General features: G+C 49.5%; 1 protein-coding gene across 17 annotated transcripts; it reads left to right on the forward strand.

Annotated features, from left to right (window-relative positions):
• Nucleotides 1-24,675: 24,675 nt before the first annotated feature.
• Nucleotides 24,676-236,850, forward strand: KIF1A (kinesin family member 1A). 17 transcript variants are annotated; one of them, XM_074964251.1, is made up of 49 exons: nt 24,676-24,798; nt 57,300-57,468; nt 92,453-92,529; nt 95,188-95,367; nt 97,421-97,486; nt 98,402-98,580; nt 99,678-99,789; nt 100,844-100,921; nt 101,336-101,401; nt 102,496-102,513; nt 103,801-103,876; nt 104,278-104,356; nt 104,969-105,111; nt 105,693-105,719; nt 113,968-114,179; nt 118,517-118,596; nt 122,310-122,409; nt 137,064-137,143; nt 137,877-137,983; nt 147,292-147,375; nt 147,699-147,879; nt 148,030-148,102; nt 148,458-148,551; nt 164,103-164,251; nt 168,473-168,651; nt 169,266-169,403; nt 170,404-170,661; nt 181,570-181,688; nt 183,071-183,156; nt 183,876-184,014; nt 184,252-184,420; nt 185,017-185,107; nt 187,129-187,247; nt 188,662-188,717; nt 191,155-191,263; nt 196,211-196,277; nt 196,407-196,491; nt 197,512-197,617; nt 218,454-218,568; nt 220,167-220,300; nt 222,641-222,702; nt 223,209-223,354; nt 225,252-225,464; nt 225,927-226,004; nt 227,198-227,322; nt 227,699-227,845; nt 228,232-228,424; nt 229,050-229,168; nt 230,699-236,850. In XM_074964251.1, exons 2-49 carry the CDS (start codon nt 57,363-57,365, stop codon nt 230,739-230,741), a joined length of 5,463 nt encoding a protein of 1,820 aa, XP_074820352.1. In that variant the 5' UTR covers nt 24,676-24,798; nt 57,300-57,362; the 3' UTR covers nt 230,742-236,850. The 17 variants fall into 17 exon arrangements, with proteins under 17 accessions (XP_074820352.1, XP_074820355.1, XP_074820353.1 ...); XM_074964254.1 differs by having other exon boundaries at nt 170,428-170,661; XM_074964252.1 differs by having other exon boundaries at nt 147,295-147,375.
• The last annotated feature ends 7,237 nt before the right edge of the window (nt 236,851-244,087 follow it).

Consider the following 244,087-nt stretch of genomic DNA (forward strand, 5'->3'; position numbering starts at 1 on the left):
CTTCAGTGGAATTCTGCCTCTTTCTAGAGAAGGGCAACAAAGGTTTGACAAGATTGACTATCAACAGATGGCTCAGGCAGTGGTGCTATAAGGAGGGCTTTGGGATGTATGGCCACTGGGAGGCATTAATGGACAGAGGACAGTTCTCTCGGGATGGACTTCATCTGAGTAGGGAAGGAAATAGACTTCTAGGATGGAGGCTGGCACAACTGATTAAGAGAGCTTTAAACTAGGAATCTTGGGGAGATGGTTGGGATGTCCAGGTAATCTCCATGCCGGATTTTAACATTGAGAGGGAAGAAAACAAAGTAAGAAAGGATACAGCCGTGGGTAGGACAATGGACATAAGGAGGAAGGACAGTGTGGATACCAGTCTAATAGGTCATACTGGCTGTAGAATGTCCATGCCTCATTGGGTAAAGAATGTGAGCGAGGCCAAACAGCAAAAATTAAGATGTTTGTACACCAGTGCAAGGAGCCTAGGTAACAAAATGGAGGAACTAGAGCTACTGGTGCAGAAAGTGAAACCAGATATTATAGGGATGACAGAAAATTGATGGAATAGTAGTTCTGCAGAAAAGGACCTAAGGGTTACAGTGGACGAGAAGCTGGATATGAGTCAATAGTGTGCCCTTATTGCCAAGAAGGCCAATGGCATTTTGGGATGTATACGTAGGGGCATTGCCAGCAGATCGAGGGACGTGATCGTTCCCCTCTATTCAACATTGGTGAGGCCTCATCTGGAGTACTGTGTCCAGTTTTGGGCCCCACACTACAAGAAGGATGTGGAAACATTGGAAAATGTCCAGCGGAGGGCAACAAAAATTATTAGGGGACTGGAACACATGACTTATGAGGAGAGGCTGAGGGAACTGGGATTGTTTAGTCTGCGGAAGAGAAGAATGAGGGGGGGATTTGATAGCTGTTTTCAACTACCTGAAAGGGGGTTCCAAAGAGGATGGATCTAGACTGCTCTCAGTGGTAGCTGATGACAGAACAAGGAGTAATGGTCTCAAGTTGCAGTGGGGAAGGTTTAGGTTGGATATTAGGAAAAACTTTTTCACTAGGAGGGTGGTGAAACACTGGAATGCATTACCTAGGGAGGTGGTGGAATCTCCTTCCTTAGATATTTTTAAGGTCAGGCTTGACAAAGCCCTGGCTGGGATGATTTAGTTGGGGATTGGTCCTGCTTTGAGCAGGGGGTTGGACTAGATGACCTCCTGAGGTGCCTTCCAACCCTGATATTCTATGATTCTATGACTGGACTACAGCTATTGAAGGGTATGTGCTGTTTAGGAAAGTCAGAAATAAAGGTAAAGGTGGTGGAGCAGCACTGTATATCAGTGATGAGGTTGGACCTTGCAAAGAGAATTAAAACCAATAGTAAAAGGTTCTATAGCCATATAAATAAGAAGAAACCAAAGAAAGAAGAAGTGGCACCGCTAAACACTGAGGATGGAGTGGAGGTTAAGGATAATCTAGGCATGGCCCAATATCTAAACAAATACTTTGCCTCAGTCTTTAATGAGGCTAATGAGGATTTTAGGGATAATGGTAGCATGACAAATGGGAATGAGGATATGGCGGTAGATATTACCGTATCTGAGGCAGAAACAAAACTCGAACAACTTAAGGGGACTAAATCGGGGGGGCCCAGATAATTTTCATCCAGGAATATTAAATGAATTGGCACATGAAATTGCAAGCCCATTAGCAAGAATTTTTAATGAATCTGTAAACTTAGGGGTTCTACCGTATGACTGGAGAATTGCTAACATAGTTCCTATTTTTAAGAAAGGGGAAAAAAGTGATCCAGGTAACTACAGGCCTGTTAGTTTGACATCTGTAGTATGCAAGGTCTTGGAAAAAATTTTGAAGGAGAAAGTAGTTAAGGACATTGAGGTCAACGGTATTTGGGACAAAATACAACATGGTTTTACAAAAGGTAGATCGTGCCAAACCAACCTGATCTCCTTCTTTGAGAAAGTAACAGATTTTTAGACAAAGGAAATGCAGTGGATCTAATTTACTTAGATTTCAGTAAGGTGTTTGATACGGTGCCACATGGGGAATTATTAGTTAAATTGGAAAAGATGGGGATCAATATGAAAATTGAAAGGTGGATAAGGAATTGGTTAAAGGGGAGACTACAGCTGGTCCTACTGAAAGGTGAACTGTCAGACTGGAGGGAGGTTACCAGTGGAGTTCCTCAGGGATCTGTTTTGGGACCAATCTTATTTAATCTTTTTATTACTGACCTCAGCACAAAAAGTGGGAGTGTGCTAATAAAGTTTGCAGATGACAGAAAGCTGGGAGGTATTGCCAATACAGAGAGGGACCAGGATATCATACAGGAAGATCTGGAAGAGGCCCTGGGGGGTTTTCGCCTTCCTCTGCAGCATGGGGCACAGGTCACTTGCTGGAGGATTCTCTGCACCTTGAAGTCTTTAAACCATGATCTGAGGACTTCAATAGCTCAGACATAGGTGAGAGGTTTATTGCAGGAGTGGGTGGGTGAGATTCGGTGGCCTGCATTGTGCAGGAAGTCAGACTAGATGATCATAATGGTCCCTTCTGACTTTAATATCTATGAATCTAAGATATCCCAATTGCCACATCCTGTGCTTTCAGGAACATCTGTGTCCATGTCCTCCTCACAATCTTCCTCCTGCTGGCGGCTCCTAGCTAGGCTCTGCACATACTCCGGGATAATGCGCAAGGTGTTTACAATGCTCACAAAAGCAATGCGCAGCTGAGCGGGCTCCATTCTTGCTGTGCTATGGTGTCTGCATGGATAACCCAGGAAAAAGGGAGCAAAATGATTGTTTGACATTGCTTTCAGGGAGGGAGGGAGGGACGGGAGACTGACGACATGTACCCAAAACCACCCGTGACAATGGTTTTGCCCCCATCAGGCATTGGGAGCTTAACCCAGAATTTCAATTGGCAGCGGGGACTGTGAGATAGCTACCCACAGTGCACCACTCCATGAGTCGATGCTAAACACAGTATTGAGGACCCACTCCACCGATCTAATGCGCTCTAGTGGGGACATGCATGATCAACTGTATAAAATCGCTTTCTGAAGATCGACTTCTATAAAATCGACCTAATTTCGTTTTATAGACATGCCCTTGGGGTAGTTAAGCTCTGGAACGAGCTTCCAAGGGAGCTTGTGGAATCCCCATCACTGGAGGTTTTTAAGAACAGGTTCAACAAACACCTGTCAGGGATGATCTACGTTTGCTTGGTCCTGCCTCAGCACAAGGGGCTGGACTTGATGACCTCTCAAAGTCCCTCCCAGCCCTACCTTTCTGTGATTCTATGAAGTGTGGAATTGGTACAGCAGAGAGAGACATGCGTGTCAAACATTCCATTTCATTAGATGTGTCCTGACTGGCATGTATGTGACACGGACATCCCTGCTATCAGATTCATGCCACAGGCATGTCAGCCAGTGGCTGTGAAAGTGGAGCATATAAAGAAAACCAGCCAGGCACTGTTTGGTGTCACTACAATAGCTATGGATCTGATTCTCTGTTGCCCGCCACATCATGTACTCATTTACCACAGTGTGTGGGGGAAGTGCTATGAAGTCAGAGTGGTGGTGTATTTTTACATATGTAAAGGTGCTGGGCAATAAGGAATCAAGCCCAAGTGGGTGTTGGGATCTTGGGTTTAACAAAAAAGTACTTGGCCTTTAGGAGCTGGACAGCATGGTTGTGCTGAGAACAGGCAAGTGATTTCTGTGCATGTGACACTGTACTGAGGCACCACCATTCACCCTGGTGGGACCCATCCATCCCACGCTGACCCCAACTGAGGGCTTCCAGATGTTTCCCCAGCCCAATCTGTCCCTTTAGCCCCTCTGCATAAAGGCAGGTAGCTGAGCTTTTCAGCAAGAAAGCCAGAAACTGCAGGCTTGCGTTGTTACCATGACAACTGGCCTTCTGACAAAATGCAGTCAAATTCCAAACCAAGAAGAGTGGAGATGCAGATCCTGTGGTTGTTATGGTAACAGAAGAAACAGGCTGGTTATTGAACTTGTAAGTGCTGCAATCCATAAATATATGGACATTGGCTTAAAGATTTATGGCTTCCCTTCCTCGGTGCCCTGGTTGTATTCTGATGAACAGTGCCAACTTTCCCCTGTCAAGATGCCTCAGACCCCTTCCCTCGGGAACTCCTCATTCCTTGGTGAGACCTTTCTTTGCAGACAGCACCCTCTGCCTGCTGCTCCACTGGAGCGAGCAGGAAACACTTTGCAGTGATCTCCCCTGAATCCAACCATCTACTTTTACAGATACTAGGCAGGGAGATGAGGTGAGCCCCTGGTGAGCTGGTGACAAGAAACCCATCATCCCAGCTGGTATTGCTCAACCTCCAAGCACGCAGTAGAGAAGGATCTGGATGTGACGTTGAACTCCATATGCTTTATGAAAATATACTTATGAATGTGAATATGATGTAACTGGAATATGCTTTATGCAAAAGGCCTCTTGTAAGGAATCATTACAAAGCTTATAATCTATTGAGTGTGTTCATCCTATTTGTATGCATGTATCATTCTTGTATCTGAAGGTAGAAATATGAAGTATAACTCTGAGGTCCTATTGTAATTATGCAAAGTGTGGGCCATTAATTGTGGCTTAGAATCTTGATGGCTCCCATTGACTAGGACAATTGGTTGTGAATGGTTTATTTACCTGCAAGCCTTCCTGTGTACGTGTGGGCCAGCCCGTAGGTAATGAAGAATGAGGTCTCACAGGGACATGTGACCATGTCACCTGATGCTGAAATCCATCTTAAATTTTCCATTTAGAAGGAGGGGTGAGGACCCAGAGAGAAAAAAGATTCCTGCCTTGTGCCAAAGCTATAAAAGGGGGTGGAGCAGAACAAAGGGGACTAGTCATGAGAAAGCCCCTGTTTTCCACCTAAGATGTCTGCTGGAACTAACAAGGACTGTACCGGGGAAAGGATTGGGCCCAGACTAGGAAGGAGTCTAGTCTGTGAAAGAAGCTTATTGGAACATCTCTGGGGATGAGATATTATCTGTAATCAGTTTCTTAGTGTATTAGGCTTAGACTTGTGTGGTTTTGCTTCATTTTGCTTGGTGATTTACTTTGTTCCGTCTGTTATTACTTGAAACCACTTAAATCCTACTTTTTATACTTAATAAAATCACTTTTGTTTATTAATTAATCCAGAGTAAGTGATTAATACCTGGGGGAGCAAACAGCTGTGCATATCTCTCTATCAGTGTTATAGAAGGCGGACAATTTATGGGTTTACTCTGTATAAGCTTTATACAGAGTAAACCGGATTTATTTGGGGTTTGGATCCCAGTGGGATCTGGTTGTGAGGGTGCTGGAGTCAGGTAACTTGCAGAGCTGTTTTCACGTAAAGCCTGCAGCTTTGGGGGCATGGCCCAGACCCTGGGTCTGTGTTGCACCAGGCTAGTGTGTCTGGATCAACAAGGCAGAGTTCTGGAAGTCCCAAGCTGGCAGGGAAAATAGACTCAGAGGTAGAATCATAGAATAGAATCATAGAATATCAGCGTTGGAAGGCACCTCATGAGGTCATCTAGTCCAATCCCCTGCTCAGAGCAGGACCAATCCCCAACTAAATCATCCCAGCCAGGGCTTTGTCAAGCCTGACCTTAAAAATATCTAAGGAAGGAGATTTCACCACCTCCCTGGGTAACGCATTCCAGTGTTTCACCACCCTCCTAGTGAAAAAGTTTTTCCTAATATCCAACCTAATCCTCCCCCACTGCAACTTGAGACCATTACTCCTCGTTCTGTCATCTGCTACCACTGAGAACAGTGTAGATCCATCCTCTTTGGAACCCCCTTTCAGGTAGTTGAAAGCAGCTATCAAATCCCCCCCTCATTCTTCTCTTCTGCAGACTAAACAATCCCAGTTCCCTCAGCCTCTCCTCATAAGTCATGTGTTCCAGTCCCCTAATCATTTTTGTTGCCCTCCGCTGGACATTTTCCAATGTTTCCACATCCTTCTTGTAGTGTGGGGCCCAAAACTGGACACAGTACTCCAGATGAGGCCTCACCAATGTTGAATAGAGGGGAACGATCACGTCCCTCGATCTGCTGGCTATGCCCCTACTTATACATCCCAAAATGACATTGGCCTTCTTGGCAACAAGGGCACACTGTTGACTCATATCCAGCTTCTCGTCCACTGTAACCCCTAGGTCCTTTTCTGCAGAACTGCTGCCTAGCCATTCGGTCCCTAGTCTGTAGCGGTGCATAGGATTCTTCTGTCCTAAGTGCAGGACTCTGCACTTGTCCTTGTTGAACCTCATCAGATTTCTTTTGGCCCAATCCTCTAATTTGTCGAGGGCCCTCTGTATCCCATCCCTACCCTCCAGCGTATCTACCTCTCCTCCCAGTTTAGTGTCATCTGCAAACTTGCTGAGAGTGCAATCCACACCATCCTCCAGATCATTTATGTAGATATTGAACAAAACCAGCCCGAGGACCGACCCTTGGGGCACTCCACTGGATACCGGCTGCCAACTAGACATGGAGCCATTGATCACTACCCGTTGAGCCCGACAATCTAGCCAACTTTCTATCCACCTTAGAGTCCATTCATCCAGCCCATACTTCTTTAACTTGCTGGCAAGAATACTGTGGGAGACCGTGTCAAAAGCTTTGCTAAAGTCAAGGAACAACACGTCCACCATTTTCCCCTCATCCACAGAGCCAGTTATCTCGTCATAGAAGGCGATTAGATTAGTCAGGCATGACTTGCCCTTGGTGAATCCATGCTGACTGTTCCTGATCACTTTCCTCTCCTCTAAGTGCTTCAGAATTGATTCCTTGAGGAGCTGCTCCATGATTTTTCCAGGGACTGAGGTGATGCTGACTGGCCTGTAGTTCCCAGGATCCTCCTTCTTCCCTTTTTTAAAGATGGGCACTACATTAGCCTTTTTCCAGTCTTCCGGGACTTCCCCGGATAGCCATGAGTTTTCAAAGATAATGGCCAATGGCTCTGCAATCATATCCGACAACTCCTTTAGCACTCTCGTAATCTCAGCACGCCAGGTGACAGTCCCAAGGGGGTCTCTGTGACCGAACCCGTCACACTGGAGTTGGTTAATTTCTCATTGGAAGGGAAAGGAGGGGGCAGAGTCAGCCTATTCTCCTTAGACTGCTTTTTAAAGCTGGTCAAACAAAGGGAAAACTCTCAATATTTTTCAGACTAATTTTTGTTTTGTTCGTTTTCTGACCGGGATGAATTTTTTTCCCCAGGAAGGTTTTTTTATTGCTATTTTATAAAAAATGCTATTTTTTGTTGGTGGTGCTGGTTCAAAAATAGTTTTTTTTTTAAACAACAGGCATCAATCTGGACAGTGGGCAATTTTAAGAATTGAAAAATACTAAATGGAAAATGATGACAAAGCCTAGATGCCATTTTCATGAAATACGTCATCAAATGGCCCTTTGGGGCAAACCATTTCCAAGGCAGGGAAAAAGTGACTTTCAACTAAACACTTTTTATTCAAAAATGTCAGCCACCTCGACTGATTTAGTCATGACACACCTCAAACACCTGTTTGCCTTGAACTGCTGCGGCTGCAACAGTAGAAGCAGCGAGGTGGCTCACCCATGGAGCCATGTAGCAGGGTGACACAGGTGTGCTGGCCACAGATGGGGAAAATGAAGATGGTCTGGTGACCGGTGGCACATCTGACCTGACGCAATCAGGCCTCTCCCTTACCTGGCCTGGAGGCCTGGCCCTAGGAAGAAAGAGGAAGTGATGGAGGATGCCGCAGAAAGGCTGTGAGGAGCCAGTGGAGAGCACGAGGTTGCCAGAGACCTGTGGATGACTCCTGGGAGGGTCTGCTTGGGAAAGAGCAGGAAGCAATTCAAAGGCGTGGCTGAAAGGAGAAATGGAAAGGAGCCCAGGAAGAGCTGAAAGCTGAGCGCAGAGGGCGGGCAGAAGAATTAGAGGAGTGAAGACAAATCCTTGGGAAAGAGGGGCTGGGCCCAGTTTGAGACAGGACAAAGACTTTTTGTTTTGTTTGTTTTGAACTTGGACACAGAAACTCTGTTTCCCTAAAAGGGGTGAGGTAGATATGCTGGAGGGTAGGAATAGGGTCCAGAGTGACCCTGACAAATTGGAGGATTGGGCCAAAAGAAATCTGATGAGGTTCAACAAGGACAAGTACACTTAGGACGGAAGAATCCCAAGCACGGCTACAAGCTGAGGACAGACTGGTTAAGCAGCAGTTCTGCAGAAAAGGATCCCTAAGCTGGAGGGAGAGGTAGTTAAGGATTTAGCCATAGGGCTATTCACTCCATCAGGTTACAACAGCAAGCCATGTCAGCTGCTGCAGCAGGCTGAGCAGGGGCGTGCTGGAGGAGATGACTGGTCACACAGGGCACCAACTGAAATTCAGCTCTGTGTTCAAGTTCTGAAGCCAAAAAGATTGCACAAAACAACTGTCCAGACAAAGTTGTTCCCAGCCCTCAGTCCTTCACCAGAGGCGTCTTTTGTTCCAAATGTATGAAAGCTTATGCACTGACCAAAGGGCCGAGTTGTTGGGCAGGTATTCCCCCTTAGAAACACAAAAGGAAAGCCCCTCTGCTTTCATAATCCCCTGGTTAACACAACAACCCCAGGGTCTGTGGCTAACATTGTACCTTTAAGCTATGAGTTTGATGAAATCTCCAATATTTTATAGAATCATAAAAGATTAGGATTGGAAGAGACCTCAGGAAGTCATCTAGTCCAATCCCCTGCTCAAAGCAGGACCAACACCAACTAAATCATCCCAGCCAGGGCTTTGTCAAGCTGGCCTTAAAAACCTCTAAGGATGGAGATTCCACCACTTCCCTAGGTAACCCATTCCAGTGTTTCACCACCCTCCTAGTGAAATAGTGTTTCCTAATATCCAACCTAGACTTCCTGCACTGCAACTTGAGACCATTGCACCTTGTTCTGTCATCTGCCACCACTGAGAACAGCCAAGATCCATCCTCTTTGGAACCCCTCTTCAGGTAGTTGAAGGCTGCTATCAAATCCCCCCTCACTCTTCTCTTCTGCAGACTAAACAGGCCCAGTTCCCTCAGCCTCTCCTCTAAGTCATGTGCCCCAGACCCCTGATCATTTTCATTGCCCTCTGCTGGACTCTCTCCAATTTGTCCACATCCTTTCTGTAGTGGGGGGCCCAAAACTGGATGCAATACTCCAGATGTGGCCTCATCAGTGCTGAATAGAGGGGAATAATCACTTCCCTTGATCTGCTGGCAACGCTCTTACTGATGCAGCCCAATATGCCATGAGCCTTCTTGGCAACAAGGGCACACTGCTGACTCATATCCAGCTTCTCATCCACTGAAATCCCCAGGTCCTTTTCTGCAGAACTGCTGCTTAACCAGTCTGTCCCCAGCTTGTAGCAGTGCTTGGGATTCTTCCTTCCTAAGTGTACTTGTCCTTGTTGAACCTCATCAGATTTCTTTTGGCCCAATCCTCCAATTTGTCAGGGTCACTCTGGACCCTATTCCTACCCTCCAGCATATTTACCTCTCCCTCCAGCTTAGTGTCATCTGCGAACTTGCTGAGGGTGCAATCCATCCCACAAAACTGGCCCCAGTACCGACCCCTGGGGTACTCTGCTTGATACCGGCTGCCAACTAGACATCAAGCCATTGATCACTACCCATTAAGCCTGACAATCTGGCCAGCTTTCTATCCACCTTATAGTCCATTCATCCAATCCATACTTTTTTAACTTGTTAGCAAGGATACTGTGGGAGATCGTATCAAAAGCTTTGGTAAAGTTAAGCCATATCATGTCCACTGCTTTCCCCACATCCACAGAGCCAGTTGTCTCATCATAGAAGGCAATCAGGTTGGTCAGGCATGACTTTCCCTTAGTGAATCCATGCTGACTGTTCCTGATCACCTTGCTCTCCTCCAAGTACTCCAGAATAGTTTCCTTGAGGACCTGCTCCATGATTTTTCCAGGGACTGAGTTGAGTCTGTAGTTCCCTGGGTTCTCCTTCTTCTGTTTTCTAAAGATAGGCACTATATTGCCTTTTTCCAATTGCCCGGGACCTCCCCCAATCACCACAAGTTTTCAGAGATAATGGCCAATGGTTCTGCAATCACATCAGCCAATTCCCTCAGCATCCTCAGATGCATTAGATCTGGACCCATGGACTTGTGCATGTCCAGCTTTTCTAAATAGTCCTTAACATGTTCTTTCACCACTGAGGGCTGCTCACCTCCTCCCCATACTGTGTTGCCCAGTATGATATTTTATATCAATAACATTGTTAGTCTGCCATCTTTACCACTTTGATTACAATATTCCTATCCCTCTCTAACATGCTCGGGAAAAGTCCTTTCCCAGTCCAAACTCTGTCTGTGTCTTAGCCCAATCACGGATTCTGGAGAACCAGTAGGATTATGACATAGTAAGAGACTGAAACCTGAGCAGTGGCATAGGGCAACCAGTTTTATCCAGACTGCTAAAAACACGTTGGCTTCTATTATTGTTAATGACTCAAATGCCTAATAAATACACGGCGGAAATTTTCTTTACGAAAGATTAAACAACACCCATTCAGCTGAAGGCCAAGAAATCAGATGTCTAGGTCTCCAGTCCTCCAAGGAGATCTCCATTTAAAAAACAAGGGAGAAAAAACTAGATATTTCTAAGGTAAAAAGCAAAGAAACCTTTCTTTAAAAAAAAAACAAACCCTCTTTTGGGCCTCTGTCCATTGTACAGAGATAAAAAAGAGCACACAGTTTTATTTCCCCTTTGTAGCTCATCATTAAAAGTTTAAAAAAATGCAAATACACGTTAAAACTTTCAGATACTGTTCTAGCAAGCAGAAGATCTAAAATATGCTGCCAAAAACAGCTGTCAGCTACGATGTAATCTTCTTTGGTCTAAATACTGCTAGGTTTTTTATTTGAAAACAGATGCAAAAAAAAGGCAAGGAAATGTCCTTATGCTGGAGATAAGTCTCTAAAGATTCAAGCCCAATCCCGCTACCATCAGTGTGAGTCAGGAGTAACTCCACATGAGTCAATAGAATCATACCGGGTGTAAGGGAGATTTGAATCAGGCCCATAGCAATTACTGACGTGGGAAAATCTTTTCCAGATGTTAGTTTAAATAAGCAACCCCTGGGAAGCCTGCAAGAGTTAGGATAAAATTTAGCATAAGCTTGGAAATCGGGAATTCCTGAGCAGGTGCATTGGCGTGCAGGGGTCACCAGAAAGAGTGCAGGAGTAAGGGAGCTGTTTGGATGACTGGGTAGAGAGCATGGGGGGTGAGGAGGTTGCAAACTCAGGAAGGGGCATTGGAGAGGAGTGAAAATGTTGGTGGTGTGAGGGTCTGAGTTTCTTTAAGCCTGTAGCAGGAAGCCAGGTACCCGCTGGCTCTGGCTGGGGGTGTGGCTCTGGGGTGGAGTGGGAGATGAGAAGTTTGAGGTGCAGAAGTGTGCTCCGGGCTGGGATCAAGGGGTTCTGAGGATGGAAGGGGGATCAGAGCTGGGGTAGGAGGCTGGGGTGTGTGTTGGGGGTTAGGGCTCTGGCTGGCAGTGCAGGCTCTGTGGTTGGGCTGGGGTTGAGGAGTTTGGAGTACAGGAGGGTGCTCCGGGCTGGGATCGAGGGGTTCAGAGGGCAGGAAGGGGATCAGGGCTAGAGCAGGGAGTTGGGGCGCAGAAAGAGGTCAGGGTGCAGGTTCCTGGCAGCGCTTACCTCAGGCAGCTCCTGGAAGCAGCCGCACGTCCCCACCCTCCAGCTCCTACACGGAAGCTGTGGCCAGGTTGCTCTGCATGCTGCCCCATCCACAAGTGCTGCCCCACAGCTCCCATTGGCCACAGTTCCCAGCCAATAGGAGCTGCAGAGCTAGTGCTTGGGGAGGGCGTAGCGCATGGAGCCCCCTGGCTGTCCCTATGCATAGGAGCCGGAGTGGGGACACACCGCTGCTTCCGGGAGCCGCGCAGAGCCCAGGGAGCCTGCCTTAGCCCTGCTGTGCTGCTGACCGGACTTTTAACGGCCCTGTCAGCAGTGCAGACTGGAGATGCCAGGGTCCCTCTTCAACCTGGCATTCCGGTTGACAACCGGACACCTGGCAACCCAATGGGGTGCGTGGAGCGGTGGGGCACCAGACTGGGGCACACTGAGTGGTGTGGCATGTGGAGTGTTGGGGTGCCAGGCTGGTGCGCACAGACTGGTGGTGCATCAGGCTGGGGCACACAGAGCAGTAGGGTGCTGGGCTGGGAGGGGCTGAGCTGCAGGGGTCAGGCACTCATTAGGAACCAAGGCTTCAGCCATGACTCTGATTTATTATTTAGCCTTTTTTTGTTGCCAGTGCTGGGGGTTGCAGGTGGGCTGGGCTGTCCTGTACAATACATCTGTCTTAAATATAAAGAAAAGGGTAGCATAAAATCCCTCATTGGCAGCTCTACTGAATCGCTTTACCTGAAAGGGGTTAAGTAGCTCAAATCACCTAGTTGGCACCTGACCAGAAGGACCAATAAGGAAAGAAGATACTTTCAAATCTGGGGGGGGGGGAGGATTTGTTTGTGGCTCTCTTTGTTTGTTCCCTCTCCAGACGGAGGGAGGGACCAAGCAGGTACAACATCTCCTGAAAATATACCTGGAATGATCCATATAAAATTATAGAAATTGTAAGTAGGCAAGGAAATGCATTAGGTTATCTTTTGTTTTAGCTTGTGAATTTTCCTATGCTACAAAGGTAGTTTTATTCTTGTTTTTGTAACTGTGAAGCTGAGTCCAGAGGGGAGTCCTCTGTGTTTCAGATCTTTTTATTACCCTGTAAAGTTACCTTCCATCCTGATTTTGCAGGTGTGATTCTTTTCCTTTTTCTTTGTAATAAAATTCTTCTTTTAAGAACCTGATTGATTTTAGTGTCCGAAAGATAAAGGGTCTGGTCTGTGCTCACATTGCTAAGGCAATTGGTTGGTATATTATTCTCAAGCCTCCCCAGGAAAGGGGGTGAAGGGGTTTGGGGGGATATTTTGGAAGTATAGGGATTCCATGTGACCCTCCCCTGAATTTTTGTGTAAATCACTTGGTGGTGGCAGCAATACCATCCAAGGACAAGGAAAGGAATTTGTGCCTTGGGGAAGTTTTTAACCTAAGCTGGTAGAATATAAGCTTAGGGGGTCTTTCATGTGGGTCCCCACATCTGTACCCCAGAGTTCAGAGTGGGGGGAGGTACCCTGACAACATCCATGTGTGGCCACCTTGCCTGCATGGTGAATGTGCCCATCGCATGAGGCAGGGCTCATTCACGAGCAGCAGACCCACCTGATCCTTGATCTTTCTTTTTTGTCTGTGATATTTGAAGAACCCCTTCTTGTTGTCTCTAACATTCCTTGCCAGTATTTCAATCTGTGCCTTGGCTTTCCTGATTTTGTCCCTACATGCTAATAAATATTGATTTATTTATAAGTGGGTATACAAATGACACACATTGATTGCTCTGAAATAGAAGTCCACATACATCATCTCACCATAAACTTATGTTATATCCTTTTTAGTACCAAACTGTATATATGACATTACTCTCAAGAAGTATCAGTTCTGCTTCATGGGCAATGTGTGCTCTCAGTTAATAAATATTTGACTGCTGTTTCCCAGGATAAAAAATATCTTTATTTTGGTATCTAAATAATATTCTAATAAACCTACAATTATCCCTGGGTCACAAACTCATCTAATCAAGAGCTATAAAAGGGAAACTTATAGCTGGCTTAAAAGGGAGACTTTTTTTCATGAACATTTTCATGAAAAATTTATCCCTAGCTTTTTTATTTAAAAAATTCAAAAATTTTCAACCAGTTTTAAACTCCATCTAGTACCTGGCTGTGTCCAGTAAAGAAGTTCCTTTTGCAGGTAAGAAAAGGGATCTATCCTTTGTTTTCAGTGTAGCCACAGGAAGTTGTGGGTAAGGAGGGCTAGTGCATAGAGCATTGGACTGGGATTCAGGACACCTCGTTCTATTCTCAGCTCTGGCCTGCTGGGTGACCTCAGGCAATCCTCTGTGCTCAGTTTCTCCATCTGTAAAATGGGAATAATGACAGTGCCCTCCTTTCATCTACTGATGAAAAATGCTACATAAACAGGTAGGTATTATGTCATTATTATAAATTTGCTCCATTGCAACTGCAGCCCTGATTTGAGGGTCTTCTCTTCCATAGAATCATAGAATATCAGGGTTGGAAGGGACCTCAGGAGGTCATCTAGCCCAACCCCCTGCTCAAAGCAGGACCAATCCCCAACTAAATCATCCCAGCTAGGGCTTTGTCAAGCCTGACCTTACAAACTTCTAAGGAAGGAGATTCCACCACCTCCCTAGGTAACGCATTCCAGTGTTTCACCACCCTCCTAGTGAAAAAGTTTTTCCTAATATCCAACCTAAACCTCCCCCACTGCAACTTGAGACCATTACTCCTCGTTCTGTCATCTGCTACCACTGAGAACAGTCTAGATCCATCCTCTTTGGAACCCCCTTTCAGGTAGTTGAAAGCAGCTATCAAATCCCCCCTCCTTCTTCTCTTCCGCAGACTAAACTATCCCAGTTCCCTCAGCCTCTCCTCATAAGTCATGTGTTCCAGTCCCCTAATCATTTTTATTGCCCTCCACTGGACTCTTTCCAATGTTTCCACATCCTTCTTGCAGTGTGGGGCCCAAAACTGGACACAGTACTCCAGATGAGGCCTCACCAATGTCGAATAGAGGGGAACGATCACATCCCTCGATCTGCTCGCTATGCCCCTACTTATACATCCCAAAATGCCATTGGCCTTCTTGGCAACAAGGGTACACTATTGACTCATATCCAGCTTCTCGTCCACTGTAACCCCTAGGTCCTTTTCTGCAGAACTGCTGCCTAGCCATTCGGTCCCTAGTCTGTAGAGGTGCATGGGATTCTTCCGTCCTAAGTGCAGGACTCTGCACTTGTCCTTGCTGAACCTCATCAGATTTCTGTTAGCCCAATCTTCTAATTTGTCTAGGTCCCTCTGTATCTTATCCCTACCCTCCAGTGTATCTACCACTCCTCCCAGTTTAGTGTCACCTGCAAACTTGCTGAGGGTGCATTCCACACCATCCTCCAGATCATTTATGTAGATATTGAACAAAACCAGCCCGAGGACCGACCCTTGGGGCACTCCACTGGATACCGGCTGCCAACTAGACATGGAGCCATTGATCACTACCCGTTGAGCCCGACAATCTAGCCAACTTTCTATCCACCTTAGAGTCCATTCATCCAGCCCATACTTCTTTAACTTGCTGGCAAGAATACTGTGGGAGACCGTGTCAAAAGCTTTGCTAAAGTCAAGGAACAACACATCCACTGCTTTCCCCTCATCCACAGAGCCAGTTATCTCGTCATAGAAGGCGATTAGATTGGTCAGGCATGACTTGCCCTTGGTGAATCCATGCTGACTGTTCCTGATCACTTTCCTCTCCTCTAAGTGCTTCAGAATTGATTCCTTGAGGACCTGCTCCATGATTTTTCCGGGGACTGAGGTGAGGCTGACTGGCCTGTAGTACCCAGGATCCTCCTCCTTCCCTTTTTTAAAAGATGGGCACTACATTAGCCTTTTTCCAGTTGTCCGGGACCTCCCCCGATCGCCATGAGTTTTCAAAGATAATGGCCAATGGCTCTACAATCACATCCGTCAACTCCTTTAGCACCCTTGGATGCAGCGCATCCGGACCCATAGACTTGTGCTCGTCCAGCTTTTCTAAATAGTCCCGAACCACTTCTTTCTTCACAGAGTGCTGGTCACCTCCTCCCCATGCTGTGCTGCCCAGGGCAGTAGTCTGGGAGCTGACCTTGTTCGTGAAGACAGAGGCAAAAAAAGCATTGAGTACATTAGCTTTTTCCACATCCTCTGTCACAAAGTTGCCTCCCTCATTCTGTAAGGGGCCCACACTTTCCTTGACTTTCTTCTTGTTGCTAACATATCTGAAGAAACCCTTCTTGTTACTCTTAACATCTCTTGCTAGCTGCAACTCCAAGTGTGATTTAGCCTTCCTGATTTCACTCCTGCATGCCTGAGCAATATTTTTATACTCCTCCCTGGTCATTTGTCCAATCTTCCACTTCTTGTAAGCTTTTTTGTGTTTAAGATCAGCAAGGATTTCACTGTTAAGCCAAGCTGGTCACCTGCCATATTTACTATTCTTTCTACACATCGGGATGATTTGTTCCTGTAACCTCAATTAGGATTCTTGAAAATACAGCCAGCTCTCCTGGACTCCTTTCCCCCTCATGTTATTCTCCCAGGGGATCCTGCCCATCAGTTCCTTGAGGGAATCAAAGTCTGCTTTTCTGAAGTCCATGGTCCGTATTCTGCTGCTCTCCTTTCTTCCTTGTGTCAGGATCCTGAACTCGACCATCTCATGGTCACTGTCTCCCAGGTTCCCATCAACTTTTGCTTCCCCTACTAATTCTTCCCCGTTTGTGAGGATCAGATCAAGAAGAGCTCTGCCCCTAGTTGGTTCCTCCAACACTTGCACCAGGAAATTGTCCCCTACACTTTCCAAAAACTTCTTGGATTGTCTGTGCACTGCTGTATTGCTCTCCCAGCAGATATCGGGGTGATTGAAGTCCCCAGGAGAACTAGGGCTCATGATCTAGTAACTTCTGTTAGTTGCCTGAAGAAAGCCTTGTCCACCTCATCTCCCTGGTGTGGTGGTCTATAGCAGACTCCCACCACGATATCAGCCTTGTTGCTCACACTTCTAAACTTAATCCAGAGACTCTCAGGTTTTTCTGCAGTTTCATACCAGAGCTCTGAGCAGTCATACTGCTGTCTTACAATACAATGCTTTTCTGCTCTGCCTGTCCTTCCTGAGCAGTTTATATCCATCCATGACAGTACTCCAGTCATGTGAGTTATCCCACCAAGTCTCTGTTATTCCAATCACATCATAATTCCTTGACTGTGCCAGGACTTCAAGTTCCCCCTGCTTGTTTCCCAGGCTTCTTGCATTTGTGTGTAAGCACTTAAGATAACTTGCTGATCGTCCTGCTTTCTCAGTATGAGGCAGGAGCCCTCCTGTCTTGCGCTCTGTGGCTCATGCTTCCTCCCGGTATCCCACTTCCCCACTTACCTCAGGGCTTTGGTCTCTTTCCCCTGGTGAGCCTAGTTAAAAGCCCTCCTCACTAGGTTAGCCAGCCTGATTGCAAAGATGCTTTTTCCTCTCTTTGTCAGGTAGAGCCTGTCTCTGCCTAGCACTCCTTCTTGGAACACCATCCCCATGGTCAAAGAATCCAAAGCCTTCTCTCCGACACCACCTGTGTAGCCATTCGTTGACTTCCACGATTCGACAGTCTCTACCTGGGCCTTTTCCTTCCACAGGGAGGATGGATGAGAATACCACTTGCACCTGAAACGCCTTTATCCTTCTTCCCAGAGCCACATAGTTTGCAGTGATCTGCTCAAGGTCATTCTTGGCAGTATCAGTAGTGCCCACATAGAGAAGTAGGAAGGGGTGGCGATCCGAGGGCTTGAGGAGTCTCAGCAGAAATAGATGACTCAGTCCACCTGAGGAGGGAGTCCCCAACCACCACCACTCGCCTCCTTCTCTTGGGAGCGGTGATCATGGAACCCCCTTCCCTAAGACAGTGCATCTCATGCCTTCCAATCGGCGGAGTCTCTTTCTGCTCCCTTCACTTAGATGTATCATCTAGTCCACTCTCTGCATTAGTACCTGTGGAGAGAACATGAAAACGGTTGCTTACCTGTATCTGTATTGCTGGTACATGGACACATGTTTTGTTTGCATTTTTTTAACCCCTTCTCCAATATACAATGCACATTTCTTCCATAGTTTAACCTTCACAATATTAGCCATATTAATTTTACACAAGGTGTAACTGCCTTTAGAGTTTTTATGCACCCCCACCAAAGCAACAGTCCGAACCCCCAGAGCCACCCCAAGGCTCAGTGTTCCCATCATTGCTTCCCTTTTCCTTTTTTTTCTGTGGACACACACAAATTTTTTTTTTGGCTAACATTTTTTGCTGTGCATTTTTTTTTTTTTTAAACACAACTATACCCTGATTACACTTTCATCTTGTACAACCAGAGACAGCCGGGGCAGCCAAGTTAAGTTTCAATAGAAACCCCTTACATTCCTTTAGTGATTTTAATTACATTACTCAATAGTTAAATAATTTTGATTAGATTATTTTTTCACCTGCTGCTTGCAGCAGTCCCTTATAGACCATTTTTGTGGGAAGAGGGCCCTTTTTTTTTTTTTTTTTTTTTTTTTTTTAGAATTGCTGTAAAGGCTTCTGGGGACAGAAGCATATAGTGGTGGTAGTAGCCACTTTACCTGACCCCCTTGTATAATTTAATTACCAAGCTTTTATTCAATGTGACTGCACAGAGTTGCACATACAGTTACATTTATATAACTGGGTTTGATTATTAAACCAAAAACTTTCTTCTTGTAACACCACAACTTTTACCATTTTCACAACTTCCAAATGTTTACTTTTTTTCAAACCCTGTATTGTTAATTTTTGCAAAAGGTATTTGTAACTTTTTAAAATCACTTACTTTTACATTTAGTTCTTTAAGGTAGTGCAATTTGTTTGTAACAACTTAGTCACCAAGTACAATTATTGCCACATAGCTGCCTTACTTAATCTGTGCTGTTTTTACCTTGAGATGGTTTTAAACGGCAGTAAAACATTTGTTTTTATGGTTACACATGGATTTTTTTTACTTTAAAAAATTTTAGTGGAATACAGCAGAACTTCATTATACTTTGTTTAAAAATAACCATCACCATTTTACATAAGTATCCAAAGTACCCTTCATTAAAACTTTAGAAAAACAAAAGTGTGGAAAGGTGGGGGGAGAGATGGGGGAAGAGGTGGAAAGAAACCAATTAAGCTTGTTAGGTTACTTTAAAGTACAGGCTACCAGCAGCAAATTAAGTAAACTGAGAAAAAGAAGAAGGAAAAGAAGAAGAGGATATAGTTAGCTTTGAGCCAAGAGTAGGCTTTCTGGGTTGAAACAGTTGGGAACCCTTACCCCAGGTTTTTATTTTGGCTTTGGAAGAAGAGTGGAGGTTGTTACCTGCTCCTGCAAACCCTGCCATTTTTTACTTTGAAACCTTCCCCCCCACACACACCCCGACCAAATACCATCTCCTGTCTCTAAAGTGGTTTGTTAACTCTGCTTCTGACTCTAAACCCTGTTGTGCCAAATTATCTTTAACCACCCCTAACTAATTTACAACCCTTCAGCAGCCTTTGCTGAAGCAGCACCAAACTTGAAAGATTACTGGCAGCTTCCCATAATGCTGCCCTAACTTCAAACCTCTCACAAGTGGACGGAATTGCCTCCTTTCCTTGGAAGGCATCCAGTCCCCATAGGCAGGGACCTTCTTTCAGTACCCATATACCAGGGAGGGTGGGCTCCTCAGCCACCCCCCATCCCTCTGGGTCTCCTAACAATTCCTCCATTTCCTTTTTAATCTCATCCCAGGTTGACCCCTGTACCTGGTATGGGCCCTGGTTCTTCCTTATCCATTTATCCAAAAAATCCTTTACCCTGGCTTGACAGAACCCGCAACCACCATCACGAGAGTTCGCTATACCTCCTCCAAGCAGTTGCGCGGACTGTTGGGGAGGGGGACTTACAGGCTGCCACTCACCTATCCGATGTGATGCATCTGAGTCACGGCACCAAGAGGTTAGGGGGCTTGTTCCTTCATCCGCTTACTTCCCTGGCCCTTCTCACATGAACAGAAAACAACAATACCCAAAGTCCAAAAGTGCAAACAATTTAATGTTTATTGGGGTTTACCAGCAAGTAATGATTCCAATTTCCTTCCTTAGTGTTCTCCTTCCCAGCTCTAACACCACAGAGCCTTGCCTGTGTCCCTGTTCCCGTTCACTGTTCCCATCCCCACCCCCAGAAAAACATACTTCCAATTTCTTCACCCCCATTCCCTGTTCCCATTCCTCCCCTTACTTCCTGATTAACTGCAAAATATATAGTAAAACTTTAGTTTTGCTTAGCTATACCTTAACCAATTATTTTACTGAAATTTAACTAACCAATATTAACATATTGTAACATAATTATTTAACCAATTATATCCCACCACCTTAATTGGTTTACACCCAACAAAATTAATTAAACAGCAAACAAAAACAATTACAAAACCAGACCAAGATTATACAGACAAACAATAGGGAAATGGGGACTACAGTGATAAAACAACAAAAAAATAAAAATTTCACATCCCAGCTATTAATAAGTAAGTTCTTGCCAGAGAGAATGCTATCACACTAAATTTCCTTTAAATCTTCTAGGCTCTTCCCTTTCTCTGAAGGTAGGTAATAAATATTATTAGGACAAAATTGTATTCTTAACAGCCCAATAGCACCTTATTTCAATGTGACTGGTTTGGAATGTAAGGATGTAACCATACACTTCCCAGCTTATGGCTGCCTCTGCTGCTTAGCCAAAGGCCTTAGCCTAAAAACAGGGCCTCGGACTGTTACAGTAAAAAAAAAAAAGGCCCTTACACAGGCAAATAGTGATTTTAATTCTTTCTTTTATACCTCGATAACTAGCTAAGTGATAAGAATACACCTAAATTCTTAGAGTATAGGCCTTTGCAGACAGGCCTGAACATCTATATCCTAACAGGTTTCAGAGTAGCAGCTGTGTTAGTCTGTATCTGCAAAAAGAACAGGAGTACTTGTGGCACCTTAGAGACTAAAAAAATTATTTGAGCATAAGCTTTCATGGGCTACAGCCCACTTCATCAGATGCATAGAATGGAACATATAGTAAGAAGATATACTACAGGGCAGGCCCAACAAAGAAAATAACAAAATTCCACTAGCTGCCACCTTCAGCTCCCAGCTAAAACCTCTCCAGCGCATCATCAAAGATCTACAACCTATCCTGAAAAATGATCCCTCACTCTCACAGATCTTGGGAGACAGACCAGTCCTTGCTTACAGGCAGCCCCCCAACCTGAAGCAAATACTCTCCAGCAACCACACACCACACAACAAAAACACTAACCCAGGAACCTATCCTTGCAACAAAGCCCGATGCCAACTCTGTCCACATATTTATTCATGGGTTTCAGAGTAGCAGCCGTGTTAGTCCGTATTTGCAAAAAGAAAAGGAGTACTTGTGGCACCTTAGAGACTAACCAATTTATTTGAGCACAAGCTTTCGTGAGCTACAGCTCACTTCATGTGACACCATCATAGGACCTAATCACATTAGCCACGCCATCAGGGGCTCATTTACCTGTACATCTACCAAAGTGATATTTGCCAGCAATACCCCTCTGCCATGTACATTAGCCAAACTGGACAGTCTCTATGCAAAAGAATAAATGGACACAAATCAGACATCAGGAATCATAACATTCAAAAACCGGTAGGAGAACACTTCAACCTCTCTGGCCACTCAGTAACAGACTTAAAGGTGGCAATTTTGCAACAAAAAAGCTTCAAAAACAGACTCCAACGAGAAACTGCTGAGCTTGAATTAATATGCAAACTAGATACCATTAACGTGGGTTTGAATAGAGACTGGGAGTGGCTGGGTCATTACACATATTGAATCTATTTCCCCATGTTAAGTATCCTCACACCTTCTTGTCAATTGTCTAAATGGGCTATCTTGATTATCACTACAAAAGTTTTTTTCTCCTGCTGATAATAGCTCATCTTAATTAATTAGCCTCTTACAGGTGGTATGGCTACTTCCACCTTTTCATGTTCTCTGTATGTATGTATATATATATATATATATATCTTCTTTCTATATGTTCCATTCTATGCATCCGATGAAGTGGGCTGTAGCCCATGAAAGCTTATACTCAAATAAATGTGTTAGTCTCTAAAGTGCCACAAGTACTCCTGTTCTTTTTATATCCTAACAGTGTGCACTAGCAGGGAGGCTCCCCCACTAACAGCTGAAATTATTGAGAGCTGTATTAAGTGGTGGGACTTGAAGACATCCCAGTGATTGGCTGGTAGCATAGCCCGTGGAAACTGGCTATTGGCTGGCAAGGTGGGCAGTGCAGAGGACTGGAGTGGAGCCCTGCAGAGAGGCATGGCAATTGGCTAGCAGGGCATCTGATGTGGCAATTGGTTGGTAAGGCAGCTGGCGGAGGAGGCCAGAGCAGAGCCCTGCAGAGAGAGGCGCGGCAATTGGCCAGCAGGGCAGCTGGTGGAGAGGTGTGGCGATTGGCCAAAAGGGCAGCTGGTGGAGAGGTGTGGTGAGCAAGTAAGGTGCCTTCTTACACCCCCCCCCCCCACAGGGTGAAAGGTGAACGGTGAACTGTGCAGATGCATCTTGGAACTCTGGGTTTGCACTGACCAAGGACAGCAACTGTGAGTGGGGTGCAGAATGGGTATGTTAAAGAGACTTTTGGTTGCTGGACTTAAGAACCTGAGGGGACAAGGACACTGTCCAACTTACTTAGGGGTGGGTCTTTTGCTCATGGTTTATGTTTGTGAACCGTTTGTGGTGTTTTCCCACATTAACGCTGAGTTACTTACCTTCTTTTATTAAATTTTTTTAAATAAAAATCTGTGCTTGCAAGAGGGGAAGCATTGCCTCTCAGAGGCGCCCAGGGGGTGATGTGTAATTGTCTCAGGTCACTGGGTGGGGGCTCTAGCCGGTTTTGTGATGTATTGTTGAAAAGGAACCCCTAGACATTGAACCCAGCCCTTATTGTTGCCAACTCTGACTGAAGGGTAGAAGGGTTACACGTTTCAGTAACACATACACAGCCAAACTTCATATCTTCACATATGATAATAGCACATAAAATCCAATGAGATATTAATGTTTAGCAGATCAAGACTTTTAGAATGATACCTCACAATGCATACTTTGTACAAAACTTATCCTAATTATATGACAGTGGTGAATAAGGGGGTGCTAGGGTGTCACACACACCATTCCCTGTTCTGCAGGCTGGGCTGGTGGGACCCCATTATCTACCATGCTTCAGTGGCCTGGGTCCCACCCTGTTTGGGTGGAGTTTAGGATGTTCCTTACCATAGTGAGTAGTTACTCAAGCGAATATACATCCCACTGGGGCCAACAGTTCACAATCTGGCCCTTGGTTATTCACAAGAGAGGACAGAATCCAGCTGGCTCCCTCTTACATGGGTTAGCCTGTGCAGGGTGAAAAGCAGGAGAAAATGTATTTTAGTGGCTAAAGTCAGCAGATCTGCCTCTTAACCAGTCCCAGAGCAGATCTGGTGGCTAAAACTGCTATTCTACCTAATCACTGCTTAGAGTAGAACTTTAAAAGCATGAGCCTTATTTCCTATTAGTGGTTCCCTTTGACTCACTTTTCCCAGGCAACATGGATGAGGTGAATCATTAGAAAGGATGAGAATGAAGAGAGAGGAGCTATGGGGTGGATGGGAGTGGTATGGAAGAAGGCACTGAAACAGTGCACACAGAAGTAGGTGGGCATCAGAGATTGGGGGATGTGATGGAGATTAGGTCAGAGATTTTGGCAAGGTGGAGTTCAAGTAGAGTGTTCAGGGTGAGGTGATAAAACTTGAAGAGAGGAGGTAGAGAAGGGAGGGGATATGAGCAGACCAAAAAAAGTATTGTTTATATCACACCGGGGCCTAGATGCCCCATTGCGCTAGGTGCTGTACACATAGTGAGAGACAAGTTCTTCAGGGCAGGGCATACAGCCTAAATACACCAGGGAGACAGAGGGCCCAGAAAGGGGGAGTTGCTCAAGGTCACACAACAGATGGGTGGCAGTGCTGGGAACAGAATTCGGGTCTCCTGCGTCCTAACCCAGTGCTCCATCCACTGGACAATGCTGCTCCCTGCATACAGGCATCTTTTTAACAACACAGCTATGTGTCTTTGAGGTTATTTCTCCTTTAAGGACGGGGGGGGGGGGGGCGCAAGACCATCCCTGTCTCCCTGGATGGTTGGGACAGCAGGCGAGATCTGTTGGACTGAGGGTCTTGGGGAATTATGCTGGGGCTCCAGCAGGTGCAGCTGTTGCGGGGGATGTGACTGGCGGGGCGGGAGGATTTGGGGTGGGTCTGCTGCAGGGCTGAGGGGGGGGCAGGATTTGGGTGAGGGTTGCTGAGCTGTGAGTCTGTGGGGGCAAGATTTGGGGTGGGGGCTGCGAGCTGAGGGACCCTGAGGGGCGGCAGGTGTTGGGGTGGGCGCTGCTGCGTTCGGAATCCCTAGGAGGGGCAGGGCTTGGGGATGGGGCTGAGGGTCCTGTGGGGGGCTCCACACAGGGCTGTGGCTGTGCGCTGTGGGGGAGGGGCAGGAGTTGGAGTGGGGGCTGCGGACTGGGGATCGCAGAGGGGAAGGAGTTGGGGAGAGGGCTGTGAGCTGAGGGTCTCGGGGGCGGTGCAGGTCTGTGCCTGGGCGGTGCGGTGTGGCAGGATTTGGCGAGGGGGCGGCGGGTCTCGGGAGGTTATGGGTTGCTGTGCCTGGTCGGTGCACGGGCGCAGGGTTGGGTGTGGGAGCTGTGTGCCTCGCGATCGCTCCCCCCCGTTGCCGCAGTGACGGCCCGGCCCCAGCCGTGATGTCACCCAGCGGCCCCCCGCTCACGGGCCGGGCGCCCAGCGCAGCCAACCAGCTGCCGAGGGGCAGGGGCGGGCCGCGTACCCCTCAGCCAGGCGCGGCGGCGGCGGCGCAGAGCAGCTCTCGGAGCTCTGGCTGCAGCCTGCTGGTGTCTGCGCCGATCGCGGGGAGCCGCTGAGCCGCGGCCGAGGTAAGAGCATCCTCCCGTCCCAGGCCCGGCGGGTGCATTGGGCAGGGGCGGGAACCCCAGCAGCTGCCGCTGGGATTCGTCACCCCTGGGCAGCAGCCTGGGCGGACGCGTTTGGGTCAGACCCTGCTCCCTTGCGGGGAGAACAATGGAGCAGGTTCGCAGCGCCCTGCGACCACGGACCCTGCCCTGTCCCTGGGCTGGACCCCCTGCGGGGTTGGGGCAGTAGGGGGAGAGACAAGCCTCATGAGATCCTCCTGCCCCACCCAGGTGAAACAAACACGCAGCAAGCCCTCCCTAGGTGCGGGGAGCAGGGGTGGATCAGCTGATGTTAAGCCCGCTACGGCTGGTTCCTTGCCACCGTTGGTGAGAACAGGAGTAGCCAGGGAGATGGTGGTGGGGAGGTTATAATCCTAGGGGATTGGCGAGGCAGGAGTGGAAAACGGGCAAGGCTGGAGACGCAGAGTGTGGCGGGGGAGAACATTGCTTCTCCGGTAAAAAATAAATATTGCTGCTTGCTCATCAGGAATCCATGTAGCTTCCCAGCATTTCCCCTGCTCCCCGGATGCTTCCCTCGGGCCGTGTGTACCTGCCTGCCGTATCCAAAGTGCCTGTCCCTGAGGCAGGGGTTTGGGCTAGTGAATTCTGCTGGGATCTGCGTGTAAATAATAGGGATAGCAGTTTCCCCCTGGCTCTTCTCTGACAGCCCTTTCTCCTGATCCCCTTTCCCTCTCTCATCCTGGGCAGAGCCTCAGCCCTGTGTGCTCCCTGTTATTTACCACCATAGCTCTATTGCTGCATGTATCCCAGAAAGAAGTCCAGCGAGGAGGGTTAGGAGCCAACCATGCCTCAGTACTAGCCATCACCCCACCCTGTTTGTGGCAGAGAGATGGGGAGAATGCAGAGTCATGGGGCCTGGGTCTGGGGCTGCCATCCAGTGGGCAGAAGCTATGGGATCCAGGCTGCTGTGGGATCTAGCAACACCCTGTGCCTGGGTTCAACTGCAAACCAGGCTCCTTCGGAGAAATGGCATTTTCCAGAGAGGCAGAACGGGGCAGGGAGAGTGTAATCAAAATGTCCATCTCGCTGTCCAGGTCTGTCTCTGGGTTTGCTTGTTGACTTGTCTGTCTGCATTCCATGTTCAGTTTGCCGTGGCAACGTTGTAGGGGCACTGACCAAAAGGCTTTTTGACGAATAAGCATCTTCAAGGGAAGCTGCGGATGGATGTGCATGTTAGAGCCACCCTGTATGGTGGAATGCAGTGTCCCTAGCAGTGCAGCCGTGGTGGATGCTCTCATCTGATGCACGTGGGGGAAGATGTTACTCACCAGGGAGAGGTCTTCATTTCTCCTTTGGAAACAGCCTGTTTCCAAAATTTCAAGGGGCTGGGCAGAGAGTTTGGCTGGGAAGCCATGGCTGGGTGTCGGCCATTTTGCAGATTTTCGAGGCTGTGCTGCTGTCATGGTAGGGCTGGCAGCATGTGTGTATTTGTTGGGTGTTAGGAGAAAGAGGGAGGGTGTGTAGTGCTATTCTGTGGTTTGAGCCTGCCCTACCACCTGAGCTGAAAAGGTCAGATGGCTCACAGCACACGGTCTGTACGTCCTTATCCTCCTAGACAAAGGGAAGAGGGACATGCCCCAGATGGGGGTGTGCCCTGACCTGTCAGAGTCCAGCTTCGAGAATGATCTTGCGCCTCTGGCACTCTGGGTCAGTGGTGGCTGGGAGCGTATGGGAGGGAATGCTTCCGGACTTGGAGGGTCAGGGTTCAGAGCATGCTGTCTGCTTTGTCACTCAAGGCCATCTTGGGAACAACATGGCTGCCTGTGGACATAGCTGAGTGCACTGAGCACAGCTAGTGCCTGGGCACACACTGGGGAAGATCTGGTGGGCTGAATTCAGGCTCCTCTCTCTTCTGCTGAGGCCAGGCACAGCTCTGCAGTTGCTGTCTGTAGCTGGGGTGAAGGAGAGCACCAGCTCCTAACAAAGTAATGAGGGGCTGGGAGATGCTATTCTTGCCTGCCCCACTCTGTGAATTTGGGTGTGTCTGATCACTGGGAGCCTAACAACAACAACATAGTATCTGACATTCCTACAGCACTTTCACTCCAAAGCAACCCAAAGAATTCCATAGATTCTACTTTATCTACATATCAGAGGGGTAGCCATGTTAGTCGGTATCCACAAAAACAACGAGGAGTCCGGTAGTCTTTAAGGTGCCAACAGTCCACCGGACTCCTATTGTTTTTACTTTATCTACAGGTGCCATTTACTTTATCTACCTGTAGCTATCAGCTTCAGCCCTGCTGGGAAACAGCCCCTTGGAGAGCAAATACTCTCAGGGATCAGATTGCAGGGGGAAAGCAGTAGCAGCAGTCTTAGCAGGCTGCCCCTACAATCACAGAGCATCTGGGTGTTTCTGCTAAAATGCTCCAGACCTGAAGAAGAGCTCTGTGTAGCTCGAAAGCTTGTCCCTTCCACCAACAGAAGTTGGTTCTGTAAAAGATATCACCTACCTACCTTGTCTGTCTCATATCCTGGGACTGATACGGCTACAACAACACTGCTAATAGGATTTAACCTGTCATCATTAGATTTCATTATCAACCCCAACAGAGATGGATGGGCAAGATGATACACATTGGAGCTAGTGGGTCTGCTTTTCTGCAGACTTTGTAAGACAGCCCTTCAGCTCGGCCTTGTCTTCCCTCTCCCTCATATAGCAGTGCTCCCCGGCCTCACTTCTGCAGGGGGTGGGTGAGTAAATGGCTCCTGAAATGCCAGGAAAGGTCATGCTGACACTTTTATTCTTTTGAGGTTTGGCAGTGGCATCAGTGTAATACCATGTTAATTTGGAAAGGTTTATTTCCCAATCAGAAGGGCTGGGTACTGCTTTTCAAATGCTAATGACAGCAGCGTCAGCGCAACACACAAAGTGCTGGCTCAATTCAGTTCCCCTGGATTAGGACAGCAAATGTTTTTGGTTTTAGTGAAGAGGAGATTTAGGCAGTCAGAATGCAACCTCCGAAATGGGAAGTTTGGTTGAGATATCATGGCGCACATGCACACACACATTACACTAGCATCATTCTAACCCTTGTAATTAGTGTCAGAAGACTTCTAATTACCCCAGCAGGTCACGACCTCAGCCAGCTACTTGGTGCCCTCAGCTGCCACTGGCTCAGATGTAGGGGTGTGTGTGTGTGGGGGGGAATGTCTACTCTTAAATCACCAGTGCCACTTCAGGTAAGCCTTGAATTTTTGTTGGAATTGCCCATCTGCCAACTGACCATACATAGCTTGAGAAAGCTGACAAGAGCACAGCCCCAGGTCCTATGGCTTGGGGGACAAGTAGAAGGTAGAGAGCAGGAAACTTCAAGTACAGCTGGATATGAAGTTCTTGGTAGGCAGCTGATTGGCTGAATGTTAAGTATAAGAAGGGAGGGTGCCCAAAGATGCTCTCTTGACAGATTTCAGCCCTAATTATTTTCCTTTGTTTTTCTGGGAGTCCCTTCTCCTAGTTGCCGCTTTTGCTTCTTCCCCCCCACATTTCCTCAGATTGTCACTTCACCAGGACACACAGCACCTGAAGCTTTAGCAGGGCCAAGTAAAGGGCCAAACTTGCAGCCTTTGGCTCCACTGAGTATTGCATCCTCGCACAGCCATTGTGTCTCATGAGGTTCCTGGGTGAGTAAGTGCTAGCCACCATGAGGAAAGGTTGCAGTGATGGCCCCAAATACCCATTGGTCTATGGTGGCCCCAAATACCCATTTCAGAGCTGGGCCCACTGGATATTTAGCAAATCCCCAACGTGTCTAGTACCTGTGCCTAGAACTAGTGCTACTCTCTGTTGGCATCCACAGGGCTTGTTTTCCCCTGCCCGGTGAGCAGCCCTTCACATCCATGCAAAGGGAATAGAACATGTTACCATTCTGAGCTATGCGTGGGGGTCAGTGACTGCACACGGGCTGGGCAATGGGGACTCAGACCCACAGTGACTTCCTAAGCTATTGTAGATATGGTGAAGCGGGGAGCTGGTGATATCTCCCTCAAAGCCTGTCAGTCCTTCTCCATGCAACAGCTGGGGCAGTGACATCCAGTGACTAAATACTGGGGTCATCTTGAACCACCCACCATAGCTATAGGACTCCATTGGTACCAGTGGGGAATCAGATTCTTGAGGGACCTCATGTATCAGTCATAACTTCTCTTGTCCAACATACACAGGAGACCTCCTAGCAAGGCTATTTCTAAACAAGGGGCAAAATATCATCAGCAGAGTGATACCCACTTATACTGTCCATCTGTTGCCTCATGGACCTTGTGCGCTTGGTCTGCACTCTGGAGGAGCAGCTGTGTGTCAGGGCTGCCTCATCCTCCACTCCAGGAGAACAAAGCTTTGCTCCGGGGCAGGGGTCTAGTCTCTCTTCTGGTGTCTGCAGTTAGTGAGCCCAGCCCAGCCCTAGTGTAGGTGGGTGTGACTCCACAACTCAAGCATCCTCCATCTTAATTCACTGAGATGGAAGCTGTCCACACTGGGTGTGAACTGGGTGCTGGGTGTCAGGAATCCTGGCATGGCTTTCAGACATAACATTTCCACGGAGCCAGCAGAGGCTCCAAGGTGTTCTCTCAGCTGCACGGCCAGTTTGGACCTTTCGCTGCACCAAAGGACGTGGTGACTGTCTACCCCTTTCAGCAGGGCTGCTGCCAAGCTGAAGTAGTTCGCAGTGAGTGGTAGCCCTCCCCCCTCACCCCCGGCATGGGAGCCTGTGACCCCACCGCACCCAGCGTGCATTCCTTACGCTGTCTGCCTACACAGCGACAGACTTCCTGCTGGTGCGCTTGGTTTTAAAGCCCCGAATACATTTGAATTCTCCACAGTGCTGGGCTGGGCTAACTCCTCATTGAGCGGATCAGTGACTGCACTCACATACACATGCAGCCTTCGTTGAGGAAGCCCCTCTGGACCTGGCTTCCGCCCCATCGACACCCATCTCAGCTACCCTTTTGCTGCTTTAGAGGCATTGTTTTGTTTTTCTTTATGGTCACTGTTGCTGTTGTTCATTTTTCAGCAGCATCTGCCCCAAATGAAACTAGAACAATTGCTGCCCCAGAGAGCCGACAGTGTAACCAGACAAGGGGCAGGAAAGTCACACACCAGTGAGGTGACTTGCCCAATTCTCCCAGCGGGCCATTAACCAAGCCAGGATTGGCACTTGCGCCTCCTGTCTGCTGATCCAGTGCCCTGTCCACTAGACCATGCTGCTTCTTTAGTTGCTAGCTGTATTATGGCTGTTTCCAAAGGCTGTAGTCATGTTCAGGGCCAGACTGTGCTAAGAGTTGTAGCAACATGCAGTTCCTACCGTGCAGACTGGACAAGCGGGTGACCCCCTATTTATTACCAAAACCTCCGCAGTCCTTCAGTCTTCCCGTCAATTTGTTTAATTATTTTGAATGTTAAGATGGTGTTTTGAATTAACATCTATTCATTATATTTGCACATGTTCGTTTTAAAATTAAATATTTTTTGTTGTATGGAGTAAAACAAAAAGAATGAACACGACAGAGGAAATAATAGAGCCAAATTCACCGTCTCATGCAAGGCTGGCTGGTGTTTGCTCCGGGCTTTGTGTCGCAGAGAAAACCAAAGCAATGAGACGAAAGAGTGTAAGATCCAGGAAATGAAGGAGAGCTGATGCTCGTCACATAGCGGATCCCAGAGAATAGATGCCATCTAGAGCCAGGACATTGTCATCACAGGACAATGACATCAGCCCACAGTCATCTCTGATGCTGTTTAATTAGGCCCAACAATGGACTGCCCTGTACTCCTTATGCGGTCATCTGTCATGGGAACAAACCCAGAACTAAAGACATTGGGCCAAATGGCTGGCTGGTGTAAACTGGCATTGCTCCACTGGAGGTGATGGCCCTGATCCCCAGCTGGGATAAATGAGTGTCGCTCCTCTGACTTCAGCAGAGCAGAGCTGGTTTACACTAGCTGAGGAGCTGATCACAAATGCCATCCCAGCTGTCATGCTCTCCTTTTACACTGCTCTTTCAAGCAATGTCATGTCACGTGACCTCTGGACTAGTTTTCTGTGTCAGGATGTGGGCAGGGATTTCCGGTGCTTCTGCATCAGTCATTTGTCTCGTAGGAAGCAGGGCTCTTGTGAATCAGGGTGAAATTCACGCAGGGCTAGTGGGAGGCCTTGGCACCAGTTACAGAGCTCTCCGAATAGGGCTCAGCCCCAGAGGTGCATGTCCCCCTGTGTGAGAGCTTTGGATTGGGAAGCCCCAGTAGGAACAGTTCTGGCTGGAACACAAAAAGAGCGCCCCGGTAGTGAGCTCCAAAGCACACCTCTCTCAAAGCTGCTGATTTTTGGACAGCTCCAGAGCATATGCAGGAGGTAGACAAGGGCTGGATCCCCATCCTGCACTTCGCTGTCACTCTAGTGCCTCCCCTAGACATACCGGTTCAGCTGGGGGCCAATGTATGCAAAAACAAACTTCTGGGTTAAGCGATGTATTCAGAAATCTGAACATCTCATCGTGGTTTCAATGTTGCATGGAGCTGGGGTGGGTTGGGGTGGAGGCAGCTGTGGAAATAAAAGAGCAGGAGCTGTTGTGTTCTGCTATTGCTGGATTGCAGGGCTGATTCCAGCTCAGCCAACAGAACACAGACTGTACTCAGTTCCAGAAACACCATCCCTGGCATACTGGGGAAGGGGTCCCTGAATGGGGCAGCTGACATTCTGGGTGTAGGGCTTGATCCTGTATTGTTCTGGGTGCTCTAGCCCGATCCAGTGAAACACTGAATCACGTGCTTAAGTTTAAACACATGAATAGTGCCCTTGACTTCAGTGGGAGTGCTCAAGTGCTTATCTTTAACCATGTTTCCCTGGTTCAGGCAGGGCGTGCTGTATTGCAGTCTGGAGCCCCCAATGAGTGTCCGTTTAGAAAGGATTGGGTGCATCAGAGTTAAAGATGTTGGTTGCTTAAAGGCAGCGGCCATTGGTTTTGTGGGCTCCTGGTGGTGACAGCCAAGTGATTTCTGGTTCAAGGCTGCAGAAACTGGGCCCTGTGCCTTTTTTGGTCCAGCCTCTCCCCCTTACTCCTGATCTCTGTTCCCCTTGCATTGTCTGCCTCCCATCTGAAAGCGGAGAGCCCAGCATCTGTATGGTGATAAGAGCCACTACTGCCTTCAGTGCTGCACTCAGCTTACTGAATTATTGATTTGGAAAACAGCACTTATTATGGGCTCCTCCGCTTAGAGCAGAGGTGGGTAAACTACGGCCCGCGGGACCCTCCTGCCTGGCCCCTGAGCTCTTGGCCCGGGAGGCTCGCTCCTGGCCCCTCCCCCTCAGCCTCAGCTCGCTGTGCTGCCGGCACAACGCTCTTGGCGGCAGGGCGGCGAGGTCCTGCTGGGCAGTGCAGCTGCAGAGCCACAGCCTGACCTGGTGCTCTGTGCTGTGCAGTGGCGTAGCTGGCTCCAGCTGGGCGGCACGGCTGCCTGTTCTGGTGCTCTGGGCGGCGTGGCTGTAGCGCTGCCAGCCACCAGCACTCCAGGCAGCGTGGTAAGGGGGCAGGGAGCAGCTGGATAGAGGGCTGGGGAGTTCGGGGTGATGGTCAGGGGGCGGGGGTGTGGTAGGGGTTGGGGTTGGGGTGGTCAGAGGGCAGGGAACAGGGGATTTTAATGGGGGCAGGGGTCCCGGGAAGGCAGTCGGGAAGAGAGGGGGTGTTGGATGGGGCGGTGGGGGGCAGTCAGGGCAGGGGTTCTGGGGTGGTCAGGGAGAAGGGGTAGTTGGATGGGGCAGGGGTCCCGGGGGGCAGTCAGGAATGAGAGGAGAGGCTGGATGCGGCAGCGGGGGGATCCGGGGGTAGTCAGGGAGTGGTGGATGGGGCAGGGGTCCCGGGGGGAGGGGTCTGTCGGAACAGGGCGGGTTGGATGGGGCAGGAGTCCTGGGGGCGGTCAGGGGGTGAGAAGCAGGGAGGTTGGATAGGGGGTGGGGGGCCGGGCTACGCCTGGCTGTTTGAGGAGCCACAACCTCCCCAAACTGGCCCTCCATACAATTTCGGAAACCCGATGTGGCCCTCAGGCCAAAAAGTTTGCCCGCCCCTGGCTTAAGAGGTTGGACAGGAAAGACAGCTGGCTGGATTTTTCCAACTCTGCAAAGATGAGGCCCAGGCACAAAAGAGGGGAAATGAGAGAGAGATTTTCACCATTGCCTTTTGAACAGTGTTTGCTGTGAGCACTGTCGGGTGTAGGGCTGTTGAGTCATGCAGCGTTTAGGGGAATTCAGGACTCGGGAACCGAGCTGCATCAGTACCAGGGGAGGAGGAGAGGTGCCTGATGGAGTTAATGATGGTGTGATTTCTTGTGGAATGGCTGCCTTCCTCAGAGGATGCAATACAGTTGTAAGGAAAGATGCGAGCACTGGCAGGGGTCAGAACAGCTCATCTCTTTGGCATGTGAGAGTGAATTTTCCAGTTAAAGGGTAGTGGCTGCTGACTCAGCATCTCTCTGTTTCTCTCCCCCCCCACCCCATGTCTCTTAACTGTTGACACAGGACAGTTGTCAGGAAGCAACAGAGGCAGCAAAGACTCTTCTACATGGGAGCTGTTGTCACCCCATCCCAGGGGGGCAGGATGTGAGCTTGCTCCCTTGTTGTGTGCCCCAGCGGGCTGAGCCATGTGGGGTTTATGGGCAGGCAGTGCCATGGATTAAGGAAAAGCTTGTTTGTTAATCCCTCCTAAATTAACTAGATCAAGTAGGATTAATCAGCATGCTTTGATAGGCCAGTTGTTTATCTCCCAGCCATAAAATGTCCCTGTGTCACACAGACACGTCCCTGTCTCAGGCTGTGATTGTGTCAGATCTCATGAGCTAAGCAGGGTGGAGCCTTTTGTGGGTAACCCCTGAGGAAAGCTCATGTGCTTCAGGAAGTGGCCCCTGGGATTCAGGAGGTGGCACGCTGCCCTCCAAGCCGGCACTGAATCGTGCCACCAAAGGGTGCTGGGTCACTGTGCCACTGACAGTGGCACCTTTCAGATTCGACACAGGCCCTGTGCCTGCTTCATCAGTCTCTGTGTTGCCATTCTGCTATGGCCCTTCTTCGCCATGTGGCTGCATCATGGCAAGCAGATGAAAAGGGCTCTCCTCTGAACTGCAGTGTGTGTGTGTATGTGTGTCCCTGTCCTAAAACAGCTCCTAGTAGATGGGACGAGGGCTGTGAGTGACAACCTTTGTTTCCCTCCCTTCACTTCCAAAAGGCATGACCTACCAGTGCAAAAGACAAGGATAGCCTTGTCCAAATCCTATGTACCTGTGGTGGAAGTGGTACAGTACTTGGTTAAATGTACAGTACTGTACCCTCATTGTATTAACTAGAGCTGCTCAACACTTTTCTACAAAACAAAATAAAACAGAATTTTTGGCAAAAAATATCAATTTTAATTTAACTTTTGCAGCGTTTTGTTGAAAAAACAAACCTCCATTTTTTTAAAATACATTTTGCCCAAAATGTTTGTCTGGTTTCACCTAAATTTTCTGAGAGAAAATATGTACCAGAAGATTGCAATGAAAAATTTCTTCTTGAATGAATATTCACAAATTAATTTTTTTTCATTTCCAAATGTCTGCTCCACAGGAAAATTTTGCTTTTGTCATTTTAAGCCAAACTGTCAATTTTGAACAAAAGTTCAAAATCTACATTTTGAAACAAAACACTTGCTTTTCATTGAAAAAGTCTGTATTTGTCATTTCAGTAATTCTGAATCAACTTTTTTCCCAGCTTTTCATTATGTGAAAGTTTGCTAATGTATTTTGATGTTTCATGCTGATTCAGCACAAAAAAACTGCAAACTGTCGGCCACCTCACGGACAATTGCCCAATCTGTGCTCATTCTGGAGGTATGACAGCCATTCACATAGCTACCCCGTCAGCTCTGGACTGGTCAAGAGACCTTAAGATCCAAGTGTAGTCACAGCATTGCTTTCACTGTTCCACTATCACCGTGCAGAAGAAGAAGCAGCAGCACAAAAATTAATGTTGAAACACTGGAATTTCCTCTGAGAGGGGAATTCCATTTTCCAACCAGCTACAGTTTTGGTTTTTTGATGAAAAGTTAAGATTTCAGTGAAAACTTTTTTTAATAAAAAAATGTTTTCAGGGAAAATAAATAAATTTCCTGGCCAGCTCTCATATTAGCACAGGACCAAATCTTGATATCCTTCCTCTGTTCTTCTCCAGGCCTTACTCAGTCAAATTTTTGTTTGAAACAAATGGGAATTTTGACTAGTGTAAGGACTGGGTAAAAACCAAGTAAGGACTGCAGGACTTGATGCATCTATTTTAAATATAACTTTAACAGCATGTGAATTAAAATATGAATTTTAACATACTTAAACTGTAATTTTAATTCTTTCTTGCTCTATAAGATATGAGATCAACTGTTTTCTATATCACATGTAGGATATTCTACAGACCACATGCATGTTTTATATTATTTCAAATAAAGGGGTGATACACAGGAAATTTGTTTGTTCAAAGTCAGGAAACATAGTGGCAGTATCTGACTCACCCAGCCCTAAAGAAGCTTTTCACTCCGATTTCAATCAATCTTGTAGGGCCATCCACGATAGTTCATACAATTTTAATTCTGAGCTGTTTATCTTTTTATGGGTGTGGCCCTACCAAATGTTTGTCAGGTCCTCCTTTCTTATAGGCCTACTCATCAACTGTGCACTGTCCATGATCATCGCCTACAAACCAGTTTACTTCCAGTTAAAGAAGCTTGGCACAAAATTTTCCACATCCTCGTTGTAGTGTGGGGCCCAAAACCAGAAACAGTACTCCAGATAAGGCCTCACCGATGCTGAATAGAGGGGAATGATCACGTCCCTCGATCTGCTGGCAATGCCCCTACTTATACAGCCCAAAATGCCGTTAGCCTTCTTGGCAACAAGGGCACACTGCTGACTCATATCCAGCTTCTCGTCCACTGTAAGGCCTAGGTCCTTTTCTGCAGAACTGCTGCCTAGCCATTCGGTCCCTAGTCTGTAGTGGTGCATGGGATTCTTCCGTCCTAAGTGCAGGACTCTGCACTTGTCCTTGTTGAACCTCATCAGATTTCTTTTGGACCAATCCTCTAATTTGTCTAGGTCTCTCTGTATCCTATCCCTACCCTCCAGTGTATCTACCACTCCTCCCAGTTTAGTGTCACCTGCAAACTTGCTGAGGTTGCAATCCATGCCATCCTCCAGATCGCTAATGAAGATATTGAACAAAACCGGCCCCAGGACCGACCCTTGGGGCACTCCACTCGATACTGACTGCCAGCTAGACAGGGAGCCATTGATCACGACCCCTTGAGCCCGATGATCTAGCCAGCTTTCTATCCACCTTATAGTCTATTCATCCAGCCCATACTTCTTTAACTTGCTAGCAAGAATACTGTGGGAGACTGTCAAAAGCTTTGCTAAAGTCAAGGAACAACACAACCATTGTTTTCCCCTCATCCACAGAGCCTGGTCACTTTCCTCTAAGTGCTTCAGAATTGATTCCTTGAGGACCTGCTCCATGATTTTTCCAGGGACTGAGGTGAGGCTGACTGGCCTGTATTTCCCAGGATCCTCCTCCTTCCCTTTTTTAAAGATGGGCACTACATTAGCCTTTTTCAAATCATCCGGGACCTCCCCCAATCGCCATGAGCTTTCAAAGATAATGGCCAATGGCTCTGCAATCACATCCGCCAACTTCTTTAGCATCTTCGGATGCAGTGCATCTGACTCCATGGACTTGTACTCATCCAGCTTTTCTAAAGAATCCCAAACCACTTCTTTCTCCACAGAGGGCTGGTCACTTCCTCCCCATGCTGTGCTGCCCAGGGAAGTAGTCTGGGAGCTGACCTTGTTCGTGAAGACAGAGGCAAAATAAGCATTGAGTACGTTAGTTTTTTCCACATCCTCTGTCACTAGGTTGACTCCCTCATTCAGTAAGGGGCCCACACTTTCCTTGACTTTCTTCTTGTTGCTAACATACCTGAAGAAACCCTTCTTGTTACTCTTAACATCTCTTGCGAGTTGCAACTCCAATTGTGATTTGGCCTTCCTGATTGCACTCCTGCATGCCTGAGCAATATTTTTATACTCCTCCCTAATCATTTGTCCAATCTTCCACTTCTTGTAAGCTTCTTTTTTGTGCTTAAGATCAGCAAGGATTTCACTGTTAAGCCAAGCTGGTTGCCTGCCATATTTACTATTCTTTCTACACATTGGGATGGCTTGTTCCTATAACCTCATTAAGGATGCTTTAAAATACAGCCAGTTCTCCTGAACTCCTTTTCTCCTCATGTTATTCTCCCAGGGGATCCTGCCCATCAGTTCCCTGAGGGAATCAAAGTCTGCTTTTCTGAAGTCCAGGGTCCATATTCTGCTGCTCTCCTTTCTTCCTTATGTCAGGATCCTGAACTTGACCATTTCATGGTCACTGCCTCCCAGGTTCCCATCAACTTTTGCTTCCCCTACTAATTCTTCCCAGTTTGTGAGCAGCAGGTCAAGAAGAGCTCTGCCCCTAGTTGGTTCCTCCAACACTTGCACCAGGAAATTGTCCCCTACACTTTCCAAAAACTTCCTGGATTGTCTGTATTGCTCTCCCAGCAGATATCGGGGTGATTGAAGTCCCCCAGGAGAACCAGAGCTTGTGATCTAGTAACTTCCATTCGTTGCCTGAAGATAGCCTCGTCCACCTCATCCCTGATCCGGTGGTCTATAGCAGACTCCCACCACGACATCACCCTTTGTTGCTCACGCTTCTAAACTTAATCCAGAGACTCTCAGGTTTTTCTGGAGTTTCATACCGGAGCTCTAAGCAGTCATACTGCTCTCTTACATACAATGCATCTCCCCACCTTTGCTGCCCTGCCTGTCATTCCTGAGCAGTTTATATCCATCCATGACAGTACTCCAGTCATGTAAGGTTTTCCCACCAAGTCTCTGCGATTCCAATCACATCATAATTCTTTGTGCCAGAACTTACAGTTCTCCTTGCTTGTTTCCCAGGGTCCTTGCATTTGTGTACAGGCACTTGAGATAACTTGCTGTTTGTCCTGCTTTCTCAGTATGAGGCAGGAGTCCTCCCCTCTCACGCTCTCCTGCTCATGCTTCCTCCCGGTATCCCACTTCCCCACTTACCTCAGGGCTTTGGTCTCCTTCCTCCGGTGAACCTAGTTTAAAGCCCTCCTCACTAGGTTAGCCAGCCTGATTGTGAAGATGCTTTTTCCTCTCTTCGTTAGGTGGAGCCCGTCTCTGCCTAGCTCTCCTCCTTCTTGGAACACCATCCCATGGTCAAAGAATCCAAAGCCTTCTCTCCAACACCACCTGCATAGTCATTCGTTGACTTCCACGATTCGACTGTCTGTACCCGGGCTTTTTCCTTCCACAGGGAGGGTGGACGAGAACAGCACTTGTGCCTCAAACTCCTTTATCCTTCTTCCCAGAGCCACGTAGTTTGCAGTGATCCGCTCAAGGTCATTCTTGGCAGTATCATTGGTGCCCATGTGGATAAGCAGGAAGGGGTCGTGATCCGAGGGCTTGATGAGTTTCTGCAGTCTCTCCATCACATTGTGAATCCTAGCTCCTGGTAAGCAGCACACTTCTCGGTTTTCCCGGTCAGGGCGGCAGATAGATGACTCGGTCCCCCTGAGGAGGGAGTCCCTGACCACCACCACCAGCCTCCTTCTCTTGGGAGTGGTGGTCACGGAACCCCTAGGACAGGGCATCTCATGCCTTCGAATTGGAGTCTCCTTCTGCTTCCTTCCCTCAAATGTATCACCTAGTCCATGCTCTGCATTAGTACCTGTGTAGAGAACATGAAAATGGTTGCTCACCTGTATCTGCAGTGCTGGTACATGGATGCTACTCTTTCTTCTTCTGGAGGTCACATACTGCCAATTTTCTTCTCTGTCTTACTGTCCCTGCTGTGCAGCCTGCTCTGATTCTTCAGAATATTGTGCCCGCAGAAGCATATCCTGACATCTGTCCAGGAAATATTCATTTTCTTTTATGCAACACAGGGTTGATACTTGTTTCTCCAGTCCTTGAACCGTCTCTTCCAATATGGAGACCAGCTTGCACTTTGTACAGACAAAGTCGCTTCTGTCCTGTGGAAGAAAGATAAACATGGCACATCCTGTGCAGGTCACAACAGCTGATCACTCTGGCCATCCGTATTACACCTTCCTTCTAAGAGCTTCCTCAGCTGTTGCAGTTACTACTCAGAGAAGCGTGTAAGATGAAAGCCTCAGTGGGCTCTCTCAAGGTGAACTCCCAGGTAAACTCCCTCTGTTTGCCTCTCCGCTGTTTGCCCATCAATCAGTTACTCTCTGTGAACAGCCTTCATTTCCCCTCCATAAGTGTCTCAGAGGTGGTATTTTTTTAGGTCTAAGCACTACTAGTGTAGAAATGACTTGTACCTTGATTGAACAGTGCTATTGTGGCAGTAGCCTTTTTTCTTTCCTACAGTAAGAGCACTAATAGTCTCCCTAGTATCCTTTTAGTTCTTGCTTAGTGTAATACATCACTCAGTGGAAGAAAAGACCCAGCTTTTGGCAGATACGGCAAAACAAGTTGGTTTGTTTAGCAACAAGGGGAAGACAAAACATATGGCTATCAATGTCCCAAAAGCAACCATTAGAGTAAAAGGAGAAACCCTGGAAGAAGTAAGTCATTCCACCTGTCTGGACGGAGATGAGTAATTATGGTGAAATTGTGCTAGATGTTAAGCAACAAATATCAAAAGCAGCAAACAGCTTGCATGAGCTTGAAAAGATTTGGAATAGTAGCATGATTGGCACTGACTCACCAATACAATTTTTTAACATTGGCATCATGTCTGTCCTCCTTTATGGAGCAGAGTCATGAGATCAATTCATTCTAAAGTAAATGCTTGCAGAAGATCTTTCAGAGTCCATTGGAAAGAGTTTCTTGCAACATCAGACATTCTTGAGCAAACCAACCTAAAGCATCAAATATGATAAGGAGGCGACTATGGAAATGCTTTAAGGATGCCCCCAACACATTTTTCATGTCAAGTGACAATACGGACACCACGTGGGAAGAGAAAGAGGGTGACCTAGAGGAATATTATGCAGAACAGCAGAGACAGACTCCAAATCCATCAACATGACACCTAGAAGCCTGAATGGACTAGCTCAAGACTGAAATACGTGGCAGAAAATGAACACCGTCTGTGAGGCTATGGGAGGATGAAGAGGAAGTAAGAGGGAAAGGGCTATCCGTGGTGATGACTCAAGGAGCAGTGTGATAAGGAGTTACACAACAAGAGATACATGGTGTGCAGTAAGGGTAGCCAACTTCTGTGTGAATAGCACTCGATGGTGTCTGGAAATCTCCAGACACCTTCCAAAAAGAAATGCAATAAGGGCATGATGCAAAGCCCTCTGAAAGATTCCCACTGACTGATCATGCCTGAAGTGAGTGTGTGCTGCCAAGCAAATGAGTGAAAACAAAGGAAAAGGAAGTGAGTCTTCAGTGTTAAGCTAGAATGTGGTAGCAGTATTCAGACAGAATCCCTTTAAGCAGGTGCTAACTGGAGAGAGGGTAGTGGAAAACTACAACCATTCTATTCATGTACTGTCTCAGACAACCTGCAGTTCCCATTGAAACAGTGATTAGACATTGAGCACAAATTAATCAAGATCAATAAAACGAACTAACAGTGCAGGAGACCCTTTGGCTTTGGCTACCTCTAGTTTATCTTCTCCCTGTTTGGTCCCAGAGGCCTTCCCACTTTGGCTCATGTGTCTCTGGGCTGCTCATAAGAGGCTGATCAGACACTCACTCCACCCCAGTGTCTCCTCTCTAGGCTACTTTAGCTTTTTCTCTGTCTGAGCTAGGCTTCTCCATGCACTCAAGAACTGCATTTGCAAATATGATTCCGTGCTTCAGACTGGGGAAGTGAGTTCCGTCTGTACAAAATTCTAGCCAGCTCGAGGTTGGACAATGTTAACCTCCCAGGCAGGCCAGCTGCTGTGCAATATTCCCATTCAGTAACCCTGTTGCCTTAGCTGTTTTACAGCCTTGGTTTTACAATCTCCAGGACAAAGATGAAACCATTCAGCTGGAAAATAACTCACTATAGGATTATAAACCTCAAGATGGGAAATTAGGGGAGTTTTTGGATCCATGTTTGCCAGTTCAAGAAAATTCAGGAACTAGTCAAAACTAATCTAACTCAGATAGTGTATTGTGGTGGTGGTGTTTTTAGCACCCTACAACTCCAGTCAGGGATCAGGGCCCCACTGTTCTAGGCACTGTGCAACTGACCCACAGGCTGTCCCTGGCCAAGGAACTGCACACAATCTAGGATTCAGACCACATACAACAGGGAATAAACTAGCCAAACAGGAGAAAAGGGGAAGGTGGAATAAGGGAGCAGCAGAAATAGGTGCATTTGCATGAGCTGGCAGTCATGGTGTCTCTGGAGCCGTGGTGGTGGTCACCAACCTAGCCAGATCCTGATAAGCTCCTAGTGGAAATAATAAGGGAAATGAACTGTGGTGATAAGGGTACACTCAAACTTGCCTACAGGAGTAGATGGAACCATTGGGGAGGAGGGATAGCTCAATGGTTTGAGCATTGGCCTGCTAAACCCAGGGTTGTAAATTCAATCCTTGAGGGGGCCATTTAGGGATCTGGGGCAAAAATTGGGGATTGGTCCTGCTTTGAGCAGGGGGTTGGACTAGATGACCTCCTGAAGTCCCTTCCAACCCTAGTATTCTGTGATTCATTGCTGACAGTGACTTTGAACAATAGCCCTTGGTGGGAGCTGGTATTACTGAGCTAGTGAGGCTCACTCATGCATTCTCCCACTGAAAGCAGTTTTGTCCCATCAACCCTAGACTCAACCCACTTTCCAGAGTAGTTCAGGAGGAACCATTATTAGCAATGCAGACATTACTTAACACAGTGTCTGGGGCAGATCTGGCAAGGTTCTCCACAGTAGCCTGTGTCAGGCAAAGGGCACTGGCATGCTGTTTTCGCCAGTTGTCACTATCTAGTAGCACACACCAATTACAGCTAAACTGTTCCTTTCCCATGCTGTAGCAGTATGGCCCATAGGACAGGCAGTTCAGGAAACGGTTGCCCAGCACAGCGAGGAGGGCACCAGGCAGCAGGAGCGCTTGGCCAGAAGACAGGATGGGAGTAATGGGTTTGACAGCAGGGCTCTGTCTGGGCTGCGTCTGCATGCATTCTGCACCCAAGTTTGTTGTAAACTGACAATGGGGCAGGGCAGAGCTCGCTCAGAGTGATGGCAAAGGCGGTCACCAGCGGGTGCACAGAGCAGAGAGCTGGACTGGCCAGTGGGGTCAGGCTGGACTGATTGTTGGGCACAAAGTGCCACTCAAAGCAGCATGAAGTAGGCAGGTTTTAAACTGGACAGCCCTCTGTTTGGGTGGTTTCCCCCCCAAAACTGGATGTGATTTTTGTCTGCTGCCACTTTGAGGAGTGCACTGCCCTGCCTCTGCTGGCGTGACCGTGCATGCACCATGGGGAGGGGGAGAGTGGCACTCACTCTTCAAAATGGCATCCTCTGTGCACCATGCATTCGAGGTCACACCAGCGGGGTGGGGTCATGCGAGCAGGGTGGATCCACACCATTCCTGGAAGCATCAGTGTGTCCGGTATTCTGGGAATGCGTGAGCGTCCACCCCTGCTCAGCAAGTGTATAGCGACAGGGCCATCAGGACCAAGAACATTTTTTGTCCTGCCATGAACGACAACCGGCAGTAGCAGCAGCAAGCGCAGCAGCAGTAGTAAGCACACAGAACCCAGTCGCACTGGCGGCCTCCTGTTGCATGGCTGTGGGCTGGAATCAGCAGTGCAGCTTGGCAGCACCAGTATCATAGACTGGATGCTGTGTGGCAGCTGGGCATTAGGAAAAGAGGCACTGAGCTAGCATTAGAGGGAGAATTTCAAGCCTCAAGAGAGCACTAGGACGTGTGACCTCCAGGATCAGCCACAGCTATTGTGCAGGAGCCGAGGGTTCTGGCTGGAGGTTCCTAATCAGATGTGCACCAGAGTGTGGGAGCATTCAGAGGGGTGAGCTTGCTGGCTGGAGTGAAGAGCAAAAACAGCAGTGCCAGAGTTCTCCTTGCCATCATGAGACCAACAGCAGAGATCAGAGACACTTCTGCCCTTTGCAGCACTGGCAGCTATAGGAGTTCTCTGGAATCCAGAAGAGGTAATGGGAAGTGTAGGAGCAGACATAACAGTAACCACCAGTGGCTGGCCAGAGCTGGCAAAGAAGGGGAAAGAAGCGGAGAAAACTGAGTCGTAGCCACTTTCAGCTGAGGATCTGTTGCCCATGCATTTTGCTGAGCCCTTACCAGTCTTATTCTATATCTAGTTCCTTCTGGTCTCAAATCGTGCAACCCAGGCCTTCCATTAGCAATGCAATTTAATAATGCCTCTTTCCCCCTTCCATAGGTTTGAAAACCTGCTAGGCTTAGCAGCATTACAGGTTTCAGAGTAGCAGCCGTGTTAGTCTGTATCCGCAAAAAGAAAAGGAGTACTTGTGGCACCTTAGAGACTAACAAATTTATTTGAGCATAAGCTTTCGTGAGCTATAGCTCACTTCATCTGATGCACGTAGTGGAAAATACAGTGGGGAGATTTATATACACAGAGAACATGAAACAATGGGTGTTACCTGATCTCTCTTTACAGTGTGTATGGTAAGGTGAGCTATTACCAGCAGGAGAGGGGAAAAAAACCCAACCTTTTGTAGTGATAATCAAGGTGGGCCATTTCCAGCAGTTGACAAGAACATGTGAGGAACAGTAGGGGGAGGAAATAAACATGGGGAAATGGTTTTACTTTGTGTAATGACACATCCACTCCCCGTCTTTATTCAAGCCTAAGTTAATTTTGTCCAGTTTGCAAATTAATTCCAATTCAGCAGTCTCTTGTTGGAGTCTGTTTCTGAAGTGTTTTTGGCTGAAGAATTCCAACTTTTAGGTCTGTAATCGAGTGACCAGAGAGACTGAAGTGTTCTCCGTCTGGTTTTTGAGTGTTGTTATTCCTGATATCTGATTTGTGTCCATTTATTCTTTTATGTAGAGACTGTCCGGTTTGGCCAATGTACATGGCAGAGGGGCATTGCTGGCACATGATGGCATATATCACATTGGTAGATGTGCAGGTGAACGAGCCCCTGATGGCATGGCTGATGTGATTAGGCCCTATGATGGTGTCCCCTGAATAGATATGTGGACAGAGTTGGCAACGGGCTTTGTTGCAAGGATAGGTTCCTGGGTTAGTGGTTTTTTTGTGTGGTGTGTGGTTGCTGGTGAGTATTTGCTTCAGGTTTGGGGGCTGCCTGTAAGCAAGGACTGGCCTGTCTCCCAAGATCTGTGAGAGTGATAGGTTTTCCTTCAGGATAGGTTGTAGATCCTTGATGATACGCTGGAGAGGTTTTAGTTGGGGGCTGAAGGTGATGGCTGGTGGCGTTCTGTTATTTTCTTTGTTGGGCCTGTCCTGTAGTAGGTAACTTCTGGGTACTCTTCTGGCTCTGTCAATCTGTTTCTTCACTTCAGCAGGTGAGTATTGTAGTTGTAAGAATGCTTGATAGAGATCTTGTAGGTGTTTGTCTCAGTCTGAGGGGTTGGAGCAAATGCGGTTGTATCGTAGAGCTCGGCTGTAGACAATGGATCGTGTGGTGTGGTCTGAATGAAAGCTGGAGGCATGTAGGTAGGCATTAGTGGTCACTAGGTTTCCAGTATAGGGTGGTTATGTGACCATCGCTTATTAGCACTGTAGTGTCCAGGAAGTGGATCTCTTGTGTGGACTGGTCCAGGCTGAGGTTGATGGTGGGATGGAAATAGTTGAAATCATGGTGCAATTCCTCAAGGGCTTCTTTTCCATGGGTCCAGATGATGAAGATGTCATCAGTGTAGCGCAAGTAGGGTAGGGGCATTAGGGGACGAGAGCTGAGGAAGCGTTGTTGTAAGTCAGCCATAAAAATGTTGGCATACTGTGAGGCCATGTGGGTACCCATAGCAGTGCCGCTGATTTGAAGGTATACATTGTCACCAAATGTGAAATAGTTATGGGTGAGGACCAAGTCAAAGTTCAGCCACCAGGTTTGCCGTGTCATTATCGGGGATACTGTTCCTGACTGCTTGTAGTCCATCTTTGTGTGGAATGTTGGTGTAGAAGGCTTCTACATCCGTAGTGGCCAGGATGGTGTTTTCAGGAAGATCACCGATGGATTGTAGTTTCCTCAGGAAGTCAGTGGTGTCTCGAAGATAGCTGGGAGTGCTGGTAGCGTAGGGCCTGAGGAGGGAGTCTACATAGCCAGACAATCCTGCTGTCAGGGTGTCAATGCCTGAGATGATGGGGCTTCCAGGATTTCCAGGTTTATGGATCTTGGGTAGCAGACAGAATACCCCTGGTCGGGGTTCTAGGGGTGTGTCTGTGCGGATTTGTTCTTGTGCTTCTTCAGGGAGTTTTTTGAATAGATGGTGTAGTTTCTTTTGGTAACCCTCAGTGGGATCAGAGGGTAATGGCTTGTAGAATGTGGTTGTTAGAGAGCTTATTCCTTCACTCTCCCACTTCCCTGGTCCTTCTCGCATGAACAGAGAGCAACAATACCCGAAGTCCGAAGGTGCAAACAATTTGATGTTTATTGGGGTGAACTTCCAGCAAGCTTAAATACAAGTTCCTTTTTCCTTATTTTCGAATCCCAACTTACTTCCTGTTTGCCCCTAATTTATATAGTAATATTCTTAGCTATACCTTAACCAATCATTCTACTGAAATTTAACTAACCAATCCTAACATATTGTAACATGATTAGCTAACCAATTATATCCCACCACCTTAATTAGATTACACCCAGCAAAATTAATTATACAGCAGACAGAAACAATCACAGAACCAGACAGAGATTATACAGACAAACAATAGCAAAGTGGGAACTATAATGACAAACCAATACAGAAGTGAGGATTTCACATCCCAGCTATTGATAAGTGAGTTCTTGCCAGACAGGATGCTATCAAACTAAGTTTCCTTTTACATTTTCTAGGCACTTCCCTTTCTCTGGAGGTGATAGGAATACAATCCTGTCCTGATAGTGCCTGACAGCCCAATAGCACCTTATTTCAATGTGACTAGTTTGGAATGTGAGGATGTGACTGTTCGCTTCCTAGCTTATGGCTGCCTCTGCTGCTTAGCCAAAGGCCTTAGCCTAAGAACAGGGCCTCAAACTGTCACAGTAAGAGAAGGCCCTTACACCAGCAGACAGTGATTTTGATTTTCTTTTATACCTCTAGAGCTAGCCAAGTGATAAGAATACCCCTAAATTCTTAAAGTACAGGCCTTTGCAGACAGGCCTGAATATCTATATCCTAACAGTGGTATTGGAGAGCTGCCTAGCAGCCTCTTGTTCATATTCCGACCTATTTATGATGACGACAGCACCTCCTTTGTCAGCCTTTTTGATTATGGTGTCAGAGTTGTTTCTGAGGCTGTGGATGGCATTGTTTTCTGCACGGCTGGTAGCCCTACCACTTCTACTCAGGTTCCGGCACTTCTGCAAGGGCCCCCAAATTGGCTGGGGCCTCTTAATCTGCCACTGTACGCGAGAAGAACCGCTCTGGCGTGCACTGGCAGATCTGGGTGTGGGCCAGTACGAGGATAGCAGGAGTGACTTGGCAGAGCTGGATGGGGGGAAGCTTGCACAGCACTGCTCACAGCATCCCAGACTCTGTGGACAAAGCTCTCTGCTGCCATGTGCAGTCAGTTACACCACTACCAGATTGGAATACCTGGCAGTAAATGACTGCTCAGGGTAAGGGGCAGTGGGGACTCAGGCCATGTATCTCAGTATTTGATAGTCACCCGAATCCCCAGTACAAATATATCTTTCCTGCAGCACTGGTACATTTTCATAGAATATCAGGGTTGGAAGGGACCTCAGGAGGTCATCTAGTCCAACCCTCTGCTCAAAGCAGGACCGATCCCCAATTAAATCATCCCAGCCAGGGCTTTGTCAAGCCTGACCTTACAAACTTCTAAGGAAGGAGATTCCACCACCTCCCTAGGTAACGCATTCCAGTGTTTCATCACCCTCCTAGTGAAAAAGTTTTTCCTAATATCCAACCTAAATCTCCCCCACTGCAACTTGAGACCATTACTCCTCGTTCTGTCATCTGCTACCACTGAGAACAGTCTAGATCCATCCTCTTTGGAACCCCCTTTCAGGTAGTTGAAAACACCTATCAAATCCCCCCCTCATTCTTCTCTTCCGTAGACTAAATATAGTTCCCTCAGCTTCTCCTCATAACTCATGTGTTCCAGTCCCCTAATCATTTTTGTTGCCTTCCGCTGGACTCTTTCCAATTTTTCCACATCCTTCTTGTAGTGTGGGGCCCAAAACTGGACACACTACTCCAGATGAGGCCTCACCAATGTCAAATAGAGGGGGACGATCACATCCCTCGATCTGCTGGCATGCCCCTACGTGTACATCCCAAAATGCCATTGGCCTTCTTGGCAACAAAGGCACACTGCTGACTCATATCCAGCTTCTCATCCACTGTAACCCCTAGGTCCTTTTCTGCAGAACTGCTGCCGAGCCATTTGGTCCCTCGTCTGTAGCGGTGCATGGGATTCTTCCATCCTAAGTGCAGGACTCTGCACTTGTCCTTGTTGAACCTCATCGGATTTCTTTTGGCCCAATCCTCTAATTTGTCTAGGGCCCTCTGTATCCTATTCCTCTCCTCCCAGTTTAGTGTCATCTGCAAACTTGCTGAGGGTGCAATCCACACCATCCTCCAGATCATTTTTGAAGATATTGAACAAAACCGGCCCGAGGACCGACCCTTGGGGCACTCCACTTGATACCGGCTGCCAACTAGACATTGAGCCATTGATCACTACCCGTTGAGCCCGACAATCTAGCCAACTTTCTATCCACCTTTGTAGTCCATTCATCCAGCCCATACTTCTTTAACTTGCTGGCAAGAATACTGTGGGAGACCGTGTCAAAAGCTTTGCTAAAGTCAAGTAACAACACATCCACCGCTCTGCCCTTATCCACAGAGCCAGTTATCTCGTCATAGAAGGCAATTAGATTAGTCAGGCATGCCTTGCCCTTGGTGAATCCATGCTGACTGTTCCTGATCCCTTTCCTCTCCTCTAAATGCTTCAGAATTGATTCCTTGAGGACCTGCTCCATGATTTTTTCCAGGGACTGAGGTGAGGCTGACTGGCCTGTAGTTCCCAGGATCCTCCTCCTTCCCTTTTTTTAAAGATGGGCACTACATTAGCCTTTTTCCAGTCGTCCGGGACTTCCCCCGATCGCCATGAGTTTTCAAAGATAATGGCCAATGGCTCTGCAATCACATCCGCCAACTCCTTTAGCATTCTCGGATGCAAGGCATCCGACCCCATGGACTTGCGCACGTCCAGATTTTCTAAATAGTCCCGAACCACTTCTCTCTCCACAGAGGGCTGGTCACCTCCTCCCCATGCTGTGCTGCCCAGTGCAGTAGTCTGGGAGCTGACCTTGTTCGTGAAGACAGAGGCAAAGAAAGCATTGAGTACATTAGCTTTTTTGTTTCATGATAAAGGTGCCCTCTGATTGGGAGGGCCCTGGAGGGATGTCTACGGTGCTTGTAAACCAGGGTTTGTGGAACCCGCACTTGAGAACTCGGTATTTCCAAGCCTGCGCTTGAGTGTCCACACTGCATTGTAAGCATGGATTTCTGATTGCTGGACCTGGGTCTCATACTACACTACGCAGCCCTTCTGACTAGGGGCTGCGACTTGAGTTGCTCAATGAGAGGGCTTGGACCCGAGTCACAGTGGAACTCCAGCTCAGACCCACTCTAGATGGAGCCTAGGACTTGGGCCCTGAGTGCTTGCTGACCTGAGTCAGACAGATTCGTGTGTGGACGGTACTGGTCTCACACCTGATCTAAGCCTGGCTTTACAATGCAGTGTAGAGATACCTTAGGAGACTGCAACATAGTCTAGGAGATGGGTTGAGATTAACAGCTGCAGGATCAATCTGCAGTGTTCTTGATTGTTTCTGGAACTTGTTTTTCCTAAAATGACTGTCACTTGTACAAGAGTAGCATCAGGGGCCCCACTGTGCCAGGCACTGTATGTACATAAGAATGGCCATACTGGGTCAGACCAGTGGTCCATGTAGTCTTCTGACAGTGGCTGGTGCCAGGTGCTTCAGAGGGGATTAACAGAATAGGGCAATTTATTGAGTGATTCATGCCCTGTCATCCAGTCCCAGCTTCTGGCAGTGAGAGGCTAGGGACACCCAAAGAATGAGACTGTGTCCCTGACCATCTTGGCTAATAATCATTGATGGACATAAGTTCAAGGATAATATCTAATTCTTTTTTGAACCCAGTTCTAGTTTTGGCCTTCACAACATCCCCCTGGCAATGAGTTCCACAGGTTGACTGTGCGCTGTGTGAAGCATTACTTTCTTTTGTTTTAAACCTGATGCCTATTAATTTCATTCCGTGACGCCTGGTTCTTGTGTTATGTGAAGGAGTAAATAACACTTCCTTATTCACTTTCTCATTCCATTCATGATTTTATAGACCTTATCATATCCTCCCTTAGTGGTCTCTTTGAAAAGGCAGGACGGTTCATTTTAGTAATCTCCTCATATGGAAATTGTTCCATACCTCTAGTCATTTTTGTTGCCCTTCTCTGCACTTTTCCCAGTTCTAATATCTCTCTCTTGAAATGGGGCACCCAGAACTGCATGTGGTATTCAAGGTGCAGGCCTAGCATGGATTTATACAGTAGCATTATGGTATTTTCTGCCTTATTATCTATCCTTGCCTTAATGATTCCCAACATTTTGTTAACTTTTTTGACTGCTGCTACACATTGAGTGGATGTTTTCAGGAAACTATCCACAATGACTCCAAGGTCTCTTTCTTGAGTGGTAACAGCTAATTTGGACCTCATCATTTTATATGTATAGTTGGGATTATGTTTTCCAATGTGCATTACTTTGCATTTATCAACATTGAATTTCATCTGCCATTTTGTTGCCCAGTCACCAGGGTGGATAAATTTTTTTTTTTAATTTAAATAGCTTTTTGAGGAAAAAACCTTTATCAAAAATCCAAAGATCAAATCTTTGACCTATAATGTACTATGGGATAAGGATTATAAATTCTAATTCTATAGTATGAGACAATATATTCATGTAATGTTTAAGAAAAGTTTTGTAAATGAGTTCCAATAGTTCATGGATAGGGATCCAATCTTATGGGGTTCCAGGGGCTTCTGTATAGATTATTTAGGTTAATCTTTCTATCTACCCAATGGGTCTCAGTGCTCAGTTTAGAAGATACCATCAGAGATGCTTAGTTTTGCAGTTCACACACTGTAGATTTTTTACTCCAGAGATAACATGCTTATTAACAGCAAAAATGTTTTAAATAAATAAATAGATAGAGGTGAGAAATAACAGACCTCAATCCTATTGTCCCTCTGCAAATTTGTGTACACTGAGTCAATCCCTTACCTCCCTCTGAAAGTACAAAGTTTCAAAAAGTTCAATGAATAGAAGATTGTTGGGGGTGGAATAGGTCTGGACAAGGAGAAGAAGTCTGGAGATAAAAGTGAAAAGGGAGAGACAGGCAGTGAAACAAAAGTGAAACTGTTTGAGCAGCATATTCCAGAAGTCTTAAGGTCTTTCTGAGTGGCTGATTTGAGATCTACCAAACCATTCTCTCACTAGAAGGGAAAACCTATAGTGGCAGCAGGCCGTAAAAGAGACCCAGTTTGGGAGTAAAAACCATTCAAGAAATACACATTTGCTGATGATTTAAAAAAAGTCACACCAGTGAACTGGTGGAAGTTGCTTAAGCACTTGGATTCAGAGACTGTTGAAGTGATGATCTCACTTTTAACAGCAGTAGCTTCTCCTGTAGAAAGAAATCTTCTTCCTTTGGACTAATTCATTCCAAATTAAGAAATAGATTGGGACCTGAAAAAGCAGGAAAGCTTGTTTTTCTTTTCCAGATTATGAGCAAACAGGAAAACGAAGGTGAAGACTACTGAGTTAGCTGCAGAAGCCAATACTTTAAGTTTCTCATGTTGAGCTGGCTGACATGGTCTATTTAATTTTTTTAAATTAAAAACAAATTTTAACAAAAACCAACCTGATAAACTTGAATATTTAAATTCAAAAATTCATATGCTTGTTTTGTTAAATTATGTGTTTGCTGTTGAAGAAAAATCCAGAATACATAATGTTGTTTTAGTTAAATAAAACTATTTAAATGTGTCTGGTGGTGATCTCCTCCTTATACAGCATGGCAAGAAAATCCTCCAAATATTAATGATTAACCTGTTAAATTGGAGATTTCACCTCCCAATGACTTAATATCTGCTTCAATTACCTTTGGTAAATAAAATAACCAAACAATCATTCGTTTTCTGATATAGCTGTAAAACTGACCTGAAAAGCTTTCAAAATAAATCACTTAAATTTATAGCATGTACCTTCTAAAAATGAAACCTACATATGTATTAAGGTTATAACAACCAACAAAAATGCACTTTTATGTAGAAATCCATGATTAAATTGAGTCTTCCTGCCTAGTGATTTCAATCATGATTTAAATCAAATCCACCCTGCCAGTCACCCAGTTTTGCAAGATCCCTTTTTAACTCTTTGCAGTCAGCTTTGGACTTAAGTATCTTGTGTAATTTTGTATCATCTACAAACATTGCCTCCTCACTGTTTACCTCTTTTTCCAGATCATTTATGAATATGTTGAACAGCCCTGGTCCCAGCACAGATCCTTGGGGACTGTAACAGAGTGTAGCAGGGCCCCCCTTGGTCCTACCTCTGCTCCAAAAACTACACAGAGACCCTCAGGTTCAGCAATCACCAGTGCAGTATTTACAGGGTGCAATCCCATCACCCTATACAGCTTGGGGTTTTCAGCCTTGAGGACTTCTTGGCCTCTGCACCCAGAAGAGAAGAACTTCCCCTCTCTGATTTCCCACCTGTTGCCTTCCTCTGGGCCTGTATATAGCCCCAGGCTAACAGCTGTTTCCCCTTTGCCAATCAGGCACAGGTTTCTCTAGCCAGCTCCAATTTACCTCTTAATTGGACCTGCTGTGACAGAGGGCTGGCTCAGGTGTTGCTGCCCAGCACCCTGTCACAGGAAGGGGGGGGATCCTTTAGCAGTGGGCGAGCTTTGCCCGCCCACTTCCTGGATCCCAATAGGACCCTGTCACAGGAACCCTGCTGTTTGCCTCTCTGCACTGTTAACACTGACCACTTATTCCTACCCTTTGTTTCCTATCTTTTAACCAGTGACTGATCCATGAGAAGACCATCCCTCCTTTGGTGAGGGGCCTTGTCAAAGCATTTCTGAAAGTGCAGGTACACTATATCCACTAGATCCCCTGTGCCCACATATTAGCTGATCCCCTCAAAGAATTCTAATAGTGAGAGACAGTCCATGTCACAAAGAGCTTGGCGTCTAGATAGACAAAGGGTGGGAAAGAAAAGAGATGATCTCAGAGTAGGTCAGCAGCTAGGCTCTCAGGTCTGCCAGGCTAGGCCCTATCCATTAGGCCAAATGATCTGATTAGAATCAGGCAAATGATTGTAAAAAGGACATGTTTGTGTTCCATGTGTATTGCTAGTTTCTACAACTGAATGTGCTGAGTTTCAGCAAAGCAAGGTTTGTTTAGCTGAGAGCTGAAACTGGCCTCTGAAAATCAAACATACCTTTTCTGCTTCCAAAATCAGGGAGAGCAGAGATTCTGGAAGCAGAACTCAGCTGGTGACTTTGTTGATCATGCAGAAGGCAGAACAGACTACAGCTCAATTTTTCTTAGTTTTGGCTTTGCTGGACCCAGTCTGCTGACAACAGTTTTGATTAGTAAGGATCCAGTTGTGGGCCGAAATGGAAAAGGCGAAAAAATGTTGAATACCGAGATGTCATAGAATCATAGAATATCAGGGTTGGAAGGGACCTCAGAAGGTCATCTAGTCCAACCCCATGCTCAAAGCAGGACCAATCCCCAACTAAATCATCCCAGCCAGGGCTTTGTCAAGTCTGATATTAAAAACTTCTAGGGAAGGAGATTCCACCACCTCCCTAGGTAACACATTCCAGTGTTTCACCACCCTCCTAGTGAAAAAGTTTTTCCTAATAGCCAACCTAAACCTCCCCCATTGCAACTTGACACCATTACTCATTCTATCATCTACTACCACTGAGAACAGTCCAGATCCATCCTCTTTGGAACCCCGTTTCACATAGTTGAAAACAGCTATCAATTCCCCCCTCATTCTTCTGTGGACTAAACAATCCCATTTCCCTCAGCCTCTCCTCAAAAGTCATGTGTTCCAGTCCCCTAATAATTTTTGTGGACCCTCCGCTGGACGTTTTCCAATGTTTCCACATCCTTCTTGCAGTGTGGGGCCCAAAACTGGACACAGTACTCCAGATGAGGCCTCACCAATGTCAAATAGAGGGGGACGATCACGTCCCTCGATCTGCTGGCAATGCCCCTACTTATACAGCCCAAAATGCCATTGGCCTTCTTGGCAACAAAGGCACACTGTTGACTCATATCCAGCTTCTCATCCACTGTAACCCCTAGGTCCTTCTCTGCAGAACTGCTGCCTAGCCATTCGGTCCCTAGTCTGTAGCGGTGCGTGGCATTCTTCTGCCCTAAGTGCAGGACTCTGCACTTGTCCTTGTTGAACTTCATCAGATTTCTTTTGGCCCAGTCCTCTAATTTGTCGAGGGCCCTCTGTATCCCATCCCTACCCTCCAGCGTATCTACCTCTCCTCCCAGTTTAGTGTCATCTGCAAACTTGCTGAGGGTGCAATCCACACCATCCTCCAGATCATTAATGAAGATATTGAACAAAACCGTCCCAAGGACCAACCCTTGGGGCACTCCACTTGATACCGGCTGCCATCTAGACATGGAGCCATTGATCACTACCCGTTGAGCCCGACAATCTAGCCAGCTTTCTATCCACCTTATAGTCCATTCATCCAGCCCATGCTTCTTTAACTTGCTGGCAAGAATACTGTGGGAGACCGTATCAAAAGCTTTGCTGACGTCCAGGAATAACACATCAACTGCTTTCCCCTCATCCACAGAGCCAGTTATCTCATCACAGAAGGCAATTAGATTAGTCAGGCATGACTTGCCCTTGGTGAATCCATGCTGACTCTTCCTGATCACTTTCCTCTCCTCTAAATGCTTTAGAATTGATTCCTTGAGGACCTGCTCCATGATTTTTCCAGGGACTGAGGTGAGGCTGACTGGCCTGTATTTCCCAGGATCCTCCTCCTCCTTTTTTTTTAAAGATGGACGCTACATTATCCTTTTTCCAATCGTCCGGGACCTCCCCCGATCGCCATGAGTTTTCAAAGATAATGGCCAATGGCTCTGCAATCACAGCCGCCAACTCCTTTAGCACTCTCGGATGCAGCGCATCCGGCCCCATGGGCTTGTGCTCATCCAGCTTTTCTAAATAATCCCGAACCACTTCTTTCTTCACGGAGGGCTGGTCACCTCCTCCCCATGCTGTGCTGCCCAGGGCAGTAGTCTGGGAGCTGACCTTGTTCGTGAAGACAGGCAAAAAAGCATTGAGTACACTAGCTTTTTCCACATCCTCTGTCACAAGGTTGCCTCCCTCATTCAGTAAGGGGCCCACACTTTCCTTGACTTTCTTCTTGTTGCTAACATACCTGAAGAAACGCTTCTTGTTATTCTTAACATGTCTTGCTACTGCAACTCCAGGTGTGATTTCGCCTTCCTGATTTCACTCCTGCATGCCAGAGCAATATTTTTATACTCTTCCCTGGTCATTTGTCCAGTCTTCCACTTCTTCTAAGCTTCTTTTTTGTGTTTAAGATCAGTAAGGATTTCACTGTTAAGCCAAGCTGGTCGCCTGCCATATTTACTATTCTTTCTACACATCGGGATGGTTTGTTCCTGCAACCTCAATAAGGATTCTTTAAAATACAGTCTGCTCTCCTGGACTCCTTTCCCCCTCATGTTATTCTCCCAGGGGATCCTGCCCATCAGTTCTCTGAGGGAGTCAGTCTGCTTTTCTGAAGTCCATGGTCCGTATTCTGCTGCTCTCCTTTCTTCCTTGTGTTAGGATCCTGAAGTCGACCATCTCATGGTCACTGTCTCCCAGGTTCCCATCCACTTTTTCTTCCCTGTTTGTGAGGATCAGGTCAAGAAGAGCTCTGCCCCTAGTTGGTTCCTCCAGCACTTGCACCAGGAAATTGTCCCCTACACTTTCCAAAAATTTCCTGGATTGTCTGTGCACCGCTGTATTGCTCTGCCAGCAGATATCAGGGTGATTTGAAGTCTCCCATGAGAACCAGGGCCTGCGATCTAGTAACTTCCGTTAGTTGCCGGAAGAAAACCTCATCCACCTCATTCCCTTGATCCGGTGGTCTATAGCAGACTCCCACCACAACATCACCCTTTGTTGCTCACGCTTCTAAACTTAATCCAGAGACTCTCAGGTTTTTCTGGAGTTTCATACTGGAGCTCTGAGCAGTCATACTGCACTCTTACATACAATGCAACTCCCCCACCTTTTCTGCCCTGCCTGTCCTTCCTGAACAGTTTATATCCACCCATGACAGTACTCCAGTCATGTGAGTTATCCCACCAAGTCTCTGTGATTCCAATCACATCATAATTCCTTGACTGTGCCAGAACTTCCAGTTCTCCCTGCTTGTTTCCCAGTCTTCTTGCATTTGTGTATAGGCACTTGAGATCACTTGCTGTTTGTCCTGCTTTCTCAGTATGAGGCAGGAGTCCTCCCCCTCACGCTCTCCTGCTCATGCTTCCTCCCGGTATCCAACATCCCCACTTACCTCAGGGCTTTGGTCTCCTTCCCCCGGTGAACCTAGTTTAAAGCCCCCCACACTAGGTTAGCCAGCCTGATTGCGAAGATGCTCTTCCCTCTCTTCGTTCGGTGGAGACTGTCTCTGCCTAGCACTCCTCCTTCTTGGAACACTATCCCATGGTCAAAGAATCCAAAGCCTTCTCTCCAACACCACCTGCATAGCCATTTGTTGACTTCCACGATTCGACAGTCTCTACCCAGGCCTTTTCCTTCCACGGGGAGGATGGAAGGAAACTTACGCCTTAAACTCTTTTGTCCTTCTTCCCAGAGCCACGTAGTCTGCAGTCATCCACTCACTGTCATTCTTGACAGTATCATTGGTGCCCACGTGGAGAAGCAGGAAGGGCTAGCGATCTGAGCGCTTGATGAATCTCGGCATTCTCTCCATCACGTCGTGAATCCTAGCTACTGGCAAGCAGCAGACTTCTCGGTTTTCCCGGTCGGGGCGGCAGATAAATGACTCAGTCCCGCTGAGGAGAGAGTCTCCGACCACCACGACCCGCCTCCTCCTCTTGGGAGCAGTGGTCGTGGAACCCCCATCCCTAGGACATTGCATCTCATGCCTTCCAATTGGCAGAGTCTCCTTCTGCTCCCTTCCCTCAGATGTATCATCTGGTCTACTCTCCTCATTAGTACCTGTGGAGAGAACATGAAAACGTTTGGCATCTTTCTGGACTTGATTCTCCTCTTGCTTACCCCAGTGCAAGCCAGGAGTGGCTCCACTGAAATCAGTGGTGTTAACATAGGGTAAAACCAGTCTGCGGGGTGAGGGAGCGGGCCCTCTGTCCATGGAGCAGCATAGAAAGGGGTCCAGGAGGCTGGAAGTAAAGTATGTCTGCAGGAGACTGCTCGCCGTCCTTGCTTCGCTGTGTGCTCTCCAGAGCATAGCCCTCTGGGAGGTGAGAATGGGCAGTTATTGCTGAGGCTCTCAGTTATTGCTGGCTCATGGGAAAGCTGCAGATGGCCTCGTCTTCACTAATAGACAGTTAACTCAAGTTAAGAACACACCTTTCCTTCCTAGTGGAAACACGGTCTGGCTGTGCGCGCAGCCACATCCTGGGGGGGCTCTGATCTCAGCGGGGGCCTCTGGGTGCTCCTCTGATGACTAATAAATCCGACTAGGAGGGGGCATGCAGCAATGAGCTGCTGCCAGGAGGATGGGGTTGCAGGTCCCCGCCTGCCTGTTGCTTTCACTGCACCCCTTGCTCTGAGCTGGCAAGCCTGGTGCTACCGGGCTGTTCTGGTCATGGCCCAGGCAAGTCGAGGCTATGGTGCACTCTCTGGCTACTTGGAAAGCTTTAGCCTCGTGGTTGTCACTGGGTCTGAGCCCTGAGAGCATGGAAATGGTGAGCCTCCCATACCAGATGAGAGCTCACAGGGCTGGCGCTCCGGCTGGCAGCAATGGGTGGTGCTGCGAGGGAGCCCCCAGTCTCAGGGACACCTCAACAGCTGCCCTACAGCAACATCCTGCAGAGCTTAGACACTTTTTTCCTAACATGCCTTTCCGGGTCCTTCCAGGGCGTTCCTTGTGTTGCCAGGATTGCGATCCCTGCTGGAAAGGGTGACCTCAAGGCCAGCAAGATGGCGGGAGCATCCGTGAAGGTGGCGGTGCGAGTGCGTCCATTCAACTCCCGTGAGATGGGCCGGGATTCCAAATGCATCATCCAGATGACAGGAAACACCACCAGTGAGTAGCAGCCCTGGCCCTGCACACAGACACCACTGGGGGCTAGGAATGAGGCGGGCTATACCCAGATCTGCATTGATTTCCACTGGGCTGGCTGCTGCTAATGGCAAAACAGCCACTTGAGGTCCTACTGGTGCTTGGGAGAGGACCTCTTCCCACTGCTGCCACCAGTATTGCTAGCCCCAATGTCGTGAGTCAGTCCCCCAAGAATCATGAGTCTGGCTTGAAAATCATGGGAGTTTTTTTTTTTAAATCACACATTTTGGGTTCTTTTTCTTTGCCTTCTGGCTTTTGCATCTCTTAGATGCATATGGGTCATGTTTTCAGGGTTTTCTCAGCACCTGTGAGGGCCAGAAAGCTGCTATGTTTTTGTTTTTAATAAAAGCTGAGATTCTTGTGTGATCATAGGCATCCAGGAGCTGGGACTTTAAAAAAAGCCTCAAACATAATGAGCCTGGTGATAAAATCTGAACTTCACACTCCAGATATGGAGCCTGATTGTTTGCTGTGTTGTACGGTGTGGCATCAGTTATGGCTTGTGCAAAGTGGCTGTGAAATACAAGCACTGGGGTGAAGGAGCAGAGAATTGTAATCTGGTAGCAATTTATATCCTCTTTGCTCTTGTTGAGCGCAGATGTAATCTCACTTCTGCAGGCGTAAGGCGGTGGGCCCATGGTGTGGAGCTAATGGAGACTTGGGCCCATGGTGTGGAGCTAATGTTGGATAAACTCTCTTCTTGCTACCTTAGGGGTTTTATCCTGTCGCCCATCAGTGTGGAATCTCAGCATCTTCCATGTAAAGCAATACCAATCGTGAAATCCCCAGTGGACTCCATGGAGCCTGTGGCTCTCCACACTTTTTGGGGTATAAACTCTGCTTGGGGGGTGTTTTGGTTGGCTGGTTACTGCTGGTTTGTATTGTTGTTTGAGGTGTCTGGTTAGATGTTGGAGTCGAAGTTGTCATTCTTGTGACAGTGGAAGGGCTCTTTCCTCACAGCAGTCCACTCCATGGGGGGCAGCATGGCCTAGCATCTAGAGCACTAGACTGGGACTCCAGAGAGCTGGGCTCTGTTTCCATCTCTGCCACTGCCTTCCTGAGTAGCTATGGGCAGGTCATTTTATCTGCCTTTGCTTTTGTTTCTTCCTCTGTAAATGGGGATAATGGTACTGCCCTCCTTTGGAAAGCAGTTGGAGATCTACAGATGGGCGGTGCTAGATATTCGTCGTCTTCTAGTCAGAACATCTGTAAGGCGTTGTTGAACTATCACTTCAGCTCACCCTAGGGAGAGCCTTCGGATTTGCTGTCCCATTTGATTCATTTGCTTGTAGCACATTATGAAGAGGGCCATCATGGGTTGCTGTTGGCCATACGTAATTTCTCATTTCAGTCTCCCTCGTGTGGCTACCCCCCTTTGGTAACTAGACCATAGTGCAGAGTTACTATAAAATACCACAACTGTCTAGCACAGGACGCCACCCTGGCGTTTGATTCCTAATTGCAATATACCTTACCACCTTATACTCCAGCAGGTGGTTCTGACTCTGGTCCTTTGGCTGACGGCTTTTAGATCACCCCTCCTCTCCTTTGGGGGACTCAGAGTATTTTCCTGCACAGAAATCATCAAGCCCTTCCCACTCCCAGTTCACAGAGGTGTCCTGGACCAGCCAGAGCCTCACACCATCTCATATAAGCTGCAACATCACCATGCTCCCTCCACTGCAGAGCTGTATAATGCAGGTCATCCGGCTGTAACGTTGTCATGTATATATGGGCATCAACGTTACTGGGCTGTCTGGGACATGGTGTATATGCCACATTTTCCCATTCATGGAAGCACTCTGGTAGTGGCTGCTGCCTTATGGTCATTTGGCCATTGCCACCAGTGCCACCTGGAGTGGATGTTTGACAAATCGAAGGACTATTTCCTGATGATGCAGAGTCAAATCATCCCCCCCATCCCCGCATCTCTGTAGGGTGGTTATGGCTGTATTGCATAGCTGGATGCTCATAGTTAGTGTGGCAGTCACCTCTATGACAAGGCTGTGTGTTGTTCTGGATGGTCATCTAGTGCAGTGGTTTTCAAACTTTTTTCCTCGTGACCCAGCTGAAGAAAATTGTTGATGCCCATGACCCAACGTAATTATATCTTTTGACTAGAGTTTTCATAAAATTTTAATATTGCAATACATTCCAGCTTAACCCACTTTACATAACTAATACTAGACACTAGCCTTAGTAAGCCTATGGTAAGGAGAGTGGGAGGTGGCCCAGGGTAGGGCAGAAGGTGGGGTGGGGCCGGGGATGAGGGGTTCAGGATGCAGGAGGGGGCTCAGGGCTGGGGCAGAGGCTTGGGATGCGGGGGGTGAGGGCTTTGGCTGGAGGTGCGGGCTTTGGGGTGGGGCCAGGGAGGAGGAGTTTGGAATGCAGGCATACTGCCTCAGGGTTGGGGCCAGAGGACTCCCCCCAGCCCTCTCCCCACCGCTAGCTCTGGGGGAAGGGCCTCTCTCTCTCCCCCTGCCGGCAGGCAGTACGGAGCTCCGGGGGAAGAGGCCCCTCTCTCCCTCTGCACCAACCTCCGGGGGAAAGGGCCCTCTCTCCCCCTGCTGACAGGGAGCACGGAGCTCCGGGGGAAGGGTCCCTCTCTCCCACCAGCAGCAGCGAGCTCCAAAGCCGGGAGAGAGGCCCGCAGCAGCCCTGCAAGCCCCAACTTGCTCCCCTCCCCAGTTTCCACCCACCCCCTACCTCTCTCCTCTCCAGGTCCCTGCTGTGCAACAATGATCATTATAATTTGAATCAGCAAGGCAACCCAGTGCCTGACATTCCATGACCCAGTACTGGGTCGTGACCCATACTTTAAACAACACTGATCTAGTGCATCTAAAACACAGCTCAGAATGTGCGTACATTGCTGCAAGCTCAGCAATATGAACTAAACATGAGGATTCAGCCACTACCCCAGCTGGCCACAGTTCTCTTTAGGGCGGAGCTATACTATAAGAGAGTGGAATATTTCACCCACCAAGATCAAAATGGCTTGTAGGGCATTTCCCCTAGGTAATATTTTAGCAAGCAAGGAACTTCAGTGACTTCTGTGCCCATCTACCATATGCTCTCCAGCTGACATGGCTGGGAGTGTGCTGAGTTTGTTGGCTTACATTCAAACATATCATGGTTGTGGTAATAAAGCAGAGTTACTCCAGGTCCATTTGCTCACCCGTGGCTGGGACCTGAGAAGACTCTTAACAGCAAAGCCATTTGAAATGGGGTGGAAGCTTTCAGAAAGGCTCTAGAATTAGAGTACCACAATCTTTAGCTGACTTCCAAGTATGAGACTTACAAACAGGAATTGATTTCTAAACCCTGTATTCTTGGCAGAATTATGGGAGAGATCCTTGGCATAACTCCATTGGCTTCAGTGGAATGACATCCATGTACACCAGCGGAAGACCTGGCCCATCCGTGGTTCTCAGAGGTGGCCTATGGGCCACAGGGTTCTGCAGAGCTGCATCCATCTCGATAGTAAAGCATGCATGGACAAAACCAGTGTGGGTCCAACTAGCCAAAGAAGGTTAAGCTCTCTCATATTGCTAGCAAAGTTCCCCTGCATGCCTTTCCCTGATTAGGAACTGAGATCAGTTAACAAGTCTCTTTCTCTGCTGTGTATTTCTTTGATGTAAATTCTGTCATGATTAAATTTGCTGATGACACCAGAATTGGAGGAGTATCAATCATAGTGGAGGCTAGAAGCAAACTGCAAAATGACCTGCTGAGACTAGGTCAATGGAGGGCTGCAATAGATGAGAGAATACTCATTTCTAGTGCATGTAAATTCCTCTGCCATAGATGCCAACTCTGTGGGTGCTCTGGGGCTGGAGCACCCATGGAAAAAAATAGTGGGTGCTCAGACCTACCGGCAGGCCCTGCTGATCAGCTCCTCCCCCTCCCTCCAGTGCCTCCCCCCTGCCACTGATCAGCTGTTCAGCAGCGAGAGGGAGGCGCTGGGGGTGGGAGGGGCAGGGGCAGGAAGAGGTTGGGGCCTTGGGGAAAGTGTAGAGTGGGGGCAGGGCCTGCGGCGGAGCGGGAGGTCAAGCACCCCCCCCAGGGAAATCAGAAAGTGGGTGCCTTTGTCCTCTGCCGAGAAAAAGAGGGGAAATAGAATGCATGGTAGGTGGGGGGAAGTAATCAAAGAGCCAGCCTGACTGCAGTAAAGCCGTTTATTTCCATGTTATCTGCTCTGTGCTCTCCTAATATATTTTTGTGTTTGTAAGTAAGTGTAATGGCAACCCTTGCCAGGTCATCTGCAGGGACTGGTAGAGCTAAAGGAGCAGGTCAGGGAGCTCAAGGGCGGTAGCAGACTCCTAGACCTCTATACATGGTCCAGCCACCAGCAGGGGGACAAAGAGCCCTGCCGCGTTAGCATGAGAACACAATCACTACGGCTGCTGAAAGGAAGGGCAAGAGTGGGAGAAGTAGTCACTCCGAAGGAGTTGTCCTGTATGGACACAATTGAGAACTGTTGTGATTCCCCCATGTCACGAGAGTTCTTTGCTCTGGAAAACACCTTCCCTCCTTGGTCCACCCAATGCAGATCTGTTAACCTTCTGGTCATGCTGCAAGGCCCAGTTCTTCTCCTGAGCACTGGAGGAGTGATGTTTGTTGAGTCTCTGCATTTGATCTTGAGGAGGCTAGGTACTGAATACGGACAGTTTGTTATTTGTTGGAATAGATCAGGTGGGAGATTGTTAGCATGAATTATTGTTGTGGGGGTGGGGGCACAGCCCATGATGGGGGTTTGTGACTGTGATCTAGAATTAGGTGGAAAATGTTGACAAAAACTGAAAATGTGGAGGAAGCCATGCCCTATCCCCGACTGTGATTCTATCCCAGCTCTGCCCAATCAACCCACAATGACATAGCTGTAATGTTAAGTCCTGGCATCTTGAAGCCAGCTTGCACTGATGAACAGTACATTACCTAGCTGGACTGGAGATCCCCTCTGCTTGAGCCTGACATGCTTTGTCGATAGCAAAGGTAATAATGGTAACTTCGGCCCAAATCCTCAGAGGCACCTAAATACCTTTTGAGGACTTAGGCCTCCATCCTTGGGATTCTGGAGTGTTGCCCAAAGTGCTACAGAATTGAATGTGATGCAGCAGGCACATGAGAGAGCTTTTTAAACCGGGCATGAGACACCTACACTCTTATCTGCCAAAGGGAAGGGACGGAGTTCACATGACCCCCGAGAATGTGACTCAGGCTCTTCCAGCTTTGGAGAGCAGCGTCTCTGTGATGTTCCCCTGGTGTTATCTGGACCAGTGATCTGCTAGGTCACTCCAGTCCTCTACTCTGGGAGCCAGCCTTACCCTGCTCCGCTGTGAGAACCCCCACTCCTGGGCTGTTCACATACAGCCTCTGGGATATAAGCTGCTCCCAGCTACGTGAGTTAGCACTTTTGGCCAGCTGCTGCTTGGATTGTGCAACTGAATGACACTAACCAATATCTCCGGTCCCAGACACAACCCTAGGAACCTCCATCTTGCAGTTACGTCTGCTGGACGCTGCAAGCTTATATGAGTTCATCAATTTAACAAAGAAATTGATATGTACCAGGCTTGTTATCCCAAGGGGAGTCTCTGACAGGCTTCAAACCAAAGTCTTCTGGTAGAATAAACAAAAAAATTTATTAACTACAAAAGATAGACTTTAAGTGATTATAAGTCGAATCACAAGAAGTCAGATTTGGTCAAATGCAATAAAAGCAAAACACATTCTAAGCTGATCATAGAATCATAGAATATTAGGATTGGAAGAGACCTCAGGGTCATCTAGTCCAAATCCCCTGCTCAAAGCAGAACCAACACCAACTAAATCATCCCAGCCAGGGCTTTATCAAGCCGGGCCTTAAAAACCTCTGTGGATGGAGGTTCAATAAGGATAAGTGCAGGGTCCTGCACTTAGGACGGAAGAACCCAATGCACCGCTACAGACTAGGGACCGAATGGCTAGGCAGCAGTTCTGTGTAAAAGGACCTAGGGGTGACAGTGGACGAGAAGCTGGATGTGAGTCAGCAGTGTGTCCTTGTTGCCAAGAAGGCCAATGGCATTTTGGGATGTATAAGTAGGGGCATAGCGAGCAGATCGAGGGACGTGATCGTTCCCCTCTATTCGACATTGGTGAGGCCTCATCTGGAGTACTGTGTCCAGTTTTGGGCCCCACACTACAAGAAGGATGTGGATAAATTGGAGAGAGTCCAGCGAAGGGCAACAAAAATGATTAGGGGTCTGGAACACATGACTTATGAGGAGAGGCTGAGGGAACTGGGATTGTTTAGTCTGCAGAAGAGAAGAATGAGGGGGGATTTAATAGCTACTTTCAACTACCTGAGAGGTGGTTCCAGAGAGGATGGTTCTAGACTATTCTCAGTGGTAGTATTGGACAGGACAAGGAGTAATGGTCTCAAGTTGCAGTGGGGGAGGTTTAGGTTGGATATTAGGAAAAACTTTTTCACCAAGAGGGTGGTGAAACACTGGAATGTGTTACCTAGGGGGGTGGTAGATTCTCCTTCCTTAGAAGTTTTTAAGGTCAGGCTTGACAAAGCCCTGGCTGGGATGATTTAGTTGGGGATTGGTCCTGCTTTGAGCAGGGGGTTGGACTAGATGACCTCCTGAGGTCCCTTCCAACCCTGATATTCTATGATTCTATAGAGATTCCACCAACTCCCTAGGTAACCCATTCCAGGGCTTCACCACCCTCCCAGTGAAGTAGTGTTTCCTAATATCCAACCTAGACCTCCCCCACTGCAATTTGAGGCCATTGCTTCTTGTTCTGTCATCTGCCACCACTAAGAACAGCCAAGCTCCATCCTCTTTGGAACCCCCCTTCAGGTAATTGAAGGCTACTATCAAATCCCTGCTCAGTCTTCTCTTCTGCAGACTAAATAACCCCAGTTCCCTCAGCCTCTCCTCGTAAGTCATGTGCCCCAACCCCCTGATGATTTTCGTTGTTCTCCACTGGACTCTCCCCAATTTGTACACATCCCTTCTGTACTGGGCGGGGGGAGGGGGAAACAAAACTGGACACAGTACTCCAGGTGTGGCCTCACCAGTGCGAATAGAGGAGAATAATCACTTCCCTCGATCTGCTGGCAACGCTACTACTAATACAGCCCAATATGCCGTTGGCCTTCTTGGCAACAAGGGCACACTGCTGACTCATATCCAGCTTCTCGTCCACTGAAATCCCCAGGTCCTTTTCTGCAGAACTGCTGCTTAGCCAGTCGGTTCCCAGCCTGTAGCAGTGCATGGAATTCTTCCTTCTTAAGTCCAGGACTCTGCACTTGTCCTTGTTGAACCTCATCAGATTTCTTTTGGCCCCGTCCTCCAATTTGTCAGGGTCGCTCTGGACCCTATCCCTACCTTACAGTGTGTCTACCTCTCCCCCCATCTTAGTGTTATCCACAAGTGCTTCAAAATGGATTCCTTGAGGATCTGATCCATGATTTTTCCTGGGACTGACGTGAGGCTGACCAGCCTGTAGTTCCCTGGATTCTCTTTCTTCTCTTTTTTTAAAGATGGGCACTATATTTGCCTTTTTCCAATTGTCGGGGACCTCCCTCAATCGCCACAGATTTTCAGAGATAATGGCCAATGGCTCTGCAATCACATCAGCCAACTCCCTCAGCACCCTCGGTTGCATTAGATCTGTCCCCATGGACTTGTGCATGTCCAGCTTTTCTAAATAGCCCTTAACCTGTTCTTTCACCAGTGAGGGCTGCTCACCTCCTCTACATACTGTGTTGCCCAGCGCAGCAGTCTGGGAGCTGACCTTGTCTGTGAAGACTGAGGCAAAAAAAGCATTGAGTACTTCAGCTTTTTCCACATCACCTGTCACTATGTTGCCTCCCCCATTCAGTAAGGGTCCCACACTTTCCCTGACCACCTTCTTGTTGCTAACATACCTGTAGAAACCCTTCTTGTTACCCTTCACATCCCTTGCTAGATGCAACTCCAATTGTGCCTTGGCCTTCCTGATTACACCCCTCCATGCTCTAGCAATATCTTTATACTCCTCCCTAGTCATCTGTCCAAATTTCCACTTCTTGTAAGCTTCCTTTCTGAGTTTAAGCTCACCGAAGATTTCACTGTTAACCCAAGCTGGTCGCCTGCCATATTTGCTATTCTTTCTGCACATCAGGATGGTTTGTTCCTACGCCCTCAATAAGGCTTCTTTAAAATACAGCCAGATCTTAACACTTTCAGTGCCTTTACAAACTTAGATGCTTCTCACCACAGGCTCGCTGGTTGCCCTTCAGCCAGACTCTACATTTGATCAGTGCTTCAGTTGCTTGGTCGTAGTGTCTGTAGATGGAGGTGGAAGAGAGAGAGAGCATGGCAAACGTCTCTCCCTTTTATCATGTTCTTTCTTCCCTCTTGGCTTTGCGCCCCCTTCCCCCCTCCGAGTCAGGTGAGCATTACCTCATCGCAGTCCCAAACTGACCAAGGAAAGGGGGGGTGACTCACTTGAGAGTCCAACAGATCCTTTGTTGCAGCCTAGACCAGTGTCCTTTGTTCCTGTCAGGCTGGGCTGAGTTTGTCCCATACATGCCGTGATGAGGTGTGAACTGTCCCTCTGCTCCTGGAGAGTTTTGCCTGGGCTTGTTTTAAACCATGAGGACACATTTTCAGCCTCATAACTATATACTTGAAATTGCAACCTATAACATTACTATAACAACAATGCTCAGTGCATTATGAGCCTTCTGAAGATACCCGACATGACAAACTTTGCATTGGATACCACACAGTCATATTATAAGGATGAACATGGGGGTGCAGGGTGTTCCCCCAAGGTACAGAGCATCAGTCTCCCACAAGCAGGCTGTCTGCTGACACGGTCTCTTTAAAAAGTGCTGAAGAAAAACCCAGCCAAAAGGGAATGTCCATCCCAGCACTCTGTACAGCTCTCCATGTAACTTCTGTAGAATCGGATAGAAATGGCCATATGGGGGAAGTGATTAAAATAGACTCCTTCCTTCCTGGATGAAACATCCTACGTCACCAGCTTTGGGTCTGGGTGGATGCAGAAGCGACTAGCCCACACTGAGAGCACTAGTCTTGCTGCCGAGACAACGTAGGGCTTCTGTGGTGAGGCGAATGTCTCAGGAAGTCTTGTGGGCACATTGGTCCAGATGATGTTGACGAGGTTGCTCGCCTTCTGGAATGGGCCGCAGAGAGCTTCAGGAACTCCTCCCCCTTACACAAGGGGGGCCAAGGGTGCACCAGTTCCAACAGCACATCCTGAACCCACCTCCTGGTGGGTCAGGTGCCATGCCTGCCCTGCCAAGCCCAGCCTGAGTCATGGGGGTCAGGCAGAACTTCAGTTTTGCCTTGTTGGCTGGGAGACAGGGGTTTGCAGTCCATTAATGGGTTGTAGGCTCCCACAGCACTGTGGATCCAGCTCCTTGTGTCTTGAATCCTTTCACATGCCCACTCAGCCCTCCACTCTGCCAATGATGTGTGCCTGGAGGATCTCTTCTTTCCCTTCTCCCACGTCTGTGCCACCAGGCATGGAACCATCTTCCCAGAGCTGTTCTCAAGCAACCTCCTCCTCCCTGCAAACACCTCCCTCTTCCGTGTGGCTTGTAAGTGAGTTGATTACACAGACCCAACATGATGAGCACATGCCTTACTGAGTGTCTGTGTGGTCATATTATTGCAACCCCTTGCCCATCTCTACTCCTCCTGTTCTTCTTGTTTACCATCTTCACTTAGAAAACGTGTGTCATGTCTGGCTTTAGCTCAGAAGCTGCTTGGAGAAGGGCTTTATTTCCTTCTGTAAAGTGAATAGCACATTTTTGGGTGCTGCTTATTATTCTAATACAATGGTAGCACCTAGCAATCTCAATTGAGCCCCATTGCACTAGGCACAGTACAGAAAGGTAACAAAGAAGGTAGCCCCGTCCCAGAGAGCTCTCAGCCTATACATCCAACAGGTGGATGAAGACAGTCAGAAGTGGGAGGTAACAAGGAAACAGAGTGTGTGTAGCAGAAAAACAGAAATCCCAGCTGGCCCCTTGCTTAAACCCCATGCCAGATGAGGGTGACTCGTAGGCATCATGGCAGAGGCAGGTTTTGTAGTATGAATGATTTGGTACCAGCCCAGGTAGGACAGTTGAGTATTTTGTGATGGAAGGAGGTCAGAAAACCCCCTTAGATGTGAATCTTCTAGAGAGGGGATCAAACCCAATGGAGACAGGCCAGTAACAGGAAACCCCTATATTCCCTGCCTGTCCCAACATGCCATGGAAATTAATTCCAGCTGGTGTGTTATAGTCCAGGATTTGCCACACTGCTGCACCACTGTAGCCTCCTATCCTACCATTGTTGTCTTCTCCTGGAAGGAGAATGGAATGTGGGACTGTCATGAAGTAGTTGGCCCTTTTAAAGGGGTCAGGCTCAGCTCCACCTGTGACACAATTAGCTCCCCTCCCCAGTGGTGAGAAGCAGCAAGGTCATGTGACTTAAAGAAGGCTTTTAGGGGAAGAGCAGAGGAGCTCTCCCCAGAGGAATTTGTCCTCTCCAGGCTGGGGCGAAGGAGGAGGACTTCTGGAAGGATATGCTGAGAGCTGCTGCTCTGTAAAATAGCAGGAAGACAGACCAGACCCTCAGGGAGGGGTTTTTGTGGCTGTTTGGACCTGGACCGGGAAGGGTTTTTGTTAAACAACTCACCTGGAAGGCCAGGTCACTGGAGCAGCCAAACCAGACTGTGGGGTTTTTGAGAAGCCCTAAGACGGGGAAACAGAGGCAGAGCACCATAGAGCCATCTCAGACCACGAAGGGGCTATTGGGATGCAGATGTGACGGGTTAGATCACAGAAACCCCGTGGGGGCTGCCACCTGATGTGCCAAGACTACTTCTGCCCCTGCTTTCCTGCCCTGGCAGCTTGGGACTTCAGTGCGCTGCCCAGTTTGAGCCAGACCTGCTAGCCTGCTGCAAACCCAGACCCAGGCCTGAACCACGTCCCCTAACAGCTGTAGGCTTAAACTGAAATCATCTTAAGAAGTGTTCCTGTCTTTAACACTCAGATGCCCAACTCCCAATGGGGTCTAAACCCCAAATAAATCTGTTTTACCTTGTATAAAGCATATACAAAGTAAACTCATAAATTGTTCGCCATCTATAACACTGATAGAGAGTTATGCACAGCTGTTTGCCCCCCAGGTATTAATACATACTATGGGTTAATTAATAAGTAAAAAGTGATTTTATTAAATACAGAAAGTAGGATTTAAGTGGTTCCAAGTAATAGCAGACAGAACAAAGTGGATTACCAAGCAAAATAAAATAAAACACGAAAGTCTATGTCTAATACAGTAAGAAAACTGAATACAGATAAAAACCTCACCCTCAGAGGAATTCCAGTAAGCTTCCTTTTACAGACTAGCCTCCTTCTAGTCTAGGTCCAGCAAGCACTCACACCCCCTATAGTTACTGTCCTTTGTTCCAGTTTCTCTTAGGTATCCTTGGGGGTGGAGAAGCTATCTCTTGAACCAGCTGAAGACACAATGGAGGGGTCTCCCAGGGGTTTAAATAGACTTTCTCTTGTGGGTGGACACCCCTCCCTCCTCCTGTGTAGAATCCAGCTACAAAATGGAGTTTTGGAGTTACATGGGCAAGTCACATGTTCATGCATGACTCAGTTTTTACAGGCAGCAGCCATCGCCCACATGCCATCTTGAATGTCTCCAGGAAGACTTCTTATGTGAATTGGAGCCTTCCAAGATCCATTTTGTGTTAAGTGCTTCTTGACTGGGCAGTCAACTTGCAAATTCCTTTCTAAAGAAGCTGACCAAATGCCTTACTAAGGTTATTTAAAATCAAACAAGTATACAGCTAATATTCATAACTTCGAATACAACAATGACACATGCATACAAATAGGATGAATAGATTCAGTAGATCATAACCTTTACATAGATATGTTACATGGCGTATGTAGCATAAAACATATTCCAGTCGTGTCATATATATATATTCATAAGCATATTTCCATAAACCCTTATGGGGAGCACCATCACAGCAGACACATGGCTACCAGGCTCCCTCTCTTTCATCTTGTGCTTACACACACATCATGTGACACATGGGGTCCCATGCCTGTCCCTGAAAGTGCTGGTTGGATCCTTCAGCAGCGTGGCAGCTCTGCGGCAGTAGAGAGAGAGCTGGTTCTCCCCCAAGGATTCTAGCCTTCCTGGCCAGGCTGATGCTGATCTTGCAGGCAGCTGCAGGGGGAGAGCTCCGTGTCTCTGGCCAGTGGTGCTGGTGTGGGAGCTTTCATGACAAGGGAAGCAGTGAAGCCAGAGCCCTGCTGACAGGGAGGTTTTTATCAGTCACAAAACAAAGCAGCCATTGAAACCTGAATAGCAAATGAGTGACGAATCCCCTCAGCTGGGCATGAGAGCTGTTTATTTTCAGTCTCCCATCAGACTCATTGGGTAGGCCATCATGGCAGCTATAGTGTGCAGGGCAGTGAGGGCTTCTCTTCCATTTAAGCGGGGAGGGAGAGAGAGGAGGCCTAGTGTGGAAGGGAATGATGTACCTGCAGGGAGGTCTTGGGCCTGATTAGCCTCTTAGTCACACCAGTTCTGGCCTGGTGGGACTCCATTGAGGAGTGCTTGGAGGGTTGCTAGAGGGCTTGCCCATGGTTGCTCCCTGGCTGTGTATGGATGCACAGTCAGCTCTGTTGCTGCACTGGCTGCAGGACCGTCTGCTCTGTGGTGCACTTGTAAGTTTCACTGCATCTCTGTCAGGAGATGGTAATAGCAGAGGATTTCTAGAGCAGTGATTCCCAAACTTTAACAGCCCATGAACCCCTTTCACTAAATTGTGAAATCTCATGAACCCCCTCCTAAAAATGAATATTTCCAGGGATTTAAGTTTAAATTTCCTGAGCACTCTGTGGGGCTCCTGCTGCTGGACCCCGATGACCACCCCGGTCAGCTGAGCTCCACTGAGCTCAGACTGCAGGTTCCGCTGACCGCAGGGGCTCGGGCTGCCAGCCCCAACTGCCTGGTCCTACTCTCCCTGGGGCTTGGGCTGCCAGCCCTGTGTGGAGCGCTGGGATTTGGGCGGTCAGCTCCCACACTGACAGGGGCAGGGTTCAGGCTGCCAGCCCCAACATCCTAGCCTCGTTCTCCCTGGGGCTCGGGCTGTCTGCCCTGCAACAGGGTCCCACCTGCTGCCTCCAATGCCGGGGTCCTCTGGCCGCCATTAGTGAATTTTTTCTGGTGATCCCCCTGTAATGTTCTGCGAACCACCAGGGGTTCGTGAACCCCAGTTTGGGAACCACTGTTCTACAGGGATACTCCCCCAATGTCCTTGAAAGTTGAGCTAACTGCATTCACGTGCCTCTCTGCACTGGCCTCACACGCATGCTTGCTGCCTCTGTCAGCAGAGAGACAATTCAGTAGGCTTATTGCATTTCTCCATGAAAGCGGCTGTTTCATAGTGATTTTCAGTCTGTGTGCTTTTGCTGGTTTTGCCGGCATGTCAGCGGAATCAGTAGAACCACCATCGGCCAGCGAGATGCTCCGAAGCCTATCAGGTCCCATCTCTTTGAGTTTCTGCTTTAGATAATGAGGTAGTGGGCTTGCTGGCCAATGTCATGTTCCATCCCATCCCAGATATTTTCAGGAAGGGTATAGACTTGTTGGTTGGGCTTGCGTGTGAGATAAGAATTCCACTGGCAATGGAACGATACATTATCGTAGCTGAAGTCAATCCTGAAGGAGCCTGGATCAGGGCTGCCCTGACAGTTTGTACATGTAGGATTTCTGGGAGAGTATTGAAAAAGATGCAGGTGCTCTGACCTCTCCCCTGATTTAGTTGCCCAAGAGGCCTCAGTCTTTGCTTCATGGTCAGCTGGTGGAAGCAGAGCGAATGCCCTCTGTCCTAGCCTGAGGCACAGGTGCTGTTTTACCAATTTGCCATGCAAGAAGCTAGGTCAGTGGTCTGATGGTTTATATTGTTGTGTTGCAGTGGCCCTTCCTTGCTAAGTCAGCTCTGCATTTTGGTGCCCCTTGTTATTGCAGGGAAAAGGTGCCTTATCCCTCTCCATTGCCCATTCCCAACTTTTATGGGAACCAAATCCCCTTTGTCAAATGAGCATGTCCAAATCCCACAACAGAGTTTTCAGATCTTTTTCTTTTTCTCTCATGCACTTTCTCCATCCTCCTTCCAAGAATCTTTCCTATAAAGACAGTTTCCTCTTTCTCCAGTGGGGCAGGAGCCCAGGTGTGTGCAGTGCCATCCTTTCCCCAAATGTTGTCAAACTGAAGACTTCTTTGGGTGTGAATGGGTGGCTCTGCCTGGAGAATACTTGTTGCTGCAGTAATCAAATAAGATTTGCTGTAGGGCAAAACCCCAAGGGGACAGCTGCCTGCAGCCGGTATTAAAATTCCTGCCAATGAAAAGCAATAATTCTTTGGGGTGGGGAAGATTTCCATTTGGAGGACTGATCACAGCCTGGCTTCACAAATCACTAAGTGTCCTGGGAAATGTTTATCTTGTAATTGGTTAAGTACTACTGAGTTCAGCAAGAGGGAGAGAGGGGTGGGATGGGAGGAAAAGAGAGAGCCGTTCTCTGTAATCAGTCTTCACCAAATTTCCAGCTTGCAGCTCTGCCCACTTGGCTCGCACTTCAGAAGCTTGGCTGCCCAACATCATTTCTTTGTTTGTCTTGAATGTTCCTCCCTCTGCGCTTCAGCTGACTCTGTCCTTTCCATTGTTTCTGGGAGATGCTCTGTCCGTAGTGCTCAATGGCGCCCATCAACTTTCTGAGAGGCTCTGAATCGCACCTGTCAAGGTTCCTCCCCCACTCTGAACTCTAGGGTACAGATGTGGGGACCTGCATGAAAACCTCCTAAGCTTACTTTCACCAGCTTAGGTTAAAACTTCCCCAAGGTACAAATTAATTTTATCCTTTGTCCCTGGATCTCCACTGCCACCACCAAACTCTAACTGGGTTTACTGGGAAACGTAGTTTGGACACGTCTTTCCCCCCAAAATCCTCCCAACCCTTGCACCCCACTTCCTGGGAAAGGTTTGGTAAAAATCCTCACCAATTTGCATAGGTGACCACAGACCCAAACCCTTGGATCTGAGAACAATGAAAAAGCATTCAGTTTTCTTACAAGAAGACTTTTAATAGAAGTAAAGAAATCCCCTTTGTAAAATCAGGATGGTAGATACCTTACAGGGTAATTCAAAACAGAGGCAAAACCTTAAGTTACAAAAAAGACACACAGACAGGAATAGTCATTCTATTCAGCACAGTTCTTTTCTCAGCCATTTAAAGAAATCATAATCTAACACATACCTAGCTAGATTACTTACTAAAGTTCTAAGACTCCATTCCTGTTCTATCCCCGGCAAAAGCAGCATACAGACAGACATAGACCCTTTGTTTCTCTCCCTCCTCCCAGCTTTTGAAAGTATCTTGTCTCCTCATTGGTCATTTTGGTCAGGTGCCAGCGAGGTTACCTTTAGCTTCTTAACCCTTTATAGGTGAGAGAATTTTTCCTCTGGCCAGGAGGGATTTTAAAGGGGTTTACCCTTCCCTTTATATTTATGACACGTCCCCCAAATCTCAGCTAGGGTGAAACGCTGGCTGGGATTTCTTCCTGGAGCTCTAGGAAAAACAGAGTTAATAAGACACATGCACCTCTAAATATACTACCAAGTACATAAAGACTAACACTATTTTCCACGTCTCAAGGACGATTTTAACCAGTTGATTCTGGGAAACTTTCACGGGAGAGTGCATCAGCCACTTTGTAAGAAGCTCCTGAGATGTGTTGGATGTCGAAATCAAAATCTGGGAGAGCTAAACTCCACCGAATAAGTTTTTTGTTATTTCCCTGGTGGTATGAAGCCACTGTAGTGCAGCATGGTCGGTTTGCAGGTGGAAACGCCGTCCCCAAACATATGGGCGTAGCATTTCCAGGGCATAGACAATGGCGTAACATTCTTTTTCACTGACTGACCAGTTGCTTTCCCTCTCAGACAGTTTTTTGCTGAGAAACACTACAGGGTGGAATTCTTGATCAGGTCCTTTCTGCATTAAAACTGCTCCCACACCACGCTCGGACGCATCTGTGGTTACTAGGAACGGTTTGTCAAAGTCTGGGGCCCTTAGTACAGGGTCAGACATGAGTGTCGCTTTAAGTTTGTTAAAGGCCTTCTGACACTTTTCGGTCCACTGAACGGCATTTGGCTGTTTCTTTTTGGTTAGGTCTGTCAGTGGGGCGGCGATTTGGCTGTATTGCGGTACAAATCGTCTGTAATAACCGGCCAAGCCTAAGAAGGATTGAACCTGTTTCTTTGACTTTGGGACAGGACACTTTTGGATAGGCGGGGACTTCGTGCCAAACAGCTGATTGGCTGCAGCCAGCCAAACAGCTGATGAGGGCTGCTGCACATGCTAAGTAGTTGATTGGCAGTTGCCAAAAGCTGATCTCCCCAGTGGCGCCTTTGGGTCATGGGGTGGGAGGGAGCCAGCAGGCAGGCAGGTCCAGGGGGTTGAGAGAAGCCCTGGGCTGGTCAGCTGAGTGGAGCAAACAGTGGGGGGGAGGAGCCGGGGGGTGTAGAGGAGCCAGCTGCTCTGGGTGCAGCGCAAGTGAGCCGGCCGGGCTGGGGCCCCTTTTGAGTGTGGGCCCGGCACCACTGGCACCATTGTAAACCTGGTAAAGTCGAGAGTGAGTGCACTGCTGAATTGAAAGCCGGGGAATCCATCAGGTTGTTCCCTTCGCTTCCTCCTGTTCAGGATTATTTGCCCTATACGGGCAGAGAGTTCCCTCAAGCTGCCTGTCACCGTGTCTCAGTGGGTTACAGCTAAGGATGCCAAATTTAGCACAAATTGCTGAGAAATAGGGCAGACTCACCCCAAACTGGTGGTTAGTCTATCATTAGATTATACTGAGCTAGTAACAAAGTGAACTTCTGTCTCACTACATTGGTTAATAAGTAGTCAAAGATGCAGTCTACTTAGGCATCCCAGCCCTTGGCTCACCATTCAGACACTGGAATCTATGATGAGTGGTTACTGAAAACCAATTTAATCAAATATAGGGTCCTTCTAATCCCAAGGGATCAGCCACATAGCCAGGTCAATATATAACTCAGATCCTACCCAATAATCACACTGATGCCAATCCTTTAGGAACTAAAACTAAAGGTGTGAAGATAAAAGAAAAGAAGAGGAGAGTTAATAATGGTTAATAGATCATATACATACAAATAATTGCAAAGTCCTTAGATCAGGTTTGTAGCAGTGATGTGATAGACTGCTATCTTGTGAAGTCTCTGGTAACTTCCAAAAGATTTGAAGGTCTAGTTGATAATTCAAAATGCTCCTTTTAGTTGTAAATCCACACTCCAGAGAATCAGGGCAGGAAAGAGGCAAAATGGAGATCTCTCAGGGGTCTTTTATATACTCTGTCATGTGCCTGGAAATTTACTATCTCAAACAAAGCCCAAAGCCTAGGTACCTGGAAAATTACTGGCCCAAGATGGAGTTCAGGGTCACATGAGCACATCACATTTTCTTACATGCTTTGGTGTCTTGTAGAGGTAGCCATTGTCCATATTCTTTCTGAAGCGTCCACAGGAAAGGCTTACTGCAGTGAAGTGTCCTTAATGGTCCATCAGCACATAGCTGTCTGGCTGTAATGTAAATTCTGTTCCGTGGGTGTTACCCCGGAATACAATACATATATAAGGTACCAGTGCAGAGCCAATATTCATAACTTCAAATACAAAAATGATACATTCATATAAACAGGATACTCTTATTTGATAGTTGTAACTTTTCCACTGACACCTTACATGACGTACTTTGTACAAGATTTGTTGTAATATCAGTGATGTAAATGGTCATATTCAATCATACAGCATCACACTGCTGTTTCCACTAGTCTGCTTGAATCCAGTAAGAGTGAGGCCACCATGCCAGGCCACCAAAGAAGCCAGACTGAGCCATGGCTTTCCCTTTGCTAACATGCTTTCTCAGATTACTTCCAGCCATGAGTGGTGGGTATAATAGACCAGGGAAGGCTCTGTCTTCCCTAGCTGCAGCCACTGCTGTGGGACACTGGGCTGTGGCTGGCCCAGGGCTCCGCAGGTGGGGGGAGGTGGCTTGGGGTTCCAGCCACGGGGGGCGGGACCTCATGCAGAAGGGACGGGGCTGCGGGGCTAGCCTCCCAGAAGGCGGGTTCCCCCCACCGCCCATGGCACCCAGCTTGTATCTGTACTGCAGGTGGCCCCAGCACAACCCTTCCAAGGGGAAAACGTTTGTGACAAGCTTTAGTTTGGTTTTAATTGTTTTTTGTCAAAATGCAAAATTTTGAAATATCAGATTATTTTCTTTTCCTCCCTTTTTCTGTCCCTTGTAACTTTTTGCCACTGAACGCCTTGCCCATTTCACGTGTTCTCACAATGTCTTTGCTCCTGGAAATCAAGATGAATGGTATCTAGTGGAGGGGTAGGTTGTTTTTTTTTTTCTTCCTTTTCCTTTTTTCCCTTTCCACCATGGCGTAACTTTTCAGCACACCCTCTGCTTTGGAAAAGCTACTGAGCAGCAAAAGGAAAATGAACTTCCCCTCTTTCCCATGGGTGCTCGGTCCCCCCTCTGCCCCCGGCCCTGCCCCCACTCCACCCCTTCAATGAGGCCCCGCCCCTGCCCTGCCTCTTCCCACCCCTTCCCCGCCCCTATTCCAACTCCTTCCCCAAATCCCCCCCCGGCCCTGCCTCTTCCCTGCCTCCTCCCCTGAGCACGCCATGTTCCTGCTTCCCCGCCCCCGGCCCTGGAGCGTGCTAACACTGCCAAACAACTGTTTGGTGGCAGCCAGGCGGGAAACGCTGGGAGGTAGGTGGAGGAGCAGGGACACAGTGCGCTCAGGGGAGGAGGACGAGGTGGGGTGGGGGGTGAGGGGAGCTTGGCTGCCGGTGGGTACAGAGAACTCACTAATTTTTCCCCATGAATGCTCCAGCCCCGGAGCACCCACAGAGTCAGTGCCTATGGCTACACCATGGCAAAAAGGAAGAGAGAGAAATGAAAAAGTGGAAAAAGAAAAGGAGTTAAACCCCTTCCCTCCTAAGCCCTGGCCATAATTTGTTTTACTCTGCTCAGTGGCAAAGAGGAAAAAGGAGAGAGAGAGGGAGGAAAAAAAATGAAAAATTTAAAATTTTGAAATTAACAATATATTTTGTGAAAAGGGTCTGAAAAAATGAGAAGTTACTGCCTTTAGAACCCTGTGAAATGGAAACAAGTTCAGAATGTCACCATTTTTGTGTGACAAGGTGCATGAGGTACTCTCTCTTATTGGATAAAATAAAGAGAGTACCTCAACCACCTTCTCTCTAATATCCTTGGACCAACCTGGCTACAGCAACACTGCACACCCCATTTTTGTGTGACACTGTGTTTCCATTTTTTGACCAGCTCCAATATTGAGGCTGGAAGAACCCATCTGGAATGCAGAAGAGTTGCAATCACTTGGCTTCACTTAACCTGCCTTTGCCCATGCACTGTCCCAGGCTGCCTCCAGGCCCTGCAGCTTTCCTGAAGCCTGTTCCAACAGTTTTGGAGGGGACTATGCTGACTTGTGTACCTGATCCAATTGAAACTTCACTGGCTATGCATCTTCCCAGCAATAACATCTGTGAGCACTTAGGCCAGCTGGGCTGCGGTAGCTGACCGTAGTGACGTGAGGGGAGGGAAGGGACCTCATGGGTCATTGAGTCCAGGCCCCTGCTATCACAGGCAGCCCCCTCATGTAATCCCCTTCATGAATTTACAAAGCTCCATCTTTCAACTAATGAGTTTGTTTGCCCCCGTCCCCTCCCAGAAAGTGGTGCCAGAACATCACCACTCTGATGGTTAGGAGCCGCCTTCTGATTTTCAGCCTATGTTTATTCATGGCCCATTGTGCTCACTGGAACCATTGTTTGACTGCTGGCTTCCTCCGAGGCACATTCTGTGCTGGATTGTGGCTACTCATCCACCCCATGCTCTCCTTTGGGTTTGCTGAGTGCTACATCACGATCTATGGTTTTTACATGTGTGACATTTGTCCTGGCCACTCCCCAGGTCTGTGCATTCTCCCTCCCTTTGCCGCAGACCCTCTGTGTTCACTACATTTGTGCAAAACTCCTATTGACTTCAGTGGGGCCAGGATTTCACCCTAGATCTTTATTTTGTGGTTGCCTGGAAGCATGGTGAGGCTTTGCTACGCCATGCACTCCCTCCTTTTTGGTCACTGATGTTAGCTGGGCTTTAGCCATTTTACATGTTCTCATGCTGTCAATTGCTCATCAAAGTCAAGCCTAGCACTCTGATTTATCAGCTTTCTGCAGACTGTGGATGCATTAGTCCCAAATCATGGTGTCCTGAACCATTTCATCCCTGTTGATAAATGCATGGCAGTTGGCACTCTGTCACAAACTGCGCTGTTGGTTCATTTGTGATTATTCGAAGGCCAGAAAATGCAAAAGTGAAAGTTACCATGGCAACATGAACATATCCATTTCAGGAGGCACTCAGTTACTGTCATGCTGAAGGTATAGAAGTACTTGGATTGACTAAACAGGCTCGATTGGACATATGGGATGTTTTGCATTTCTAAGTACAGTGAGTTACATTGAACTTTAATGTACAGAAGGCCCAGTTCTGCCTTCAGATATGCCGTTCCTGTCACTCTGGTATCTGAGGGCAGAATCGGGCCCTACATTGAATGTGCAATGTGGGCAAGTTTCGATGATTACAAAGACCCAACAATTTGCATTTCCTGGCCAGAAATCAGTGGAGCTGTGCGGATTTACAGCAGCTGAAAATCAAGCCCCTTGACCTGGGAGAGCTTAAACCTGTAACCTTGACATTACATTGACTCCAGCTTTGATGTGTGAGGTATGTATCCCTTGAGAATGCCTGGTGAAGTCACTGGGACCAAAGCACATGCTTAAAGTTTGTACATAGTTAGAGATACAGAAATACCCGGGCTGAATGTTAAACCTCCCAAATGAACACACAGGCTTTGTGGGTTTATATCTTGGATTTCACCAAGGATACACATTTTAGCTGTTCATTAGACTAGCTCCACTTATTACTCCTGGGGGAATTCTGTGCCACTGTGTGCGTGCACAGAATTCATGTCCACTGCAGATTTATTTGCTTCCCTACAGAAAAATGATTTTTGAACAGGGAAGCAAAGAGAAGCTGCAAGAGTAGTCATACGCCCCTCCCCAGCAGCACAGGCATGTTGTTTTGGGTGCCAGAAGCAGCCGGCAGAGAAGTAAATCACTGTGGGGAGGGGCTGGGGATGCACAAGCTGGTGACTGCTACCCTGTGCTGGGTTCAGCTGCTAGTCCCAGCTGGGCTGGGGTTGGAGGAGGAGGATGGGACTTCCTCTTCCCCTGCAAAGGTGGCTGTGTTTGGGTCAGAGCCACCCTCAGAAACCTCCTCCAGTTGCAGGAAGCTCTGCACACACACACACACCCCTTCCTGCCCCCATTGAGCATCAGCTGCAGGGGGAGAGTTCACTGTGCAGGGAGCTGCTCCCCTGTCCACCCAACCCCTGTGCAGCTGGACCTCCCCCACACCCAGATCCCCCCCATCAAGCCTCATCCCCTGAATCTGGAGCCCCCCCGCACCTGGACTCCCCCTCAGTCAAGTCCCACCTCCCCTGCATTCAGACCCCCACTGAGCCCCTCCCCCCTGCATCTGGGTCCCCAGTCCTGCACCTAGACCACACGCTGATGAGTCCCCACACGCACCTGGATCACCCCAACAAGCCCCAACCAGCTCCACCTGGACCTCCACCCTGCCAAGCCCCAATCCTTCAGCACCCAGATCTCTCCCCACTGAGCCCCTTGCACCCGGCCCCCCTGCTGAGCCCCAACCACCTTCACCTGGACCCCCCTGCAGAGTCCCATTCCTTCTGCACCTGGAAACCCCCCTTCCCAACAAGCCCCTCTGCATCCAGATCCCCCACATACCTGGACCCTCCACCGAGCTGCCTGCATCCAGATTGCCTCAGAAAGAACCCTCTCACCCCCAACTTGGATCCCCCCACACTAACACCCCCACCCCACCACACACACACTTGGATCCTGCCAGGCTAGATTGGGGGCCAGGACTGGGCATTCGTTCGAGATTGTGTCCCTCCCATTTGCTATGTTGGTGCACCTGGTGGAGGGGCAGGGCCCTGGGGTGTTTCTGGGGCAGGCCTGGCCCTTGTGCTGTGTCAGAGTAAGGTGCAGCCTCACTGCTGAGTCCGTGTCCTGGGGTGGGGGAGGAGAGAGGGCTGCAGGGTGATCTCCCACCTCCATGCAGCCAGTGGCCTGTGCTCCCCATTGCCATGCTGTAGCCTCCACATTTATTGATTAAGAAAAAGAATATAGTAGAACCTCAGAGTTATGAACTGGCCAGTCAACCACATACCTCATTTGGAACCGGAATTACGCAATCAGGCAGCAGAAGAGACCCCAAAAAAGAAAAAAATGCAAATACAGTACTGTGTTAAATGTAAACTACTAAAAATAAAGGGAAAGCAGCATTTTTCTTTTGCATAGTAAAGTTTCAAAGCTGTATTAAGTCAATGTTCAGTTGTAAATTTTTGAAAGAACAACCGTAATGTTTTGTTCAGTTACGAACAACCTCTGTTCCTGAGGTATTTGTAATCTGAGGTTCTACTATATGCAGAATTTTAAAATATCATGCACAGAATTTTTAATTTTTTGGTACAGAATTTCCTCAGGAGTAAATTCGTGAGTGGCTTGTGGCCTGATTGGATGTATGATATGTAGTTGCTCTGGAGATATTAATTTTAACCCCTTTTTGCCATGAAAACAGCTTCTTGTTTATTAATTAACACCAAATCATTCTGCGATGTACGAGAGGCTGACTGAGTAATGCTGCCTATCAACACACCCTGACCTTCACACACTGGTATATGGAAAAACCTGCAACTTCCATGTCCTCGCCCCCAACCTCTTGTTCTCTTTGCCATTTTGGGGGGGAAATGGACAGTAAAGAAATTCAAGGCTTGTTTTTTAATTCTTCACTAATATATTCCTGCCAGCAAGTGAATTTCAACCCTTATTCAGCAGAGTCTTAAAGCGTGCGTGGAGCAAACTCCATCCGTTTCAGCAAAGCCCTTAAGTAGATATTTAATTTCAAGTCCCACTGGGGCTACCCAATTGCTTAACACTAAGCACATGCCTAGGTGCTGTTCTGAGCCAGGCTCCTAATGCAGACCAGTGGCAATGGGAAGGTAAGGAGAAGGGCAGACTCCAGTGCAGGCTTGGTCAGGTGCCATCTACATCTTGTGTATTGGGCTCCCAGTATCCTGTCCGTCTGCAGCACAGCTCAGGGTATGTCTACACTACGAAATTAGGTTGAATTTATAGAAGTCGGTTTTTTAGAAATCGTTTTTATATAGTCGATTGTGTGTGTCCCCACACAAAATGCTCTAAGTACATTAAGTGCATTAACTCGGCGGAGTGATTCTACAGTACCGAGGCTAGTGTCTACTTCCGGAGCGTTGCACTGTGGGTAGCTATCCCACAGTTCCTGCAGTCTCCGCCGCCCATTGGAATTCTGGGTTGAGATCCCAATGCCTAAAGGGGCAAAAACATTGTCGCAGGTGGTTCAGGGTACATGTTTTCAGGCCCTCCCTCCGTGAAAGCAACGGCAGACAATCATTTCGTGCCTTTTTTCCTGGGTTACCTGTGCAGACACCATACCACAGCAAGCATGGAGCCCGCTCAGCTCACTGTTACCGTTCGTCTCCTGCGTGCTGGCAGACGCAGTACTGCATTGCTACACAGTAGCAGCTCATTGCCTTGTGGCAGCAGACAGTGCAATAGGCCTGATAGCCATCGTCATCCTGTCCTAGGTGCTCTTGGCTGCATCGGTGAGGTCGGTCAGGAGTGCCTGGGCAGACATGGGTGCAGGGACATAAATAGGAGTGACTCGACCAAGTCGTTCTCTTTAGTCCTGCTGGCAGTCGTATTGCACCGTCTTTTTCCGAGCATCCAGGAGATGAGGATGGCTAGCAGTCCCACTGCACCATCTGCTGCCAGCCTAAGATGTAAAAGATAGATTGAGTGGATCAAAACAAGAAATAGACCAGATTTGTTTTGTATTAATTTGACCCCCCCCTCCCTCCATGAAAGCAACGGCCGGCAATCGTTTCGGTGAGGTCTGTCAGGGGCACCTTGAAAAGTTTAATGGAGATTCAGTCCTGCCTGGAATACCGGGGGGAGGGATAGCTTAGTGGGTTGGGCATTGGCCTGCTAAACCCAGGGTTTTGAGTTTAATCCTTGAGGGGGCCATTCTGTCTGACAGTTGTTTTTATTTCTCCTTGGTGTAAAGCCACCCCCTTTGTTGATTTTAATTCCCTGTAAGCCATGTCGTCAGTCGCCCCTCCCTCCATCAGAGCAATGGCAGACAATCATTCCATGCCTTTTTTCTGTGCAGACCCCATACCACGGCAAGGATGGAGCCCGCTCAGATCACTTTGGCAATTATGAGCACATTAAACACCATGCGCATTATCCAGCAGTATATGCAGCACCAGAACCTGCCAAAGTGAAACCGGGCGAGTAGGCAATGTCAGTGCGGTGACGAGAGTGATGAAGACATGGACACAGACTTCTCTCAAAGCACGGGCCCTGGCAATGTGGGCATCATGGTGCTAATGGGGCAGGTTCATGCTGTGGAACACCGATTCTGGGCCCGGGAAACAAGCACAGACTGGTGGGACCACATAGTGTTGCAGGTCTGGGACAATTCCCAGTGGCTGCGAAAATTTCGCATGCATAAGAGCACTTTCATGGAACTTTGTGACTTGCTTTCTCCTGCCCTGAAGCGCCAGAATACCAAGATGAGAGCAGCCCTCACAGTTGAGAAGCGAGTGGCAATAGCCCTGTGGAAGCTTGCAATGCCAGACAGCTACCGGTCAGTCATAGAATCATAGAATATCAGAGTTGGAAGGGACCTCAGGAGGTCATCTAGTCCAACCCCCTGCTCAAAGCAGGACCAATCCCCAACTAAATCATCCGGGAATCAGCCGGGAATCAATTTGGAGTGGGCAAATCTACTGTGGGGGCTGCTGTGATGCAAGTAGCCAACGCAATCAAAGATCTGCTAATATCAAGGGTAGTGACCCTGGGAAATATGCAGGTCATAGTGGATGGCTTTGCTGCAATGGGATTCCCTAACTGTGGTGGGGTCTTAGACGGAACCCATATCCCTATCTTGGCCTCGGAGCACCAAGCCGGCGAGTACATAAACCACAAGGGGTACTTTTCAATAGTGCTGCAAGCACTGGTGGATCACAAGGGACGTTTCACCAACATCAACATGGGATGGCCGGGAAAGGTACATGACGCTCGCATCTTCAGGAACTCTGGTCTGTTTCAAAAGCTGCAGGAAGGGACTTTCTTCCCAGGCCAGAAAATAACCGTTGGGGATGTTGAAATGCCTATAGTTATCCTTGGGGACCCAGCCTACCCCTTAATGCCTTGGCTCATGAAGCCATACACAGGCAGCCTGGACAGTAGTCAGGAGCTGTTCAACTACAGGCTGAGCAAGTGCAGAATGGTGGTAGAATGTGCATTTGGATGTTTAAAAACACGCTGGCGCAGTTTATTGACTTTCTTAGACTTCAGCGAAACCAATATTCCCATTGTTATTACTGCTTGCTGTGCACTCCACAATCTCTCTGAGAGTAAGGGGGAGACGTTTATGGTGGGGTGGGAGGTTGAGGCAAATCGTCTGGCCGCTGGTTACGCACAGCCAGACACCAGGGCGATTAGAAGAGCACAGGAGGGCACGGTGTACATCAGAGAAGCTTTGAAAACCAGTTTCATGACTGGCCAGGCTACAGTGTGAAAGTTCTGTTTGTTTCTCCTTGATGAAACACCGCCCCCCATTGGTTCACTCTACTTCCCTGTAAGCTGACCACCCTTCTCCTCCTCCCTTTGATCACCGCTTGCAGAGGCAATAAAGTCCTTGTTGCTTCACATTCATGCAGTCTTTATTAATTCATCACACAAATAGGGGAATAACTGCCAAGGTAGCCCAGGAGGGGTGGGGGAGGAGGGAAGGACAAGGCCACACTGCACTTTAAAACTTTTAAAACTTATTGAATGCCAGCCTTCTGTTGCTTGGGCAATCCTCTGGGGTGGAGTGGCTGGAGGGCCCCCCACCGCGTTCTTGGGCATCTGGGTGAGGAGGCTATGAAACGCTGTATGGGGAGGAGGGCGGTTGGTTACACAGGGGCTGTAGCGGTGGTCTGTGCTCCAGCTGCCTTTCCTGCCGCTCAACCATACGCTGGAGCATATTAGTTTGAAACTCCAGCAGCCTCAGCATTGAATCCTGCCTCCTGTCATCACTTTGCCGCCACCTATCGTCTTCAGCCCTCTCTTCAGCCCACCACTTACTCTCTTCAGTCCGCCACCTCTCCTCGCATTCATGTTGTGCTTTCCTGCACTCTGACATTGTCTGCCTCTCCGCATTCATCTGTGCTCTGTCAGTGTGGGAGGACAGCATGAGGTCAGAGAACATTTCATCGTGACTGTGGTTTTTTTGCCTTCTAATCTTCGCTAGCCTCTTGGAAGGAGAAGATCCTGTGATCCTTGAAACACATGCAGCTGTTGGAGAAAAAAGGGACAGTGGTATTTAAAAAGACACATTTTATAGAACAATGGGTACACTCTTTCACGGTAAACCTTGCTGTTAACATTACATACATAGCACATGTGCTTTTGTTACAAGGTCACATTTTGCCTCTTCCCACCACATGGCTAACCCCTCCCCGTGGCTAACAGCGGGGAACATTTCTGTTCAGCCACAGGCAAACAGCCCAGCAGGAACGGGCACCTCGGAATGTCCCCTTAAGAAAAGCATCCTATTTCAACCAGGTGACCATGAATGATATTACTCTCGTGAGGATAACACAGAGAGAAAAAGAACGGATGTTGTTTGAACACCAGCAAACGTACGCTGCAATGCTTTGTTCTGCAATGATTTCTGACTACGTGCCACTGGCCTGGCATGGTAAAATGTCCTACCATGGTGGACGGAATAAGGCTGCCCTCCCCAGAAACCTTTTGCAAAGGCTTTGGGAGTACCTCCAGGACAGCTTCATGGAGATGTCCCTTGAGGATTTCCGCTGCATCCCCAGACACATTAACAGACTTTTCCAGTAGCTGTACTGGCCACGAATGCCAGGGCAAATTAATAATTAAACACGTTTGCTTTTAAACCATGTATACTATTTAAAAAGGTACCTTCTCTGCCTGGCGGGTCCAGGAGGCAGCCTTGGGTGGGTTCGGGGGGTACTGGCTCCAGGTCCAGGGTGAGAAACAGTTCCTGGCTGTCGGGAAAACCGGTTTCTCCGCTTGCTTGCTGTGAGCTATCTTCCTTGTCCCCAGAACCTGCTTCCGTGTTGCCTCCCACTCCATTGACGGAGTCAAAGCACAGAGTTGGGGTAGTGGTGGCTGAACCCCCTAAAATGGCATGCAGCTCATCATAGAAGCGGCATGTTTGGGGCTCTGACCTGGAGCGGCCGTTTGCCTCTCTGGTTTTGTGGTAGGCTTGCCTCAGCTCCTTAAGTTTCACACTGCACTGCTTCGGGTCCCTGTTATGGGCTCTGTCCTTCATGCCCTGGGAGATTTTAACAAATGTTTTGGCATTTCAAAAACTGGAACGGAGTTCTGATAGCATGGATTCCTCTCCCCATACAGCGATCAGATCCCGTATCTCCTGTTGGGTCCATGCTGGGACTCTGCACGGTCACCTCTGCTGATGAGCTCTACACTCACCTGCAGCTTGCCACACTGGCCAAACAGGAAATGAGATTCAAAAGTTCGCGGGCCTTTTCCTGTCTACCTGGCCAGTGCATCTGAGTTGAGAGTGCTGTCCAGAGCGGTCACAATGGAGCACTCTGGGATAGCTCCCAGAGGCCAATACCGTTGAATTCCATCCACACTACTCCAAATTCGACCCGGCAAGGCCAATTTCAGCACTAATCCCCTTGTCAGGGGTGAAGTAAAGAAACTGATTTTAAGAGTCCTTTAAGTTGAAAAAAAGGACTTCGTTGTGTGGACGGGTGCAGGGTTAAATCAATTTAAGGCTGCAAAATTTGACCTCAACGCCTATTGTAGACCAGGCCTCAGAGTCACAGGGAGCCTCTGACCTCCATCTGGATTTAACTGGCCAGCTTGAGGACACACTTGGAGGCCTTGGGGAAGAAGGGCAGGGTGGCAGCATATTCCAGTCCAGTTGGGAGGCAGTCTTTGAGGTGAATGCCAGCCTGCTGTCAGTTTCACTGGCTGGTGGCCATTCTGCAGGGGGTTGCAGAAGCCAGGACAAACTACTAGTTTTTACAAAGCCACCAGAGATACACGGACATTTGCAGCTTTCAGGGACATACTGTCACCCTAAACCTGGGGGACCCTCAGCCCAAGACCACCCCAAAATAAGATTTAGAAGTGGTTTTGAGCACCTGAAAAATCCCCCTCCCCTAAAAGCCCAAGGAAGCAGATTTGACCAATTTTGTACTGCCTCTTTTCACAGCAGGGCAAGGAAGCAGAGGGGCCAGAAACACTGCATTCTGACTTCCTTTTTGCAGAGCCCCTGTGGGGACTGGTCTTTGAAGAAGGACTGGAAAGGGTGCCACCAAAGCGAAGGGGGTGCTCCTCCCCCTCTGGTCTCTATTGCTTGCTCACAGGTCTGGCTGGAAAGAGCCCTGCGGGAGTCTGTGCTGGGCATCATCTGCATGCAGCACCGAATTGTTGGTAATTAGTAGCTGCATGCATCAAATCTGCTATCTCTCTCTGCTTAAATCAGTGAAAGCTGGTAGCTCTTACAGCAGCACAGCTGAGACTCTTGGATGACATTTCTGGGGACATAATAAATTGGAGGGTTTTTTCTAACTCTGTGCTCCCCTCTTATGAATCCTACAGGCTCATCTGATTCCATAACTCTGTCTCCATGGATATCCTCTCTCTTTCTGCCCCTTTTAGACTGTGTATGCCACTGGTGCTAGTGGATCTGTGACTTCCACTGATAAAGCTGATGAAGTCGGTAAGCCCAAGGTGAATCCTGGCTCAGGCAGCAAGGAGGTTAAAGGAGTCACATGAAACTCTGTCCTGGGGATTCAGTCCGTTGCTGCTTTAGGGACAGAATGGCTGGAGAGATGGCAGCTTTCAGAGAACGGTCATTCATAGACATTGGATCAAGTCCCTATTGTCTAAGCCCATTGGAGCCTTTCCATTGAATTAACTGGACTTTTTCTCACCCCACTGGATATTGCAGTTCGTAGTACATAGGTTTCACCCTTGAAACCTGGGCCAGTATCCTCTGTTGGAGTCTTCAGAGTATACTTGTTGCCTGTAGCATAGGTGGGGGAAGGAGAAAAGGCCAAGCATGGGGCCACTGTGTTCTGTTTTATACCCTGTCATAAATATAAAGGGAAGGGTAACAACCTTCCTGTATTCAGCACTATAAAATCCCTCCTGGCCAGAGGCACAAAATTCTTTTACCTGTAAAGGGTTAAGAAGCTCAGGTAACCTGGCTGGCACCTGACCAAAAGGACCAATAAGGGGACAAGATACTTTCAAATCGTGGGAGGGGGGAGGTTTTGTCTGTCTGTTCTGTGTGCTTACGGAGAGAGATTAAGAAAGCAAGCAATCCAACTCCATTAGCATTAGTAACTACTAGCAAGGAAATGCATTAGTTTACTTTTGTTTTGGCTTGTGATTTTCTCTGTGCTGAGAGGAAGGTATATTCCTGGTTTTCTTTTTGTAACTTTAAAGTTTTTGCCCAGAGGGAAATTCTTTGTGTTTTAAATCTGATTGCCCTGTTAGATTAGCTTCCCTTCTAATTGTACAGAGGTGCTTCTTTTACCTTTTTTCTTTCTAATAAAGTTCTGTTTCTTTTAAGAGCCTGATTGATTTCTCTATTGTCCTAAGACCCAGGGGTTTGGGTCTGTGATCACTTTGTAACCAGTTGGTTAAGCTATTATTCTCAAGCCTCCCCAGGAAATGGGGTGTAAGGGCTTGGGGGGATATTTTGGGGGAATAGGAACTCCAAGCGGTCCTTTCCCTGATTCTTTGTTAAATCACTTGGTGGTAGCATACCCTCCAAGGGCAAAGAGTTTGTGCCTTGGGGAAGTTTTACCCTAAGCTGGTAGAAATAAGCTTAGCGGGTCTTTCATGCGGGTCCCCACATCTGTACCCTAGAGTTCAGAGTGGGGAGGGAACCCTGACATACCCTTCGTCCATGTGCTTGGAGAACACAAGTCCAGGCATGTCTGGTGGGCATTGCTGAGTCCCAAGGTGAAGCAATACCCAGGTGTGTCTCCTGTGAGTGAGTCATTGAATTGTAACACCTCTGCTGGACAATGGTTGGTGATGTCAGTGCAACACCCACCCGGGTGTTGGTTACCTCCAGGGTGGATAAAAATCAATATTTTTTTTTAAAAAATCAAAAAGATCAGATTTTTTTTAATTTAAATTTAATTTAAGTCAGTGGGAGTCCTGGGTATTGAGTGCTTCTCCAGATCAGACTAATAGTGTGCTGTGTGATTTCACTGCTAGAGACCAGGCAGGAGGTGAGGCACAAGGTCAAGAATATGGGCACCACAGGATGTGCTGCTAGCTGCCTATCTTCCGTGTGCAGGGGACATGGCCACCCAAACTGAATAGCTAGTGGTCTAAATACGGGGCACTTTGGAATGATCTCAGTGATTATTGGAGCCCAAGGGCAATGACGAGTGGGTGAAGGACAGATACACTGTTGACATTAGCCAGTGGGTTTTCAGTGTGGTGTCACCTTTGTGGTGGTTTGCCATGGGCCAGGCTGTTGCTGGAGCTCAAGAAGTGGGGAGCAGGGTGCAAGGAGGTGCCCTGATCAGGGAGTTAGCTGCAGTGTGTCTGGAACACAGGCCTGTTGCTTGTGGGGTGCTGGCTGGCTGAACTGGAGCAAGGTGACTGTGCAGAGGTGTCCCTCTTCCCGCCTCTGCAACAACCTGGGGCAGCTGCTAGGTCTGTGCTCTGGCTAGGAATGACTCCCTGCAATTCCCCTGGGACTCCGGCACGGCACCTGTGCTCCCCCTTCAATGCTCCTGGGGGTGCCATGGGCACAATCCAGCCTTCTCTGCATTGCCCATTCCCCCCGTCTTTATCAGGGCTGTTGTCACCGCTTTCCTTTGTGGCTCTTTGTGTAGCGTGCGTACCCTCCTTCTCCTCCCTATCCTTTTGCTCTGTGATCCGATGAGCCAACCCTCTCAAAAACAATGAAGCCAGCTGAACCCCTCTGATTCGCTTGGCACGCGAGCTGCCTGTATCTCCTACTCTGTGCTGGCGGCTTCTTCTGGGAGGTCATTTGAAAGTCGCCTAAACTTGCTGAGTAACTGATCTTGTGGTCGTTTCGCGCATGCTCGCTGCTGACGTGTCTCTCCGAGCTCATGTGATTCTTAATATCTAATAGATGTTGGGGGGAGGGGGGATGGAAAAAGAAATGATGCATTTTCTGATTTCCATGGAAAAGTCCTTTTCAGGTGGGGGGGGGAGGGGAAGGGGAAGGTGGATTCCTTTTTTTTCCTGCAGTTCAACACAACGTGTTAATCTCACGGGGCCCTGCTAGTGGCGGCAGTAGGAGAGCGCAGCTGTGGAGTCCCATGACGATCCATCCTCTCCCCTGCCCAGTTCAGCCTCTCTAGGTAGCCCCTAGGGGAGAGTGAGAGTCAGCGTGGACTAAACTGCCAGCAGGGCATCCCCTCTGCATCAGACACTGACAGCACCATTGCCCAGGGTCTGCCTGAGCTCAGCAGGTAGCTGAAGCCAAAGCGTGGGCTGACTGAGGGGGGGGAGCACTTTTAAACACCCCGCTCCCCCCATAACCACTAAGTCAGTCTGTGGCCTGGGCATCCACCTGGATTCATCTTTGCTTCTGGATGCCCCAGCAGCAAAATCCAGCCTACCCTAGCTGCAGCTGACAGGGAGACTTCTGCCTCCTCCTCCTGCCAGATGCAGAGCTGGCCTTGGTGATCCATGCAGTCACACCCTCTGAGCCTGGTGACTGGGGTCCTCCATGCCTAGGTATGCAACCGCTGACATCAGAATAACTGCAGCCAGTTGGGAACACAGCCAAGTGTGTACTCAGTGATGCAGGCTTTGCTCCAGGACTCCACCACACTCTCTGCAATGGTTTGCCACTAAATAGCAAGTCAAACTCCTCTTGAGAGCACTCCATGGCCCTGGACAAAGTGGCTTGGGGGACTGCCCACCCTGTGTAATGATGACCCTCCATGACAGCCTCCCTCTGTCCAGCCAATAGCCCTGCCAGTCTCCAGAGGGAAATCCCACGTGCACACACAGCAGGCCTTTCTCAGGGGCAGGCCAGGAATCTCCAAGTGGCTATGAAGCTCACTTCCCAGAGAGATCAGGATGGCCATGGATCATGCTGACTTTGGAGCTATCTGTAACACGTACTTCAACCAGCATTCCCACAGCATCATTAGATAAAGGCCAGCCCCTGCTGTTGGGGGCAGGGCGGTGGAGAGCGATTCCTTGATCTTTGTGCTGGCTCAGGAGGCACTTGGGTACCATGGTGATGCAAACCATGGAAATGTCTGGTAGCAGTCCTGGAGTAGTCCCCTGATGTTGGTGGGACAGCGTGTATGAGTAAAGCAGCAGGATCTGGCACAGACTGTGTTAGTGCCAGCTCAGTCGGTGTGCATGCAGGGTGAAGGTAGGAAGGTGAACAGCCTGACCTGGATTTCGGTGCCTTCCTGCAGTTCACGATGGGGACAGTCCCAGGGAGGAAAGTGTCAATAGCCCTTTGGTCCCCTCGCTGGTTGTTTGGAAGCTGGAAGGGGCCCCTACGGCTGCTGGGGCTGGGACGCCCTGCTAGCTGCATCGAAGTGATGTGCAGGAGTGATCATAGCACTGGTGACACACACAATGGGTAGGGCAGGTTACTGGGCTGTGGGAAGCCAGAACCGGGTAGGAAGGCTGAGAAGGTGATGAGTCGTGGCCACTGCATGGTGTGCAGGGAAGGGTGGCTGGTTTACATTGAGGATGGTATGTGATTTACTGTTCCTGGCAGACAGATGACTCAGCAGAGCTGGCTCCATGGCTGTCCCTGGTGATGGATGCATTCCCCCACTCTGCCTTTTCTATCGGTTAATGAAGTTTAACAGCTTGGGGGGTCACATCCAGGTCTGGGGTGAACAGCTCCTCCCCGGGCTGAGAGCAGGGAGCGGTATTCGTAGATACTAAGGTCAGAAGGGACCCTTATGATCATCTAGTCCGACCTCCTGCACAACGCAGGCCACAGAATCTCACCCACCCACTCCTGCAAAAAACCTCTCACCTATGTCTGAGCTATTGAAGTCCTCAAATCATGGTTTAAAGACTTCAAGGAGCAGAGAATCCTCCAGCAAGTGACCCGTGCCCCATGCTACAGAGGAAGGCGAAAAATCCCCAGGGCCTCTTCCAATCTGCCCTGGAGGAAAATTCTCATTGCTGCCTGGGAGGTTCCAGCAGGAAAGGGCAGGGTGGCCTCAAAGCTCAGTCTGTAGTGGCTGATGGCAAAGGGTTAAAGGTGGGCTCCTAGCCTGTCAGTGTAGGGTGACTCTGAGGAGCCCAGATCACACCAGTGTCCTTTAGACTTCTCCATGCTGCTGGGACCATAGTGCTCCACCCACCCACCCAGGAGCCACGGGCTTGTTTTCTTGCTCCATTGGCTGGCAGGGGCATGTGGGAGGGAATGCTCTACAGCAGCATGCCCAGCACCAGTGGCGCAGCTGGTGTTTGCATTGCTCTACAGCCACAGCTCCGGCCAGCTCATAAGCAGCTGTTATGGACTCTGGAGGCAGTTCTGGTCAGCCAGGTGGCTGCTGTGATCTGCAGGCCTTTGTGCAGTACAAGATGAATAAAGGGTTCTGGGCGTATTTGGAGGGACCAGGCTACATGGGCTCTTTGTGGCATTTCTGGGCTGCATGTTGGAAATTCACAGCAGGAGGCAGTATTTGTATTTCCATGCATCTGCAGCCCAGTATATGCCAGCACTTTCCCTGGTCCAACTGGCAGGGTGTGGACATTCTGCACAGGAGTTGCATCAGACTGCTTATGGAGGTCTGGCTCTAGCCAGTCCCCACCCCCTCTTCTCAGCCACAGCTTCAGGGAAAGATCCCATACCTGCTGGAGCTGCAAATACCACCATCTAAGCCTTTGCTAAGTGAAGCCATTACCTATTAATAAATCTTGTCCTGAGCAGGACTCCTGGTTGAAATGATGCCCCATTACTGGATTATATATGATTACCTCATTATTTCCCTACTATCAAAATAAATCCTAGCTCTTCCCACCCCCAGTCCTATTGCACTTGAAACAAACTAGACAGCCAAGAACACCCAGGCTTTTTCTCCTTGTGACTCAGCAGCCTATATTGCCTCCCTTCTGAGTGCCTACCTTGGAAAAAGAGGCAAGCGTGTAATGTAGTCTAGTCGGATGAAGACTGGGCTGTCTATTTGCCTGCCTTTCCCCTGCATCTCACTCCTTGCTAGTAGAGACCATCTGTAGGGGGAAAAGGTGGTCCAGTTTCCATGCCTGTTCAGTGCCTGCCCCCTCTGCGGAGAGTGCCAACAAGGGATTTGATGGCAGTTTTGTCATGTGGACACTGAGAACTGGACTGAGACCATCAACTCCTTTAACCACACCCAGCCATCAGATGGCAGCAGCAGCCTTCCAATGCTGGTGTAAGCCAGTGATCTAGAGGTGAGCAAGATCCATCTCTGTGACCTGCTGTGCTGTTCATTTCCAGTTCTTTATGGCAGGTGTCTTCAGGAAGGTTTGATTGCTAATGCTGATGGCTCGTTCTACAGCATGTTTGTATCCATCTGTTTCTTTCTAGCCATCGTTAACCCAAAGCAGCCCAAAGAGATGCCCAAAAGCTTCAGCTTTGACTATTCCTATTGGTCTCACACCACGGTAAGTGGAAACCTGCTGTTCCAGGTGGATTTCCCTGCCCTGAGGCCCTCTTGCAATGGGGAGTTTGTTAAAAAGCTGGGGTTAGATGGGATGGAGTGATCCAAAGGTTTTGATATAAGGACTAGACGAGCTACCAGTTGTGGAAGAGGGGGGCAGTCTGCTTGACCATTATGCTTTTGGGTTCACCTCCTTATGAGATGACTCAGCTGATCTGGTCCCAAATCAACCACTGGGTGGCACACCAGAGCTGATCGCCCTTTTCATGCATTCCCCCTTCCAGCCACTGTGAAAGAACCCAAGCCATGGGTTTGCAAACAGGTCCAAGGGCGGGGACATAAGCCCTTTCATTATGGCTAGATGGGAACAGGTTCCCAGAACTATGGGAAACAGCAACATCCTGATACTGTTTTCTGTTGTGACCCAGGTCACATGGTGGAGAAGGTCAAGAACTGCTGATCTAAGCAAAAAACAAAAACAAAAACCGATCTGTGGTAATCCCATGACAATGTAGCCCAGCCACACAGCTGGGGCCAAGGGAATGCAGTGAAAAGTCCTGTGCCATGAATACATTCACTAAATAATTGTTCTTCAGCTGTGTTTGTGCCCTTTGTGCACCTGCTTTCCACAATCATTTTAGCCAAGCAGTTCACTGGCAGGGGTATTCACTAGTGGCTGAAAGCTCATTTTTTATTGGCTGTCTAGGAGCATTGCTTCCAGGAAATTGGCATCTATCCATTCCATTCCTCCACTCAGAGAGCAGAAACATGGGGACCAATCACAGCATGAAGTAGGAATATAGGTGACCCATCCCAGCTTGAATTTTCATTACTTGCAACAAAAATGCTCCCAAACAATCTACAGGTTTAAAGTAATTCAAGTCAAGTGTTTCACTAATTCCACATAACAGACCAACCTGAGACATAGTAACAGTCTGCTTCCAGATGATTCACACACAACTAGCTGTGAAATCTGACTAGGTGTTGTCAATTATTTGCCCAGCTGTGTTCCTGGCTCCTTTGTGTCCCCTGTGCTCAGTGGGCACTAAAGAGCCTCAAATGTGTTCACTCCTTCCAGCCTTGTCGCTGTCATGGGTTGTACTGGAGGTAGAAACCAGATAGCATTTCTGAGAAAGCTTTTTACCAGGACACATCAGCTGGAGCCTTATTTAACAATCTATTTCAATTTCAATCATCTAACTCAGAAAAGGCTCAAGGCACCCAAGGCATAGGTACCAATGCAATCCAACCCAACACAGCTAGGCTGCAGCAAGCCAACAGCTTCCCTCAGCAGTGCAATTTCCATCTCCCCCACCCTAAACTCCCAAATACAAATCTTACCCCTTCCCAAATGCCTGCCTGTCACTCACTGCCAGACTGGCACCTCCCCCAGTCACTCTAGGGATGAGCTCAAGAGCAACACTCCTGTCTGCCTTCTGCACCCTGTCACTCCTTCTCCACAGTCCACCTGCAACTCCTCTGGAACCACAGCATCCACTTCATGGCTCAGCCCTCTTGCCATGTCACTATGTTCCCCCTTCCAGGGGAGGTTTAGCTCCTCAATTGTCCTGCCCCTTCCCCAGTGGTGAGTGGTAGGGGGGACCCAGGCCCACTGCTCCAGGTCCCAGCCTAGGGACCCTCTGAACTTCAGTCACTTACTGCATTCCTTTGCCTCTGCTATCGCTGCATTTCCTTGGGCCACTTCCCCATGGCCACAGACCTTTCTAGCCTCAGCAGCCTGCCAGAGCTCTTTCTCTTCTCCCTGGGTTCCTACCTGCACTGCTCTGTCCAGAATACTATTGGGTTATAGCCTATTCCAGACACACTCCTCCCTCCTCAAGCTTCAGGGAGCTACTAAGCCCTGCTCTGCCCTGAGGCTCTTTTTGTAGGGGCCTGCTGGGCCCTGATTGGCTGCTCCTCACAGCCCCTTTCCCATTGGCTGCTTTTCGCACAGGCTCCCTAGGGCTCTATTACTGGCCAGTGTGGGGTGGATGCCCCATAACACTGCCCAAAAAGATGGGGCTTTGCACTGTGCCCAGGCTCTTTGAGAGCCAGAGAGGTCTGAATGGGAAAGTCTAGGGGTTCTTGTGGAGAATGCCCTGCTGGCAGCCCCCTCTCTGAGGTAGCCCAGAGCTGGGCAGCTTTTCAGATCCTCAGACAGGTGTGTCACAATTTTAGGGAGGTGGAGTCTTGTCCAGCAATTCCCCAAGAGCATCAGAACATCCCCCTCGTCCCCATTCACATTATCTGTACCTTGATCAGGAAGCCAAGAGCTCTCAGTGTCAGCATTGGAGTGCCAGCAAGCGACTGGTGCTGAGAGGTTTTCCTTGGTGGCCCTACACCGTGGAAGTTAAAGGATCCCCTCCCCAGTTGGTGAAACATTGCCAGGGATGCCCCAGTGTGTGTCTGGTCTTGATACATGAGTGACTCAGCAACAAGTAGTATGAGAAAATAATGTACGCTCTGATTCTCCTCTGACTTGTACTAGGGTGGGACAGGAGTAACTTTGGGGTGAATGGAATTGCACCCAGGTAAAACCAGTGCAAATGAGAGAAGAATGAGGCCCAGATGTTTCCCATTTTTCTTGTTTTCTTTCCTTCCACTTTCTCTTTCACACCTTCCCTCTCTTCTGACCTCTGTCTCTGGTTTCTCCTCCCCGCAGCCCGAAGACATCAATTATGCATCTCAGAAGCAGGTGTACCAGGACATCGGGGAGGAAATGTTGCAGCATGCCTTCGAGGGCTATAACGTCTGTATCTTTGCCTATGGGCAGACAGGTGCTGGCAAATCCTACACCATGATGGGGAGGCAGGAGAAGGATCAGCAAGGCATCATCCCGCAGGTAACAGAGGCTGTCACCATGCCGGGGAGAGCACGCTGCTGGCTGTGAACAAAGAGTACCCATAGCTGGGGCGGGGCAGGGCGGGAAGAAGGAGGCTGCTGGGGAGTGGAGGGCAGGGTGGATGAATGGTTCTCATGGGGTGAAAGGCTGTTGCCCCCTGCATGTGGGGCACTGATAGCTGCTGAGTGCCAGTAAGGAGACAAGGAGCAGTTACTTGCCGGGAGAGGGCAGGATGATGGCAGCAAGGACTGAGGAGTGAACATGGCTGTGGCCCTGGCGAGCACAGGAGCTACCAACTAGATGGGAAAATGACACAGAACTGGCTGCCTGGAACTTGACAAAGGGCAGGGCTGGGAGGAAGAATGGCTCCTGTTCTCCTGGATTCTCTCCCGCTCAGGGCAGCTGGAAAGTTACAGATGGGAGGGGATGTGAAGCAAGGAGCCCGGGATGGGAATCAATGCAGAGGGCACGAGCTGCTTGGAGGCCACCAAGCATCTGGGGAGTCACCTTTAGGGCTCCTGGAAAGGGTCAGGGCAGAGCAAGGGAGATCCCAGACCTGCCATGAATGGGAAGGGGGCAGTAAAAGCATCAGTCCACAGAACCTAGAGGTGAGGCAGGTGGAGGCTCTAAGCGGAGATGCCTGAGTGGCTGGGAAACTTTTGGGCTGAATGACTGAGTCATACAGTAACTCCTCAGTTAAAGTCGTCCTGGTTAACATTGTTTCGTTGTTACGTTGCTGATCAATTAGAGAACATGCTTGTTTAAAGTTGTGCAATGCTCCCTTATAAAGTCGTTTGGCAGCCACCTGCTTTGTCCACTGCTTGCAGGAAGAGCAGCCCGTTGGAGCTAGCTGGTGGGAGCTTGGAACCAGGGTGTACCAGCAACCCCGCATTAGTTCCCCGTTCCCCTAAGTTCCCTGTGTGGTAGCTGCCCAGCAGGCTGTCAATTGCTGGGAGTTCAGCTGTCCTCCCTGCACTGCCATGTGCTGCTCCTGCCTGCCCTCTGCCTTGGAGCTGCTCCCCGGTGCCTCCTGCGTGCTGTGCAGGGTGGGAGTAGAGGGGGGGCTAATGTCAGGGTGTCCCTCTCCCCCTGCTCCTGCACCCTGCTTACTCCATTTCAATAGAGGGGCAGGGAACGATACGACCGGGCTCAGGATGGAGGGGAGCTTCCTGGCAGCAGCTTCTGTCTCAACTTGCTGATCTGCTTAAAAAGGCACTGTACTTAGAGTGGGGTCAGCATTCTTAAAGGGGCAATGCGCACCTCTGTCTCTCTCACACACGGTGTGTGTCTCTGTCTCTGTCTGCCATGCTGTCTCCCCTCCCTCCATTCATGCTGCCTTGTAGAGTATGAGGCTACATTAACAACAATGGGTTAACCCTTGAGTGCTCAGCTGATTGCTAGTTCATCATTTAGCAGTAAGGCATTCCCTGGGAAATATCCCACCCTCTGACTTCACCACCTCAACCAAGCTTCACAATCATCATCACTGTGTATCTGATGAAAAAAATTTCCCTGGAACCTAACCCCCCCTATTTACATTAATTCTTATGGGGAAATTGGATTCGCTTAACATCGTTTTGCTTAAAGTCACATTTTTCAGGAACATAACTACAATGTTAATCGAGGAGTTACTGTACTGTGTCCTTATATACATCTGTCCAGCCCTGCGAGAGCCAGTGGCTGTGAGCGAGTGCAGGCTTTGGCCGGACTGATCCCTGCTGTGACTCCACGCAAGGCAGGGGAGTTCTCCCACACATTAACCTGGCCACGAAGGTCTGATTCGTCCCTGAGCTGAAGCAGTTTAAATGCACAGTCCTGGTAGTGCCTTTGACTGTGCCACTTACTCTACATGTCGCTCAGAGTCACTCAGAATAGTTGTGAGTGAGCACAGAGAACAGGCTCCCCTCCTGCCTGCCTGCCTGCCTTTCTGCTGCTCCCATTTCTGGGGTACAAGGAAGAATCCTTGTTTCCCTGGTGCCCCCCGCCCCCATGGCTCTGGCTGCATTATGGGGATGTAAGCAGCCATGTCTCCTTCTCTCCTTGTCTGCTGCAGCTGTGCGAGGACCTCTTCTCCCGAATCAACGACACCACGAATGACAACATGTCCTATTCTGTGGAGGTACGGAGCCCTTCCCCCTGACAGCGGGGCATTCTGCCGGGGAGAGCGCCTATTGAGGAGACAGTGATGATAAGTTAAGGTGGGCCGTTGCCAGCACCGCTGCATGGGCCTGCCCTGCTCCTGCCCTGAGTCACTTGCCCTGCTTATTGACCAAAGAGGAGCTCCCATGTAATACTATCTGCAGCTCCGGGCTCCAGCCCTTGAGGAGGCCTGCCTTCCTTGCTCTGTCACTCACAGGCCCTAGTACCTTTGCACCTGCTCCCATCTGGGTCCAGGGAGGGGTCTAATGAACTACAGCTGTTCTCATGGGTCAGCAGTCATTGGGCTGCAGCCCTTGGGTTCCAGCACCTGCCATCAGGATGGGACAATGGGAGAGTCCTGCTGTCATCTGGTTCCAGGCCCACCCCCGGATCTGACATCAAGGTTGGGATACATACCCTCACCCAGGCCTGGCCTGCCTTCCCTGGCACTCCTTTAACCACATGGGGTCGAAGTTAACATCATTACGTTGGTGACAATCTAACTGATTTAAAAGTGCCTTATATCAGTTCAGCATAATTCAGTAACAAACCTATTTAGAATCCAGTTTAGCTAACTAAGCAACTCTGGTATGTAGACAAAGTAACTCGCTCTTCCATAGCCCCGTGTGCAGACTGGTGGGTGTGGCGTGCAGGGCCGGTGGAAAGCTAGCTGCATGCAGGGCAAGGTTTGCCCATGGCCCTTATGCCAGACTCTGCCCTCACTCACACTGACACAGCCATTGAAATCAATCGATCACTGCCTGGAATGGGGCAGCTCCTAGAGCAAGGCACTGGGTGTGTCAGGATGGGTGACAGAACTGGGTCTGTGTCCTGTGTGGTGTGGGAGCCCCTTCCCCCATTGTCAGACACGGACCTTGTGCACTTTGTCCCCTAGGTGAGCTACATGGAGATATATTGTGAGCGTGTGCGGGACCTGCTGAACCCCAAGAATAAGGGGAACCTGAGGGTAAGGGAGCACCCCCTCCTAGGTCCCTATGTTGAGGACCTCTCCAAGCTGGCCGTCACTTCCTACAATGACATCCAGGACCTGATGGACTCTGGGAATAAAGCCAGGTGAGAGGGGGGCACAGCCTTGGTTGCCTTTCCTTCCCTCCCCACCCCAGTGCTGTTCGGAGAATCCCCTGCTTTACGTCACCCAGCCCGTGCCCCTCATCCTAGGCCCCTGCCTTCTGGCTGGGAGGGCCTAGACGCAATTGCCTCAGAAATCTCTCGGCTTCTTTCCTGAGCTGGCTAGGTGGGCTGCTGGTGAGAGCCCCGTTGTGCTCTTGCCTCTGTATCTCCACGAGAACAAAGCAGACAGGGTCAGAGAGAGCAGCCACCAGGTGTGAAAGTAAGGCGGTACAGGCTGGTACGGCGTACCGGTAAAAAGTAGTCGCCTGTACCGGCCCGTACCACTGACTTGGAAGCGCGTGAAAGCCGCGGATGGGGGGGCGCAAAGGGGGCAGTGACATTAAAGCACTGCCACGGCAAAAGGACCCTGCTTAAAGCGCTGCCGCAGCAGTGCTGTAACGTCCCTGTCCCTTTTGCCACCCCCACCCCCGGCTGCCAATGTCGGGGGCAAAAGGAGCAGCTACCCCAGGGCCGGCGATTTAAAATCGCCGCTGGAGCCCCGGGCGGCGTGGGCGGGCTGTCTGGGGAATGCTGACAGCCCTCAGCCCCATCCCTTCCGCCCAAGGCGCCACTCCTTCGGGGGGGCAGGGGAGAACTGCCCCCCGTACCAGTAAGAGAGAAATTTTACTGTCACCCGTAGCAGCCATACTGCAGCACCCACTCACTGACTCAGGTTTTTTTTTTCTTGTCTCCTAACTGCTGTCCACTAGCCTCATGTTGCCCTGTGATGGAGCCAATCCTGAGTCTTGCCCCCAGGGAGCTGTGGAGGTGGGACTGGGCGTGTGGGACATGGCCCAGAGCCCACTGAATTCAATGGGGAGACCCTCATTGACTGCAGCAGGCTTTGCATGAGCTCCTTAGAGACGGAGGCGTCCAAACCAGAGCTGGGCATTAAGAGGTGGTCCAGCATGATCTCCACTTGCTCATGCTCTTCTCGGTCCTGCCTTGCGGAGTCACCAAGCTCTGCCTGATGTCACCAGCTCTGTACTCTGAGATAGTGCTGCAGGATTCCATGCCTCCCTGCCCTCTTCCCTCCACAGGACGGTCGCTGCCACAAACATGAACGAAACCAGCAGCCGATCACATGCTGTCTTCAACATCATCTTCACCCAGAAACGGCACGATGCAGAAACTGATGTCACCACCGAGAAGGTGAGCACAAAGGGGGGTGTTCCTTTAGTGGGGCAGGGCAGCACTTCCCCGGCTCCTGTGCTCTTGCTGATGGAGAGAAGGCGTGATGGTTGGGCTAAAAGGGCTGAGATAAGAGGTAGATAAATAATAAGCATCTTTGTTAGGAGCTGAGATGAAGAAGTTTAGTGGAGAGCTTTGCAAGCCTAGCCTTCCATACCCCAACTCTCAGTGTCCCCTTCCCATACTGCACCCCCAGGCACGCTCCCCACTCTCCTGTAGGGTCCTTTAGCTCGCTCTGGGTAGGGTTTTCAGCACAGTGGGGCACATCTGAGCCTTGCTATGCATTGTAGTGGCAATAACAGCGGGCAGTTTTCCCCCCAAAAGCCTTGTGTATGCCCCACCTTGCGTCAGCGCCAGGGGCTTGAGCCACTTATCTGACTTCTCCTCAAACAAATGAGGACTTGTGCCCAACCACCCTGCAGTTTGTTTGTTGACCAACTCCTGATTTTGCCAATCTCTGTTTGAATGGGCAGGGCTGGAAACCTGCTCTCCCTGACTGTGAAGAAAACAGGACTCAGACTCAAACTGCTGTTAATTTTTCAAAAATAAAGCTCTCCCTGGTGGAGACCATCAGGGCATATATTGAACCAATCCCTTGTTCTGGTGGCGGGGGTGCTGTGCTGCTGGCAGGATTGCCTTTTGGTGAGGTCCTGACTACTTATGGCCACTAAGCACTCCAAGTCACTCTTTGCAAGAGTAGGCGTGTTAGCTGTAGTGTCCAGGCCCTATTCCAATTTGGATAATCACATTCTGCCTCCCCCAAATCCACCTCCCCCACCCTAACGGTTTCATTTGAACCAAGTAGTTACTTCCTCCTCCAAACTGCTGTGCAGAATGACTGTGCACTGCTAAACAGCTGCTGCATTTCACTCCAGAGGTGGTTGCATTTCAGTGGTGGATTGTGATTCCTGTTTGCACCATTTGCATAGCAATGCATCAGGTGCTTGGGGACCCTTCTGGATGGGTGCAAGTCATTGTTGTGCCCTCAATGGCAAGCATCCCTCTCTGTTTATAGGTCAGCAAAATCAGCCTGGTCGACCTGGCTGGGAGTGAACGGGCCGACTCTACAGGGGCCAAGGGCACGAGACTAAAGGTAAGAGAAGAGCATGAATCAGGGGCTGTACTCGGTACTGGGTGCTGTTTGGGGTGCTGTTGGTGCACCCCAGCCACGGAGAGGTGTGCTCATTTCTTTGGTGGATTCTCAGACAGCTGGAGTGCCAGTAATGACATCCTGATTAGCCACTAAACCCAGCACAACCACTGCTCCCCACTGGTTCGCTCTTGAGAACCAGCCACATGCAGTGCCTTTCCTCTCCCCAGGGGGGCCCTGGCAGGGAGGGAGCTGGCTGCTAGCCATGTTTGCTGTGTGCATGGATCATCTGTGGATCTGAGCCTGGCTGTTGTGCTGAGCTGCAGACACCCACGCACCCTTAAGCTGATTCGTGTGTCAGGACCCTCTCTGTCAGTCAGCTTTTGGAGGCTAGGATTTTCTGTCTTCCTTCAACAGGAGGGAGCAAACATCAACAAGTCTCTGACCACGCTGGGGAAGGTCATCTCTGCGCTGGCTGAAATGGTAGGTTGGCCAAGGAGGTCTGTCCACAGGGTGGGCCTCATTACATAGGACCACACTGTGCAACCCTGAAGCACTGACTCCCATTGACACTTATGGACCCACTGACATGAATCAGTGCTCACCCCGCGAGTTAGGGCTGCTCATACTAGGCCCAGTGATGCCATTGGATGAGCAGCCCTTATAGTCCCTTGTGCCAGTGACTATGAAATGTCCTCCGAGGCAGACGTTCCGGGAACGAGCCAGCAAAGAGCCCTCTCTTCCCATGACTCAAGTACATCAGCCCCTGAGCTCACTCCCTCTCGAACACACCCTTGCTGGCATAGAATGACAGGTGTCACTGATGGACTCTGGCATCAGTTGGTGCCTGGCAGACTCCCCCAGCCTGGAGTGGGGGAATCTTTAGAACGATCCACGTTGCATGGGACTGGCTGGAGTGTTGGTTGCATGGGACTGGTGGGGCAGGGCAGTTGGGGGGTGGGAAGGGTGAGCTGGGATCTCCTGGGAATGGAGATGGAGGATCATTGATGGATATATATTAATAGATACATTTTTAAGAGGAGCTAGAGCCATTAGGCAGCCAGGCAGAACAGGAAATGGAGCCAGGATCATGAGCATCTCTCACCGTTACCCACAAAGTGATGAATGGGGATCCCTTCCCCCGCCCTCCGTCTGGCTTTGATTTTTCTCAGTATATGCTCTGTGGGAGAGGGGTTGTTTCCCTTTGTGTTTAGGGTGCTACCGCAATCTAAATAATAACTCCCAGTCACATGTCCTGTGCCACAGCCTACCTGATGAAAATCCAGAACTTACTCTTAGCATAGGGGCGAGCAGGGTAGGAGGAGCCTTTGTGTCGTTCCCCCCCCCCAACGCTCACTCCTCCATTGCAAGCTCCACGGCAGTGCCCGTGCTCAGAGCCCACTCTCCATGGAGAGCTTTTCATCTCTGAGAGGTAGAAGCTTTTCCTGGGTGATGGAGGGGAAGTTGCAGTTACCCACAGCCCCTTGTCCTGACTGGAGCAAACTGTCCTCCTCTTCAGCCTCTCTTTGTCTCACATGCTCATGCAATGGTAAACAATGTCTCTGGTTTCCTTTCAGGATTCGGGGCCCAATAAGGTATGTGCTTTGAAGGTTCTGTTCCTTGGCTTGGGTGATCAAACACAGGCTGGGGTAGGGGCATTGCGGATGGAAAGGGGGAGGTTACTGAGATGCAGCCCAGGACTATGCTGTTGCGTGGATTTTTAAACCGAGTGCCCCATTGTTTTCGGTGGGGAGCTCTGCTCTGAAATTCAGGCACAATTTGACCTCCAATGAGGTTCTGTGCTGCAACCCTGTGGCTCCAGTGACTGGTGACCTACAGCAGAGGCCGTGCAGCAAAGAGCTGGCCAACAGCAAGGCCAGTCAAAACGGTACCAAAATGGCCTCATTCACTGCCCACAGAGTGGCTTTTAACCTTGGCTCCCTTCAGCTCCCTGCGTTTGAGATTAATATCTCAGTGGAACAGCTGTGGTGGAGAGGAGAGCTTTTGCTAGTCTGAATCAGCAGGAAATAGAGGGAGGGGTGAGGCAGGCTAGGCTTAGCATAGTGTTTCTCGGGCACATTGGCATCTCCTGGGACTGTGCTGCCATTGTTGCAAGATCAGTCCAGAGCTGGAAGTCACCTGTGGACTGTTGCGTCTCCTGTGTAAAATCTTTTGGGGGGAATGAAGGGGAGAGTTCACTGACCTAGGTATTGGTGTGTAACTGGGCTGGATGGGAGTAAGGGATGGACAAACTGGTTGTGCTGCAATAAGAATCAAACCGAACCCAAACCAAACCTCTATTGAGGTCTGAAAATATTCAGTTCACTTCCCCCCAGTCTGTTATAGTCATCTCTGCCTTGCCTGAACTTCAGTCTCTCTCAGATGGTGGTATGGCCCCTGTTACGATAGAACCTGGCGCCTCACAACGCCTGTGTGAGGTCGGGAGGACCGAGGCCAAGTGACTTGCCCAAGGTCACACAAGGAGTCTGGGGCGGAGGAGGGACTTAGACCCAAGTCCTTGGCTAGTGTCCTATCCACTGGACATCACATCCTGGCTTGTGGGGGGAGGGGGTGGAAGTGGGAGGCAGAGTTGTTCTTCATGTGTTTCCGGTCTACTCCAAAGCAGAAAATCTCCATAGACAGACTCTTCTTGCTGGATTGCTAGAAGTAGATAATTCGGTCAGCATCCAGAGTTTGGGTCCTTATCGAACCTCTGAACCGTAGGTGGTTTGCTCCAGGCTAGGGGAAGCTCAAGAGTGTGCCTTTGGCCAGATGTGGCTGGAGGTCACTAGGTGAATAACCCTGCTTGATACTGCCTGAGAGCCCACTACCTTTGAAGAGAATGAGGTATCTCATCTCCCTGCTGTGCTCTCTTCCTCCAGAACAAAAAGAAGAAAAAGACAGACTTCATCCCGTACCGGGACTCCGTGCTGACCTGGCTCCTCCGGGAAAACCTGGGTGAGGGAAGGAGTCTGGTTTTCACTTAGTTTGCCCTGGTTCTGGCCTTAACTCACTGAATTTCCAGGCAACAGACCTCCAGAGGCTCCTGTCTCCTGAAGTCTCACAGTCTCCCTGATTTAACTCCTCCCCCTCCCTTTGCCCTCTGGCTGTCAGGGACCCTTCACTGGGGCAGGGTTACGTCCCAACTCATTCAAAGCACTAGATGTTCCTGTGCTGGAGTTCTGAGTGGCCATGTGAGCTGGGAGGGCTGTGGGGTGGGGATACTGTTTGGTATGTGTGCTCTGTGGGCAGAATGACAGGGATGCTCTGGCAGGAAGGGGAAAGCAGAGAGAACGGGGGTTAAAAAGAGGGCCCAGGAACAGATCTGCTTCATGGAGCCAAGGTGTTTTCTCTGGCAGGTGGTAACTCCAGGACTGCTATGGTTGCTGCTCTCAGCCCTGCTGATATCAACTACGATGAGACCCTCAGTACTTTAAGGTAGGCCTCTGTGACAACAGTTCATTGTCACGTCCCCTGCACAGGGGCTGGGGAACATGGAGTGTGACATCTGAAGTCACAGCCTTAGCCATTCCCCTCCTGTTGCCTTCACTGTTCCTTCATTCCACTATTGTCCCATAGCCCCTCACTGATACAGAGCTCCAACCTGGGCAGCACTTACCACTGCCCTGTGTCAATGTCAAAGCAGCAGACTAGGGTCCCTAACCATTTGTTCTGTCCGTAGCATTACAGAGCACTGTCCTCCACCTCCAGCCACTGGCCTTCCTAGTCCCTCTCCCAGCTTGGCACTAGACTACACTGTGACCCTCTCCTTTGTGTTGCTGGATTTGCTCTGTATGTCCCCCATCTGTTACTGCAGATGGGAGTAAAACAGGGAGCCTCATGGCCAGAAAGCTACAGCTCTGAGGGAGCCTTTGGCTGTCTGAACTGTGCTAACCAGGGCTCTGCGAGAAGCCATGCTTTGCATTATTATATGCAAATAGACCCCAGGTCTTCTGAATGCCAGTCCAATGCCCTAGTCCCTGGCCCATGCTGTCTCAGACCTGAAGTCTGAGGAAGTCTGGTGATTGGTCATGTGTCCCATTTCTGCAGGTATGCTGACCGTGCCAAACAGATCAGATGCAACGCTGTCATTAATGAGGATCCTAACAATAAGCTGATCAGGGAGCTGAAGGATGAAGTGGCTCGTCTGAGAGATCTGCTCTACGCCCAGGGTCTCGGAGACATCATTGACAGTACGTACCTCTCTGGGCTTTAGGCTGGGACCGGGATTTGCTTAGGAGAAGCAAGATGGAGCTCTCTAAATTTCAGTTTACTGGGGTAGGACAGGCTCAGCCATCCTCATCCCCACCACGTTGTGCAATGGCATTACATCACCAAGACATCTCCATTCCCACCCGTGTTGCTCCTTGTAGTTCCTCTCCCTGACACTGCTTCTCCGCCATAGCCTGCTGGGAAAGTCCCCTACTGACATCAGGGAGATGCATGTGATCACCACAGTCCTGGGGACTCTAGCCTACACCCCTCATGCTGACCGTGAACCCTAGTCTCCAGCCCCAGGGTGGCTCCACGGGGACAGGCTCATCCTCTGTGCTATCAGTCCCAGGACTGCTGTCCCACCAAAGAGCCAGTCTCAGCTTGGTGAGCGCTCCCTGTGTTGCTCCCAGGGAGATGTCCCCAGGCTGGGTCAATGTACGGCCTCTCTTCTCAACCTGAGGGGCATGCTTCTCTGTTCCTTAGTCCTATAAAGATGAACCTATTCTTGTTCTGTTTTCTTTTGTCTTTCTTCCCACTCCCTCTCCTCTCTTTCTCTTAGCTAACACTGCTCCAGGAGGACCTAAATGTGTGTATTTCCCATTGTGGGTATTGTGTGTGCTTCACTGCTTCTTCAAGACTCGGTCGTAGCAAAGGAACATACATACAGCATGGCAAAGGGGTCCAATTGCCTACAAGCAAGGGCCCAGCTATGGGAAGCTTGTGTGCTCTCACAGCTGTGCTGTGGAGGTGTTAAGGTGCTCATCTGCTCCTCCCCAGCAGTACCCTGCCACAGTGCTCAGCCAGGACTCTGCTCCAGCCAAGGGATGCACAGATCACTTTGGAGGTTTGGTGGGCAACTGCCTGCATTGGCAGAGTAACCTCTTCGCACAGGGAGCTCCATTTCCTCATTAGAAGGCTCATCCTTGGCCCTCGTGTGAGGCTATCATGCTTGATGGTTCTCCCAGATCCACAAGCAAGGGGACCTCCACAGCGCCATCTGCTATGGGAGGGGAGGGGGGCCTGGGATTGATATATGGCAAGGACAGGGGAGGCCATGCACCAGTCTCCCTCAGACTCTGTGTTAGCTCTGCACAAGAGGTAGTGCAGCCCTGAGCCATGTAGTCCTGGGTGCTGAGCTGGGGAAGCCAGACTGAGGTTAGCCAGCTTCTCTCAGTCAGTGCCTTGGCTGGGGCTTTGAGCCGATGTACCGGAGTGGCCAGGGGTTAGCTGAAGAATTTGCCTGCATTGTGCTCCCCTCCAAAACATGTGAGATGGAATTGGTTTTCTAAATGAACTTCCTGGGCCTCTTTTCTCCATGCTGTAGCTATGGTTCCTGCTGTTTCTGTGCTGTTGCTGCTTCTGCTGGGTCTGGGACTAGTACCGATTCCAGTACTGGTTCTGCTGGCAATACCCTAACTATGGGCACTAAGTTATCTGCTTCCTACCACTGATATAAAATCACAAGTGTTCCCAGTGACCCAGCCTTGATCCTGCTGCTGGTTGTACTGGGACCAGCAGGGCTACTGAACTAGTTCATGTGCTCCTGGACTTGACAAAGTGAGCTGGCTTTTGCTGGCATGCTGGGAGGCCCTGCAATCTGCGCCTTGTTTGTAAAAGAGCTCTCAACAGTCCAGCTGACATCCCTGGTCAGTGGCATAGCTAGAATCCATGTCAGTTTGGCAGAGAAACAGCCCACAATTTCCCTGCTGTGGTCTCAGGCGAAATAACAGCTGATGGGAGCCTAGTGCAGGTAGAGTGATCTCAGCCCATTGACTCCTTCAGAATTAGCAAACGCCTGACCGGGATCCCTTGGTCCATTGGGAACAGACTTATGAGTAAGGCTTCCTTTCCTTGTAAGAAGCCGGCCTGGATTTCTGGTCTTAGTTCATAGAATCATAGAAGATTAGGGTTGGAAGAGACCTCAGGAGGTCATCTAGTCCAACCCCCTGCTCAAAGCAGGACCAATCCCCCAATAAATCATCCCAGCCAGGGCTTTGTCAAGCCAGGCCTTAAAAACCTCTAAGGAAGGAGATTCCACCACCTCCCTGGGTAACCCATTCCAGTTCTTCACCACCCTCCTAGTGAAAAAGTTTTTCCTAATACCCAACCTACACCTCCCCCACTGCAACTTGAGACCATTACTCCTTTTTCTGTCATCTGCTACCACTGAGAACAGTCTAGATCCATCCTCTTTGGAACCCCCTTTCAGGTAGTTGAAAGCAGCTATAAAATCCCCCTTCATTCTTCTCTTCTGCAGACTAAATAAACCCAATCCCCTAAGCCTCTCCTCATAAGTCATGTGCCCCAGCCCCCTGATCATTTTTGTTGCCCTCCACTTGACTCTCTCCAATTTGTCCACATCCTTTCTGTAGTGGGAGCCCCAAAACAGGATGCAGTACTCCAGATGTGCCCTCACTAGTGCCTAATAGAGGGGAATAATGATATCCCTCGATCTACTGGCAACGCTCCTAGTAAGGCAGCCCAATATGCCGTTAGTTTTCTCTGCAACAAGGCCACACTGTTGACTCATCTCTAGCTTCTCATCCACTGTAATCCCCAGGTCCTTTTCTGCTGAACTGCCATTTATCCAGTCGGTCCCCGGCCTGTAGCAGTGGTGGGATTCTTTCATCCTAAGTGCAGGACTCTGCACTTCTCCTGTTGAACCTCATCAGATTTCTTTTGGCCCAATTCTGCAACTTGTCTAGGTCAGTCTGGACCCTATCCCTACCCTCCAGCAAAGCTACCTCTCCCCCCCAGCTTAGTGTCATCCGCAAACTTGCTGAGGATGCAATCCATCCCATCATCCAGATCATTAATGAAGATGTTGAACAAAATGGGCGCCAGGACCGACCCCTAGGGCACTCCGCTTGATACTGGCTACCAACTGGACATAGAGCCGTTGCTAGCTACCCATTGAACCTGATGATCTAGCCAGCTTTCTGTCCCCCTTATAGTCCATACATCCAATCCATACTTTTTTAACTTGCTTGCTTGCTTGCTGTCAACAGCTTTGCTAAAGTCAACATATATCACGTCCACCGTTTTCCCCATATCCACAGAGCCAGTTATCTCGTCCTAGAAGGCAATCAGGTTGGTGAGGCATGACTTGCCCTTGGTGAGTCCATGTTGACTGTTCCTGATCACCTTCCTCTCCTCCAAGTGCTTCAAAATGGATTCCTTGAGGATCTGATCCATGATTTTTCCAGGGACTGAGGTGAGGCTGACCAGTCTGTAGTTCCCTGGATTCTCTTTCTTCTCCTTTTTAAAGATGGGCACTATATTTGCCTTTTTCCAATCGTCAGGGACCTCCCTCAGTCACCATGAATTTTCAAAGATAATGGCCAATGGCTCTGCAATCACATCAGCCAACTCTCTCAGCACCCTCGGTTGCATTAGATCTGTCCCCATGGACCTGTGCATGTCCAGCTTTTCTAAATAGCCCTTAACCTGTTCTTTCACCAGTGAGGGCTGCTCACCTCCTCCCTATTCTGTGTTGCCCAGTGCAGCAGTCTGGAAGCTGATCTTGTCTGTGAAGACCAAGGCAAAAAAAAATCATTGAGTACTTCAGCTTTTTCCACATCATTTGTCACTAGGTTGCCTCCTCCATTCAGTAAGGGTCCCACACTTTCTCTGACCTTCTTCTTGTTGCTAACATACCTGTAGAAACCCTCCTTGTTACCCTTCACATCCCTTGCTAGCTGCAACTCCAATTGTGCTTTAGCCTTCCTAATTACACCGCTGCATGCTTGACCAGTATTTTTATACTCCTCCCTACTCATCTGTTCAAGTTTCCACTTTTTGTAAGCTTCCCTTTTGTGTTTAAGCTCATCAAAGATTTCTCTGTTAAACCAAGCTGGTCGCCTGCCATATTTGCTATTCTTTCTGCATATTGGGATGGTTTGTTCCTGCACCCTCAGTGAGGCTTCTTTAAAGTACATCCAGCTCTCTTGGACTCTTTTCCCCCTCATATTAGTCTCCCAGGGGATCCTGCCCATCAGTTCCCTGAGGGAATCAAAGTCTGCTTTTCTGAAGTCCAGGGTCCGTATTCTGCTGCTCTCCTTTCTTCCTTTTGGCTGGATCTGAACTCGACCATTTCATGGTCACTGCTGCCCAGATTGCCACCCGCTTCTAGTTCCCCTACCAATTCTTCCCTGTTGGTGAGGAGAAGGTCAAGAGGAGCACAGCCCCTAGTTGATTCCTTTAGCACTTGCACCAGGAAGTTGTCCCCAACACTCTCCAGAAACTTTCTGGATTGTCTGTGCACTGCTGTTGTGCTCTCCCAGCAGATGTCAGGGTAATTGAAGTCCCCCATGAGAACCAGGGCCTATGATCTGTAAACTTCTGTTAGATGTCTGAAGAAAGCCTTGTCTACCTCATCCACCTCGTCTGGTGGTCTATAGCAGACGCCCACCACGACACCACCGTTGTTGCTCTCGCCTCTAAATTTAACCCAAAGACTCTCAACAGGCTTTTCCCCAGTTTCATACTGGAGCTCTGAGCAGTCATAATGCTCTCTTACATACAGTACAACTCCTCCACCTTTTCTTCCCACATTTTTGTATCCGTGCAGGGCTCTACTGATCAGCGCCTTTCCCTCCCTCCCAGCGCCTCCTGCCCGCCGTGGATCAGCTGTTTAGCAGTGTGCAGGAGGCCCTGGAAGGGGGAGGAGCAAGGGCAGGGTGCGCTCGACGGATGGGGTGGAGCGGGGTGGGGTGGGGGTTTAGGGGAAGGGGTGGAGTGGGGGCACGGCCTGGGGCAGAGCAGGGGTTGAGCACCCCCTGGGAAGGGACAAAGTCGGTGCCTGTGGACCCGAGGGCTACTAACAAATGCCTCCAAGGTGGCTGCCCTCTTCGTAAGCCGCATGTGTGTCTCTGCGCCGTCTCCATGGGGTGTATGAGTTCCAGCATGCCACCTGGGGGCTGGAGATTTACCATAGTGCAGAGGGAGGAGAGCCATGAGTATCCTGGGCAAAAAAATGAGGAAAAGTCAGTAAAATCTGGGCCTCCAACATGTTGTGGTTTTAAGGGAGCCCCTCATGGCCTGCCACGCACTGGGCTCCTGCCTTTAGCCCCTCACGGAGTCCTCCTTGTGCACATAATCTGAAAGGCCGGATTCTGAGTGCCCTGCGGATGGGGGGAGTGCATAGGGCCATCCTGCCCTCCCTGATGCCCTCCACAACTACAGCCTGGCTGCCACGGGGTGAGTGTAAGGGGGCAAGGCCTGGCCAGCACCTCCCGGCCCACAAGGGAGTGTCTGATTGGAGCAGGGCTGCGGCTACCATCCTGCCCTTGGCACCCCGGAAAGTTCAGACCGGGGGGAGCAGAGGCGAAGGTGCAGCAAAAGCCCAAAGCAACTTTGTGAAGCAGTCACATCATGAAGCAGTTGGGGTTTTAATGGAGAGGGAACTGGTTGCTGTGCCGTGTTCTAGCCAGGCCCCTGAACAGGTTGGCAGCAGAGCAGATGTCAGGACCAGCCTCCAAACATCAGCGAAGACCAGCAGCCTCTGCACACTTGCAGATAGTGACTCCTCAGAGAAGCCCCCACAGCCAGCTCGGCAAGCCCCACGTCAGTCACTCCGGGCCTGGCTTCCAGAGATGCAGAGCACCCACAGCCTCAGCTGGGGTCAAACTCAGCACCTCTGACAATGAGACCTCGCGGCTTCAGCAAGCTACGTGCACTCTACCGCTGACCCCATACCTGCCTACAGCCAGTCCTGAAAAGGTCTGGCGGTGCTTTTAGCTAGTTTTTGGCCCGCCCTCTTCCTCAGGCATTTCACCAGACCGCTGGTGTCTAGTACATCTGAGCAGTTTTTAAACTATCAGCACAGTAATTCCTTCCCTGCTTTCAGTGACCCCAGACAATACCAGATCTCCAACATTGCAGAGCTGCCTTTCTTACAGCTCACCTGAGCAGGCCCCATCTCTCTCTCCATCACTATATTGGTTCTGGGGCCTGGATCCATGGCAGCCATTGCTATGCACCACCAGAAGTAAAGAGACTTTGGAGGCTTCCATGAGAACTCCCTTAGAAGTCCAAGTGTTGGGCCAAATGCTAAATGTAGGCAGGTGTATGCACTAACCCCACCTGCAGACTCAACACCAGGCCATTATCAGAAACAATTGTAGTCACTAACATTAACCTCATCCTAAAACACACATGAAAGGGGATCATGTATCAATGCTGATGTGGCGTTAAGGTACCAGTGTTTAGACAAACAGTGCAGCTGCAGTGTGAATGGCCCCACGAGACAATTTTTGTGTCGGCCCTCGTCATTTTCCTGTTTGCAAATTGTCCATGAAATGGCCAGGATTCCTAAAAATTTGGTTGTTGTTATGCATCATAGTTGGACAGGTAAATTATATGAACGTACATCCGCCTACAGGCTGTTTGCCAACTGTCCCCAGTTCTCTTGTCAGTAGGGCCCTACCAAATTCACAGCCATGAAAAACGTGTCACAGACTGTGAAATCTGGTCTCCCCCAATGAAATCGGGTCTTTTGTGTGCTTTTACCCTATACTATACAGATTTCACGGGGGAGACCAGCATTTCTCAAATTGCAGGTCCTGAGCCAAAAGAGGGTTTCAGGGGGGTTGCAAGGTTATTTGGGGGAGGGGGGGTCACGGTATTGCCACCCTTACTCCTGAGCTGCCTTCATTGCTGGGTGGCCAGAGAGGGGCGGCTGTTGTCCGGGTGACAAGCTCTGAAGGCAGTGCCCCCTCAGCAGCAGTGTGGAAGTAATGGTGGCAATACCATACGATGCCATTCTTACTTCTGCTCTGCTCCCTTCAGAGCTGGGCTGCCAGAGAGTGGTGGCTGCTGACTGAAGGCCCAACTCTGCAGGCAGCAGTGCAGAAGTAAAGGTGGTAATACCATGCCGTGCCATCCTTACTTCTGTGCTGCTGCTGGTGGCAGCTCTGCCTTCAGAGCTGGGATCCCAGCCAGCAGCCGCTGCTCTCCAGCCACCCAGCTCTGAAGGCAGTGCCGCCGCCAGCAGCAGCGCAGAAATAAAGGTAGCAGTACTGCAAACCTCGCTACAACTCCTTTTTTGGCCAGGACCCCTACAATTACAACACCATGAAATTTCAGATTTAAATAGCTGTAATCATGAAATTTATGATTTTTAAAATCTTTTGACCATGAAATTGATCAAAATGGATGATGAATTTGGTAGGGTGGGAGGGATAGCTCAGTGGTTTGAGCATTGGCCTGCTAAATCCAGGGTTGTGAATTCAATCCTTGAGGGGGCCATTTAGGGATCTGGGGCAAAAATTGGGGATTGGTCCTGCTTTGAGCAGGGGGTTGGACTAGATGACCTCTTGAGGTCCCTTTCAACCCTGATATTCTATGATTCTACTTATCAGCACTCAATGTGACGAATTCCATTTGATTGGGCACTGGTCATGGACTCTATTCTCTGACTGGATGATGTAATCTTTATAAAGAGGAGCAGTGACAGAAAAAATCTTTGGGGTGTTGCATGTCTCAGAGAGAGTGGAGGGAGCAGGAGAAGTGCAAGATTAGGACATTTTCAGACTTTAAAGGCCTTTTCCCATTTTCTTTTGCGCAAGAAAGAGCATTTGGCTCAGATTTAGAAATAGCTGTGGTCCTGCCTGGCTGAGGGCTGTCTAGCAGACTGACATTTCATTTCCTTTTGTCACAACAACACCAAGTGATTGTTGCTTCTTGGCTCCCCCATATCTCCCTGGTGATGGCTCTCCCCATGTCAGCAGCTCTTTGGCCCCCCACTAACACTGTGCCATTGTGGCTGGTGCTACGTGTAGTGATTCCATAGGGAAGTTGTCCCGAGGTACTGTCACCCCGCCACCATTCAGCCTCAGTCTCTGACTGCACAGCAGGCACCTTACTCCATGTTCTGAGGCTGGATCACATGCACCAGGACCCGAGGTAACTTTCCGTTACTCCTACTTCTCCAGCCCCTCACTGAGTGATGATCACTCCATTTGGTTGGCTTTGTCACTCTCTTAGGCTCCCCCTGCTGCCTCCCAACAGCCTCCCGCTCAAAGACATAAACCTGTTAGACACGGGGCAGCTGTGCGAGCTCCCCCAGTGTGAATCACCTCATGCGTTCCTGGATTCCAATATTCGGACTAATGCTCAAGGGAATAAAACACCAGTCACTTAAATATTCTTGGGGAAATGAGCACAAACCAGCCCAGCCATGGGAAGATTGAGTCATGGGTCAGGTTTTGAGAAGAGCCATCATTACTGTGATAATATCTTTGGATTGTGGTAACTCCTAGGAGCCTCAGTCATGGACCAGGACCCTGTGGTATTAGGCATTGTACAAACAAAAAGCTGGGCCCTGCCCCCAAGAGCTCACTGGGACCAGATCCAGCAGTTCCCATTGTGACACTCACAGCCAGATTTTCACAAGAGAGCAGCACCCAGTGCCCTAGGCTCTTCTGAACATCAGGCCATATTGGGGCCAAAATGGCAACTGGGCTCTTCTGTCCATTTAGCCATTAGCCAACCCAGTCATGAGTAAACTTTCCTGCCCTCTGCCTGGCTCTCTGCCTGAAGAGCCAGGGGACCTAATGGGGGATGGTGGTGTGGGCGAAGAACCGTGTAGCAACACTTAGTGTGGCTGTTCTGGATGTGGTGTGAATGCTCCTTCTGGTGTAGAGATGGTGTGAGTGCCTCTAGCCCTGTTGCTGGCACATGACGCTGTGTGTATTTCTGTGTTTTAATTTCTAGCTTTCTGCTCACCGCATCATGTCACTTTTTCCCAACTGCCTTTCTCTTCTCTATCTTCCTTTTCCTTCTTCCTGTCCACGTGTCCATCCCTCCCTCTTTCCCCCTTCCCTGCCCCATAGACATGACCGACTTTGAGAACAATAATGGTAACCGTAGCCTGGCAGAACTGAGTCAACGTCCTGACAATCTCTCCACAGTGACCAATGCCTTAGTGGGGATGAGCCCGTCCTCCTCGCTTTCAGCCTTGTCCAGCCGAGCTGCCTCCGTCTCTAGCCTCCATGAACGCATCATGTTCGCTCCGGGCAGTGAAGAGGCCATTGAGAGGCTGAAGGTAAGAGCCTGAGGATGCTGACATCATGCTTTACTGAGATTAGGGGAAGATGAAACACACTTGATCTGGCAACAGATCCATTTTATATCCCCATGGTGGCATTTGAACCTGCGGATAGTGACTGTAACAGCCCAGGCTCTGCGATTATTATTTGTGCACCTCCTAGATTATCTGCAGCCTTCTGCTTCTTACAAAGTAATGAAATCAAATGAAGACAGCAGGTACTTTATTGACAAGGATACTTTGTGGAGTCCAGGCCCCCAAGATGACCTTCTAGAGATTTCCCCACAGGTTTAGAAAGCCTCCAGAAGCTCAATTCTTCAAGTGCTTGCACATGCCATTCCGAGTTAGGTGTGTGCACACCTTGAGCATCACTGTTGGAATTTTTTTCCTAGTGGTATCTGTTGGGCCGGCTCTGGTGCCCCGTGATGCTGTGCTCTCATAGTGCCAGTATAAGGGGCCGTGCTGAGCCCGCATCCCTCAGTTCCTTCTTACTGCCCGTAACTGCTGTTGGAACTCCGCTCTTTGCCTTGGCAAAGTTTTTCATAGTGGTTTTTTGCTTAACTTTTATTGTAAATAGTTGTTAGTTAAGTAGTTTTTAGTAAGTCTAGTATAGAAATTGGGACACCTCTCCTTGTCTGGAGAGGTGTTCCTCCTTCTGGGTGCCGGGGCATGCCTTAGTCTCCAGGGTTTACACCTGGCTCCACCTGTGGGAAGCCTATGCCCAACAGCAACCCTCTCTTGAGCTGTCTTAAGTGTTTGGGATTGTGAGAAGGATACAGAAAAGATCGTTGCCAGATTTGTTGCGAGTTTAAGCCCACACACTCAAAAAGTCTGGGCAGCAAGACTGAAAGTCCTCCTGATGGAGGCAGTATTGAGACCCACCTCGGAGCCGGGATCTGACTCGGCATGAGCACATCATCTTCGGAGCGCAGTGCACCTCCCACTGCTAGGAGCTCTCAGCATTGCTCCTCATCACCAGTGCCCAAGAAGAAGCATTGCGGGCATGGTGAGAAGAGCTGTTCTTCCGCACCAAAGGGAGACAGAAGGGCAGACAAGTCAAGAGCTGCGGACAGGGATAGGGCGAGACCCGCACTGCACTGCTCCCCCGTTTCTGGCACCGCAGCAGCCACTGACACTGTCACTTGCACCAACACAACAAACCCCGTGAAGGAAGGTGCAACCCTCCTTCCTGCCAGCATAGTGATCAGGAGGCTTACGCAGCAGCTAGCGACTTGCTAACTCTGCTGGTACTGGCTTTGCCAGGGGCACAAGAAGCTGTTTCGCAGGCACCGCCTGCCAGCTCTGAAGCATCGACCAGCACTGAGGCCACTTTCAAGGGGAAAGCCTCCCCTAAATAACCTCTCATCACCACAGCCTTGTTTCCCAGCTCTGGGAGGATTGGCACCATAGAATCATAGAATATCAGGGTTGGATGGGACCTCAGGAGGTCATCCAACCCCCTGCACAAAGCAAGACTGATCCCCAATTTTTTGCCCCAGATCCCTAAATGGCCCCTCAAGGATTGAACTCACAACCCTGGGTTTAGCAGGCCAATGCTCAAACCACTGCGCTATCCCTCCCCCACTGCCTTGGTCCCCATGCTCCTCCTCCTCTTCAAAAATCAGACTCTGGTTCTGGCTCCTCACCTCGCCGCCATGGCCAAGGCCACATTCACCACCCATCAGCATTGTCAGGAGCTCCCGGAGCCATGATGCCCTAGAACACTTGGCCCCTGGGGTCCGGCACTGGTACAGTGGCCTTTTTGGAACCCTTATGGGTTTGGCCTGGGTCAAGGCACCAGCTGTAGGCATTCCTACTCGGTATACTCTGAGAGTAGGGTGCCACTGGTACCGTGTGATGACACACTGCCACCTATCACTGGTATTGATAGTAGGACTGGCCTGAGCACTGCGCTTGGCACCAAATCTGGAGCACATCCCAGTACCAAAGCCAGTACTGAGGCTGGTATTGATCAGCATGAGTGGGCTTCCCAAGGGGAGGATATAGTGGAGGCTGTGGCAGTGCATGCCTTCTCTTCGTCTTCACCTGATGATAAACTAATGGAGAAGGGGACATCCCTGCTTCAGGATGACCTGAGGGCCCCCCAGGACTCATTAATCGGGTGGCATCCAATCTGGACCTGCAGGCAGAAGTTGTCAAGGAGCCTTCTGACAGCTTCTTGGACAATTTATCAGCAGGAACTTGTGCAAAGGTTGCTCTACTCCTACATGAGGCCATTATGGGACCTATTAAGACGCTCTGACAGAACCCAGCTTCCTTCCCTCCTACTGCCAAGAGAACAGAGTGGAAGTACTTTGTGCTAGCCAAGGGTTGTGAGTTTTTATTTTCTCACCCCGCACCCCCAGATCACTCGTTGTGGCGGCTGCCAACAAGAGGGACTGTCAGGGCCAGCCAGGGTCCACACTGAAGATGGAGCCCCTGAAGCTCGACCTACTGGGCAGGAAAGCCAACTCCACTGGGGTGGAGGGTGAGAAGGGCTTCAACTTCGCATAGCGAACCAGCAGGCACTGCTGGGCCACTATGACTTTAAACGAGTGGGAAGCAACGAACAAGTCCAAAGACAGACTTCTCCGTGACAGCCAGCAGGAGTTCTCCACCCTCGTGGAGGAGAGCAAGATGGGAGCCTCTCTGCAGGCAGCCCTGGATGCCATGGACTCTGTGGCTACATCTATGGCCACGGCAGTTACCATGCACAGGAGCTCATGGTTACAGGCGCCAGAGTGCCCACAGGAAGTACACTAGACCTTGCAAGACCTGCCTTTTGAGGGGCCCTCGCTTTTTTCAGAGCAAACTGATGCCAGACTGCATACCCTAAAAGACTGTAGGGCAATTCTGAAGTCCCTGGGCCTGCATTCTCCAGCACAACCCAGGAGACCATATAGGCTGCAGCATTATGGGGATTTCTATGCCCAGCTAGCTAGGCATGATCAGCAGAGAAAGAGGAATAAGGGCCACCCACCGTCCTCACTCTCGGAGTGGTCGGTAAGAAGAAACTGAGGGACGCGGACTTGGCAGAGCTCAGCAGGGCCCCTTGTACCAATGCTGTGAACGTTTGGCACCAGGGGGCACTGGAACCAGCTCGATGGATACCAATAGGGGAAAAATTTTTGACAGCGATGCTCAGGGCACGCACACACCTAACTCAGAATGGACATGTGCAACCCATCTCAAAGAACAACAGTCACAAAAAGGTTAGTAACCGTCTTTTTCGAGGCCAAAAGTTTCAAAAGCAACCCAGGATTTTCAGTGCCCAATTTTGAACACCTTAAAGAGTGAAATTCGAATTTAGAGATTTTCAGAGGGAGGGTGCTTAAAGTTGTCTAAAAATCAGGGTTCTCTAAAGCATTGCTACTTAAAATTGAGGCACCCTGTAGCAGGGTGGCAACTCACCAGCATGGCGCCTCCTGCTGGTCATCCAGGGAATTAGCTTTTCCAGCCTCTGGAGCGCCCTCTGTAGGCCGATGTCCCGCTGGCCCCATGTCCCTCCCGGACCCTGGTGCCCCTTTACCTTGGGTGCTGCCCCCAAGCAGTACCCCCACAGATCTGGATCTCCCCTCCCCAGGGAACCCCCAAATTTCTATCCCCACCTCACCTCAGTCTATGGCTACTGCCAGTCAGCATCTAGCCCCCACTCACTGGGGCAGACTGCAGTGTACAAGCCATTCATCGTTGGCAAAAGGGGGTTTGGCCTGCAGCTTCTGCAACCCCAGTACCGAGTTTGGCCTTGCACAGGGCCTGCAGTCTGGGGAGTTGCCAGCTGGGAGCTACCCAGCTCCTCTCGCCTTTTCCCCAGCCCTGCTCTGTTGCCTGCTCCCAGGCAGCTAGGTCCTTCTGCCTCAGAAGCTGGAGGGAGAGTGTGTCTAGCTCCTGGCTCATAGCCCTTTTATCAGGGCCAGCTGAGGTCTGATTGGGGTGTGGCCCAACAGAGCCATCAGGCTGCAGTTTGGACCCAGTTCTGCCCAGCTCTGAATGGCAGGTCTGAGGGTCATCTGCTTTCCTAACATGTTGTCTTCAAATACTGTGACTGGTGTAAGGGTTTGTTGAAAAACCTCTTACCCCGCCTTTTCCCTGAGGGATGCTTTACATTGAAACCAGCCTGGAACTGGGATTCACATTCTGCAGCCAGGAGACAGAGCTGTCTCATTTGTGTCCAGTATACAAGATCATTGTGTGGTGTGACTGAGTAAATGCCGCTGTGAGTGTGACCTCTGTAGAACAGAGGTTCTGGAGCAAAGCCTAAAAGAGCATTTGTAGTTCTGTTACCAAAGGTGACAGCAGTCACAAAATACTAACATTTAAACTCTGCTTGCCAGGAAACAGAGAAGATCATTGCTGAGCTGAACGAGACCTGGGAAGAAAAGTTGCGGAGGACAGAAGCAATCCGCATGGAGAGGTGAGTGTACAGCAGTGATGTTTGCAGGACTTATTCACTCAATGCCCAGTTCACTTTATGCCACCTTTGTGCCTCCCCTCTGCGGGGGCTGGCTGGGGTCAGTTCATCTGCCTGTGCTGGTTGTAGCAGCATCAGCAGGCAGGAAGAGCCAGGATGGTAAGGCCATTGGGTCGTGCCCCAGTTTCGTCAATAGCATGGCTGGCACTCCTCCTCTACCAGTGACTCCTGTAGGGGGCTTTGCATAGAGCCAGGTATGCTGACACGACACATACCTGTGATGTGTTCGGTCAGAGACCCCCTTGGGACTGTCAGCTGACATGCTGAGATTACCTCTGAGCCCATTTTCCCTGCCAGTTTGGGACTCCAGAACCCTGCCTTGTTAAGCCAGACACGCTAGCCTGCTGCAACACAGACCCAGGTCTGGTCCACACCCCGAAAGCTGCAGGCTTTAACCAAAAACTGCTCAGCAGGTCACCTATCTCCAGCACCCAGACACCCAGTTCCCAATGGGATCCAAATCCCAAATAAATCCATTTTTTTCTGTATGAAGCTTATACAGGGTAAACCCATAAATTGTCCACCCTCTATAACACTCATAGAATCATAGAACCATAGAATATCAGGGTTGGAAGGGACCTCAGGAGGTCATCTACTCCAACCCCCTGCTCAAAGCTGGACCAATCCCCAACTAAATCATCCCAGCCAGGGCTTTGTCAAGCCTGACCTTAAAAATATCTAAGGAAGGAGATTCCACCACCTCCCTAGGTAACTCATTCCAGTGTTTCACCACCCTCCTAGTGAAAAAGTTTTTCCTAATATCCAACCTAAACCTCCCCCACTGCAACTTGAGACCATTACTCCTTGTTCTGTCATCTGGTACCACTGAGAACAGTCTAGATCCATCCTCTTTGGAACCCCCTTTCAGGTAGTTGAAAGCAGCTATCAAATCCCCCCTCATTCTTCTCTTCCACAGACTAAACAATCCCAGTTCCCTCAGCCTCTCCTCATAAGTCATGTGTTCCAGTCCCCTAATCATTTTTGTTGCCCTCCGCTGGACTCTTTCCAATGTTTCCACATCCTTCTTGTAGTGTGGGGCCCAAAACTGGACACAGTACTCCAGATGAGGCCTCACCAATGCCGAATAGAGAAGAATGATCACGTCCCTCAATCTGCTGGCAATGTTCCTACTTAGACAGCCCAAAATGCCATTAGCTTTCTTAGCAACAAGGGCACACTGTTGACTCATATCCAGCTTCTTGTCCACCGTAACCCCTATGTCCTTTCTGCAGAACTGCTGCCTAGCCATTCAGTCCCTATTCTGTAGCAGTGCATGGGATTCTTCAGTCCTAAGTGCAGGACTCTGCACTTGTCCTTGTTGAACCGCATCAGTTTTCTTTTGGCCCATCGTCTAATTTGTCTAGGTCCCTCTGTATCCTATCCCTACCCTCCAGCGTATCTACCTCTCCTCTCAGTTTAGTGTCATCTGCAAACTTGCTGAGGGTGCAATCCACACCATCCTCTAGATCATTTATGAAGATATTGAACAAAACCGGCCCCAGGACTGACCCTTGGGGCACTCCACTTGATACCGGCTGCCAACTAGACATGGAGCCATTGATCACTACCCGTTGAGCCCGACAATCTAGCCAACTTTCTATCCACCTTAGAGTCCATTCATCCAGCCCATACTTCTTTAATTTTCTGGCCAGAATACTGTGGGAGACCGTGTCAAAAGCTTTGCTAAAGTCAAGGAACAACACGTCCACCGCTTTCCCCTCATCCACAGAGCCAGTTATCTTGTCATAGAAGGCAATTAGATTAGTCAGGCATGACTTGCCCTTGGTGAATCCATGCTGACTGTTCCTGATCACTTTCCTCTCCTCTAAGTGCTTCAGAATTGATTCCTTGAGGAGCTGCTCCATGATTTTTCCAGGGACTGAGGTGAGGCTGACTGGCCTGTAGTTCCCAGGATCCTCCTTCTTCCCTTTTTTAAAGATGGGCACTACATAGAGATAGAGAGATATGCACAGCTGTTTGCTCCCCCAGGTATTAATCACTTACTCTGGCTTAATTAATAAGCAAAAGTTTTCACCTAAGATGTCTGCTGAAACTAACAAGGACTGTACCGGGGAAAGGATTGGACCCAGACTAGGAAGGAGTCTAGTCTGTGAAAGAAGCTTATTGGAACATCTCTGAGGGTGAGATTTTACCTGTAATCAATAAAATCAATTAAGTATAAAAAGTAGGATTTAAGTGATTTCAAGAAATGATAAAACAAAGTAAGTCACCAAGCAAAATAAAGCAAAAACATGCAAGTCTAAGCCTAATACATTAAGAGACTGATTACAGGTAAAATCTCACCCTCAGAGATGTTCCAATAAGCTTCTTTCACAGACTAGACTCCTTCCTAGTCTGGGCCCAATCCTTTCCCCGGTACAGTCCTTGTTAGTTTCAGCAGACATTTTATGTGAAAACTAGGGGTTTTCTCATGACTGGCAGCCCCTTTTGTTCTGTTTGCCCCCTTTTATAACTTTGGCACAAGGCGGGAATATTTTATCTCTCTGGGTCCCCACCCCTCCTTCTAAATGGAAAAGCACCAGGTTTAAGATGGATTCCAGTATCAGGTGACATGTTTACATGTCCTGTGAGATCCCAGCCTCCATTCTTCCAGGGCTGGCCCACATGCACCGAGGAAGGTTTGCAAGTAAACATACCATTTATAACCAATTGTCCTAGTCAATGGGAGCCATCAAGCTTCCAAACCACCATAAATGGCCCACACTTTGCATAATTACAGTAGGACCTCAGAATTATACTTCATATTCCTAGTTTCAGATACCAGAATGATACATTCATACAAATAGGATGAATACACTCAGTAGATTATAAGCTTTGTAATTATATCTTACAAGAGATTTTTTGCATAAAGTATATTTCAGTTACATTATATTCACACTAATAAGCATATTTCCATAAAACATTATGGAGTGCATTGTCACAATGCCCATAGCCCCTTTTCCGGAGGCAGTCAGAGGTGAGGGGACAGGTGCATTTTAGAAATGAATGAGATGAGAGAAAGAGAAGATAAAGTCTCCGTACAACCATTTCAATACAGTGATCAGCCCTCCAAAAGGAAGAGGTGGATGGTCTTGTTGGTAAGGCACCAAATCAGTCTACAAGCTTTCTTCATGACCTCCTATAAAACATTTAATCTCTCTCTGCCTTGATTTCTCTCATCTGTAACACGGAGCTAATAGTACTATCCTGCTTCACAGCTGAGTCTTACTTCATTAACATTTATAAGACACTTTGAGATCCTCAAATAGCCGGCACTAGCTAAATATTATAAATGGAATGTCTGCCTTAATTTAGAGGGCTTCAAGGAACTGGAATTACTGAAATCATTAATATTCTTTATTGATGTAATTGTTTAATTGAACTCTCATGATGGGGGTCATTTTCCTAAGCACTGTACAAATATCTAACAAAGCCCATAGCTAGTCTGTGTAAACATATGTTCCTCTCATGGTTAGCCTCCTCCATCTTTGCCCTCCTCCTTCCACTTGATTCGCCTTGTTTCCAATTGAACTGTGAGCGCTTTGAGGCAGGGTCTGTGTCTGTGCAGCCCTTAGCACAGTGGGATCCTGATCTCACTTGGTTTCTCTAGGGGCTGCTCTGATGCAAAAAACTAACAACACGGGTTGTTTTGACAGACTTTTGCTTTTGCTGTTGCTCAGGGAAGCTTTGCTGGCAGAAATGGGCGTGGCCATGAGAGAAGATGGAGGCACGCTGGGTGTTTTCTCTCCAAAAAAGGTAGGTAGGATTTCTTTAATCTCTTCCATCAGGCCAATCAGATCCTTCTAAAAATATACCTACTGCCCGGCAGCAGCACTTGGAAAATACCTCCCTGCTAAATTCCTATTAGTCCAACTCATTTCTGATTAGCACCGAGACATGTGAACTGACCCCTCTAGCTCAGTGGGTATTGACTTTGAAACATAAAAATGACGCTTTAAACATCAACTCTGTTCACTGTTTCACTGCTGATTGTTTTAATAGAAACATCCAGCTAATTTTCCCTTCCCGTTCCCAGATTGTGTTATAGTTCTTTTGGCATCCAGCCATTAAGGCCATGAGACAGTGTGCCTCAGTTTCCCCATTCACACACAGCAAACCAGGTTTTTTATGGTTTCTCTGCTGTGATAAGCTTTAAACCCGTTTACCGGTATTAATTGAAAAGTAGCGTTATCATAAGGTTTAACATCCGTGTCAAAATTCTTATCCCCAAAACTTAACATTAATACCAAAATTTTTATCTCAGATGTGCATTTATAAGTATCTTTATGATACCACGTCCTCTGTTCAGATAGTGTAGTTTGAGGTTAGTTTGTTCATTACCCATAGTGTCCTTTGACTCTGTCCCATGTAATCAGTCACTGGCTTTTCCTTCCCTCCAGTGTTCCCCTCTGTGTGGGCTCTTAATTTAATCATGTTTCTGGAATTCTGGTGCCTAGGGTCTGGCAAGATAGGTGTTCAGGGGGATCCTGCACATTGGCTGGCCCTTTGGGGAGCCGTCTCCCAACCCCAGGACTGTAGATATGCAGAAAATCCAGCTCCCCTTTTGGGATTACCCTCTGTTTCCCCCCTCCCACCACTGAGTCCCTCCCTGCCCCCTAGAGGGCTTTGATCTGTGCTCTCTGGGTTAGGTGTGTTTACCCTTTGATCAGATTCACTTTTTCCCAGCAGCTTTCCCATAACTGCTCTCTGTCTCATCAGCCTGGGGGAAAACACCTCCTTCTCTGTCAGTTGGGTCATTCGTATTCTGGCAAACTACCACCTTGCAATTTTCTGGTCCCAACTCCTCTGTTATCACACACATTGGAGCTGCATCTTGATTTAGAGACACAGTTACTTTCCAAAAACTTATCAGAAATAGCATCCTGAAAAACTGGGACCTGGATTGGGGTACCTTCCACCACCCCTTTCTCTGAGACGTCAGCTGTGTGACTGCTCCCCTCCAGGAGGTCAGTTACACAGTTGCTTCTCAAAACCTGGGTCACAGGTGGAGTGACTGGGTGCACAGATGCTGACCCAGCCATCCTCCTAATGTCCTGGGCATCCTGCCCCAAGTGACTAGTGAAGAGACATTCCTGTACCCCCACTATTCCTTTCCCAGTTTTCTCCTCTGGGCCCCCTCCTAAGACACATTTCTCTGTGCCCCTAGGAAGGGTTCTATCTCTTGTTCAGCTGCAGAACTCTGCCAGCTAACAACTGGGACAGTTTCCTTAATCCCTGACAACACCTCTCCTGCCCCTGTGCCTGAGGGCATGTTGCCTTCTGCTGGAAAGGAGCTAGTCTCAGCCCCTCCCATACTTGGAAGCACACTGCTTCCCTGTATTACAGAGTCACAGGATTCCTCACCAACCTCGGTGGTTTCTTGGATTCCCTGCCCCTTCTCTGGGCTCTCCTCTGGGACACATTTCTCTATGCTCCCTACAGCGGGTTTGTCTCTGGTTCAGCTGCTACCTGCTGGCAGCTAGCAACTTGGACAGCTCTCTCCGTGGCAGGCATTATACTCCCATCCCTTCCTGATGTGCTGTTGCCTCCAGCTGCAGTGCAGGAGTTGGTCTCAACCACCCTCCCACTTGGAAGCATGTGGCTTCTCCCTGCTGCAGAAGAATCAAGGAGACTCTCTCCCATTCTCTCAGCAGTTCCTGAGACCTTACCCTTTCCCTCGGGGATCTCAGCATAAAACTCCCTCCTGCGGCAGGCAAATACTTTAACCTGAGCTACACAGAAAAAATCATTACCAAGGAGCAGGTTGACTAGGAGGTGTTCTGTTACCCCCACAGTCAAAACACTTTCCAAACCTTCCCAAACCACATGGTAATCAAGGAATATGCTTTCGTCCACCCCCACAATCTCTGCCATTTGGCCAGGTAGCATACTGGCCTTTAGGACCACACTCTGCTTAACCAGAGAGATCTGGGCCCCTGTATCCCTCTACCCCAAGTACTCCTTGCCATTCATTTGGACAGCCTTAATGTGCTCGATATCTGGTTCTAAAGAGGCTAACCTCACAAAACCAATATGATAGATTTCAATTGCTTGGGGGAGTTTCTGTGTTGAGGACAGCAGAACTAACATGAGCTATTGGTTGCCTGCTTCCTCTTAGCACAGGATGCGTATTCCTCAGGTGATCAGTGGAATTACACTGATAGCACCTTTTGGGCTCTTCTGCTTTCACAGGAGATTTGGGATGAGGGTTGGAGGAATGTTTTGGGGTAAGAGAATGTTTAGACTCCCAACCCCCTTCTCTCCTCCCGGGGCAAAATGGGATCCTCCCTTCCCACCAGTTTTAAACCCGCTTTTCTGTGGCCTGCCCTCAGTTGATGCCTGATGCTGTTAGAAGGCATCAGCTAAAAAAGCCACAGACTTTACATCTTTGTCCCATAGACACTGCTTTACATCAGCCTTACATATGCTTAGGAAATGCTCCTGAGCAAGAAGATCCAACATTCCCTCAAAACTTACCACCTCTTTACCCCTCACCCATTTTCCCAACAAATCTTTCATTTTGTTTACATATTTCCCATTATTCATGCCAATATCCCTCTTAAGATTCCTAAATGTAACTCTATATGTTTCAGGGGTAATCTGAAAACTTCGCAAAACAGTATCTTTAAATTTACAATAGTCTAAAGCATCTTCAATAGGCATTCCATTGAATTAAGATTCAACTTGATAAGTTTATGGAGGAGAAGGTATGATGGGATAACATGATTTTGGCAATTAATTGATCTTTAACTATTCATGGTAAATAGGCCCAATGGCCTGTGATGGAATGTTAGATGGGGTGGGATCTGAGTTACTACAGAGAATTCTTTCCTGGGTATCTGGCTGATGAATCTTGCCCAGCCAGATTGCCATATTTGGGGTCGGGAAGGAATTTTCCTCCAGGGCAGATTGGAAGAGGCCCTGGGGGTTTTTCACCTTCCTCTGCAGCATGGGGCACAGGTTACTTGCTGGAGGATTCTCTGTACCTTGAAGTCTTTAAACCATGAGTTGAGGACTTCAGTAGCTCAGACAAAGGTGAGAGGTTTATTGCAGGAGTGGGTGAGTGAGATTCGGTGGCCTGCATTGTGCAGGAGGTCAGACTAGATGATCATAATGGTCCCTTCTGACCTTAATATCTATGAATATATGAATACATTTCAAGCTTTACCATTTAATTTTGCAGTTAGGATAGGAACTCTCTTATCATCAGGACAGAAGTGTTCCCATTTGTGGATTTTTGGAGTGATGGGAGTCATTGGGGTCGGAGGGTTCTAGTTCTGCTTCTCTAGCAGGTCCAGTTGGTGTTTTCACTCTCTTTCTCTTTTTTCTCTCTCTCTCTGTTTTTCTTCCATGGCCCTTCTGTGTGCAGCCTCCTCCCTGGGTGCCTCTGTTTCCATAGTTTCCCTGGCCACAGCTTCTTCTTTGAGCCTCATTTCTGCCTGCCACATATGAAACTTGTGGTCCTTTTCCTTCTCTGCAGCTTCCAGTCTGGCCAGCTCTACTTTTGTAGCTGCCTCACTGGTAGTCATTTTTCTGCTTTCTTGTGCTTATTTCCCTCATCCGAAATAAACAAACAGAAAATAACAAAACTGTGACCTCCTCCTGACCGTTCTTAGCCACTGCACTTAAGACTCACTTAAAATCACAAATATCAGTTCTTAAAGTGTGAACTCCACTTGGAGTAACAAGCTGTACAAACACCTACTTGCTGTGCCACTGTGACGTTCCCCTGGCGTTATCTGTTGGGTCACTCCAGTCCTCGATTGGGAGCCAGCCTTACCCTGCTCTGCTGTGAGAACCCCCACTCCTGGACTGTTCACGCACAGTCTCTGGCATGTAAGCTGCTCCTTGGATTGAGGAACCGAATGATACTAGCCAATATCTCTGGTCCCAGACACAACCCTAGGAACCTCCTTCTTGCAGTGTTCAGTTATGCCCGCTGGACACTGCAAGGTTATATGAGTTCGTCTATTTAACAAAGAAATTGATATGCACCAGGCTTGTTATCCCAAGGGGAATCTCTGACATGCTTTAAATCAAATGCACTTCTTCAGGTAGAATAAACAAACAGATTTATTAACTACAAAGATAGGTTTTAAGTGATTATAAGTCAAAGCATAACAAGTCAGATTTGGTGAAATGAAATAAAAGCAAAATGCATCCTAAACTGATTTTAACACTTTCAGTGCCTTTACAAACTTAGATGCTTCTCACCACAGGCTGACTGGTTGCCCTTCAGCCAGGCTTCAGTCGCTTGGTGGTGATGTCTGTAGATGGAGGTGGAAGAGACAGGAAGCATGACTCTCCCTTTTATCATGTCCTTTCTTTCCTCTTGGCTTTGCGCCCCCCTTCAGAGTGAGGTGAGCATTACCGCATCACAGTCCCAAACTGACCAAAGGAAGGGGGTGACTCACTCGAGAGTCCAACAGATCCTTTGTTGTTGCTTTGGCCAGTGTTCTTTGTTCCTGTGAGGCTGGGCTGGGTTTGTCCCATACATGCCCTGATGAGGTGTGAACTGTCCCTCTGCTCCTGGAGAGTTTTTGCCTGGGTTTGCTTTAAGCCTTGAGGACACATTTTCAGCCTCATAACTATATACATGAAATTACAACCTATAACATTACCATAACAACAATGCTCAGTACATCATGAGCCTTCCAAAGACACATGACATGATAAACTGTGCATTAGATACCACACAATCATATTATAAGGATGAATATGGGATGTTGGGTGTTCCTCCGAAGTACAGAATGTCACACCTATCTCCTGGAGTGTTCAGAGGGTAAATACACGAGCAGTGGTAAGGTGCTTAGATGCTATAATAAAGAGGCCATATAAGTATCATTAATAGATAGATACCCAGGAAACAGGTGTCTAATTAACACGTAACTAGATGGGTAGAGAGAGAAAGTAAGGCCTTTTGCAAAAGTGGATCCCTGTAACGAAGCACTTAACTCCATATTTGGGTACCTGGATAAATCAGAAAGTGCTGTGCACCCCGCAACTCCTGTTGAGGTGTGGGGTAGTTAATCAGAGCTCAGCACTTTGAAAATCAAGCCACTTATTCAGGTGCCCAATACCGCATGAGGAGGTGAATTTTATGCAGGCGTTACGGAGATTCTTGTCTACAGACACTTATCATAGAATATCAGGGTTGGAAGGGACCCCAGAAGGTCATCTAGTCCAACCCCCTGCTCGAAGCAGGACCAATTCCCAGTTAAATCATCCCAGCCAGGGCTTTGTCAAGCCTGACCTTAAAAACCTCTAAGGAAGGAGATTCTACCACCTCCCTAGGTAACGCATTCCAGTGTTTCACCACCCTCTTAGTGAAAAAGTTTTTCCTAATATCCAATCTAAACCTCCCCCATTGCAACTTGAGACCATTACTCCTCGTTCTGTCATCTGCTACCATTGAGAACAGTCTAGAGCCATCCTCTTTGGAACCCCCTTTCAGGTAGTTGAAAGCAGCTATCAAATCCCCCCTCATTCTTCTCTTCTGCAGACTAAACAATCCCAGCTCCCTCAGCCTCTCCTCATAAGTCATGTGCTCTAGACCCCTAATCATTTTTGTTGCCCTTCGCTGGACTCTCTCCAATTTATCCACATCCTTCTTGTAGTGTGGGGCCCAAAACTGGACACAGTACTCCAGATGAGGCCTCACCAGTGTCGAATAGAGGGGAACGATCACATCCCTCGATCTGCTGGCTATGCCCCTACTTATACATCCCAAAATGCCATTGGCCTTCTTGGCAACAAGGGCACACTGTTGACTCATATCCAGCTTCTCGTCCACTGTCACCCCTAGGTCCTTTTCCGCAGAACTGCTGCCTAGCCATTCGGTCCCTAGTCTGTAGCGGTGCATTGGATTCTTCCATCCTAAGTGCAGGACCCTGCACTTATCCTTATTGAACCTCATCAGATTTCTTTTGGCCCAATCCTCCAATTTGTCTAGGTCCTTCTGTATCCTATCCCTCCCCTCCAGCGTATCTACCACTCCTCCCAGTTTAGTATCATCTGCAAATTTGCTGAGAGTGCAATCCACACCATCCTCCAGATCATTTATGAAGATATTGAACAAAACCGGCCCCAGGACCGACCCCTGGGGCACTCCACTTGACACCGGCTGCCAACTAGACATGGAGCCATTGATCACTACCCGTTGAGCCCGACAATCTAGCCAGCTTTCTACCCACCTTATAGTGCATTCATCCAGCCCATACTTCTTTAACTTGCTGACAAGAATACTGTGGGAGACCGTGTCAAAAGCTTTGCTAAAGTCAAGAAACAATACATCCACTGCTTTCCCTTCATCCACAGAACCAGTAATCTCATCATAAAAGGCGATTAGATTAGTCAGGCATGACCTTCCCTTGGTGAATCCATGCTGACTGTTCCTGATCACTTTCCTCTCATGTAAGTGCTTCAGGATTGATTCTTTGAGGACCTGCTCCATGATTTTTCCAGGGACTGAGGTGAGGCTGACCGGCCTGTAGTTCCCAGGATCCTCCTTCTTCCCTTTTTTAAAGATTGGCACTACATTAGCCTTTTTCCAGTCATCCGGGACTTCCCCCGTTCGCCACGAGTTTTCAAAGATAATGGCCAAGGGCTCTGCAATCACAGCCGCCAATTCCTTCAGCACTCTCGGATGTAACTCGTCCGGCCCCATGGACTTGTGCACGTCCAGCTTTTCTAAATAGTCCCTAACCACCTCTATCTCCACAGAGGGCTGGCCATCTCTTCCCCATTCTGTGATGCCCAGCGCAGCAGTCTGGGAGCTGACCTTGTTAGTGAAAACAGAGGCAAAAAAAGCATTGAGTACATTAGCTTTTTCCACATCCTCTGTCACTAGGTTGCCTCCCTCATTCAGTAAGGGGCCCACACTTCCCTTGGCTTTCTTCTTGTTGCCAACATACCTGAAGAAACCCTTCTTGTTACTCTTGACATCTCTTGCTAGCTGCAGCTCCAGGTGCGATTTGGCCCTCCTTATATCTTTCCTACATGCCCGAGCAATATTTTTATACTCTTCCCTGGTCATATGTCCAACCTTCCACTTCTTGTAAGCTTCTTTTTTATGTTTAAGATCCGCTAGGATTTCACCATTAAGCCAAGCTGGTCGCTTGCCATGTTTACTATTCTTTCGACTCATCGGGATGGTTTGTCCCTGTAACCTCAACAGGGATTCCTTGAAATACAGCCAGCTCTCCTGGACTCCCTTCCCCTTCATGATAGCCCTTCATGATAGTCACTTGTGCAATATCCTAACAAAAACCACCTTAGCAGTCCTCCCCAAGTAAGAGCTGATGTCCCAGGGCGAAGCAAAGGCTGCAAGGGTTAGCTTAGCACAGGCTGCAAAGCAGGAAGATCTAGATGAGAAAGTGAGAGGAAGAAGTAGAAGAAGCCAGCTCAATGAGGGGGAGGAGGAAAGAAGCGACTGTATCATCTGTTGTGACCAGGCTTTAGTAGATTGGGTGGAGGATGCAGAGGAGACATTTTGGCCACTCCCAATTGTCAGATAGACTCAGTAACTAATTCTTTCTCCTTGTGCATCTGCGGGCTCTCTTCCTGAGGGGCTAGGAACCCAGCTCAGGAATCACCTAATCCTATAAAGCAGGAATTGCTTAAGGTCTGTGATCTTCATCTTTTAATAAATAACCCTTCCACTCCTCAGTGTGTTGACTGTTTGCCCTTGCATGAGGGACAGTTTCCGATTCTCTTTGCATACCATGTAGACTGGTTTTATGGTTGTGATTTTAGAGGATCTCCCACAAGGGATCAATCAGGTGTAAGATTATAACAATGTGAACTTGCTCCCAAAAGTGCTCTGCTTCTGGCAGCTAAAATTCCAGCACTGAGTGCTTCCTCTTAGCAGCACGGCTGCTCCTTGGCCATTTGGGGGTGCGTTAGTTGTGCCATGGGAGGACTTGGCTGGCTGTAATTGAATAAAGAAGCTACCAGGTTCTGGTGAATTCAGGAATCTCAGCTCCAGCTCAAAGGATGCATAGGCCCTTCTGTGTTACAGTAGTATGTCCATGCCCCTTGGCTCACACGACCCACTTGACTTTTACTCAAATGCAGGGTGGTATTAGAAAGCTGAGGCAAATTTCTTTACATTTTCCAAGCCAGTTAGAGAAGCAACGTCAATGCTGAACAGACCTGATTTCCCCAACCCCCATGTGGCGTCATCACTGGCACCTGTGCAAAGCGGATGTGAATGGACCCTGCTGTGAATGGAAAGCCTGATATGCCCCCTTGGCATGAAAGTAAATGGCCCGGTCAGATGCAGGGCACAGGGGAACCAGGCCCCAGCTCTGCTGTTCCCGCTTCTGTTTTGATTTTTAATTAGCTTGTGAGGCACTGTTCAGGGAGGCAGGAACTGTCAAAGAAGTTAGAAGCCCAGTAAATGTCAGTGGGAGTTGGGTACCTGACTCTCTTTAGCCACCTTTGAAAATCCCTATGTGATGTTCCCCTCTGGTGTTATCTGAATTGGTGATCTGTTAGGGCACTCCAATTCTTGACTCTGGGAGCCAGCCTTACTCCGCTCTGCTGTGAGAACCCCCACTCCTGGGCTGTTCACACACAGCCTCTGGCATGTAAGCTACTCCCAGCTACTTGCAACCGAATGAGACTAGCCAATGTCTTCGGTCCCAGACTAAACCCTAGGAACCTCCATCTTGCAGTGTCCAGTTATGCCCACTGGACGCTGCAAGCTTTTATGAGTTTGTCAATTTAACAGAGAAATTGGTATGTACCAGGCTTGTTATCCTAAGGAGAGTCTCTGACACGCTTCAGACCAAACACACTTCTTCAGGTAGAATAAACAAACAGATTTATTAACTATAAAGATAGATTTTAAGTGATTATAAGTCAAAGCATAACAAGTCAGATTTGGTGAAATTAAATAAAAGCAAAACACATTCTAAGCTGATCTTAACACTTTCAATGTCCTTACAAACTTAGAGCACGTCTACACAGGCAAAGTTACAGCACCAGCAGTTACAGCACCACTCAGAGAGCGCTGAAGGAAAACTGCTGTTGTGTGTTCACACTGACAGCTGCCTGCGCAATAGCATGTTCACACTTGCGGCGCTATTCAGAGAGGTGCACTCTGGGCAGCTCTCCCACAGAGCACCTCTTTCTCCTCTGCTACTAAGACTTGTGGGAAGGCGGAAGAGGTCGCGGGGCATCCTGGGTCCTGACCCAATGCCCTGTGACACATTGCTTCGCATCCCAGCAATCCCTGTGATTCCATCTGCATTTGGCACCATCTTTCAATGGTTTGTGTACTGCGCGCCCTGCCCTGCCTCTTTCTGGCTGCAGGAATGGATCCTGAGCTGTTGACAAGAATGCTGTTCGCACTGACCAACACGTCACAAGTGGCAGTGGAGGTATTCCTTAAACTACAAAGGCAAGAGGAGTGCAACATTGATCTCGCCATGCAAAGTAGCTATGACACAAGATTCTTGTGGCATTCACGATGGTGCTGACCACTGTGGAACACTGCTTTTGGGATCGGGAAACAAGCACTGAGATCACATTGTGATGCACGTCTGGGATGACGCGCAGTGGCTGCAGAACTTTTGCATGAGGAAAGCCACGTTCATGGGACTGTGTGAAGAGCTTGCACCAGCCCTGTGGTGCAAGGACACAAGTATGAGAGCTGCCCTGCCGTTGGAGAAGCGCTTGGTGATTGCACTGTGGAAGCTGGCTACTCCAGACTCCTACTGATGGGTCGCTAACCAGTTCGGAGTGGGAAAGTCGAGTGTTGGACTCGTGTTGATGGAAGTGTGCAGGGCCATTAATCGCATCCTGCTCCGAAAGACCATGACTCTGGGCAACATGCGTGAGATTGTGGATGGCTTTGCACAAATGGGCTTCCTTAACTGTGTAGGGGTGATAGATGGCACACACATTCCAATTCTGGCACCAGACCACCTAGCCAACGAGTACATTAATCGCAAGATGTATTTCTCAATGGTTCTCCAGGCGCTTGTGGATCACTGTAAGCGTTTCACAGACATTAACGCAGGCTGGTCCGGAAAGGTGCATGATGCACACATCTTTCATAACACTGGCCTGTTCAAGAAGCTGCAAGCAGGGACTTTCTTCCCAGACCAGAAGATCACCATGGGGGAAGTTGAAATGCCCACTGTGATCCTGGGAGATTCCACCTACCCCTTAATGCCGTGGCTCATGAAGCCATACACGGGGCAACTTGACAGCAGCAAGGAGCAGTTCAACAACAGGCTGAGCAAAATGCAGAATGACTGGAGTGTGCATTCGGCCATTTAAAAGCCTCCTGGCGATGCCTGTATGGGAAACTGGACATGGCCGATGATAATATTCCTATGCTTATAGTGGCATGCTGTGCACACCATAATATTTGTGAAGGGAAGGGTGAAAGGTTCACTCAGGGCTGGACAGCAGAGACTCAGCGCCTGGAGGCTGAGTTTGAACAGCCAGAGACCAGGGCTATTAGAGGGGCACAGCGCGAGGCCATAAGGATCAGGGATGCGTTGAGGCAGCAATTTGAAGCTGAAAGCCACTAATATTTGTTGCTGTGCTCGGGATTGCAATGCTTGTAATGCTACGAGGTGATTGTTGCACATGATGCAAGAAGGGGCCTTAACATAGCTGTACGTATGTTGCTTTGCAGTGCTCTTTTTGCTTTCACTTAATAGAATAAAGATTGCTTTCAAACAAACACAATTATTTTATTGAAAGACAACAACCAGAGGAGACAGTCAAACGAAAAAATTAATCAGCAGGTAGGGGGAGGGAGTGGGGGAATGGAAGGTTTCAAGAGGAGGAGGGGTCCCGGGACGGCTATAGATTTGTGTATGTCCAGGGATCATACCCAACCTTCTCCTTTGGAGTACGATGCAGCGGGTGCTGTACTTCAGCAGGGCCAAACTACAGATGGATGGGTGTTGAGTGCAGTAGGTATTGGGAGTGAGGAGGGAGGAGTGGAATACTGCGGGTAGAGAGTAGAGCCAGGAGGTTGATAAGAGTATATTGGCGGGGGGAGCATGGGAAAGTTTTTTGCGACAGCGGCTGCAGGGGAGAGCGGGCGCAGAGCTGCTTGGTTTGAAGAGCTAGTATCTCCCTGGAGCATGTCCGCTTGGTGCTCCATAACTGTTAAGAGCTGCTCCGTGGCTTCTTTCTGGTGTGCCACGTTCGCCTTTTGTTCCCTCTTCTTGCTGTCCCGCCACTCCTTCAATTCCTTTTTCTCGGTGGCGGACTGTATCATAACCTCATACATAAAGTCCTCCTTAGTCCTTCTTGACTGCTTTCGAATTCTTCACAACCATTCTGCCGCCAATAAGGGAGGCTGGCCTCCCACGGTCATCTCTGTGAAGTTCAAATGTAACATTTTACAGAAGCAGTATTGTTTGCAACACAGACAACACTTTTTCAGTGCTTTAAAACACAGCTGACACTAACTGGCTGACTCCAGGCAAGCACACACAAGCCACAAGCCCTCCAAAATGGTGAGTATCCACAGGGGCAAAGTAAATCACTGTTCCCGGACCCTGCTGTACACTAGGCACATGGCTGTTGGGCACTTGGGGAGAGCCAGCACTGTGGCGGGGGGGGAGGAGGGGGGGCTGGACTGATAATCATTCCTGTCCCCACACTTTCCACAGGAGATTATCATTTTGGAAGATATCTCACTGTTGAGGGTGAGCAGGGAATCAAGGGAGGGTGTTCTCCAAGCCTGCGGCTTCCAACCTGGTCCCTATGCAGCTAGCCTGTGTGCAGCTATGGTCCCCCCCATCCACCCCCCATGACGGCACAGTGGTGCAGGAAAGTTACCGTTGATGGGGTAAGAAACAAAGCAGCTCTGCCGAGGAACCTGCGGGAGCGGATTGCCCAGTATCTCCACAAGAGTTTCCTGGAGATCTCTGAGGGAGATTTCCATGAAGTGAGGGAGTGTATCAACAGCTGCTCAAACTAGGCATGATGTGGGAGACAAGCCTGCTTTCTGCAACTTCCTGCCCCCAACAACTCTCTTCAGCAATTTCCAAAACCAGATCCATTTACCGGGGGCCTCCTCTCCTGTTTCTGCTTCGCCAATATCCGCCTGCTGTGACTGGTGTGACAGGGTCGGGCCAGAGGACTACAGGACAGTAATAGAAGGCAGATATATTAGCCCCAGGTTAAGTAGGTCCCTTTTCCCTGGGTAAGGGAACAGAGAAGGTTCCAGAACAATCAGGAACCTTCTGGAGACAATTAAGACAGACAGGCTGATTAGAACACCTGCAGCCAATCAAGAAGCTGCTAGAATCAATTAAGGCAGGCTAATCAGGGCACCTGGGTTTAAAAAGGAGTTCACTTCAGTTTGTGGTGGGCGTGTAAGGAGCTGGGAGCAAGAGGCACTAGGAACTGAGAGTGAGAACGTATACTGTTGGAGGACTGAGGAGTACAAGCGTTATCAGTTACCAGGAGGAAGGTCCTATGGTGAGGATAAAGAAGGTGTTGGCAGGAGGCCATGGGGAAGTAGCCCAGGGAGTTGTAGCTGTCGCACAGCTGTTCCAGGAGGCACTCTAGACAGCTGCATTCCACAGGGCCCTGGGCTGGAACCCGGAGTAGAGGGTGGGCCCGGGTTCCCCCCAAACCTCCCAACTCCTGATCAGACACAGGAGGAGTCGACCTGGACTGTGGGTTCAGAAAAACGGCCAAGCTGAGGGCTGTCATGAAGCTCCAAGGCAAGCAAATCCGCCAATAAGCGCAAGACCCACCAAGGTAGAGGAGGAACTTTGTCACACTGGCTAGACTCCTCCGGGGTAAAAAAGAGCTCCTGGCTGCATGCATCTCTGGCCTCCAAGTCATCCTCTGCCTCTGGTTCCCCCTGCCCCTCTTCATCCAAAATTACCTCCTCCTGGCTCGGTCCACTCTCGACTGGCAATGAAGCCAATGAAGTATCCACAGGGGACTTCACAGTGGAGGTGGGATTACCACCGAGTATAGCGTCCAGTTCTTTGTAGAACAGGCAGCTCGTGGGCACAGCACCAGAGCAGCGGTTTGCCTCCCGCGCCTTGTGGTAGGCATTCCACAGCTCCTTCACTTTGACCCTGCACTGCAATGTGTCCTGATCATGGCCCTTTTCTATCATGCATCTAGACATGTGTCCATAGGTATCTGCACTGCCTCCTCTCCCCAAATACCGATGAGGTCCAGCAGCTTGGCATTGCTCCAAGCAGGGGATTGCCTGGTGCATGGAGCAGGCATGGCCACCTGGAAAGATGCGCTAAGACCACTGCACGCATCACCGAGCAAACAGGAAAGGGATTTTCAAATTTGCAAAGGAATGTATGGGGTGGGGCTGATGGTTGGTCACCTGCGGGCAGGGCAGTAGAGTTCAAACCGATGGCCAGAGAGGTGAGAACAGGCATTGTGGGACACCTCCCAGAGGCCAATCGCAGCGCTGTAATTGACCAGGGTGTCTACACTGGCACTGCAGTGCTGTAGCCCCGGTGCAGAAAGCTCTACACCTCTCATTGAGGTGGTTTTTTAGAGCGCTGCAACTGCACAGTTTCTGCGCACTAAGTGGCTTGGCAGTGTGTGCACCTCGGGAGTTACAGCGCTCAAAGCTGTTTTACTGCGCACAAACTTGCAAGTGTAGACAAGCCTTTAGATGCTTCTCACCACAGTCTGGCTGGGTGCTCTTCAGCACCTTTGATCAGCGCTTCAGTCGCTTGGTGTGGTCTCTGTAGATGTAGGTGGAAGAGAGAGAGGAAGAGCATGGCAAATGTCTCTCCCTTTTATCATGTCCTTTCTTCCCTATTGGCTTAGCGCCGCCTTCAGAGTCAGGTGAGCATTACCTCATCGCAATGCCAAACTGATCAAAGGAAAGGAGGTGACTCCCTTGAGAGTCCAACAGATTCTTTTGTTGCTGTCTAGGTCAGCGTCCTTTGTTCCTGTGAGGCTGGGCTGGGTTTGTTCCATACACATCCTGATGAGGTGTGAACTGCCTCTCAGCTATTGTAGAGCTTTTGCATGGGCTTATTTTAAGCCACCAGGGTACATTTTCAGCCTCATAACTATATACGTGAAATTATAGCCTATAACATAACTATAATGACTACTATAACATCACTATAACAACCATACTCAGTGCATCATGAGCCTTCCGAAGACACCCAACATGACAAACTTTGCATTGGATACCACACAGTCATTTTACAAGGATGAACATTGGGGGGCTGGTTGTTCCCCTGAGGTACAGAGTGTCACACCCTACCCCAAATGTTCTCTCCTGGAATTATGCTGGGGCAGGAGTGGAGGCTCCGTGCAGTGGAGCAGCCTGTCAGATGGCTGTGTTTTTGAGGGTAGGGCTGTCCTGTGACATGGCTTGGTGTCTGGCATGGTTATTGAGAATGCCTTTGACCCGTTGTCTCTTTCCCTCCTAGACACCTCACCTGGTCAATCTGAATGAGGACCCGCTGATGTCTGAATGCCTTCTGTACTACATTAAGGATGGGATAACCAGGTGAGAGCGTAACCACCACAGAATCATGTAGCACCAGTGTGTCTGCTGAAATGAACAGCATCGGACTCTGGTTGTCTGAGTGCAGGGCAGGCCCAGGGCATGGGATCCCCCTCTCCTCCTCATTCACTGCTGAACCAGGTATCGGTGCTCTGTTGCTATCAAACTCAGGTCACTAGTGACAAAGGGACCTGATACTATAGAGGAATTGCAGCCCTGCCCTCTGCGTGGTCCCTGGGTCAGGCTGGACTTCCCAGAGAAGTGAGCTGAAGGGGAATCTAATTGATGTGTTCCCATGGATTTAATGTGCTGTCCCGTGAAGGGGAGCTGGGCAGCGCTATCCTTGTGGAAGAATGTCCCATCCTGGGGATGGGCGAGGGCTGTCGTCTGCAGAAGCCTTGGCCCTACACTACCCAGGCGTACTGTGAAGGGGGAGCAGACCCCGGGTGGGCAGGGAGAGAGAGCAGATGCATATTCTAATTCCACCATTTGGAAGGGATGCATTAGCTGGTGTATACTGGCATGTGAAAAGTCACATTTCCCCACGACAGCTTCCAATTAAGATGTTTGCCTTGCTGCCCACTGAGGGTCTCCTGAGACCAGATCCAAAGCCCATTAAAGTAGATGGAATGACCAGTGGGCTTTGGATCAGGCCCTTCAAGTGCGCTGCTGTAAACGGTCTGAAACCTGGTGTATTATTGCCAGAGAACCCCACTAAGTCTGTGTCTCGCCGCAGGGTCGGCCGAGAGGACGCGGAGAGGAGGCAGGACATCGTGCTGAGTGGACACTTCATTAAGGAAGAGCATTGCATTTTCCGCAGCCACACCAAGGCCGGTGGCGAAGGTACCCTCAGACAGAGAGCCTCACACGTCCACACTCTGTGCTTTCACCCCAGTTCAGTCACATACCTGGCTACCTGCAGCTCCTTCTTAGTGTTTGCAGTCAAGGCACCCAAGCTCCTACTTACATCCAGGAGGACTGGGGCACTAATGCCTGTCAAGAGGCATGGAGGAGGGCACCTTCTCTCTACCTACTTGTCAAGGTGGGGTGTGTGGGAGTGCAGCCTTGACAGGATGTGCTGTGATATCACCGCCTGTCTCCTGAGTTGGGTCATTCCCATTTCCTTCCTTGCACTCGTTGAAGCACAGTCAGACCAATCTCCTGGCTGTGCCAGCTTCCCTGGTCACAACCCTTGAAAGGCAGCTAGTAGTTGAAAGGCAGCTAGCAGTGCAGAGCATTGGCAGGACATTGTTGCCTTCCATAGCCACGCCAGAAGTGAAGGGAAACATCTCCAGGGAATTGCGACTGATATGCTAATAGAGGCCATTCTGTAAGGCAAATCAGGAAGTAGAGAAGATGGGTGTGAAAGAAAAGAGTGAGCTATGGAGGCTGATTCCCTTGCCGAAGACATTCTGCGTTATCTGAGGTCATCCCTCCTGCAGAATGGGCAGTTATTGTTAATGAGGCTTGCTCACAGGAAGTGGGGGGTAAATCTCTGGGATTGATTTGCGAAAAGGCCGGAGACTCAGGCTCTGTTTTTTTCTTAATCCCGCCACAGTCTTTCAGAATGCGCTTTGTAGCTTCAATGGGAGCATGGTCCAACCCCTAGAATCAGTGGTACACGTCACTGGCCAAGCAGTGTGAGGCCAAGCACTTAGCTCAGTGGCATTTTGCTGTTTGCAGTCTTGAGATGCACAGGGAAACATTTTGTTCATTTTGGTGACTGGCGACCAGACCTGATTTCCACCTTGTGCCCATTTGATACTTAGGCAGTGGAGCGGTGGTGACATCAGAGGTAGCACAGCCAGTCATAACTTCGTCCCTCTAGTTCATTTGCATACTTCAATCCCATGTGTTGAAATGAGTCAGCAAGTGAAACTGCAGGTCAGGATTCTGCTCTGCTTTGTCAGAGTTGGGGGCTGGGGGCTCAGGACTGGAATAGTGGGGACTGCTTCAGGACAGGAGCTGTGTTGGTTGAGTAGGAGTGAGGCTGGAGATTTAAACTGTGGCTCCCTCCACACTATGGCTGGCCAGGGGTGCAGGAACAATTGGTGTAGTGGGGATGCTGACAGTCATTGAACCAAACTGTAATATAATGGAAACCACTTCAAGACAGGGGGTGCGGAGCACCCTCACCATGTTCCCTCTAATTTTTTCTATCCATGGGCAAAATGAATTTTGTTATGTGCACCATATTGAGGTAATGTGGGGATGTGCGCCAGCAGTAGAAACAAAAAACCTAGATATTCATGTGTTTTTAAAAAGTTACCATAGGGATAATTACTCCAGCCAGGACAGGGTAGGCATTTTAGAACTCACTGATCAAAGAATTAAATTTAAGCGTAAGAGAGAAACAGAAATTATGAAGTGCGTAGACCAGTCAAAACACTAAAACAACACACTTTGAAATATGTTGGAAGGTGAGTGTGAAAGACAGAATGTGTGTGTGGGGGAGAAACAGAGAACACACTATGTGAGTGTGTGTGTGTGTGTGTATGTATGTGTGAGAGAGAGAGACAGAGAGAGAGAGAGACACACTGCCCCTTTAAGTAGATCGGCACTCAGCAGTCTGAAGCCTGCTCCCTGCTTGTTCAGACACAGCAACAGCTGCCAGCCAGCTCAGTCCTGAGCCCTGTCATGTCCGCACCCCTCTCTGTGGAGATGGGGTATAGGGATGCAGGGAGGGGGACACCCTGACATCAGCGGTCTCCTCTCCTCCCCCACGCTCTGCACAGCAAGCAGGAGGCTCCCGGGAGCAGCTGGCTAGAGGCAAAGGGCAGGAGCAGCGCAGCAGTGGGGGAAGGGACACCTAAAGTGTGCGGCACTTGATAGCCTGCTGGGCGGCCCCACAGCTTAGAGGGAACATAGACCCCCCCAGCACCCTTAGTTCTTCTTCAGGTGCTTGTTCACATCCATTCCACATTAGGTGTGCGCGCGCCACATGCACAAGCATCGGAAACTTTTTCCCTTAGCGGTTCCCAGCGGGGCCCCCCGAGTGGCGCCACTGCACCATACATATATACCCCTGCTGGCCCGACCCCCTCCACTTCCTTCTTACCGTCCTTGGCGGCGTTGGAACAACCTCTCTCTCTCTCTCTCTCTCTCTCTCTCTCTCTCTCTCTCGTAGAAGAGCAGTCAGAGTAGCTGTTATCAGGTAGTTAACATACCTTTATTTTGTGGACACTTAAGTGATTAGGTGCTTGGAGGCTTCCAGCACCCGCCCCAGGCTGCGGGGCATGCCGCAGACCCACGGCTTCAAGGCTTGCGCCACGTGCCGCAAACCTATGCCAGTTAGTGACCCCCATGGCTCGTGTCTACGTTGCCTGGGGGATAGACATCAAATTGAATGGTGTAGGATTTGCAAGGCATTTAAGCCAAGAACAAGGAAAGAAAGAGACTTCCGTTTAAAGCAGCTGTTGATGGAGGCCACATTGCAGCCACCGGGCCCGGATCACCCGATGCCGGCTCAGGCTTCCTCAGGGCGTAGTGCCCTGGAGCTGTCGAGAGACCCGGCACCTGCTAAACATCGTAAACTGTCAGCCCCAGAGGGCCAGACTAGGCCCCGGCACCACTCGTCCTCCCTGGTGCAGCCCCCGGCGCAGCCAAAAGGAAGGCGCGGTTGTTCCCCGCACAGGAGGCCGGCACTTCCCAAGGCCTCAAGTGCCGATAAGAGCGGGAAGGCCGCGGTACTGGTGCTGACACCTGCGGTCCCAGCAGCACAAGCCCTACCGAACCCAGACCTAAGTGAGCTCAGTGCAGACGATGGGCTTGAGGGCATAACGGATCAGCCCTCCACGCCTGGCACCTTTGAGGCTGCAAAGGACCTCATCAAGCTGTCGGCGGCGAGCCCCCTCCCGTAGGGGGAGAACCCTCTGGTACCCATGGCTCGGGTGCCGTCGAGGGGTAAGCCGGCAATGGTGTGCCGCTCAAGGACACCGTCCCAGCACCGCTCCTGTAGTTGGTCCCGGTCGAGCTCCAACTCCGCGGACTCACAGTGGGTCGGCGTAAGGAAGCACCGGAAAGGGCACACCGCTCTCCGGCACCACCCAGAGACCAGCACCGGGAGAAGTTGAGACGGCCCTCGCCAGAGGACTCCCACAGACAGTCCCGGTGCAGGGAACGCCAGCACCGGTCCCGGTCCAGATCCCGGTCCCGGAGATACCGGTACTGCTCCTGCTCCCACTCAGCCAGGAGCCGCTCGTTCTCCCACCCGCACAGATCGTTGGCACCGCCATGGCCTTCGCGATCGGCGTTGCCACAATCCGGCGCCAACTCCAGCCACTATAGCTACCCGCACCGGGCCCTGGACAGCAGGGACCCTCAGGTGGGCTAGGAACCCCAATGGGGGCCGTCAGGCCATTGGCCCTTCTGGAACCCCTGGGCCTATCAGGAGTGCCAAAGGGCCCTGTCCACAGCAAGTTACTCGGTGCAGCGGTCCCGGTCCCCGCACCGATGCCAGACGGTGCCGGAGGCTACATTATCCAAGCCTCCAGCATCCCCTCAGGATAAACTGGAGAGACCAGAACCGAGTCTGGTGCCGTCCAGTGGACTCCCGCCCTGGCCCGAGCCGGAGGCCCCTCCCACGGGAGAAGGGGAGCAGGAGGACCAACCAGAGGGGGTTGAGCAGCAGCTAACCTCCTCATCATCCCCGGATGAGGCGGTGGTGGGTACAGAGGTGTCCAGCCCTCCGATAGACCATAGAGCCCACCAGGAGTTGCTGTGTAGGGTCGCCCAGAACTTGGGGTTGCAGGCCGAGGAGACGGTTGAGCAGGAGGACCACATGGTGGACATTTTGAGCCCCGAAGGTCCATCCAGAATAGCACTCCCGCTCATTAAGACCATTAAGTCCAAATATAAGACCATATGGCAGACCCCTGCCTCCAGCGCTCCAACGGCCAAAGGAGTAGAGCGTAAATACTTTGCCCCATCTAAGGGCTATGAGTTCCTGTTCTGCCACTCGAGTCCATGCTCCCTAGTGATCTCAGCGCTAAAGGAAAGGGAGTGCCATGGACAGCAGGCCCCGACCCCTAAGGCCAAGGAGGCGAAACGCCTGGACCTTTTTGGCAGAAAGGTGTACTCATCTGGGGGCCTTCAGTTGAGGATTACGAACCAGCAGGCCATCCTCAACAGGCACAATTTCAACTCCTGGGCGGCAGTGGGGAAGTTTAAGGACAACCTCCCGCAAGGTTCCCAACAGGAGTTCACGACCCTGGTGGACGAGGGCAAGGCAGTAGCCAAGACCTCTCTCCAGGCCTCCCTGGATTCAGCAGACGCGGCGGCCAGAACAATCGTGTTGGGGGTGGTCATGAGGCGCTCAGCGTGGCTGGAGGAGTCAGGCCTGCCGCCCGAAGTCCAGAGTACCCTCCAGGACCTCCCCTTCGAAGGGTCCGGGCTCTTCTCGGACCAGATAGACACGAGGCTACACAGCCTCAAGGACTCGCGAGCTACGCTTAAGTCGCTGGGTATGCACACCCCGGCAACCCAGAGGAAGCCCTTTAAGCCGCAGCCTCCCCCTCAAAGCCAGTACCAGCCTCGCCATAGGCATGAGCCTTACCGTAGGCGAGGCAGGGATAACAGGCGACGGCGCAACAACAACAACAATAATGCACTGGGTCAGAAATCAGGCCAGCACAAACCCCAGCCGGGCAGTAAGCCAGGCTTTTGAAGGTGCGCTCGAGGACAGCGTACCAGACCAGTCACCGGAACCATCCCTTTATTTCCTGAACCACCTGCCCTGTTTCTCCCATGCATGGTCCACCATTACCTCAGACCTTTGGGTCTTACGCACGGTACAGAACAGGTACTCGCTGCAGTTTGCCTCCCTCCCCCCCCCCACCCCTCTTTCCTGTCCCTCTTCAGGGACCCGTCTCACCAGCATCTCCTAGAGAAGGAAGTCCGCTTGCTGCTAGAGGCAGGGGTGGTAGAGGCGGTGCCGCACAGCCTAAGGGGGAAGGGGTTCTACTCCCGGTACGTCCTCATCCCCAAGGCGAAAAGGGGCCTTTGTCCCATTTTAGTCCTGCACGGGCTCAACAAGTTCCGGGTCAAGGCCCGGTTCCGCATGGTCTCTCTGGGCACCATCATCCCTTCCCTGGATCCGGGGGACTGGTTCGCTGCCCTCGACATGAAGGACACGTACTTCCATATCGCCATCCACCCAGCACGTCGGAGGTTCCTACGCTTCACCATGGGCCAAGAACATTACCAGTTTGCGGTTCTCCCGTTTGGTTAGGCCGCAGCCCCAGGGGTATTCACGAAGTGCATGGCGGTGGTGGCAGCCTTCTTACGGAGGCAGAGAATCCGGGTGTACCCGTACCTAGATGACTGGCTCCTGGCGGGCCGATCTGAGGCGGAAGTGTGGGGCCATGTGGCAGATTGTTCCGCGAGCTGGGGCTCCTGGTCAACGTCCCCAAGTCCATGCTCGTACCCACGCAGAGAGTGGAATTCATAGGGGCGGTCCTGGAAGCAGTGGAGGCCAGAGCAAGCTTTCCAGTATCCCGATTCCGGGCTATCCAGCAAGCGGTGGCCTCCCTGCACCAGTTTCCCATGACAACGGCCAGGTGCTGCCTGCGGCTGCTGGGCCACATGGCAGCATGCACGCACATGGTCAGGCATGCCAGACTGAGACTCAGGACTCTGCAGGCGTGGCTCACTCGCGTGTACCGCCCAGGCAGGGACCCCCTGGACTTGGTAGTGACAGCCCCAAGGGACGTGCTGGACTCCCTGCTGTGGTGACAGTCCCAGCCTGTGGTTTGCGAAGGCATCCCCTTTGCCGCCCCACAAGCGGACCTGACGGTGTTGACGGACGCGTCAGAACACGGATGGAGGGCTCACCTGGGGAACCTCAGGACTCAGGGCTTGTGGTTTGGAGCAGAGCGGTCGCTCCATATCAATGTGCAGGAGCTCAGGGCGGTTCGTCTCGCCTGCCAGACCTTTCACGCCACTCTGAGTGGTCACTACTGCCATGTTTTATATAAACAAACAGGGCGGGGCTCGTTCCTCGCCACTCTGTCACGAGGCTCTCCTCCTCTGGGACTTTTGCATAGCCCATGCAATTCATCTCGAGGCGTCCTACCTCCCGGGGGTACAAAACGAGCTGGCGGACTCCCTCAGCAGGTCATACCGCATGCACGAGTTGACGCTCAGGGTGGACGTCGTGCTTTCACTCTTCCGCAGGTGGGGGTTTCCCCCGGTAGACCTGTTTGCCACCAGGGCCAACGCCCAGTGCCCATGGTTCTGCTCATTCCAGGGCCGCAGCCTGGGCTCACTCGTGGACGCATTTGCGATCCCATGGAGAGGGGGCTTGATGTGTGCTTTTCCCCTGCTCCCTTTAGTACACAAGGTCCTGCTTAAGGTACTCAGGAACAAGGCGGCAGTGATCCTCATCGCCCCAGCCTGGGCCCGCCAGCACTGGTACACATCGCTCCTAGAGCTTTCGGTGGAGGCCCCAGTAGTCCTGCCCCTACACTGGGACCTCATTACACAGGACGGTGGGCGGCTTCTCCACCCTGACCTGCAGTCACTGCACCTGACAGCATGGAGACTCTGTGGCTAAACAACTTGGAGAGCCAGTGCTCCTTTCCTGTGCAGCAGATTCTGCTTGGCAGTAGGAAGCCCTCTACCATGGCGACCTATATGGCCAAGTGGAAAAGGTTCTCGTGTTGGTGTGAACCCCGACAGGTGCGACCATGCCAGGTCCCGGTGCAGGCCATCCAGGAGTGCCTCCTGCACCTCAAGCAGCAAGGGCTAGCACCATCCTCACTCAGAGTACACCTGGCGGCCATCTCTGCCTTCCATCCGGGGTTCTTGGGAGGTTCGGTGTTTTCCCACCCAATGGTGGGATGGTTCCTTAAAGGGTTGGAGAGGGTGTTTCCGTACTCCCGCCCCCCCAGTCCCTCCGTGGAACCTTAACCTGGTCCTCTCTAAACTCATGGGACCCCCTTTCAAGCCCCTCACTTCCTGTTCTCTTCTCCACCTTTTGTGGAAGGTGGCATTTCTGGGGACCATTACCTCGACCAGAAGGGTGTCCGAACTGATGGCCCTCACCTCTGAGCCACTGTTTTCAGTATTGCACCAGGGCAAGGTGCAGCTCCGACGGCACCCCAAGTTCCTCCCTAAGGTGGTCTCCCAATTCCATTTGGGCCAGGACATTTGTCTGCCGGTGTTCTTCCCAAAACCTCATACGGACCCGAGTCACTGCAGCTTGCACACCCTGGATGTGCGTCAAGTGCTGGCATTCTATTTGGAGCGCACCAAGCCCTTTCGTAAATCTACGCAGCTGTTTGTGGCTGTAGCCGAGAGGATGAAAGGCCTCCCAGTGTCGGCGCAGCGGATCTCGTCTTGGATTACAAGCTGCATCTGGACGTGCTATGAGCTTGCAGGTGTTCCGGCCCAGGCGGTCACGGCCAACTCGACTAGGGCGCATTCCTGGCACAGGTCCCGATCCAGAAGATCTGCAGACCAGCCACCTGGTCCTCGGTGCACACCTTCATGACCCACTACGCGGTCAACCAGCAGGCCAGAGAGGACGAGGCAGTTGGCACAGCGGTCCTCCGAGCAGTTGTTCCGTGACTCCTACCCTCCTCCAGAGGTAAGCTTATGATTCACCTAATGTGGAATGGACGTGAACAAGCACTCAGAGAAGAAAAAACGGTTACTTACTTTCTCGTAACTGTTGTTCTTCGAGATGTGTTGTACATGTCCATTCTACCACCCACCCTTCTACCCCTCTGTCGGAGTCGCTAGCAAGAAGGAACCGGAGGGGGTCAGGCCGGCAGGGGTATATATGCACGGCGCAGTGGTGCCACTCGGGGGGCCCCGCCGGCTCAATGGGAGCCGCTAAGGGAAAAAGTTTCCAACGCTCATGCACGCAGCGCACGCACACCTAATGTGGAATGGACGTGAACAACACATCTCGAAGAACAACAGTTACAAGAAAGTAAGTAACCGCTTTTTCCTGCATCCATGTGCCTGGTTCAGGCAAGATCATTTCCCTTTGCCCAGTCAGAACGGTTGTAGTTCATGTAAACAGTGCTCATGTGGTGCGGCAGGCAGAGATTCCTTAGCCTGCTGCACCCAGTGGGCAGTCTCGAAAGGAGAGAAGACAGGCAGGCAGCAGGGTTCGGGTTCAGGTTACTGGTGGGTGTTGCCTCAGTGCTGTGAGGGGAGGTTGTTATTAATATAAAATTGATGACACCAAGAAGACCGGCAGCCTGGCTGACTCAACATTATACAGGTTTGCTGGCAGTGTCCTTTAAAATCGCTACAGGTTTAGGGATAGAGACTACTTTCCTACCCCTCCGCTCACCTGCAGCAGCAATGGGGTGGGCAACCCACTGGCATACAAAAGCAATGCATTGTTAAAAGCTGGAGTGGCCCAATCCCTCTTTCACCCTGTCCAGGAATCTCTGTGCAGCCTAGCTTGCTGAAGAGGTCAGCAGGTGGCAGTACCACAATATAATAGTTCGGAGGTTACTTCTCACCGAGTGACTAGAGAACAAATAATACAACTCCCAGATCCCCAGGCGGTCCCTCTGTTACTCAGTGTCATGTGCTGTCCCCTCTTACACGTGCTGTGTAGTGCTTTGCTCTGTGAGCAGCCCCCGGGCTGTCTGTGGGACTAGTTGTGACGTGGGAGGAAGCGGGGCATGTTCTGGCTCTCGGTGATTAATGCTCAAAGACTGATGGCAGGTAGTTTGCAGTCTGCAGATCCAGGCTGGACTTTGGCATGGAAGAGACAAATCGTTAAATGCCAGTGAAATAATGGGGGTAAGAAGGTGGTGAAGGCCTGCCATGTGGGAACATAAGGAAATTAACCTGACATTTATAACTAAGATATAGACACAGGGGGAGATCTTCAAAAGCACTTCAGGGGTTTAGGAGCACCAGCCCCATTGATTTTCAGTGAGACACACTCCTAAATTCCACAGGCGCTTTTGAAGTACAACCTTGTTGTATGTGCTTGGGCTTGTATGTCTGGAGCAGGGTGTCCACTGGCATCAAGATACTAAACAAACAGCCCTCCCTTCCTATCGCAGCCCATAGGCACAGCCAACATTTCCGATGCAATCAGGAGACCAGCAACCCTTCAGGCCTCTGCTGTCCCTTCACACCTCTCCTCCTGTCTCTTTCTCTCTCCTATGCCTTTCTCACAGTAGTGGTGACACTAGAACCTTGCGAAGGGGCCGACACCTACGTCAATGGCAAAAAAGTGATGGAACCCAGTGTCCTGCGATCTGGTAGGTCCTGCTTCAGAGGGGGTGATTGACTCAGCACTGACAGACTGCTTTAACCACTGACGCACATAGATCCCCTTATAGAAACATACCAGGTCACCCTGTTGGGCAGATGGTGGTTCTAGTCTAGTGGCATCAGTGGAGTGACAGTGGGGGATAGTCAGTGCGGCTACTCATGCTCAAATGCTCTGTTGAATCAGGGCATAAGTCATGGGACATGAGAGGCCTTGTTGGGGGAAATCCTGCTGTGCAACCCTTGCCACTGAGTTGGGGTTTCTGCTTTAGTGGAGACCTCATTGGTTAACTCTGAACTGCCCTCCCCAAAGGAAACCGCATCATCATGGGGAAGAGCCACGTGTTCCGATTCAACCACCCTGAGCAGGCTCGCCAGGAGCGGGAGCGGACCCCATGTGCAGAGACCCCCGCAGAGCCAGTGGACTGGGCCTTCGCGCAGCGAGAGCTGCTGGAGAAACAAGGCATTGACATGAAGCAGGAGATGGAGCAGAGGTGAGGAGGCATGGGGGAGGCAGAGGAGATGAGGGATCGTGGAGGGAGGGGAACATGGAGAGGTGGAGCAGAAGGGAAGGAAATGGGGTGCCAACCAGTAACTGTGGATCTGTCCAGGTTTGTCATTCTGTCCTTCCTAATTCTTCACAGGCTTCAGGAACTGGAGGACCAATACCGCAAAGAGAGAGAAGAGGCCAACTATCTTCTTGAGCAGCAGAGGCTGGTAGGCACATATATTCTGCTTCTTAACTGGTTCATCAGAGCAACACTAGTTACCGTCAAGGCACAGACTGGGGTTGAGTCTCTAGTTTGAACAATGGATGGTGTGCTGACATGAGGAGGGTGGATCTGCATCTTCTGAAGATACTACCCAGAATGGAAATATCATGTGTCTCCTCGTCTAATGGGACCTTTTAGACCAGTGAACACAGCTGTGGGTAGGTTGACTTTCTACAGGGAGTGGAGCCATTTGTCAGTTTTATGGGGATTGAGAGAGACCTGGTACAGGAAAGGGGTGGTCAAAATCAAAAAGACAATTGTTTATGGGTTATTTCCTTATTTTCCCCCCTTTCCCTCAGGACTATGAGAGTAAACTAGAGGCTTTACAGAAGCAGATGGACTCCAGGTATTATCCTGAGGCCAATGAGGAAGAGGAAGAGCCTGAAGATGAAGGTAAAAGTTCAGTGAAAGCAGAGAGCAACTGAAATAAATTGTGTGAGAGAGAATGAGCCTTTTATAGTTTTGCTGGCCAATGACACTTCCTAATGACTCTGGTCTGTTACGATGAAAGTTCGGAAGATTATCCAGGTGTATTGGCAGGAGACTCTCTCTTATCATAAGAATGGCCCATCTAGCCCAGTATCCTGTCTTCCGACAGTTGCCAGTGCCAGGTGCCCCAGAGGGAATGAACAGTAATCATCAAGTGATGATGTGGAAAAAGCTGAAGTACTCAATATTTTTTTTGCCTCAGTCTTCACAGACAAGGTCAGCTTCCAGATTGCTGCACTGGGCAACACAGTATGGGGAGTAGGTGAGCAGCCCTCAGTGGTGAAAGAACAGGTTAAGGACTATTTAGAAAAGCTGAACATGCACAAGTCCATGGGTCCAGATCTAACCCAATTGGCTGATGTGATTGCAAAGCCATTGGCCATTATCTTTGAAAATTCGTGGCGACTGGGGGAGGTCCCAGACGATTGAAAAAAGGCAAATATAGTGCCCATATTTTAAAAAGGGAAGAAAGAGAACCTGGGGAACTGCAGACCGGTCAGCCTTACTTCAGTCCCCAGCAAAATCATGGAGCAGGTCCTCAAGGAATCCATTTTGAAGCACTTGGAGGAAAGGAAGGTGATCAGGAACAGTCAGCATGGATTCACCAAGGGCAAGTCGTGCCTGACCAACCTGATTGCCTTCTATGATGAGATAACTGGCTCTGTGGATACGGAGAACATGGTGGATGTGATATATCTTGACTTTAGCAAAGCTTTTGATATGGTCTCCCACAGTATTCCTGCCAGAAAGTTTCAAGCGGAGTGCCCGAGGGGTCGGTCATCTTTATTAATGATCTTCCATATGAGGAAAGATTAATAAGACTGGGACTTTTCAGCTTGGAAAAGAGACGGCTAAGGGGAGATATGATTGAGGTCTATAAAATCATGACTGGTGTAGAGAAAGTAGATAAGGAAGTGTTGTTTACTACTTCTCATAACACAAGAACTAGGGGGTCACCAAATGAAATTAATAGGCAGCAGGTTTAAAATAAATAAAAGGAAGTATTCCTTCACACAACACACAGTCAACCTGTGGAACTCTTTGCCAGAGGATGTTGTGAAGGCCAAGATCATAACAGGGTTCAAAAAAGAACTAGATAAATTCATGGAGAATAGGTCCATCAATGACTACTATCCAGGATGGGCAGGAATGGTGTCCCTAGCCTCTGTTTGCCAGAAGCTGGGAATGAGCGACAGGGGATGGATCACTTAGAATCATAGAATCATCGAATATTAGGGTTGGAAGAGACCTCAGGAGGTCATCTAGTCCAACCCCCTGCTCAAAGCAGGACCAACACCATCTAAATCAACCCAGCCAAGGCTTTGTGAAGCCGGGCTTTAAAAACCTCTAAGGATGGAGATTCCACCACCTCCCTAGGTAACCCATTCCAGTGCTTCACCACCCCCCTAGTGAAATAGTGTTTCCTAATATCCAAAGTAGACCTCCCACACTGTGACTTGAGACCACTGCTACTTGTTCTGTCATCTGCCACCACTGAGAACAGCCAAGCTCCATCCTCTTTGGAACCCCACTTCAGGTAGTTGAAGGCTGCTATCAAATCCTCCCTCATTCTTCTCTTCTGCAGACTAAACAAGCTCAGTTCCCTCAGCCTCTCCACATAAGTCATGTGCCCCAGCCCCCTAATAATTTTCATTGCCCTCCACTGGACTCTCTCCAATTTGTCCACATCCCTTCTGTAGTGGGGGGACCAAAACTGGACACAATACTCCAGGTGTGGCTTCACCAGTGCCGAATAGAGGGGAATAATCACTTCCCTCGATCTGCTGGCAATGCTCCTACTAATACAGCCCAATATGCCGTTGGCCTTCTTGGCAACGAGGGCACACTGCTGACTCATATCCAGCTTCTTGTCCACTCTAATTCCCAGGTCCTTTTCTACAGAACTGCTGCTCAGCCAGTCTGTCCCCAGCCTGTAGCGGTGCGTGGGATTCTTAATAGAATCATAGAATATCAGGGTTGGTAGGGACCTCAGGAGGTCATCTAGTCCAACCCCCTGCTCAAAGCAGGACCAATCCCCAACTAAATCATCCCAGCCAGGGCTTTTTCAAGCCTGACCTTAAAAACCTCTAAGGATGGAGATTCCATCACCTCCCTAGGTAACACATTCCAGTGCTTCACCACCCTCCTAGTGAAAATGTTTTTCCTTATATCCAACCTAAACCTCCCCCACTGCAACTTGAGACCATTACTCCTTGTTCTGTCATCTGGTACCACTGAGAACAGTCTAGATCCATCCTCTTTGGAACCCCCTTTCAGGTAGTTGAAAGTAGCTATCAAATCCCCCCTCATTCTTCTCTTCTGTAGACTAAATAAGCCCAGTTCCCTCAGCCTCTCCTCATGGCATGTGCTCCAGCCCCCTAATCATTTTTGTTGCCCTCCACTGGACTCTTTCCAATTTTTCCACATCCTTCTTGTAGTGTGGGACCCAAAACTGGACACAGTACTCCATATGAGGCCTCACCAATGTTGAATAGAGGGGAACGATCACGTCCCTCGATCTGCTGGCAATGCCCCTACATATACATCCCAAAATGCCATTGGCCTTCTTGGCAATAAGGGCACACTGTTGACTCATATCCAGCTTCTCGTCCACTGTAACCCCTAGGTCCTTTTCTACAGAACTGCTGCCTAGCCACTCGGTCTCTAGTCTGTAGCAGTGCATTGGATTCTTCCGTCCTAAGTGCAGGACTCTGCACTTGTCCTTGTTGAACCTCATCAGATTTCTTTTGGCCCAATCCTCTAGTTTGTCTAGGTCCCTCTGTATTCTATGCCTACCCTCCAGCGTATCTACCACTCCTCCTAGTTTAGTGTCATCTACAAACTTGCTGAGAGTGCAATCCACGCTATCCTCCAGATTATTAATGATCTGCAATTAATCCCGTCAACCAGATCATTGATAAAAATGTTGAACAAAACCGGCCCCAGGACCGACCCCTGGGACACTCGGCTTGATACCGGCTGCCAGTTAGACATCAAGCCATTGATCACTACCCGCTGAGACTGACAATCTAGCCAGCTTTCTATCCACCTTATAGTCCATTCCTCCCATCCATACTTTTTTAACTTGCTGGCAATAATACTGTGGGACTATGTCCACTGTATCGCCTTGGTCCACATGCTTGTTCCCTCAAAGAATTCTAGTAGATTCATGAGGCATGATTCTTTTTCGAGTGATTGCTCATGTGTATTGCACAAAAGGTGTGCATGCTCGCCACATGCACCAGTGTTGGAAGTTTTTCCCTTAGCAGTACCCATAGGGGAGGGTCCTTTGCGACCCCTGGAGTGGGGCCTCTATGGCACGGTATAAGGGGCACTGCACGCTCCCCCCACCCTCAGTTCCTACTTGCCGCCAGTGAAGGTGCTTCGGAACTGCTCTGCTCCAGCTTTGCTGCAGATCGTCCCCAGAACTCTTGTTCATTCAGTGTATGTTACCTGCAGTTAGTAATTTGATTAATTTTAGTTTAGTTAGTTCATCCGGGGAGGGGCATGCCCCGCGCCCCAGGTTTCAAGTCATGCAACACTTGTAGGTAACAGATGCCAGTGAGTGAGCCGAACGCAGACTTTTTGCTTACGCTGTTTGCGTGAAACCCATCTCAGCGATCGCTGCCAGATTTGCAAGTCGTTTAAGCCTCAGACCGAGAGAGAGAGAGAGAGACATTAGGTTCCAGGCCATCCTGATGGAGTCGGCGTTGATCCCGACTCTGGCGCGCCGCTCCGAGTCAGCACCGGGTACCACGGTGTCAGTACGCGGCGACCCACCGGCGCCATCTACCAGTCGGCTCCGCTCCCCGTCTGTGGGGCACACCAAGAAGGCTAAGAATAGGCCTTAGAATCATAGAATCATAGAATATCAGGGTTGGAAGGGACCCCAGAAGGTCATCTAGTCCAACCCCCTGCTCGAAGCAGGACCAATTCCCAGTTAAATCATCCCAGCCAGGGCTTTGTCAAGCCTGACCTTAAAAACCTCTAAGGAAGGAGATTCTACCACCTCCCTAGGTAACGCATTCCAGTGTTTCACCACCCTCTTAGTGAAAAAGTTTTTCCTAATATCCAATCTAAACCTCCCCCATTGCAACTTGAGACCATTACTCCTCGTTCTGTCATCTGCTACCATTGAGAACAGTCTAGAGCCATCCTCTTTGGAACCCCCTTTCAGGTAGTTGAAAGCAGCTATCAAATCCCCCCTCATTCTTCTCTTCTGCAGACTAAACAATCCCAGCTCCCTCAGCCTCTCTTCATAAGTCATGTGCTCTAGACCCCTTCTCCACCGTGGCACCGGAGCAAGACTGGTGGAGAGGCAAGACCCATGTTGGGCAGTCCTCGGTCCCCATCAGCCTCTAGGCCTCCAACTCAGGTCAAGCAGAGTAGCCCGGCCCGTTTGGAGCAGGCTTCCCCAGATAACTGGATGCCCTCCACACCAGAGGCCCTGCAAGCGGCTCAGGATGTTATGTCCATGCCGGTACCAGGAGCACCGCCAATGTTGGCCCCGTGGTCCAGAGGCAAGCCGCCGCTGGGATCTCCACAGTCGCTCCCGACTCGGTACCGTTCTCAGTCGAGGGAATGTTCCCGATGCTGTTCACCGCTCAACGACCATCCTGTGAGTAGTCCATGCAGGTCACTGTCGACCCCCACTAGGTTGTCTGGCTTGGTTCCATCTGACAGAGACTCCAGTCACCGCTCTGCCTCAAGGAGCGGATACCGACAGGACCGAGGCAGACAACGCCGAAGGTCCTCTTCTCAAAAGGGCTATCATAGTCAGTCACGACACGAATGTTGACACCGTTCTCATTCATTGTCTTGCTCCAGGACCCTGCCACAGCACTGCTTCCTTAGCCCTGGGCTCCGATTGCCGTTGTGGATCTGCCCGCTGGAGCCTATCACAGAGCAGCTGCTACCGGCAGTACCATTCCTCCACGTCGGGCTCGTGGTCAGCACCACTCCTGGCGCCGCCACTCCTCCTGGTCCAGGGACAGCAGCAGGTCGTACATCAACCCAGCCTCCCTTCGTAGTCGTCCATTGATGGGTCAGGCCAGCCAGACCGAACAGCCTGCTCCGCCAGTGCCACAGCAGGTGCACTGGCACCGGGCCCCATGGCCAGCACAGTGGTACCAGTGGGCACCGTGGGCCCTGACACAACCCCTGGTGGGGCTTGCTCAGTGGCTGGAGCCTCAAAAGGGCCATCGGCCTCCCTCTCCCGGCCTCCAAGGAAGGAGTCAGTGGGACGTGCATCTTTGGCGCCATGCCCGGAGAGCGACCAGGGGGTGGATCCTCCGGTGCCGGTGGACACGCAAAATACTGCACCTACCTCCTCGCCCTCCCTTGATGAGGCGATTACGGCCCCTCCTCTCTCCGTCCCGCAGGAGGACTCTAAAGCCCACCAGGAGCTATTGAAAAGGGTGGCATTAACCTCGGCCTTCAGGTAGAGGAGTTGGAGGAGCCCTTGGACTCCCTTTTTAACATCCTGACTGCCTCGGTCCTGGGCAGGGTGGCCTTGCCACCCCATGAAGGGGTGGCAAAAATTTCAAATGCCTTGTGGCAAACCCCGGCCTCCTTGGCCCCCATCTCTAAGAGAGTGGAATGCAAGTATTTTGTGCCCGCCAAAGGACATGAATACCTTTACACCCACCCTGCTCCTAACTCCCTGGTTGAGTCGGTCAACCACAGGGAATGGCAGGGCCAACCAGCCCCTACTCCGAAAAATAAAGATTCCAGGAGGCTGGATTCATTTGCGAGAAAAATTTATTCGTCCTCAAGCTTCCAGTTACAGGTGGTGAACCATCAGGCTCTCCTGGACTGGTATGAGTTCAATCTGTGGGGCTCTCTGCCCAAGTTTGAGGACTCCCTCCATGATCGTGACAGGAAAGAGTTCAAAGCTCTGGTGGAGGAGGGTACAGCGGCTGCCAGGACAACCCTGCAGGCAGCAGCAGATGCGGCGAACACAGCCGCGTGGTCCATGACCTCCGTGGTGTCCATGAGAAGGGCATCGTGGCTCCTGCTCTCGGAGCTATCCAGTGAGGTGCAGAGCTCCTTGCAGGACCTCCCGTTTGACAGCAAGGCTCTGTTTGCAGAGGAGACAGACATAAAACTGCATGGCCTGAAGGACTCCTGCACTACACTTAAGGCTCTTGGCCTCTATGTTCTGGCTCCGGCTTGACTTAAGTTTAAACCATGGCAGGCTCCCACCAAGGCCACCCACTCTAAATACGAGCCCCCTTATAAAAAGTCGGGGGACTATAAGAAACGGCCACAGAGACAGTCTCGGTCTGTCCCCCAGCCTTGGTCCTCCAAAGACAAACAGGCAGGGAAACGGCAGTTTTGACAATGCCCAGGGGCGACCCACTAGTTCTCATCAGGGATCCACCCTCAATAAAGCCTCCTTTCTCCAACCGGTTGTGTGCTTTTCTCCAGGAGTGGTCGCGGCTGACCTCGGACCGATGGGTCCTCAGCACCATCTCTCAGGGCTACACCCTCCAGTTTACCTCTACCCCGCCCAACCACCCTCCTCCCCCATCCCTCCAGGGGGACCTCTCTCACAAGGCTCTGTTTGAGCAGGAGGTGGGGCGGCTCCTTGGCCTAGGAGCGGTGGAAGTGGTGCCAGCAGAGTTCAGACACAAAGGGTACTACTGCTATTTCCTTATTCCGAAGGCCAATGCGGGGGCTCAGGGCCATCCTGGACCTGCGAGGCCTGAACCAGTACATGGTGAAGCTCAAGTTCCGCATGGTCTCCCTGGCCTCCATCATTCCCTCCCTGGATCCCGGGGACTGGTACACCGCCCTCGATCTGCAGGATGCATACTTCCACATCCATATATTCGAGGGGCACAGACATTTCCTCCATTTCAAGGTGGGATAGGAACACTACCAATTTACAGTCCTCCCGTTTGGCCTGTCCACTGCCCCGAGGGCATTTACAAAGTGTATGTCTGTGGTGGAGGCCTACCTCAGGCACCGTGGGGTCCAGATCTTCCCCTATCTAGATGACTGGCTGGTCAAGGACAGCTCTCAGTCGCAGGTGCGGGACCATGTGGTGCTCCTTCTGTCCACGTGCACCACTCTGGGCCTGTTAGTAAACGACACCAAGTCCACATTAGTTCCGGTACAACACATAGAGTTTATCGGGGCAGTTCTGGATGCCACATCGGCCAGAGCCTCCCTCCCACCGGACAGGTTCGAGACCCTGAAAGGGCTCATCGACACAGTCACAAGGTTTCCAGTGACAACAGCCAGAGCGTTTCTCCAACTCTTGGGTCACATGTCGGCGTGCACATATGTGGTTTGTCACACCAGACTCAGGGTGAGGCCCCTCCAGCTCTGGTTGGTCTTGATGTTCTCCCAGGCCAGAGACAGGATGGACAAGGTCCTCACTGTGCCTGAACCGGTGATCGCCTCCCTACAATGATGGTCCTCCCCCATCAATGGAGCTGGTGTCCGACGCATCAGACCTGGGGTGGGGAGCCCATGTGGGAGACGTTCAGACCCAAGGTCTGTGGTCTGCACAGGACCTCGCCCTCCACATAAACGTCAAGGAGCTTGGGGCGGTATGGCTGGCTTGCATGGCCTTCCGCTCACACCTGTTGGGCAGGGTTCTCACGGACAACACAGCCTCAATGTTTTACATCAACAGGCAAGGGGAGGCCCGATTCTCTGCCTGGAAGCCCTCAAGCTGTGGGACTTCTGAATAGCCCATGACATTTGCCTACAGGCCTACCACCTACCGGGCGCCCGGAACTCACAGGACTTCAGGGACTTCTCCTCTCAGCATGAGTGGTGTCTTCACCCAGAGGTTGTGCACAGACTTTTCCAAGAGTGAACCTGTTTTCCAGGTGGACCTGTTCGCGACTCGGCAGAACCGTCACTGTCCCCGGTTCTGCTCTGTAGGGGCTGGGACAGGGCGCTATCTCTGATGCCTTCCTCCTGTCCTGGTCAGGCCAGTTTCTCTATGCCTTTCCCCTGTTTCCACTGATCAGCAAGGTCCTGGAAAAGATAAAGACAGACAGGGCCTCGGTCCTCCTGATTGCCCCGGTGTGGCACAGGTAGCATTGGTACGGGACCCTCACGAGCCTGGTGGTAGCCCCGCCATGGCTGTTACCGTCCCACCCAGACCTCCTCTCCCAGGACCAGGGCTGCCTCCTCCATCCCAACCTAGCGGCACTCCACCTCACGGCGTGGCAGCTCAATGGTTAGACTGGGAGGAAAGGACGTGCTCGGAAGGAGTACAGCACAATCCTCTTGGAAAGCAGGCAACCCTCCACATGCCGAGTCTGCTTGGTTTTCCTGATGGGTGGCTGAGCAGGGCATTGCCCCCGTGGCTGCCCCGTTCCAGCTAACCTTGGACTACCTCCTTCACCTTAGAGCCCAGGGTCCGTCAAGGTACACTTGGCGGCCATATTGGCCTTCCATCCGCCGGTGCAGGGGCACATGGTAGTCTCCCGTGCCATGACTGGCCAATTCCTTAAGGGATTGGATCGTCTCTTCCCATACGTTAGGCCCCCAGTCCCGCAGTGGGATCTGAACTTGGTGCTGGCCTGGCTCACGGGGCCCCCCGTTTGAGCCACTAGCTACGTGCTCCTGGTCGCACCTCTCGTGGAAGGTGGCCTTCCTGGTGGCGATCACATCAGCTAGGCAGGTCTCGGAACTCAGGGCCCTGACCTCTGAGCCCCCATTCCATAAGGATAAGGTCCAGTTCCGCCCACATCCTTCATTCCTCCCGAAGGTGGTCTCCGCCTACCACATGGGTCAGGACGTTTTCCTGCCGGTCCTCTGCCCCAACCCCTATGTGTCCAGCGAGGAGCGCCGTCTCCACAAGCTGGATGTGAAACGGGCTCTGGCTTTTTACCTGGAGCAGACTAAGCCATTCAGGAAGTCTTCACAGTTGTTGATCGCCTTGGCTGAATGCATGAGGGGTCAGCCGATCTCCACTCAGCAGTTCTCCAATTGGATCACCTCGTGCATCCATACCTGTTATGACTTGGCGGGAATCCCTCTGCCGTCAATTGTGAGGGCACACTCCACTAGGGCGCAAGCCTTGTTGGCTGCCTTTTTAGATCATGTCCCCATTCAGGACATTTGCAGGGCTGCTACATGGTCTTCAGTTCACATGTTCACCTCTCATTATGCGATCGTCTCCCAGACCAGGGAAGGTGCCGGGTTTGGCAGGGCTGTGCTCCGTACCGAGAATTTGTGAACTCCTACCCACCTCCAACAGATATAGCTTGGAATCACCTATTGTGGAATACACATGAGCAATCACTCGAAGAAGAAAAGACAATTACCTTTTCCGTAACTGGTGTTCTTCGAGTTGTGTTGGTCATGTTGATTCCACATCCCGTCCTCCTTCCCCTCTGTTGGAGTTGTCTGACAAGAAGGAACTGAGGGTAGGGGGAGCACGCAGCACCCCTTATACTGCGCACTCCAGGAGTCGCTAGGGGCACTCCCCTATGGGTACTGCTAGGGGAAAAACCTAGTGATCAAGTTGGGCCATTTCCAGCACAAATCCAGCACAAATGGCCCAACTTGATGATCACTTTAGATAAGATATTACCAGCAGGAGAGTGGGGTGGGAGGAGGTATTGTTTCATGGTCTCTGTGTGTATATAATGTCTTCTGCAGTTTCCACAGTATGCATCTGATGAAGTGAGCTGTAGCTCACGAAGGCTCATGCTCAAATAAATTGGTTAGTCTCTAAGACTATAGGTAGTAGTTCTGCAATTTCACATTTGAGTTCCTTCAGAAATCTTGGGTGAATACCATCTGGTCCTGGTGACGTATTGCTGTTTAATTTATCAATTTGTTCCAAAACCTCCTCTAATGATACCTCAATCTGGGACAGTTCCTCAGATCTGTCACCTAAAAAGAATGGCTCAGGTTTGGGAATTTTCCTCACATTCTCAGCCGTGAAAACCAATGCAAAGAATTCGTTTAGTTTCTCCGCAATGGCCTTATCATCCTTGATCTGTTCCCGGCAAAGGTATCACACAGACAGACAAAAGCCTTTTCCCCTCTCCAGATTTGAGTGCTTGAGTGCTTGATGCAAGCCCTGCAACTCCTGTAAAGTTAGTAAGTAAATCTAGTTAGAGAATGTGTTAGGTTTTCTTTGTTTTGGCTTGTGAAATTCGCTGTGCTAGAGGAAATGTGTATTCCTATTTTTGTGTCTTTTTGTCACTTAAGGTTTTGCCTAGAGGGATTCTCTATGTTTTGAATCTGACTGCCTGTAAGATTATCTTCCATTCTGATCTTACAGAGTTGTTCTCTTATCTTTTTTTGTTCTTCTAATAAAGTTCTGTTTTTTAAGAATCTGACTGGGTTTTTTGGGTCTTAAAAATCCAAGTCTGGTTTGTGCTCATCTTGTTTATTCTCAAGCGTCCCCAGGAAAGGGGGTGTAAGGGCTTGGGTGGCTATTTTGGGGAAATAGGAACTCCAAGTGGTCCTTTCCCTGTTCTTTGTCTAAATCACTTGGTGGTGGCAGCATACTGTTCAAGGACAAGATGAAATTTGTGCCTTGGGAAAGTTTTTAACGTAAGCTGGTAAAAATAAGCTTAGGGGGTCTTTCATGCAGGTCCCCACATCTGTACCCTAGAGTTCAGAGTGGGGAGGGAACCTTGACAAGGGTATACATTTAAGTTGAACCTCTATTATGGTGTCTTTAAAAAGTTTCCACATCACTTGAAGAGATTTCACTTTTGGCCCTGAACCCTTTAATTTCTGTTTAACTAACTTCCTCATTTTTGTGTAGTTCCCCTTTCTGAAATTAAATGCTACAATGTTAGGCTGCTGTGGTGTTTTTCCTGCCACAGGGATATTAAATTTAATTATATTATGGTCACTATTACCAAACAGTCCAGCTATCTTCACCTCTTGGACCAGATCCTGTGCTCCACTTAGGATTAAATCAAGAATTGCCTCTCCTCTGGTGGGTTCCAGGACCAGCTGCTCCAAGAAGCAGTCATTTAAGGTGTCAAGAAACTATCTCTGCATCCTGTCCTGAGGTGACATGTATCCAGTCAATATGGGGATAATTGAAATCCCCATTATTATTATTGAGTTTTTTATTTTAATAGCCTCTCTAATCTCCCTGAGCATTTCACAGTCACTATCACCATCCTGTCCAGGTGGTTGGTAATATATCCCTACCAGTATATTCTTATTATTAGAGCATGGAATTTCTATCCATACAGATTCTGTGGTACAGTTTGATTCATTTACGATTTTTACTTGATTTGATTCTACGCTTTCTTTCACATATAGTGCCACTCCCTCACCAGCATGACCTGTTCTGTCCTTCTGTTATATTTTGTACCCTGGTATTACTGTATCTCATTGATTATCCTCATTCCACCAAGTTTCTGTGTTGCCTATTATATCAATATCTTCATTTAATATGAGGCACTCTAGTTCACCCATTTTATTATTTAGACTTCTAGCATTGGTATATAAGCACTTTAAAAACTTGTTCCTTTTAGCTGTCTGCCATTAAACGATGCAATTGAATGGGACTTTTTTTATTTGACTGTTTCTGATCAGACCCTGCCTGTATTTTATCATTTTCCATCCTCTGCTCCTCACTAGGACATAGAGATTCTCTATTAATAGATCCTCCCCTAAGGGATGTCCGAACCATGTGCTCCTCCACACCTGTCGGCTTTCCCCCAGCCCTTAGTTTAAAAACTGCTCTACGACCTTTTTAATGTTAAGTGCCTGCAATCTGGTTCCATTTTGGTTTAGGTGGAGCCCATCCTTCCTGTATAGGCTCCCCCTTTCCCAAAAGTTTCCCCATTTAAGTATCAAAGTATCAAATAACTGTAGGTGTCTGAAGCTGTGGTATTACAGTGTGTGGAATGCCACAAGGGGGATGATTATAATGCTGAATGAAGGAGGCGGGGGTCAAGATTGTTGCTTGTTAAATCACTCTTGTCTGAATTCAGGGGCTAGAGCGCTGCTCATTTTCCAGCATTTTCAGTAACTGCTTTGGATTGTGTAACTCTAATTCAGACACAGCTATTATAATGGTTACAGCAGATATTCACCCTGCACCCACACACCCCATTCTCCATACTTCTTGCGTTCATGTTAGTACTGCCTACTGCTTCTTGATGTGCAGTTAACAAGAAGCAGCATACAAATGGATAAGGCATAGAGATGAAGAAATAGCATGAGGTCTGATTGCAAAATTTCTGTAGTTGAAAGTTTGGCATAAATCAGTGGGGAATTCATTTATTGAAAATTAATCAGTTGTTCCCTGGTAAAATGTGGGGTTTTGTTTTGTTTTAAAAGAAGGCAGATGGGAAAGTCACACTTCCAGAACAGAGAAAGGGTATCAGCATAACCCAGAGGGCCTGATTCTCCTTTATACCCAGGTCTCTTTACATAACCCCAAAGGGCCTGATTCTCATTTGCACCAGGCCTCTTTACACCCCACTGATACTGTAAAGGGGCATTAAAGTGGATATAAATTACATTACCGCACTTTAAGGTAGCCAAAGGGCATTAGTGTTAATGAGAATAAGGCCATTACCATTTAAATCAGTGCTGTTATTGTAATCAATTATTTCTCCCACCTCTAGCAGTGTTTGGGAGCCTTTAGCCATATTTGGGAGCTGGTATTGCTGTTTCATACATGTAATAACCTTCCCCATCCCTCATTTATCTTGGCTGCTGTCAGGGTTCCCTCCCCACTCTGAACTCTAGGGTACAGATGTGGGGACCCGCATGAAAGACCCCCTAAGCTTATTTTTACCAGCTTAGGTTAAAAACTTCCCCAAGGCACAAATTCTTCCTTGTCCTTGGACTGGTATCGCTGCCACCACCAAGTGAGTTAAACAAAGATTTAGGAAAAGGACCACTTGGAGTTCCTATTTCCCCAGAATATCCCCCCAAGCCTCTTCACCCCCTTTCCTGGGGAGGCTTGAGAGTAAACAAGGTGAGTACAGACCAGCCCCTTGGGTTTTTAGGACACTAAAAACCAATCAGGTTCTTAAAAGCAGAACTTTATTATAAAGAAAAAGTAAAAGAAGCACCTCTGTAAAATCAGAATGCAAGGTAATCAGATTCAAAACACAGAGGATTCCCCTCTAGGCAAAACTTTAAAGTTACAAAAAAAACAGAAATAAACCTCCCCCTTAGCCTAGGGAAAATTCACAAGCTAAAACAAAAGATAATCTAACGCATTTCCTTCCTATTACTTACAATTTGTAATCTTAGATGCTTAGTTCAGGTATTGCTTTAGGAGATGTATTTTCCCTGACCTGGTTTCTCACTGTCCCGGAGAGAAAACAAAGAAACACAAAACAAAAACCTTCCCTCACAGATTTGAAAGTATCTTCTCCCCTTATTGGTCCTTTTGGTCAGGTGCCAGCCAGGTGTCAGTGTTCCTTCCCCACTCTGAACTCTAGGGTACAGATGTGGGGACCCACATGAAAGACCCCCTAAGCTTATTCTTACCAACTTAGGTTAAAAACTTCCCCAAGGTACAAACTTTGCCTTGTCCTTGAACAGTATGCTGCCACCACCAAGTGTTTTAAACAAAGAACAGCGAAAGAGACCACTTGGAGACGTCTTCCCCCAAAATATCCCCCCAAGCCCTACACACCCCATTTCCTGGGGAGGCTTGAGAATAATATCCTCGCCAACTGGTTACAAAATCATCAAAGACCCAAACCTCTGGATCTTGGAACAATGGGAAAATCAGTCAGGTTCTGACTGGTAAAAATCATCTCTGTAAAATCAGGATGGAAAATACTTTACAGGGTATTCAGATTCAAAACACAGAGGATCCCCCTCTGGGCAAAACCTTAAAGTTACAGAAAACAGGAATAAACCTCCCTGTTAACAAAGGGAAAATTCACATAAAACAAAAGATAAACTAATCCGCCTTGCCTGGTGTACCTATACTGGAGACTTGGATTAGGATGGGTTGGAGAAGATGGATTTCTGTTTGGCCTCTCTCAGTCCCAAGAGAGAACAACCACGTAAACAAAGAGCACAAACAAAAGCCTTCCCTGCCCCCAAGATTTGAAAGTATCTTGTCCCCTTATTGGTCCTTTGGGTCAGGTGCCAGCCAGGTTAGCTGAGCTTCTTAACCCTTTACAGGTAACAGGATGTTGCCTCTGGCCAGGAGAGATTTTATAGCACTGTATACAGAAAGGTGGTTACCCTTCCCTTTATATTTATGACACAGGTTATCTGAGCTTCTTAGCCCTTTTCAGGCAAAGGAGGGATTTTATGCTACCCTTAGCTGTATGTTTATGACAGCTGCTGACAGAGTGGAGTTAGTTTTGGCTTATGCCCTCCCTGTGTGTCTGTGGTATTTCTCTTGGACCTTGCACTGTGATGCCCTCCTGACTTGTGTGTGGAACAGTTATTAGGACAAGAAGAGAAAGCTGTATTTCCTCATGTGCCTCTATTTCAGAGCCAGTCACATAAAATCATCACTGGTAAAGTTTGCAGGTGACACAAAAAGTGGGGGAGTGGTAAATAATGATGAGGGCAGGTCACTGATTCAGAGAGATCTGGATCGGTTGGTAAACACGAGACAAGCAAATATGAGTTTTAACACGGCTAGCTGTAACTGTATACATCTGGGAACAAAGAATGCAGGCCACACTTACAGGATGGCTCTATCCTGGGAAGCACGGACTCTGAAAAAGATTTGGGTGTTGTGGAGAATAATCAGCTGACCACGAGCTCCCAGTGTGATGCTGTGGCCAAAAGAGCTAATGCGATCTTGGGATGTATAAACAGGGAAATCGTTAGGATTAGCTAAGTTATTTTACCTGTCTTTGGCACTGAGGTGACTGCTGCTGGAACACTGTGTCCCGGTCTGGTGCCCACAATTCAAGAAGGACGTTGATAAATTGGAGAGGTGTCAGAGAAGAGCCACGAGAATGATTAAAGGATTAGAAAACCTGCCTTCTAGTGATAGACTCAAGGAGCTCAGTCTATTTAGCTTAACGAAGAGAAGGTGAAGGGGTGACTTGATCACATTTTATAAGTACTTACTTGTGGAGCAAATACATGATCATGGGATCTTCAATCTAGCAGAAAAAGGTCAAACACAAGCCAATCTCTGGAAATTGAAGCTAGACAGACTCAGATTGGAAATAAGACATAATTTTTTAACAGTGAGAGGAATTAACCATTGGGACAACTTACTAAGGGTTGTGGTGGATTCTCCATCACTGGCGAATTTTCAGTCAAGACTGGGTGTTTTTCTAAAAGCTCTGCTCTAGGAATTATTTGGGGGCAGGTCTATGGTCTGCGCTATACAGTGGGTCAAACTAGCTGATCACAGTAGTCCTTGCTTGCCTTGGAATCTCTGAAATCCTCTCCACAGCCTGGATGGAATCAAGGCTGCGTGAGTGTTGGTGTTAGTGGTGGTAGGCAGAGGAGTGTTGGGGGTGTCCTTTGAAGGAAGTGACCTTGTCTCTTTGTCTCAACAGTGCAGTGGACTGAGCGGGAGTTTGAGCTGGCCCTCTGGGCCTTCAGGAAGTGGAAGTGGTACCAATTCACATCGCTCCGGGACCTGCTGTGGGGCAATGCAATTTTCTTAAAGGAGGCCAATGCCATTAGCGTGGAGCTGAAGAAGAAAGTAAGCACCTTCTCTCATAGAATCATAGAATACCAGGGTTGGAAGGAACCTCAGGAGGTCATCTAGTCCAATCCCCTGCTCAAAGCAGGACCAATCCCCGACTAAATCATCCCAGCCAGGGCTTTGTCAAGCCTGACCTTAAAAACCTCAAAGGAAGGAGATTCCACCACCTCCCTAGGTAACCCATTCCAGTGCTTCACCACCCTCCTAGTGAAAAAGTTTTTCCTAATATCCAACTTAAACCTCCCACACTGCAACTTGAGACCATTACTCCTTGTTCTGTCATCTGCTACCACTGAGAACAGTCTAGATCCTTCCTCTTTGGAACCCCCATTCAGATAGTTGAAAGCAGCTATCAAATCCCCCCTCATTCTTCTCTTCTGCAGACTAAATAAGCCCAGTTCCCTCAGCCTCTTCTCATAAGTCATGTGTTCCAGTCCCCTAATCATTTTTGTTGCCCTCCGCTGGACTCTTTCCAATTTTTCCACATCCTTCTTGTAGTGTCGGGCCCAAAACTGGACACAGTACTCCAGATGAGGTCTCACCAATGCCGAATAGAGGGGAATGATCATGTCCCTCGATCTGCTGGCAATGCTCCTACTTATACAGCCCAAAATGCCATTCGCCTTCTTGGTAACAAGGGCACACTGTTGACTCATATCCAGCTTCTCGTCCACTGTAACTCCTAGGTCCTTTTCTACAGAACTGCTGCCTAGCCACTTGGTCCCTAGTCTGTAGCAGTGCATGGGATTCTTCCATCCTAAGTGCAGGACTCTGCACTTGTCTTTGTTGAACCTCATCAGATTTCTTTTGTCCCAATCCTCTAGTTTTTCTTCGAGTGCTTGTTCACGTCCATCCAACATTAGGTATGCGCGCGTCGCGTGCACGAGCGTCGGAAACTTTTTCCCTTAGTGGCTCCTGTCGGGCCGGCAGGGCCCCTGAGTGGCGCCACTGCGCCATGCATATATACACCTGCCGCCCAACCCCCTCCGGTTCCTTCTTATCGTCCGTGGCGGCTTTGGAACAACCTCTCTCTCTTGGATGAGAGCAGTCCCTTAGCCTTTCTCATAAATAGCTGTTATCAGTTAGTTAGCATACCTTTGTTGTGGACAATTAAGTGATTAGGTGCCTGAAGGCTTCCAGCTCCCGCCGCGGGGCATGCTGCAGGCCCATGGGTTTAAGGCTTGTGCCACGTGCCACAAGCCTATGCCAGTTAGTGACCCCCATGGCTCATGTCTACATTGCCTGGGGGAAGAACATCAAACTGAGCGGTGTAAGATTTGCAAGACGTTCAAGCCAAGAATACAGAAAGAAAGATATTTTCATTTAAAGCAGTTGTTGATGGAAGCCGCATTGCAGCCACCGGGCCCGCAGTGCCCAATGCTGGCTCCGGCTTCGTTGGTGCGTAGTACTCCGGAGCCGTCCGAAGACCCAGCACCGGCTAAACACCGAAAGCTGTCGGCCCCAGAGCACCAGACTAGGCCCCAGCACCGCTTGTCCTCCCTGGTGCGGCCCACGGCGCAGCCAAAAGGAAGGGGCAGACTTTCCCCGCATCGGAGGCCGGCACCTTCCAAGGCCCTGAGCACCGATTAGAGTGGGAAGGCCACTGTACCGGCGCTGGAGGTGGAAGTGGAGGAGATCTGCAGAGCAGACACCTGGTCCTCGGTGCACACCTTCACGACCCATTACGCGGTCAACCAGCAGGCCAGAGAGGACGCGGCAGTTGGCAGAGTGGTCCTCCAATCAGTTGTTCCGTGACTCCTACCCTCCTCCAGAGGTAAGCTTGTGATTCACCTAATGTGGAATGGACGTGAACAAGCACTCAAAGAAGAAAAAATGGTTACTTACCTTCTTGTAACTGTTCTTCGAGATGTGTTGTTCTCGTCCATTCCACCACCGACCCTCCTACCCCTCTGTCGGAGTCGGCAGCAAGAAGGAACCGGAGGGGGTCGGGCGGCAGGGGTATATATGCATGGCACAGTGGCACCACTTGGGGGGCCCGCCGGCCCGACGGGAGCCGCTAAGGGAAAAAGTTTCCGACGCTGGTGCACGCAGCGCATGCACACCTAATGTGGAATGGACGTAAACAACACATCTCGAAGAACAACAGTTACAAGAAGGTAAGTAACCGTTCTTTTTTCTAGCTCCCTCTGTATCCTATCCCTACCCTCCAGCATATCTATCACTCCTCCCAGTTTAGTGTCCTCTGCAAACTTGCTGAGGGTGCAATCCACGCCATCCTCCAGATCATTAATGAAGATATTGAACAAAACTGGCCCCAGGACCGACCCTTGGGGCACTCCACTTGATACCGGCTGCCAACTAGACATGGAGCCATTGATCACTACCCGTTGAGCCCGACGATCTAGCCAGCTTTCTATCCACCTTAGAGTCCATTCATCCAGCCCATACTTCTTTAACTTACTAGCAAGAATACTGTGGGAGACCATGTCAAAAGCTTTGCTAAAATCAAGGAATAACACATCCAGTGCTTTTCCCTCCTCCACAGAGCCAGTTATCTCGTCATAGAAGGCAATTAGATTAGTCAGGCATGCCTTCCCCTTGGTGAATCCATGCTGACTGTTCCTGATCACTTTCCTCTCCTCTAAGTGCTTCAAAATTGGTTTCTTGAGGACCTGCTCCATGATTTTTCCAGGGACTGAGGTGAGGCTGACTGGCCTGTAGTTCCCTGGATCCTCCTCCTTCCCTTTTTTAAAGATTGGCACTATGTTAGCGTTTTTCCAGTCATTCAGAACCTCCCCTGATCACCATGAGTTTTCAAAGATAATGGCCAATGGCTCTGCAGTCACATTCACCAACTCCTTTAGCACCCTCAGATGCAGCACATCTGGCCCCATGGACTTGTGCTTGTCCAGCTTTTCTAAATAGTCCTGAACCACTTCTTTCTCCACAGAGGGCTGGTCACCTCCTCCCCATGCTGTGCCGCTGCTGTAGTTGTCTGGGAGCTGACCTTGTTCATGAAGACAGAGGCAAAAAAAGCATTGAGTACATTAGCTTTTTCCACATCCTCTGTCACTAGGTTGCCTCCCCCATTCAGTAAGGGGCCCACTCTTTCCTTGACTTTCTTCTTGTTGCTAACATACCTGAAGAAACCCTTCTTGTTACTCTTAACATCTCTTGCTAGCTGCAACTCCAACTGTGATTTGGCCTTCCTGATTTCACTCCTGCATGCCTGAGCAATATTTTTATACTCTTCCCTGGTCATTTGTCCAGTCTTCCTCTTCTTGTAAGCTCCTGTTTTGTGTTTAAGATCAGCAAGGATTTCACTGTTAAACCAAGCTGGTTGCCTGCCATATTTACTATTCTTTCTACACATCGGGATGGTTTGTTTCTGCAACCTCAATAAGGATACATTAAAATACAGCCAGCTCTCCTGGACTCCTTTCCCCCTCATGTTATTCTTCCAGGGAATCCTGCCCATCAGTTCCCTGAGGGAGTTAAAGTCTGCTTTTCTGAAGTCCAGGGTCCATATTCTGCTGCTCTCCTTTCTTCCTTTTGTCAGGATCCTGAGCTCGACCATCTCATGGTCACTGCCTCCCAGGTTCCCATCCACTTTTTCTTCCCCTACTTATTCTTCCCAGTTTGTGAGCATCAGGTCAAGAAGAGCTCTGTCCCTAGTTGGTTCCTCCAGCACTTGCACCAGGAAATTGTCCCTGTCACACTCAGGCTCTCTGGGATTTTACCCCGAGTTATGTAACTGAGTTTTCTTTCCATTTTTTTGGAGGAAATTGGATGCCTCCACTTCCCCATGTTTGCTGGATGCAGAGCTAAGCACGTGCGTTTCCCAGTAATTACCAAATCAAGAGGTGTTTTTGCACAAACAGTAAGCACATGGGAAAGAAACTGCAGCCCTCTGCTTTAGTAGAGTCTCATCAGCTTGCATGTACCACGAAGATGGCAAAGCTGTGAATGAGGTCAATGACTGGGGCTCTCAAAGACTGGAAAACATGTTCCTAGATGAGCCATATTACAGGTTCTACCAGAAGCAATGGGTCAGATTCGAACCTGGCGTAAGCACGTGTAACTCCATGGAAGTCACTGACACCCGCTTACCCTGAGGTCAGGGGTGGCCCCTTGTGCATCTCAGGAGTTATACAGAGTGGATGGATGCCAACAGTCCAAAGGCACTTGCTGGGGATCCCCATTCACCATGAGCCCTCCACACACATACTGATTCTCTAACCCTCTGTCCATTCCCAGGTCCAGTTCCAGTTCGTCCTCCTCACAGACACTCTTTACTCACCTCTGCCTCCCGACCTGCTGCCCCCCAATGCTGCCAAAGATCGAGAGAAACGTCCCTTTCCACGAACCATTGTGGCTGTGGAAGTGCAGGACCAGAAGAATGGAGCAACACATTACTGGACTCTGGAGAAACTCAGGTAGAGTAGGGCAGAGGTACTGTGGCACAGCCACTTGTATTGTACTGGGCGGGCTGGCACATTCAGGACAAGAAGAGTAGAGTTATGGAGTCTCCTGTCTTGTGGTCCTAGCCCCTTGGTTTGAAGTTGCATGCACACGCCCATCAATCAGTGAGAGTTTATTCCTTGCACATTTATTACCCTGCCTTCACAAATAAACAAGAATGATCAATGAGCAATAATAGATGGCAAAATAACATAGACCTGTATTTCATTATGTATCTAAACTGATACCTCCTCACTCATATGGTCCCCATGGTTCCATTAGCTCTATTGTTACAGCTCTCCCCACTCCACACCATGCACGGATGGAGAGGTTTCCCCTTCATAGGGTAACTCTGCACCATGGGGGCTGGAATTCAGTTCCTGTAGTTCAGGTTGTTTGTGTGTTGTTTACCCCAGAAGTATAGTGATATGGGGCTGATGTGTGTGGCTGTAATGCATTGGGTACCCCAGAAGTACAGTGGTATGGGGATGGTGTGTGTGGCTCTGACTCGATGCTCAAGGGGCTGAAAGCTGATCTAGATCCTTAAACCTCATTGTGTACGTCTGTTTCTCTCTGTTTCTTCTTGCAGACAGCGACTGGATCTGATGCGTGAAATGTACGACAGGGCAGCAGAAGTGCCTTCTAGCATCCTTGAGGACTGTGACAACGTTGTGACGGGCGGAGATCCCTTCTATGACCGTTTCCCCTGGTTCAGACTGGTTGGCAGGTGAGAGCCTTGTTCCTCCTTTTTCTAAATCCATCTGCAATCCAAACACACCCACAGAAGGAAACGTTGCTTGGTTTGATAGGGACAACTGGTGCAGTGCGGAGAGACCATAGTGGTTGCTGTGGGTGAAAGGGTTGCACCAGGCAGCAAACTAATATCCAAGGAGCACTATTTTCCACAATCACTTTTCTCTGCCCTCTGCATGGGTGCTCAGGAGTGACTTTCTGGGACCCCTACTGCTCCTAGGCACTGCTACAACAAGTTGGTGGTGAACTTCTCATCGCCTTCTTTGAAGCTGTGCCTAATAACCACAAGGCCCGGGCTCTCAACCTGGGGGTGGCAGCCCTCTGCCTTTCCCATCCTGTAGCATGGGAGGGGGATTCCGGGTGGGTTGGGTGTTGCCCCATGATGGAAAGGGGACAGGTTGAGGACCCTGCTGTCAGGTTTCCATGTCCATGGATGTGTGTTTGTGTGCACACACGCAGGCGTGCTCATTGGCATCTGAACATCTTTCAGTGTGCTGTACTGTATGTGCTGTGTCTCCTCATGTGCTTCCCACCTGCCAGTTGGAAGGGCACACTGCTGTCAGCTAGGAGGTGTCAAAGGGACCGGACCTGTCAGTAGGGTGCTGCCGAACGCAACCAACCTTGGTGCACTCAAGGCCTGATCCTTGCCAGTTAACAGCAATGGAAGGACTCCCCTTGATGCCAGTGGGCACTCTACCGGGGCCTTAGTTGACAGAGCTATGTTCCTGCTTTGCTGAATCCTCTGCAAAGTCCAAGGTGGCAGTTCCCATCTTTCACACCAGTTTTTCCACACTTGTTAGCTGGCGACACTGGGGGCTTCTTTGTAAGACACTTTGGACAGGCAGGTCTTATTTCCCTCTCCCCTCCTGAATAGCGACGGTCCTTGGTGTAAAAGAAAAAGCCTATTCTTTCTCTCTCTTCTGTTTGGAATAGCTGGTGTTAACCTGTCTTCTATCTTGTTGTACTAACCTTAGTTCAGATATCTCTGGCTGCAACAGCTCTCCTCTTTTCAACACATGCATGAGCGAGCGCATGGCTGATCTCACCCCCTCCCCCACCTTCTCGAACCCCGACTCCGACATCACCGAGCCTGCTGACGAGCAGCACGTGGGGAAGGAGGAGGAGGAGGAGGAGGAGGAGGACCTGGAGGAAGACATCTTTCCGGAGTACCCGCTGTATGATGGCCGGGATCCATTTTACGACCGCTCCCCCCTGTTCAGTTTAGTAGGAAGGTTGGTGAGGTTTTAGGAGAGCATGCTGGGAAGGAACTAGCTCTTTCGCATGAGAGAACTGCTTTCTGACACTGTTCCCATGTTAAGGGCACGCGTTCCACAGGCACTCGGGATGGGCTAGCTGAACAGTGTCCTTAAAGAGATGGCCAGCAGGGCAGGTGCACTGGTCAGTGTGATGGTAAGGCAAGTGTTGGTAGGAAACGAAGAAGGGAGAGGCTATTCTAGCCAGCTCATCTTTAAAGAGTGAGCTTCAAGACAAGTATCACAGAGTCAGTGGGGACCAGGATCGAGTGGCCACTGGATTCACATGGTCTCTTTAAAGAGAAGAGTTTCATGTGACAGAAAATTGTGTGGTGATGACACAGAGGGACACAGAACTGACCCAAAGTATTCCCCTAGCTTTAACACATTTGGGTTTCAGTTCTAATTTACTGCTGGAAACATTTATGATGAAATGTCTGCAAAATGGGTGGCCTTCTGCTCCTGCATGGATTGTGAGGGTCACATCATTGCAATCATGGAATGGAAATCCCATGCATGTCATAGAAATCCCATGCATGACTGACGTAAATCCATACCAGCAAGAGGAGAACGTACAGGCTTCCGAGGAGTGGTGGAATGGCCAAGAGACCAAGGTGTAACGCAAGCACAGTGAACTGTAAGAGAAGGCCCATTGGTTCTGATCGTTAGGAGAGGGATTCAGAGCCAGCCAGTGGCCCCGAGTGGTGTGTGAGGAAGGGATGGGAGGTGCAGAAAGTGAGCACAGTACTAAAAGACAGGCAGGTTCAGCTGATAGCGAGTGGGATTTCCCCAGATGACTCAGGGAAGAGCTGTGGGGAATAAGGTTGGCTTCAAAAGCTAAAACCAAGGGCTGTGGAGGGAGAGGATTTTATCTTTTTTTTAATTAAAGCCATATATTTTTAAGCCACCACTACTGTGAAGTGGTGACATTTCCACTTGCTGCTTTGGCTAGCACATGGCTGAAAATTGTTTTATGCAGTGGTTCGAACTAGAGCCATGCAGAAAAGTGTTGTGTGGGAATCAGAGCTGCCAGAAGTTTTCAGGTGGTTTGGAGAAAAGCTCTGGAGTGGGGAGAGCTTCTCTGCCCTGCAGGGCTGGGAGTGGACTCTGCCCAAAGAGAAAGAGAATTGTTTATTTTCTTTTGCTAGTGAAAACAGAATGTTTCAATGGTTCATTCTGGAAAAGAACTCCAGATCTTGTGAAATTGGTGACATGTTTGATTTGATCGGCCACCATTTCATTCTACCAGAGAAAACCACCTGAAATTGCCAAGCATGGCACCAGATAGCCCAGTTCTGCTTCAGACTTTTCCAAGGGGAAAGAAGAGGTTTTGCCCATAGTTGTCCCAGGCCCTGTCCTTTAAAAATTGGATCAAATTCAGACTTGGTGCAAGCAGCTGCAGCTTCACTGTAGTCAGTGGCATTGCTTCCACTTATACTGGGTCGTAATTTGGCCTGTGAGCTGCAAATATGTTTGTGAAAGCAAGAAACCCAGGCAAGAAGCCGAGTTCTCCTTTCCAGCCAATAGGACTTGGCAATGGGAGCAAGAAGGGGAGGAGAAGGGATCAGAAAAGAGAGAGAGGGAGATGGGATAAGAGTCACTGCAGCCTCAGACCGAAAGAGCTGGGTTCTTCCACTTTTTTTTCTCTTGGGGGAATCAGAGATTTTAAAAACAAACAAACCAAACTACCAGATACGACAATGATGAACCAAATCCCCCATCCTGTGGGATGTTCCTGGGAGGTCTTGCCTTTTGAATCTTCCCAATTCTTTTGAGTCAGATACGGAACTGGCTTTCCCTGTGCAGCAGCTGTGCCGATCACATTTCTCGTGAAGTGTGCTTGGATTGGTTTATGATTGGATCCTTGTCTTTGATTAGTTTTCCCCCTATTTTCTTTATTCTTTTTTTTTCTTTTTCTTTTTTAGCTGCTGGCTCTCTCTCCAAAGCTTGAGCAAAAAATGGGGGTTATTTCACTTTTGTCTTCTTTTTGAAAGGCTTTTCTTTGGTCTGAGCATGCCATCTTTGCACCTCACCAATCTTGTGGTTAGTGTCTCTGCCCTCCTTCCTTTTCCTTTAGTGACATATTCCCTCCCTCTCCCTATTCCTCTCTTCCTCTTCCTCCCTCTTCAACCTTTCTGGTTTCAGTCTGCTTCAAGACGTGCTCACCTGTAATTTCAGACTGTTATGATGGAAACTTAACAGTCTTATGATCCACATTCCTCCCCATTAAGGAGGCCTCCCGCAAGATGCCCAGAATCAGATATGTATTCACAGACACCAAAACAAAGCCATCTGCAATACAGGGCATCATAGAGCATTCAGGTGGGCGCCAGACTCAATTCCCTCTGATCCCGGACACTCAAGAGGATTCCGATCCTCTGACCCTGCAGTTCCATCTTATGAGGCGATTCACTGGGAATGGAAGATATTCTGAATCTCTCAGGAAGGGCTCAGCACCTTGTAAGATTGGGGTTTAAAGCTGGTTCTTGCCTTGTGCTTTAATGACCCAATTCAACTGCCGCTGAAGTCAGTGGAAAGATTACCATTGACTCCAGAGGGAGCTGGGTCAGGCTCCAAGATGCATAAGTTCCTCTGGACATTTGAGGCCTGATCCTGCATCTATTGCAGTCAATGGGATCACTGTCATTGCTTTCCCTGGGTGCAGCATTGAGCCCTTTCTGGAGGAATCACCCAGGCTTTATGATGATATTTCAGCTCAGCAGTCAAACCTCTGCTCTGAGGGAGGGCACTGGAGCCAAATGTACAGATAACAAAGCTGACCACATAGGGATAGTCACAGAATCTTGGTTCCCTCCCTCTGAAGAAGCACCCGAGCTACTCTGTGTGGTAATACATTGTTAATACAGTGGCCTTGCTTTCTTCAAACCTATGCCACTCCATTCATCAGAGCCAGGGCCAGCTCTACAGTTTTTGCCACCCCAAGCAGTGAAAAAAACTGTCGCCGTGGATGGCAAAAGGGAGAAGTTGCTGCCGATTTGCTGCCGCGGCCAGCAGAACAGAGAAGCTGCCGCTGAATTGCCACCGCGGCCGGCAGGACAGAGGAGCTGCCGCCGAATTGCTGCCATCACGGAAACACTGCCGCCCCAAGCACCTGCTTGCACCGCTGGTGCCTGGAGCCGGCCCTGATCAGAGCATGAGTATGATGCAGTCCTGTGGAGGCTGCACCCTGCGCTCCTTCAGACTCAGGCTGGGGATGGCTCCCTATCAATCTGCTTTTCCAATCTGGAGACCAACTACAAACAGTAAAAGTTGTGGGGGGAAGAATTTTGTACAGCCAGTACCAAGTTCAGTGCTGATGATGGAACATGTTGACCGCACAGGATGCCACTATGGACTTAGGTCATTACAAAACTCCTGCTGAAAGGAACCTCCCACTTTTGCTGCCTGTTCTCATCACCCTGGACAAAGGCATGCTGTAGCTTTGTGAAAGAACTCAGCCTCTGGATGGAAGGCAGCTGAGCAGGCTCACTACGAGTCAGAGGTGGTGTGGATAGGAAAGGGGGAAGCATTTTGAGGAGCTGACGTGATCCATGGCCTTGCCCACTGTTTGAGAGCATCTGCCCTCTGATCGTCAAGGGGAGGTGCAGTCCTGAGAGGCTGGTGAACAGTCTGCTGCTCCTCAATAGAGGCAGTGGCCAGCAAGGACCTATCCCCAGCAGACTGCAGTGTGGGCCTAGCCATGGGGATACTTGTTTACACCACTGCAAGGCTAGGCTTCCTGCAACATTATCTCAGTGCAGAGGGGAAGGATGAGATGGCCTCTTAGTGTCCCATCTAGCCCTATATTTCTGTGGTTCTAGGGAGACCACAGAGAGGCTTCAAACTCTTCAGAATGTGGCGGCCCAGGTTCTGGGTAGCCTAGACCAATGGGTGTACCGCATTCTGCCTTGGCTTCCAAATCCTTTTCAAGGTTCTGGTTCTAGCTCCAGCGATGGCCATCTGAAAATGTCCTTTCAACAGCGAAGAGGGGATGATGCATCTGGCTGAGACTGGACTCTGGGCTGCATTCCGAAATTCTGGTATAATTACAGGTAGAATCTTAGCAGTTTATTCCTCAGTCAAGAACAGATGGTAAATTGGTAATAGCCTTCCGATGACCGTGCTGAAAGGGGAAGTGTGATGCTGCCAGGCCTACGGTTTTAAGGATGAAGTTTAAATGTGCAGGTTTTCAACGTTAAAAGTCACCTGTTACACATATCAGGAGTCTGCTCCAGAGTGTGCCCTGCACAAGGCAAAACTGATCCCCCAGAACTAAGATCACCTACAGCCCCGTCTCCACTCTAGTGTCCTCTCTTATCCTGGATGTGTTCAGATTCGATTGGGGTTGCCTACATGACGTGAGTACCACCAAGGAGACAGCACAAACTGCAGCTGTCTTCCTCTCTCTTTGGCTGCCTTTCTCTCTCAGAACTTTTTCTACTTTCACAATATAAAGGGCCAGAGAGTAGGGATGCAATCTTCAGTCAGCACCAGTGCCAGGTGAAGATTCAGTTACTGTCCAGGATTAATGTTCTCATCCAAGTACAGTTTCACCCAGGTGTTAAAGTGCAGACCAGATGTACTCCATTCCTCTACTGATCCAGTTCTTCCTGGAGCACTGGAGTAGGTAACTATCTGTGACTCTTGCCAGCACCAGATCCCCGGCTTGGACGACGAGAAACCGAAGTGCTCCAAGGCACTGGCCACTCTTGAAAACGTTGCCTTGGGTCACCATACAGAGGCAATAGCAGCGAGGGATTGCAGCCAGTTACCGTCCAAAGGCGCTGCCTCCCAAGTACTGAGCCCGGGTGGGGTCTCAAGGGCTGGGAAATGTTCTTGTAGGATTGCAGATCTGCTCAGGAGCAGATCGTTCGTCTGGAAATCCTGGGGCTCCAGGCAGCCTCCAGCTTCTCCGTGTACATGAACGTAGTCATTGTACTGCTTGCTCGTTTAGTTAGGGTGAGACTGAGCCCTAGGCTGAGCCCAGGGGACAGAGGGAAGGCACCTGTGACTCAGGCAGACATGATTGTCCCGAGGGAGTGGGGGAGAAAGTGATTTCCTGCAGCCATTGACAATGTAGCACACTCCCCTTCTTGCGTCAGCCACCCAGTGCATGGGGGTGGAGCCAGTGTTCACTCACCACCCCTCCTCTGGGTCCCCTGGCTGATGGAGGGCAGGCAGCCCCAGCACCCAGAGTCACCATACAGCAGGGCCCGACGTGGCTGTGCAGTGGGTTGGCAGCCCCCACTTCCGTGTGCTCCCCAAATGGCTGTGTGGAACCAGGGCACAACCGAACCCTCCATGAGGACCACGTTTGCATAAAGAGAGCCCTACTAGAGCTAGAGCCCTGCTGATTTCTGGGTGGCAGGATGGAACTCACGCTGGTCTGGCCAAGGAAAGGGGCTCTCCCCGCCAGCCTGACAGGCAGCTTCTCTGCCAGGGAGTGCTCAGGGGAGGGCTCCAGGTCTCAGTCCGCCTCCTGCTGGCCCCTATTTATAATTGGTACAGTGAGGTGTCAGCATCGTTACTCATGCATTCGGGGATCATAGAATCATAGAATATCAGGGTTGGAAGGGACCTCAGGAGGTCATCTAGTCCAACCCCCTGCTCAAAGCAGGACCAATCCCCAACTAAATCATCCCAGCCAGGGCTTTGTCAAGCCTGACCTTAAAAACCTCAAAGGAAGGAGATTCCACCACCTCCCTAGGTAATGCATTCCAGTGCTTCACCACCCTCCTAGTGAAAAAGTTTTCCTAATATGCAACGTAAACCTTCCCCACTGCAACTTGAGACCATTACTCCTTTTTCTGTCGTCTACTACCACTGAGAACAGTCCAGATCCATCCTCTTTCGAACCCCCTTTCAGAGAGCTGAAAGCAGCTATCAAATCCCCCCTCATTCATCTCTTCCGCAGACTAAACAATCCCAGTTCCCTCAGCCTCTCCTCATAAGTCATGTGTTCAAGTCCCCTAATCATTTTTGTTGCCCTCTGCTGGACGCTTTCCAATTTTTTTACATCCTTCTTGTAGTGTGGGGCCCAAAACTGGACACAGTACTCCAGATGAGGTCTCACCAATGTCAAATAGAGGGGAATGATCACGTCCCTTGATCTGCTGGCAATGCCCCTGCTTATACAGCCCAAAATGACATTGGTCTTCTTGGCAACAAGGGTACACTGTTGACTCATATCCAGCTTCTCGTCCACTGTAACCCCTAGGTCCTTTTCTGCAGAACTGCTACCTAGCCACTTGGTCCCTAGTCTGTAGCGGTGCAGGGGATTCTTCTGTCCTAAGTGCAGGACTCTGCACTTGTCCTTGTTGAATCTCATCAGATATCTTTTGGCCTAATCCTCTAATTTGTCTAGGGCCCTCTCTATCCTATCCCTACCTTCCAGCGTATCTACCTCTCCTCCCAGTTTAGTGTCATCTGCAAACTTGCTGAGAGTGCAATCCATGCCATCCTCCAGATCATTAATGAAGATATTGAACAAAACCGGCCCCAGGACCAACCCTTGGGGCACGCCGCTTGATACCGGCTGCCAACTAGACATGGAGCCATTGATCACTACCCGTTGAGCCCGACGATCTAGCCAGCTTTCTATCCACCTTAGAGTCCATTCATCCAGCCCATACTTCTTTAACTTGCTGGCAAGAATACTATGGGAGACAGTGTCAAAAGCTTTGCTAAAGTCAAGGAATAACACGTCCACTGCTTTCCCCTCATCCACAGAGCCAGTTATCTCGTCACAGAAGGCAATTAGATTAGTCAGGCATGACTTGCCCTTGGTGAATCCGTGCTGATTGTTCCTGATCACTTTCCTCTCCTCTAAGTGCTTCAGAATTGATTCCTTGAGGACCTGTTCCATGATTTTTCCAGGGACTGAGGTGAGGCTGACTGGCCAGTAGTTCCCCGGATGCTCCTTCTTCCCGTTTTTAAAGATGGGCACAACATTAGCCTTTTTACAGTCGTCCGGGACCTCCCCCGACCGCCATGAGTTTTCAAAGATAATGGCCAATGGCTCTGCAATCACATCCGCCAACTCCTTTAGCACTCTCGGATGCAGCGCATCCAGTCCCATGGACTTGTACTCGTCCAGCTTTTCTAAATAGTCCCAAACCACTTCTTTCTCCACAGAGGGCTGGTCACCTCCTCTCCATGCTGTGCTGCCCAGTGCAGTAGTCTGGGAGCTGACCTTGTTCATGAAGACAGAGGCAAAAAAAACGTTGAGTACATTAGCTTTTTCCACATCCTCTGTCACTAGGTTGCCTCCCCCATTCAGTAAGGGGCCCCCACTTTCCTTGACTTTCTTCTTGTTGCTAACATACCTGAAGAAACCCTTCTTGTTACTCTTAACATCTCTTGCCAGTTGCAACCCCAAGTGTGATTTGGCCTTCCTGATTTCACTCCTGCATGCCTGAACAATATTTTTATACTCTTCCCTGGTCATTTGTCCCATCTTCCACTTCTTGTAAGCTTCTTTTTTGTGTTTAAGATCAGCAAGGATTTCACTGTTAAGCCAAGCTGGTTGCCTGCCATATTTACTATTCTTTCTACACATCGGGATGGTTTGTTCCTGTAACCTCAATAAGAATGCATTAAAATACAGCCAGCTCTCCTGGACTCCTTTCCCCCTCATGTTATTCTCCCAGGGAATCCTGCCCATCAGTTCCCTGAGGGAGTCAGAGTCTGCTTTCCTGAGTCCAGGGTCCATATTCTGCTGCTCTCCTTTCTTCCTTATGTCAGGATCCTGAGCTCGACCATCTCATGGTCACTGCCTCCCAGGTTCCCATCCACTCTTGCTTCCCCTACTAATTCTTCCCTGTTTGTGAGCGGCAGGTCAAGAAGAGCTCTGTCCCTAGTTGGTTCCTCCAGCACTTGCACAAGGAAATTGTCCCCTACACTTTCCAAAAACTTCCTGGATTGTCTGTGCACCGCTGTATTGCTCTCCCAGCAGATATCAGGGTGATTGAAGTCTCCCATGAGAACCAGGGCCTGCAATCTAGTAACTTCCTTGAGTTGCCGGAAGACAGCCTCATCCACCTGATCCCCCTGGTCCGGTGGTCTATAGCAGACTCTCACCACGACATCAGCCTTGTTGCTCACACTTCTAAACTTAATCCAGAGACTCTCAGGTTTTTCTGCAGTTTCATAGCACAGCTCTGAGCAGTCATACTGCTCTCTTACATACAGTGCTACTCCCCCACCTTTTCTGCCCTGCCTGTCCTTCCTGAACAGTTTATATCCATCCATGACAGTACTCCAGTCATGTGAGTTATCCCACCAAGTCTCTGTGATTCCAATCACATCATAATTCCTTGACTGTGCCAGGACTTCAAGTTCTCTCTGCTTGTTTCCCAGGGTTCTTGCATTTGTGTATAGGCACTTAAGATAACTCGCTGATCGTCCTGCTTTCTCAGTATGAGGCAGGAGTCCTCCCGTCTTGCGCTCTCCTGCTCGTGCTTCCTCCCGGTATCCCACGTCTCCACTTACCTCAGGGCTTTGGTCTCCTTCCCCCGGTGAACCTTGTTTAAAGCCCTCCTCACTAGGTTAGCCAGCCTGATTGTGAAGATGCTATTCCCTCTCTTCGTTAGGTGGAGCCCATCTCTGCCTAGTACTCCTCCTTCTTGGAACACCATCGCATGGTCAAAGAATCCAAAGCCTTCTCTCCAGCACCACCTGCGTAGCCATTCTTTGACTTCCACGATTCGACGGTCTCTACCCAGGCCTTTTCCTTCTATGGGGAGGATGGAGGAAAACACCACTTGTGCCTCAAACTCCTTTATCCTTCTTCCCAGAGCCACATATTCTGAAGTGATCCGCTCAAGGTCATTCTTGGCAGTATCATTGGTGCCCACGTGGAGAAGCAGGAAGGGGTAGTGATCCGAGGGCTTGATCAGTCTCGGCAGTCTCTCCATCACATCGTGAATCCTAGCTCCTGGCAAGCAGCAGACTTCTCGGTTTTCCCAGTCGGGGCGGCAGATAGATGACTCAGTCCCTCTGAGGAGGGAGTCCCTGACCACCACCACCCACCTCCTCCTCTTGGGAGCGGTGGTCGTGGAACCCCATCCCTAGGACAGTGCATCTCATGCCTTCCAATCGGCGGAGTCTCTTTCTGTTCCCTTCCCTCAGATGTATCATCTAGTCCACTCTCCGCATTAGTACCTGTGGAGAGAACATGAAAATGGTTGCTTACCTGTATCTGCATTGCTGGTACATGGATGCTCCCCTTTCTTCTTCTGGAGGTCACATGCTGCCAAATTTCTTCACCGTCCTTCTGTCCCTGCTGCGCAGCCTGCTCTGAATCTTCAGAATGTTGTGTCCGTAGAAGCATAGCCTGATGTCTGTCCAGGAAATCTTCAGTTTCTCTTATGCACCGCAGGGTCGATACTTGTTTCTCCAGACCTTGAACCTTCTTTTCCAATATGGAGACCAGCTTGCACTTTGTGCAGACAAAGTCGCTTCTGTCCTGTGGAAGAAAGACAAACATGGCACATCCTGTGCAGGTAACAACAGCTGAACGCTCACCATCCATATTACCTTCCTTCTACGAGCTTCCTCAGGAGTTGTTGTAACTACTCAGAGAAGCCTGCAAGATGTAAGCCTCAGTGGGCTCTCCCAAGGCGAACTCCCTCTCTTAGCCTCTCCGCTGTTCGCCGCTCAGCTGGTTCGCAGCTGGCTGTCTTTTTATAACAGTCAGGCCCACTGAAGGCTCACCTGGAACAAAGCACTCCCAATTCACACTTTTCAAACAATCAAGCACAGTCAAACTGACAAACTGCCCTGCTGCCTGGGCATTGAACTCGCAGGGCAAAATCCTCAGCTGGGGTAAATAGCATAGTGAGTGGGACTCCACTGATTTACACCAGCTGAGGTTCTGGCCTGTGGTTCCTGGATGTGACTCACTGAGCACTGTTCGCTCCCTGTCTGGTGTCACGGCTGCATAGGGCCCATCAAGCAGTCTTTACACTGCAGGCAGCCGTGCTGATTTCCATGGCAGTAGGGTACTATTTAGCACGCCGCAGGGTGATTGATTCGGAGGAGCCAGGTGCATTCACAAGGTGGGTGCTTGTTGCATGGAGGCTCTACCAGCTGGGCACTGACTGAGCAGGCCCCTGTACTTGGTGCAGACACAGACCCCTGGTTGAAGGCAGGCTTGCCCCTCTTGGGGATAGGTTTTCATACACTGGGGATGTGCCGGGCCTCTCTTAAAGCAGGCTGAAAACCCACCATTGCAATAGCTTCTCAGTCTCAGACTCTGGACAGTTGTCTGCATTTCTCAGCCTGTCTGCAGGAGGCTCTGTGCTCTAACCAAGAACTTCCTTTCCTTCACTCTCTCCTCCCCTTCCGCCTCCTCTTTTTCCCTTTTCCTTCCTGCCTCTCTCTTCCTCTGCCTCCTCTCCCACAGCCCACCCTGATCCCCTCTTGCCTGTCCCCCTCCCCACACCCTTTAATCTGCAGCAGACCCGTGGTTGTTTCACAGCACCTTCCGTCCTATTTCTCCAGTTCTCCACTGCAAGAGGTCCTCTTTCTAGCTTCCTTGTTGCACCGACACAGCCCCCTCCTCAGCCCTCCCCACGACGCTGTCGCGCCCATGGGAGATGACAGGCCGAGAGGTACGCTGGTGCTCACTAACTCGCTGCCACTTTCGCAGGAACCTGATGTTACTGTAGCTCTGCCTCACACCAGCCTCTCCTAAGCACGCTGAATCCCCCCCACACACACACTTCTGGCTGGCCCTGGCTGCCTTTCTTTAGTTTTGCTTTGCAGCACCATGTTGTGATGTAAGCGGTGAACTGTGAGCCCAGCTGCCATCTGGCCATGGAGCGTGTTTGGAAACCCCAGGGTGGGGTGCAGTGACCCCTCTCCTGTTTTACTTGACTCTTTCAGGGCATTTGTGTATCTCAGCAACCTGCTGTACCCGGTGCCGCTGGTGCACCGCGTCGCCATTGTCAGTGAGAAGGGCGAGGTGAAGGGCTTCCTGCGCGTAGCAGTCCAGGCCATCTCAGGTACAGTGGGTGAGCAGCAACTGGTTTCCAGTGGCAGGCAGACGCTCTGAGCTGGCCATGCCACAATGCCATAGTGAGTCTGGAGAGCCAGTTCTCAGGGCCATTGCATTTCATGGAGACATATGCCCTTTCTGAGCGTGATGAGCCCCGTACTGTGTGCTCTGGCTGGTGACACCAATCCATTAGTCCACTAGCCTAAGCGTTTCTTCAGACCTTGCTCGCCTTGTTGCATTGTGCACAAGAACTCCCCCCCCCAAAAGTGGGCCCATGGAGTATTGCACACACACGGGATTTGCTGGGCGGTATGCCACTTACAGACCACCATGCAATGTCTTCCTGCTCTAGTAATACAGGGACATCCAGCTTCCTGTGGTAGGAATTGTGGGTGCTGTAGGCCAATAGGCATCACCTGTACTGTCATTAGAATTGCCACAAGAGGGCACTCATCACTCTGTGGGTTATACTGTATGCGGCTCCCGCCCCATGCAACTCGCCTGACTTCAGTGGGTTACATGTGGTGTAAATCAATTCAGCATCAGCCCCCGTGTGCATGCGTCAATACGTTCCAAGATCCATGCCTTACCGGGACAAATTGCTGTCTCCTGGGGTGAGAAGGAAATTATTTTGTCCAATTCATTCAGTCCCAGGCTTCCCCATCAATTGGACCCAACCTGATCCGGAAGGACCTCTCATTCATGGTATGCAAGGGGAAGTGGGGCCTGTCATAGATTTATCATGAATAGAGCCCGATCCTGGTGGAACTGACCCATCTGTGAATTATCAGTCACCTTGAGCAAGGTGATTCATAGATGGGGTCAGTTCCACCAGGATCGGGCTCTATTCATGATAAATCTAGGGCTGAGGAAAATTAATAGCAATACTTTTTTCTGGCACTGTTCGTTTCAGGTACTTATTCTGCTCTGCAAGTACAGCCACCATCCCCAACATGTACATGCACACACAGCTATTCTAAGAGGATGCTCTTGCAAAGAAACTGAAAACTCTGCCATGTCACGTCATGGTTTTATGATCTGGGCTATCATCCGCTTAACTAGCAAGGGCATTAGTGTGGTGCTGTTGGTACCAATTTATAGATGAGTGTGCACATAGATGGCTGTTAGCTAATGCAGAATTGTTGACCATCTCTCTGAAACAGAGGCTAGAAAGCACTTCTTGCAACATTTCCATGATTGCCTTTTGAAATTCACTGGTTTTCATCAAGTTCTGCAGCCAGTGACCACTCAAGCATTCCTTGATGAAGAAACTCAGGGAGCAGTGTATGAAAGGTCACAATCCAGGAGACCTTGACTCTGGCTGCGATCTGCTTTGGGAGTGACTTTTTCCGGCCTTCCTGTAATGTCTTGCTATGTTTCCTCTTTCAGCGGATGAAGAAGCCCCGGATTATGGTTCGGGAGTACGGCAGTCAGGGACAGCCAAAATATCCTTTGATGATCAGCACTTTGAGAAGGTACAGTATGGCAGCCAGCCCCAGGTGAGAATATCTTTCTGTGAACTTAGCTTGCTGGGGAGTGTATTGTTTCCTGTTATTATTCATATCCTGATAACAAGTCCGTTCCTAATATTCTATCCTATTGGTCTCAGACTGCAGAAGAACAGGAGTGCCCTAGATATGATGCACTTTGAGGTGGGAGAGGGAGTGATGACCACATCCCTCGTGGGCCTGAATGTTGGCCTCAGCCACACCAGTACAAACATTGTGACTGCAGTGGCCTGCTAGCAGAATGGCGTGGGCACTACCGTTGCTGAATGGAACTGGAGCCTCTGGTTCATTTCACGCAGGCCAGTGAACAGCTGGTAGATGACAGTCACTCAGTACAGACCTAGGTCAGGTTTGAACAATGTCGTAGCAGCCAAAGGCTCCCTCTCTCATAACGGATTCCCTGGGCCGCTTGACCCTGTCCCTTCGGCCAATCTGTGTGCTATATGTTAACGCTGAGGCGTCACATGTTGCGGTCACAGAACTGGTGCCATTACTGTGGTAGGGGAGATAAAAGCTGCAACCTCTCATGCCTGGCTGGGTGTCTGCCACGCAATACAGAAGGGAAGGCACACCAGGCAAGAGACGGAAAGGCTGCTCATGGCCGTTAGCAAGGTGAGCGTGCCATCAGGACCACGGCCTCCCTACACACACGGCCTCCCTGTTCCATTTCCTCTTGTGCCTGGCAGTTCCAGTCTGAGGCCTGTCCCATGGTGGGGATGTCTCGTTCGGGGACCTCGCAGGAGGAACTGCGGATTGTTGAAGGCCAGGGGCAGATAACTGACATCGGACCTTCTGCAGATGAAGTCAACAACAACACCTGTGCAGGTGAAAGTCTTGTTTTAGTCCAGGGGGAAGTGGCTTTGGGCGGGAGCTGTGTACCTAATAGGAAGCAAAAGAACGTTTCACTGCTCACTGGATTGCAAAGGGCCAGAGCCTCAGCTGGGTGCGAACTGCCAGCTCCATTGAAATCAGTGCTTGTGTTGGTGTGTGGCATGCCGGACATTCACTAGGTCTTGACAGATGTTGTCTGGAGTTTTTCTAATGTCTCTCCTCCTTCCCCAGTGACTCCAGATGATCTCCTCCTGGACAATCCAGAGAAAGTTGCTCTAGATGAGCCATTGGAAGCAGTTCTGGACCATCTGACTCTGGGCAGCATCTTCACCTTCCGAGTGACTGTTCTGCAGGCCTCCAGCATCTCTGCAGAATATGCAGATATCTTCTGCCAGTTTAAGTGAGATGTCCTCAGATCCCTCTGCACTGCTGGCGTTTGTTCCCTCTTCCTCTCACTCTGCCTTTGCCTCAATCAGAAGGCTGCACTCCCCAAGGAGCGTCATGAACAGATAGCAGGGGCATGCAATCGCCCTGCCCTTGCTAGATTCCTAAATGAAATGGGATCTCGGCTACATGGCAGGGGGTCTCTGGGCAGCCCTGAGATGGAACAGGGCAAGCGCCTCGACCTAGATTGGCCACACTGTCCTCTTCGCTTCTGAATTTTTGTCCATTGCCTCATGAAAGAGGGAAAGAACCGAGAGAGAGGCACGCAGTGCAGAATGAGTCTATTCATTCACATGGGGACTGATCCAAAGCCTTCTAAAGTTAGTAGACATCTTTCCATGGACGGCAGTGTGCGGCGGATCAGGCCCATGGAGAGCTGGCTTTCTGTAGCAGCCAATCTAAACTTATAGAGTGTAGCCCCCTGGGGGGAGGGGAAATGAGTCATCTTCATTCAGACCTGGGGTAGTCTACGCTGGCTCCCACCTCGCTCTGTCATTCTCATTTCACCCTGCTGACCACACAGCCGCTGTAACAATCTTCCCCCCTTTGCAGCTTTATCCATCGTCACGATGAGGCCTTTTCAACGGAGCCCTTGAAGAACACAGGACGAGGGCCGCCTCTAGGGTTCTATCATGTCCAGAACGTTAGTATCACTGCCCAGGCTGTTTTCTCTCTGCTCCGTGATATTCAGGGTCTGCCCAGAGCATAGAAACCTTCTAATCCAGTACTCCCCAAACTTTTTCTGTTGCACCCCTCCTTACCCATAAGGGAGTCTGTCCGTGTCCTGCTAGGGCCCCGGGACTGGGGCCGGGAGTAGAGCCGCAACCAGGACTGGGGCCAGGGCTGGGGCCAGGGCCAGGAGTGGAGCTGCAGCTGGGGCTGAAGGTGGGAATGGAGTGGAGCTGGATGCAGGGTTGGACTGGGTGGCACTTCCTCCCTGTCCCCGTGGAGCCTGACTCGGGCCCTGCCATGCCGCCCTGAACGTTCCTTCAAGCCCCCCTCATGAGTTAACGGGTTGTCACATATGTCACACTTGAACAGCGGCTGGCAACAAATGCATTGATTGTATTTTGGTGGGGGAAGAAACCATGCGTGAGTCCTTCTGACTGTCACGGGCACTTCTTCAACTACCCAGTGAGCAGCATAGCCTTGCCTGTGTTCATGGTTCTCCATCACAAACACCAACAGTCCATTTCTGGCCCACCACGTGCCCCTGTAGTCTTCTGTTTCCAAACAGGACAGGACACAGCACAGGTACGCAGTGGGAGGAGTACACAGCTACTCTCCTCCACCCAGGCCCCCTGCCCTCCCCCAAGCTCCCCCTTTTACTTCCTGATCCTCCCAATTGTATATCCTCCCAGTAACTAAGCCTGTTACCTGTTAGCCCAGCACTGCCCCCCAAGTGTCAGTAGTCTCTACCAGTAACAGGTTGGTAGGCTCCAATTACACCTGCAGCCTTCAGTGACCAGTGTGCCTCGCCAGCGCTCTGTCACACCCTCCTTGCTGAACTTTCCCAGGGTAGGTTTTTGTCAGCAAGTTAAGTCTCTTCTAGACAAGAGGGTGTCTGTGTGAGAGGAGAATGGCAGAGAAACCAGAGAGTGCTACAAAGAAAACAAACAAAAGACTCTCTTCGGGGGAGGGATAGCTCAGTAGTTTGAGCATTGGCCTGCTAAACTCAGGGTTGTGAGTTTAATCCTTGAGGGGCCCATTTAGGGATCTGGGGCAAAAACTGGGGATTGGTCCTGCTTTGAGCAGGGAGTTGGACTAGATGACCTCCTGAGGTCCCTTCCAACCCTGATATTCTAAGGAGCCCAAACTTTCTAGATCCTTGTGTCTAACTTGCCATGCCCCTGAACAATCATCTGTCTCTGAAGCAGCACAGGGCCTCAGGCTGACAGCAGGCTAGCTCCGGCCTAAGACCAGGTTATTAGGGGTTGTTATCCTTCCCCCTTCTCTTCCCTGTGTCCACTCTCACATGACCACAAACACTGTCACAGCCTGGGACTGGCTTAAAGGTGAAGCCTGGAAAACCAGCTCCAGAGAGAAGAATAAAGGCCATTGTTAAGGTTCCTTCAGTCCTGCTGGTGAAGGTCATGGCTCCTATTCCTGCTCTTCATATTTATTTTGACATTATTAGCCTCTCCTTCAAGGACCTGGTGTAGAAATGCTGTAGACCTCTGTAGTAAGCCCTGGCAATATGGGTCCAGATTTTTCTGATGCTGAATGTCTCTGTGAGAAGCCTCAAGGCCTATCTCACCATTTTGCTCTGGAAGACAAACCACTCCCATGCAGAAATATTCACCCCTCCTCCTCCTGCACAGATCAAAGGGTTGCCTTAGTTTTGGGAAAAATAAACCAGCAGCATTATGCCATCATTGTGTAAGTATGACATAAGCAAAAACCCATCAGAGGGGTGAGCTGAGCCTGTTTCGTTGGAGAAATACCATTTACTGGTAAGCAAATTATTGTGTCTTAGTTGCTGGTCTGTTTGATGTCTGACCTAATAAGGCTCTGATCCATCACATGTGTAACCTTAAGAGTGTGAATAATCCAGTGGAAGTCAAATGCTTAAATCCTTTCTTGGATAGGGGCCTAGATGAATGGATTGCTGTTGTATGTCATTTTAAAGTGTTGTTGCTTGTCCCCTGCTCCCCTCTCTCTCAGATTGCAGTGGAGGTGACCAAGTCATTCATTGAGTACATCAAAAGCCAGCCGATTGTGTTTGAGGTGTTTGGGCATTATCAGCAGCATCCCTTCCCTCCTCTCTGCAAGGACGTGCTCAGGTCAGTGTGTTGTAGGGAAGGGGTAACATCCAGAGGATGGGCTTACCCCTCTTGTTGACTCAGACTTATTTTTTAATTCTGTAACCAGAGCCTCATGTAGGATCTGGACCTAGGATCTGATAACACCTATCCAAATCAATGGGAATCATTCCATTGGTTTCCTTGGGCTGTGGATCAGGTCTATGAATTCTGTGCAAAGACTCTCTGGTATCTACAGCTTAGCAGTACTGAATTCTTCAGCATCTCGAAGCTTTAACTAAGAATTCAGAGTTTTCCATTCCTCTAACATGTATGAAAATAAAGATGGATCTTCCTAAATTCTTGGCCTCAACATCATGTGGCAGTGGTTTCCACAGTCTAATGAGATGTCGCCTGCAAAAGTATATTGTGACGGGGCAAGGCCAGATGGCTATAGTAAAGTAGTGGGGAACAGGTATGTTAGCCCCAGGCTAAACAAATCCCTGATACCATGGCAACCAAATGGCAGTTGCTTCAGGTTCATCAAGACTCCTGGGGCCAATTAACATCCTTCTAGAAAGCAGTCGCAATTGCTAGGTTGATTGGGACACCTGAAGCCAATCAAGGGCTGGCTGGAACTAGTTAAAAGCTTCCCAGTTAGTCAGTGAGGTGTGTGTGTGTCAGGAGCTGTAGGAGGAAGCCATGCTCTTGGAGGAACTAAGCAGTACAAATCCATATCAGGTGCAAGGAAGGCGGCCCTGAGGTAACTGTGAAGGAGATATTGAGTGAGAGCTGCTGTGGGGAAGTGGCCCAGAGAATTGTACATGTCCTATTTCCAAAAAGTCACCTACCACAGCTGCTACTATTAGGGTCCCTGGGCTGGATCCCGGAGTAGAGGGTGGGCCTGTCCCTTCCCTGATTAATCGCTGAGACTGGGAGACAAGAGAGACTGCAAGGGAGGGTTGCTTCTTCTCACCTCCCTTGCTGACTTATGATGGAGTGGGAGGGATAGCTCAGTGGTTTGAGCACTGGCCTGCTAAACTCAGGGTTGTGAGCTCAATTCTTGAGGGGGCCATTTAGGGATCTGGGGCAAAAACTGGGGATTGGTCCTGCTTTGAGCAGGGGGTTGGGCTAGATGACCTCCTGAGGTCCCTTCCAACCCTGATATTCTATGAAAGTGGTTCAGTAAGCTGTGACCCTTGCCTCTAAAGAGAGAAGGGCTACGTGGAGGGTCACAGTGAGCCTCTGAGGCTAGTGAAATCCACCAGGAAACCCAGGAGGCAAGGACAGAGCTTTGTCACAATATCCTTTTGTTGGTTTTGAGTTTTCTACCTTCCAACTTCATAGAGTGTCCCCTTGTTCCTGTGTTTTGAGGAGGGGAGCTCTGGCTCTACCTTCTCTAAACCAGTCATTTATTTTGCATACATTCTTTCATCTGAGTCTCTTCTCTCCACAGCCCACTGAGACCATCCCGACGCCACTTCCCCCGGGTCATGCCATTGTCCAAGCCAGGTAGGCCATTGTTTTTCCCCTTCTAAAGCACATTAGGCTTCAGAAGCCACAACTTGGAAGTACATGGAAATTGGGGGAGAATTGGTCATTCCTTGCTGCACTGCTCTGCGATAACACCATGGTCACCTGGTTTTGTGCCCAGTAAGGGTCTGTGTGGTGGGAGATGGTGTTTCAATAACAGGCTATGGGTTCTCATGCTGTTTTGCTTGATGCATTGCATAACGTTCTTAAGATGGCTTCTGTAAATCAAGCCACTCCACTGGGGGGAAGGAGACCATTCCAGGCTAGCTAGTATTCGTGGTGTATTGGTTCTTTGACATGTCCACAGAGCCAGCCATGGTGTGTAGCTCTACAGAGAAACTGTTCATCTGGGGAACTCCTCAGTGTTGCAGGTGGGGGGAGCTATTTCTGTGGGAATGTTCACTAGAGAGCAGTCTTGGTGGTGAGATGAACAGGAAGGCCTGATGATGCTAGCCACATTGCCTTTTGCATTTGCTGCAGAAAGGGGCCCAGATGGCGATGGCTGAGTGTAAAGCGGGGTGCTGGCTGGAGCGGCCCATGGGCCGCACAGTGAGTGATGGCTAGCACAGGCGGTTTGGTTTTTTACTGGACCACTTGCGGTGACTCGGTAGCAGAGAACAGAACCTCAGAAAATCTTGACAGTATCAAGAAATCAGCAGTAGGATAATTCACAGCGCTCTAAACCTGCCAAGTCTGCTCATTAGGATCTGGTTAGCTCAGAAGCAGGCCTATCCACTGGCATGCTGAGTACCTCCTGCACTCCAGCAATCCTTCCTCATCCCTTTCCCTTCCTGCAGGGATGCCTCCATCCTTTCACTAGCCGTTGTCGTCCATGAAGAGCCATTCCTTGGTGGCCCACTAGCACTATAACCTCATTGTTGAGTATTCCACTTGCTATAGGAGAGGGTTCCTGGACTGACATTAAATTGCCTCCCGTTGGTATGCGCATCCAGACTGCAGAATACCCATCCCGGGGTGTCTCCACTTCCTCCACTCTTACATCTCCCTGCCTCCTTGTTAGGCAGAGGTGTGCTACAGATTTGTCCTGACACACATTGATTTGAGTGGGACACCTGTTTAAAGCAGGTTTCAGAGTAACAGCCGTGTTAGTCTGTATTCGCAAAAAGAAAAGGAGTACTCGTGGCACCTTAGAGACTAACCAATTTATTTGAGCATAAGCTTTCGTGAGCTACATCATTTTCGTGAGTTGCATCCGATGAAGTGAGCTGCAGCTCGCGAAAGCTTATGCTCAAATAAATTGGTTAGTCTCTAAGGTGCCACAAGTACTCCTCTTCTGTTTAAAGCAGCAGCTCGGCGGGCTCAGGAGTGGTTAAAGAGGGCTGAAGTGTGCAACATTGGCAAAGCAGACTGCATCCCCTGTCTCCACAATGTCCATTCGCTCCTGCTCTATGTCTCAACTGTTTTGCTTTGTTTGGGGTTTTCTGTTTGTTTCCCTTCCCTCCACCCTGAAGAGCATGAAAAATCCCTCCAGCTGATAAAATATTTGGTTCCCGATGTGCTAGCCAGCTCGCTTCTGGATGCGCTCTCTGGGCATGCTCTCTCTCTGCTGCTAGCTCAGCCACCTTGTTCCTGCTGTGAGAGAGGGAGGAGTCCAGCCCTGTGCCCTTCCCCACCCCCCTCCCGCCTGTAATGAACTTGCTGTGAGAAAGGCTGCGAAACCTGGTTGGTTCCTGGACACTGCTGTGGAAGATCCCACTGCTACTCGGGTTTCTAGCCATGCCTCCCCTGGGGAATGTGTCCGTGTAATGGCTGGGGGACACCCACAGAGCTCAGTACTGAATGGCATTGCCATGCCTGTTCCCAAAGCAGTACACAGCTTTCTGAGGCTATATGCATTTTGGCATCTGACACCTGAGTCCCAGTGATTTTCCTCTCAGCCTAGTGTCTTGGTTTGCTGTTGCCTCTGTGTGTCCTGCTTCCCCATTGTGTGATTTGGGCTCAGGCCTCTGGCTGGAAGTGCCTGAGCGGGGCTGGCCTTTCAGAGGGCAATGCTCAGCCAGAGCATAGCAAAAGCAGCAATCACTTCTTTTGCATGTGTCTTGTCTCTCATATACACTGTGTGGGCCTGATCCTTTGTACCCTGGCTCCCCACATCGGCCCACTGGCTTCAGTGGGACTACGGACAGGAGTATGCACCACAGTGGGAGTAAGGGTTCACAGAATCTGACTGGGTTCATGTGTCAGTGCATGTTCTCCCCTCTTCTCTTGGCATGTTGGGGGTCAGAGGTCATCTCCAGCTGGGGTTAGATCTCGGCTAGCTGCTCTCCTAGACAGTCACTGCCAGTGGTCCTGGCTCTGACTGACACTCATCTCCTGAGTGGTGCAGTGAGTCCAGCTCATACTTCAGCAGCTTCTTCTTTCCTGTTTTGTAAGTCTTATTTTCTGCCCGCTGTAGTGCCAGCGACGAAGCTGAGCACCCTGGCGCGTCCCAGCGCCGGGCCCTGCCAGTGCAAATACGATCTGATGGTCTTCTTTGAGATCTGCGAGCTGGAGGCCAATGGCGAGTAAGTACCGTCCCCTGCTGAGGGCTGACCAGGGAACCAGAATGTCGCACTGTCGGCGGACCCCATCCTGGAGAGCTGTAGGGGGAGTCCTACCCTGGGGAGCTCACCTGTCAGGGAAGGTCTAGATAATACTTAGTCCTGCCATGAGTGCAGGGGACTGGACTATATGACCTCTCAAGGTCCCTTCCAGTCCTGTGATTCTATGCCAAACCACAGTGTCACCTTTTGAGATGTCCCTTGCAAAATGGAACAGGTTTCTCCCCAAAGGACATTGTGGTCCAGAGAGCTATGAGAATTGTGCTTATGTAGCTGCCTCATGTAGAACAATGAGAAAAGGAAATCAGCCAGTAATAAAATTGCCTTCCTCCCCACCCCATCAGCCAGCCACCTGGTTGATTTAATTACAGCTCTTCCAGATGAAAGGTCTACTGTATGTGGGAGTGGCTGCCCCAGTGCCAGGTGCAGGGCACATGCAGGGGGCCCTGCATGACCAGCAGCAGGCTTTGAATTGCTTGGTAGCTGTAGGAAGAGCCTGGGGAGAATCTTTCCAAAGCACACTCATTAATGAGCTTATGTGCAGCTAAGGGAACTTACAGGGGCATTCAGAACTGCCACTGCGGAAGGAGCATGGGCCTCCCGATGCATTCCAGGCAGGATTTGCCGGTGAAAGGTTGACAAGATGTTGGGAGTCGGGGCAATAAGTGATGCAAAAAAAATAGCCTGCCACAAGTAAACAAATGAGGGACATGGGAGTGGCGCTAGTGTGCAGCTGGGGAGCGTGGGACAAATGCAGCAGAAAAGCATTTGCAAACAAACCACAGTTCCTTGGGCTAGTGCTTGCAATGGCTTGGCACTTGTCTAGACTCTCACCTCCAGCCTAGAGTTCTCATTTGAAGGAGTTTTTTTATTCCTCAGCTGTTTGGTGTCACACCGATGGTGAAGACATCTCACATCTGCCCTGCTCCCACAGCCGCCTCTTTTTGGGATTCACACAAGAGATTCAGTGACAGTGGTTCATCGATAATGTGCAGATATGGCTGCTTTTAGATGACCCATGCAGGGGGCAGACAAAACACCATGGAACTTGGGAGAGCAGTCACATGGCGCCAAAGGGAATTCTCACAGGGATCCACTGGAAAACAAACCACAGGTTTAAAAAAAATGTTGGCACAAATTATTGGACGGGCAATTGGGCATAACAATTAAATGTCTAAAATCACAGCCTGGTTGTGGGTAATTCGCAACTGGGACCAAGGGGCAAAACTCAGCCAATAAAGGATTCAAGCACCTCTGAGTCTGGGTGCTCTAACGACTCCACTGATGATCAGAGACATCCAGTCACCTGCTGCTGCTTCTGGGAGAAAGTCTGTTTGCTCCTTGCATGGCCTCTGTGGAGTCTGGGCCTGTGTCTGGTCTCCAGTGTGCTGGGATGGGCTCAGGACATTGGTATGCCCTTTTGCCAGCTGAAGGGCTGAGTCTAAATCTCTTCCAGTGATCAGAACCCCCCCTGCATGGCACTGGCAACACAAATGGGAATCAGAAGAGGGTGTGTGTGTGTGTGTGTGTGTGTGTGTGTGTGTGTGTGTGTGTGTGTGTGTGTGTGTGTGTGTGTGTGTGTGTGTGTGTGTGTGTGTGTGTGTGGAGCCCTAGGGTCCTGTGATGTGCACCTGTGTGAGCCCTTGTGCCCTGGGGGGTGCATGTGTGAGATCTCCAGGGACCTGTGGGGTGCGTGTAAGGGATCCCCAGGCCCTGGGGGGTACATTTGTCAGATCCCACGTGTCCTGTGGGGTGCCTGTGTCAAATTCCCCAGACCTCGGGCGGGGAAGCAAGTGTGAGATCCCCCGGGACCTTGGGGGGATGCCAGTGTGAGATCCCCTGGGACCTCGGGCATGCATGTTTGAGATCCCCCAGGCCCTGTTGGATGTGTGGGTGAGATCCCCCGGGCCTTGGAGGGTACGTGGATGAGATCCTCCAGGATCTGTTGGGTGCATGGGTGGGATCCACTGGGCTCTGAGTGGGACATGTGTGAGATCCCCCTGGACCTCAGGGGACGCGAGTGTGAGTTAGGTCCTGCTTCGAGCAGGGGGTTGGACTAGATGACCTCCTGACATCCTTTCCAACCCTGATATTCTATGATTCCCCGGGCCTTGTTGCGTGCCTGTGTGAGATCCCCCGGGCCCTGAGGGGTGCATCGGTGAGAACCCCCAGGCCCTGGGGGGTGCATGTGTGAGATCCATTGGGCTTTGAGTGGGACATGTGTGAGATCCCCCGGGACCTGTGGGTGCATGTGTGATTCCTCAGGACCTTGGGAGATGCGAGTGCATGTTTGAGATTGGGTTCCAAAGAGGATGGATCTAGACTGTTCTCAATGGTATCAGATGACAGGACAAGGAGTAATGGTCTCAAGTTGCAGTGTGGGAGGTTTAGGTTGGATATTAGGGAAAAAAAATTTCACTAGGAGGGTGGTGAAGCACTGGAATGGATTAGCTAGGGAGGTGGTGGAATCTCCTTCCTTAGAGGTTTTTAAGGTCAGGCTTGAAAAAGCCCTGGCTGGGATGATTTAGTTGGGGATTGGTACTGCTTTGAACAGGGGGTTGGACTAGATGACCTCCTGAGGTCCCTTCCAACCCTGATATTCTGTGATTCCCCCTGGGCCTTGCAGGGTGCGTGTGTGAGAACCCCCAGGCCTTGGGGGGTGCATCGGTGAGAACCCCCAGGACCTGGGGGGAGCAAGTATGAGATCCTCTGGGGGAGGGGGAGGTGTGTGAGATTCCCCCTGGACCTCAGGGGATGCGAGTGTGAGATCCCCCGGGCCCTGGGGTGTGTGTTTGTGAGATCCCATGGGACCTGGGGGGAACATGTGTGAGACCCCCGGGACTTGGGGAGTAAGAACATAAGAAAATAAGAATGGCCATACTGGGTCAGACCAAAGGTCCATCCAGCCCAGTAACCTGTCTACCGACAGTGGCCAATACCAGGTGCCCCAGAGGGAGTGAACCTAACAGGTAATGATCAAGTGATCTCTCTCCTGCCATCCATCTCCACCCTCTGACAAACAGAGGCTAGGGACACCATTCCTTACCCATCCTGGCTAATACACTTAACCTCCGTGAATTTATCCAGTTCTCTTTTAAACCCTGTTATAGTCCTAGCCTTCACAATCTCCTCAAGCAAGGAGTTCCACAAGTTGACTGTGCGCTGAGTGAAGAACTTCCTTTTATTTGTTTTAAACTTGCTACCCATTAATTTCATTTGGTGGCCCCTAGTTCTTATATTATGGGAACAAGTAAATAACAGTTCCTTGTTCTCTTTCTCCACACCACTCATGATTTTATATACCTCTATCATATCCCCCCTTAGTCTCCTCTTTTCCAGGCTGAAAAGTCCTAGCCTCTTTAATCTCTCCTCATATGGAACTCGTTCCAAACCCCTAAACATTTTAGTTGCCCTTTTCTGAACCTTTTCTAATGCCAGTATATCTTTTTTGAGATGAGGGGACCACATTTGTACGCAGTATTCAAGATGTGGACATGTCATGGATTTATGTAAGGGCAATAAGATATTCTCCGTCTTATTCTCTATCCCTTTTTAAACGATTCCTAACATCCCATTTGCTTTTTTGACTGCCGCTGCACACTGCGTGGACATCTTCAGAGAACTATCCACAATGACTCCAAGATCTTTCTCCTGATTAGTTATAGCTAAATTAGCCCCCATCATGTTGTATGTATAGCTGGGGTTATTTTTTCCAATGTGCATTACTTTACATTTATCCACATTAAATTTCATTTGCCATTTTGTTGTCCAATCACTTAGTTTTGTGAGATCTTTTTGAAGTTCTTCACAGTCTGCTTTGGTCTTAACTATCTTGAGCAAAAAGTACTTGTGGCACCTTAGAGACTAACAAATTTATTTGAGCATAAGCTTTCATGGGCTACAGCCCACTTCATCGGATGCATAGAATGGAACATATAGTAAGAAGATATATATACATACAGAGAAGGTGGAAGTTGCCATACAAACTGTAAGAGGCTAATTAATTAAGATGAGCTATTATCAGCAGGAGAAAAAAACTTTTGTAGTGATAATCAAGATGGCCCATTTAGACAGTCAACAAGAAGGTGTGAGGATACTTAACATGGGGAAATAGATTCAATATGTGTAATGACCCAGCCACTCCCAGTCTCTATTCAAACCCAGGTTAATGGTATCTAGTTTGCATATTAATTCAAGCTCAGCAGTTTCTCGTTGGAGTCTGTTTTTGAAGCTTTTCTGTTGCAAACTTGCCACCTTTAAGTCTGTTACTGAGTGGCCAGAGAGGTTGAAGTGTTCTCCTACCGGTTTTTGAATGTTCTGATTCCTGATGTCAGATTTATGTCCCTTTATTCTTTTGCATAGAGACTGTCCGGTTTGGCCAATGATTTAAAGGACAGGTTACAAACCATAGTTAATAGTTCTGCAATTTCACATTTGAGTTCTTTCAGAACACTTGGGTGACTGCCATCTGGTCCCGGTGATTTGTTACTATTAAGTTTCTCAATTAATTCCAAAACCTCCTCTAGTGACACTTCAATCTGTGACAATTCCTCAGATTTGTCACCTATAAAAGACGGCTCAGGTTTGAGAATCTCCCTAACATCCTCAGCCATGAAGACTGAAGCAAAGAATTCATTTAGTTTCTCTGCGATGACTTTATCGTCTTTAAGTGCTCCTTTTGTATCTCGATCGTCTAGGGGCCCCACTGGTTGTTTAGCAGGCTTCCTGCTTCTGATGTACCTAAAAAATATTTTGTTATTACCTTTTGAGTTTTTGGTTAGCTGTCCTTCAAACAGTATGTGTGTGAGATCCCCCTGGACCGTGGGGTGGTGGCGTGAGATCGTTCGGGCCCTGACCTGGGGAGGAGCACCTCCATCTCCCATCACATCTCACTGATCTTCCCTTTTTCAGTTACATTCCTGCGGTCGTTGATCACCGTGGAGGGATGCCGTGCCATGGAACCTTCCTGCTCCACCAGGTATGGTCTTTGCCCTGCTCCTTGTCTCTGCGCCGCCCCGCTGGCCCATCTTCCTAGTCCCCATAACAACTGCGTGTTGGGCTGTTGGTTTTAACCACTGCCCTTTTGTCTCTGGCATGGTGCTGGCAGGGAATCCAGAGGAGGATCACCGTGACGTTAGTGCATGAAAACAGCAGCCTTGTCCGCTGGAAAGAAGTGCGAGAGCTGGTTGTGGGTAAGCAGAGTTGCTGGTTGGCAGGGTTTGAGGAGACGCCTCACTCCTGCGTCCTCACGCCTGTGTACTCCCTCCCGTTCCCTTCTCTCCCATAATCTCTTCTCCCTCATACTTTATCCAGGCTCCCGCTCCTCCTACTCTGTCAGGCCTGTTGTGGGAAATAATGCAGATGATCGCTGGGGGCCAGCTGGCACCCCCTTTACTCATGCTCAGCAGCACATCAGTAAGCAAGGCGCCCCCTCCTTGAGTACCAGGCTACCCCCAGGAGCCAAGGCTGAGCTGTCAGGCCCTTACTGCTGCAGCAGGGGTCCCGGGGCAGATCCTCAGCTGCTGTCAATGGTCAGAGTTCCATTTACTTCAATGGAAATTGCCACCAGCTGAGGCAGTGCCCCCATTGTTCTTACCAGCACCCTGGATTAGACTAGGGGACCTCTGCCAGCTCTTTGAGCCTCCATTTGGGGAAGCGGGGCCCTCTCGGTGCCTGCTCTCTACCCAGGGCATAGTGGAGGGGAAGGGGCAAGGAGCCTCTCTCATTTCATAGCCCACGTAAAGGCCAGACTGTGCTTTGGGGAGCTCAGGACTGGCTCCATCCATGTGTCCTTACGGGTAGGGGAGGGGACAAGATGGAAGGACATGCCTCCCCCTCTCCATGGCCTTCAGATGCTACTGGCCTTTGGGGCTGGCCAGCCATGTGGAAGGGAGTGAGGCAGACCTACAGAGGGGTGTGGTAGCAGGCATACAGAGCTCCTCCTAGTGGTCCCCCTGGAGCCAGGCACCCTCCCACCCATGAGGATGAGCCTGGGCAATCTGGTCTCTAGTTCTAGCAGGAGGGGATGGATATAAAGCCTGTCCCAAGGGGCTGAAAGAGGATATGATGCTGACATTAACCATCTTCCCCTGAGTCTCACTTTTACCATTTACCCTGCTATGCAGCTTAGAACTGTGAACTGTCCCCATTGAGCTGTGTCCCACCCCCAGCTGCCCATCGTCCAAACGGTGTGTTTTGATGTGTGTTGGCAGGTCGGATCCGAAACACCCCAGAAGGGGACGAGTCTCTCATCGACCCCAACATCTTGTCTCTGAACATCCTGTCATCTGGATACATCCACCCTTCCCAGGATGATCGGTGGGTCTGGCCTGGCCTTGCCGTCTCTTCATTTTGCCCTGCTGTCCTGTGGTGCTAGGCAATGTCTGGTCCAGTTAGGTTGGCAAGGGCTGTCTCTGTTCATGAGGGCTTCTCTCCCTCCTGCCCCTAAGGTCTTGCCCATCAGGGTCTCCTTGCTGCTGCAGGACCACTTAGGAACGGTGGTTGTGCTGAGTCCGCATTTCAGAGGGCACTGGCAGGATGGCAACATGGCTGCACCACAAGGCAGGAATAGTGGAGAATGTAAAGAAGCCCAGGGATTCGGTGGGCTTCCCAAATCCCCTCCCACACACAAACACACACTCTTTGATGGCATCTCAGATCATTATCTAGCTGACAGCTTTCACCCGAGGCTGCTGAGGCAGGTCTTCCTTGCACTGCCCAGGGCTGCCATTGGCATGTGCCAAAGGGGGCCTCACCTCCCAGTGACATTTTCAAAATATTACACCGACATCAAAGGAGTCTTTGGATTTTCACCCACCCCTGGATTTTAAGATGCCATCCCTGCCCCTGTGTTGTAGCAGCATTAACCAAGGGTGGTGAGGCCCCAGGCCCTACATTCAACTGATAGGCAATGTTGTATGCACCTCTCTTTAGATGCTGAGACTGTCACCTAGGCTTCTCTGAGACCCAATATAGCTGTGTGCTAAAGTGTCAATCAGATGCCTAGATGCACTCTGCTAGTGCTGATGCTTTTGGCTAAGTCTTAAGGGGGTGGCAGCAAACACCAGAACTCGGAACCCTAGCAGCAACCTTGGAATGAATAACCAGTCAGTGGTGGATGCGGAGCAACTGATACTGGCACCACAGAGCAGAGCTCCAGGTCACTGCTGCAGCTCAGGGCAGCCCCAGCAAGAGGTCTAGCCTGGAGAGCTGTCACGGGTTCACGCTGGGATGGATTCTGGGTGGATGTGGTTGTACAGTGTGTTTTAGGACAAGATTGGGAGCACATTCAGCAGGAAGCAGGGGCCATCACTAGTCACAGTGCTTGCTTGTAATTCACATAGAGGAGATGAGAGATCATCACTGGCAACGTAGGTAACATCCGCATTGTGTGTGGCCATTGTGAGGCATTGCACTGCCTGTCCTTGGAGAGTGGCAGGAAGGAAACTGAGCTTGTCCCTGTCACAGCTTCCTCCCTGCATCCTTGGGGATGTCTCCTCTTCCTTCCTCCTGCCAGGGCTGCCCTGCCTATGGGCACATGGTGTAATTGAGGGAATACAGTTTAAAACCCAGAAAGCTCAGTACAGGAGAAATGGTCAATCCCACTGTGACCTGTGTGCTTGCTTACTTAATCTGCCTCACCCAGCAATGCCCACAGGCCAGCGCTCTGCCCCAGGCCAGCAGAGCCCTTCACCAGCTGGGTGGATACCTGAGGGGGCAAGAGCAAGACAGCAGGTAGCTGGAGTGAGTGCTTGAGAGGAGTGGGGAAGGTCAAGGGTGGGCCAGGCGTAACGTGGGTCACGTGACAAGCAGTTGCGTCTGAAGAGTTATTGAGCAGTGAGTGACCCTGAGGAAAGGATTGGATCAGGGCAGTAGAACAGGCTCCACTACATGCTGTCAGATGCCATGCAGGTGACGCTGCGTGAGGGTGACAGCAGCAGTATTCAGAGGGAGCAAGGACTCAGAACAGCAGCACTGCAGCACCTCTCTGGGTAGCTCAGATCGTTTGTTCCTGCCTCTCCTGAGCAAGACAGAAACTGATACAAACAAACAGTGTAATAGACGCAGCATTTCTCAACCTTTTGTTCTTCTTCGAGCTTGTTCACGTCCATTCCACATTAGGTGTGCGCGAGCCGCGTGCACAAGTGTTGGAAACTTTTTTCCTTAGTGGCTCCCGTCTGGTTGGTGGGGGCCCCCTGAGTGGCGCTACTGCGCCGTGCATATATACACCTGCCACCGACCCCCTCCAGTTCCTTCTTACCATCCGTGGCGGCGTTGGAACAACCTCTCTCTCTTGGATGAGAGCAGTCCCTTAGCCTTTCTCATAGATAGCTGTTATCAGTTAGTTAGCATACCTTTGTTGTGGACACCTAAGTGATTAGGTGCTTGGAGGCTTCCAGCACCCGCCCCGGAGCATGCTGCAGGCCCACGGGTCTAAGGCTTGTGCCACGTGCCGCAAGCCTATGCCAGTTAGTGACCTCCATGGCGCGTGTCTACGTTGCCTGGGGGAAGAACATCAAACTAAGCAATATAAGATTTGCAAGGCGTTCAAGCCACGAACAAAAAAAGAAAGAGACTTTCGTTTGAAGCAGTTGTTGATGGAAGCCACATTGCAGCCACTGGGCCTGCAGTGCCCGACGTCGGCTCTGGCTTCCTCGGTGCGTAGTGCCCCGGAGACATCGGGAGACCCAGCACTGGCTAAACACCGAAAGCTGTCAGCCCCAGAGCACCAGACTAGGCCCCGGCACTGCTCGTCCTCCCCGGTGCGGCCCCTGGTGCAGCCAAAAGGAAGGCGCGAACGTTCCCCGCATCGGAGGCCGGCGCCTTCCAAGGCCCCGACCACCGATAAGAGCAGGAAGGCCGCTATACCGGCACTGGCACCGGTGGTTTCAGCACCACAAGTCCCACCGAGCCCAGGCCTAAATGAGCTCAGTGCAGACGATGGGCTCGAGGACTTAATGGATCAGCCCTCCATGCCTGGCACCTTTGAGGTGGCAAAGGACCTCAGTGTGCTGTCGGCGACGAGCTCCATCCCAGACAGGGAGAATCCTCCAGCACCTATGCCATGGGTGCCATCGAGGGGTAAGCTGGCAATGGTGTGCCATTCAAGGACATCGTCCCGGCATCACTCCCGGAGTTGGTCCCGGTCGAGCTCCACGTCTGTGGACTCCCAGTTATCCGCGGCTCAGAAGGAAGTCACGGTACCAGGAGTGGGTTGGCGCAAGGAAGTAATGGAAGAGGCACGATGCTCTCCGGCACCAATTAGAGACCAGCACCAGGAGGAGTTGAGACGGCCCTCGCCAGAGGACTCCTACAGATGCCGATCCCAGTCCCGAGAACGTCGGTCCCGGTCCAGATCCCGTTCCCAGGGATTTTGGTACCAGTCTTGCTCCCGTTCAGTTAGGAGCCGCTCGTCAACCTCCCGCCAGCACAAATCGTCAGCACCGCAGTGGCCTTCGCGGTCGGCATCACCACAGTTCGGCACCGACTCCAGCCATTACAGTTACTCGCCCCATGCTCCGGACAGCAAGGACCCTCAGACAGGGTGGCACCCCCAATGGGGGCCGCTAGGTCATTGGCCCTTCTGGACACCTTGGGCCTATCAACAGTGCCAAGGGGCCCCGTCCAGGGTGGGCTACTCGGTGCAGCGGTCTCGGTCCCCGCATCGACGCCCAATGGCGCCAGAAGCTACAGTATATGGGCCTCCAGCATCCCCCCAGGATAAACCAAAGAGACCAGCACTGAGTCCAGTACCACCCCACGATCTCCCGCGCCAGCCCGAGCTGAAGGCCCCTCCGAGGGGGGGAGGGTAGCTGGAGGACCAGCCAGAGGGGGTTTAGCAGCTGCTAACCTCCTCGTCATCCCCGGATAAGGTGGTGGCGGGAACAGCGGTGTCCGACCCTCCACCCATAGACAACAGAGCCTACCAGGAGCTACTGCGTAGGGTCGCCCAGAACTTGGGGTTGCAGGTCGAGGAGACAGTTGAGCAGGAGGACCCCATGATGGACATTTTGAGCCCCAAAGGTCCATCTAGAATAGCGCTCCCGCTCATTAAGACCGTCCAATCGAATTATAAGACTATATGGCAGACCCCAGTCTCCAGGGCTCCAACGGCCAAAGGTGTGGAGCGCAAGTACTTTGCCACGTCAAAAGGCTACGAATTCTTGTTCTGCCACCCAAGTTCATGCTCCCTGGTGGTCTCGGCAGTGAACGAAAGGGAGCACCATGGACAACAGGCCCCGGCACCTAAGGCCAAGGAAGCAAAACACCTGGACCTTTTTGGCAGAAAGATGTACTCGTCAGGGGGCCTTCAGTTGAGGATTGCGAACCAGCAGGCCATCCTCAGCAGGCATAATTTTAACTCCTAGGCAGCGGTGGGGAAGTTTAAGGACAACCTCCCGCAAGGTTCCCAACAGGAGTTTACGGCCCTGGTGGACGAGGGCAAGTCAATAGCTAAGACCTCTCTCCAGGCCTCCCTGGATTCAGCAGACGCGGCAGCCAGAACAATCGTGTTGGGGGTGGTCATGAGGCACTCGGCGTGGCTGCAGGAATCAGGCCAGCCACCTGAGGTCCAGAGTATACTTCAGGATCTCCCCTTTGAAGGGTCCAGGCTCTTTTCGGACCAGACAGACGCGAGGTTGCATAGCCTCAAGGACTCGAGGGACTTGCATAGCCTCAAGGACTTAAGTTGCTGGGTATGCACACCCCGGTGATGCAGATGAAGCCTTTTAAGCCGCAGCCTCCCCCTCAGCGCCAGTACCAGCCTCGTCATAGGCATGAGCCTTATCGTAGGCGAGGCAGGGATAACAGGTGACGGTGCAATAATAACAACAACAGTAATGCGCCAGGTCAGAACCAAGGTCAGCACAAATCCCAGCCGGTCATTAAGCCAGACTTTTGAAGATGCACTCGAAGACAGCGTACCAGACCAGTCACTGGATCCGTCCCCTTGTTTCCTGAGCTGCCTGGCCCGTTTCTCCCGTGCGTGATCCAGCATTACATCGGACCATTGGGTCTTACGCATGGTACGGAACAGGTACTCGCTGCAATTCTCTTCCCTCCTACCCCCCCTTCCCCGTCCCTCTTCAGGGACCCCTATCACAAGCATCTCCTAGAGAAGGAGGTTCGCTCGCTGCTAGAGGCAGGGGCGGTAGAGGCGGTGCCGCACGATCTAAGGGGGAAAGGGTTCTGCTCCTGGTACTTCCTCATCCCCAAGGTCAAAAGGGGCTTTGTCCCATTTTAGACCTACACAGGCTCAACAAGTTCCGGGTCAAGGCCTGGTTCTGCATGGTCTCTCTGGGCACCATCATCCCTTCCCTGGATCCGGGGGACTGGTACGCTGCCCTCGACATGAAGGACGCATACTTTCATATCGCCATCCACCCAGCACATCGGCAGTTTCTGCGCTTCACCGTGGGCCAAGAACATTACCAGTTTGCGGTTCTCCCGTTTGGTCTAGCCGGGGCCCCATGGGTGTTCACGAAATGCATGGCAGTGTTGGCGGCCTTCTTACGGAGGCAGAGAATCCGGCTGTACCCGTACCTTGATGACTGGCTCCTGGTGGGTCGATCCGAGGCGGAAATGCGGGGCCATGTGGAGGTGGCTGGAGATTGTTCCGCGAGCTGGGGCTCCTGGTCAACGTCCCCAAGTCCACTCTCGTGCCCATGCAGAGAGTGGAATTCATAGGGGCAGTCCTGGACGTGGTGCAGGCCAGTGCAAGCCTTCCAGTATCCTGATTCTGAGCTATCCAGCAGGCGGTGGCCTCGCTGCGCCAGTTTCCAATGACTGCTGCCTGCAGCTGCTGGGCCACATGGCAGCATGCACGCATGTGGTCAGGCATGCCAGACTGAGACTCAGGACTCTGCAGGCGTGGCTTGCTCAGGTGTACCGCTCAGGCAGGGACCCCCTGGACTTGGTAGTGACAGCCCCAAGGGATGTGCTGGACTCCCTGCTGTGGTGGCAGTCCCAGCCTGTGGTTTGCGAAGGCATCCCTTTTGCCGCCCCACAACCAGACCTGACGCTGGTGACGGACTTGTCAGACCACGGATGGAGGGCTCACCTGGGGGACCACATGACGCAGGGCTTGTGGTCCGGAGCAGAGCAGTTGCTCCATATCAATGTGAAGGAGCTCAGGGCGGTTCGTCTCGCCTGCCAGACCTTTCACACCACTCTGAGTGGTCACGACGTGACAGTTCTGACAGACAACACTACTGCCATGTTCTTTTTAAACAAGCAGGGTGGGGCCTGTTCCTCGCCGCTCTGTCGCGAGACTCTCCTCCTCTGGGACTTTTGCATAGCCCATGCCATTAACCTCGAGGCGTCATACCTCCTGGGGGTGCAAAACAAGCTGGCGGACTACTTCAGCAGGTCGTATCACATGCACGAGTGGATGCTCAGAGCGGATGTCATGCTTTCGCTCTTCCGCAGGTGGGGGTTTGCCCAGGTAGACCTGTTTGCCACCAGGGCCAACGCCCAGTGTCCGCGGTTCTGCTCGTTCCAGGGCCACAGCCCCGGCTCAGTCGCAGACGTGTTTGCGATCCCATGGGGAGGGGGCTTGATGTATGCTTTTCCCCCGCTCCCCTAGGTACACAAGGTCCTGCTCAAGGTACGCAGGGAGAGGGCGGCGGTGGTCCTCATCGCCCTGGCATGGCCCCGCCAGCACTGGTACACAACGCTCCTAGAGCTGTCGGTGGAGGCCCCAGTTGTCCTGCGCCTGAACTCATCACGCAGGACGGCAGGCAGCTTCTCCACCCCGACCTGCAATCACTACACCTGACGGCAAGGAAGCTCTGTGGCTAAACGCCTTGGAGAGCCAGTGCTCCCTTCCTGTGCAGCAGATTCTGCTTGGCAGTAGGAAGCCTTCTACCACTGCAACCTATATGGCCAAGTGGAAAAGGTTCTCGTATTGGTGTGAGCCCCGACAGGTGCGGCCGGGCCAGGCCCCGGTGCAAGCCATCCTCAAGTACCTCCTGCACCTCAACCAGCAGGGGCTGGCCCTGTCCTCACTCAGAGTGCACCTGGCGGCCACCTCCGCCTTCCATCCGGGGTTTTCGGGGGGCTCAGTGTTTTCCACCCAGTGGTGGGACGGTTCCTGAAAGGATTGGAGAGGATGTTTCTGTACTCACGCCCCCCAGTTCCTCCTTGGAACCTTAACTTGGTCCTCTCTATGCTCATGGGACCCCCGTTCGGACAAATGAAAGGTGACATTTCTGGTGGCCATTACCTCGGCCAGAAGGGTGTCTGAGCTGAGGGCTCTCACCTCTGAGCCACTGTATAGTGTTTCACAAGGATAATGTGCAGCTCCGACGGCACCCCAAGTTCCTCCCTAAGGTGGTCTCGCAATTCCATTTGGGCCAGGACATTTGTCTGCCAGTGTTTTTTCCAAAACCCCATACGGACCCAAGTCACCGCAGCCTACACTCCCTGGATGTCCGTTGAGCACTGGCATTCTATTTGGAGTACACCAAGCCCTTTCGTAAATACGTGCAGCTGTTCGTGGCTATAGCCGAGAGGATGAAAGGCCTCCCAGTGTCAGCGCAGCGGATCTTGTCTTGGATTACAAGCTGCATCCGGACGTGCTATGAGCTCACAGGTGTTCCAGCCCCGGCGGTCATGGCCCACTTGACCAGGGCGCAAGCGACTTCCAGGGCTTTCTGCGGCAGTTGGCAGAGTGGTCCTCCAATCAGTTGTTCCGTGACTCCTACCCTCCTCCAGAGGTAAGCTTGTGATTCACCTAATATGGAATGGACGTGAACAAGCACTCGAAGAAATAAAAACAGTTACTTACCTTCTCATAACTGTTCTTGGAGATGTGTTGTTCACGTCCATTCCACCACCAATCCTCCTACCCCTCTGTCGGAGTTGCCAGCAAGAAGGAACTGGAGAGGGTCAGGCCGGCAGGGGTATATACGCACGGCACAGTGGTGCCACTCAGGGGGGCCCCGCCTCCCCGACGGGAGCCTCTAAGGGAAAAAGTTTCCGATGCTGGTGCACGCAGCGCGTGCACGCCTAATGTGGAATGGACATAAACAACACATCTCGAAGAACAACAGTTACGAGAAGGTAAGTAACCGTTTTATACCAAGGACCAGCTTCCTGCCTTCCTAAATTGTATCAGGGAAATCTCAGGGCCAGCGCCGTCCACGGACCAGTCATTGAGAAACAGTGTAACAGACAGCTGGAAGAATTAGGGCTAGATCCTGAACTACTATAAATAAGGACCATTGATTTCATTGGAGCCACATCAATTTACACCAGTTGGGGATCTGACTCAGTGACTCCTGTGGAGCTAGGTCTGATTTGCACCAGCTGGGGATCTGGCCGATTAAATCTGACAGCACTGTGTGACTGGGCCCATTCTGCAGTGCTCATTCTTTTGCCCTGCTCCACACATGAGAGCAATGCAGTGGCACCTTGGGAATTTCTCCCTCTTTTTTCCTCCCCATTTGAGCACTGCACGCTAGAAGAGGTCATTCTGGGCAGGGGATTTCAGCCCTGGCATGGAGTTCTCCAGAGAGTGAAGAGTTGCTTGTCACAAGACTGTTTACCAAACAAAGGGGGAGGTGTTGCTTACAACTTGAGGGACCCAGGGCATCACGTTTGTATCTAGCTTTCTGTCCCAGAATCTAAACTGGGTGTGTGAAAATGCACTACTCTCTCCCAGGGTTGCTAGCCTTGGATCACTGCCTCTCTCCACAACCGGGATCAGAAGCCCTAGGTAGCATGGGCAGAAGGGTGGTGCAGGGAGGAGATGGGGTAACTGGAACATGTGGAAAGGAAAAGAGGATTGAGTTTCCACAGGACAATGGAAGGAAACATCTTCACCAATTCCCTTTGCTTCAACCCTGCATGGGCTTTTTGCTTGGTTTGGCCCTAGCAATGGGGAGACCCTGGATATAGGGGACAAAGGGAGGAGAGCCAATGGAATGGGATGCATCTAATCCTCTTTCTGAACTGCTTTTGCTCCCTGCTTTGCTCTTGTATGTCCTTCAGTCTTCATTGCAGCAAGCAGGCCCTGGGACCATCCCCTGGGCTGCCCTTCTCCCCTACCACTGATGTTTCAGGGTAAGTTGTTCCTGATGAGAACCAGGAAAGGCCTCACTGTGGAGGTGTTAGCTAGGCCCTCAAGGAATTGGCTTTAGCTTGTAAGCACCAGCAGCCCCAGACTCTTCCCCCACAGGCTCAGGCATGCTTTTGGTTTCCATCTGCACATAGCCCCTGCGGCTAGGATTGTCATTCCTGCTCCTCACCCTAGCCAGACGAGATAAGGATGTTTCTTGTTCGCACTCTGTCACCACCGTCAGGAGCGGGATCTGGTCTCTTCCTCTTTACTACTCCCCAGGCCACGGCCATTGCCCCTCAGCACGCTGCTCACACATCCACGCATGCCTGCAAGGTGTCTGGCCCCTTGGCTGTAACCCTGCCACCCTACATGAGGCAAGGAAGGGCAGTGGGGGCTGTGTGAAGGCATCAGGCTTCTGAATCACTTCCTTACAATGCTGCTGCTGCTGCCGTCCATTTGAACCCGCACTAACCATGTGATTGTTTTGTGTTTTTGCAGGCAGTTTCTTGATTCGGATATGCCTAGGTAGTATTTGTTTCCCTTGGGGTTTTTTCTTCACTTCCTCTCCCCTCCTTGGCACTCTTCCTCCCCCTCAGAGACAGCATTTTAATTTCCAGACACTCCATCCACTGGCTTCCCTTTCTCTTCCACGTCTCTGGGCTGCTCTTTCATTACGTTTCTATCCCTTGGGCTTCCCTGTTTGTTTTGGATCGCTCTCTCGTTAGCCTCTGTTCCTCTGGCTGGCTTTTCCTTCAATTTTGCTGCTGTTGTAACTTTGTGACATTTGGCAAAGACCATCCTTCCGCCTCTTGTACCCTCTCCCAACTTGGGCCCAGGAGCATTTTGGGGAGCTGGGAGCTGACCCAGGCTGCGTGAGAGGCTGGACTGCAGTGTATGGATGGGAAGGACACTTTGGAAAAGATACTGTATGAAAGATAGAAAGAGGAGAGAAATGGAAGCAACGTAGCTGAGTTTGGGAGCAAAGTACAAGCTGCATGTAGAAGGAAGGGACATAACGGGTGAAAACCTGGCTCCACTGAAGTTGGTGGGAGTTTTGCCATTAACTCCAGTGAGGCAGGATTTCACCCAAGCTTGTTATTCTTTGGCCTGCTTGACAGAATTTCCACCAAAGAAACCTCCATGGAGTCACAGATTCACTGGCTTGAATTCTCAGTTTTGCTAAGGCCCCTTAACATCCGTCTGCAAATTTAATGGGGCCTCAAAGTGAACACCCATTTTAAGGCCCTTTTCCATTGCCAGATCAGTATAACGGGGCCTTGGCATAGCTGAAAATCAGGCCCCAAGGTTTTGAGGGTCAGAAAGGATTATTATGATCATCTGGTCTGACCCTCTGAGTGCTGAAGGGAGATAACTGGCCAGATCCTCAGCTGGTGTAGAGCAGCATGACTCCATTGCAGGTTTACACCAGCTGAAGAGCTGGCCCCTTGTTCTTTGGACATTACCAGGGGAAAGTGTTTGGAACTGTAAGTTAATGCACTCTCTTCTCAGAGTCAAATCTTGATACGATTGCAGGCTGCAGAGAAACTGGGGTTGTCTTATTACTATGTAATAGTTTTACTATTGAATTGACTTCAGTGAAGCTGGCCAGTTTGCACCAATGGATATCTGGCCCATTGAAGTCAATGGAGCTGTGCCAATTTATACCAGTCGGGGATATGGCCCCCTGTACATGCATACACACAAGAAGCAGTGCTAAGGTATGTTCATCCTTAGTTCTCTTAACTTTTGAATGCTTAACTGTGCATAATTGTCAGATAATTTGGGGGGTTTTTTGCATGTAATTTCTTTTTGTTTAAAGAAAAAGAATAAAGAAAAGTTCCCAGTTCCATAACTAATGGGCACCAGCCAGCAAAGGGCAACTGGTGCCTGTCAATATCATTAATAAACTGCTCACTTGTGGGGAGGGGAGGAGGAAAAGCAGAGATATTGAGGCAGAGGAGAGGCTATAGGGAAATAGGTGCACAGGGGACACTGCGGGGGATATATAGATATGTGTAGATGCTATATATACACCATTGCGATGGGGGTGCTGGAAATACAGAGGCAGGCAACAAAAAGTAGGAAGAGGCAAAGAGGAGATATGAGACTATAAAAAGCCAAAAAATTGTGGAGAAGGGACCCTTGATTGGCCTTCTTGCTCTGTCTCACGCTTCCCATGTTGAGAGAGACAAGGTGGGTGAAGTAATATCTTTTCTTGGACCAGCTTCTGTTGGTGGAAGGTACAAGTCCCTGAAGAGCTCTGTGACGGTTGGAAGCTTGTACCTTCCACCAAACAGAAGTTGGTCCAAGAAAAGATATTACTTAGTGTATCTTGTCTCAATCATATGCTGAGACCAGCGTGACTAAAACAACACAACAAACTTCTCATCTTGTTACGTATCAAAAGACAATTGCAAGTTAGTAGCCATGGGAGGATAGGATTGTGACATTACCCAGGATACAGTCTGGACTGTTGAACAGCTGTGTCCCCTCAATTCTCTAGCCTGGGGTGCCTTTTACATTGCTTCGCTGTGAGTAACGACTTCTGGTCTGCTCACACAGAGCCCCCAGCATGTAAATCACTCCCAGTTTTACTGTGTGAGTGATGTAGATAGCCACGCTTGAATTACAGTGCAGGGTAACACCAGCAAATTCTCAATCCCAGACTTTCCCGCAGAAATGTGCATCTTGTGCTGCCCAGCACCCTCCTAGACAACACAAGCTCATATAAAGTCTGTCATTTATTATTAGAAAATGATATGCACAAATCCTGTTAACTCAAATGGAGTTTCCCAGACCCTTCAGTCCAAGCACACTGGTGTAGATAAAACAATAAAACAAGTTTATTAAGTACAGAAGGATAGATTTTAAGTGATTACAAATAATGAAGCATAAAAGTCAGAATTAGTTACAAGGAAATAAAAGGTAAAACACAACAAACACCTAATTTAGCTTGTTAAGTGAATTCAAAGCACTAATTTCTCACCATATGCTCCTGCAGTCTTACTCACTGAACTCCTTTCAGAAGCATCTCTCCACAGTCTAATGATGCTTCCTTTGTCTTTCAAGTGTGTGTTGATGGCCGTGAGTAGCTGTCAAGGTTCCTTCCCCACTCTGAACTCTAGGTACAGATGTGGGGACCTGCATGAAAGACCCCCTAAGCTTATTCTTACCAGCTTAGATTAAAAACTTCCCCAAGGTACAAACTTTGCCTTTGTCCTTGAACAGTATGCTGCCACCACCAAGCGTTATAAACAAAGAACAGGGAAAGAGACCACTTGGAGATGTCTTCCCCCAAAATATCCCCTCAAGCCCTACAGACCCTTTCCTGGGGAAGGCTTGATAATAATATCCTCACCAATTGGTACAGGTGAACACAGACCCAAACCCTTGGATCTTAAGAACAATGAAAAATCCATCAGGTTCTTAAAAGAAGAATTTTAATTAAAGAAAAGGTAAAAGAATCACCTCTGTAAAATCAGGATGGTAAATACCTTACAGGGTAATCAGATTCAAAACATAGAGAATCCCTCTAGGCAAAACCTTAAGTTATAAAAAGACACAAAAACAGGAATATACATTCCCTCCAGCACAGCTTATTTTACAAGCCATTAAAGAAAAGAAAATCTAACGCATTTTCTAGCTAGATTACTTACTAACTTTACAGGAGTTGTAAGGCTGCATTCCTGATCTGTTCCCAGCAAAAGCATCACACAGACAGACCAAACCCTTTGTTCTCCCCCCCACCCCCAGATTTGAAAGAATCTTGTCCCCTCATTGGCCATTTTGGGTCAGGTGCCAGCGGGGTTACCTTAGCTTCTTAACCCTTTACAGATGAAAGGATTTTGCCTCTGGCCAGGAGAGATTTTATAGCACTGTATACAGAAAGGTGTTTACCCTTCCATTTATATTTATGACAGTAGCAATGAAGGGAGAGATGATTTGGGGCTTCTGTTCCCCATTCTTTATACTTTTCTTTTTCTTTGAGAATCATCTCCAACTGAGGTTCAAGAGACAGCAAGTCTGTGGGGATGGGACTCTCCAACTGTTTCTTTGCCAAAATGTAGATTTCTTGCTCACACCTTTTTACCTGCCAAAGAATGGCCGCTTAACCAGGTGATAGTCCATTTGATTTTATTAACACGTGACTGAGGCATCAGTTTGGATTTTGTCTCTGAGGAACTGGTTTGTGCCTGCTTTTCTAAACTTGGAGCATGTCTCAGCAATATCATACCATATAATTTTATAACTTTACATACAATGTTGCCACACACATTTACCAGGACAATAATGATCAGCTAATTATGAGTTTTCAAATGATACCTCAAAAGGCATACTTTGTACAAAACTTATCATAGTCTTGTAAAAGGGGTGAACATAAGGGTACAGACCATAACAGGGATATTAACATCCTCTCCTTGTCAATGGTTGATCGTAACACACTAACCCATCACATTCAGAGTAGTTCCATTGCAGCCTCCTAGGCCTGGAGGAAGGAGGCAGCCATTTTGGTATTTTTGAAGGAGCCTAAAGGAGTTAGGCACCCAGCTCCTTTTGAAAATCCCAGCCTTCTTCTCCTGTGCCCAAGCTGCTGGCGTACAGACAACAGAATAACCTGAGGAGAGGAGATGGGGATGGGGAACGCTGTAACAAAGGACTCACCATCCCAGCAGTAACCACTGGTTCATGTCACCTGGTAATTAGCTGCTGGCAGTGCCTGGCACTGACCTCATGCTTCAGAGAATGGCAAATTTATTTTAGCAGTTCTCATAGGAAGAAATATTCCTTCCCAAGCGGGTGGTCAGCTTGTAATGGTCACGCCGTCTCACCTGACCAGTGTTGACGCTTATGTGCGTAGAGCATCCATTTTAGGGCTTTAGATTTTCTGATCATCTCTGGTTTCAGAGTAGCAGCCGTGTTAGTCTGTATCCACAAAAAGAAAAGGAGGACTTGTGGCACCTTAGAGACTAAAAGGCTTTAGTCTCTAAGGTGCCACAAGTCCTCCTTTTCTTTTTGCTGATCATCTCTGACATCCAGCTAACATGCAGACGGTAGAACTTCACCCATTGATTCCTGCATCAAGCCAAATAGACTGTGGTTGCACTATAGAATCTCTGCATTGCCTTGTTCTTGCTGACATAATCAGATAAGACTTTAAAAATGGTTCTGATGAGTTCCTGTAACAGAATTCCACAGGGTGAATACTTCCCCCCAAGAAGTATTGCCTTCTTCCTACAGGACTGTCACTTTAATTGAGCTCCCCCTTTCTCTTGTGTTATGGGACTGGACACAGGGGAATGTCTAGTTGGTTTTTCAGTCAGCTTTTCACCATTTGGAATGGGAGGGAGGAGAAAAGCAGAGAAAATGAGGATAGGAGAAAGAGCAGCAAGAATACCACAGCTGTTTAGAATTCAAGCTCTCAGTCATCCTCAGATAGGATCTATTCTGCCAGATGGTGTTGTGAATTGATTCCACTGTGACAAGGGCTAATAGAGCTCTGCCTCTCAGCACACCCAGGAGAGGAGGAGAGCTATTCTTCCTATACAGTGGTACAGTCCAGGAGTGAATCCTGAAATCTAAAGCCATTGAAAGAAGGGAAGAAAGTTGCATTACCTGAGCTGGGAGTACTGAGCCCACTTTGCCATTCTTCTAGCCCCCGCACGTGGGATGGTTGGGGATTTGATGTGCACCTGAATTTGTCTTTGCCTGTGTCTCTTAGATAAACAGCTGCTTTAGGACCTTCTCAGTGCCCTTTGAAATGAACACAAAGTCTCTCATTGACTTCAGGAGGTGATTAGACTTCTTATACATCAGAAATTCAGGACAGCAGATACAGGAGAGGGCTTGTATTTTCATTTCCTGCTCTACTGTCCAGATCAGGGGCGGGCAAACTTTTTCACCTGAGGGCCGCATCGGGTTTCTGAAATTCTATGGAGGGCTGGTTAGGGGAGGCTGTGCCTCCCCAACCAGCCAGGCATGGCCCGGCCCCTGCCCCCTATCCAAACCCTCCTGCTTCTCACCCCCTGACAGCCCCCCCCGGGACTCCTGCCCCATCCAACCCCCCCGTTCCCTGGCCCATCCACCTCCCCACCCCCACTCTTGGTCCTCTGACCGCCCCCGTGCCCCCCGCCCCAAACTGCCCACCACCACCCCATTCAACCCCCCCTTCCTGACTGCCCCCGCGGGACCCCTGCCCCATCCACCCCCCCACCCCCTGCTGCCCTATCCAATCCCTCCTCTCCTTCCTGACTGCCCCCAGGGACCCCTGCCCCCATTCAACCCCCCCATTCCCCACCCTCTGACTGCCCCAACCCCTGTCCATGCCCCTGACCACCCCCCAAACTCGCCTACCCTCTATCTACCCCCCACCACTCCCTGCCCCCTTACCGCCCTGCCTGGAGCACCAGTGGCTGGCGGCGCGGCTGCACCAGGACAGGCAGCCGCGCCATGCAGCACAGAGCACCGGATCAGACCGGGCTCTGCAGCTGCGCTGCCCAGAGGATTGCGCCATGTGGCGGTGTGGCTGCAGGGGAGGGAGGACAGCCTCCCAGGCCAGGAGCTCAGGGACTGGGCAGGACTGTCCCGTGGGCCAGATGTGGCCCATTGGCCATAGTTTGCCCACCTCTGGTCCAGATTGTACCAGCCAGATTGGCTTCTATATCTTTAGTTGAATATCTTGAATGCTTTGATTCCACTCTAATATTGCCTATAGAGTGATATGTCTCATCTCCACAGTAAGAAGATCCAGCAATGTTTTGCTGTGGGTGCACTTCCCACTGCACCTTTTTCAATTTCCCTTTTGTGTCAGTAAAGGTGAGGGTTACAGTTCAGAGCCAACATCCAGCCGAACTCCAGTGATTGTCCCTGAATCAGTGGCACGTCATCCAAAGCTTGCTGAAAGGACTTGCTGTATGATTGCCCATGAGAATATTTCTTGGGTGCCGATTCAGCAAAGCATGTAAGCATCTGCATAAAGCTACGGCCATGCATAAGTGCTTTGCTGAATTACAGCCATAATGTAATGTAATGACAAGGAGTCATTACATTACATTATGTACATTACATAATGTACATTACATAACATTATGTACATTACATAATGTAATGTAATGACAAGGAGTCCATAATGTGACAAGGAGTAATGGACTAGATACCTGAGATTCCTTTTACTGAATCCTTAGTCTTTGGTCTGATTCTTTATCTTGCAGTTACCCATTTATGGCAGGAATAACATTAGGAAGAAATCTGTGGAAGCCAGTACAGGGACTGAGAGCAAATTCTCAATGGCATAAAAAACCCCAACGCCGAATCTAGAGTATTCCTAACTACTAGAGACTGATTTCCTTTGATGAGTAAAGTGTTGCAGAATCAAGTTTTAAATTAGAAATGAAACTCTGCCATCATTCTTTTTAGTGGAGAAAGGGAAGGCTTTATTCCACTAGGGTTTAGATTTAGGTTTTGTTTTTAACTCTACTTTGAAAATCTAGCAGGGTTTGTATTATGCAAGTGCTCTTGCTTTTCATGGCATTTGTGGAGCTTTGCATTACTTGTTAAATACAGGACATGATGATTTCTGTCTCATAAATCAACATGCATTCGCTTCCAAGGCAATTACTATGCAGCTCATATTTTTTACTAAGCAAGCTCTTCTTTAATTACAGACAAGTCACATGACCATTGTGCATTTGCAACTCTAAGTTTTTCAAATATTGGGCCTGACTGTGATCTCATTTACCCCAGTGCCATGCCACTGAATTCAGTTTTCCGATTTACACTGGTGAAACTAACATCAAAATCAGTCCCACATTTTGTTTGGCTAATACAATATTATTGTCTGGTCTGCTCAAGCCCTGTACTCAGGGCAGGACCCATTGCCAGGGTCATGGGGGGCAAAGGTGGCTTTCCACCCACAGTTTGGCCTCCAGGGTGTCATTATGCCAGCCAGGCCTTTCCTGAATGCTCTGGCTAGGCCCCTCGCTGGCAACATCCCCTGCAGTGAGGGCTATGGGAGTGGATAGTGTAGTGGCAACATAGCTTTAGCCCCCCATGGATTTCCCACCCTGGGGATGCTCAGCTGGCTGGGTAAGCCTATCTTACAGCCCCTTTGTGCCACCAAACCAGAGCATGGGTGGGACATGCCATCTCTTTCTGGTTCTCAGGTCTTTGCAAAGGGGTTTGCAACAGACTCTTGTGGTGGAATTCAACACATGCTATGGGAAAGCGTTTAAATCCTACCCCACAACTGCACCTCAGGCCCAAACATGTGGGATCATACCAGAGCAGGCACATCAGAATATCTTTCCAGTTTGGGGGCGGGGTGGGAGGAGGGGAGAAGAAGGGACATGGTTTGTGCTTTACAACATTTGACTAGTTTGGTTTGGTTTCTTTAGGGAAGCACATTGCAAAATACAGTATTTACTTTTAAAAACAATTTGCACTAGAGTCCCCTGTTCTCTTTGCTGGAACTAACCGTTTGCTCAGTCTGCTGCAAGTTATCCTTAGCTTCGTTCTGCAATATGAAAAAGCTGTTGGCTTCAGGATTGAAAGCATGCATGCATGAATGAACAATGACAGAACTTACACAGTGCATTGGGCTAATTCACTAGTCTGGGGACCAGAGTGCAAATTTTGGATCAGCTGACAAATGAAAAGGGGATGTGGTGGCCTCACCCACTCCTCATTTTGATATACTGCAAAACCACCTGACTACTCGATGCCGTTTGTTGGGATTGGGAGACCCTACTCAAGAGAGGCCCCGGACTGGAACAGCAAGGGAATTGCAGCTCAGGATCAAAGTACATTGGCAGAAACTCTGAATTTGAATGACTGGAAACAGGGTACCCTTCCCCTCTCCAGAGGAAATAGGGCTGAAGTTGATTTTTGGTCTAATGTGTGGGAAGGAGCTCTCAAAACAAATGGCTCTCTTGGGGCATCCAGATGAAAAAGCACTCACAGAAGAGGTATATGCTGAGGGTCCACAAGATCTGCACTGCTCACTCCTTGCTCTTACATTTAAAAGGTGCATATTTAGTCCCAAGTTCTCAACCACACAGCATGCTGTGTCTGTGGCTCTCTGAGATGGTGCATCATTGACATTAATAACATCAGTTGTCCACCAGCGTGATAGAAATGATGCACGCTTAATGGCATCTTTCTTGGAAGGGAGCTGAAAGGCTGTTGTGGTATTAGTGAACATGCATGCTAAAACTTCTCCCATCTCTGACCGCATGAGGGGCAATGGAACCTAGTTTCAGCAGGTTTTGTAGTCCATGCCCCAAGTAGTTGTTACAAAAGAGGCTGTTCTCTGCGGGCAAGGGCAGAGATCCATTGATACAGCAGGGCAGGAAAGCCCATTAACTGAATGAACAGAATCTAAATTCCCCTATTGTGGGCAGGGTGGGTGTGGGAATCCTTTGCATATCCAGGGTTCTGTGAAACTGTCTGGCCCAGGGTTCATCCTGTTACATCACCACGACGAGGATGGAGAGAGAATGTGATCTTTGTTTTCTTCCTGGTTCTCCACCAGCAGCAAACTTACAACTAGCTCTGACTACCACCTCTCCACACCTACCCACACACCCTGGAGCTGTGGAGTTAGCTTGTTACCAGACCCCATATCAACAATGAATCATAGAATCATAGAATATCAGGGTTGGAAGGGACCCCAGAAGGTCATCTAGTCCAACCCCCTGCTCGAAGCAGGACCAATTCCCAGTTAAATCATCCCAGCCAGGGCTTTGTCAAGCCTGACCTTAAAAACCTCTAAGGAAGGAGATTCTACCACCTCCCTAGGTAACGCATTCCAGTGTTTCACCACCCTCTTAGTGAAAAAGTTTTTCCTAATATCCAATCTAAACCTCCCCCATTGCAACTTGAGACGTTTTAATTTCTAACGTTTCTAACGTTTTAATTTCTTTGTGTGGTTGTATGTTGAGTGCTTGTCTTGGGTTGCCTTCCACTTACAGCATTTCACTGGGAAATTACACTAGGTATTTCTCACTTTTCTCACACGTACTTGCTCTGTCTGTTCCCTTCTGCTTTTCTCTCTTTCTTCTCTGACTTGTTCCTCTGCTTTTTGCTCCTTTTTCTTATAATCCTCCTTTTCTTATCTTATATCCTTCCCTTTGGAGTTACCTGTCCTCCAGTGACTTGTTTCTAACAGTGGTGCCGGTCTTTCTCATTTAGTTTCAGTGTTTGCGACATGTTCCAGAACAATTATCTCATGTTATTTACAATGTGGTGTTTAAAATGAGATAACAGTGTATCAACAAACATGGTCAATTGTGCTTTAACAAGAGTCTCTCCTTGCTCCCCAGAGTGGGATCCAATCCAACACATCGTTTTCTAAGAACAGTCCTGGGATCTTGTTAAAGAGATGTTTGACTATGTTGATACAGAGTGTTGGTGAGCTGTGATGGTGGAATGTCTGTGTGGAAATGGTTTTGAACCATGTTTTCTTGAGTATGCTCAAACGGAAATTAGGGGGAGTCCTGAGTAGATGTCATCTTTGATTGGCTTCTGAATGTGGCTTTCAAAAGTAGTCTTCAGTATGCTGGAAGGTAAACCCCAAACACTAGAGCTGAGAGTCAGATGGGCTCAACAAAGAGACTGTCAGCATAGTGGGCTGTTCTAATGACCCAAGACAGGTCAGGGATTTTGGGACCTGAGCTTAATTTGTTCCAGCCAGAAAATATTGACCCTAAAAATGATAGGGCAAGAAGAGAGTTCCCATCACCTGACAGTGCTGAAGTGTCAGGCTGTGATGTCCTTCATGGAAGTCCTGTCTCTAGAAGTGGCGTTTCCAGGAAGTGCAGCAGAGCACAGATACTACCAGTTCCGATTACCTGTGGACAGGATTGATATCTTTTATGGTACCAGCTTGTCTCTCCCAAAACTGCATTAATTTGGCAGGCAAACTTCCCAAAAGCCCAGCTCTGTATTCCAATATATGCACATATTTACTTCTTGAGATCAGTGCAGCTAATTTCACAGGAGAAAGGGACAATGAGTGGATGTGTTGGTGGCCAGAGTGTAGGTGTTTAGAAAGAATGAGCCTGGGCCCTGATTCAGAAATCCATCTCTGTTCAGCAAAGCATGGAAACATATGCTTAATGTTAGGCACATGCTTACATCCCTTTGACTTCAAAGCCACTTAAGCAGTACTTTAAGTTAAGCCAATGTTTAAATGCTTTGGGGCCATGGATATTAAATTCCTCTTTCAGCCCTCTTAATTTAGCACAGACATTAAATGAGGGGAGCAAGGGGACAATGAACATGGAGGGTCAAATTCACCCTGGCACTATGGAGTTCACTGGAGTTGAACTTGCTTAGGCAAATGCTCAGCTGGCTCAGAGTCTGTGGCTTTGTGCCAGAGATGAACAGTAGGAAGGAATTAACTCTGCTGAGCTTTGATGGACATTTTGAGCTCACAGCTTAACCTTGGAGGGAAGTGGTCGGTTTTGGTGTCAGGTAAAAGGTAAAAAAATCACTGAGAGCGTAAAGTGCCTGAGAGAGACGACAGCAATCACTCCGCTAAGCATCCTCACTCTCTTCCGTTCTGACCATGCTCACAGAAAAGTCAGTCTTCCTTCACGTGGAAGGAAGCCTATTTGACTGCAGAGATGTGGCCCTGAAGTGCTGCACATTTCTTTTGACTAGAGGCAGTACCTGGTGCTGATACAGCTATTTCCTTTTCTCCATCTCCTCTAGCTTTCTTTCTGTCCTTCTCTTGCTCTCCCTCCACCTCTTCCTTGCACTCCTCCCGTTTCCATAGTATTGCCAATAGGCTGCATCCCACTGCTTTCAAACCTTCTCTGTCCATGTGCAATCCACACAGAAGATTCTTCCTCATATTTGTAATGCAGATCCCTCAAATGAAGCTTCCTCACGGAAATGTTACAATATCTTTCAGAGCAAGTGGGGGGGAACATGTGTTTTCCCCTCAGCCTGCCCTCCTGAGAGTTGAACCTGAGAATTCCAGAATGGCTGCTCATCTGCCACAAATGTGGTTACGTGTGTGCATGTTACATGTTTCTGCAGCTCTAACTTAAGGTGTAGTTGTGTTTTTACCAGCCCTCTGCTGTTTCCTTCCAGGACGTTTTACCAGTTTGAAGCAGCGTGGGACAGCTCCATGCATAACTCCCTGCTGTTGAACCGAGTCACCCCTTACAGAGAGAAAATCTTCATTACCCTGTCCGCTTACATTGAGGCAAGAACCTTCCTGTATTCTTTAACCTGCCCATCAGTGCACAGAGTAGGCAATATGATCTGTGAGAGCAAGGTTCTTCCACCTCCCCTCTACTCCAGCCCCTTGCATGAGCTACTCCAGTTCTTCAAAGTAACTCAAGATGTTTGCGCAATGTACACTATCCCTCATGTGCAGACAGTTCTAACACTGCCAGATAACCCAGAGCTGCAGGGCCTGAGTCCCCACTCCAGCATGCCAGTTTTACAGTAAGGTAGCTCCACTGAAATCAGTGCAGTTCAGAATTAGAACCATCAGGCTCGACTGGGTACATTGCTATACCTCTGGCAGTAACAGGGCGTAATGGGTGCTCGTTGCCAAAGCCCATACAGACTGCTACTCCACACCCTGTGCAGGTGGGCAGGGAGTGGGTGCAGTCACCACTAACACAGCAGCCAGCCAGCCTGCGCACCAGAACCAATGCTTGGGAGAAAGTTAGAATCTGAGTCATGCCCTGCTTGTAGAGCAGTGCAGCTACACACAAGCCCTTCCTCGGGCTGCATTGTCAGGTGACAGTCCAGCACTTGGTGTTTCTCTGCATGCTGTGTCCATCTCTCTGAGCTTGTGTTCTCCTCCAGATGCTCAGAAGTTCCCTGCAGTGTCATGGACGATTGTCTTCCAGTGCCAGGGTGCTGTCATCAGGGTAGGGCCGTTGGGTTGGGCCAGATCCTCAGTTGTTTGGCAACTGTTGTCCGCAGGAGTGGTCCTGTGCGGAGCAGAGTGTCTCCTCCAAGATCAGTGCGAGTCAAGGGTGCTTCGCACCTGGTGGGATGGGGCCCAGTGCTAACAAACAAAATAAACAGTGCAGTTTGGGGGTAGGTGGAAAGATCAGCTCCGGGCAGCATCTGGAAGGAGAAACGCTGAAAACTAGACAGTTGGTGTCAGGAACACAAAGAAGAAGGTCACTGCATGTAACAGAGAAGAAAGGGCTGGTTGTAATCAGCAGCAGGGGAAAGGCAGGGGGCTACTTAACATTCATTGAGCATGTTCCTGAAAAGGCAGTGCCCAAAAGTGCCCTTGCTTGGTTTAGGCCTAGTTTTTCTCAAGGCTATTAACTCTGTGAGAACAGGCATTTTCTCTAAGGTTGGCCCTCCCCTTCCAAAAGCTTTTTATCAGAGTGGTGGGGAAATCTTCTTGCAGAAGCCCAGGACCAGGGGAGCAGAATGGCTTGGCCCAGTGGAGAATCAAGCCCACAACCCTCTGCTGAATATTCTTTATAGAGTCGGCAATTTGGCCTTTGCGAAATCCCAAGAGTAAAGCAGGAGAGAAATAATCCAGTTGATATCCACTTTCCCTGGGCATGCTTGAGTCATTCTAGAATGGCTGGCCTCATAGTTTGAGGCATGTACATTAGGAAACGACATATGATAAAGCCCTGGAATCACTATTGTCTAGTCACAGTGCAATCTTCTCTCTGAATATGGACCACTCAGACACAGTCTTTACTAACATTACAGACACTGTCATCCCTCACTCAAACTGATGGGGAGGAGTTGATGTTAGCCTCATTAGGAGCCATCTCCATAATTCTCCCTTCATCCTTTTTCTCCACCCTACTGCAGATGGAGAACTGCACCCAGCCAGCTGTGATCACCAAAGATTTCTGCATGGTCTTCTACTCCAGAGATGCCAAACTTCCAGCGTCTCGCTCCATCCGCAATCTCTTTGGCAGCGGGAGCCTGCGGGCCTCAGAGAGGTAGAGGAATCTCCTTTCCTTTTCAAAAGGAGGAAGGAAGACACTGAAGAATAATTAGCAATGGTTATTAACAATGTCTTAGCTGTCCATAGTGCTGGTCACCCCAAACCTTCCCAAGGCACTTAGGCCCAAATCCACAAAGATATTTAGGCACCTAGCAGCTTTTAAATATCCCACTAGGCTTCTATCTGCCCTTACCACTCTAAAGTGAATAAACTAGTTCCACACACTGCAGGATCCTGATCAGAGGATCCTGATTTATTGATGTAATTGTTTCCAGAGGAGCTCTGTGTTAGTCATGCAAGGGGCGTGATAACCAGAGCTGGCCAGGAAATGATTATTTTCTCTTGCAAAAAAGGTTGAGGAAAAAGATTTGTTCATTGTTGTTGAAAGTTTTCAGGTTTTTATCAAGAAGGTGTATTGGTTTAAAACTGTTACCAAATACCAAACAAAAGTTGTTTTTTGACAAAAACCTGAAATTTATTGACTGAAACAGAATTTCTTTTTGCAAAAATGTCTTGAGGTGGGCGGGATTCAGGGCTGGAAAAGTTATGATGTCTGTTGTGGAGGACTTTTATTTTGTTTGCTGGTGTGTATTTATTAGGGTTGAAAGAGCGGTCTGTTCTATCATGCTATTGCACTGTGGAATGAAACTGTGCTGGGGCACCCAGAGCATGGGATGGGGGCTTTGTTATGTTTGTAAAAAACTAAATAGAATAGCCTGTTCTGAGGGGTTGGATTGGTAACATAGCCTTGAACAAGCTGCATCAAGTGCAGTCCTACAGTAAGGGTATCGCAGGAAATATAGTCTGTCTGGCCCAGCTAGAAATCATGGACCTGGTTCCCCCGGGTGAAAGGGAGCCGGTAGGGGCCGGTCCTGTGTACCAGTAAGAACCCGCATCGGCCCATACCCAGCCCACAGTAAAGCGTGGCCACGGCAGCGCTTTAATGTCCCTGCCCCTTTTGCCTCCCCTGTCGGTGGGGGGCGCAGCAACATTAAAGCGCTGCCGCGACAAAGGACCCTGCAGCGCTTTAATGTTCCTGCCACTTTTGGCCCCCTGGCCGCCGACAGGCAGGGGGTGGGGCAAAGGGAGCAGCTGCCCTGGGGCCAGCGATTTAAAAGGGGCTGGGGCTCCGGACGCCGCTGCTGCTACGGCAGCAGCGGCGTCCGGAGCCCTGGGCCCTTTAAATCAACACGGGAGCCCTGGGCAGCGCGGGCCAGCCGGACTCGAAGGGCTAGGTGGGGGATGCTGACCCCCCACAGCCCCACCCCTTCCACCCGAGGCCCCGCCCCTTCTGGGGGCCGGAGCCGCCCCACCCTGTACCGGTAAGTGGCCTCAGTTACTTTCACCCCTGCTGGTTCCCCAGGGCCTCACAGCTTGTGTAGGCAGTGAAATCTGTGCACAGTGGGTGTGTGTGAAATGCTACCTTTCTGATCTGGAGGTGACTTCCGCTCACTGCATAGGGGCAAATGATTGCACAATGTGCAAAGTAATGAAGAATCAGGCCCTGTGTTCCCTGGTGATTGTGCAGTGTTGCGTGTTCACGTACACTGTTCTCTGCCAGAAAGGACATGAGAACAGGGACTAATGCTGAGGTTCTGGAATGGGCTATGATTATCTTTCTCTCCTTTCCTTCCTTCCTTGTCCGGAAATCAGTGCATTATAACACTGATCCAGGATCCAGATACTGTGTTCCATGGGAGGATGCGGGCTAACCTGGTTATCTAGTAGTGGCACAGTGTGCTGGGGCTCTAGGATTGCTGTTCTCAAGCTGGCAAGGAAGAGGAAGTGCCTCATGACCCCCACCTACCCACTCAGCCAGCACAGAGGCATTACTCGTGGGCTCTGAAGGGACCAATGTCCAGTCCTTTTCAGCTAGACTAGTCCATCTGGCATTGACCTGAGAGTGGGAGAGTAAAGGAGATCAGCTGGAAGGCAGGCATAGGGCTCCCAGGGATGTCCCTGGTGGAGAAGAAAGATCACTTGAGGGTGTTTAATGCACTACTAACCCTTTGTTGCAATGTGCTAGAGAGCAGGAGGTGGACTGCAGGCCCCACCACAGCTCTCTGAGCATGAACATTCAGGAGGAGAATTTGAAGGACATTGCCAGAGCAAGAGCTTGTTCAACGCTCTTCTAACAAATTATGTACCACATTGTTATTGCTGGCTAGTCGCTTTGTAATGAGAATTAGGGCAAACCCACCATTGTCACAGCTGGGACCTGAGCCCCATTTCCCTAGCTGACACCTCCCAGCCACTGCATCCTGCAGAAAAGGGTCTGTGTGAGGAGCATTTGCCCTCAGCAGTGTGTAACCTTTTGCCTTCCGTTTGCTTGCAGTAACCGTGTGACTGGGGTGTATGAGCTCAGCCTTTGCCGTGTGGCTGATGCCGGCAGTCCAGGTGGGAAGTTCATCTCTACCTCTGGGTTGCTTTAGGGGTTATTTTCCCCATGGGGACTCCATTGCTGGAATTTAAAGGGGACCAAAACCCCTGGAATTCATTTTGGGGTTGGATTGTTTTGGCTACTTATTTTTTAAAAGGACTTAAACTTTGAGGGCCAAATCCATCCCTGGTGTAATGCCATTGGCTTAAGTGCATTAATATGTGTGGCCCTTTCTGTCTTTATTAGATGACAGGTTGTGAAGGTCAGCACCTGCAGCAAACCAGCATATCCAGTCCCATATTGGGCAGGGGGGAGACGGAGAACGGATAGTCTATGCATGTCATTATCTCCCCAAAACTTGACACACACACACACACACGATACCGTGCTGCAGTGCAGATATATGGAGCATGTCTACAATTAGATATGCATCACCTTAGGCCATTCTCCATCTTACCAGCCCCAGTCTCCAGTCTAAAGGCATGAACAATGATCTCTAAAGCGGAGATCCTCTCTCCTGCAGGTATGCAGAGACGACGCAGGCGTGTGCTGGACACCTCTGTTGCATACGTGCGGGGCGAGGAGAACCTGGCTGGGTGGAGACCTCGAAGTGACAGCCTCATCCTGGATCATCAGTGGGAACTGGAGAAACTCAGCCTCCTACAAGAGGTAAGACTGCACCCTAGAAACCTATTGCCAGGAACTTCAGTCAGCCAATGGACCTTGACTTGTAATGGCCAAATGCAAGGTGAAACATCCTGTTTAACTGGCAGCTTCTCCTACCCATGTCCACTAAGGTGTATCTGATGCTTTGCCTTTGAGGTACACTAGAAGCAAATACAACATGCAACAGCTGGTGCTGCTTTCCCACCATTTGACTCCATCCCCATGACTTCTCTTGCAGAGCTCAAGCACTGGTGTGTGGCAGTTTGGACCTACAAAGCTTTAGCAGGGAGGGCTGTGCAGAGATCTCTTACATTTTTCTTCGAGTGCTTGCTTCATTAATGATCTGGATGGTGGGATGGATTGCACCCTCAGCAAATTCACGGATCACACTAAGCTGGGAGGAGATGTAGATATGCTGGATGGTAGGGATAGGGTCCAGAGTGACCTAGACAAACTGGAGGATTGGGCCAAAAGAAATCTTAGGACGGAAGAATCCCAGACACTGCTAAAGGCTGGGGACCGACTGGCTAAGTGGCACTTCTGCCTAAAAGGACCTAGGGATTATAGTGGACAAGAAACTGGATATGAGTCAACAGTGTGCCCTTGTTGCCAAGAAGGCTAATGGCATACTGGGCTGCACTAGTAGGAGCGTTGCCAGCAGATCTAGGGAAGTGATTATTCCCCTCTATTCTGCACTGGTGAGGCCACATCTGGAGTATTGCATCCAGTTTTGGGGCCCTCACTACAGAAGGGATGTGGACAAATTGGAGAGAGTCCAGCAAAGGGCAATGAAAATGATTAGGGGGCTGGGGCACATGACTTACGAGGAGAGGCTGAGGGAACTGGGCTTATTTAGTATGAAGAGACGAGTGGGAGAGGATTTGATAGCAGCCTTCAACTACCTGAAGGGGGGTTCCAAAGAGGATAGAGCTCGGCTGTTCTCAGTCATGGCAGATGATAGAACAAGAAGCAATGGTCTCAAGTTGCAGTGGGAGAGTGCAGTGCTGTGGTCTAGGTTGGATATTAGGAAAAATTATTTCACTAGGAGGGTGGTGAAGCATTGGAACAGGTTACCTGGGAAGGTGGTGGAATCTCCTTCCTTAAGAGGTTTTTAAGGCCCGGCTTGACAAAGCCCTGGCTGGGATGATTTAGTTGGTGTTGGTCCTGCTTTGAGGAGGGGGTTAGACCAGATGACCTCCTGAAGTCTCTTCCAACCCTAATCTTCTACAATTCATATCGATTCCAGGCTAGGTGTGTGCGTGCCCATGTGCACAATTCCTAGAGATTTTTCCCTTGGTGGTATTCATAGGACCGGCTCCGGCACCTCCGGGAGCCCCGCGCTCATGCGCTGATATATGAGGTGCTGCTGGCACTGTGCTCTCTCAGTCCCTTCTTACCGCCCATGATGGTCGCTCAAAGAAGTATAAACAGTTACCTACCTTTCGTAACTGTTATTCTTTGAGATGTGTTGCTCATGTCTGTTCCGTGACCTGCCCTCTTTCCCCACTGTCGGAGTCAATGGCAAGAAGGAACTGAGAAGGCGCCAGAGTTGGCCCTACAGATACCACTAAGAAAAATCTTCAGCAGTCATGCACGTGGGTGCACACGCTCCTAGCATGGAACGGACAGGAGTAATACATCTCAAAGAACAACAGTTACGAAAGCTAGGAAACCATTTTTTTTGTAGGCCACTAGTTGGCATTTTGTTGAGTTTCTGATAGTTGTGGTATAATGTCATCTTAAAGTGTCCCCATAGTAGCCCATATCGGATCTGTGACATTTGTTCACTCCAAGGTACTCATCACCATGTGTTTGAACAAGGCAATGCAGTGGGAAGGGAATAATGCAAGTGAAGTTAAGTGCCAGAAACTTGAACTTGAGAGTGAATGTCTTTGTCCAGGTTGAGAAGACGAGGCATTACCTCCTCCTGCGTGAGAAGCTGGAGACGACCCAAAGATCAGGCCTGGAGTCCCTGTCCCCATGTTCCAGTGAGGATTCTGACTCCCATAGCACTTCCTGTGTCTCCTCTCCACTCTCGGCAGATGGTGCCTCAGAGGACAGGAGCTCGCCCTTGGAGACCCCCAGCGAGAGGCAAAAAGAGCTTGCCGTCAAGGTATTGTATTGCAGCAAGCTAGCCCCTCTAGAGAGCTTGACACTGGGGACCAGATGGGCAGCAGCATTCTACATAGGCTGGAGTGAAGGTTGGAAGGCCACAGAGAAGGGAGTGGCCCTCATCGAGGTGCAAGGAGGTGACAGCATGGAGGAGGGTTTCAGCAGAGACAGTGATTAGGGGAGGAGGCAGTGGGCAGGAGATGTTGAAGGAGAATCTGTGGAAGGTCTGAGGCAAGCAGGGGAATCCATGACATGGATTTGGTGCTCACAGCTGTTCCTCCTGGTCAGCAGAATGTTGCCTTTGAAATATTTATCCAGAGGAAGCTGAGACAGAGCCGCGCATTTCAGGACTGGCAGAGAAGGGGAGATGGGGAGAGTTACTGGCGGGACTGGAAGATGTTTATGTGTTCATGGGGAGAGGTCTTGCTTGCCAACTGGATGTTGCCTTTTGTTTTCCTTGCAGTGCTTGCGTCTCCTCACACATACATTTAACAGAGAGTACAGTCACAGCCATGTCTGCATCAGCGCCAGCGAGAGCAAGGTAGGACCAACTTCCCAGCACCATTAGCACTCCCTGCTTCTAACAATGATGTGATAAGCAGTATGGAAGTGCTGGTTCTGCTCAGACAGTGACACTTACTGGTAGTGAGCTCCTGGCCTGGCCTGCATCGGGAATCTTAGCAGGAGATTCCTGCTGGTATGCGGACAAGGCCTCAAGGTGCCATTTCACTCCACATTAAGCAGGCTCTGTGTGCTAACACCAATGGCATGCCACAGTCATTGCTACTGGAGAGGTGCATGGTGCTGCATTCCATGAGATTACCACCTCCACGTCTGCTTTGGCTGAGCAGAGGAGGGGAGGAGAAGTTGCCTCTCCTAATATCTGTCTCCTGGCCTGACTGCAGTTCCTCCCTTATGGGACTGAGAAGGAGCGGGATCAGTCTTGTGAATCTAGTGCCTTCCAGAAACCCACCCCCCGGCTACTAGCCTAGAAACACTGGTGCTCTGGGACCTCAGGGCTAGAGGGCCAGCTCCAGAAGGAGGCCAGCGTCAGCACTGTGACAAAGCTTCTCACTTTGCCTCCCACTTACTTCTCCAGAGCAGAGCACAGGAGGGCAGGGCCCAGTGGGTCTGACCCTGCCAGTCCCTGATATCTTTTCCATTGGGAGCACGCAGGAGTGGAAAGGGAAAGGAAACAGGACGGAGATGTAGGCAAGGGGTGGGAAAGAGCAGATGATCTGCCCTGAAGATTACCTATGTGCGGAGAAGAAAAGTCTGGTGACCTGCCCCGTCCCTGGAGTCTGCATCTGCTAGAGGGCTGTAAAACTTTCCCTAGCTGGTAAACTGTGGGGAAAAATCAAGGGCATTAGTATATCTAATATCGGCTCTAACCAAAAGGCAAGAGCTATAAAAGATAGCACCCTCAACTGTGTTATATCGGCCTAGCTTCCTTCTCCTCTAGGGATCACACTGACTTTGAGAAGCTGTTCCCCGTCTGTTCAGAATAACCTTTAAAAGACCCCAGTAACCATGCAAATATGGAAGAGGAATTGTCTCTGCAGCACAGGAGAGTGCTCGTTACCCAGCTAGGCCCAAATTCGTACCGGGAATAAGCAGGTGAAACTCCATTGTCTTCAGTTCACCAGACCGAACTTTGGCCTTTGCCTTCCAGGCTCATGTCCTATAGCTCAGATTAGATTTTGACTCTAGGAAATTATTTCTTTCCTCCTGCAGCTGTCAGAAATGTCTGTGACCCTGCTGAGAGACCCCTCCATGCCAGCTCTTGGTGTCACCACCCTGACTCCCTCTTCCACCTGCCCATCACTGCTAGAAGGACAGTATAATGCCACTGAGGTCAGGTAAGAGATGCACCCAGACCACTGTGGGCTGAGAAATTCACACTGAGGCCCAAACAAACATGTACAGGGTCAGCCTGATTGCTAGTCCATACACCAACCCACCATGAGATTGGGCATAACCATCAGTCTCTGTGCAGAAGAGATACAGTGCCAGCATCACGGGAGGTTTGAAGGCCAGAAGTGATGAGCATGGACAGTGATTTGGAGGGGGGGATTCCACAGGGATATAGCTATGCCTGGGTCTAGCCACTGCTATCAGTAGGTCACTTTCGTGCGCACCAAGTTAGCCAGTTTTCAGAAGAAAATCAGAGATGGCTATTGGCAAAAGTCACTGTGAAGGTATCATTGTAATTAAATACCTTTCTTCCCCTTCCAGAACCTCCCATCTCTCTTCCAGGGCAGAAAGCCCTGAGCCAGAACCCGTAGTGGAGGAAGAACCAAAGAAATCTCCTACACGTGGGTCTGAAGATGAGAAAGAGACGCAGCGCTTACTGGTCCCCGATATTCAGGAGATCCGGGTGAGGTATGAGCAGTTGGTTTACTTGAAGCAGGAGGTGTCAGTGTACTCTGAATGCCCTCATGGCTGGAGCTGTCCCTGCTAGAGTGGGCAGTTGTTCCTGTCTCAGTATAGCCACATGCAGCTCCCTCCTCAAATGGCTGGAAGCCTAGCTGGGGACATAGGAAGATGGAAGGTATTCAGACTAGCTGCTGCTAAGTGACAAGAAGGTCACAGGGCAGGAGGTTCAAGGCTGGCAGTCTGCATCGGGAGAGGTGGGATTTGCAGGAAGGAGGTGAGGGACAATCTGCAAAACAGCAAGAGTAGGGACAAGTCCTTGGGGTTTTAATCCTTTTGCTGGGTGGTTTTCTTCAGTCACTAAGCATGAGACTGCCCTGTCTTGCCCTCTGCAGTCCCATTGTCTCAAAGAAAGGCTACCTGCATTTCCTCGAGCCTCACACCAACGGCTGGGTGAAGCGCTATGTGGTTGTGAGGCGCCCCTATGTCTACATCTACAACACAGACAAGGACTCTGTGGAGAGAGCCATCCTCAACCTCTCCTCTGCTCAGGTGGAGTACAGTGAGGACCAGCAGGCCATGCTCAAGGTAATTGCTGGAGGTCGTGACATGGGCAAAACAGGGGAAGCACAGCTCGTGTCCAGGGCTGTGCTACAAGTGCAAGGGGGGAACCAGAATCGCAGCACATGTCTGAAACCATGTTAAAGGTAAAAGGGAGGGGCTGCAGTGGTGGCTATGGGCCAAGGATGGGGAAAGACCATAGGGATCAGAAACTGGTACGTGAAAGGAACAGTGACATTCACAACATGGTGTTGAAGGGAGAAGAGAGTCTAGGAGCACAGTGGTATGCTAATACTCCCCACAGAGCCAGCTTTAGGGAGATCCTGTGCTGCTCGACAGCTCACACCTAGTTCCCTTGACATCACGGGGTCCCAAAGGGTGAAATTGCACCTTTAAAAATGAGAAATGTTCTCATGGTGTCAGAATCCACTCTCCTCTCTGTAGAGAAGCCACAACAGAGCTCTGATCTGTGACTGTTCAGAAAAGCAGAGGAATTTCACATTCAAGGAAACGTAGCCTACTGTGATAGCATCTTCCCTGGCATTGTCTGGGTCCTGTTCTATGTCCCTTCATGCTCCAAGCTGTGCTGCATATTGCTCAGTGTCATCTCAGGTAGCCCGGTGGACTCATTCATGGCATTGGTCTGTTTCAGACCCCCAACACGTTTGCAGTATGCACGGAGCATCGTGGAATCCTTCTTCAGGCAAGCAGCGACAAGGACATGCACGACTGGCTGTACGCATTTAACCCTCTGCTAGCTGGATCCATAAGGTACCTGGGGACATTTTAAACCATTCCGTTAGGAGACAGCCTGGTAACCTGTTAGTAATGCTCTAGGCTGCTATAGCAGAAGCTTGGTTTTGATTGTCCAGCTTGGTTTCTTGCTCCCCAAATCTGCTCTGTCATGCCTCTTCCTACCCAGTTATCAAGCATCTTCCATATATTTTTGAAGGTGGAGCTGCAGGGAGCAAGGCCTGCTGTGTGCTGATTGTAAAATTATTGCAAGGGGTTGGCAGCATCAAATGAGCAAAACAGGGCAATTCCCAGAGACTCCTTCCCGTCCATCCACTTCAGCTCAGTAGCCTTGTGACAAGGGGTCTTGGTTTAATGTTTTTCTACAGAGAGATGGTGCTACTCTTGGTCCCTTCCATTTGTATTTCAAATTGGATGTTGAAGTCTTATTCCTTGCTCTCAGAACCATTGCTTATAAAATTCAAATGCTGCCTTTATGTAGCCCAATCTGCTTCACAGACTCTATGCAGATGCAGACACTGCATCATAAGGGGTTAAAATTGCAGGCGGGCAACACGGTGACATAGTCTTTCTGCACTGACAATCCAAAATTTTGCTCCAAATCCCAGAACAGCTAGGTTTCTCAATAACTCTGAATCCTAATGATGATGGTTTAGTAATCCAGTTGGATTGGGGTACACCATGGGGGTAGGTTATACAAGCACTTCTCTGGTGGCCTCATTGTTTTGTGCAGCATTTAGGAGTTCATTTTAACTGTGATTTCAACTGTGCCAGCTTAATGTTACAAGGACACAGTTCCCCACACACACATACACACCGAAATAAACACAGAAATTCAGGGCTAGATCCTCAGCTGATGGAACTAGGCATCAGTCTATTGAAGTCAATGGAGTGACACCAATTTATAAGAATGGCCATACTGGATCAGACCAAAGGTCCATCTAGCCCAGTATCCTGTCTTCCAACAGTCGCCAATGCCAGGCACCCCAGAGGGAATGAACAGAACAGTTAATCACCAAGTGATCCATGCCCTGTCGCCCATTCCCAGCTTCTGGCAAACAAAGGCTAGGGACACTTCAGAGCATGGTTTTGCATCTCTGTCCATCCTGGCTAATAGCCATTGATGCACCTATCCTCCATGAATGTATCTAGTTCTTTTATGAAACCTATTTTATATCAGTCGAGGATCTGATCCTTAATCCCTAGAACAAAACATCATAATTTCAGTAGTGGAGTTAAAAGAAGATAAAGAAATAAACAGAAATTCCGTGTAGTCATTGTATAAAGAAACATATGTACCCACCCTCCCTTTGATTGATTCTGGTGCTGCCCCCTGTCAGGTACACATGGATTAAATGGGCTGCGGATGGGTCTGGTCTCATCTGGTCTGTGCCGATGTTAAACCAGCCCATAGTTTCTGTGTGTCTTGCACCTCTTTCTACCTCCATGATAGGGTCTCTCACAAGGAGAGTGTCTGTCTCCCTTTCTCTCTCTCCGCATTCCTTTTCTAGTCCTTTGACTCCTTTTGTCTCCTGGTTTCCAAAACAGATCCAAGCTGTCCAGAAGGAGAACAGCCCAGATGAGAATCTAACCTAAAACCGCTCTCCACCTCATCTGTCTGCCAGCAGGATCAAGACTGCTGGTTCTATACAAGAGTCCCTATCTTAATGTCAAATCTTTTATGCCATCCACCACCCCAGCTGCCTGCTCCAGAAATGGATCCATCTCGATTTACACCTTCACTGGGAAAATGCATTTCTGTTATAGCTGCAAAAGCCTGGTACAGCCTGGTCGTGATTTCTTGTGCACATGTGATCTTCTGCCCATCTCCTCATTGAGTGACCTTGGTGTCACATGAACCTGTAACTTTCAAAAGCAGGAGCTGTGTTTTTTATTTTAAAGCAAGGCTACAATTTAAGGAGGCAGGAGCATTTGAAAGGTCAGAGATTACAAGTCATGAGGAATTGCTTCCATGTGAAGAGAAAGTGATAGATTTAAGTACTGATACTTCTTAATTTATTGACATATAAAAAAAGATAGATTAAGTTATGGTAGTTTGAGATTATATTTATAAAGTATTTATTTCTATTTACTTCACTGCAATCTGTATGTTCAGTTTATCCCGTTTTGTTGCTCATGTCTGCACACATAAAGCCTCTCCCAGGGAAGGCAGAGCCTTGGAAGGTGGGCCAGTGGGGAGGGGGTTGTCAGGCCGTTTTGTGATGCCATCTTTGTCTTCTTTCTCAATCCCCAGCACTGGGAGGTCTGGATGGATTCAGGAGGTCATGCTCCCACCTGTGTGCAAACACATACACACTGACTTCAGAACTCTCACCCTCCTGCCCCCACCACATCTCCTTAGTCCTGATCCCAGAGCTCAAACCACTTTTCCTCCAGGTGGTGACTGGATAGTGCACTATGCCATCCCAAACGAGGCAATCCACACATAGCACAGCAAAGACACGCACACAGACAAGTCACCACACTTATCGAAGCACTTTGTGTGTGTATCCCATCCCCTCCATTCCCCCAAGTGCTTGAAACCCAGGTAGACTGCAATTATGACAGGTTCTGGTTGGTTCTACGCAGAAGATTTGGTTTGGGGTTCTTACCTCTATTCTGTCTGTTTTCAGGGCCCAACCTTAAATGGGGTGAAAGGGATGGAAAGGTGATCTGAAGTTCTGGAAGGGCAGATGGTTCTGTCAATCCACTTTTGGGGTAGGGTGCTGTTCGAACGCTCCCAGTGAGTACAATGCAGCCTGCCTCTCAATATCCTCAGTCACCTTCTAGTAAGTATGCAGGCCATCTATACTGTACTGTACTAATCTCTGGCTTGGGCTGTACTGTACTAATCTCTAGCTGGGAAACGTCCAAGAGGATCAGTGTCACAGGGACTCACACTGCAGATGGGACTCAAGAATCCTCTCTGATAAAACCCACCCAGCTGGGAAGTGGGGAGAGGCCAGGAGGGATTGCATCCCGACAGTGAGTATAATATGGAGAGAGATGACAGACCTGTCTTGTGCATTACTGCAGACCTGCATTCTGTTTAGCTACCAATAGCTTGTTCAGGGCTACCAGGTGGCTACTGCAGCCAAATGCTGGTTCATTAGTGAATCCTGGGGCATTGCCCATATAGTTACATCTGTGCAAATGGTCCGAGTTAATAAAGGGTTGTTACTGGGCGGGGGGGGTGTCAAAGCTAGATCATAAAATTACACTGGAGCCTAAATTCAGAACAGTTGTCTTGAACCAGATGGCTGAGTCTCACTGTCCTTTTCTGAAAGGGCTTTTACTTCTCTTCTCTTTCATATGGGAAGAATCTGTTTGCAGCAATTGAATGGGTAGCAAAGAGAATGGCATGGGGATGGGCAAGGATGAGAGAAATTGCAACTTCTCTTTACTTTTATATGTGATTACATTGTCTTATTCCCCTCCCCCATTTAAAACATTAACTTCATCCTCTTTCCCCTTGCCCCACCTCTCTATCAGACTTAGACTGCCTACATAGAACAGCTAAGTTGGTGGGGGAAGCATACCAAAGCAGACATATGACATCATTAATAACCCCTCTCCCCATGGGAAGGACCTGGTCAGGTAGTGCTGACCTTGCTATAAGCTTTTTAAAGTAAATTAAGCAGCAAAGGTCTTTATAAATTTTTAATTACCCAGATTGTTTAATTAAGATTTCCAGTTGGTCATATGCACCCAACTCCAGGCAGAAACAGGGGGAGCTCACCCTCCCTCCATACATATACCAGGAGCATCGCTGGTCCATGCTTCATCGTCACACTTCACGGCTGACCTTAATTTGCACAGGACGGCTGTGCCTTGGTTCTCTTAGGCACTTTTCCATCCTCTCTGTTGTGTTTGTTGAGTATTATATGTGTGGCTCCAAGTGGAGATGGTCTATGCAGTGTATTTCTCCTTTCACTTTTTCTTATTTTGGGGAGGCTAGGGCATGGGGTAAGGGGACATGTGGGGAGCCCAACAAAGCCTCCATGCAACCTCAATGGGCTGGTAGAGATGTCACACACACACACACACACACAAAAGCTCCCAGCAAACTGCCCACCACCATGCTGCAGTGTGAAGAAAGATTTCATTCCTCAGCCTCTGCCTCCTGTTTGCACAGAGACAGTGCATTTGTATTGAGCCACTGTTTAGCTCAGCTCTCATGCTGCATGACGAGTGCTTTTTTTTCCCTCTGGACCCCGATTTGCTTTTGACCAGCTCCACGGCATCACTACCATTCCCAGGGAATTTCATTCTATCTCACAGACCTGGATGGCACTGCAGGTTCCTGCAGGGAACAGTGTCAGTGCAGGTGCCAGTGCTTGTTCCTTTCAGTGGGCTTTTCTTCTTTGTGCCAGTCCTACATGGGCAGATGGGTTAGACAGCAACTTGCTGACCCAGGTGAAGGTCTCTTGTTTTTACAGCTGTTCCTTATGGACTTAGAATTATTTTTTTAAATCCAGGACTGAATTTTAATAATTAAATTAAATGCCTGATGCCTGGGATAAGTGCTTTATACATACAAACAAATCTTATGTGTTATTATCTACACAGAGAGAGATGCTTTGCCCTCAATGAGAATCTGCAAGAGAGAAACTCCAAACTATGGCCTCAGTTCAGAAAAGCATGTTTAGCACATACTTATGTCCATCCGTATCCAGCAAAGCAATCAAGCATGTGCTTAAATCACACTGAATGGAATTAAGCACATATCTAATGTTTAGCACAGCGGCAGGCAACCTATGGCGCACGTGCCAAAGGTGGCACACAAGCTGATTTTCAGTGGCACTCACACTGCCCAGGTACTGGCCACCGGTCCGGGGGGCTCTGCATTTTAATTTAATTTTAAATGAAGATTCTTAAACCTTTGAAAAACCTTATTGACTTTACATACAACAATAGTTTAGTTATATATTAAAGACTTATAGAAAGAGACCTTCTAAAAACGTTAAAATGTATTACCGGCACGCAAAACCTTAAATTAGAGTGAATAAATGAAGACTTGGCACACCATTTCTGAAAGGTTGCCGACCCCTGGTTTAGCACATGCCTCAGTTTTTTGCTGACTGCTGAATCAAGACCTAGAACAGTTAGAGCACTCCTCCCCTTGTGTATATATCCATATTAATCAGTCTTAAGTTCTAGGGTTTTTTAATTCTCAATTCTTTGTTCTATCTCCCAGCTTATAAGGGAGCTTTCATAGAAAGGACTAGGGCTCAAACCTCAACCCAAAGAACTGATTGTCAGCTGGTGAAAATACATTTCAGCAATCTCTGCTCTGGCAGCAAATAGGTCCTTCCACTGAGGCCCTGATGATGGCCAATGGAAAGTCTGCCATCAGCTTCAGTGCATTTTGAATCAGGCCCTTGGTAAAGACCACTTGGCTTGAGTACCTATTTTAACATACTTCATAGTCAAAAACTTGTTGTTTTGATGCAGTTTCTAAGAAATGTCCTGAATGGCTGGTACTGTCCTATCAAGAGCTAGTGTAAACCAAAGTGTTCTGGAGCCAGTCTTAGGAAGCATATTAAATTATAAGCCCCTTCCTTTGGTAAAACAGGCTTATTAAATTTCCATTCTCATCCCAACTGAACTCTGGATTTTCAGTGTAAATCAAGACATTCTTGGACTTCTGTTTTTTTTTTTTTTATCTCTCATTCAGTCTCATTCTCAGAGATTTCTCCAGGTTAGAGCTGTCTAGAGTGGAGGTAGCTAGGTTATAAAAGTATATCACCATGCTTCTTTATATACATGCCTGTATTTGTTTTGGACTAGACACAGAATCACAGGAGACAATGGGAGAAAAATGAGGAAGGGATGCAAATGCCAGTGTTGGGTCCTCTGGGAATCCCTGCCAGATCAGAGAGGAAGGATGGCTTGGGGGTGATACTGTTATGGGTCTTGCCTTAGGTCAGCGATCCTGAAGAGCATGGTCTTGATGGTTTGGTTATGGAGAAGACATCTGGTTTCACTCAGTCAGTGCTGTGTGCCTGAGGTCAGCAAACCTGCAGAGCACACTACTTTTCTGAGTTAGAGACAGGTCTGATCCAAAGACAGTGGGAGTCTTTCCATTGACACCAGTGGGTTTGGATCAGGCCGCAAATATAAAGATCTAGAGTTGAGGAGTAATGACTGCTTATGGGACTTATACTGGCTCCCAATAAAATATCCAAATAGCAGCCATCTGCTGTTCATGTGGATTCCCCAAAAGGTTTATTTTCTTTAGTACCATCCGGGGAATGGCTGGAGAGTCCTAATTCTATATCTTCTATATCTGGAGAGTCCTGGAGAGTCCTCTTCTATATCTGACACCCCACACCTTTCCTTAACTTAGCATCCCTGCTGTTGAGAGTCCCACCCAGAGAGACATACATTCTCAAAAATTCAAGTAGATGATACATGCATCAGCCCTTAGAGTAGCTGAGGCTAAATTCTATTCATTGTTCTTTCCATTGGATTTGAGGATGAAAAGGCTCTTCAAGATTTAAACATTAAAGATTGGGTAAATCTTTTAGCTTCGGTCAAAGCTGAGGCATAGAAACTTTGTTGTGAGGGTAAGAATGGCACAGGAAAAGACCCATATAGTCCTTATAATGAAGAAACAATCCAAAATGGGTGCATTTGGAGAAGTCATCCAGTATGTTTCAACATGTGTAGATGAATTTGAAAACTAATTGAATTCGGTCTGACACAGCTGAGTTGTACACTGGTCACTCAGAAGTAACAGCAGTTGCACAGTAATAGAAGCATACTGTTTCCTTGTGTAACAGAGGTCAGTGAGATACAATGTCATCAAAGTTAATCATGACTTATCAGGAAGGTAGGATAAGAGGTAATTTAATTGAACAAGTTTGTCATGGGGAAACAGCTTCAAAATCAATGGACTGTCTTTGCCTGGCCTTTTGTAATCATGCAAGGGGCAGTCATTTGTCTACATCATGTTTTTCATATGAAGCACCCATCCTGATGATCCTCAGCCAACGAGGTACTCACTCAAAAAAAGAAATACCAGTTCTTCAAAGGGCCCTCAGAGAACTTCTGGTTTTGTAACCACAGAGAAAGATTTCCCAAATTGACCTCAAAAGAAACAAGCAAGAAGAAGTTGAGTTTTTACAGTGGGAAAGGAGGCAACACTTGACTGAGAACTGGAGGAGCTCACATAAGCATTTCCAGCTGTTACCAGTGATGCATGTCATAAACAGCAGCAGCCCGTAAGAGCTTACACCTTTCTAAGATGCTCTTACTGTCTCTCTTTCTGTCTGGTAATCAATGAGCTGTATGAAGGAACTCTTCATGAGATTCAACTTGTTATTAAGATCTTACTGTAAAATGAAGGCGGTTGTGGTTACTTTTATTTTATTTTGGTTGGGGGTTTTTTGGGGGGGGTTGAGTTTGGTTTTGTTTGTTTTTGCCTGTGCTTCCATTATCTAGTTTGTCCACATGAGTTCTTCCTGTGATGCCATCCCCAAGTGCTGGGAGACCATTTCTCTTGCTTTGTATATATGTGATTGCTGTGGGCACACCCTGTACTACTGTATAATAACAAAACTACTGAAGTCATGAGTCTAGTTTTCTCGATGTCTTAAACTATGAGTGTTGGAATTTAGGGTATTAAACTGTTTGTGTATACTTAAGGCATTGTTCAGTTAAGAAATAAATGTGGCATTTATGCAAATACTGGACAATGGCTCCTTGGTCATTTTTTTTTCTTAAAGAACTGGTGGGGTCAGGTTTAATAACATGTAATAAGGTTTTAACTCAACATATCTCTAGGGATAAATTAGTATGACAAAAGAATTCTCTTCTCAACCCAGTAAAGGGTGGTCTATTAGATTAAATCTCAGGAAAAACTTCCTAACTTGAAGAACAGTAGGACAATGGAAAAAACTGCCTCAGGAGGTTGTGGAAGCTCCTTCACTGGAGATTTTAAAATGGAGGCTAGATAGCCATCTGTCTTGGATGGTTTAACCACAACAAATCCTGCATCTTTGCAGGGGGGTTAAACGAGATGACCCTTGCAATCCCTTCTAACCCTATGATTCTATGATGCTGTAGCTTCAAGGGGGTACTTATATGTATGTTCAGATATTTTATACCATATTTTATACCATGTGAGCTTTGTCATACTAGTATATAGTAATAGAACAGTAGCACTTAAGGTGATAAACACAATGGGGTCAATTGCCCTCTCATTTAGTACTCGCTTACACAAAATGCTCAGCACTCTGGCGCCAATACAGCAAAACATTTAAGGATGTGAGTAGTCCACTGACATCAATGGTTACAAGCATAAAGTGCTTTGTTAGACTGGGACCAGAGTGCTCAGCACATTACTCTTGGGGGAATTTGCACCACTGCACATGCAGAATTTGCGAAGAAATTAACGTGAATGCAGAATTTCCTTTTTCTCCCACAGAAATGGGCTGCAGAGCTGCTAGCTGCCACTAGGGGTCGCTGGACCCAGCAAAGCACAGCTCACAAATAAAAGACAACTGCGGGGGAGAGGGGGAAGGAGCTGGAGGGTTCCTGGCAGCTGCAGTTCCTGGCACATCCTGAAGGAAGGAGGCGGCCTGCAGGAATATCCACACAAGCCCGGGGGACCCAGCATCAGGCTGTTTCTCCCTCTGGATCCCTGGGCTCTAGGGGTTAGGGGGTGTCAGATTCTGGGCTGTGGGATGCCCTGCAGATGGGCTCAGGGGGGACACGTAGCTGGGCTCTGGGGGGCAAAGGGGACGAGTGTCTGGGCTGGGGTGGGCCCCACAGCTGGGATCTTGTGGAGAGGGGGTGCAAGTGTCTGGGCTGGGGTGGGGAGGGGGTGTGAGTGTCTGGGCTGGGGAGGCCCCAAGCTGGGGGATAGAGGGTGCATGTGAGTGTCTGGGCGGAGGGGGCTCTGTAGCTGGGATCTGAGGGGTAGGGGGTTCAGATGTCTGAGCTGGGGGGCACTCCATGGCTGGAATCTGGCAGGGTAGGGAGTGTGGGTGTCTGGGCTGGAAGGGCACCCCACAGCTGGGCTCTGAAGGTTAGGGGGTGCAGGTGTCTGCCCCCGCTACTGGGCTCTGAGGGGGAGGGGGCAGAGAAACGGATTTCTTTAACTCTCCACTCCTGGAGGAAAATTTTTGTGCCTGTATTGTTACTGACATAGTTGCTGACATGTATGTTGAAATAAATTACCAAAATAATTGAAACTGGCATGATTTTTATAGTGTTATTTTGACAAATAATATTTGCAGAATTTTAAAATATTGTGCACAGAGTTTTTAATTTTTTGGCACAGAATTCCCCCAGGAGTAGCACATTGCAGGATCGAACCTTTTACACTGGTCTGTCTCCACTGACTTCTGTGGAGTTACTCCTGATTCACACTGGTATAAGTGAGTGGAGAATCAGACTGAATCCTCCCAGACTGAACTTCCTACATAGAATAGGTAATGGTCTAAGAGTTCATAAGCCATTCATCCCTACCCAAAGGAACCCTGAAGCTAGTCACCCAAATCTTTGATTAAATGCTTCTGCTAGTCATAGGCAAACACACTCTGAGCACAAAAAACCTAAGGAACATCTTAAAGCAGGCAATGTAGAACACACAAGGTCCTGTACAGTGATGTATCAAAAAATATACCATAGGTGTCAGCACCATGAGAATAGTTATTAGCAGAACTCTGTTATAAAGACTTAAAAGCTGGAAAAAGTTCTGGCACAGGACAATAGGGATTAGATCATTTCCAATTCAGAGGATATTTACAGCACTGCAGTATTCACTTATTTGCAGCGTGGCCTACCTTTAGAACAGGGGATACTACTATAGTAGATTTAATTGCAGGTGGAGGTTTTAATGGCATCTGCTGTGTAAATGTCATCCCAAGGCAGCATTATTTTTCTATGCCCCATGCCCTGAAGTGGGGAATTCTCTTTTGGGCAGTGCCTGGGGCAGCTCCTAGCATCAGAAACCTTGACAGCTTGACTTCATTGGAGCTGTTTTGCAGGAGCAGGGCACCTGTGGGAACAGTGGATCCACCCCTATGCATCTGGTTTTTCTTCCCACTGTTCCTGAGAATCACGGTTGGCTCTTCCAGGGAGGTTGGTGGAAACCCAACCTTCTTCCCTAACAAAACAACTGGGAAGAGAACTACAAGAGGGGGAACCTCATGAAGATTTCTTCCCCCAGAGATCATCCTGGGCCAGGGTTCTATGGAAAGGGACAACTGGGTTCAGTGTTTCTACTATAGACTGGTTCATCTGGCTGAGATAATTATTCCTGAGGCACTTAAAAACCGTCCCAGTTGAAGAAGAAACCACTGTGAATATAATGAGCCAAATTCACTGCTGATGTCTATGTGCACAACTCTGTAAAGTCCAATGGATTCACTTCACTTTAGACAAGCAGTGAATTTTACTCCATGTGAGCCTGTCTAGCATGGACAGTGCTAATAAGTGCCCGTCTATTGAGGTAGACCTCAGCTCTCAGAAGAGCTGTCTGAAATGTTTTCATGAAACTGTTCCTCATTTTCCAGCTAGCTCCAGTTCTCAAATTTTGCATTCTATTTCTGGGCAGCAAACACAGAGGTCATAGGTGTACTCTATCTAACACTGAAACATTCATCTTATCCCTTCCCATCTTCCTGGTTTTGAGAATATAGATGGAAACCATCTAGAGAGATAGTGATATATGGCACCATAGGCATGCACACGGGGTGTGCGGGTGTGCCCAGGCACACCCTAATGCCCTGAGCTCCAGCTGGGAAGGCTGCTCCTCCCCCCTCCCCCGCTGGAGGCTCGGGGGGGCATGAGGAGGAAGAGGAGGAGGCTGCAGCAGTTGCAGGCAGCGATGGCGTCGGAGCCGTGTTTACATCACTGCTGGCCCCAGCAGCGCGGGGTGAGTGGAGTCGGCCCAGGGGCCCAGCTCCACCAATATTTGAGGCCGGGTGTCCCCCTCTGGCCCCACCGCCGCCCCCTCTCCCCGCATCTCCTCCAGCCCCCTCTTGCTGCCCCCACACACCTCCCCAGGCCCTGGAGCAGAGTGTCCCTGCTTCTTCCATGCAGCCTCCCTGCAGCAACTGCTGCTGCAGGGTCTTAGTACCCCCATCTCGACTGCCAGGGCACACTGACTCTGAACCTGCCCTTCCACCTCAGACCCTCCTCTTTTCCGGCGGGACCCTCCACCAGCACAATGGGCCCCCTCGCCCGCAGTCACCACTCCTGCCCCAAGCTGGACAAGGAGGCAGCCCCATCCCTCACCCCCAGTTAGGCTACAGTCAGGGGCAGCAGCAGGGGAGGAGGCGCATGCAGCACCCCCCGGCACCCACCATGGGGGAGGCGAGAGAGATTCCTGGACCTGAGAGGGGCCCTGGGAGCACATGGAATGACAGTGGTGGGGGTGAGAGTGCTGCTGGGGGGGCGAGAAAGGGGGGCTCCTCCCCCAGAGCTCGCTGCTGCCAGCAGGGAAGAGGCTGGGGGGAGTCCTCTCTGGCCCCTGTCCCAGAGCCACCTGCCTGCACTCCAAACTCATCTCCAGCCCTGCCCCACCCCAGAGCCCACACGCCCAGCCAGAGCTTTCACCCCCCCCCCCCACTGCACTCTCAACCCTAGCCCTGAGCCCCTCTGACACCACAAACCCCTCATCCCCAGGCCCAGCCAGAGCCCTCATCCCCCTGCACCCTAACCCTCTGCCCAAGCCCCCTCCAATACCACAAACCCCTCATCCCCAGTCCCAGCCAGAGCTCTCATCCCCCTGCACCCTAACCCTCTGCCCGAGCCCCCTCCAATACCACAAACCCCTCATCCCCAGTCCCAGCCAGAGCCCTCATCCCCCTGCACCCTAACCCTCTGCCCGAGCCCCCTCCAATACCACAAACCCCTCATCCCCAGGCCCAGCCAGAGCCCTCATCCCCCTGCACCCTAACCCTCTGCCCGAGCCCCCTCCAATACCACAAACCCCTCATCCCCAGTCCCAGCCAGAGCCCTCATCCCTCTGCCCCAGCCCTGAACATCTCTAACACCCCCAGCCCCAGACAGAGCCCTCACCTCCCACACTCCGACTCTCGCCCTGAGCCCCTCCCACACCCAAATCCCTCATCTGCAGCCACACCCCACAGCCCTCACCGCTGCACCTCCTCCCATCCCCAAACTCCCTCCCAGAGCCTGCACGCTGTACCCCAATCCTCTGCCCCAGCCTAGGGCCTGCACTCCAGACCTCCCCCACCCAAACTCCCTCCCAGAGCCTTGGGCAGGTGGGGGGCAGAGTTTGGGCAGAGGCGGGTTCTGGGCACCACCAAAATTTCTACAAACCTGCCACCCCTAGTGACAGGGTCCCCTCTGCCCGCGCAGGGTGTGTTTGTTGCCTGTACAAACTTCCCCAGCAGCTGTACAAAGTGGTTATAATTGTGTCACACAGCAAACCCCACACTGCTACCATGACTCCCTTGGCCCCCTGCCCGCGCCCGCCCAGCCAATCACCACTTCCCCAGCACTACATGTGACCTTTGTTGACTTACGTCAGTCATAGCGCTCTTCCACCACTGCGCTCCAGCTTGGTTGGCGCTCTTTGCGCCCGCCCTGTAAGTGCCATCACGTCATTGGTCAAGGGAATGTCCAGGGGGTGTGTCATAACCATACTTCTAAGGGTAGCCTAGAATTCTTCCTTACCTGTAAGGGGTTAAGAAGCTCAAATAACCTGGTTGGCACCTGACCAAAGGGACCAACAGGGAAAGAAGATACTTTCAAATCTTCGGGGGGGGGGGGGGGAAGGCTTTGTGTTGTGTTCTCTGGGGAAAGCAGAGAAGCATCAGGTCAAAAAAACTCCTTCTCCTATAAACCATCCTGTACAAGACTTTGATATTACAAAAAGAGTAAGTAAATAAGGCAAGGCGGGTTAGATTATCTTTTCTTTTCAACTTGTGAATTTTCCCTTTGCTAGAGGGAGGCTTATTCCGGTTTTCTGTAACTTTAAAGTTTTGCTTAGAGGGGAATCCTCTGTGTTTTTGAATCTGATTACCCTGTAAAGTATTTACCATCCTGATTTTTCAGAGATGATTCTTTTACCTTTTCTTTAAATAAAATCCTTCTTTTAAGAACCTGACTGATTTTTCCATTGTTCCAAGACCCAGGGGCTTGGGTTACATTTTGTAACCAATTGGTTAGGATATTATTCTCAAGCCTCCCCAGGAAAGGGGGTGTAAGGGCTTGGGGGGATTGCTGGGGGAAGAGGAACTCCAAGTGGTCCTTTTCCCTGGTTCTTTGTTAAAATCACTTGTGGTGGCAGCGTTACTTAAACCGAAGGGAGAATTTGTGCCTGGGGAGTTTTCAACCTAAGCTGGTAGAATAATCTTAGGGGGTCTTTCATGCAGGTTCCCACGTCTGTACCCTAGAGTTCAGAGTGGGGAGGGAACCCTGACAGGATGGGATTTGGTGGGGACTCTGTTCTGAGGGGCGGTGTGGTAAGGAGGCCAGGCCGGGCCAAGGGGGTTGGATACAGGCCAGAGGGTCTTGGGGGCAGTCAGGGGACGGGAACTGGGACGTTGGATAGGGCATGGGAGTCCCAGGAGGCCTGTCAGGGGCCGGGGGTGTGGCTAGGGGTCGGGGCAGTGGGGACAGGGGGGTTGGATAGTTGGTGGAGTCCTGGGGGGTGATTAGGAGGTGGGGGGGTCTCTGGAGGGGGCGGTCAGGGGACAAAAAGCAGGGGAGTTGGATGGGTTGGGGGTTCTGGGGGGGCCATCGGGGCAGGGATATGGAGAGGGGTCAGAGCAGACAGGGAGCAGGGGGAGTTGGATGGGTCAGGAGTTCTGGTGGTCCTGTTAGGGGGCGGGGAGCGATTGGATAGATGTGGGAGTCCTGGGGGTCTGTCTGGGGGCGGGGGTGTGGATAAGGGTCAGAGCAGTCAGGGGACAGGTAGGGGGTAAAGTCCTAGGGAGGCAGTTACAGTCGGGGGGGGTCTCAGGAGGGGGCAGTCAGGGGACAAGGAGCAGGGAGGCTTAGATAAAGGGTGGGGTCCTGGGGGGCAGTGAGGGTCAGGGTCCCAGGAGGGGGCAGTCAGGGGACAAGGAGAGGGGGGGTTGGTGGTTCTGAGGGGGGCAGTCAGGGGGCAGGAAGTGGGAGGGAGTGGATGGGGTCGGGGCGGGGCTCCCTGGGTGCACACCCTAATGAAATGTGCTGCGCATACCTATGTATGGCACATAAAATATTAGGGGACAAAACTAAAAACACTGCAAGCTCTCAGAGAAAGTTTTGCAGATTCTGTTCTATTATAGTCCATTTCTGATACCATGACCATCACCATGGTATCTCAGCACCTTTCATAGTGCCTTAAGCTATGTGACTAGCATGATCTGTCAATGTGAATATGGTATTTGGAAACCCAGAATTCCTAAATATGATTAATATATTCCTGTAGTGACCAAGGAAAAGATTTCTGCTATATAGCCTTCTCTGTCATGTGGAAAGCAAAATCACGTGGGGAGTTAATGAATAAATATGGCCGGCCTTGCGGACAAAATTAAATGTTAATATCAGCAGGCCAAATACTAGTGTCAGAAAGTATTTTGGGAACTAAAATGGGATGGTTCCACCCCACCCTCCGGTGTATCATATTTTCACACGGGGCTCACATCAAGGTTGTATTGGATTATGTCACGGAGAAATAGATCCTGCTACATGTGGCATAGTTAGTAAGGGGGCATAGGGGCGGGGGGGGGGAATTGTACAGTGGACACCAGAGTTAGTGGATACTGACCTCTTACCATGTAACTGGAGCATTAAGCTTCTATAACCCTGATCCATGTCAGGTGACTAGACCCAAGAAGCAAAGAGCAGCCTCCTACCAGCACTCTTCTGTGTCACATCCTCATTGCATGGCATCAGGAGCTAACTAAATCTTTGGGAAACAGAAGCTGCTTGACTCCCTCACTCTGAAGGGAAAGTTGACAAAGG

Source organism: Natator depressus, chromosome 9 (assembly GCF_965152275.1).
Source record: "Natator depressus isolate rNatDep1 chromosome 9, rNatDep2.hap1, whole genome shotgun sequence".
In the NCBI taxonomy this organism is placed as follows: domain Eukaryota; kingdom Metazoa; phylum Chordata; order Testudines; family Cheloniidae; genus Natator; species Natator depressus.

Bases quoted from the DNA above. Each gene is read 5' to 3' on its own strand.
- KIF1A (XM_074964251.1), top strand. From the start codon at position 57,363: ATGGCGGGAGCATCCGTGAAGGTGGCGGTGCGAGTGCGTCCATTCAAC. The intron at 218,569-220,166 runs GCAAGAACCTTC...ACCCTACTGCAG, and splicing joins CCCTGTCCGCTTACATTGAG to ATGGAGAACTGCACCCAGCC. The intron at 223,355-225,251 runs GTAAGACTGCAC...GTCTTTGTCCAG, and splicing joins AACTCAGCCTCCTACAAGAG to GTTGAGAAGACGAGGCATTA.